Source organism: Cheilinus undulatus, linkage group 4 (assembly GCF_018320785.1).
Source record: "Cheilinus undulatus linkage group 4, ASM1832078v1, whole genome shotgun sequence".
Classification (NCBI taxonomy): Eukaryota; Metazoa; Chordata; class Actinopteri; order Labriformes; family Labridae; genus Cheilinus; species Cheilinus undulatus.
Window position 1 is genome coordinate 18,860,199 of NC_054868.1, and position 288,358 is coordinate 19,148,556.

A 288,358-nucleotide genomic window follows, 5' to 3' on the forward strand; every position below is an offset into this window, starting at 1 on the left:
TACAAATATAAATGCAAAGGTGAGCCTGTCTGATCATGCAGAGCTGCTTTTAATGATTGTTACCTGCAGTGTATAAAGCGCTTTGAGTTGTCAGTTGACTTTACAAGCTCAAGTCCATTTACCTTTGTGTGTCTGCATTGCTATACAACAATAAATTAACACTACCAAGCTTTTTGACAGTGAAAGAGTTAGTTTTATTGTCAGTTCCCTGTCTCTTCAGGTTTTCTCTGCTTGTTTGTGTAGAGGAAATCATGAAAAGTAAAACCAAACTTTTTATACTGCAGCTGACAGAGCAGCAGGTGATTTATTGCAAGCACTTAAATGAGAGGAGACATTAGACGAGAGGGAACGTTTTGCATCTGTAGCCATTTATCTCACACCAGAGTACACACAGTCTGCCTGTAGACTTTACTCAGAGATGGAGCAGTCACCTTGTGGTACCAATCTGACCAATCACAGGGCTTGCAGTCTTCTCTTCCCACATAGTGGTGTTTTTGAGGAGTTGAACATCAGGCTAGGCTTTTGAGCTACACGAACCTACAGTGTCTGCCACAGTGTACAATCATGGACTAAAGTATTGGCACCCCTGGAATTTTTCCAGAAAACACACCATTTCTCCTAGAAATTATTGCCATTACAGATGTTTTTGGTTTACATGTGTTTATTTCGTTTATGTGCATTAGAACAACTCAAAAAAACAGAAAAAGACAAAATTTACATAATTCTACACCAAACTCAAAAAAATGGGCTGGACAAAATGATTTTTAAAACTGTGGGTAAATCCTTTTATTTCAAGCATGTGATGCTCATTTAAACTCACCTGTGGCAGTAACAGGTGCTAGCAATACAGAAATCACACCTAAAGCCAGTTAGAATGTCTAACGGTTGACTGAACCTTTGTGTTGTGTGCCTGTGTGTGTCACACCAAGCATGGAGAAGAGAAAGAAGAGCCAAGAATTGCCTGAGGACTTAAGAAGCAAAATTGTGGAAAAATATGAACAATCTCAAGGTTACAAGACCATCTCCAGAGATCTAGAAATTCCGTTGTCCACTGTGCGTAATATAATCAATAAGTTTATAACCCATGGCACTGTGGCTAATCTCCCTGGATGTGGACGGAAGAGAAACATTGACAAAAGAATGCAACGCAGGATAGTTGGAATGGTGGATAAACATCCTCAGTCAAGTTGCACACAAATTCAGGCTGTCCTGCAGACTCAGGGTGCAAAAGTGTCAGCTCGGACCATACGTCGTAATCTGAATGAGATGAAGCGCTATGGCAGGAGACCAAGGAGAACCCCACTGCTGACAAAGAGACATAAAAAAGCCAGACCGGAGTTTGCAAAAATGTACCTGAGTAAGCCTCAGTCCTTCTGGGAGAACATTTTGTGGACAGATGAGACTAAGGTAGAGCTTTTTGGAAAAGCACGTCATTCTACTGTTTACAGGATATGGAATGATGCCAACAAAGAAAAGAACACAGTACCTACAGTCAAACATGGTGGAGGTTCAAAGATGTTTTGGGCTGTTTTGCTGCCTCTGGCACTGGGTTCCTTGACTGTGTGCAAGGAATCATGAAATCTGGAGACTATCAAAATATTTTGGGCTGCAATGTAGGGCCTAGTGTCAGAAAGCTGGGTCTGTGTCAGAGGTCATGGGTGTTCCAGCAGGACAATGACCCCAAACATACCTCAAATGGTTGGAGACAAAGCGCTGGAGAGTTCTGAAGTGGCCAGCAATGAGTCCGGATCTAAATCCCATTGAACACCTATGAAGAGATCTCAAAATTGCTGTTGCAAGAAGGAACCCTTCAAATCAGAGAGGCCTGGAGCAGTTTGCAAAAGAAGAATGGTCCAAAATTCCTGATGAGGGGTGTAAGAAGCTTGTTTATGGTTATGGGAAGTGACTGGTTTCAGTTATTTTTTCCCCCAAGGGTCAATTTTGGCTTTTTCTTCTTCTTTTTTGCGTTGTTCCAGTGCACATATATGAAATAAACATTATTACCAAAAAATTTGTAATTGCAACAATTTCTGGGAGAAATGGTGTGCCAATACTTTCGTCCATGACTGTAGATTTCAACAAAAAAGTATGAATCACACTTTTATAAAAGCTCTGAATACTTACCCTTCTGCTTCAAGGTTGTAATTTCTGTCCATTTTGTGCAATTGTCGCCACATTGTCATGCTTCAATCTTAAGAGCACTTTTTTTTTTTACAGGTAGTTTTGATGAGGCTCTCATCACTGAAGACAAACAAGCTGCTGAAGCTGTATGTAACAGGTACACATCAGCGTGTTTCTGCCAGCATCACTGATTGGAGAACTGATTGGATGTACAGCACACTTTATTCCAAAGAAATCCAACAAACAGAGAGTGCTAAGACATCAAAACAGCTCCAGAAATCTGTACACAACACATTCTCTGTGCAGCCTTTACTTTGTAGTACACTTGATTTGCTGTCCATTTTTCATCGTCTCCATTACTTATTCTGTCATGACCTTTTTCATTTACTTTTTACAAAGAAATGGCTGAAAATGGTAACCAGGCATCATTGGTACTTCCCAAACTAAGCCATACAACAGTATGAGGTATGGCTATTAAAAAAAAAAGACACTAATGCTTTAATACAGTTTTACTGAACATAAACATTTTTCAATATCTTTCTCCTTCATTATACTCCTCTTCTGCATTGACACAGTGCTACATTCAGGTCTTCCACTGATCAAAGCTTCTAACAGACTCAGAACATGTTCCTTTGAGCAGAGATTTGATCTTCGGAGAAAGGAAAGTCACACAGTGCTAGATCAGGTGAAAAGGGAGGATGATCAATGAAACTGCTTTACTGAGAGCAAAGTGTGGGCTGTTACGTTATCTTGATGAAGAATGAAACGGTTTTCCACAATTGCGGTCTCTTTTTATGTCTTTTTCTTTTAGTTTTTTGAGAACCTGATCATCAAAATCACACCCCTAATGTCAAAGAAAGCAATCAACCAGGCCTTGAATTTGGACTTGATTTGTGGTGTTTTTGTCATCCTTGGTGACGATGGTGTTTCCCAATGCATTGACTACCATTTTGTCTCAGGATTGTATTGGAAGAAGTTTCATCACATGTAATCTCTCCCTCCAAAAAAAGTACGGTTTTCTTCAATTTATTCAAAAATGTCTCTGCAAATTTGCTTGAGTTTTTCCTCTTGATCAGGAGTCTAAAGTTTCAGGATAACTTTTGCACACGTGTTCAAATTTTCAGACTAAATTTGTAGAACCGTCTCATTATAAGTGGAGACCATTTCTGCTTTCATTCTTATGCTGAGTCATTGGTCATTGAAGCGATTTGTTCAATGTGTTAAATGTTTTCAGAAGTTTTTGATTTATGAGGATGGGCAGAACTTTCACTGTATTGGACATCTTCCTGCCTTCACAAAAATGTGACATGCAGTGTTCCTCATACACCTCAGTTAATGTACCAAAAGATTCAGCTGCTTTTTTGCTAAAGTTCACCAAAACTTCAAATTAATGCATTGCTCAACTTTAAGCTTATCATTTTCCAATGCCTTAGCAAAACCATGTGCAAGTATTGGAAACTTAGAGCAGTAGTGTGTGGATACCCAACCTGTAATATATAACACTCTGTGTGACTATGAACACATGGTTTTATCCTCATAAGTACAGCTCAATATTTAATCCAGTGGTTCTCAACTGGTCTGGCCTCAGGACCCACCAGTCTGTCTTACAGCAAATCTGACCCAAGTTTAAAAAATTTTTCAACAACCCATCTTTAATTAATTGATTATGCTGCAGTTCGGAGCATGATTGGACCAAAACACCTGATATGAAGAAGAAAAAGGGCAAAACTGACAAATTTTATACCCTCTTTCCCCATTATTATGTGTAAATTGTGGCAAATTTTCCAGATAACTTGTGAAATTACTTCATTACCATGTGAAAAATAGCCATTTATTGCAAGGAGAGGAGATAAATTAGTTGAAATATTGATCAAACATTAAAATTTACCCAATTTCACAGCCAAACAGGGTAAAATAAAAGGTATCTATGCATGTCCAATACGGACTTCAGGACTTTTGCCACCGTGTTTTTTCAGACACTGACTAGTTGTGACCCACTAAAAGCTGCTCCGTCATCCACTTTTGAGTCCTGACCCACCAGTTGAGAACCACTGATTTAGTAGCCATACCTCGTTTGTGCTATAACAACACTACCGATTGGAGGATTACTGAAAAAAAACGAAAACATTTAAAAGAGAATCTTAGGCTAGATAGAGTAGAAGTTGTATTAAACTGTCATTGTAAAGTTTGTTTTTGTCAGATCAAGAGGTGAGGTCTTTTTCTGTTTTAATTCAAGAGTGGCATAGCATGATCAAAAATTCACCATTTTTGTGCTCCTAAAGAGATGATGGAGAAATGATTTACTTTGACTTGAAAAACAGGGATTCAGTTGTACAGAGGCTGTGCCAGGTTACACTCACATATAACCAGAGTATTTAGTGACAATATTCAGCACAGGTAGACAATAACCTAAACCTAGCACATGGCACTGCAACAGTGCAAAGTTTACAGAATGTGTCAAACGTTGATTTACATGATGTGTTTGCTTGACTTTAGACTAGTGGGCTAAATATAATTATAAATTTGCTGTGGCTGAATCAGAATCACTCACTCAGGAACATCCCTATTGGATACCGTGATACCTTGTAGAGAAACCCAGAGTCTGTACAAAAGAAGGACTCATGGAACAGAAATCTCTACACGTCAGACCTTTATGGTCATGTCCATGCTGAGATTGTCGATGGTTTTTGGACCAGCTTACCCCCTGGGCAGCAGCAGGGCTGCTCTACATGACATGGGCTAACAGAAATCAAACTGCACCTCTATGGCTGGAGCCAACTCTTTGTTAAAGCTTGTCAGAAAAAGCTTTTATTGTGTCTTTTTATCGATTCCCCTGTTTTTCTCCCTCAACTGCTGTGACACAACTACTCCAGACTGGTCTATACAGTTGCCATGACTACACTCACTGGTCAGTCAGGTTGATTATAAACATGTCTCAAGTGTCCTGTTATGTGATCTTTAAGAGCTTCTGACAGCCAATCAGAAACCTGTGTTGTCGTGATAAAATCCTCTTAACCCCCTTCCAAAAGCAACTTCAAAACCTTTTACAGTAAAAGACTCAGAGCAGACAGTACAACTACTTTAAAGGCAATTGAAGCTGAAGCTACCAGTCTTATCAGAAGAAGAATCTACTGAACAGTAAACAAGACGCCAAGCAAATGATTTCACATAATCACAAAAGTTACAATACTACAACAGCGTATTAGGGACACTCTAAAGACATATAAAGGACATGACAAGTTTCCCCCCAAAAAATCATAAAGTCCTAAATTTACAAGAAACCAAACTCAGAATCCAGAGTCATAAATTTATGAGAAACAAAAAAATGGAAATCTTGAGATTATAAGGTTTTAGTAAAGCCTACTGTGTGGAAGAAAATCTTACCAGATGAAGCCTTTCAAGCTTTTTAGTGGGACTAAACAAGAAGGAAATCCTTGTGATTTTAGCCTAGGGTCATCACATTATTCTTGGCATCCAGAGTTTGAAAATTGCTATAAACTGGGGCTTCAGAAAAAAACAACAAACTGACAGTGACACCTCTGAGCCAACCAGTGTTTCCAGTTTTGTTTCTCATATTTTCTGACTTTATCAAATCAAAAATCTACCTCTTTACAAATTTGAGTTATGAAGTCAGATGTAAAACTTTCATCCTTGAAAATTCCGCTTTTTTTTTTTTTTTTTTTTTTTTGCAGAATTTTACGACCTTTTACAACCAAATGTAAGGGTGATGATTCTGTCAAAGTACTCACTTAACAGTCAGAATTCTGACTTTATTTCTCAGAATTTGAAAATAAAAACAGTCTAAAAGAACAAATTTAGTCAGACATCTGACATTCTTAACCTTGAAAATGAATGGCTTGGCCAGATTTCTGTCTCCAGGCAGATCAACTTCTCGCAAAGCTCCAATCTGAAAAGATCAGATCTGAGAATGGACCTGACCAATCAGCGACATGTGAAGAGAACAAAGCAGGATGGGTTTTGTTGTACTGGGAGCCAAAAGCACTGTCACTACACTATAGCTGCTGCCATTGTAGCACTTAGCTTGGATGCAGCTATAGTGTAGTGACAGTTTTATCAGAACTGGAACACATTTCTTCAATAAAAGAGGAAAGGAACAGCACTGAAAGCTTTTCATAATGGAAAAGATATTTTTCGTTCATCTCCTGACAGGCCACAGCATAAGTTTGTGATAGTTATGGGTTGGTTTATGGCTGCTGCTGGAGTGATTAGCTTGGATGTAGCCACAGCAGCATGGGCCACATTTTTAAAAAAAAATGGTTCATAACCCTCAAAGTCCTAAGCTGTTTTTTAACCATTGTATCTTGCCTGGAGTTAATTTCCTAAAAAGCTTGTTAAACATCAAACCTATGGTGCAAGTCAAGCTCGAAACATCCCTTTTTTTCAGGACAACATGGGCATAATCAGGACAATATGACTGCTGCAGTTATGTCACTTGACTTTTTAAAAGTTACGGGACTATAAAGACAAAAGTAAAAACTAAATAGAAAATAAAACTCAAAGATTTTAATGTATGACACACAGTAATGACGTTTTTTTGTTGTTGTTGTTCTCCCATCTGTTTAGGACCAAAGAGTGAAAAAAGTTCATTCTGTCTCCAAAAGTCTTCTAAATGTTCACATATTTACAAAAAAGTCATTGCACTCATTTGAATTGGCTTAATTTATGCCATTATTCAAGGCAGTTAAAGACATGCAAAAATTAGCTAAGCATAATGCGATGACAGCACAGCCTGCCATTGGTTGTCACTGCCCATGTGACTAAACAATATGACAGACAGCATTAGCGGCTAGCAATAAAAATTATCATAAAATGGAATAAAAAATTGATTAAAAAGACATTCAACATCAGAGCTACTGGTGTGGCTTTAATCTTTAAGTCCCCTGGAAAGTCACCCAAGTTCCAGGCTTGCCAGAGAGGCCTTTCTTAAGATCTATGAAAGTATGGATAGCATCATTAGAAAATGGAGGGCTTTCAGATTAATTTAACTTTTTGTAACCTGTCTCTACTTGTTGTATACGTCAGTCTCAGAGATAAACTACGGCAGGTTACTACCAGAGCTGCGCGTGCCTGTTATTGATGTAAACGTTTTTTCCCTCAAAAATAAAGTGATGGAGTGCAGGTGGCCTAGTGGTTTATGGCGCACCCGATGTATGCAGATGGCCCGGGATCGAATCCAACCTGAGGCCCTTTACTGCATGCTTTACCTCACTCTCTTCCCTGTTCCCAACTCTATCCACTGTCCTCCCCTATCAAATAAAGGCACAGAAATGCCCACAATAAATCTTTAAAAAGTAATAAATAAATAAATAAACTGATCCTTTAATTTGTTGTTTTTGAGTGGCCCTAATACGCCTTTGTACAATACACTTATGCTGCAATAACCCTTGTGTTTTTCAAACTTCGGAAGGAAAACATGAACTGATTCACTGATTCAAAATATGCACATACCTGCATGTTCCCTCATGCATGTGTAAACATACCAACAAGCCAAATACACAATTACAGATGCATAAGCAGAGAGGTCAGAGATTTGATGTTCAATGTTGGCTTCATGTCTAAAGAAAGACACCGAGCAGGCCAAGAGTCACATTCCCTTTGACTGAAAAAGCTCACGAACAGCAAGCAAGCCATTTTGAAATACAAACAGTATACAAAATATATCACAACAGACTTTTTTTTTTCCAGAAAGATTGACTGATGTTGACATTCATTGTGTACCCATCAAAGTTTACCATTAGACATTTTAAACTTGATAGTGACCAAGCGCTTTGTGCTGTGTAGCTGTTTGATTAAGGCTGCAGTCGGCAAGATTGTTACCCAAAAACACCTCATCTCTTTAGCACGAATCACAGTGTTGTTGTGTAAAAAGCACCCTGTAATGCCAGTTTTAATTAAATGAGCTTATTTTTCAGCGTCTTTGTTTCTGAAAAGCAAGCCTGTACATGACTGGAGCTGAGAGAAGAAATGAGTCGAGGTTCCTGTGTGTTGATGTAGGAGCTGGGACAATGGCTGAGAGCAGCTGAAAAGGCACTTCTGTCAGACAGCTGAATGGAGAAAAAGATGGAGCCTGGTAGAAGAAGGTTCAACGAGTACAGATACACAAAAGGACCAAAAAAAATTCTGGATGTTTTTTAAAATATGTAGGAAAATGTTGCACTGCATTTTGAATGAATGCATGTATGAGAGTGTCTGAGAACTGTCTGATGGGGATTTTTATATCTGCTTTTAAATCAGGTTTTCTTTCCTCTGATGGTCATTGGTTACTCTTGCTGAGAAGTTGCAGATGCAGAGGAGGACGGAGTCCCCAGGGCAGTGATGGTGGGAAGTTCAGGCGGGGTTACCATGGGGGTTACCGTCATGCTTGGTCCGATTCCTGCACGGGCAGAGGCAGACAGACTTGGATGGCTGAAGCAGTGAAGGTCAGCAGCTGTGAGAGGGGTAGGCATATCTGCAGGCTGGGGAAAGATCTTCACAAAGAGAAAGAGAAGAGAGTCAGTCATGGAAGAAACAACAAGGAGAGAAGAAACAAGCAGTAGGATTTTTTTTTTTAAGTTGATGTTGAGGTCTTTCAAGTGCAAAAAAAATTAATACTCGTTAATTTACCAAATTAACTTTCAGTTCCTCCAGACAGTTGTGATGCTGCATTTGGAACTGTTTAAGCAAATTGAACTGTTTCCTCAAAATTCTAATCATTTTTTGCATTTTTGTCCAGACACAGCAACTCAAACAAATGGCCCCTCACCTCCACCTGCATCCACCTGATCACATGCATCCAGATGCATTGGGGCTTTTCCACTATAACTTTTGGGGGTGCCAATTCAAACTGTTTTACTTTCCATCACAAGTTTGGCCACACTGAGCTTAACCGGGCTACCGAGTTACACAGAGCTGCACCCAGAATAGTCCTGCTCTGAAGCAGGGCCCAAGTGCGTCTGCCCCACCTCCAAGTGTGCCACGGTGACGTCACAGTGGCTTGTCATCATTTGAGGATGCTTCACAGACGTGTTAAAGTAGGAGCCGCTACACAAAACTTTGAAATAACAATGCTCACTGAAGCGCAGCTATTTAACATCATCGACTCAAAACTCTGCATCATCAGCTCAAGACACACCCTCAAATGGTAGCTCAGCTGTGGTAGGACAAGCAAGTGCCCTGCTGCGCTGCCATGCCAAGTCAAACTAAGTAGAGCCAAGCTGCTCAATGTAGGGGAAAAGCCCCATATGTCATTAGACTGACATCATTGTTAGCTTGGCCCTCCAGGACACAGACCACTGGGACTCCTTTATCTGTCCTTGGCCCTCTTCCAGCTCAACACTACGTCGCCTGTCATGGACAGAGGTGGTGGCCCACAGCAAGAGTAGGAGCTTGGCTATCACAGCTTCACCACCTCGCCTGGATCTTTCAAACTGCTTTGCGGTTCTGGGCGATGAGGCTCCGGCACAGCTCTCTGCTGTCCAACCAAGTAAGCTTTCGGCTACCCAACAACCACAACTGTTGGCTGCCCGGCTGAAAACAAGCTAAACTGAACAGGGGCCTACATCGACAGTGGCTGCCGCTGACACTGCTGCTTCACTCCCAGCTTTACAAGGCTGGAACGAGTCAGGCGGTGGGGCATCCTACAACGGGGAGATCATTACCAGCCATGCAAACGACCTCCTCCCCCCGTAGTAGGATGGCAAAGGAAGCTGTGATCCAACGCTCTGGAAGTCCCTCACCCAGGCCCGCATGGAGACCCTCCAGCGGTCCCTCCCTGCAGCTTCTGCCAACGACCCTTGTTTTTAGAGATGCCCTCATCCGAGGGATGAAGTCCAAATTGTTGTTGACCCACTGCATACCCAGAGCTCAGGTAATAGGCCACGATTGTCGTGCATGTCCAAACTTGTCAAAATGGATTTTGATCGTCTTTTTAACATCCTTAAATCCAGTGGGAAAAGCTTTTTTTTTTTTATCTCCGGTCCCTTACTGATGATCAAAAGTGTGTGTGAGCATCCTAGCAGGCTGCTAAACTGTGGCTATGTTGACAACTTCAACACCTGTTGGGATAGGGATGCAGTTTTTAGATGTGATGGTCTCCATCGGAACAACCGGGGCAAGCAAATGCTGCCCAGTGATATATTTTATGCAGTGTCTTCTTAACCCATGCTCTCCACTGTATTTCCAAAGCTACTGAGGTCACTTCAGACAGTGAATGACATCCCCGGGGCCAAGTTCACGTGACTTTGGTTTTGTTTTAAACGTAAAGCGTCACACTGTCCTCCATTACAAAGGGCCTGGGAATCATCCATTTAGATGTTAGGAGCCTAGAGCACAAATTAGACCATGTTAATGTTTAAGTTGTACAGTGTGAACCAGACATTTAAGTTTTGACTGAATTCTGGTTATAGGAAAGTATCAAAGACTGTGATATAGCCTTGGCAGGTTACACTCTATTTAGAGTGGACCGTGTTGGGAGAGGAGGTGGAATAGCAGTTTACGTCAAATCTGATCTGTCCGTGTCTGCTTTAGATTCTGTCACAAAGTCTAAATGTTTTGAATGAATTGCCTTAAAGATCCAGTTGGGACTTTCTAGGCTGGTGGTGATTGGTGTGTATAGACCTCCATCTGCTGATGCAGATTCTGTACAGTCTTTAACATATCTATTTTCAAAGTATGTTTATTCCAAATGCTTGTTGTTGGTGATTTTTGCTTGAACTGGGTGATTAATACTTTAGACTACTTAAAGGAAGTAAGTTCTAACCTTCACCTGATGACATTGGAAATGAGGGAATCCTCAATCTACTTTCTAGAATGAATAAAGATTTTAATGAATGAATGAATGAATGAAACTCATCAACTTGCATTACATAATGAGAAGAGTAACGCGTTAGAGTACATTTGTGTTACAAAATAACCTCTGGTTCAGTTATTTATCACATGTAGTGGACGGCTCATCTGCCTTTGAAATAATCAGTTCTACCGTTATTCTACAGTCACAATCTGACACGGAGATAGGCAAAGGCATCTAGTATCACAGAGAGGTTGTACATAATAAACATGCATGATTGGAACGGCTGCACAGCTGATTCAATTAAAACAACATGAGCTGTTAACTGACAAGGCAATGCTCATCTTCTGCGGCTCACAGCTATGTGCCAACTTGCCAACAGGAAGGAGAGAAACAGAAACAGTGCAGATGCTTCATGAAACTTCTATAATTGGGGATTTTTCTTTCAGTAATGGATAACTTTTACGATAAGGTAACCAATAACAGATTACTTTAACTGTAGAGTAACACATTGTGTTATTTGTAACTATGATACAAGTAATCTGAGTGTTATTTTGGAAAAGTAACACCTCTTAATTCTGAGTAAATCATAAGAAAAAAAAAACGTTTTCCTCAGGTTCACAAGCAGAAGTCGAAGTAACTTGGCAAACCAAGAAAAACCAATAGTTTTTGTTTTTAGGACATCTGGAAGGGAAATTTTGTTCTTTAATCAGAACACCAGATTACTTCTGAAGTTGTTGACTAGGCTGAACAAAAATCAATGCAAAAAACAAACAAACAAAACAAAACAAAAAAAAACAAAAATAGACTTGGCCATTATTTGTTTATGCTAGCTGTTGTTGCCGAATTAAACCAGTTTTGATTTCAGTCACAATTCTAGCTTCCCATGCTCATGAAAACAAGATGATTGTGATTCAATGATTAATGTGTCACATGCTGGGCTACACTCATTGATCAATAGGTTTATTATGTAGTAAATATTTCAGTATTTACTGGGATATTTTGGCCATGAAGTGACAATTTTGTCATTATATATCATTAATATACATATTCATGTTTTTTACTCATTTATCTTCATTTATTGATTGTTTTTCATAGTAATAAGAGTTTTTAAGTCCCATAAATGCATGTAAGGCAAATGTTGTAAAAATCTGTGCATTATGGTGTTTAATAATCATGATCTCAATACCAATCTCACAACTACACGTGGAGGTGTGTCTGTGTTTCTGTCTGTGTGTGCGTCTGTCTCAATATGGACACCACAATGTTGCTCCAATTCTCCTTGATATCTCTCAGAAGACTTCTTGGGTGTACTGGTTCAAAACTGGTGCCATTTGAAAAAATTAAAAATAAAAAAAATCAGATTTTCCATAAAATCCTAAAGTGTTGCACCTCCTGCTTCAGTTTACCGCCAAAATGCCAATAAGCTGACGGCCTTCACGTCCAAACACACATGTCAAAAGATGGAAATTACACCAGGCTCATGCCTCTGTTTTTTTGCTGCTTAAGCATGTTTGAATATGTGTCCGTCTCTGTGATGCCAAACGGTGTGATGCTTTGTTAAAGCTCCACAATAAAGTGCATGCACTATAACTTTGTAAATAAGGCACAGCTTTTTGTACTCCTCTTATTGTGTTGTAGGCCAATCACCACAAATACGTTTCTCTTGGAGATGCTGAGCCACTATGCAGTTAATTGGTAACAAAAAAAAAAACACTCCTTTCCACACAAATTTTCCATTTTGCAATAAGCATCTAATGACGAGGACGATAACAGCATGGTGTTAACAGAGTACAGATTAGTCTACTATATGTGAGAGCTGATGGAAGTGTGCTGCAGTTTTTATGACGCACAAACTTTCCTGAGAAACAATTTCATCTCAGTACGACTTTAAAATAAATCATGCTAAATGATGAGTAAATAAGGTCAGTAAAGTTTACTTTGACATTGCTATTACTAAGCCATAACCAGGAGTTGAATCAGTCTGAGACTCTCAGCTGTTTTTTTATGTGAGGCACCATTATGCATGATGAAGATGTGAGTGTTGCAGTTGTTCTCTTGGAGTTTTCCTTCATTCAGGAAGAAAACTTTGTCATGGTGGTTCTTAAGTGAACACATTAATATTACCATTCCTTCATGTAAACATACTGTCTACTGTCTGTTATTCTGAATATTTAACATGGATTGTCAGAATCTGTGCAGGATGCGGGCAGGATTGGACGGCACGTGCTACAGAAGTGGGCGGTAATGGTCAGAAATCCAGTGGGAGTGGGACTGAGAAAAGCGTTCCATGCAGCGCTCTAGTCAAAATAATAATGATTAGGGCGCGCCGGTAGTCGAGTGGTTAAGGCGCACGCCATATACACAGGCGACCCGGGTTCGAATCCGGCCCGTGGCACTATTTCCTGCATGTCTCTCCCCGCTCTCCTCCCTGTTTCCAACTCTATCCACTGTCCTATCTAATAAAGGCCAAAAATAAATAAATAAATAATAATGATTAGGATTTTTTCTATAATTGAGCAGTTCTACTGCTAACCACATGCTGTGAATTACTGAATAGTCAGCCGTCATTTCTAATGAGTAAATTCTTCTCTTTATGATAAACACAAATGATCTCATTTCACTTCCTGCTTCAGAGTTTTTCCTGATAAAACCCCCTACAGCAGCATTAATTCACCATCCTTTAATTAGATCTACACATACATTTCTGTAAGACTGGTGTGCTACAGAAGTGACTCTCTGTGCCCGATCTGATCTGATGCCTCAGAACCGGTAAACCCTGATCATGTGTGTTGTGTGTGGGGCTGTGAATGTGACAAGTTTATTTTCATTGCTCTTCCAAAAGTATTAATGGTATTGTAAGCTCTCTGTTTACCTGTTATCCTTGTCATTAAAATCCCTATATTTGTAAGAAAAACACAGAAGCAAAGAGACATACAGTAGTACCTGGCTGCTCTGTGGGTCATGATAGGCCTGGTCACGAGGGGAGAGCACAACGCAGTCATGTGCCGTGGTTTTCTCAGTGCGAGGAGCGCTCGGGTCTCCGTCATCAACACCACTGGCCTTGCATTTCATACTTCTCATACACAGGACCTGCAAGGCATAAAATGAACAAAACAACAATCGGAGAATCAGAAGCAAACTCAGAAATACAGCAAGCATATACGGCTTGGCCCGACCACACAGATGGTTTGAATTCTGACCTTTACTGTGCATGACTGCTGATTATGACATCAACACCTAGATGTTAAAGTTGCAATGGACAAGCAGATACACACCAAATTAAATGAACAATGTCCAGTCGTACCTTATATTTTAAATATGTTCTGTCAACAGTGGATGTTTAATAAACAATGAAGATGCTGCTAAATAGTAGCATGAGTTCTGATTTACTGGTCATTCTTAACCTTTATAGTCGGGCTGTCAGACGTGCATAAACTGTGATTAATTAAAGCATTCAATTTTTTAAAATCAGGATTTATCATTTGCTTTATTGTCCCTTTCAGCACACTGGTTAAGCAACTGAAGCATCTTGCTGGACCACTGCTCCTTAATGTCTCATTTTACCTTAAAAACTCACAGACAGCTCAGTGGACAAGTCAAACGTCTTCTGCCCCTTTTGTTATCAAGCATTTGCTATGGGTTCTTACTGATGATGTCACACAGCAGTGGAGAACACCCCTTGGAGGTCTGGTGATTCCCACATAGAGAAACGCTAGTAAAAAGGCAAACTGCCACTCAGATGGCAGCTAGCATCTTTCCCCCAAGAAAAACTTTCATTGTGGTACTGCACTTTTCTTTTGATAAAGAAATACTGCCCAGATTTGAAACAACAAAAACAAAACAAAACAAAAAAAAATCAAAAAGAAAAACCTGCGGCTAAAGCTACGTCTGAGCTAATAGCTTCACCGGCAGCGTTCACCACTACTGGCTTGGAACGCAACTGAACCCCATCCATTATTCATGCTGAAGCAGATCGGGAGAAGAGTGAAAACATCTTTTCTATCATGAAAAGCTTTCAATTCAGTTTTGTGATCATTTTGATAAATAAATGTGGTCCAGTTCTGATAAAAGTAATGCCATACTATAGGTTGTTTGCAATCATGTGATCCCAAATGCCTGATGGGGGGCAGGAAGTGGGGGACAGCCACTGGAAATGAATAGGGAGAGAGGAAAGTTAGCACTCAACAGCTCAGAAGGGACCTGTACGCTACAATAATCATCAGAAAATGTCTAAATACATTGAGTATGATCCCTATACTTTACAAGAAATTATTTTTTTCCCACAGTTTACCAATATACCTGGCATGGAGCCGATCAATATCACAAGTCAGTCAGTCCTGCAGACCTCTCAGCATCGTCTAGCCAGAGGAAGGGAACTGGAGTCTAGAGGAGTCTTGTACTGAGCTAAGAGGCTAGCTGAGCCCTTTTGACATATATTAAATATCCTAATTTTGTCACAAACATGCTTTTAATTGAAACGCTGATGCACTATCAACCGAAAAAGCCTTGTGGGGTAAAAGTCTGAGTAATGATGTGCCATTCATGAACAAGCATGTTTACAAAATGGCTCTTTAATGTGACCCACTGTAGCTAGCTCCTGTTTGAGTGTAGTTTCCAATCCTCCTGGCATTATTTAATCCATATTGAAAAAGCCAAACTGGGACCAAATGAAGAGCTATTTGGGAACTGATAAACCAGCTCTACTGAGCTGAATGATCTAGATCTCCAAAAAAAGACAGAGTTCCAATCACAATGTGCAAGACTGGACGAGCATCAGTAAGATCAGAGTTTAATGTGAAAAAAAAACATGACAAAACTGGACTGAACCAAACCAAACCACACCGCAAAGCAAGAGTATGGTGTGACACCACTCGTCCAGACTTTATGAAAGCCTGGAATTCCTGCCTGCTGTTTTTTCAGCTTTTTAAATAATTTTTTTTTCTAAATATTTTGCCACATTTAGGACATAAAAGTAGCTAAAAAATTAAGAGTTGTTTTATTTGAACATACTTTGTATACTTGGCATAGCCAAAAATAGCTCAAAACATGGTCTTTTTGGTAGTATTTGTCCATATAGAAATCACTTCTTGTCCCCTAAGAGAAGTTCTCTGCTGCTGCTTGTCGTCATCTGCAAAGAGACTACAGCTCTATCCAAGCTGATTGCTGCACCAGCGGCAGCCATTATTAAAAAATAAACCCATAGCTACTGCCTCGTTCTCCTAAAATGACACTGATTAATCAGGCCTGTTCTCAGACTGGGCAACAGATTAAATGGGTGCTGTACTTCCTGTAAAGTCAAAGCATGCTGTTTAGGTAACCCAGGGAACATCTTTTGACCAGAGCCTTCAATGCTAAGCAAAAGTCTATATACATTTTGCAATAAACAGTTACATTTATGATGAAGGTGTACCTGGATGGTACCATCCATCCTTGTTTGCCTCAAACAAAGCGCTGTGTTTCAATATAATCTTTATACTAAATGCTTTTTGCATTGTCTAGCAGAGACCTTGGCTATGTCATGAAGAATTTCAAGGCTCCTCTTTAGTTCAAGGAGTTTAAGCCTTCAATAAATTCAGAGTTGTTTTATTATATCTGAGTAGAATGGCCTCTTTAACACAACCTTGACAACCTTATGTGCTTTAGTACACTGCTAAGAGAAAGGTTCTGGTTTCTGAGTTCATACTACTGCTTCACACAGCAGTAGGGCAATAATATCTACCGAATGGCAGCTTTTTTCTTAAACCCAGTGTTCGTTTCATTGACTATAAATATGACTAAAAGGTTTGCTGACTGCCTTTTACCATCTCTATAATTATGCTTTTTTATGGTCTTTGTGTTTTCTTTCTGCTTCTTTTCTGATTGAAAAAAATAATAGACGCTGTGTAGGACATTTTTACCAAAGTCTCGACACATACAGCTTATAAATAGTGCTTTTCTCTAGTTAATTCTAGCTTAAGGTAAAAAATGACTATTTTACTTAACTTTTTTTTTATCTCAGCTGTCCAAGTGTACATGCGCAAACTACTGCACTCTTAATACACAAAGAGCTTCTGTTCTGTCTCCTATGGCTTCTCTTTACAACTGTCTGATCTTAGGTCAGTATTATTTAGCTGTACATCTCATGCATAACAGTTTACGATTAGAAATGTGTCGCTGAACATTCAGTGATTAGACTACAATAGCTGATCTGCACAAGAGGGTTGTAGTGCATTCCTAACAATCCAAAATTAATAGATCAACGGCATAAAAACTGTTAAAAATGACAGAAGAGGTCCATATTTAACACAGGACATCTCGCTTTCTTATACATTAACGGGATGGATGCCTGACTTCCTCTTCTTCTCTGTCTAATCAGATAAATGTGACTGAATATTAAAAAAAAACCACTTTAATCTAAAGACAAGGTCTGATTTTAAGATAGCTGTGAACCCTTGCACTGATAACACCCAGACAACATTTAGCCTACATGTCTGAAGCTCTGCTTGAAGTTCTCCGACAGAAACCCGTAGAGCACCGGGTTGGCACAGGAGTTGGCGTAGGACAGGATGACAGTGAAGAAGTAGATGCCTGCACTGGCGCTTGACTCTGGTATGATGACCACCAGGTTGATCATGTTCATGATGAAGAACGGCAGCCAGCAGAGCACAAACACCACCACGATCACCACCACCATTCGTGTCACCTTGCGCTCCGAGCGCCGACGTTTTGTGAAGCCCGCCCGTGCCCCTGAGGTCTTCACCTGTGAGGAAAACACCCAAGGGGTCATATTAGGATGGTGGTGAATTTAAAAGAGATAATGATGAAGGAGAGGAGGAGGAGAAGGAGGAAGAGGAGGGGAAGGAAACAGAGGTTGATGGAAATGAGCATTGTAGATGATAATTTCAGGATGAATTTATACATGAGCTGTTTTTAAATAGGCCAAACACACACACACACACTCACTTTGATAACAATTAGTAGATAGCAGAGGCAGATGATGAGCAGTGGCCCAAAGAAGCCCAGCGTAGCCGTGTAGAGGATGAAGGCTGTTGACCACACATTTGTTGGCTCAGGCCAGATCATGTTGCAAGAGTTAAATGTGTCCTAAAAAGAAATAAATTTAGTCAAAAGTAATTCAGAAATATTAAAAACAAGATTTATAAATTATGCTCATTATCTGAGGAGGTTGATAATAAGTCTCTGACTATAAAACTTAAAGAGTAACCAGTAACTAAACCCTCAGACCACTTCCTTTTGTTTTAGATGAAAACCTACAGTTCCTATAGAAAGTATTCACCCACTTGGATGTTTTACTCTTTTATTGGTTATATAAATCATTCATGGTCAATATAATTTGCCCTTTAAAAAAAAAACCACAATACCTCTTTAATGTCAATGGGAAAAAAGATTTCTACAAAGTAATGTCATATAAATAAAAATATGTAATGTAAAATAAGCAACTGTACAAATATTCATCATAACAGTTAATGTAACAGACCTAAATCAACAGAGGTCCAGCAAATTGGTAATAGTCTCACAATTAGTGAAATGTGGATCAACAGAGAGCAGTGAATGTGCATCCAACCGGCTTCCCGGGTTCTTCACCGGTCAAAGCTCTATGGAGAATGGCAAAGAGGATGCCACTGTTGAAGAAAATTCATATAAATCTCAACCAGAGTTTGACAAAAACAAGAGGTAGACACCATCGTCAAGTGGAAGAAACTTCTTTGATCTGATGAGACCAAAATGGTGATTTTTGGTCATCAGACAAAACGCTGTTTCTGGCACCAAACACCACACTTCACCACAAGCTCACCATCCCCACTGTGAGGCATGGTGGTGGCAGCATTATGCTGTGGGGATGGTCCTTGGCAGCAGCCGGCCCTGGAAGGCCGGTAAAGGTAAAGGGTAAAATGAATATGACAAAATATGGGCAAACTCTAAAGGACAATTTTATTCAGTCTGCAAGAGTGGGAGAAGATTTATTTTCCAGCAAGAAAATGACCAGGAGCATCCAACAAAAGCTACACAGAAAAGAACGACATTAAGGTAAATGTTCTGAAGTCGCTGAGTCAAAGCCCAGACCTCCTTCCGATAAAGAATTTGTGGCTGGACTTGAAAAGCGCTGTTCATCCCCGATCCTGCAACCTGAAAGTTTGAGTGTTTTTGCAAAGAACTGAGTAAAAGCCTGCAAGCCTGACTGAGACCTATCCACACAGACTCCAATGGCACATTTACTAAATACTGACTCGAAGGGGGTGAAAATTTATGCAGTCACTTGTTTTACCTTACATATTTGGCATTACTTTGTAGAAATCTGTTTTCACTTTGACATTAAAGATATTCTGTTGTTTTCTTTTTATTTATAAAAGTCAAATTATATTGACCATAATTGACCAGTCTGCATCATTCACCCTCCAGAATCCCCTGCCTTGTGAACACCTTTTTCTGAACACCCTTCTGAAGATAAACTGGAAAACACTGACCCCAGCCAAAAAAACTGAATGGAAAATTTGTCATCCAAGTAAGTTTATGGCTGTTGCTTGATTCCTCTGATGGCTGATAAATAGACAAGCTACAGTTGGAACAAAATGTTTACCTTATGAAAACAGTGTGTCAGCTGTTGAAGTGAAAAGAAATGACTAGTTTTAGCTGATCAGATGTCAATACACTGAGGCAGAAGAACACGTAATTTAAAGTTGCATTGCAAAATAGTGCCAAATATGGAGTCTTTCTGGAGGAAAATCATAAAGCTTTTTTTTAGGTTTTTCTCTAGCCCATGTTTACCTAAAACTTGCTAAATTATACAGAGTAACTAACTGTACCCTGTCTGTAGCACTGTATAGCCCAGCCCTAAAATATGCAATGCACACTGAAATCTATAGAGGCTATACATTGCTTTTGGTAGCAATGTATAGCTACCAAAAGCAACTTCAAAAATACCTAAATATCTTTTTAAATACCATGCTCATTACTAAAAATACACATTGCAACTGACCTCTACAGGTTGAAACTGTGTACAACAACTGTTTTTTGGAAATTACTAAGTGCTCTGGGACATACACTATATTGCCAAAATTGCACTATAATGCCTTGTCTCACATATGAATTTAAGTGACGTCCCATTCTTAATCCATAGGGTTTAATATGACGTCGGTACACCAGTTGCAGCTAAAACAGCTTCAACTCTTCTGGGAAGGCTTTACACAAGGATTAGGAGTGTGTTTATGGGAATTTTCGACCATTCTTCCAGAAGCCAATTGTGAGGTCACACACTGATGTTGAACGAGAAGGCCTGGCTCTCAGTCTCCGCTCTAATTCATCCCAAAACACCAAACTCTCTCATCCATGTCTTTATGGACCTTGCTTTGTGCACTGGTGCAGTCATGTTGGAACAGGAAGAGGCCATCCCCAAACTGTTCCCACAAAGTTGGGAGCATGGAATTGTCCAAAATCTCTTGGTATGCTGAAGCATTCTGAGTTCCTTTCACTGGAACCAAGGGGCCAAGCTCTGCTCCTGAAGAACAACCCCACACCATAATCCCCCCTCCACCAAACTTTACACTTGGCACAATGCAGTCAGACAAGTATCATTTTTCTGGCAACCGCCGATTGCCAATGCGATTCGTCACTCCAGAGAACGGGTCTCCACTGCTCTAGAGTCCAATGGCGGCATGCTTTACACCACGGCATCCAATGCTTTGCATTGCACTTGGTGATGTATGGCTTGGATGCAGCTGCTCAGCCACTGAAACCCATTCCATGAAGCTCTCTATGCACTGTTCTTGAGCTAACCTGAAGGCCACATGAAGTTTGGAGGTCTGTAGCGACTGACTGCAGAAAGTTGGCAACCTCTACGCACTATGTGCCTCAACATCTGCTGACCCTGTTCCATCATTTTACGTGGCCTAACACTTCGTGACTGAGTTGCTGTCATTCCCAAACGCTTCCACTTTGTTATAATACCACAGATAGTTGACTGGAATATTTAGGAGCGAGGAAATTTCACCACTGGACTTGTTGCACAGGTGGCATCCTATCATTGTTCCACGCTGGAATTAACTGAGCTCCTGAGAGCGACCCATTCTTTCACAGATGTTTGTATAAACAGTCTGCATGCCTAGGTGCTGGATTTTATACACCTGTGGCCATGGAAGTGATTGGAACACCTGAGTTCAATTATTTGGATGGGTGAGTGAATACTTTTGGCAATATAGTGTATGTTGTGCCATCTGTCATCACTACAGAGCTTAAAGATAACAGCCCACTTTTTTCAGACCGTTACCCTCACTGGGAGCAGCCCACAGCCAAAATCTGCAGCTCAACCAATCACAGGCATTTCTGTGACAGTCCAGGATTGTTGGTAATGTAGTGCTGTCACCGCAGATTGTGCAAAACCATGTTTTTTTCAAAGTAAAATGGATATTTTACATCCTCTCCTCAAATCATGTATCTTTATGACCCCCATTTAAATCAAATTATTTTAAAAACTACAATAAAGTTCACTAGTAGCAACAGAACATCTAAATTTCTCAGGCAAATGAAGCATCAATCAATCAGGAATGTTACTGTGACACTCTAGGATTGTGGGTAATGTAGTGCTGTTGCTTGAGATTCTGAATAAACCATGTTTTTCTTAAAATAAAGTGGATCATGTATGAACTTGTCTCTTCTGACAATATATCATCATGCTACACTTGCAGTAGGTCGGATCAGTTATGACATCATGGCTTATAATCAGCCTTTATAAAGCAGCATCGACGGAATAATGTTGTGGCTGATAATGGACAACAGAAAGGGGGTAGTGGGTGTGTCTTATCATCCCTCCTCCCACCCAGCCATTTCCATGACTTTGTGAAGGCATATTTTGAAATTCCAGGACACATGCATCTCAGTTGAACCTTTGGGGCTCAGTTACCTCACCCTTACCTTAACCTAAAAATTACATGATCACAAGGTTTTAGATAGGCATTTTGAATGCCACTGCAAGAAAGTGTCATGTTTCTGTCTACCCATCAAGTCTGTTTGGTTGCTATCGAACCAGTGGCCTTCACTACTACTCACCAGCATGTTTCAGAAAACCCTGAAGTTACATCCTTTTCAAACTCTTTTCTAAAAGCTTTAGTGTTTTCTGTTACAGATCTTTCTGCATTGCTTTTTTCTTTCAGTGCATGTATAAATAGCTTTTGTTTAAGTTCTTGGAGGTGTTTAAGAAACTGCACATAAATTCATCAGTTCTGTCTCTTCATTGTATGTCCTTCCATTAATACCAAATAGTGCAGGATAATATTCAGTTCAACATCTTACTTTGTGTGAAAGTCTAAAGCCAGTGCTTGAAGTGGGCTGGTCTCAAGGTAAGAAATTAACATGGAGGGGGCAGCTGGACGATGGCCATCAGGAGGCCAGAGCAGTACAGGAAAGGTTGACACAGCAAAGTGCCAAACTGACATATGCTCCCATATCAGACCTGACCTGAAAAGCCCAGTGAGTGAGTTTTGCCCAGATTTCATTTATTGGGCACTTGAGGTTCTTGGCAAACTTCAGTGTAGCAGATTTTTTTTTTTAGAGATATGCCTTGCAACAATTCTGTCTCTGAGCTCTGCAGGCATTGGTTTTTGCTCTGAAATGCATTGTTAGCTGTGAGGCCTTCTGTAGAGCGGTGCCTTTCTAAATCATGTCCAATCAATTTAATTTACCCCAGGTGGACTTCAATCAAGGTGTAGAAACATCTCAGGAAAGATCAAAAAGAATGGGAGGAACATGAGCTAAATTTTATGTGTTGTTGCCAAGGCTCCCCTCCGTCAATGTGATACTTTCATATTTCTTAATTTTTCATCAATTTCCTACAATTTCTAAAATTCTGTTTTCACTTTGTGAAAAAATTATGGAGTACTGAGTGTAGATGAATGACAAAAAAACTTTTTTTTTCTGGCACATCAGGCTGAAACATAACAAAATTGAAAAAAATGAAGGGGGGTTTGAATACTTTCCAAATGCACTGTAATTAAGATGACAGGAGGCTGTTAAATATGTAGCTCTTCCTGGGGCTGCTTTGAGTGGTACCAAGATCACGATTATAAGACACAATTACTTGTTGATTTTACAACATCTGAAATGCCTGCATTGCAAAAGCAATAAATAAAATGAGTGAAAAAACAAATATAAACAGTGTAGTAACTATTACTCAACAAAAATAATTACTTTTATGGCCAAAGTATAACAATAATTTGGTCAAATGACAGATTTTCTTGCTTTACATACACTCAAAATATTAATCTGACTTCTTTTGTCAGTTTTATGCATTTTAATTACATGAAAAATTTCCATCCAGTTTGGTTAAATAATTCTAACTTAAATCAATAAATACAGCTTACATAACTCTACCTAGCTACAGGCAGTATGTGTCAAGGTTTAGCAAAAATGCAAAAACAAAATGAGAAGGAGGAGGATGACCAAAATGCAGACTCAAAAGAAAATCCAAGTTTAATAATGAAACGGCAAAAACTACAAATAAAAATCTTTAAACTAGGTGCACAAAAAAAGTCACAGAATACAAAAATCTCACCAGAGAAAAACACGAGAAACACTAGGCACAGACTGACATTCAAACTGGGAAGACATGCAACAATCTGACAAAGGACAGGGAGAAACAGAACCTAAATACACAGGGAGTGATTGCACACGGAGAGGTGTGGTGAACAAGACTCAGGTGAAACTAGTGAGGGGAATCACAGTGGAGGGAAACTGAGGCAGGAAGAAAAACTGGAATCACACACAAGGGAAGGCAACTACAAAATAAAACAGGAAACTTCACAATACACAAGAACACTGGACCAGGAAGAGACACTAGGAGGGGAGCAAGGAAATAAATACAAACACAGGGAGTTAAACTAAACATGAAACACAGGGGACAAAGAACAAATGCCAACACAGGAGTAAAAAACTAAGTCACAAAATACCAAAAATTAAAAACTCGGAAAACCTTCATACAAAGTAACAAGAAATATGGAAATAACAGAGAATGAATAAAGGAAACAGCAGAGAAACTCAGGATCAAAACAAATCAAAATCTGGATCATGACAGTCTGGCTCAGTGGTGGTGGTAGCACTGGTAGCACTCCCATCACTGCTGAGATTTCTGCCAAGAAATTGATTTTCACTCCACCGTCCTCTCCAGTTTAAATGCAAGTGTTGTTTTGTAGTGCACTCAGTAGGTATGAGTGATGCCACCTTTGATGTAGCAGAGTGATATGTGACAGACAACAGCTTAGTCTGAGTCCAGTCATCAGAAAATTTTGGTATAGCATTATGAGCAGCTGGGTAATTAATTGAATATCATCCACTCATGCTGCTGAAATGAAGTACAGTAAACAGGTAAAAAGTGTTCTTTCCTCTCCAAGTTGGATGTCTGTAATAACAGCAATATACAGTCAGTGTCCTTTGTTTGTCTTGAGCACAGCACTGCACAATCATCTTAAGATGTCTTTAACAGCTGTTTAAAGGTGTCTTTAACTCATGAGTTGCTCATTTTGAGTCCGTGATGTCTCAAAGAACAAAGTTGTGGCTTTGAATGAAATCAGAGAGAGGGGCAAAGCACAGAAGTGGCATATCCAAGCGCAATATTATATGTCATTTAGCCAGCGTTAATTTCATCACTAAAACTATGACTAAAAATGTTCGTCGACAGCCTTTTTTCTATGACAAAAACTAGACTAAGATGAACCAAAAATAGATCTTTTATGACTAAAACTGACTAAAAGTAAGTTTTGTTTTTGTCAAGTTGACTAAAACTAGACTAAAATGTAATTTAGTTTTTGTCGGACATTCAAACAATTCAATTTCCACTGTGTCAAAAACAATGCATCTGTCAAAAACAATGCATCTGTAGCTATTCTGCCTCTCAGCTGTAGAAAGCAGGGACCCCAGGTTTAGCAGGGTGCACAGAACACACTAGCATAACTTGCTACCAGTTTTAGGCAAGATAATAAATGCTTGGACTACAAGTAAGACTAAAATGTGAGGACTTTTTATGGACTAAAACCGGATTAAAATATTTTTGAGTTTTCATTAACTAAAACTAGACGTAAACTAAAAATGGTAGAATGACTAAAATGTGACAAACTTTTAGACATTTAATCAAACGACTAAGACTAAAACTAAAAATAGCTGCCAAAATTATCACTATTTATTTACTGCCATTATTAACACATTTAGCACAGTAGTTCTCAAACTGGGCTCCGGGGACCCCTGGGGTCCGGGAGCCACAGCTTCAGGATCCACTAAATAATTCAAAATAAATTATTAAAGTAACGCCATGTCATTAAAATGCAAATAAATACAAAAATAAATACAACTGAGATATGATTGTGACATATCATGTAAATCTATCACTCCTCAGGCATCAGTCATTTTGCTCAGGATCAGTGCTGGGTAGGGTTACTTTTGAAACTAACTCGTTAGATTACTGCGTTACATGCTGAGAAAAGTAACTTGTTATTTTACTGCATTACCTACTTCTAAAACCAACGCGTTAGAGTACTTTTGCGTTACTCTAAAACTAAAATATTAAAACCCTTTATGTTTTTATGTTTCTGTAATGGTAAATACATCAGTATGAAGAAGCTCTTTAACCAAAATAATATTTTCAATGCAATAATAAAATTATTACCTCTACCAAGGAGGTTATGTGATCAGCAGGGTTTGTTAGTTTGTTAGTTAGCAACGTAACTCAAAAAGTTGTACACGGATTTTGATGAAATTTTCAGGAAATGTCAGAAATGGCATAAGGAAGAACTGATTAGATTTTGGGAGTGATCCAGATCCCCGTCTGGATCCAGGAATTTTTTGAAGGATTCTGTACTATTGGGAGATAGGGCTAATGGCGGAGGTCTGCTTTTCTAGTTATAAATGCTATCCATGTATTTTCAAATTTACCTTTTTACAAAAAACAAACAAACAAAAAAACAGTAAAGCATATTATTTTTCCTTGATTAAGATGTCAAACTGTAGGTCTTTACATGCATTCCTGAACAGAAATTTTGTTTTAGTGGTTGTATGTGTTGCTTGATTAATTTCTGACTTCTCAGAGAAGCCCAGTGAGCAGGCTCAATTTTGGTATAAAAGGGTGAATTTAGTTTGAAACTCATCATTCCTGTTCGAAATTGTAAAATGTGGAGAGCTCACTGAAAATAAAGAGCACTTCATGATGCTGGATGGTCTCTGAGACAAATAGGGAAACACATTCTCACAGTCTGGTTAGGTATTCTTTGAGTCAGTCACAGAGATTGCTACTTACAAAATGAGCCAAGGAAGAGGCAGGAAACGAAAGTCAACTGACGCAAATGACAGACACCTCATGATTTTAAGTATTAGAGACGGAAGGAAGATCACTGCTCATCTTCAGGCAGAGATGATTGCTTCTAGATCAGAGTCTGAGAAAGTCTCCAGAACGGCCCAAAGCAGACAACTGACAGAACAAGGCTTAGTACGGGGTGTCAAACTCATTTTCAGTCAGGGGCCAGATTTGCTTTAATGAGACATCTTGCAGGCCGGACTGTTTTTTTTAAGCAACATCAATACAGCCAAATACTGATAAATTGGCTGCTGTAACTTATATGAATATATATGATCCACTATCAGATGCAGTACCATTCATTAAGTGCTGCATGTTAACATATAAGAACATGAATTAGATACCTTAGACAGAGGATTTACCTGCAAGATACCTAAGACCAGTCATGTCACAGCAGTGCAGGCTACACAGTCTAGGTCCTTCGAAAGCTTTCACTTTTGAAATGTGGCACATCTTATGACTTAAAAAACAGAAGTGGTAATCAGGAGTGGGTTGATACCTGAACATCAGAGAAGATGACCACTGGCAGGACCACGATGAAGGACACGACCCACACAGCTGCGCTCACTGCTTTTGCCACACGGGGATGCCTCCACTTGGTGCTGCGGATTGGATGAACCACAGCCAGGTAACGGTCGATGGACATGACTGTCAGGCAGAAAATAGACGTAAACTGGTTCAGAGAGTCAGCAGTCATGACCACACGGCACAGGAAGGAGCCAAATGGCCAATAGGAGAGCACATTCTGTGTGGTAAGGAAGGGCAGGCCAAGGATGTAAAGCTCATCTGCCACAGCCAGGTTCAGGATGTAGATGTTGGTGACCGTCTTCATCTTGGTGTAGCACAGGACCACGTAGATCGCCAGGGTGTTTCCGGTCAGACCGACAATAAAAACAGTGATGGAGATGATGGCTGTCATCAGAGTGCTGCTGCCCTCGAAGGGAGCACTGATGGTGGATGTGTTGGAGGAAATGTTGAAGAGATGGGAGTAGGAGAGAAGGAAAGGTAGGGGAGTGGCTCCATTACTGGAGTTGAGGTCTAATGGAAAGGGGACCCAGGGACTCTGGTCTGGGGTCTGCATTGTGGGTTTTCAAAAGGAAGCTGGTGCAACAGTGTTTTTCACAAATTTAGAGGAAAGAGTTTACTTCTGCTATGTGCGTTCATATTTTGGAAATTAATCAGTTGCAGGGAATGATTAGGACGAAAAAAATCGTAGGAAATCTGGATTAGAGGTGTCTGACCTGTACCTACTGCGTCCTGGGACTGTTAGTCTGCTCTTGTAACGGTTGAGAATCCAGTGACACATCAGACTAAATCTCTCCTGACAGAAATAACTCGTGTCCTCTCGCGCGATGTGCCCTAGAGATTTTTTCATGTATTAACACTCTAACAAGTGTCGAACACGTGGTGTCCGTAGTTTTTTATTAGACTCTATAACTGTTCATCAGGACTACACATAAACTATTATTATTACCCATCCAATGCTTTAAATGACTGATTACAGGCATCTAAATTGCAGCACATGTCATCCGCTGCGTCGTGCGTAAAGTGGGAATGGCGTTGGCATCACGGCTCTTACCCATGGCCAATCTGTTCAATACAACTTCTGTAATAATACAGTTCTTTAAAAGACAAATCTGGCGATCTTAGATGTACCCGAGGTTATGTATCTGCTGCTCATATCGTGGCTCAGTGCGTGAGGAGCGACTTTCAATGAAAAGCAAAAATCTTAGGCGACATCTCGAGAAACTAAAACGTGCGCGGTGTTTAAAGACAAAAACAACCTTACTTGGCGAACAGGGGGAAAAATATCCAAGTCCAGTTTAAAAACAGTAAAGACGCCTTGCCAAACTCCTCACGTTCTTCAGCAGCGCTCCGATGGACAGCAGCTGTCCGCGAGCTCCTTCTCTGTCCGTGGTGCTGAGCGCAGTGAGCCGTTTATGCCTGCCACCTCAACTTTCTGCCCACCAGGCTGATGTTTATACTGAGCGGTTTGTTAAGAGAGAGAGAGAGAGAGAGAGAGAGAGAGATGAACTCTGCATGGCTCATAAGTAGTTGAACCAGTCTCCTCTGCAACTATGTTGAAACGCTGTGATCACAGTGAGCGTTATTTTGAAGAAGGCCATCCTTCTAGTCTTTTTTCTAATCTTTCAAATAGCCTATTGAAAATAATAAATCACACCCATCCAGCTACAGTAAGTGTAAAAGCTCTGTGGCGATCCAGGAAGTAATCGCCTGGAGCAGGGACTGCTGGGATGGTTGGTACAGGGGAGTTCGCTATTCTGATGCACTATATTGTTCATGTTTGATTGTGTGGTTGTAGTTGTGCATGCTTTGTTTGTTGATTCATGTTTTTGGGGGAGGGTGTTCTTTCGAGTGTTGCACCATGAGTGAGGGGGATGAAGGTGCGGACTAAATTGCTGGTATATGTGTGCAAATGTGTGCTAAAAATAAGTGAAAGCTAGTCATATTCAGTGCATGAGGGTTTGTGAAACGCATTCAGTTTGTCTAGAGCTATTCCTCACCACAGCTTGCTACAGCTCTTTCCAGGGGCAGATCTTCAATAAAACGTGGTTCTTGGAAAAGTTATGCAGCACTAAGATTAAAATGCAAGTTACCTTCTTCCTCAGTAACCAAATAAATATCAAAATGCTGACTGTATGTTAATGAAATTTCAGAATTGTATTTTAATCCATTGTGTGAAGAAACTTGAGTGATTTGGTATATTTGGTGGTAAAAAAATAAATAAAAAATAAAGTCTGTTTATATTAATGTGATGTTAAACGTGCTAATTGGAAGAAAAAAAAACAATGCGAAGGGAAACAGATAAACAGGTAGGATACACAGTGCTCTTGTTGGCAGGGTGCTATAGACTCAAGCTGAGTGTGAGGACACCCACCGACTTTTAAGGATAGTGTAAGACAAAATATCAATGCACCATATCAATCTGACTTGAAATGGATTCACTGGTGCGAGCTATCAGTATTTAAGTTTTTTTTGTTTTGTTTTTTTTAATGATGCTGTAAACAGACCTTCCTGGCAGTACGATCCACCTTGTCACATCTTCATGCCTCCTCAAATTGGTGCATTTGACACAATTGAGGGTAATTCAAGTGAACAAGCACAACAACCCTTTAACTTGATATTGTGAGCCATTTTATATTCTTCAGATCTGGTGATTTATCATCATATGATAGTCTTTCAAAAGGTAAGTAACTGTAGAACCACTGCAGCATGATATTTTAGTTATCCTGGGCCATATACCACTTATAGTAGTGAAACATAATGCAACATAACATAACGAATGAATAGTATCATATCAGAATATACATAATGTACTTAATGTAATGTAACATGATGTGACGTAAGGTAAGGCAGCATAAGGTGAGGTTAGGTTATATAGGGTAATGGAAGGTATTTTAAGGGAACCTTAGCATATTGTATCCTTTAAAATGCATTTCACATTCTACAGCTAATAACAAGAAACTGTTTTGTATCATTTTGATTTTTATACTTCCTTAAGCTAAGGGTGGTTGACTTAATCATTATTGTCTCGTAATGTCTCTTCTATCACACAAACATTGCAGTATGATGTTTTAGTTATCCTGGGCCATCAACCACTTATCATAATGAAATGTAATGTAATGATCATAACTAAAGCTGTCAAAAGATGAACAATTTTAATCTTGATTAATCTCAGGATTTCTGTAGTGAATCCCAATTAATCACACCCTTTCTATCCGATTCTATAAGTCTTGTATTTTGCATTGAAATCTGTTTTTGCATCATTTAAGGTTTCTCTACTTTCTTAAACTAGGGGTAACTGACGTCCAGTTTTGGTACAGGGAGATGCTGAAAGAGCTAAACATAGTGTGTAAAAGTGAAATATAAAGCATGCAATTAAAAATTACTGCACTTATTGTTTCTTAATGTGATTAATCCTGACAGCCCTAATCATAACATAATGTTATGTATTATAACACAATGTAACGTATCATAACACTGTAACATGTCGTAACACAATGTAATGTATCAAAACACAGTATAATGTATCGTAACACAATGTCATGCATCATAACATGATGTTACACCATAACACAATGTAACACATCTTAACTCAATGTAATGCATCATTACACTGTTTAACGCATCATTACACTGTGTAATGCATCATAACACAATTTAACGTACCATTACACAATGTAGCACATCATAGCACAATGTTACACATTGTAACACAATGTAATGCATCATAACAAAATGTAACATGGCATAAAACAACTAGACAATGTGACATGACAGAACATAACGTGACAAAATGTTACATAGCAAATCATAACACAATGTGAGGTAAAGATACATAACGTGACACATAATGTATCATGACTTAAGGTAACATGACATAACATTACATGACACAATGTTACATGACATATGGTAACATAATGATACATACATAAGATAATCTTAAGGACATAATGTAACATGACATAATGTTAAATGATGTATATTGTAACATCACATTAACATTTGTTTATAATGAAATAAAAGTTTTCTTTTATGAAGAATGTATTCATTTAAGAATCAACATTTTGTCTGTTTTTATTTGTCTGTATTTTTAGTTCTACAGTGTTTATTAAGTCACAAAGTAAACATCAGTGAAGAAGAACCTGAGTCTCATGAGTGATAAATGCTACCCTGACCCCTGCGCTGTGAAGCCTGAAGAAGTAAGACTACACTGCACTGGTGAAGTATTAAAGAAGATGGCTACACTGTGCTACTGAAGGCTCCATGATGACAGTGGAAGGCCTGGTAGAGGATGATACCACATGCTGTATGGAGGTACCATTTGAACTGGTTGCGTCTAAAACTACAAGGTGCAAGTGGACGAGGCCAAAAAAAAGCAAGCACCTTGATGATTAGTTTATTGTGTTTCGACATGCATTAACGTAAAGTTTAAGTTAAAGTTACACTTAAACAGAAAAAACACTCCATGCTTACATTTAGGCACTACATTTAAATAATCTTCACTGAATAGGTCACAAACAAGTAAAAGGGCCCCACAGCCATCTGAAGAAGTTGACCATGCACGCCTTTCAGAAGATGATGATCCAGAGCATATTACTTCGCCACAACAAGCGGACAAAGACCAGCAAGATAAAACAACAGCAAAAGACACACAATCTCAGTTTGATCTAGATAATCAGCAACAACTGCAGAAAAGTCAAAGGACAGGGACACTCACTGAAAAGGGAAAGGGAAAGGCTCTGCTTGATGACAAATTGAATAATCTAAATGCAAACTTTGTGAAGCTATACACAAGATGGCAGTTTTACATCAATGGCTTAAAACAATCAAGTAAGAAGTGGGATGCTCCTGATCTAACTGATGAAGTGGTCAAAACAACCAACACTATCAAAGGTGAAGTTGACTACGTTTACCTCCATATAAGAGCCATTTCAACCCCTGAAACAGAAATAGAGAATGAATGACACATGTCATGCTCTCACTAAGGCTGCAAATGAAAATGCAAACCACTTCCTCAAGAACAATCATGAAGCCATACTTTGGCCTGATGCTGTGTCAGTGTTTGATAAAACAGTGTCTAGTATCATCTCAGCTAACACATGTAAGTCAAAAATGTCTTCTCAGGGGTCTCAACAACCTTAACAAAGCAACAAGCTGCAGCTGAGGTCACAGCTACGCAAGAGGTCATTAAGATAATGAACGCACAACACCGATATGATGAGGAAATTCTAAGACTTGAAATGGAAGATCGAAAGTTACAGACTGAAAGAGAAGCTTTAGAAAAGGAAACTGAGGCAGAGAAGGCTAGAAAAAGGGCTCAGTTCATATCAGAAAGTGCTGCCTTAAGAATGAAACAGGAAGAGAAAAGGAAAGACGTGGAACGGTTGGAGGAACTAAAAGAGTACAAATGCAGCTCAATCCAGATTACAAGTTTTTTCAGAAAGTATTCACAGTGATGAAGAACAACTGTTGGCTCCTCTCCCTCCAAAAGACCAAAACTTTTATTCCCTCCAGCCGAAGGCCCAAGTCTTTCTTCATCCACCTCGAGCACTCAACCCTGTAAGTCCAGTCTTTTATTACCCTCAACAAGTACTGCTTTCCCAAGCTCTTCTTACTCAACAAGCCTCAACCTCTCCAGTAAGTCCTGTTAAGTCTCCTGTTAAGCTAAAATCTGAAGTCTTTGTTTGCAGAACACAGAAATAACTCCAACAGACATAATCAAGGTCTTTGAGTCAGGTTTCACTGAGAGCAAGTGAGAAGTTCCAATGTCACAAGAAGACATCAAGTGATCAATGAGCAGCAAACACAGAAACAACAAATTGTTGTCCTATATGTGATGAGTTTAAGCTAAAAGCTTCATGAAAGCAGGAGTTGTTTTCCAAGAAAAAGAGGAAAAACTCAAAGCACTTGCCAGAAGATATCAATTTAATTGATCTTAAATTGTTCTTTGAGGAACAAAGGAAGGAAATCAAAGAAGCAGCCATCAGTATTGCTCCACAAAAAATCAACATGGAAACAGTCTTTGAGAAAAACAATCCACTCAGTGCTTTTGTTAGGTATAATAAGGATACACAACATATGGGAAAGAGAATATCTTTATTTATTTCATTCAAGCATCATCAAAGAGTCCCCTTCTCTTGAGGCTTATCCCTGATCTTAAGAGCTTTTTCTGAAGAGAGGAGATACCTCAAGAAGGATTAGGATGCATGTATGGGGGGGTGGGGGGTATAACATGAAAACATAGCTTCAGTTGCAGAAAACATTGTTGACCAGCTTCAGCTCTAGTTTGATATACTGACAGGCTGTTAACAGATAGTTAACAACCATAACAGCTGCCTGGCCAGCTTGTATGGGTGCTGCATGCCCACTATGGCATATGTTTTATCTCTGATTGGCCTGTACCAAATATGATAGACAAGACTGAATTCTTTTTAAAGGTTCAGCCCTTCCTAAACACAAATATTGAATTATATCTATTTTACATGGATGTGATATTAAATTATTGCAGAGTCCAGAGCAGTGTTAGCTGATGATGTTATCTGAGGCAGATGATGTCATCTGAGGCTGATGAGAAGAAAGCTGATCGAACCTCAATGACATGAGTTGGCCAGATGATGACTGAAGTTGTCATGTGAGGCTGCTGGAGTGAAGAGGCTGACCACACTATGGCTGATGATGATGACTAAACCATGTCATGGTTTAACTGGTAGAGGAAAATGCCATATTTAAAAAAAAAAAAAAAAGACATCAGTAATATGATGAGAGGTAACATGATTGGTTTAGAGGTGCAGTATCTGCCAAAAAGCCATACTTCCCCATCCCCACTGTGAAGCATGGTGGTGGCAGCATCATGCTGTGGGGATGCTTCTAAGCAGCTGGCTCTGGAATGCTTTTAAAGGTAGAGCGTAAATGAATGCAGCAAGATACAGGACAATCCTGGAGGATAGTCTTCTTCAGTCTGCAAGAGAACCATTGCATGGGAGAAGATTTATTTACCAGCAAGACAATGTTCCGCAGCATACAGTAAAATCAACACAAAATGGTTTTAAGACAACAAGGTGAATGTTGTGGAGTGGCTGAGTCAAAGCCAGACCTCAGGCCAGAATTTCTGGCTGGACTTGAAGAGGGCTATTCACGTCTGATCCCCATGCAACCTAACAGAGCTTGAGCAGTTTTGCAAACAAGAATGGAGTAAAATTGCAGATTCCAGATGTGTAAACCTGATTGAGACCTGTCCACACGGACTCACTGCTATAATTGCAGCCAAAGGTGCTTCTACTAAAAACTGACTTGAAGGGGCTGAATATTTATGTGGTCACTTATTTTACATCACATTTCTTACTCTAATTAACATTAACTTATAGAAATCTGTTTTAACTTTGACATTAAAGAGGTTGTTTGATATTTTTTGTCAAAAAAGCCAAGTATATTGACCATGATTGATTTATAAAACCAATTAAAAGGTAAAACATCCAAGGGGGTGAATACCTTTACAGGCACCTTATCTAAAAGATTTCGAAATTGTTTATAAACAAGGGTCCACTTAATGTTTGTACAGGGGCTATGAGGTGAATCAGCTGATCAGCTCATCTTCAGTCGGTGATGTCACTCAGATTGAAATGTTCAAGTATCAGAGTGACATCAGAGTTATGCCTCCTCCCTCCTCATGGCACTTCCTCGCATCTTTCTTTAGATTCCTTGCTGGGTAGAGCTAAGACATGAGGAAATGATATGAGTTAGAGATGCAAGGATGCCAAAAAGGGAATAGAGAGGGACCTATGTAGATTAAGCATGTGTCGAGGAGTGCATTAAACAGGAGTGAGAATGAACTTTTAAACCAGCATGCAGAATAGTCTGCCTGCCTGCCTATTTAACATTTAAGCAAGGATTATTATCTAAGTGGTATTTTTTAGTGGTATGGATCAGTGGGTTTTAATATTCTTGTATTTACACCATATCCACAGCACAGAACCTTGTCTGACTTTCTGACATTATGACAAAGGTTGTTGTTGGGAAATCCATTAAATTAAAACAGGGTAATGGTTCCAGTCAAACAGATGACATTCCCATCATTGGTCTGCTTTGTTCTCACACCACTAGATTAACCACACAACCTTGTGTTAATATTCATACCAAAGTCAACTTATTAAGTATTAGCTGGACAGGGTGGCTGTGGCTCAGTTATAGAGCTGGTCACCTCTGAACTGAAGGGTCAGAGGTTAAATATGGTATGAATTGGTTAATGTGACCTGTGGTGTAAAAGCACTTTTAGCAGTGAGACAAATATCACAGATGTAATCTGATGGTACCAACAGAAAATTGAGAGCTCCCTTTGCTGACTGGATGCAAAAAACTGTATCACAGACTCTCAGTGATGACCAGGGTCACCTACCGTCCTGTGTTAGCTGGGATGTGCCATATTTTAAACTTGATTGGTTTGTCCTGACGGGGACACCTCTTGTCCTTTACAGTGCCTATAACAAGTTATCACCATTCTGAAGTGACTGGTAGTCTCACAATTAGTGAAAAGGGGATCACAGAGTTCAGTGAATATGTCTCAGGTAATTGTAGTATGAAGAGACCAGCATTAGGAAGGTCTAGTCACTGGTTAATCAGTATTCTAGCTACCATTACATTATGCAGACAAAAGAACAATCCAAGCAACTCAGAGAAAAGGTTATTGAGAGGTACAAGTTGAGGGATGTATAAAAAATCCAAGGCACTGAATATCCCCCAGGAGTTCAGTTAAATCAATCATCAAGAAATAAAAGGAATATGACACATGTAAATCTGCCTTGATCAGGCTGTCCTCACAAACTGAGTGGCCATACAAGAAAGAGACAAGTGAGAGAGGCCACCAAGAGACCTATGACTACTCTGAAGGAGTTCCAAGCTTCAGCAGCTGAGATGGGAGAGAATCTGGGTACAACAACTGTTGCTAGGGGTTACCAGTCAAAGCTTTATGGGAGAGAGTCAAAGAAAAAGCCACTGTTGAAGAAAATTCATATTAAATTTTGACTAGAGTTTGCCAAAAAAGCAAGTGGGAGACTCCATGGTCAAGTGAAAGAAGTTCTTTTGTCTGATGAGACCAAAACAGTGCTTTCTGGCCATCAGACAAGATGCTATGTTTGGCAGACACCAAACACTGCACATCACCACAAACACACCATCCCCACTGTGAAGTATGTCGCTGGCAGCATCATGCTGTGGGTATGCTTCTTGACAGGCTGGAAGGCTTGTAAAGGTAGAGGGTAAATGAATGGGGCAAAATATAGGAAAATCCTGGAGGACAGTCTGCAAGAGAACTACAGCATGGGAGAAGATTCATTTACCATCAAGACAGTGACCTGAAGCATTCAGTGAAAGCTACACATAAATGGTTTATAGACAACAAGGCGAATGTTCTAGAGAGGCTGAGTCAAAGCCAGACCTCAATCCACTCGGGAATTCCTGGCTGGACTTGAAAAGGGCTATTCATACATTATCCCCATGCAACCTGTGAGAGTTTGAGTGGTGTTATAAAGAAGAATGGAGTAAAATTGCAGTGTCCAGATGTGCAAGCTTGATTGAGACCTATCCACACAGACTCAGTGCTGTGATTGCAGCAAAATGTGGGTTTACAAAATGCTGACTTTAAGGGGGTGGTTATTTATGCCGTCACTTATTTTAAATCATATATTTTTATTTAATTGACATTAACTTATAGAAATCTGTTTGCACTTTGACAATAAAGATTTTTTTTGTCAAAAAAGCCAAATAGTATTGACCATGAAACCAAAGGGTAAAACAATTAAGTGGGAGAATACTCTCTACAGATACTGTATACTGATGCTACATCTTTGTAATCACTTGTTGATTTCAGTTAATGTTACCCACTAAATGTTCTTTGAAGAGATCATCCTTCTCTCTGAGATACACCATCAGGCTGAACAGCTTGCTCTCTCATTTTCTTCCCACTTAACCAAACACAAAAACATCTTCAATACTTGAAAAGGAGGACTGAAAAATTAGCATTATGTAGTCTGATTATACATTTAGGCCAGTGAAAACTAATTGAAAATTGCCATTTAAATAAGGCAAAAACACCCATTTTATTTGGGCTTTACAAGCTTTTTTTTTTTTTTTTTTTAAATCAAAGCAAAAATAGTAAATTTCTTATAGTATCAAACAAATTGCTCCAAATATTTGACATATGAAAATCATTTTTATATACTGCCTTGAACATAGCATAAATTTAACATAAAAATATTTTTGACAACCCACATTTGTCTTAGATTGAACTACTCAAGAATAGCAAAGTGCTGATGCAGGTAGCTGAAGGTGACCAAACTTCACTTAACTCAATGCCAACTGAAATCCATGTCTAAATAAAACATTTGTCAACTTGCGTCTTTAGTGTTACAACCAAATTCAATTTGCTGATTCAGGTCATATGTCTGCAGCTGGAAAAACAACAAATAAAAAATGACTTCATTGTGAAGACTGTTAGTTTGCATAAAAAGCAGTTCTAAAACTGTGTCCATGCTAAACTAACATTAGCTGAGGACAAACGTAACAATGGATTCTTCTAAGTTGAGGACTATATTCATACAGTTTTTGGATGCTGAGGTGGGATAGGTTGATAGCATGAGCGCAGTACTGATTCAGGGCAGACCTGGGAATTGCAGTGCAGAGGTAAAGACCGGAATCTCACAGCTTAATCAGATCACCGTGTTAGGAGGATGTGTGTCATGTGATTTTGACTGTGTCACATTTCAGTTGTGTAATCATTATGCTTAAGTTGTCTGAATAAACAGTCCTGCAGACATTGCGCCGTATATATTTGTCTAAATAGATTTTTTAAAGGTTATTCTAAACAAACAAACTCTGAATGTAGCATTATGATTGATAAATGCAGTTCTGTTGCTAATTGCGTCTCCTTGCAGCACTCTGAAACAGATTAGCTGTGCTGAGTGAGAAAAGTGAGAGAAAACGTAGCAATACTGGCATCACAGTCACTGATCTGTTCATAGCAGACTCAAGATTCTGTGCTGTTGTGGACTGTATCAACCTGAGGGATCTTTGACGTTTTACCTGTTGGTTAAATGAAGGCCTCAGTTAGTGGAAAGGGCAGGTGTCAGTTCTGTGGGCCTACCAGCCATCTACATTCTGCCCACATCTTTGATCCAAATAATGTCAACAGTTTGATATGTCAATGCCCTTTCAGTGTATTTTGGCTTCAATTCATAAATGGAAGGAGATGCTGTTAACCATCTTAATAAACTGTCATTGGTTCTGATCCCTTGATCCAGCTTCACCATTTAACTAACAACCTGCTTTTAATACCAGAAACCAGGACTCTCGAGATGGACTAAGATTTCCAACATGAGAGTAATAAATGTCCTTTACTCTGTGGATATAACAAATCCAAAGATATTTCCATAATCCTTTTTCATCATTAGTCCCCAAGCAAATTACTCAGGAAGACTGTATGTCCCATCTTGACTGGGATGTCCTGTTTTTAAGCTCCATCCAACTCTACATAAAACACAAATTTTTCTCAATTACAAACAACCCCTTTTGGTTTTAATCAATAGAAATGCCAAAACAACGCTGACTGTAAATACTTCAATCAATCTCATCATCAAAGCTAGCATCACTAATACACCTAGAGTCAAAGTTCAATACTGATTTGTCTGCACGTGTCTGCTTGTTGCTTATCCAGCCTAGCTTATCTCAATAACAAGGCCTGCTGTGAGACATCAGGTAGGCTAGAGTCAGTTAGTCAGTTAGACACATAGCCATGTGTAGGGCTGACCTCAGTGGTCAGCCAAGCTTTACTGCGTTGACAGTGTACAAATTAAATCACAACTGTTCTCTTAATGTCCCTTGCATGGTTTTACCTAGGGCTGGGCAATTAATTGAAAATTAGATTAAATCGAATATGTCCTGCTGCAATTTTCAAATTGCAGAAGGTACAATATTTCTTAACTTGAAATTTGTGTCAAGATACTGGTTTAAATTTTGTTTTATGCAGAAGAGATGTTATGCATTAGATACATATTATGCATCATTCAAGGACCCATTTTTTTAGAATAGTCTACCAAAAAATCCTACATTCTTCATTTTTGTACATTTTTCGGATTAAATAAGATTCATATCCAAATTTACCAATCCGTTCAACACAACAATTCATATCCAATTTACAAAACAGGTCAAAATCATCACAACTAGATATTTTTTCAAAAGTTTTCAGCCCTAGTTTAATCTTATATTGTGTTGCTTATAATAAAGAATGATTTGTTGCATGTGTTTGTTGGAAAATACACAAGATGAGGAACTTAAGGAATAATTGAATATCAAAACGCAATCATGATATTGGGGAAATTAATCGCAATTAGATTATTTTCCCAAATTGTTCAGCCCTACTCCGACCTCACATTTTATCTGTATTCTGCGTTATATTTCTCTGAAGGTAGCGGACTCTACAGTTGATATCAGAGGCATGTCTTCAACAGCAGTTGAATGGCTCCTCCTTGATCTGCCGAGCTAATGGAACATGCACCTGGGATACCGGTGTTTGTAGCGCCAAGAGCTCTCTGGAAACTAGTGTGGCCAAACGTGTTATTTAGCAGTGTGCTTTGTGAGGTCAGAATTGCTGTACTGTGGGCAAAGTTTTCTTTCCTTTCCTTTTTTGTTTTTGTTTGTTTGTTTCTTTTTTTTTATCTTGAGGAAGGGAAAATAATGCTGGTATTTCCATGACAAAAAGCTCACGCTTGAGTGCTCAGCCATTCTTTCACAAACACATAAAGATATTTGAGGGCGTGTTCATTTCCTGGAGGTGCAAACAAAGAGAGCACCCACATTTACTATGCTTGATGGTTATGGATTAGACCAGTGGTTCTCAACTGATGGGTTGGGATCCAAAAGTGAGTCGCAGAGCAGTTTCCATTGGGTCACAGCTAGGTGTCTGAAAAAAGAAATGGTGGAAAAAGTCCTGAAGTCCTTATTGAACATGCATTGATATCTTTTATTATACCCTGTTTTACTGGTAAATTGGGTAAATTTCAATGTTTGATCAATATTTCAAATAATTTATCTCCTCTTCTTCAATAAATGGCTACTTTTCCCATGTTAATGAAGTCATTTCTCTGAAAAATTGGCAAAAACTGACACATGTATCAGGTGTTTTGGTCCAATCATGCTCCAAACTGTAACATATTCAATTAACTGAAGATGAGCTGTTGAACATTTTTTTGGAAACTTGGGTCGGGATCTGTCGTAAGACAGACTGGTGGGCCTGAGGCCGGACCAGTTGAATCTATTTTCTGGCATCATGAGATTCTGTGTGCTATTTTCTCTCTATTTTTATACAGAAGCTTAATGCATTCATACAAGAAATTAAAAATGTGCTGTTTTTTCTACCTCAAAGTATTCTTGAGACATCATGTTAGTAAACTAGTGATGAACATGAGGCCCTATGACCTTTACCTTTGACCTCCAAAATCTAAGTGAGATCAAGTCTTAAGGCTGATTTTATGCTCTACATTTGAACCACTTACAGATATGTTCAGACCTTTCTGTCAGTACTCCGCGTTCATTTTGTCCTTTTTTCATCCATTCTCAAGCTTACAGATACGAACCAAGTGTATCAATACCTCTGCCAATCATTGGGGGCAGTGCTGAGCAATGCAGCCAACAGTTTAACCAAGAGTAGCAAAACACAACAAAGAAGAAACATTTGGGGGGGTGGAACTTAATTGATGAGCCTTCTGCTCATGTGATCCTGCATCCCTCAGTCTCCTCCTCCAAGCCACCTCATTGGTTTCCCAGTCCAGCTTCTCAGAAGTCTACTTCTCATTGGATCCTGCATCCCTCATCAACACCAGCACCAGTTTCTGGACTCCCTAGGGGGATATCCTCTTCCTTTCGTTTGCCTCACTACCCTTTCAAGTGCATGAAGTCTCTCAATGGAGTCTGTATCAACATTGTATTGAGTCTCTCCTGATTGAAATGATATTCACGCATATAAGGGCAATCAGAAGTAAAACACTTACATGATGTCATTAATAAACTATCTACTGATGATGTTAAAAAGCACTTTTTTTCTTCTTTATATAATGAGCAAACATGGGAGAGTGTACCGTTAAGATCTGAGTGTCTCTACATAAATACATGTATGGCATTAGTTGTGACACTTTAAAGCTTTATACAAACATATATACACGCACATATATGCATGTCTCTTTTTGTGTGTCTGTTGATGTCAATCATCTGAAAATTTGCTGGTAGTTTGTGTTTCCACCTGTTACTCTCTCTCTCTCTCTCTCTCGCTCTCTCTCTCTCTCTCTCTGAGCACACAGAGAAAAAAAAAATCCTACTTCCACATCACAGGCGAGGACAGAAACAACAGACAAAGCAGATACATCACAGAGCTTACACGCTTCCATGACCATAACATTTATACCTGACTTCCACTGCTCTGCAGCCTCACATGTATCCTTGTCGTCTTGAAGATTTGTGCCGGAAGAAGCAGCTGAATCTCTCTTTTTAACTCCGACTTTGACTTCCATATCTACACACACTGACATAAACACAAAGAGATAACACCCAGTGAACATCTGATTGTCAGGGGGTTAACAAGGAAATCTTGATGTCCGTCTCATCAGCACTCCCCTGGAGTGAAGCTGTCAAAGAGCCTGAAGGTTGACCTTAGCGGCCTGTCAAACGCTGTTATTATCCTGCAGTCGGTGTTTATGTGTGAGAGATAAAGGAGCACAGGAAAAGACTGTTGCAGTGAGAAAAGCAATGTAAACCTTGTGATGTAGAGGAAGACAGGCATGTTATTTCTATTTACATCTATCACTGTTATGATTATCAGAAGTCCTTTTCTTTGTTTGTTTGTTTTTTTAATCAAATTCTGTTTTCTGTCTGTTGTCAGTGCTGATTTTGTGTTTAATTTGACTGCTCTGTGAGCTCTAATTTGTTTGTTACAAGGTAGATTTGATTTACCACATCACACTGAAATGTTTGGTAGGCAGGTTAAATAGTAATTTAAGTATAAACAATGCTAAGAACTAAGGGGGGTTAATCTCTCTGTTTCAAGATGCTTCGATTGAAATCTCATGAACCCCATGAATTATGGAGCTAAATAATACTGATCTGAGATCAGGTCCTTGTAGGAGGAAGAGCAGAAGAGCTGTGCATATGAAGAGAGCAGTAGTGCACAGACACACATTTGGAAACTAGAGTTAAAATAAATAAATTAAGTAAAATAAAGCCATTTTAAATGCATACTGAAATTAACTGCAAGCTGTGCACTATTTATAACCTATATGTGCCAAAACTTTGCTAACAATGTCCTACAAAGTCTTGAATTTCCCTTATGATTAATAAATTATCTATCAATCTAACTATCTATCTATCTATCTATCTATCTATCTATCTATCTATCTATCATTATCAAAAAGGAACAGGAAAAGTTGCATGGGCCATAAAAAAACATAATTACCACCCTATATCACAGCGATCCCGATTCGTATGGGATTAGAATTACCTGTAAACCTCTGTGTGAGGTGAAATATGGTAATTCTTCTTTTCATTCACTTCTTCTGATCTGTTCTTAAATAACCATCATTTATTACCTCCGCCAAGGAGGTTATGTGATCAGGTGGGTTTGTTCATTTGTTTGTTTGTTTGTTAGCAACATAACTCAAAAAGTTGTTGACAGATTTTGATGAAATTTTCAGGGAATGTCAGAAATGGCGTAAGGAAGCACTGATTAGATTTTGCAAGTGATCCGGATCACCGTCTGGATCAAGGAATTTTTTAAAGGATTCTGTACTATTGGGAGATAGGGCTTATGGCAGAGGTCTTCGCCGTTACCACTTTACACCAGGAGATGGTGGACATAAGTAACTTCAATCCCAGCAGCATTTTGGGTGTGTTCTCTATTCAAAGTTTCGGAGTTTACAGAGTTTGGAAGAGGCAAGCCCGGTTGAGGAGACGAGTCGGAGCATAACAGAGCGAAAGACAGCGAATTGTAGTGAGAATACTCACAATGCTGGGAGGAATAGAGGAATATTTACCCTCTGCCATGACTTCCAGTCATAAGCTGAGACCATGGGTGAGACTGTCAGTGCATCTGATGGCACCAGCAGGAAATGCTTCAGCTGTGACAATCCACCCATAGCAAAGCCAATGCTTTACCTCACTATGTTTCCACCCCACCAGGGAGGGAGTCATCGGCAAATGCCATGGTGGGGGGCACATGGGGACGGATTCAGGAAGTTTTTTTTAAAGAATTCTTCACTATTGGGAGATAGGGCTAATGCCGGAGGTCTGTGCTCTCTGAGTGATTTTCTAGTCTGACTATTGTTTTAGGGGACGAGGATGGAAATACAGATGAGGATGAAATCATTACTCCCACGAAAATTTCACTCTTTTTAAAAGAATTTTCCAAGGGCTGCTTACATTATTTTAAAGTGATAAGCACTGAAACCTATAACTTTTCTGAGCGGGACGGAAAATCAGGGGGCACAGACTTCACCTCTCACTGCTGCAAGTGTACTCAGGTCTAGCCACAGGAGCATGCATGTTGTGCACACATGGGGAAAATTCAGGGCAGTGTGCTCTTACTGCACCACAGCCATCACAGGAAATAGTTTGCAGAACTGTTTTGCTCTTTGAGCTATCCAGGACTAGTGCTACATATTACTTGATATAGAGCATGAGCATGAGCATTTTATGTCATCTTTGTTGGTCCAAAACCTTTTTATGTCACATAATCTCACTCTCATATTAACATTTCCATGGGAACACAAGACAATATTACCAATATCTTAATACACTTTAGTAGTGACAACATATTAAAGCAGTAATCTAGGAGAACAATCCAGGATAATAATAAAAACAGTATCTCATGACTAGTGTAACACTAGTGTTGCATGACTACTGATAACCTCCAACTGGGCTAAGGGGAAAAAGAACTGGACTTGTGGTCTAAGTCCTGTTTGCAGATGTAAATTCTGAATTACATTTGAAAATCAAGGTCCAAGAGTCTGGTGCCATGTCATCTGCTAGCAGTTTTCAGTATCCACACAGACTCAGTGCTGTAATTGCAGCCAAATGGGAATCTACTAAGTATTGACTTGAAGGGGGTGCATATTCATGCAGTCACTTATGTTACATATTTCTATTTTAATTGGCATTAAAAACCTGCCATCACTTTGACATTAAAGAGTTTTTTTGGTGTGTGTATTTTATTATTTACCAAAAAGCAAAATTATATTGATTGGTTTATAAAATCAACAAAAGGGTAAAACATCCAAGGGGTGAAAATGTTAAAAAGGACTGTGTGAAAAAAAAAAAATCCTCCCTTGAGCCATTGATTGTATACTTTATCTTCTCCAGTGTGAGAAAACATGACACCTCTGAGCCGCTGTAAAGACTAGGGACTTTTGGCAGACCTCCAGTGCAACAGTAGGAGTGTCTAGAGATTTAAATGCAATCATGTTTCTGATTTGCATTTAAGGCAAGTGTTTTAGCAGGGACACCAAAGATAGCTATCTGAGGACATGGTTGCAAATTGAAACCAAGTACTGTGCACATGGTTCTGAAACATCTATCCTCATAGGTATGCACTTCTGGATATAAGAGAAATGTATGACTGAGATTTCAGGGAGTGTTATGGTATCTACCACAGATATCTAAAACATCTTGATATGTAATTGAAAGCCTATATTTAGAAAGATGATGCCTCTGCAATACCTTAAGTTTAATGAGGTTAAGCCATGAGCAACAATGTGGTAGTTTGGACTCTAACTGTGACTCTCGTTTAATCCCATTTGCTGTTAGGCTTCTTGTGCACCAAGCACCCTTTCTATTTTACTTAATTTTCTGTGCTTTTTTGTGTAACTAAATCTGACAGTTGGTGACATATGCAATAAATATCTTAATCATGGTCTGCTCTGCACTCCCTTGCAGGGTTGATCCAGGCTTCTTTGGCCGTGGGGTAAGCGGGGGTGGCATGAAGTTTGTGAACAGCACACACAAATAAATATTAATGTTCCCTTATCTTCCCTAATAACATATATCTAACAGCTAACAAAGTATCTATGTTGATTGTACACAACAGATTGAGAATAAAAAATTTTATGCTTAGTTCTGCACCAGAATCACCTGTCAGTTAAACACATTACTAATATTTTAATATTTTTCTGTGATGGTCCTCAATGATAATTAAATAATATGTCAAAGCTGTAACAAAGCTGCCCCTCATTACACTGTATATATATATACAGTGCTTAACAAATTTATTAGACCACCTGTCAAATTTGTCTCAAAGACCATCCAGCATCATGAAGTGCTTTAATGCGGACTCTTTCATTTTCAGTCAGTTCTCCACATTTTATCATTTTGAACAGGAATGAGGGATTTCAAACAGAATTCCCCCAAATTTGAGCCGGCTCACTGGGCTTCTCTGAGAAGTCAGAAATGAATCAAGCATAACATTCAACCACTAAAACTAATATTTCTGTTCAGGAATGTAAGTAAATAACTATAATTTGACATATTAATCAAGAAATATTAATGTGCTTTACTATGTTTTCAGTTTTTTTGTAAGTCAGTAAATTTGAAAATTCATGGATAACAATAATAATTATATTTTAGCATTAAAAATATAATTTGGGTTAAAGAGCTTCTACATATTGGTGTATTAACCATTGCATAAACATAAAAATGATTTTGGTAATTACCAATGCTGTTGATTTAGGGCAGCTGTGGCATAAACCTTACTTTGGTTAGGGTTAGGGTGGTCTAATAAATTTGTTATGCACTGCATATATTGGTGCGGTAGTTTTGTGATGTAGTTCAACCTCTGGCCACTAGTTGGCGACATACATTCAACCGTTTGACTTTTCCCTCTTACCCTGTTATGACAAAGACATCATGCAAGCCTTCCAACCATTTGGCCGCCAGAGTGGTAAGCTGCTACTAGTCTTGCCAGCTTTGGCTGCATTCAAAGTGGAAGTGTGGGCTAACTTTGGCTCCCAAAACATTAAAGACAGTACAGACATAGACAAGAGTCAATGACATGTTAAAGAGCAGTGGGGTACTTATTTCATATTGTTTTTACTGTGACTGCTTAGAGACACTGCAGTTGTTTAACCAGTGTGCTGAAAAGGACAATAAAGCATGCAGTTAATTTTAATTTTAAAAAGCACTTATTATGGATCTTAATTAGCTTATATTAATACCTTGATGCTGACAACCCTAATTTTTCATTACCATTGAAATTTGATGAAAATCACAAATATGAATTCTATATGTAAGTCTGTCATCAGTAATAAGCAAACAGGTAGAGTAGCTGGTTTCTCTGTTCAGTGATCTCTGAGAATGGTTATAAAAACAATTCTGTAAAGCATCCTCTTTTTGTCATCTCTATTTTTAGCCTCCCCTCACAGTCATTATCACCTCCTCCTTTTATCCTCTGCTTGCTTCTATCCCTATCATCATCTCTTTGTTTCTGTTCTCTTCCTTAGTCATTACAACTCATCCATTCTTCTTAACTATGCTCCTCCATCTCCCTGACCTTCTGCAGACCCTCCTCACGTTCTGCATTCTCTCCTCATCTGTCTCCCCCTGCTCTCCCCCCTCTCTTCCTGTAGCCCTACAAAAACACAGACAGAGGCCTCAGTAAGTGCTGTTTTCCTGGCCGGGCTGGAGGACCCTCCCCATAACCAAACAGGAGCCGCGCTCATTTTACCTCCGCCAGGCCCAGACTGGCCCGGTCCAGGCCAGACGAATACAGAATACAACGTTTCACATGTTTGGAGAAAATCGTTCAGAGGGGCAGATCTACTGGTCTGTAGATGAATCTGACCTTTAAGAAGATCAGAATAAACTACAGACTGTAGAAATCAGTGGCTCTCAATGCCATCATTTTATTTCACGTTTGGCAACGAAAATAGATCAGAATTGGTCACAGGTCTCATCCCCTGTCCAATAATGAATCTCTTCACTAAATCAGCCGTCACGTGTTCTAAATACCAGTTTTAAATTGACACGTCACAACAGAAAAACATCTGCTGCCGACATCAAGCCCACATTATTTGTTCATGACTAATGTGTGTCAAAAGAGCCAATACTGGCTGGTACCAATGTTAAACCGATTCATCTGTGCATCCCTAGAATAAACTGAAAGCGTTAGTCCACATGTAGGCAGGAATTTTTTGAAAACAGAGGTATTTCTACTTTGTTTTCAAGAACAATCCCGTCCACACATGTAACATTCTTAAAAATATCTTTGTCCACATGTAACTGCAAAAAGCACTGCTACATGCATGCAGTTACTGCTACATGCAACCCCTACTTATGGGTTTTCCAGTGCTTTAAGTGGTACACACTGATATGCAGTACGGCCTCCTCTAAATTTGACCTCTTGGCGTACACAGACCTTTTGTGGCAAACCGAGACTTCTCACCAGTTGCCAGAATGCTTTTCAGTCCTTTCTACAGGTTACAGCTTGGATGAATCAAGGTAGCATCTAAATAGATACACTGAGCAGGGCGCAATTCTAGCTGTGATGTTCGACTCTGTATACAAATTCACGTGAACTCATCAGTTACTTAACCTGACACGCCAGATGAATTTGTTTCACACATCCATCTGGGAAAGCTTAAATAGGAAATGTTTGAGAAAAGTACGGTGGCCCTGAAGGCCAATAGGAAATAAATATTTCAAAAGCGCAAAATATATTTCAGAAAACACAAAAACATGTCACAATACACAAATACATTTCACAATACACAAAAACATTTCACAATACACAAATACATTTCACAAAACACAAAAACATTTCACAATACACAAAAACATTTCACAAAACACAAAAACATTTCACAAAACACAAAAACATTTCACAATACACAAAAACATTTCACAAAACACAAAAACATTTCACAAAACACAAAAACATTTCACAATACACAAAAACATTTCACAAAACACAAAAACATTTCACCGATCGCAAAATACATTTCACGAAACCGGAAAGGGTAGGACCATGGTACTTGTTTGTGATTGGCTAAACCCAAGTCTGTCCGGCATCAGTCATTTATCATTTCCTGTTTACACTTCTTACCGCAATAGCCGAGCAAACGCGAAATTTCAAGTGTCTACCGGCATGGAAGAGGAACTTGAGTTGATAGCGGAATACTTCAACAAGGGAAATACATATAGTGTGATTCTTGATATGCTCTCCTCGTATCATGACATACACATTTCAATTGGAACCCTAAAATCGCGCTGAAAGTGTCGTGCCAAAAGAAGTACCCCCGGTAGGATTTGTATCCCCCTGCCGCCTTTGCCGAAGGAGCTGACTATCGACTATCAGGCGTAGATTTCGCCTCAGTTAATAAAAATGACAATAAAAGAATGTATAAAGCAGAAGATTAGTTTTGATCATGTGTTTTATTCATCATTATCGTGTTTTTGTCAGTAATGTCTTTTAAAATAAGATCTTTTAAGTGAATGTTTTGATACTGCAGCTTGGTGCACACTCATTACGCTGAACTGAGAACGCATCTTTTTCCTCCTGCGTCCTGTCATTGTATTTTGGCGGCGTGTTGGTCATCAAATCTGGGTCCATGCTGCTGTACATGAGTAACAGACATATTTTCTTCATAACTTTTATCATCTTCTATTAGCGCTGTTTAGCGTCAAGCCGCTGACATGCACTCACCACTTCCCACTTCCGCCTCGAGGTATTTCAAAATAAAGGTCCTGCATAGCCATATCACTGAATATTAACTTGTCTATTGACCAGTCTGAACAAGATTTATGTTCAGAGAGATCAATTTCAGACCATTTATTTCAACACATCGTCCACTTTGACTGCATCCCACTCTAAACAAGTGTTTCACAGTGTAAATAACTGTAAAAAACAAAGGAACATTTAATTGCAATCAAATATGTCATCTCTTCAAGGTGTATAAATGGTGCAAAGTGTATCCCCACTCCAGAATGCTCAAATCATGAACTACCATCATAACATTCATTTTGTGTTCATTTCTGATCAAGCCTGATAATACTGGAGAGTTTGAACAGGTTAACTCACTTCTATTTCAAGTTACTGGGGATCCAAATTATTTCAGGGCCAAATCTAGGCCTGATGTATTTGTTATCCCCCCTCTAACTTCAAGAGTAATGCTTCAAACTTCTCCAAAGTCCCAAATGTTATCAGTTGTGATGAGAGCTAGCTAAGAAAAGACAATAGGGGCCCTCAACCCTGGCTTGTGGGTGGGGGGTACAAGTTATTTCAGGGCCGAATCGGGGTCTGATTTGTTATATCCCCTCTAACTTCAAGAGGAAAGCTCAAAACGGTTCCAATTTCACAAATGTCATCAGTTGTCATGAGAGCTGGCCAAGAAAAGTCTATTGAGGCAGGGGGCCCCACCTCTTCCTTGTGGATGGGGGGGTACAAATCCTGGCAAGGCTAAAATGAGACCTAAAATCATTTGTAATTTGCATTAAAGCAAAGACAAGGCAGTAGTACACCATGTATACACCCCGAAGAGATGACATATTTGATTGCAATTAAATGTTCCTTTGTTTTTACAGTTCTTTACACTGTGAAACACTTGTTTAGAGTGGGATGCAGTCAAAGTGGACGATGTGTTGAAATAAATGGTCTGAAATTGGTCTCTCTGTTCATAAATCTTGTTCAGACTGGTCAATAAACAAGTTAATATTCAGTGATATGGCTATGAAGGACCTTTATTTTGAAATACCTCGAGGCGGAAGTGGGAAGTGGTGAGTGCATGTCAGCGTCTTGACGCTAAACAGCGCTAATAGAAGATGATAAAAGTTATGAAGAAAATATGTCTGTTACTCATGTACAGCAGCGTGGACCCAGATTTGATGACCAACACGCCGCCAAAATACAATGACAGGACGCAGGAGGAAAAAGATGCGTTCTCAGTTCAGCATAATGAGTGTGCACCAAGCTGCAGTTTACTTCAACGTTTACTTAAAAGATCTTATTTTAAAAGATATTACTGACAAAAACACGATAATGATGAATAAAACAGATGATCAAAACTAATATTCTGCTTTATACATTCTTTTATTGTCATTTTTATTCACTGAGGCGAAATCTACGCCTGATAGTCGATAGTCAGCTCCTTCGGCAAAGGCGGCAGGGGGATACAAATCCTACCGGGGGTACTTCTTTTGGCACGACACTTTCAGCGCGATTTTAGGGTTCCAATTGAAATGTGTATGTCATGATACGAGGAGAGCATATCAAGAATCACACTATATGTATTTCCCTTGTTGAAGTATTCCGCTATCAACTCAAGTTCGTCTTCCATGCCGGTAGACACTTGAAATTTCGCGTTGTCTCAGCTATTGCGGTAAGAAGTGTAAACAGGAAATGATAATTGACTGATGCCGGACAGACTTGGGTTTAGCCAATCACAAACAAGTACCATGGTCCTACCCTTTCCGGTTTCGTGAAATGTATTTTGCGATCGGTGAAATGTTTTTGTGTTTTGTGAAATGTTTTTGTGTTTTGTGAAATGTTTTTGTGTATTGTGAAATGTTTTTGTGTATTGCGAAATGTTTTTGTGTATTGTGAAATGTTTTTGTATATTGTGAAATGTTTTTGTGTTTTGTGAAATGTTTTTGTGTATTGTGAAATGTTTTTGTGTATTGTGAAATGTTTTTGTGTATTGTGAAATGTTTTTGTGTATTGTGAAATGTTTTTGTGTATTGTGAAATGTTTTTGTGTTTTGTGAAATGTTTTTTTGTTTTGTGAAATGTTTTTGTGTTTTGTGAAATGTTTTTGTGTTTTGTGAAATGTATTTTGTGTTTTGTGAAATGTTTTTTTGTTTTGTGAAATGTATTTGTGTTTTGTGAAATGTTTTTGTGTTTTGTGAAATGTATTTGAGTATTGTGAAATTTTTTGTGTTTTCTGAAATATATTTTGCGCTTTTGAAATATTTATTTCCTATTGGCCTTCAGGGCCACCGTATATCCATCTGCCTTGCAAGGTTACCATTCACAGTGTTGGAGGAAAACTTGAGTAAACTTCTTTCACCTCTCCTGGACAGTTCAGTACTGGTCTAGACATAGTATGTGAGCTGTAGCACCTTCACTGAGGATCCCAATGCTCCACAAACATCTGTACTGTCAACACTGCCACTGAACAAGACGTCAACACTAATAATGCTCAATAAGAATAATGTTATACAAAATGTATGGCCAGACTGTGGGTCAAAAGATCAAAGGCAGTATTTTTGTCCTATAGGCTTGTAAAGTGACAAAGTCAGTGAGACACGAAGGTGTGCAGAGGGAGTATCTGGGGCTACATAAATCAGATCAATTTTGTTGTTAATCTTTGATGTACACAAGACTCTAATTACCAAAGAAGCCTCATCCCCCTTCTATTATTATATGGAAAATATTTTTTGTGCTTTATTTTTCCCTAAATAATTAAGAATTAAATCATTTAAACTGGTATTTAAAAGGTTAAAATCCTGAAAGTGATTTAAAGGGGACATATTTAACCCTTTTAAGACAAGTTTATATTGGTCTCAGAGGTCCCCAAAACATGCAAGTTTGTCGGTGAAAAAACACTCTAGTATAGGATTTTTGCATGTCTAAAAAACCCTCTGTTTCAGCCCTGCTCAGAATGAGCTGTTTCTGTGGCTTTAAATGGTAATTAGCTGTCTGACCCTGCCCCTGACCACAACCCTCTCAGGAAATGGATGTGGTACTCCTGATGCTACAGACAAATTAATCCAAAGTTTGGGACCTGACTGGGATTCGAATCATCAATCCCCCAGATCAAAGTCAGCAGGGAAACCCACTGAAATATCCAGCATCTCAGCTGGCAGCTCTGAGGAAGATTAGCAGAGGAGCGTGGAACTTTCTTCCAAGTGGGAAGGGCCAACCAAACCTGGGGGTGGGTGCTTACTCCCCAAGTGACATCATGAGGGTAAAATCTGAGAACGGCTTGTTTCTGCACACATTTTCTGAAAGGTTGAGAAAGAGAGGGTGAAGGGAATGGATTTTTCTGGTATTTGAGGGGATTGTGGACAGGCCTTTAATGTTTGGTAGTTTTGAGCAAGTTTGAAGTTTTTTAAGTGAAGCATGAACCAAACGGTTGCACACAACATGGTTTACTACTGTTACTAACCATACAAAAACAAATAAAGAGATCATTCTTGTTAGCATAGGACTAAGGTGGGTGAAAAGTGTATACGAACTGGTTCTTTTACTTTCGTCATCAATGCAGGAGGTGGTTTTACAGTGTCTGATGTGGTCAGGAGGCACAGAGACAGTGACCCAGGCGCAGTGTAGACAGTGTTCCCTTAGTGGGCGGTCTACTCTGTGGTGTGTGAAACGTCCACAAGGCTGACCCAGCAGTACAACCCAGCGGCTGGGTTACACAAAAACTACCCAATACCCTAAAGCAGTAGATAGAAAGAATAGACTGAATTAAAAAATAACCCAGTATTTCTTGGCGTGGTGCTATTTTTAACCAATTTCTGCCATTTTTTACCTACTTTCACCACATATTAAAACTTTCAATCCATTTCCATCACTTTTTAATCACTTTCAAACCATTCTGCAACATTTTTTAATCACTTTGAACATATTACTGCCATTCTTTGCCACTTTTAACTCAGTTTTGCCAATTTTAACCGTTTTTCAACAATTTTTGCATTGTTTGGCAATCACGTACAGTGCCATGAAAAAGTATTTGCCCCCTTTCTAATTCCTGAGTTTTTTGCATATTTATCACACTTAAATGTTTTGGATCATCAAACCAATTTTGATATTTACTATCAAATCTTCACTGATAGAAATGTCACCAGAGGCAAAATGATTTGTCTCAAAGAGATTCTTGCCCCAGTGCACAAGGTCATAAAGGTACGGTATTTTGCTGACTTCTTTTCAAAGCAGCTGAGTCCAAAGTCGATCAGTCTGATCCAAGGGGCGTAAGAGTTGGTTTCAATCAAAATGTGGGTTGACGTCTCTGTGAAAGACCCTCTTTGACTGAAGCTCCAATGCTACCATGATCAGCTGCTTCAGTATCTGCTGACTCTCCGTTTCCTTTGGGGCTTTTTCTTTGTCCTCCATGTATCTATTAAGACTGACCGCAGGGTCTGGATGCTCTAGGACCAGGATTTGCTCTTCTTCTTGGTCATAGTGGTCAAAAAGGGAAATGGCTGGGGATTTCCCAACCTCTTGTCCATGGGTCAATCTCTGCAAAACAACCACCTCCATGGGAATTTTATAATTGACATACGCTACAACCTCATGTGGAACATGTTTGATGACAACAGGGAGGTGATCTTTCCTCCTGTGGCCAGCATACACAGAACCAAACTAGAAAAGCACTCAGAGAGCAAAGACCTCCGCCATTAGCCCCATCTCCCAATAGTATAGAATCCTTTAAAAAATTCCTGTAACCAGACAATGATCTGGATCACTCCCAAAATCTAATCAGTTCTTCATTATGCCATTTCCTGAAAATTTCATCAAAATCAGTCCACAGCTTTTTGAGTTATGTTGCTAACAAACAAATTAACAAACTAACAAACAAACAAACAAACAAACCCTCCCAATCCCATAACCCCCTTGGCGGAGGTAACAATCCTTTTCCCAGCGGATTCAGCTGCTGGTACTTTTCCTCAGACTCCATCTCCTTTTTGGGCTCCAGAGAGGATTTGATGGTCACCTCTTGATCAGAAACTCTTGATCTCTTTCTGGGTTTTCGTTGTCTTCAAGGCATTTCCCGTGTCTGATTTTGATGATTCAAGGACGGCCTGACTCTGATGAGTAATCCCCAGCTACCAATGAGAGCGAGCAGACTGGGTTGTCACCAGTTTGATGTTCCGCAGTTTTATGGCTGACAAACATAAACACATCAATACCGTCATCTCAGCCAGGATTTCACCTCCATTCTTTTCCTAGATTTCTTTTATTTTTGCTGCAAGTGCATTACATGTCAGACAACCAGTTGAAAGAGGGGTCTGGCTGCAAACCACAGCTGTCAGACGCACAATCTGAATTCTGAATTCTGAGAATTACTGTTATAATTCTAGAAATAAAGTCAGAATTCTTGGATGACAGGATTTTTTGATTGAAGTCAGAATTCTGAATTTTAAATCCTAATTCTCAGCAAAAAGTGTAATAATTCAAGTAGAAAAGTTAGAATTCTGTGATTAAAGTAAACATACAGAGATTAAGTTCAGAATTATGAAGTTTAATCTAAGATAGGCTACCTGACTTCAAACTCAGCGGTCTGACGTTAATTCGAGATGTCTGAATGTTATTCTGATTCAGAATTCTGTGATTTAAGTCAGAATATTTTTGATTAAAGTCAGATCTCTGAGAAAAAAATGTTACAATTATAGAAATAAAGTCAGAATGATGTGATTAAAGTCAGAATTCTGTGATTAGGGTCAGAAATATGAGATTATAAAATCAGAATCCTGAGATTGAAGTAATAAGAAAGATATTTCTGAGAAAGCGTCTTATTTCAATACACTTTCTAAGACTTGTTTTTAACATGTAAACTTTGTTTTTAATTAGAGGCCCTTTAATTAGAGGCTAGTTTGAGTAAATATTGTCAGGTTTAATTTTTTTTAGTGTTTAAAAATAACTTAATAGTTGGATTTTTTTCCTAGATATGTCTTAAATTTATAAATGAAATATTTGCTATTGAAGTTAGAGGATATAGGTGTCTTAAATCACTTAATTGCATACATGACGCAGAAATGCAACAGTACCTTCTCTACTAATATAATGAGAGGAGGAGACCCAGCTGTGCACCTAGCGGCTGCTTCGGGAACTGCAGCGAGAGAAAGGAGGAGGAGAGAGGAAGTTCTCCAAAACTTTTTTTCTCCTTCAAACGATTCTTGAGAAGCTCCGTTAGATTTTCAGAGGAAGAGAATCACAAGAAGAAAGAAAACGTAGAGGGAGAAACGGCTTTGAAAAAGTTGGTCTCCGCTTTTGTTTGTTTGTCCTCACATGAAAACGGCTAAAAAGGACGCGCGTGCTCGTCTTTGTGTACTTTGTTCCTTCAGACTGAGAGGACTTACACCATCAGAGGCGATGAGATGTGAGTGAGCTATGCCTTGTGGAAATGGACAGACTTTATCCAAGCGAAAACATGGCGTCTGCGTCCCGAGGTTCAGCTTCTATTTCAGTCTGCTTTTGGCGCTTTGCTGCCTGGAGGTCTGGGGCTCCGGGCCGGAGGTGGAAAGCGGCACAAGCTGCAGTCCCTGTCCCGTTAATTGCAGCTGCGCGCTCGCGGGGCCCCTACAGTCCTGCGTCGTCAACTGCTCCAACGTCGGGCTGGAGAGGGCCCCAGCTGCGGCCGACATCCCGCAGGCCACCAACGTGCTGTAAGTACAGTGCACGAGCAGTATGCGGAGGATAGTTTTGTTCCCTTTATCTCCGTTATAGAGATTTTTCAAACGGACTCTCGTAGAATAGTGAAATAAACCCTACTGAGATACTCTGACTTTAGTTCGACATGTAAGCATTGGCTAGTTTTGAAGGTTTGTGGGATTTTTCAACAGATGTTATTGGCTGTTGGATGCTGTCGGAAACTGATGCAACAGGCCTGTTTACGGTGTTTTTATTTACACTGCATCTCTCATTCCCAAGAAAAAGTCCTTTTACTTCAAGTTAATCTTTTTTGTCCCTATGACTGTGTTGTTGTCATGTACGGAGCTCAAACTGTGAGCTGATAGGCTGAGTATCCTAAAAATAATTTGGCTTTTGATAATTTTGAAGATGACTATGTAATCTTCAGAAATACCTGTTTCGGGTAAAGCTCATGTCCAGCTTTTACTTGCTCCAGCTACATAAATTAACTTTTCTACTTTTTTTATTTTTTTTTTTTTTTCAAACTATCACTTCTGTTTTTTGGACAGGTGTCAGTCCAACTCGGCAAACGAAATGTTTCCACAGTGGGAAATTAAAATATTTCAGAACTTTCACGCATTTAAACAAATATTAAATGTAAGATAGTCAAACTGTTAGGATTAGTACTGTTGGTTTCAGGCTTGTGGAGCACTCTAGGAACTTCTGTGGCTGGATTCATGTGGCCATGAAAATGTTGTAGACTGCTTGAAACAGGGGCATATTTACAACCACCCAAGTGTATTTATTGACCACTTTTTCTTTTTTTTGACTAAATCCATATGTAGTCACCATGCATGAGAGTCAGGCATCTGCTGGTACATCCCTCTAATAAATACACAGTTTGAGGCGTGATGTCCTCTGTTAAAAATTAAGCTTCTAATGCCGTTGTTTAAACATTTCTCTGCTGCAGCTTGCCGTCTACACTATCCAGCACTGATGTTTGGGATATGCTACCTCCTCAATAATATGCATTTACATGAAGTGAAACAATACAAAATGCAAGTGCTGTTACTTGAGTGCCTTTTACAAAGCACTGCTGATAAATAAGGTCAAAAGAGCAGAAAAAAACAAAGAGTAAATCTGTGGAAAGAGGCACATGTGGGATGACCCGCTATGAGGAATACGTTAAACCTTGAACTTTCTACGTATGTGGGAAAGGCTTTATTCAAAAGCCAGTGGCATTGTGTGTCTGTGTGTATTGTAGCATGTGTGTCTCAGCTGCTGTTTTAAGGAGTTGTACACCGTAAGAGTGGAGCAGGTGTTTGTATGTGGATCGGTCTTCAGCCTATAGTGCTGCTGCAGTGAGAACATTCTGTTCTGTGCCGAGAGAAGACATATGTTATCAATCATTGATTTCCTCTCACACTGCTGGCCTTAATTTAACTTAGAGATTTATTCAAAATCAGAGCCTTATATTCAATATGAAATATGTCAGCTCACTGTGGAAATTTTCCAAAGTATACCAAAATAATTAAAAGAAATCATAAAGTGGATAAAACAGTGTTTTAGCTGTGAGTTTTTAATAAGGCATGAATACTGTGGATATAATGCATGCATCTTTTGATGCCAACAGGTTTAGTTAATGAACCTTGATATCAATGACTACATTTGCATAAGAGAGGAAGAGTTTCCTGTTGGGTGTCACGTTTATCACAGAAAGACCCTGCAGCAGGATATGTCTCTAATCTCATCAGGCACGATTGGTGTGATAATTTCATCAGTGTAGATATCCATTTTCCCACTCCAGTCCGACAGGAGCTGCGTATGGAGGTGTTCAGCTGTCAACATGACAGCCATCTCCACTTATCTGGTCTCCTCCTCTCCACTGCTTTCACTCTTTGAGCAGAAGTATGTGATTAAAACCAGATTTCTTTTTACATTTATAATTAACTATGATTTCATGGCTGACAGGGGCAGGCAAAACATGTCATATCAAGCAGTTATCAGGAAAACAACTCCACCTCCATTTGACTTACAAACAACTGATCTATAATTAAAGTCAGAAATATTAATTTGAAATAAAAACAACAAACTATTATTGATATGATAAGGGGGTTGGGCGATATGGCCTGAAATTTACATCATGGTATATTACTTTATTGTTGCCCTTTTTGGTAGCCATAGTGTACAGCAGTATTACAGAATTAAGAAAAAAAACAATTGAAATGCATACTGAGGTGCTAGATAGTAACTAGGAGGAAGAACTTGTCAGAAATAACATTTAATATTGTTCAGTACGCTCACCGGCAACTGTGTTTAGAACTGCCTCTCCAAGCTCATTTAACGTTAACTTGTTAACGCCACAGCCTGCTTCTTTGAATCATCCAAACAAGCGAGTCATCAGTTTAAACACCTTTAAACAGTAGTTTAAGCTGTTATTACATAAATCACAGCAGCACTGGTCTTGAGATAAAACATGTTTTTTTTACTGTAGCCCACAGCTTGTATTAAAGCCACAGACCGGCTGACAAAATTCTCTGCAAAACGAGCAAAGCTAAACTCACTGTATGTTGCTGTTATTACACATGTTAAAACATGAACACACTTCTTTAACTCATTGCTGTGCTTCATATTGATTACACTGACATAAATGGGTCATGTTTGGCTTGTTACCTGCTGCTCTTTGTTGTTGAAGCAAAACATGCTGATGATAACTCAGACTGAGCTGTTTTCTGTCACATATCACTCTGCTACACTAACAGTGGCATTAGTTATGCCTCATGTATGCACTACAACACAACACATGCGCTTAAACTGATGATTATTTCACACCACTCCAAATGAATCAGACTATCCAGGAAAGCAGACCGGAGTTTGGCCTAAATCAGTCTTGGGCTGTCAGTGGCTTCACACTTCATTCACATTTGTGGAGACAGTCTGGAGCTGTTAGCATGATGAGGATGAGACCATTGCTTTTTCTTCCATTTGTCCTTCATTCTGGAAGGAAGCTTTGATTTAATGGGTAAAAGAGGTTAACTGCCATGTTTAACTTCACCATAACTGGCAGGAGTGAATGACACACTGGCGTGTGGCAATGGTCAGAAATCTAGCTGAAACGGGATTAGGAAATCACCCTTTCAGGGCTCTGGTTGGATCTCACAGGAAGATTTTAATAAACGTTGAGGGTTTTTTTTTTTTCTACCACAGTGTGCATGTTGTTAAGGCAGCTATAAAGTGCTGTGGACAACACTGAGGTTTGCAGAGTGCGGCATATGTTACTCACTGCTTAGTTCAAGTAGTTAGACTTGGTATGACTAGGTATAACCTGACTCAACCTACATAGAACTTTATTTGCATTTCCAGTTGTTACATGTCATTCATATTCTCTTACATTAATGTTTATTTGCATATGACTTTAATCTGCCTAACTCCTCTTGGATCTCTCTTCTCTGCGAGTGCACACATACATTTATACAGATGCACTCTCTGCATCTCATACATACATCTGCTTTGCTTCTCCTTCACTTTACAGTTTCAGCTGCTCTGTTGGTCAGATTTATTGGTATAGACACTGAACGGCTGATGGCATGTAGGCTGTTGTGGGTTGAACATGTATTACCAAAGTGAAAAGGCCACATATCAAAGCACAATATTGATCTGCAAAGAGAAACAAAGGCTGGCGACGCTAGCGGCTAGTGTTAACAGGTGTGATGTGAGCCTGATATACAGCATGGCTAACACAGGGACCCTTTGATAAATTTGACTCTTTTAAAGGTATCTTCTTCTCTTTGGACTGGTCAGTTAAATGCAATTTAAATGAGTATCTTGCCTCGTGGTGAAATAGACACACAGGAACATCCCCAGTATGCATGGAGATTGGAGCCTGCTTCTTTCGCTTGTTTCAGGTAAAAAACAAACTGTGTGTAAACTAAGCCTGTAATCAAATTATTAATAGGGCAATATATCGTCACATGCACCATGCCATGTATCGATACAGATACTGCAGAATTGATGTGGCTGTGATGGCAGTTTTAAAATACACATCTTCTATAGCATGGTTTACAGAAAGGCCAGCAGAAGGCAGTAGTTGTAAAATTGCATGATGCAGCGCTGTCTACCTACCTCTACCTAAAAGCAAAGTTACAGGATTACTTCGGGTTTCCTCTAACACAAAAAAGTGAGGAGCTGGACATGAGTCATACCAGCTGCAAAAAGGTAAAACACTACAGTAACACCAATCTCTACTGACACACCAGGCTAATGAGTAGCAGCCTTAAAAAAACAAGTAGTTTCTGGTATCTTATTGTTTGCCAATTAAATGCAACTTGGGGTGCGCCGGTACGTGGGCGGCATGGATTCGAATCCGGCCTGTGGCACCATTTCCCGCATGTCTCTCCCTGCTCTCTTCCCTGTTTCCAAGTCTATCCACTGTCGTCCTCTATCTAACAAAGGCACGAAAGGCCCAAAAATAAATCTTAAAAAAAAAAAAAAAAAAAAAGAAGATGAAGCAACTTGTATGAGAGTGCAATGTCAGTCAGAGAAAATACATTGTCAGCTGTAAGTTTTATTCCAGGACTATTATAACAGTTTAGGAACCAGAGGTGGAAGTGAGAAAAAGCAATCATCTCTTTATGCAGCACATATGTTAGAACTGCATTCACCCTGTTAAACAAAATGAATTCAGTTTCTACAAGGATGATGATGATGATGATGATGAGTACTTAGTATTTGCCAGTTCTCAAACTGGGTTGGGTTTTTGTCTGATGAGCCGAGGTCAGACAGAATTAAAAAAAAAAACCCAAACAAAGTAAGAATATGTCATCCAATGAGAATGAACCTAAAAATAAAGTGGAAGTGGTGCTGTAACATCTCCTCCGTGTGCCTCAAATAAAAATGTTTCAGACACGCCCTTTAATAAACAGAAACAGCCAGTGGTAGTGAAGTATTTAAACATACTGCAGAGTGCAGCTGTTGAATAGCATTCCCGTTACACACCAGTCCAGCTGTTCCAACCCACACACATAATAAAGATCTTTCATACAGACAGTTTATGCAAGTCTGAAGTCATTGCTGTAAAATGCTTGTTAAGTGAACGGAGGTTTCTAAGGTCTGTCGTTTTTGTTTAGTATGCAGACTGCTGGGACACAGATCATCTGTGCTCTTTGTCTATCCTGGGAGAGAGAAAGTGAATAACAAACAGAGTCTCTGTCTGAGAGTAGACTACACAGTTTAGATAAGAGCTTCAGAGCAAGGCATTAGAGTTCTCTGATTAGTTATAAAACGTGTATGTTAAAATAGTCTGACAGATTTCAAGTATGGCTTTGTAAAGGACTTGAGAAGTTTTTGCTCTTTAAATCTCTGTGAATGACCAGAATGGCTTTGAAATAGCAAAGAGATGTTCATAGAGGAATTGCAAAGTGAGAAATGTGCTCATGAAGGAAAACATGAATTTGTTTTATTGGGTTATGTTTCATAAGCCCCTTTTTACATTGCCAGTTTAAAGCAGGACATTTAAACCTCATTTGGCCTCGCTATCAGTGTAAATGGTGCAGAGATGTTTTGATCAGCAGTCTTTCTTTTGTTTTTTGTTTTTTTAAGATTCGTTTTTGGGCTTTTTTTGCCTTTATTAGATAGAGGAGGACAGTGGATAGAGTCAGAAACAGGGTCAAGAGTGGGGGTGAGACATGCGGTAAAGGGCCGAACCCGGGCCGCCCACGTACATGGGGAGCGCCTTTAACCACTAGACAACCTGCTCCCCGTCAGCAGTCTTTCTACAGCTGATTCGCCATCAGAGGTAGTCACCACTTAAGCCTGGCCGCCACTGACACAAAAAGTGTATGGAGTCACATTGGTTTTTTTCCCCATGATACAAAATAATGCTATTGTCAGTGGTGAGACTTCTGTTCTTGATGTTGTCGATCAGACAACGGATGTGTGTGGAAATCGCATCAAACAGAGCAGGCTAGGATAGCAGGAATAGTGTAGCGGCGGATCATGAGACTGATTTTGTCTTTATAGATTTGCTTTAGGCTCAGGCTGTCTCGGGCAAACCTTGTGCTGTTTCAAATGTCTGCTGATTCGGCACTTCATCAGCATTAGCCTTCCTTTTGGTACACTACAGTGGGATGCACTACAGTGGATTTGAAAGAAAATTCAGTCCTTAAAACATTCTTCAAAGTGTAAGGAATGATGATGAGCAGAGAGAAAGACTTATGTCTGCTGGGCCAGTCTAAAACTCCACTGACGTATTTGTCTGTTTGGCCAATATTTACAGCTGATATAGGCACATTTTTACAGCTAAAATATTTGTTTTAATAACAGCAGAAACTTTTATATCTGCAGGTACCAATAATTCACTTTTAAGCTACTATCTGCCAACACCAATATCATGCAGATAATACCATGCATCCCTAAATATTAGATAGATTAAACAAGGCATTTGCAGCCATTGTAAACAGCCAGCTCGTTGGTCTGTCATCCCCTTTGACATATCTCTCAACAGCATGCACAGATTTGTCTGTTCTATGACACATCAACTACTGCAATTGGCATTACATTATTGACAGATGGGCCAATGAATGTTAACAGGATAACTTTTGGCCAGTGCAGATGTTAGACTGATGCATGGGTGCATCATTAAACATAAGATTTCACATTAGGAACTGGGCCTGGTCTGAGTACACTTAACCCCAAAGTCCACCACAAGCTCATCAGAACAGGGCATTGTGTCTCGGGCACAATTCACACGTGAAGGCAGTTGTGCTCGAGTATGGCATGCTCGTCAGCAAGTAGAGTTGTAGAGGCAATTTTTAGCACCATCTGTCTTTTCAAAAACCCTCATGTCCACACTTCACAGACCCATCTCATCCTCTGAACTGCAAGTAGATGTTAAAATATAAAGAGGGGTTTTGTTGATTTGTCTGAAATGACAGAAACATCCATTGTAACAGGATGGCCTCAACTGCCTGGAAAGTCCTCCACAGGGATGGGAAAAACTCATCGCTAGTTGTCGCAAACACTTGCATGAAGTTGTTGGTGCCAAGTTGACGTCAAGTTATTGGGTTTAGGAGGTTGTAACTTTTCATAGAGGGCCATGTAGGTTTGGATGACTTTTTCCCTTAATAAATTAAATCATCATTTAAAAACAGTGTTTTTATTTACTCAGGATATTTTTGTGTAATATTAAAATGCACTGATGAGCTGAAACATTTAAGAGTGAGAAATATGCAAATACTTTTCACAGCTTCTACTAACTGGGGTCCTGTCTGCCCCGCTACGGAGAAATTTGTAATGTTGCCATGGCAGACGGATGCAAACAAACAGACAGAGAGCAGGCGTGGCGGTGTGTCTTTTCACAGGGAGCAGCTTTGGCTCTGAGGCAGATCATGAGGCTTCACAGCTGTTTGACTCAAGACTCAGAATTCTCAATTTTTTGCTTCTATATTTTCTCATCTCCTCCTCTGCAGGTGGAGGCATACGAACACCTATACCTCCCAACACTCACTGACTTTAATGAAGTGGGGAAGGAAAGATTGAAGGGGACCACAGGGGAGAATTTGTTGTGTTACCATGGCGATTGAAACTAATGACATCACTGACAGAAGCAGACAGTCATAAATTAGAGAAAACAGGAGTAAGGATGAAGACAGCTAAGGCAGCTCCTATATCTCCTTCTTTGTGCAATAAGTGTGTGTCCATTTACTCAGAAATTCTTAACTGTGGTAACAGAAATGTTTATTATTAACTCACTTAAGTTGTGTTGTGTTGGTTACACAGCAGGCTTGCAAGAAGGCCTGCCTGCATGTTTATGCTTTTTTGTTTGTGTGGTTTTCCAGTAGGGGTGTGACGAGATCTTGTGCCATGAGATCTTGTGAGATCAAAACGCCACGAGATTTCTCGTCGCAGAAAAATCAATCTAGTGAGATCAATATTGTGCCGACACTTGGAGCAACAGTTCTCCTTAAAGAAAAAAAATACCAAACTGGAAGTTATAAAAGATCACAAACATGCCCTGGACATTTTAAAACTGTTGGTGAGAGAGCAAATAAAGAAACGGAGCTGATCCGCTTTCCGCTAAGATGACTGCTCCAACCACCCCCTCGCGTGCACTACTTTGGTCATACATGATCCGCCTATGCATCATCATAACGGTGTGAATTGATGAAATGCTTCGGGTTAAAGCCTGTACAGTCTCCATGAGGAGAATACAGTGTTTATTTAGTTCGTGTAAGCGTGCAGACTCGCTTGTAGTGCCGCTATCGGTGACTCTGTAACCTTGAGTCGCTGCTTCGTCATGTCTCCTTCTCGTCTCACCGTCTGTCAGTCACACATCCATCAGCTATTGGCTGTGCTATCAGCAGTCAGAAGCTTAACCTGAGTAGCACAACGGGTCTGCATACTGCAGCGGTAAACTTAGCAGAACAAACTCTGTTTGAACGCCATAGAGTCCACAGTTAGCTCCAAAAAATGAAGTTAAATCTTCAGTTAAACGTGCCCTGTTTGTTGTATGACAGCAGACAGACACTCATTCACCAACACACACACATTAACATACACGCTCATCTGTGTGTCATGTCCAACACTGTTAAAGCTCATATGAGAAAAAAAGACCACAAAACGATAAAATAATCTATTTCTTTAAATTACAACGTGTTATTGACTTAAAGATTTATTCTGAATGTTTTAGATATGGATGTCCTTAAAGAGGATGAAAAATAGCTTGATTTTACTGATGCAGCTCTTTATATTTCAGTCTGTTGTAAATGGTGCTTAAAATACTTAAATAATCCAAATGCTTTTACTATATATGATTAAGTATAATATTAAAGATAGTCATTGTAATTGTAGCGATGAGTGTATAGTGTAGTATATTAAAGATTTTGTGGACTGTTGAATGAAAGGTTTGATTTGAAGAGCACTAAAATGTACAGTTTGAGTCAAACATACTCTTTGGAAACATTAATAGCCTATTCAGTACTTGGTTCAAACATTTTTGAGTAGACCTGAATGTGTTGCAGCTATGACTATTGTATAAAGGACATATTATCCTCCCACGTATTTTTTTCCAAAACTAAAAAAAAGTGTAAAATCTCGTCTCATCTCGTGTCTCATGGGCCCAAATCTTGTCTCGTCTTATGACACCCCTATTTTCCAGACTCGGTACAGCTCTTTGAGCTCTTACATCTTCAACGACCAACACAGCCAAGAGACTTTCCTTTAGCATTTTGGCATAAGTCACATAGTTGTACTATATTTTTTGTCCTGTAACATTTCTGCCAGATGCCCTGTGTTAAATGGCACAAAGTCTGAAAATAACCCAAATGCAGACTGGGGGGAAAAGGGTTAAAAGTCCCTGTTGTCTTGTGTGAACTGAGCAGGAAATAGATGGCTTTTCATATCTACACTGTAAGTCATTCATTTTCCAAACACAAATTCTTCTTACTCTAAAGTTGGTTTACAGAATGTGGCTAGTAGTAGCAGTAGGAACACTTCTGTCCTTCAGTCCTTTTTGGAAGTTAATGGTGAATTTCATCACTCATTGCTTTGGTTATATACAATGCCATGAAAAAGTTTTTACACCCTTTCTGATTCCTGTTGTTTTTGCATATTCATTACTCTTAAATGTTTCAGATCATCAAACCAATTTTTATATTTCAGAAAGACAACCCAAGTAAATAGAAAATTCAGTTTTTGAATGATTATTTAATTTTTAAGGGGGGAAAAATCCCAACCTATCTGGCCCTGTGTGAAAATGTAATTGCAATTCCCTTGTTAAATCACGAGTTAACTATGATTAACCACAGTTTTTGGAGAGCTGAGTTCAATTTCACTGGCCACACCCAGGCCTGATTACTGCCAATCAAGAAATCACTTAAATAGAAGCTGTCAGACAAAGTGAAGCAGGCTACAAGATCTCAAAAAGAAATGCATCATGCCACAACCCAAAGAAATTCAAGAACAGATGAGAAACAAAGTGACTGAAATCTATCAGTCTTGAAAAGGTTACAAAGCCATTTCCAAGGCTTTGGGACTCCAGTGAACCACGGTCAGAGCCATTGTCCACAAATGGAGAAAACTGGGAACAGTGGTGAACCTTACCAGGAGTGGTTGACCAACCAAAAGTACTCCAAGACTGCAACTACGACTCATCCAGGAGGTCACAAAAGAACCCAGAACGACATCCAAAGACCTGCAGGCCTCACTGACCTCAGTTAAGGTCAGAGTTCATGACTCAACCATAAGAAAGATACTGGGCAAAAATAGCAACATGGGAGAGTTCCAAGGCCAAAACCACTGCTGACAAAAAAGAACACAAAGGCTCATCTCACATTTGCCAAGAAACATCTTGATGATCCCCAAGACTTTTGGAGAAATATTCTGTGGACTGACAAGACAAAAGCTGAACTTTTTGGAGGGTGTGTGGCCCGTTACATCTGGCATAAAAATAACACAGCATTTATAAAAAGAACATCATGACAACAGTCAAACATGATGGTGTCAGTGTGATGGTCTGGGGCTACTTTGCTGCTTCAAGACCTGGACCACCTGCTGTGATTGATGGAACAATGAATTCTGCTGTCTACCAGAAAATCCTGAAGACCAATGTCTGGCCATCAGTTCAAGACCTCAAGCTCAAGCGCTCTTGGGTTATGCAGCAGGACAATGACCCGAAATATACCAGCAAGTCCACCTCTGAATGGCTCAAGAAAAACAAAATTAAAGTTTTGGAGTGGCCCAGTCAGGGTCCAGACTTAATTCCAACTGAAATGCTGTGGTGTGACCTTAAACAGGGAGTTCATGCTGGAAAACCCTCTAATATGGCTGAGTTGAATTAATACTGCGAAGACGTGTGGGCCAGAATTCCTCCACAGCGATGCGAAAGACTCATCACCAGTTATCACAAACGCTTGATTTCAGTTAAGCCAAGGGTGGCACAACCAGTTATTAGGGCTGAACGATTTGGGAAAATAATAAAATTGCAATTTTTTCCCCCAATATTGCAAATGAGATTTGATATGTGATTATTTCTGAAGTTCCTCATCTTATGTATTTCCAACAAACACATGCAATAAATCATTCTGTATTGTACCCAACACAATATTAGACTAAATTAGGGCTCAAGTATTTTGAAAAAACATGTAATCGTGATGATTTTCTTATGTAATAAGAAAACGTACAAAAATAAAGTATGTAATGCATAGTATCTCTGCTGCAAAAAAATGGTATTTTGACACAGATTTCAGGTTAAAAAAATATTGCACCTTCTGCGATTTGAAAATTGCAGCAGGCCATACTGTGATTTAATCTAACTTTCGATTAATTGCCCAGCCCCACCAGTTATTAGGTTCAGGGGGCAATTACTTTTTCACAAAGGGCCAGAAAGGTTTGGATCCCCCCTCACCTTAAAAAATTTAATAATCATTCAGACACTGCATTTTGGATTTACTTGGGTTTTCTTTGTAAAATAAAAACATTGGATTGATGATCTGAAATAATTAAGTGTGATAAATATACAAAAACATCAGGAATCAGAAAGGGTGCAAATACTTTTTCATAGCACTGTATGAGTATAACCTGACACAGCCTGGATAAAACTATAATTCCATTTTCTATATCAAAATAGTGCTAAACCCTGCCATTCCTGTGAGGAGTCAGTGCTATCAGTTTACCATTGTTTACATCAAATAAAAGAGCAGTATGGAATTCAGCTTGTGGTTCTCCTCTCACTGTGCATGACACCATTTGGAAGCAGCTGGTCGGGCCGTGTCCCGCCGTCGTTTCTCCCTTACAGTGTGCAATAAACCAAGCCAGATCAGGCCGAAAGTCAGCCTGACTTCTATTTAGGTTGTTAGACCTCATTTCCACATATGTGTTGTTACGAAGGTAAGCCAACAGGAAGTCCATTCATCCCTATGGGAATCTCCAACATGTGTCCAACATGCCTGTAAACCATCCTGTAATATTTTTGTCAGGTGAATACAAATTGAACTTTTGATTTGATTTTGGAGAGATTTCAGGTTTTGTGCTAGCTCACCAAGCTGCTGACTTGGTAACAGGCATCACATCAGCTTGATATGAAATGCAGTTATATCCACCACTTTGATACAAAATACATCAGTCGATATGATGTGCTGTAAGATCGATGTGCTACTGTAGGATATATTTAATCATGTGAGTTAGCAGTTAGAAGGGATGATTACATTACAAACAGATTATATAAATTATAAATGGACATTTAAATGGCTAAACAAGATAGCTTATCTTTGCTTTTTCAGCAGTTCACATGTCCGTATATGAAGTATACAGTATGCTGCTTTCCTGGTTGGCCAACTTCTTCATTTTTTTCTCAATATGCACAATATTAGCCCTGTTTTATCTCATTTGCTCCAGCAGACACAGATTCCAAGCTGCTTTAAGGCAAAAACCCAACAGTATTGTTCTCTCCCCAGTGGTTACAGGTAGTTTGTCAGCTCTTGACCAATCAGTTCAAAAGTGCTTAAGAAGAGGTTCTGTTAAGAGTTATTATTATAAATAAGAAAAAAGCAATTATCTGAGGTTATTTTGTGGGCTATATAATTAAGAGTTATAGTGCCTGATCGCAGAAATTATATAACCATCTCTGAAAAATAAGAAACAATGCTTATAAAAGCATGTTGATTTATTTTAAAGCTAATTTAGACTGAAAAAGGCTGCCCTGAGGAACCCATCACAGATTAAAGTGATCCTCTGATCATTTTTTAACCTTAACATCCGATCTGATTGGTTGGTGCTTGAGTGTAATTTCAGTTGACCAGGTTTTTCTTTGGTTGACTACAGGCCTATGTTTGATGAGACGTGTAAATACTCTTGTTACTGTATCAATTTTTTGCTAAAACTTACTAAGAATGCCATAATGGTTTGAAACTGATGGCTTCAAATGCCATCTCCTGTGATAGTCTTTGAAGGCCAGGCTGATAGAGTTGATGGGATTTATTGCTATGACATTAGATATAAAAACAAACAAATAATCAAATGTCCCTTAGCAGCACCTGCCTCACTAATCAAATGTTTGAACGCCACTTCACTAGAAAGAGCCACTCAAGGTATGATAGAAGTGCTGCTTTGATTTGTGCAGTTGGACAGTGTGTGACCCACATGCAGAATAGTCATTACCTGTCACTCATAAAGGGCCATCAAATCAGTGAGTGGGTTCAGGCAGTAATAACCTTCAGCTGGTTGGCACTTGAAGTGCTTTCAGACTGTCATAGTAAACATCAGCAGGAAAGAAATGAGTCTACTTGAGGAAAATGAGACTAGCTCAAAAAACAGGCACTAACCATTAAAAACAAATTAGAATATCATAAAAAAGTTCATTTTTTCTTGTGATTTATTTTAAAAAGTTAAACTTTCATGAACTCTAGATTCATCCCACACAAAGAGAAATATTTCAAGACTTTTTGCTTTAGTCTTAATAATTATGGCTTAAAGCTCATGAAAATTAAAAATCCACAATCTCAAAGTATTACAATATCCAAACACCAAATAAAAAATTGATTTATAATACAGAAAGGTTGACCAACTGGTTGTGTGACAGGCCAGTTGGCTGGCCAGTAAAACACAGTAATACCATGGTTGGCAAAAAAAATGTTTCTGGTTGCTTAGCTTTGCTGTGGGCAGGTACCAAGTCCTGCTGGAATAGGAAACCAGTATCTCCATAAAGTTTTTCAGCAGATGGAGGCATGAAGGTCTCAAAAATCTCCTGATAGATGGCTGACAGCGTTGACTCTGGACTTGATAAAGCACAGTGGACCAACAGCAGCAAAGGACATGGCAGCCCAAACCATCACTGACTGTGGAAGTGGAAAACTCTGGACTTCAAGCACCTTGTGTACTTTAATCTGAAAACAGGACTTTGGACCACTGGGCAACAGTCCAGATCTTTTTCTTCTTAGCCCAGGTGAGACGCTTATAACATTGTTTGGGTTCAGGATTGGCTCAACACTAAAAACACGACACTTGTAGTCCATTTCCTGGACCCGCCTGTGTGTGGTGGCTCTTAATACACTGACTCCAGCCTCAGTCCATTCATTGAGAAGCTCCCCTAAGTTCTTGAATCTGCTTTGTTTGGCAATCCTCTAAAGGCTGAGCTCATCCTTGCTGCTTGTGCACTTTACCACTCTTTTCTCTTCCAGTCATGAATAAGCTGTGATACAGCCTCAGAGAACAGCCTGACCTTTCAGCTGTGACCTTCTGTGGCTTACCCTCCTTGTGAATAATTGTCCTTTAGTCAGCTGTCTTCCCCATGATTGTAGTTGTGTTCTTTGCCTGAGTGAGAGAATGGAGGCTCAGGAAACCTTTGCAGATTAGACTTTTCCACAATATTCTAATATTTTTAAATCCTGGATTTTTTATTTTCATGAGCTGTAAGCTGAAATCATCAAGATTAAACAAAAATGTGCTGAAATATTTAACTTTGTATTAGATGAATAGTAAATATATGGAAGGTTTGTGCTTTTAATTAAATAACAGCAAAAAAAAGAAAAACTTTAATGATATCTTAATTTTTTTGAAATGCACTGGTATGTTGCTGCTGAAACGAGGAAGGAACTTATTTTGAACCAACCAGTGCTCTTAAATACTCATAATTCTCTTCATAACATCTTAGGTAAAGTAAGAGTAATTAAATATGGCAGCTTTGGATTATGTATGCAGCTGTGCTCAGTGTAGCTAGTGCATGTGTCCTTAACTCAAGGCTTCATGGTAATGGCATGGTAATGTATCCAGGGCTTCCCTACAGCAGAGATTCATTTGTTGCCTGGGAAGGCTGACTGCAGGCCGTACGAGCCAAACATGCTTGAGCGGTTGTGGGCTCCTGATTTTTGTAGGCATATGTAAATGAAATCACTTGTATTATTCATTGTTTGTATCCTAATATTTGTCTGCTGTGAGTGTTATGTTGTTTCCTGTTGTCGTACACTATTTTTAACTTTTTACTGGTGGTAAACATTTTTAAGGATAGGCAGCAACAAGTTACAGACATAAAACACACAACAACTGCAGACACAGATCAGTCAAACCTGAATGCATCTCCCTTCGGTGCCACTATCTATGTCTTAGGTGTTTCAAACAACAGCACCCCCCAGACCCAAATCCTCCTGCAGTAGATTCCAAGCTGCAGGAGCACAATGCCTGAAACTCCTTCTCCCATTTCAAGATGCACTTTGGGGACAGAAATTAAAAAAAAGCCTTATGGATGGATGACAGACAGGCCAGCCCGCAGAATAGGCCGGGCCCCTGAAAAACCTAGAGGATGGTCCCTGCCCAGCTGTGATTTGTTGATGCTATCAATGCAAGTGTGTTGGATCAGTAGCATTAATGCTAACACCCTGGCTAACAGTTACCTCATTTTGGATCCGAAAAGTGTGTCAAGCTATTATTGGGTTCAAACACTGAAATTATCTATCCAAGCTACTTTTTAACCCATTTCACCACTTTTCCCAACCATTTTTGCCAGTTCTCCTTCAATCATTTAACCCTTTATCTTTTTTTTATCAGTTGTTGCCACTTCTTTTCACCCATTTTTTCTACTTGTTGCCAATTTTTGCCACTTTTTGCAGCTTTTGGCCCATGTTTACCACCGATTGCTATTTTTTTTGCACCTTGCTTGCCACTTATTTTTGCAACTTTGCAACCCATTTAGCTGCTGTTTGCCCTTTTTGGACAATTTTATCCAATTTTTTCAAATTTTGCCTGTTATTGAACTTTGTGGCCATCTGTGGCCCATTTTTACCCATGTGGTCTATTTTTGTCACTTCTTTTTGCCCATTTGAACCCTTATCATATTATATATTGACCATTTCAACCCTTTTTTTCACTGATTTGCCCCGTTTTGCCACCTTTTGCCCATTTTCACCTCATTTTTTGCCTTATCGCCTATTTTTGCCACTTAATTTTTCCTCTTTTACCAAATTAAGTCGTTTATTTATTTATTCAGCACATTTATAAACAGCACAAGCTGACCAAAGTGCTTTACTGATAGAGGCAAGATACAGATAGCAATATATACAAAACAGCAAAGAACAATAGACAATACATAGAGAGTGAAGAGACGTTAAAATTGGGAATGTTTGTTTAAAAGAAAAAGGGATATAAGAGAGCAGTCTAATTTGGATCAAAGGTCAAGGAAAAAAGATGAGTTTTAGCTTTGCTTTGAAGGAACATAGTGAGTTGACAGATCTAATATGAGGGGGCAGTTGATTCCACGAGGCCTGCAACTGAAAAAGAGCGGCCACCTCTGAGTTTTCTTAAAGTCTGAGGGATGACCAGGAGAGACTGATCAGAGGACCAGAGTGAACGTGTTGGAGCACAGGGGGTTAAAAGGTCAGATAAATAGGGAGAAGTTGAGCCATGGAGTGATTTAAAAACAAGTGATAACATTTTAAAATGGATTCTAAAATGGACAGGGAGCCAGTGGAGGGGAGAGAGCATGAGGGAGATGTGTTTACATGTTTTAGTACCTGTTAAAAACCTGGCAGCAGCATTCTGAACGTACTGTAAATGTTTTAGAGATGATTGGCTGACTCCCAGGTAAAGTGAGTTGCAATAATCTAGTCTTGATGAAATAAAAGTGTGAATCACTTTCTCAGTGTCATTAAAACTTAGAAACGGCTTTACTTAGGTCAGGGTTCCTAGCTGAAAGAAACAGCCTCTCACCACCGAGTTTATCTGCTTGTCAAATGTAAAAGAAGAATCAAAAATCACACCCAGGTTTTTTAGCTGAGGGTTTTACACAGGGGGACCAAAGAGAAGTATTTCAGTTTTTTGTTGATTAAGTTTTAAGAAATTTTGTGCCATCCAATCATTGATTTCCTGGAAACAGTTGTGTAGTGATTGTAGGGACTGAGGGCTGTGGGGTTTCAGGGAGAGATATATTTGAGTGTCATCGGCAAAGCAGTGGAATGAAATGTTGTGTTTCCTTATAATACTACCCAGAGGCAACATGTAAAGGGAGAATAAAAGAGGAGCCAATACTGAGCCTTGAGGGATGCCACAAGTAAGTGGGGGGCGTGGAGGAAGTGTTATTATTCCAGGTCACATTAAAACTTCTGTTTTTCAGGTAAGATTTCAAAAAAGAAGTTAAGAGCCATCCCTTTGTATCCCAACCCAGCCTTCAAGTCAATCAATTAGCAGCTCATGATTGACTGCGTCGAAGGTGGCGCTTATGTCAATTCAAGCTTCTTTCTGTCCTTTTTGTAAAAAGAAAATATGTCCTACTTTTTCTACTTATGCTAATTTTGTCACCTTTAACTTATTATTTCAACTCATCTCTGCTCCTTTAACCCATTTTTGCCACTATTTACTGCTTTTGGCCACTTGTGGTCCAATTTTGCCATTCTCTGCACACGTTTGCCACCTTTTGCCACTGGTGGCCTATTTTTGTCACTTCTTTTTGCTACTTTTAAGCTGTTTAGCTGCTCTTTGCCCTTTTCTTGACATTTTCAACCCCTTTTTCCACTTTTTTTGCCACCTTTTACCCATATCTGCCTCTCATTTCTACTACATAAACCCATTTTTGCCGCTTTCCACCCAATTTTTTGTTCTATCACAGTAATTCAATTCTTCCATTCAAGTTCTCTCAGTTTCTTCTGCTGCATGTTCTAGTATCTTGTTGTTTGTGCACAGTTTAGCTATGATGTTTTTTTCCCTCAGGGTTTAGGTCAGTGTGCCATCCACATTGTATAAAGTCAACTGTATTTTAAGAAAGGAGGTTACATTGAAGAAGGTTATACTTTACTACAACAAACATAAATAGTATTTATTTTGTTGCTTTGGGGATAGTGGTTGTTATTTAGGTTGAAGATAAAATAAAGTTATCACAGCTTAACTTTACAATCAACTATGATTTCGCTGACCTCAGTGGTTCCCCCAGTTTTGCTGGGCCCCAGAATACTCTCCCTTTTATGCCCCCTTATGGACGGCTTTAGTAACAAAGCAGCACTGTAGCTCTTTGCACTTTTAACATGAATGAAATGACACGAATATGAGGATAGCAGGTTAAAGATGATTTTAGAAATCATGATATGTGATGGACCTGATCTACAAGCATACTCATTATTATAGTAAATTCAGGCTGTGCTGTATAAATTCAGCTTGACTGGACTTGACTGGAGAAGCTTACCCCACATCCACTTTAGAGTTAGATATCTACAGTGTGCTTTAAAGTAAAGACTAAAGAGGGATAAGAAAATTGTTTTTAAAAAGGGTTTGATTTTATATAGCAATATAATATTTGACTTGATTATATGAAACAAGAAATTTTCCACATGATAAAAGTCTAAGGTATATTTTTGTGCACAGTCGTTCATTCATTCACACATAAAGATAGAGGATTATCTAAGAATGACTGTCTGGTTTTGGCTGGAGGGTGACAAATATGTAAAATTGTGAGTTTGTTAAATAAATCACTAAGAACAGACAAAAATTAAACGTAATACAACCTGGCAATGTGTTTCGATTTTAGTCATTACATAATTCACAACGCCTGTTTTGTATTTTATTTTCAAGGCAAGGCATGCATATTATCTGCCGTGACTAATCAGTGAACTTCCACGCTGTCCAAACCCTGGCTGTTTTTCCAACAACTTTGCCACAGTGAAAAGAAAAATGCAACTGACATAGCCATGAAAGACGGACAGAAAGGAAACTCCTCCTCCTTTTTAAAGTCCGCAACGGATCCATATCATCATGCATAGGTAGGGAGTCAGTAAAGAGCTATTTCAGTCTCACTTTTGCCCTTGTAGTGAGTTGCAGAGAACATCACAGAATCCATAAAAGACGCAGAAGATGAACAAAGTAATAATTTCCTCTTTGCTTCTTTCATTGCATTTTCTCTCAGCTCTTTAGTCTCTTTCTTTTTCCCATGTTGCATGTCACTACATGGTTAGCTGTCTTCTTTTACCAACAAGATAAATAAATCTCAGGTGCTGCAGACACAGCCTAATTGCCTAGAGACATATCCATAACATGTTGGTTGAAGGACAGAAATAGACTGTGTCCGCTTCACACAACAGTGCTCATATATGATTATGTCTAATCAATTTGAAGTTGATTAAACTCTTCATGTGTCAGCTCCATTTACGCTAAGTTTGCATTTTCAACTGCATCAAGGTTAACAAAGTTTTCTTTCTTTTTTTTTCATAAAGATTGTTCATTATAGTCTCATCGTTCATATGAATTAAATCAAGACCAGGAACTGAACTTTTCTCAACAATGTGTCCTGTTGATCATGATATATTGGGAAGTATAGAATAAAATGAATGCCATTTTTGGCTGACTGTAGGTGTCAGCTCTACACATGGGGGGGTTGTATGTGACTGAGTGACTACTTTCAGAGCCCTACAGAGTTGCGCTATGGTTGGGGTTTAGTTGTGCTCAAAGCTGTTTGCAATGGCTGCCTCCAGTGATTGCCTGGGCTGTAGCTTTAGAATATCACCAGTTTTTCAAGAGCTGGACCACATTTCTGTCTTTAATAAAGAATACAAATGACACTAAAAGCTTTTGACGATGTGAAAGATGTTTTTGCTCTTCTGCTGACCTGCTTCAGCATGATTATGTGATTGTCACCGGGGAAAGGGTTACTTGTTGTGTGAGTGGTTGTGTACAATGGCTGCTAGTGGAGTGATTAGCCCGGACTTAGCCACAGCAGCAGTTTTGTCAGAACTCCACAACATGCCTTTATTAAAACAAGGGCAGAGAGCAATACTGTAAGCTTTCATGACAGAAAAGATGTTTTCGCTCTTCTCTCACTATGCCTTGGCATGGGTTTGTGATAATTACAGATGGGGTTTGCCAGTTTATCCAATGACTACTGTTGCAATAGCTATAAGCTTGGATGTAGCTGTAGGAAAGCGGCAGTGTAAGCAGAACTTACCACATTTCTTTATAAAACAAGAGCATAGAGCCACACAAAAACATGTCTTATCAGAAAGATATTTTTGCACATCCCCTGAACAGCATTAATTGGCTTCAGTTTTATTCACCAATAAGCCCCACCATTAACAAGCTAAGGCAGTGGCAGCCTGTTAGCTCAAGAGCATGCGTACAATGTCATTTGTCACACTGACTGGCCTTACATCAATGTGACGGACAGAACGTTCCTCCAGTCACCTTTTGATCATGTTGATGAGGGAAAAAAAGTGAGAGCATGTGTTTCATCTTATAGCAGAGGTACATATGATATATAGTAAATACATTCCCAACAACAGAACTGTGGCTAGTGGAAACACTGAGTGGCCAATAGTCATAGTGGCTGGTGTGAAAAAAGTTCATCTCAAGCCCTGTTCATATGTAAGTGTACATATGCGCACACCACACTGAGCCGGCCACAGACAATACCCCACCCTACTGACGGTGAAAATACAGTACAGGATTTAAATTCCTTAGAACACTGTAGTGGTCTAAGCAAACTGGATGTCAGAGGCAGATCATAGAACACTCATTACAACCATCAGAGACTTGAGACTTCTGTCTGCCAATTTAAGGAAAAATGCAACCAAACTGAAGGGGAAATCCTTCATCATGCAACAAGATAATGACCCAAAACACACTTCCAAAACAACAAATGAGTTCATTAGGGGCAAGAAGTGGAAGGTTTTAGACTGGCCAAGTCAATTTCCAGACTTGAACCCTATAGAGCTTGCATTTTACCTGCTGAAGAGGAGACTGAAGGGGGTAACCCTCCAAAACAAACAAAAACTGAAAGAGGCTGCAGTGAAAGCCTGGAAAAGCATCACAAAAGAAAAATGCTAAAGTTTGGTGATGTCAGTGGGTCACATGCTTGATGCAATTACTGCAAGAAAATGATTTCCAACCAGATATTAAGCCTTATTCACTTTAATCTATTTTAAGTCTGTATATTCTTATACTTTGCTCACCTAAAAATGTGGTGTTCCGTTACAAATAAAGCTATCTCCTAAGGTGTGTATGAGATCAAAATGTAAACACCTGAAAATAAAATCTGAAATGTTGATCTCTTGTCTCATATTCATCTTTTGATGTCAAACCCAAATATTTTTAGTCTACAGCAAAAATAATGGAGTTTGGCCCATCGTTCCAATACTTTTGGAGAGGACTGTATATGTCCCCATGAGTGGGGTCTCAAATTGAAAATATCGGTTCAAATTTTTGAAAATCTTTCAGTGTGTAGCAGGCTGTAGCCAATGAAGTGTGGATTAGAAAAATATGTAAAAAGAAGTCCTAAACAGTGAGAAGTGAATATTAATCATTGCCATGCAGTGTATGTTGTAGAAAGAATGTAGTTTTGGACATGTTCAGATAGGGCCTCACATAAAGCTAGCATGGCTGTAAAGCATAATCCTTATCCTTCCCATCATATTGCGTTTCTCTACAGTTTGCCTCCACTTCACTGGAGAGGCCTGAAACATTCAACAAATTGGTACCACATAATGTGAGTTTGTGTTTCAAGTGCAATGCAGCACTCCTGTGTTTATTGAAACCATTTAAAAATAGCATAGTTAATAGAAACACTAAAATGCTGCCACAAAGCTTAATTTCCTCATTAAGTTTGTGATGAAATGCATAATATTGTATGGAAGCTGTCTGTTATACACAGGGTTTGAAATGTAGTCATGTGAAATGTGACATCATAGCGTTCATACTGCTTTCAAATTAATTAATTTTATTAGCATGCTTACATGATATTTGCAGTTGGACTGATGCTGTTTATCATTGTCATTGTTCAGATAGTCACGTCTGTCCTGCCAAAGATTAAATGCAAATTGCTGTTGTTCACATTTTCATTTTTAGCTTTCAAAGGACCAGGGAGCGGATGCATGGGCTTTGCAAACACACAATTATTTTACACATGAATGTGGAAAAATTAAAGCGGTTTATTCAATATATGTCAAGGTAGGAACAGAGGTGGCAATGACAAAAGGACACTCATTTCCCATCATTACTCTTTCATGTGAGCACCACATAAAATGAAAGGGAATAATTTTACTTGTGTAAGCTTCACTCTTATTCTAGTAAACCTTTGGTCCTCTGGTTTTTGCATCTAATAACTTAAATGTTCATATTCCTTTCATTTGCTTGCTTTATTATGAGACACCTTTGACACCTGTCTTCTCCTATCTCCAAAATCACTGCTTTTCATGGAATAAAAAAATCAGCTGTATTTTTCAGTTTGTTGAAAACAGTTGCCATCTTTTTGACACCTTTTATTGGTTTGAATTTTATGTACTTCTATATTTCTTTTTCATTCTGAATTTTAAAGGGATATTTCAGGGTTTTTTTTAAGTTGAGTTGTGTAGCAGTGGACGTGGCATTAGCCTCCAGTGATTTCAGTGAGCATTGCTCCTTTAAGAAGGTCTCGCTGGTTATATCAACCAGGAAGGTAGGCTATACAGATGGGTACAGTTTCTCCACAGAATTTAGTGAGTTTTTGCTAAAATATGGCCACAAAACAATGTTGGCTCAATTGTTCGACTATTGATAATTGAAAGGCATGAAATGCAAAGATTGCAAGTCTATTTTGAAAAGTTTTAGTAGTGATGCACTGATTGTAAAAAATCAGGGCTGATGCTGAAAGTGATGTTTTTTTTTTATTAACTGTTTCAATACTTGTGATAGTAACTTTTTCATCTATTCCAAGGAACCAAAATGTATGTTTTTTGTTAAACAACTGATACTTCTATAGTTCTTTCAAATATCCACAGTGCACCTTCTTATTGAAACTTTTTTTCACAATGAAAGATACTGCAGCATGGCATTAAAAAAAATGTATCACTTTTTTCTTTTTTCAAATCAACCTCAACATGAACTGTAATGTTATGAACAATCGTGTTTATAACATAAAATTCAATACAAGATAAGATAAGCAGTGTTTCCACTAGGTTTACAGCTTTTGGGGGGGGTGGGGAGTTGGACACCAACACAAACACTTAAAAGAATTGTGGTGTAAATAATATATATAAATTATATATAAATAGCTGGGTCCTGTTTCCTCCCACAACTGCCTGTCTATATTGCCAGTAGCGTCAGGCCCTATGAGAAACATGTACGGGAGGGATAAAAAGATAAAAGGGGCCCTCCACCAGTTTATTGATCCCTGATAAATGAATTTTAAAATGATAAAATGATCGTCAGGTGACCCGCGGATGGGCCGCTCAGTCAGTCTGTGTAGTAACTGACCCCCTCACGGCACACCTGCCCCCATACACCTGTGAGGGGCTGTGTGTATTTCTGCCTGCTGTGGTGAGAAGACCATGGGGGAGCTGGTGTGGACATGAACCCAACTGTCGCTAATTTTTACCAATAACAACTTTAATAATAATATAATAATAATAATTTAATATCAAATATTCATGCATGTTAAAAGTCTGTCACGTCGCCAGTGCTCTGTGGGATGCTGGCAGAAAAAACGATACAGCGTAGTATTGTGATATTTTGCGTGATGATATTGTATCAATTCACATCTGCCAAGTATCCATGTTTTCAAATAAATCTTGAGGTTTGAATGTAATTACACGTCAGCCTAGCTAATGCATACAGCTTCACTATACGGATGCTTAAGATCCTCAGAGGGGGAAAAAAGGGTACTTTACTGTCAGTCTGGTAATGATGGAGAGAAAATGCTCTCTTATTGGAAGGCATCAGGATATGTTAATGTCAGGTGAGGGTGTCAAATTAGATGATGATGCAAGAAAATTCTGACATACTAGCCCTGAATCGTGGTCGCGGGGTGTCTTAGTGTCTAAAATATGGCTGAATTCATAGACTGTAGTCTGAGCCAGCTGTTTAACCTACAGGGACTCAGACCATGGCAGCCACAGGAAGTGAAAAGACAATCAGAAGGCATTGCCACCTTGTTTTCATGGAGCATAAGGTGGCTAGAAAAACAGGGTATTTTTTCCTTTTGTCTTCACATCACACAAACACTTCCTGGGTCCAGATTTTTTCGAAACTAAATGAACTGGGACTGGGACTGTTTAGTTTACCAGAGAAGAGCGAGGACTGAGAGTCAGAGTGAAAAAAAGAAATGTTTTCCTGCGTATATTGACAACATGTAAAAGTGTGTACGTATGTGTGTTTTGTGTGCACGTTGATCTTTGAGCGAGTGTGTTAAACCGCTGCACACAGCTTCCCTTCACTTGCCAGCTGGACACCAGACAGCCCAGGCAGCAGCAGCTGGAAAAATGGACAGAATGTTCTAAAAAGGCGCGGAGAGCAGAGGAGGAGAGTGTTTGTGACTCCATAAGCCAAGCTGAGAAGCGAAACTTTTTACACCAAATCTCTTCAGTTAACACCGCTGTTCCTTTCCTTGTTAATATAATTTTGTCCTCTTTTAGTGCTACATCAATTTACCCAACTACTCCAACTCCTTACTTTTGTCATAGCATGAGCCACCAGCTCTCATAGAAGTAGTGTCGAGGAGTCCAGCTGAGGTAGGAGGACCGCTGTTGCCCACAGAGGGATGTTTGTTCCCCAGACATGGCTCATGTTACTGACCGCTTTTTATGTTCACAGCTGCCATCTCCTTTTCTTACTCCATCATCTGTAAAACTGTGAAGAACTTTCTGTTTGCGTTGATGTCTGCGCCCCCCGTGGATTTCCCCTGTATATGTTAAATAATGGCCCTAAACCAACTGACATTTCACTTTATTTCGATGTCACAGTCAATTCAAGTCGTGACCACATAAATTCATCATAATCTCATGATAAAATGGTGTTTAATGTGCATAGTTACTGCGACATAGGACGTGTGCTTGCTGTGCAAGACACAGCTTCACTAAGACAGTGATCAGCCTTCTCAAGGATTAACTTTTAAGTTTCAGTTTCATTTCCAGCCATGAATCACCACTGCAGAAGGAAAGAGTGAGGGAGAAAAGAATTAGAATTAAAAGAGATTGATCATGATGTACTTTCGTGCAACCCTACTCACCAGTAATCTGTTAATCTTAAATCAAAAATAAACAGATTACTCATTAGGGCTTGGTATTTCCCGCTGCCTCTGTCATACACATTGTTTTTGGGTAATAAAAATGTCATACACTGAATTCACTACAGTAGTTTGTCTTTATTTGAGAGGGCAGCAGAAGTGGATTGTCAGAATCATTTCCAGGTTTTTGAGGATGCAGTCAGATTTCAGGAGGCCTGTTTGGCCCTAGCTGCCACTGTCTCCACCCTTGGACATTTATTGATACTGCTATTTGCTGCTGTAACCTATCAGGGGGTTAGAAAACAAGATACTAGTATCTTGGTTGCTAATATGTTTACTATGTACAGTGTTGTCTCAATTTAGTCACAAAAAAACACATCAATAAATTCTTCTCGTCAAAATGTCTACAGAATTTTCGTGGTAACACTGCCTTGTGCTGAAACTATGAAGTATGATGCAGTAAAGCACAAGCTTCAGGTTCAAATGTGGGCAATATTTCATATTTATTTCTAGACTTTGATGCCGGCCAATAAAAATTGTACCACAGGCTGCATTTGGCCCTCAGGCCATAGTTTTGACACTCATGCCTTAGACTTTATTCTCAAATTTCAACTTTTTCTTAACATTTCAACCTTATTCTTAGTATGTGTGTTTTAACTTTATTCTTGATAGTCTCCTTTTTCTCATCATTTGGACTTAAATGTTAAATGTTTTTTCCTTCACTTCGAGCCTGAATCTTTTTCTGTATATATGACATAGCTTTAGTCATTTAAAAAAATATTTTTTTACAATTTAGTGCAAAAATTCAACATATTATCGTTTGAATTCATTCTGTCTCATTACCAGCTAAAAAGTCCTCACTGAGGCCTATACCCCCCCCTTACTTTTGTCCTGTGTAGACTCGTTAAGGTCTGCCCAGCCTTTGAATGTAAACAAAGCAGCTGAGTCAGAGGAGGAAAAAAAGGAGGAGTGATAGGGGGATGAAAGCGACCACAGAGTGGTCTGTGTTTAGTGGGTTAGTGGAGCATTGGCCTTCACTTATAGGGAATCAAACCATTTTGTCATTGCAGTTATACAGTAGACATCACAGTCTCATTTCAAATCAGATCGACTGTTTTGTTGGGTACATTAATCCAATAGCAGTCTTCTTTGCTGGCTCTCTTTGTTTTTTTTTCTTATCCCTAGTCTCTCTCTCTTTCTCCAGATGTATTTTTTCCTCTCCAGAGCCCGTGCCCACTCCCCCTCTGCCCCAGTACAAAGTAGTCAATGAGGACTGTGTATGTGTGTTCTCATCCTCCGGCTCCGAATAAGTGGCACCAGACGGGCCTTATAAGGAGCGGTTAGATCATTGGCCACACCGTTAGTAAAACAGAACCATATGTGTGCAGTGTGTGTTTGTGAACAGACCTATACCCAAAGCATGCTCTACTGTGTGTGTGTTTGTGTGTAAGTAAAACCATGTGTGTCCAGAGGTAGCTGGGAGAACAGGAGCCTGTGGATAATAGACACAGTGAAGGTCACATTATATGGTCATGTTAAACACACACACATTTACACACTTTCTCTCCTCTCATCCTCGTTGTCCGAGAGGTCAGGGTTAGGGAAGCTTTTGTTGCACACATACACACCTGGTATTGATGATGAGGAGAGGTGCGCCTGATGTGAGAATGTGGGCGGGGCTTCTTCATGCTGTCCGGTTTCATCTGCTGATAGTTTTAGCAGAGGCGAGCTCACCCTCTCTCTCTCTCTGTTTCTTCGTCTCCATCTTTCTTACACAGCTTGTCTGGAATGTACAGATGTTTCCTTTTGGGAATGGGCGTCCTGCTCCGTTCACACACACATAGAAAGCAAGAGAGTGAGAGAGGGGCGAAAGGGGAGCACATTCCCATGCGTTCACATAGGGCCCAACCATTTGGGGAAATAATCTAATGTAGATTTTTTTTTTCCCAATATTGAGATTGCAATTTTGTTTGTAATTAGTTATTTATTTCCTCATCTTATGTATTTTTCAACAAAACAAGTAATAAATTGTGTTTGTTTAAATTGAGCTACCAACTTCCAGAAATGCAAATAAAAAGGGATAGATCAATCACACTTTAAGCTTAAGAATAGCTTTAAAAACTATTTTCCTAAAACCAAAATTGAATCATAGTTTTTAAATTTATATTGGCATCATTCCATAGTACCCCAACAATGAAAACATCTCTGTTTCAGTTTTTTTAATTTATTTTTTTTTATTTTTGCACAGTAAATTTAGAACAAAAAACCTCTGAAATTATAATGGCTCTCCTGAATTGAAAATAACTTTTGTACTAAGTCCGGGAGTGTCTTTGATTTTGTTTTGAACATTATGTCCATTATGTTGTTGTTAAACAAGTATTAAAATTTCATAACATGGGAATTTACACCAACAGTCTTTCTAAACTTTAAAGAAGCCAATGACCAGGAGCCCCTATAACTGAAGCTTTGAGGGATGATATTCTGCATTCAGCTCAGAATTGTGGACGTGCAAAAGAGATGGATATGAGCACTGCAACGTCACTTCCCACCTTTCAGCTGCGCCCCCATTTGGGGGAAAACAAGCCCTCAGATTGACTGGCCAAAGTGGCTTGACTGGCTGAAACTAGAGAGGACTAAAGCGGGAAAATGTTGGACCGTCGCTGTGTTCTTAATGACTTTAAGTGAGCTGTAGTAGCTGTAGTCCATCTGTTAACAGCTTGCCACACAGACAAGCTTTCATGTTGGGAAAGATGCTTTCTCTCTTCTGCTGACCTGCTTCGGCATGATTAGGCTATGTGATGGGGGTAAGGGTAACTTGTTGCTCTTCTGCCAAGCTGCTTTGGAATGAGTATGTGATAGTTAATGGGGAAAGGGTTAGTTGTTGAGTGATTGTGTACAAGGCCTGCTAATGGAGCAATTAGCTCAAAATTAGTTATTGCGGCAGTTTTGTCAGAAATGGCCAGCATTCCTTATTAAAGCAAGCGCAGACAGCTGCACTGAAAGCTTTCCGTGACAGAAAACGATGTTTTCGCTCTTGAGGTTAAGTGATCGACAGGGTTTGGTAGATAGTTTGTTTGTTAGTTAGTTAGTTAGTTTGTTAGCAACATAACTCAAAAAGTTATGGACGGATTTTGATGAAATTTTCAGGAAATGTCAGGAAGGGCATAAGGAATAACTGATTAGATTTTGGGAGTGATCCGGATCACCATCTGGATCCAGGAATTTTTTTCTGTACTATTGGGAGATAGGGCTAATGGCGGAGGTCTGCGCTCTCCGAATGCTTTTCTAGTTTTACAAAGCAGTGTTATTTATTCTATTAGTTTTCCCAGATTAATGAAAATTTATACATGCAAAGGATATGAGTGGATCTGGTATGTCAGGTTAACTGTTTCCTGCTGACAGGACTTTATGTTTTCAACTTTTGGTATCCTTCAATTCTTATTCCATAGACATAAGAGACAGCCCAGTTACACACCCCAGCAAAAATCACCCTGCCAGAACACACATTTCAGTCTGGCATTTCAACAGGCATCCAAGATTATGCTGTCAGCCATATACTAGGTTTTAACCTAGTCTTGTTCTTTTTCTCTTAGTTTTGGACCTGAAGGAAGAAGGACCTGGTTTCAAAATGTAGGGTTTACAGCCACCAAAAACGCTATTTCCATGTGGTGAATGTGGTCACCAGAGAGGATTATATGTTTTTTAATGGATTTTTTGGATTCACGCTCCAATTTAAAAAAATCACACACTCAAACCTTGTCCTATACGTTTATTTCGCAAGATATGATAAAAATTCGCAAATCATGAAGGTGATTTTGTGTCTCTCTCCTATTGAAAAGAAAACACTGGGTCCATCCTGCCTGTGGCAACTTCAGATAAAAAAAGACTCATTGTGCAAAGACCTTTAAACAAAAACTCCAAGAACACTATGATCACACTGATTTAAGTGCTGTCACTATAGTAAGCCAATGGGAGAAACATATTTCTTCTGTTTGACCAGAAGTTCCACCCACAGTCATATATTCCGTATATCTCCAGGAATGAGGTGGATAGTAAGTTAATATTGATGAAACATGAAATTTTTACTCAACAAAGTCTTCATTATTGTGAGTCATCACTTAAAAAAATACACAAGAGAGGTAGTCCTAGAGAGTTCTAGTTTTGTTTTCTCTGCACATCTTCCTCACATAAAGTGTTTCTGGTTTGATTTATCCTCAGATGTGTTTTTAAAAGCTGTTTTTGTCTATTTCGTCTAATTTCACTTCCCAGCACTTCTGTAATCATATTATTTAGAGAGAATGAATAGTACCCTCTGATGATACAGTGTGTGTGTGTTTATGCATGCAATCATTTTTCCCTCACATGGATTTTAAATTAGGACATGTTGGTTTGTTCCCGCAGAGATCTTTCCAAGAACCACATCTCCTCCCTCGATACCAGCCTGCTCGACCATCTCCCTGGCCTCCAAGAGCTGTGAGCACTTATGTTCTTATGTGTCTTAGTTCATGTAATTTCATCTACAGCCGTCTACTTCATTAGTATTGATCTCCCTGACTAAAAAGCTTTATATTTTCCATTTTCTTTCAGCTATCTTCAAGGGAACAGGATCAATATTCTTCCTGGAGGTGTATTCTGCTGCAGACCCATCTCAATCCTGTGAGTACAAAGACAGAGGTGACAAGGACTTCAAAAACCCAAGGTTAAAAAAAAAAGTGGACGAGAATGAAAGGCAGGGTTTAGTCTAGGTTTAGCACTAGAAAGGGATGATTAATACCCAATACCAACAGAAATGCATTTATTTTGTTGTTATAACTTGTTTAGAAATAGAATGACACAAAAACGTACATTTTAACTAATTCAAGTAGACAATTTTCAGTCTTGTCATCACATATAGCAAACCTTAATCATTCACTTTAAAACACTTGCATTTACAATTGAAAAGTCATCTAAATTATTCAGAAAACAGCCGCTAGTTTTATCTGATTTGATGATAAAAGATTCAATTTTGATCCCATTTAATGTTTGAATAATACTATCCAAGTAACATAAATGGCTTATTAATAGAAAATTCCTTTTACAATTTTACATTTATTATTGTCAGGATTATTTTTGATGTTGTATAAAATTTTTTTTTACTACATTTGTGTTATTGCTGTTTTTACATTAAACCAAGTTGTTTTAGTCAAAGCTAATTTTGCATTTCAAGTCACACTGAATAATTTGAGTTCAATTTTTAATTATGAAGTAAATTTGGTCTGCAAAACCATGCTGAAATGTTTTGTTGACAGCCAAATCAGTGTTTTCTAATTTGTCTCTCTTCACAAAAATCTGATGTCTTAAGCCCAGTGCAGACCAAAGATTCGTGACATGATGAGTTGAAACTTGCAACATTTCCACTCTGGGATGCTCAAAACACCTCCCAGTTCACACAGCTGTGACTGAAGGAGACAATGCATCATCCATGGCAGTGACTCTCACAGTCACCCCATTTAAAGACATTTTATTCTGAAGTTAATGCACAATAAATTTCTTCTTACAGGAGGGATAGTACTGCATATTCACTGTTGTGTTTTTGTTGTCATGATCACGCCTTTGTGTCATATGCGGTGCATGAGAGTGATTATTCCTCCTTGTCATCAATATCGTAGTGCGGCTGTGCAATTTAACGACACGTATGAATACAAACATGCTTTGTTAGATCAGTTTTATTAAAATGAGAAAAAAAAAATCCACGGACAGATTTCACTCAGACAGCTTCTAATTTCTCCTGGATTATCTCAAAAGGCGCTGCGTATTCTGTCAGTGCACCGCTTGAAAAAAGAGAGCCTTCTTCAAAAGATTTAATCTATTTACCTTTTTTTTAAACATTATTTGCCTCTTGGAAATGATCACATTGATCCTTCAGCTGCACATTTAACCCTGATGTGCAGCTGCTGGAGGAAACAGAAGATTTAGTTTAAAGGCAGAAGATTTGCAGCGCAGTTTGATGGCACATATAAACACAAAAAATGCTTCTCTAGCTCGTTATTTTATAACAAAGATATCCGCTGATTAATTTTTCCGTGGACAAATCTAGCTTCTACAGCTTTGAATTTCTCATTAATTATCTCATAAAGCGCAAGCTGGAAAAATAAGAGCCAAAAGGTTGTTTCTATTTCCTTTTTTTTTCACATATCTGCTCCTTGAAAATGATTGTATGTATCTTTTTTTAAGACACAGATAAATGTGATAGATTGAAATGGAAACATTGTTTAGAAAAGGCTCTCCTTTACATTATTTGGCTGTGCTCATAAGCAGGAAGCGTTGTGCTTTATGGGATAATCCATGAGAAATTCAAGGCTGTAGGAGCTGAATTTGTCTGCGGAAAATTACTTGCTGTGCTGTGAAATTTTGCTGCCATGCTGCAGTGGTGGTGACAAGTGATTATTAGGAAGATTGATGAGAAAAGAGATATGAATTAAAATAATTGCATGACTATATGACAGAATCGGCGTGTAAAGCCTTTCAAAATGAGGTTTATGTTAATCTTTACATTAATCTGCTTGCAGTGTTCTAAAACCTGCTGTGTGTGACTCGACAGGCTAAATCGTTGGTGACTACATCAGATGGTTTGATTCGAGCTTCACTGGCTCAGTGCAGACTGCTGCGACTCTCACCAGCGACGTTCTAAAACCGTCTCATTGGGCTGTGATTCTTTGGTCTGAACTGAGCTCTAGTATGGTCTTCCTGAAATTGCCATTCACACCGGCCTTTGATCAGCACCACAGAGTGGCACACTTATCGTGACTAATAACAGTCTAAAACCTCCTCAGCCTGGTTTAATTAAACTACTGAACATCTAAAATTGCTCGAATTAGCAGCTAACTCTGTAAGAAACAATGAATGCTGCCAAGCAACTAAGATGCAGCTGCCACTGCAGAAAAATGTATCTATTTAAGTGCAGCAGTTCAGCAAAAGTTATGCATATGATAAATGTGAAAACAGTGAAAATGTCTGCCACGATCTCTCTAGTGTTAAGAAGGCAGAAATCCTTGGAGTAAGCTAGTTAGCTCACCAAAGTATAAAGACACACATAAACTGCGTAATGCACACACATATGCACACATACACCAATCAGAGCATGATTAAGTTCAATTACAGCTCACTGCTCCAGGCTCTCATTACTTCCCTCTATCCCTCTCTCCATCTGTCTCCCCCTCCCTCCCTCCACCCATTACCTTATTTCTTCCAACCATTGAGCGCACGTTCCAGTGCATGTTTATGTGTGTGTGCATGTGATGAGAGAGGACTCGGGTGGTTTCCATCAGTTCCTTCCAAAACCACCACACAACGGCTCCATTATGTAGCCGAGTAGATGGAGGAGAGAGGGAGGGAGAGGGAGATTAAGGAAAAAGGAGGAAAAAGAAGAGAGAAGCATGGAAACGAAGCAGAAGAGTGGAAACAGTGGGAAGAGAAAGAAAAAAAAAAGTTTAAATGCTTATTGTTACTCAGCAGTTCATGTCTGGGATGTATTTGTTTGGTTTAATTGTTCAGCTATGTGAGTCAGTTTCATCTATGAGGACGTGAAAATGTCTTCTCTGTGACAAACACAAACCCAGAAGTCATTTTGCGTGACTGAGTAAATTAATGATTGTGTAACATTGTAGCAGTCACACATCTTTATTCTTACAGTGATTGAGTGCTTGACTTTCTCATTACTCTCCTGCCAATTTGACAGAAAAACAGTAATTTCAACAAATCAATGCCGACACTGTGTGAAGTAGAAAGACTTGGTATTATTTAGTGTAAGCATGTAATCGATTTGCTTTGTGCCCATCAGTGATTTGAGCAACAACCTCATCACCACCATTGAAGAAAGAACATGTGACAACCTGTGCAATTTAACCCAAATGTAAGTGACGACAATGCATTGCTATTTTCTGCTTCTCTGCGTTTGTTTTTTTCTATTTTTTCTCCAGCAAAACAAAACATGAATAGTAAATCAAACCTCCACCTCCAGAAACATATGCACGAGCAAACACACACATCTGATCTCATGCTTAAATAGGCAGCAGGTTTCCAGTTACCTCGCCTACACTTAAGCTGAAGCTCAGAGCAGCTCTATTTCAGATCAGAGTGGGAGGTAGTGAGTGGTAATTATTCCTCGGCAGCTCCCAAAAGTTTTCTTCTTTGAGCAGAGTCTGTAGTTAAGTAGACTTGTAACTAATAGAGGCCATATCATTCCTTCTCATCTATAGGAAATCACAAGGGAAAATGGAAAAAAGTCTAAAAAAAGTGATTGATTTCTGAGTTTGAAGTCAGAATTTTTGAGTTGTGATAGTAAGAAGAGGTTCTACTCTGAATTCTGAACATCTGACTTCAGACTCAGCTTTCTGATTTAAAAACAAAATGTTTTAGTTTGAAGTACAGAGTTTTGAGTCAGAATTTTTGATCAATGAACAGACCAAACTCAGAATTAAGATTATTTGATAAATGTGACTCATTCTGTCTTTACCTCAGACTTTGCAAAACAAAGACATAGGGCCCTGTCATACAAACCTTTTTGTCTTCATTATTTCTACCTGATGCAGTTGTCATTTTTACACTGCATATTTCAATGTTCTCAATGTTTCAATGTGGGTCCTATAGGACAGGGGTTCCCAAACTTTTCAGTCCGTAACCCCCAAAATAACAGGATCAGAGAGCAGTGACCCCCACCTTCCCTTGAGGGAAGATAAAGTGCACGATGTTGCATAAAGCATTATATATAAAACTTGCATTTTAGGTCATTTTTTTACGTTTACTTACATTTAAGCACAAATATTACTTGATAACTACGTTTTTATTTTAAATGTAACTCTTTTTAACAGTATCTTTTCACAAAAATATATAAAATGTATGATTAGAAATCATATTAAATTTCTCTTTGTTTTTTGGAAAGCATCTCTCAACCCCCCTGGGGGTCCTGACCCCTACTTTGGAAACCACTGCTATAGTAGACCATTTGAGAACCAATGGTTTAGAGAGGAAATTTTTGAATTTTTTTAAGTTGGGTTGTATGAGGTACTTGGGTTGTATGGTAGTAGTGGTATTAGCCTCCAGTGATTTAAGTGTACGTTGCTCTTTTAAGAAGGGTCGTACTAGCAGGGTAGCTGGGCTATACAGCATATCAGACAGGTCTATTAAACAATTTGAAGTGTTTTCTGTTTTACCCAGAAAACCTCTGTGTTTGGTGCTGTTTTGTAATGCATCATTCAGTTATGTGTTTTTCCACCACTGCATATCATCATCTCCTGCTCAGCTGTTTCGGCACTGACAGAGACAGACTCATTTGTGAGATGTGCTGTCACTCTCCTTGCAATCTTTAGTCAGCAACAGCATTTTTTATGTTGTTAAAACTTGTTGGTTAAGAACCTTCCTAGAGCTGAGATTAGCCAGTTAAATGAGAGGACTCAGAATCTTGGGCCATTTTATTCTTACTTGTGTAAAAATGTTTATGAACCATCCATCTACAGAGTGAAAATAATAAAGGAGATTTGTTATCCTTCTCTTTGTCAAGTTTCACCACATTTAACTCTACCTCTTCTCCTGCTCCTCCCCTTCAGTGACCTGAGCAGCAATCCCTTTGCATGTAACTGTGAGCTGTTTAAGCTGGTCAGCTGGCTGCAAGAGAGGGGGGTGCGCGTTCGACGGCCGGATGCCATGCTGTGCAACCAACCTCCTGAGCTCCGGCACCAGCCTCTTCTCAATGTCAGCCTGCACACCTGTGGTATGAGACAAAAGCACACGGGTACAGAGTAGACAATCACGGTAGCATGTCATGAAAATAAAAATATGCAGCATGTGTATTTGAATATGATTGAGCTCAATGTCAATGCGCCTCATAGTAATCATGAACTTATCTCAGGATTCTTTATAAAAGAGCAGGTCATGACCCTTCTACTTGCTATGTTATATGAAAGATCCAACTTCAGTCCCTTTTTGTACATATATGCGCCATAATAGCAGATGTTGTGCGGCCTAATGGATAAAAACCAAGGATGAAACCATGATAAAATGTCTATACAATAATCATACCATTTATATTTTAATAATCATTAAAACTTGATGGTACCTGTGCTTTAATATCACATAATACCATGGTCTTGGTGAATACTCGATTCTTATTGGCTCTGGAAATTCCATTGGTGTCCATTAACTTCTGATATATGGACACGTATTAAACTTCTCAAGTAGTTCTGGTCAAAAAATCCTTAGTTTGGAAAAAAAATCTGATTGTGGGAGTAGCATACACCCTTGGCTTTAGCTAATCCTCATCTGCTCAAATCACTATGAAAATTGCTCCCAGACTTTGTAGCATGTCTTGTGAATTAAAAATATTAATGCAGTGTTGAAGTCAGCAGAATGGATGTTAATTACCTCAGACAGATGGCTATACTATGTGGTCTGTTCATCAATATAAAACTTTTAACCCAAGCTCTTCTCAGCTTAGACCACTAAGCCAAGTATCAACATTATTATTATTGAGGACTCGGATTGATGAGGAGCTTGGGTTTAAAATATGACTTGTACATCTGTTTTTTCTCTGTTAACTTTGGTACTTTTCTGTCCTATCAATTATAAAAACAACTAAAATTGTGTTATTTAAAGCACATGTTATAAAACCAGAAAATATTTTAATGTTTTACCAACAAAAGGTAAATATTGCTCCGTGCTGCTAATTTTACTTCTGTTGTTTTTTAGTATAAAACTTGGTCAAATGATTTTTGATTTTTGCTCTACTTTTTGAACATTTTTCAGCAAAACTACGATAACACTTAGAACCTAGATATCAGGTCACTGTAATCATGGACATGAAATTTTAGCATCTCTTATACTGTAAAGGTCTTTTTATTCAAGAAAAAATAAAGAAATTCAACAAGCAGTGGCTGGAATTATTGCCAGTCATACGTGACATACAAGTATACATGAAAATGTAGAAATGTAATATTTTTTATGTTGATGAGGGGTACTAATGGCCTAGTGGTTATGCCCCTTGTACAGATTCAGACATGTATGTGCTGAGTTACAACCTTGTCCTCTACAGGTCCAAACTTTGCAGCTTGCCTGGAGGACAGCAGCAGTGGTGGAGGTGGGCGGAGCGAGCTCGTCATCTTCTCCTCCTCCACACCTGGAAACTTCACACGTGAACAGTGTAACAGTGTGTGTTTCGCTGCGTCACACCACTACGGAGGCCTGGGGACAAAACACGAGTGCCTATGCAGCAGAAACCTAGAGCCCAACTTGATCAGCGGTTCTCAGTGCTCTACTGCCTGTACAGACCCCCATGTTATGAAGGTAGGCAGCAAGCGGAGGGTGGTAACTATTTCAATGTGTAAGCTTTTAATGACAAAGAAACTTCTAATCAAGATCCTCTTCAGTGTAGGTTAGTCTGGTCAGGATTTCCCCTGAACCTTCTTATAGCCACCAACAACTTTACTCAGGGGTGTGATTGACTTCCTTTTTTTTCTTATTCAGTTTTATCAGGAAGGTAAAGCTATTGGAGCAATAATCCATAACTCCAGCTGAAAACCAAGAAGTATTGTTTACAAACCAGAGCAATTCCCTGTAGTTTTTCAGATTTCAGTTGTTGTTTTTTACATAACCTTGATAAAATATCATAAAACCACAAAAATCTAAAAATTCTGGTAAAAAAAAAAGAACGGTTTAATCAAATTTTTAGTCTTTATGCATATTGACATAAAACCGGCTTTCTTTTAACAGAAATGTGGGCTGACTCTGGCTCACGACGTGTTTGCGGTGGACTTCTCTGTGTCACTGAAGCCTCTTTCTCTGCAAAGTGTTCACGACAGCATCAATATCTCTGCTGCCTCCTCTGTGAATCCAGTGACATTGTCTTGGGACTTTGGTGACCTTTCACCCCGGGTTAACACCTCAGACACAGGAGTTACCAGGGCAACCCACAAATATGGAGTTCCGGGACGTTTTGCTGTCAGTTTGATAGCTTGGGCTGGTCATAAGGAGGTGAGAAGGAAAATAAGAAATCTGTCGGGGGTTTTTTAAGATTTAAAGATGAAATATCATAGCTCTTTCCCAAATGTAGTCTAAACGAATCATCTGTGCTGCGCATTGTCAAAATATAATCTGGATGAAGCATCAGAGGAGGTTTAACCTGCTGTAAAGCAGCTATAAACAGTCCCTCTCAGAGCAGTCAGTTTTGGTGTCTTTTTAAATGCAAACAAGCTCCTTCTCACCCCTCCCCTCTCTTCTGTGGGCTGTGCTAGTACTTTTAAACAGATGTGTGTGTTAATGTCCATGGGTGGAGATACCGGATAAGGGGCAGAAATTATTATAATGGCTCAATGTGATGTCATAATGAGTGCATATTCTCTGCAGACCATCAGATTTTCAGACACAGATGTACCCTGAACTAAGGATTATGTTTGCTTGGATACTACAGATACCCAAATTTTGAAAGGGGTCTGGCTGCAGACTATACATTTCTGATGGCCACTCTCACAGTCTGTTCATGTGAGACGCTGTATATATTTAAGAAAGGAAGTGCTGTAACATTGTATATCCAGTTTTAGAGTTTAGAACAATTTAACTTTATTCACAAACAAAGTCTGACAATTACATTCATGAAATAACCACATTGCAAATATTTCAGACTAAGAAACATTTCATAAATAAAACAGAGAAAGGGGTCAGAGGTCAATTCTGACATTGAATTATGCATAGATCCGTTTTTTAGGTAGTTACATGATGGTGGCTTGCTTTAGTTTTGTTAGCTTTAGCTAAAGCTAACATAGCTATGCCAGCTACACCACTCAGTTATTTATTGCTAGGTAAGCTTTAGCAACGTGAGCTTTAGCAAACATAGCTAAAGCTACCGTCACACAGTCACTAACGTCACACAGGTAATATAGCTGCTTTGTGAGCTTAGCTGAGCTATGTAGCTCCGTTAGCAAGGTAGCTGCATTAGCTATGTTATGTATAGCTGATGCAAGTAATGGAGCTGTGTAAGCTATGCTGGCTGTGTTGGATAGAGAACAAGCTTTTTTCCTGTAAGCAGACTTTTTACTCAGCTTTATGAAATGCTTTGTAATCAGGTTTTGCAGGTGAGGCTTTTGACTTTTAACTTTTGGTATCCCTTGCCCAAACCCTAAACAAAAGTTAAATCATATATTATTTCTAAACTTCTAGTATGTATTTCCATTTTTTTGATGTATGGTATCTCAGATGATCAGTCATGAGAGTGGCTGTCAGAAATAAACAGTCTGCAGCCAGACTGCTTTGAAAAATAATAATACCAAATATTTAAAAGTTGGTTTTCTGAACAATATTTCCCTTTCAAGAAAAGCTCATTTTGATGTTTTTAATAATACTTGTTCAACATGCAGTGCCAATATTTTGCTTATTCACATGCTTCAGGTCTCTGCACGTGGAGAAGTGACTGTGACTCTTCCTCCTAAACTGGAGCTGCACTGTCCAGCCCTTGCTGTGGCCAACAAGAGTCTAGAATTTAAACTTTTCAGCTGGGGCACTGTTGGAGTAGCTGTTGATTGGAAGATCACAAGGGATGGTGTTCAAGTTGCCAAAGGTAAGAAATATGAACACACAAGATGGTGCTGCATATAACTATAAGATGATTGAATTTCTTTAACTAATAAAAGTTTGATCTCATGGGCTTATTCACATATAAGTAGGTTTCCTTAAAAAATAAAAATTCCTATCCACACACGCTACGTTCTCAAAAACATCCTTAAACACATAAACGTGCTGTTACGTGCTGTAAAGAGCATGCAATGTCAATAGAAAGCCATTCTTTACTGTGTGGGCGAAGCAGCTCACCCACAGACAGCAATAATGTCCTAGACATGAGAAAAATGTTCTTGCTGTTCCTCTACAATGACCATTTCATTTTCAAAGTTGTCCCACCAACCAAAACCAGGTCTCATCCAAAACCACCAAAACAGAGGAATATAGCAATGGGGCGACAGGGATACACCATGTAACATTGCACTCCATCATGCTGCATTACTCGCATGCTGTCAGGACATTGTAACAAGGAATTAATTAAAAGAATAACTTACAGAAACAATCAGTCACACTCTTATTCACACCTATGGTCGATTTAGAATCACCACTCAACCTAAAAATCATGTCTTTGGTCCCTGGGAAGAAGCTGGGGAGCTTGGAGGGGACCAAAGCATGCACGGGGAGAACATGCAAACTCCACACAGAAAGCTTTGCCCAGTGGGGGACTTGAACAAGGACCTTACTGCTGTGAAACAACATTCTAATTACTGCACCAATGAGCAGCTTGTGTGATGCTTTGATTCTATGAAAAAAGTTATAATTGCCACTTAAGTTAAACCTTTTGTAACTTCTTTTCTGCTCACTGTCTGATCTTCACACAGTCACATAATTACTTCCCAGTATATTGTCTAAGGTTACTCATGTGCCTCCTCTTTTGCTTTTATTATGAGACAATGACTCCTTCACATCATTGACAGTATGCTAAAATTTCATGGAATTGTTGATTGTCTGATGTAAAATATTTTAGGTTGATTGTTGTACCTGGAGAAATTGTAGGTCCACTGCCTGCTTGGTTTCTGTAAAGATGCAGACATAGCTTTTAGAAAAAGAAAGTGCTAGGAGACAGTACAAGGTGAGAGTATTGAAGTGATTTACTGGAGGACAAAGGTAGAACATGAAACTTATAAAACGTGACAGCCAGTTCTTTTAGGCCATCTCATCCTGACAGTGAGGACATTTGGTCCTTTCAATTCAAATCCTCTCTCACACAATTTCAAGTTTTTTTTCTCCTCTTTTCATTTATTCACTTTTTTTGTGTATGTCCTTTTGATTTCTGTTTGTCTCAGCCTTCAGAAAGTTCAACTCTGTGTGGGCTAGCTTTAAGAGCACCATTTTCATTAATGCAACCAAAATACAAAACGCTACTTGACAGAGGTCACTGAGATTGTCAAATGCATGTAGTCATTGTAGGCAAAATCTATTCTGTTTCAAAATACACAAAGCTCTTTTCTTGGCCATGCCAGCCTGGCACAAAAGTTGGAAAAGCAAAAAAAAAAAAAAAAAGAAAAGAAGAAGATATAAATGGAGCTTTAACCCAGTGACAACTTTTTGATAAACTTTTCTGTTACGACAGCAAATTAGATATTATTATGAAATCATACCTGGGGACTACAGATTCATGGTCATCTCAGAGGACAAGCAATTCCTGTGGTTGGGCCTGACCATTTTAATGTGTGGACTTGTTAAATGACTAATGACTGGAGCTTGTATAGTACATTTCTAATCACCTTACCACTCAAATGTACCTTTTCACGTTGCTTGTCACATTTCCTCATTCACCCCTCATTCACTGACTGATCATGGAGGCTTCTTAGTAGAGTGGCCATCACTATTAGCTAATCTCATTCACTCATTCACATGCAACTGACAGCAGTTGGGAGTTAATTTTCATCGACTGTGACTATAGGAGCCTTCTGGTCGAGAAACAACCAACTCTCACCTTTTAAGCTGCTGTCGCCCCACCTATCTTATCTAGTCTGAAGTTAGAGTATGCAAATGATAGCTCATTAAGGCTTTGCTCATTGAGGATATCTAAATAAGATACTGGGTTTGTACTTTATGTTGCAGTGTCTATAAAAAGCATTCACCCCCTTGGATGTTTTACCCTTTTATTGATTTTATGAATCAATCATGGTGAATTTAATTTGCCTTTTAGACAAAACAAAAACAAATTCTTTAATGTCAAAGTGAAAACAGATTTCTACAAGGTAATGTCAATTTAACAAAAAGATGTAAGGTAAAATAAGTGACTGCATAGATATTCACCCCATTTAAAGTGACTGACCTAATTCAACAGAGGTCAAGCCAACTGTGCTAGTAGTCTCACAGTTAGTGAAAAGGAGATCACCTGGGTTAGAGTAAATGTGTCTCAGGTGATTGAAATATAGAAACACCTGTGTCTGGGAGGTCCAGTCAATGATTAATCAGTACTTTTGGCTACCATTACACCATGAAGACAAAAGAATACTCCAAGCAACTCAGAGAAAAGATTATTGAAAAGAAGAAGTCTGGGCATGGATACAAAGCACTGCACATCACATGGATCACATGGATGAATCACATGGGTTCAGGTTGTAAAAGCCTAATTGTAGGATGCAGTTTGTAATTGTATATATCAACCTTGTATTTTGACAGTCTTGCCTATTTACGATATGACCTTTAGTGGTTTCTTGAAAGCTATAAAGACCGTGAGTTGCTTGTTTTAGATCTCTTTGTGAACTGGTCATGGTCCTGAACTGACCCTCAAATAGAACTTAATGAGTTTTGTTGGCACTGCAGTCACATTTTTTTGGTCACATTTGTTCATTTCTTTACAAATACTTTCAAACCCATCAGTTACAGTTCAACCCCTTAAAGCTTTGCTTGTTCAAAACTGTCATGGCAAATTCTTGCACCACTTCACCATCCCTCTGCTGACTACCTCCATCACAGCTGACGTTATGATTGTTCTCGATGAGTGCAAGTGGCTCCTGCTCCCCATCAAGCCTGCAAAAAACTGTGTAACTCATGATTGAAAGCAAAGTTGCATGTGTTCTGACAGAGCTGCTCGAACTGAGGTCACACTGTAAACGATCTGACCTGAATCTGACCATGTGTGAAAGTGGTTCAAGTACCTGCTTTAGGTGATTCACAAAATACAGAGTTAATTTCAATCACTAAGAAGAAGGATTTAAAGATATATCCCATTAGAATCTCAAATGATATTGTTGCATATATATCCATCAAATCTCAAGTTAATGAAAAAAGAATATAAGATCATAGCTTTTTCTATACTTAGGCAAAACAAATGATAGCTATCAACTGGAAGAAAACTGTTGCACCTACATTAGGTGCTTGGATTGAAAGTATGGTAAACTGTATGTCAGCAGAGATAAAAACATACACACTTGGACAAAATTGTTGGTACCCCTCTGTTAGTGAAAGAAAAACCCACACATAAATGGTCACAGAAATAACTTGAATCTGACAAAAGTGATAATAAATAAAAATTCAATGAAAATAAACCAATGAAAATCAGACATTACTTTTGAATTGTGGTTCACCAGAATTATTTTAAAAAACAAACTCATGAAACAGGCCTGGACAAAAATGCTGGTACCCCTAGAAAAGATTGAAAATAATGTGACCATAGGGACATGTTCAACCAAGGTGTGTCCTCTAATTAGCATCACAGGTATCTACAAACTTGTAATCAGTGGGTTTTTCCTTCCATTGACAGAGGGGTACCAACAATTTTGTCCATGTGTGTATATCCTGAAAAATAAATTGCAGATTTACAAGAAAATATTGAAACCCTTTGAGGAATTTATGAAAAATGTTGACCTAGGAGAGCTTCTACAGGAGAGAAACTGAGAATAAGATACAATATATAGCCAAAAGTATTCACTCACCCATCCAAATAATTGAAATCAGGTGTTCCAATTACTTCCATGGCCACAGGTGTATAAACTCAAGCATCTAGGCATGCAGACTGTTTCTACAAACATTTGTGAAAGAATGTGTTGCTCTCAGGAGCTCAGTGAATTCCAGTGTGGTACTGTGATAGGATGCCACCTTTGCAACAGGTCCAGTCGTGAAATTTCTTCACTCCTAAATATTCCACAGTCAACTGTCAGTGGTATTATAACAAAGTGGAAGCAATTGGGAACGACAGCAACTCAGCCATGAAGTGGTAGGCCACGTAAAATGATGGAGCGGGGTCAGCGGATGCTGAGGTGTGTAGTGTGCAGAGGTCGCCAACTTCCTGCAGAAAGTCAATCGCTACAGACCTCCCAACTCCATGTAGCCTTCAGATTAGCTCAAGAACAGTGTGTAGAGAGCTTAATGGAATGGGTTTCCACAGCTGAGCAGCTGAATCCAAGGCATACGTACATAACCAAGTGCAATGCAAAGCATCGGATACAGTGGTGTAAAGCATGCTTCCACTGGACTCTAGAGCAGTTGAGACGCATTCTCTGGAGTGACGAATTGTGCTTCTCCATCTGGCAATCTGATGGCCGAGTCTGGGTTTGGCAGTTGCCAGAAGAACGGTACTTGTTTGAAGTTTGGTGGAGGGGGGATTATGGTGTAGGGTTGTTCTTCAGGAGCAGAGCTTGACCCCTTAGTTCCAGTGAAAGGAACTCTGAATGCTTCAGCATGCCGAGAGATTTTGGACAATTCCATGCTCCCATACTTTGTGGGAACAGTTTGGGGATGGCCCCTTCCTGTTCCAACATGACTGAGCATCAGTGCACAAAGCAAGGTCCATAAAGACATGGATGAGAGAGTTTGGTGTGGATGAACTTGACTGGCCTGCACAGAGTCCTGACCTCAACCTGATAGAACACCTTTGGGATGAATTAGAGCGGAGACTGAGAGCCAGGCCTTCTCGTCCAACATCAGTGTGTGACCTCACAAATGCGCTTCTGGAAGAATGGTGAAAAATTTCCATAAACACACCCCTAAATCTTGTGTAAAGCCTTCCCAGAAAAGTTGAAGCTGTTCTAGCTGCAGAGGGTGGACCGATGTCATATTAAACCCTATGGATTAAGAATGGGATGTCACTTAAGTTCATATGCGAGTCAAGACAGGTGAGCGAATACTTTTGCTAATATAGTGTATCTAGAGAAATACAGTGATGAACCTCAAAAAAGATGGAGCAGGATCGAAATTTTTAGGTTATGGTTTATACTAGGGTTGTCCTGATCAGCATTTTTGGCCATCCCGATCTGATTTTTTAATACTAAATATCTGCTGATAATGAGTCCTGATCCGATACTCATAATTACCTAGATTAGAGTTTCAGTTGTTACCACTAGATATCTTAAACTAATTCCATTTAACTCAGTACAGCCAATATTGTTGTAAAAAACATAAAATCTCATTTCTGCTCAGAATGGTGTAATATCTCTGTTTCACTTTAATTATCTGTCAAAAATAGATTTACATGTTCACTGTTCAGTATTCAATCAGGCAATCAAAATCAGCAGTCAAAAAATTAACTCAAATGACCTCAGATTCACTTAGAGGTGGTGTAACAGAGTCAATAGTCACAATAACATATGAATTCAATGAATGAATTTTAAATGTTATAATTCCACTTAGAATTGAACTTGACTCTATTTGTCACACAAATTGGTGTAAATAGGATCTGATACATGTGATCGGGATTGGGACATCCGTGGTTTATACACGGTATAAATGTATCTGTGTATACATGCACGGATTTCTACTTCGGTCTTGCAAATTAGTTTTTGAAAGAGAGTCTAATATTATATCTGAAAGAGGATGGGTGGGTTGGTGTCAAATGTATTCATTTGTTCTTATGTTTGTTAATGTAAAAAAGAAAAATATCTATGATATAATGCCTGTAAATTATTGTCAATTATGCTACAAAAACTATAAAAACATTGTTCAAAAAAAAAGAAAAAGAAAAAGGATGTAGATGACGCAATCAGTGGATTGAAATCAAACAAAAGTGCAGGCAGTGATGGATTTCAGAGCACGGGGTAGGTAAAAGTTAACGCCAACCTCTCTTAAAGTCATTTAATCTAACTCTAAAAGATGGGAGGCTTCTGCCAATGTCAGCTACAAGATATTTACTTCAGTTACAGCTAAGAAGTTTGAGAACTTGAGATGTAGACCAATTAGGGTTTATCAGACCCATGACAACATTAAGTGTACTCTTGATATATCAAATTAAAAACAAGTAAAAGGTGCTATATTAGCTACCCTTGATACATAGAAGCTCTTTGACAGCATAAGCTGGAATTTTGTCAGGTTTTAGAAAGATTTGTTTAAAAACAAAAAATCTGACTGTGTTAGAGTGGCGACATGTTGGAAGAATTATTCTGTGCATGCATTAAATGTGTATATTGTAGCTATCAAAAGGTTAATCACAGGATTTCTGTAGTTAATCACGATTAATCCCACCCTTATTATCTCATTCTAAATTCCCCTACTTTACCTTTAAAACTGGTTTTGTTTAATTTTGGAATTTTCTACACTCTTAAACTAAGGGTAATTGATTTTGTTTGGATACAGACCTGCTCCATAGGTTAATTTGGGACTTTGACTTGAACTTGATCTCGGAAGAAGGAACTTGTTATGGATTGAAAAGGAAAACAGCAAACAGTACAAAGGTAGATGTTTAGCTTGTCCACTGAGCTGTCTTTGATATTTTATAAGTATGGCCTTACATAGCACCTCTCTCAGAGTGTGAATGGTTAAGTTTGACCTGTGTTACTGAAAGTAATTTGAGCAGTCAGATGGTTAGAATAGTACACAACCCCTCAAGTCCAGTAGCTATTTACCACTTCAACTGTTGAACAAGTAAAGTGTTTTGCGTATCATTGGTTTAGAAATAAAATTAATGTTGGTGGGACTTTGAATAAACTAGGGTATAACACACTTTTCTGTCCTCTTTCAGCCTCCCCTCACTGTCCACAAGACGGTATGTATCACGTTGAGTCTTCACGCTGTTTCCAGATCGTTACAGTGGAACTGAGCTGGACAGATGCGCGACAGCGATGTTTGCACTGTGGTGGGGATCTGGCAATAGTCAGGAGTGATGCACTGCGTAACCTGCTGGCACCCAAAGTCACACAGTGAGTGCTTTTTATTGATGAGGTGCAGATTTTGTACAATAGTAAAATATCTTAAAATCATCATGTTTTTTAACTTCCACAACTGAGATAGAAAAATAAAATGTAAATACAATTGTACTCAAGAACCTTTTTGAGTGCTTAATCTTTGGTTGTCTTTCATCTATTCTTTTGCGTGATGTAGATTTCTATTTCCTCTGAATGACTATTGTACTGATTCTCATTTATTCACACATTGTAGTTATATAAACTGGTATGTGAATAGATTAAATCGTAGTCATGGCCATGTCCATCATTACAAAAAATATTCATTTTTTCTTTGTATATGTCTTCTTTGTTGTGCTCTGTGAATTGAAATTATGTGCAGTGAACTGAAATGAAGAATCCTTTGACTTGTTGCCTCTCCGAAGGACACCATTGTTTGGATTTTAGGTTGGAAAGGGTTGCAAAAAACACATCTGTAAAAGCACAGCTGCATTATAACACCCAGGGAGGAGGAGTCCATAGTTCAGTGTGTGTTTTTGTGAGGGTAGAGGCCCTGCCTTTATAGACCAAAGCAGATGAGAGAAGGAAAAACCTGCTGCAGATGGAGCTTATCCCTTTTCTTCTCCTTAGCCTTAGCCTGTTTGTCCCTCCACCCCCACGCTTACATAAGGTGTCCATTTTTTAACATCTTGTTTTTTTTATCTTTACCCTCTCCTTGTCCCCCTCTGCTCATATTTTTTAAAGCTTTCCACCACTCAAGGTGCTGCTGTCAAAGTACTGAGAAACCATTTAGTGTTTAGGGTTTACACCAGCATCGTTCAGCATTTTACACCAAACAAAATATTTGTAATGTTTGATTGTTGTCTCCATGTTTTGTGCATTTGTCATGTGATTATCATGAGTCACTCTCTCAGGAAAGACTATTTGTCCTGTGACAGAAAGAAAAATGGGGGGGGGCTGTCCATTAGAGGCCTCATGGGGCGCAAATCCAATTCATCAGTCGTAATCACAGGAATCTACTAAATATCTGACTTCGCCTTGCTAACATCCCATTGGGGCTCAATCAAAGCACATTTTCATGCTCTCTGCTCTGCAATCATTGATCGTTCCAGGCAAGCCATCAGATGCCTCAGTGCCACTTTATGAGACATTGATTTGAGTGTGAATGTTTTGTTGGAGGTTTGTGTGCAGTATTATTCTGTTCCAGAGTATGAAAGGGAAAAGGACATTTTTCCCTGTCTTTATTCTCCCTTGGATTAGATGGATGTTCAGTAATAATTTTATGTGAAATTTGTCTTGTCTTATATATAGAAATGTTGTGTACGTGCCTTCTTCTGTAAGTGACACAGCCAATTTTCCAGCTGCCGGCAGCCGAGTAGCTAAATGTCAAGCAGGCGCTGTGTTAATCTGTATCTCACCCTTCTGTTTCTGCCCAAGGGAGCGAGGTGTGTGGCTGGGTTTGAGTGATGTTGACTCTCCAGGTAGGCTGCGCTGGGTGAACGGCTCCGAGGCAGAGGAGGGAGAAGAGGGCCTGCCGCCTCGATCCCCAGTCTCCCGCGGAAACCTGTGCGTCTCCCTCGATCTGCGGGGTCAGCCCAGTTCACACCCGTGTAACGCAAAGCGAGCCTACGTCTGCCAATACAGCCCCCAAGGTATGCTGCACACATTCACTGACATATCCACACAAACAAATGGAGTAGTCTAAAGGTCTAGAAAACCATATAAAGAGCAAGATACCAAGGCTCACATTTGATGCAAATGTAATTTCCCACACATCCCTCTGTGCCTTGGTTGTTTTGGAAAAGGGGAGAATTTCCACCTACTTCACAATCAATTTTAAGTGAATTTAGCTGTCGCACAAAGAAGTGTACAAAGAAAAATCTCCCTAGTCCCACTCAGAAGACCAGCACTCTAACACACCTTTTATTTTCAAGCATTATTTTTAACAGCTTCTACATAAAAAAAAAAAAACTCCCTGACACAGTTAATCATTTTGAGCATTATAGCTTAGTTTGATTATTTTAGAGAAGAGTCTTTTATGTATTAACATATTTAAAGAAGACTGCTTGTAAAGTTTTGTTATTTCACTTACAACTTAAAAAAAAAAGGAACCAAAAAGGGCGACCACATGCATTAATGTAAGTAATTATTATTAAGGTAGAATATGTAGAGTTTTCGTGCTGAATGTATATACCAGCATTAATTGCGGCGGCTTTTTAGATTTTAGTCTTAGTCTTAGTCACAATGAAAGGGTTACCAGTTTTATTGATAACTGTGTTAAAATTTCCCCCACATTGTGAGGCATCTGGAAAATCGGGTGTCCAGTTTAAAGGTAATACTTTACCGACAGAAGGCACCAGAAAAATTACCTACCAAAAGATCCTCACAGGAGCTTTAACAAGCGCATTGATCTAAACTGTGTCACTGTAATAATTGAAGATGACAGATTTGCCATTAAATGTTTGTGTGTAGTTACATTTCGTATTTTGGAAAGATATTTTTTGTATGATCATACATAAAAGATCTTACCTAAGGGCATGATAAAAAACAAAAGTTGACCATGATTAAATTATGTATTTACTGTATATTAAGACTTACAAACAAGAGATTAACCTTAGAACTTCTAGATTAAAATGCAATTTTTCTCTATTATTGTTTCATTTTATTTCTCTGTTTTTTCACTCAAGTCTGTTTTTGTTTAATTTTGGATTTTGCTTAGTTTTAAACTAAGGGTTACTAACTTCCTGTTGGTTACAGACATGCTTTTATTAAATGAAAAAAAAATTAAGTTAGATCATCGTTATACCATGGGGTTAATCACTTGTCCACTGAGCTGTCTGTGAGAGAAACGGCATTAGAACATGTAATTTGTGCAATTTTGAAAAGTATACACTACTTATGGACCCTGATCACATTGTGATTAATGCATTAATGCAGACAGCCCTGTTTTATAACCAGGGATTTCAGAAAGTATTCAGTACCCCTTCACTTTTTACATTGCACTCTAATGTTTCGATCCAAAAAAAGTATTATTTTTTTCATTAATGTACACAAAGAGAGAAAATTTTGTAAATTTCTCAAAAATCAAACTGACATAAGTAGTCAGACCCTTTGCAACAACACTTGAAATTTGGCTGAGGAACTGAATTCCCCTAATGGGTTGAATAGAATTTTTCATTAATATTAATATAAAGAAAACATAGTAACGTACAATTTAGTATTAACATATCAGCACTTAAATGTGATTGGGAGCCCTCTGAAATTTTCTTAGACTCTGTCCGCTTAGCTAGGAGTGAATCCAGGAGAAGAAAATTTTACTGATGTCAGCATCTTAAACTTTTGTGTGAGTATTAAGATCAGTCAGTCCAACAGTTTTTATTCTGCACCAAATTTTTTTAAAGAACAGTCGATACAGTAAGTAATGCCCAGTGAGTGTAAGGTCTTCTTACTCTGCTTTATGCTGCACATTTTCCTGCCAGTTATCTGCCAGTCTCATAGAGAAACAAGTAATGAACACTTAACTTGATGTGATACTGTCTAAATTACCTTAGCGAAATGAGTAGCAGTAAACAGCCTCAAGAGAAAAAATGACTGAATGTGTCCTCAAAAACAAACAGAAATGTATTGTTCCAGCATTAAAAAAACTCATATTTGTGTCTTTTGAATCTGCTTGCTGTATTCTGGCTGTGTTTGAGTCCCCTAGAGTTACATTTGTATGTGCCGATAAGTTCATTGTTTTTGTTTCTCTACTGTAGTGTTGTCTGGTCTGTGTCCTCGCAAACTTTGGTATACAGGTCATCATGACTTCTCTTTTCTTCTACCTCTGCAGTGCCTGTTCCAGATGCAGGAGTCTACATGTCAGGTTTGGCCATATTTCCCACCCATAATCCTTTGCAGCATGTCCCATCTACTGCGCTGTCTACTCCACAACCTTCCAGCGGTGGCGTAGAGGTGAGTTGAACCTCATCTTGTTCATTGTACCATCACTGTGGCCCCCTCCCACTTTCCATCAACTTTTCTCACTTTGTACCATCTGTTTTTTCCACACAGGTGCTGCTGTTCCCAGCCCTGAGCTTTGTTCATGCAGGTCGTCTCTCCTCCCTGGAGTTTGTCACTCAGGATCGTAGCTCACAGGTCCATGTTCGATTCCAGCTGTACAGACCTCACTGTCATTATCCAAGCCATTTACTGCTGCCAAGTGAGTTGAACACACAGACACTTTGTCTGACACATGGTAAACCATCAGCACAGTCTTGGTGAGAATAGACAGGTGTTAAAAGTAAACCTAAGCCACCTGCGCTACTCACCAGCAGACATAGGCATCTACAAAGAGGCACACACAAACACAATTTCCAGGTTTATGAAAGCTGTTAAATAGGTAACAAAAAAAAGCTTTGGATGGAGACATCATAACAGGAGAGTAAGGAGAAGAGACAAATCAAGGTCACCTCTGAAAAAACACAACATGTTTCAGCACCACTGAGCAACACAAAGCAAAGACGTAGGATGCTTTTAGGGTTTTTCTCATATGTCTCTAGTGAGACATAAAAGCAGTTCCATGAATTAGATGAGCAGTGTCTGTTCATTTATATACAAACTATCATACACACCTCCAATTCCAAAAATGTTTGGATATTGTGTTAAATGTGAATAAAAGGAGAATACAGTTAAATGGTCAGACAGATTATCTTGATTGCTTTTTGGAAACACACACACATGCATAATTTGAACCCTGCAATATTCCAAAAAAAACTTGGGCAGGGGAAAGAAAACATTCGGAAGGTTGTGAAATGGTCCAGAAAACACCTGTAACATTCCACTGGTAACTGGTTTGATTGTTAGCAGGTGCTTTTCCATGATTGGGTACAAAAGGAGCACCCCTGAAAGGCTCAGTTGTCCACAATAACACAAGATAAGATACTTTGATACCCAGAGGGAAAATTCTGCAGCAGCACAAAAGAAGAAGGTGTTGAAAATTAAAAAAAGGATTCAAATAAGAATAAATTACATAAATAAACTAAATAATAAAACAGGAGGTATATACCATTGGAATTCTGTGCAATAAAGACAATGAAGGTGACACGTGTTGATTTAAAGTGACATAGTACACTTACTAGTAGCCAAGGCCAGAGGGCCTTCTTCACCAGATTGTGGAGCTGGTTGATCTCACCAGTCTTGATGCCTGGGGCAGAGAGGCTCTTGTTTCTCCAGTAGTCAACCACAGCCTCCTTAGTTTTGCTTGATGTTTAGCTGCAGATGGTTGCTGTCGCGCCATGTGATGAAGCTCTCCATCAGTCTTTTGTTCTCCTCTTCGTCGTCATCGCTGTTGCATCCAACGATGAAAGGGTTGGCGGGAAACTTCTGGAGGCAACATAAGCTGGAGTCCGATGCATAGAGTGAGGTACTCCGGTATTGCTTCTCACCACCTCAGAGACACAGCCATTCACTCTGACGAACGGTCGCTGGTCAGTGAGGTAGTCCGGGATCCAGGATGGGATGTAGGGGTGTAGCTGCATATCCAGCTGCTTGTCCCTCAGGAAGCATGGCTGGATGTTGTTAAAAGCACTGGAGAAGTTAAAGAACATGACTCTCACAGTGATTTCCTGACTATCCATGTGTTACAGGGTGTGTGAGTGAGGAAGATGATGGCGTCCTTCATGTTGATGTGCTGCTGGTAAGAAAACAGCAGGGGATCCTAAAAAGTAGTGAGCAGTGTCCTCAGGTGCTGAAGAACCAGCCACTCAAATATCTTCATGATGAAACGTTTGGGCCACAAGGCTGTAGTCATTGAGGGCATTGGGACGTTTTCTATTTGGTACTGGGGCCATGCAGGAGATCTTCCACATGTTGGACAGCTTCTTTAGCCTCAAGGAGAGGTTGAAAAAGTGCCAAGAGATTCCAGCACATGATGACCCTGGGGCTGATGTTGTCTATTCCACTGGCTTTGCTGGTGTGAGACTAGATATCTCTATCTTGGCAGTCGTTGATGGCAGAAGGTTTCCCACGTTCTGTAAGAAAGCGTGGACAAGTAGTACAACAGTTTATAAATGACATTAGGGCTGCAGTAATAGATTCTTTTTGTAGTCGAGTACTCTATTGATTCTTCTGACGATTAATCGAGTACTCCAATAAGAAATATTGCATTTTTTAATCAGTCACTTTTGGTTTTTCAAGAGAAGTAGTACTAGACAAATGAGAAAAGAAGCTGGGTCCCTTAAATGAACTACTTCTATATTAAAAATTGGTATTATTCTTTAAAGAAAATATATTTTACAAAATGCCATGAAGTTCTTAATGACAGTTTAAATTTCTTAACGTTACAAGGAAAGGAAGTTGAATAATGACATTAGATTATCCCATGTTTGGGGTTTAAAGGATCCTCTCCCAGGAAATTTTCTGTTGTAGTTTATTTTTATTTTCCAATTTGTCATTAAAGTAAAGGGACACAATCATTTTAACATCCTCTACTTTATACATGCGTGTAATATTTCACATTATAGCAACAATAAAGCTCCATCATTCACACAGTGGTCTGATGATGTCTGAAAGGTGAACCTTTAGATTACAGGAAATGGTCTGTTTTTCAAAGAGTGTTCACTTTTAATTTTAGCACATTTTTTGTGAGTTCATACACCATAAAGATATGACCTTATCAGACCATCCACTGACATGGAGAACACATTTTAAGGGATAAAGCTGCTTCTGTGACCTGTTGAATTCTGACTACATGATGATGAACTTTGACCTATTTAGTCTCAGTCAATGCCTGTGGCAATAGCGTGTTTCTATTTAATTGGTGTCAATTTATTATAATTTTAAGTCTTATAATATTATTTGGGATGCTGGCACTTTTTGAAAAATACGCTGCAATCAAGAAGTCAGTGAATTTTAAATAATTTATAATTTAATGTTTGACGTGCGCTTGGGGAAGAAAGAGAGAGATAGAGGGAGAGAGGGAAAGCCCCAAAACAGGACTTGAATCGTAACGCCTGACGGTGTTCCGTGAAACCGTCGGACCAATAAACCAGAAGTTTATGAAATTCCCTTAAGTCTGCAGACACAAACTAAGCGCCGTCTCACTCCAGAGAGTCATGCAGGCAAGATCAACTCGGAGATCTGACCCGGCATAGTACCATATCTGCCAGCCGCAGGCAGTGGCTGCGTAAAAAACGCAGGACGCGTGCCGGTAAGCATCGCTGCATCAACTTCTCTTCCTTCGTGATTTTCAGGCCTCGTATCATGCATGTTGCGTTAAAGTAACAGCGAAAACAAGTACAAATAGCCGTCCGCGTGAAACACAGCTCACCGTGCAACAACCGGCGCGATGTCCAGGCTACAGTAGGGGGAATATGGATACATGACTGATTTAAGCGAAGCCTCGAGGCAGATAATTTGCCTCGAGGAATTTTTGATTCGAATCACCCGAATAATTCGAGGAATCGTTTCAGCCCTAAACGGCATTCTTCTGCAGCTGTAAAGAATTTAGAGATTTCACCATATGCAGTCCTTCATACAATCAAAAGAATGAGAGATTCTGAAAAGATTGCTACATGTACGGGCAGGGCTGAATAGCAACATTAAATGCCTTTGACCTTTGATCCCTTTGGCATCACTGCATCATAGACTGGCATCATTCTGTTATGATAATTCAATGTGGCCTTGGGAATATCTCAGAAAAACATTGTCAGTTAAAACAGTTTGTTGCTGCATCCACAAATGTAACTTCAGACTCCACCATGGAAAGTGAACGCCATTAATCAACAACATCCAAAGGCACTGCCAACTTCTCTGAGCCTGGGCTCATCTAAGATGGACTGTCTGGAAAAGTGTGCTGTGGTCTGATGAGGCTGCATTTGTTTTTAGCCACAACTGTTTTTTTTAAATAATGGCCTTCAAGTACTGTGTACTGAAGAAGAAAATAATTAGTATCTCGATTGTTATCAAAGTATAGCATCTGTGATGATGTGGGGGGGATTAGTTCTGATGGCATGGGCGACTTCACATCAGTGAAGGAACCATTAATACTGAGAGGTAGAGCTGGGTGAAATGGCCTGAAACGATTTTCCAAATATTTCTAAACTATAACTCGATGTATTATATATATTGAGATGTTTTGAAACCTCTCCTAAATTACTGTTTGTTTAACTTGGCTCTTTTTTGTATGAAAAAACACAATTATAAGGATTAAAGTAGACCCTTCTATATCTTCAGTACTGTCATTTTTTTGTGTATGGAACTTTACAAAATGTTTTCTCTGTTATGTTTACTATTGTTGATTATAAACAATGATATTAACTTTCCTCATTAAGGGTGAAACAAATCTACACAAAATCTCACCAATTGAAAGATGCAGCCAATTGCAAAAAACCACTGCTATCCTGTCCACACATTCAGACTTACAGCTTTGATTACATTAGTCCCACTGGCTGTACTTGTGGAGTTTCTGAAAAGTTCCATGACATGAGAGAATCTTTCGGATCTTGTGCATGAGCTCACCTGTGTGATCATCGAGAAAAAAAACTCATTTGAAGGCCCTCAAATTTTTTGACTGTCAGATGTGGCAGATTTTACAGATTAACATGTTTTATTCGACATCATCCTTTTCCAATTCAACCCATTGCCAGATAACAGATCTAGTGCTGTTTTTCTTCTGAATCAAATCATCTATCCATCTCAAGCTATCACCTCCTGCCAACTTGCTTTGGCCTTTTATTTTCTTTTCACCGCTCACTCCATACTTTCCCCCTTCTCTTTCTGATACACAAAAACGTGCAGAGGAGAGTTTTCTGGATGGGCTGGGAGTTGAGCTCTGATGAGAGAGAGCTTTTAGGAGACTGTGGGAGAAGCAAAACTCAAGAGAGAATTGCATGCTGAAGGCTTTAAACTTCTGCTCAATTTATACCTGTTGGTTTGGATATTGTCATTTCATACATCATACATGGCAAAAGCCACAATAAATCTAGTATACTTTACATACAGAGATACATACAGGTTTTGGAGCTGCATATGTGTCCATCCAGAAGTCTTCTCAGGGATGTCTCTGCTTATTTTTGCCACACAAAGATTGCCCTGGTGGCTTCTCCCCTTTTTTGATTATAATAATCAGTTTGAACAAATTAGAATCTCATCTTTGTTTTTTATTTAATTAATTACAAGTTCAAAAGAATTGCAACTCACTGCATTTAGTTTTTCTTTGCATTGCACACTGGTCTATAAAACACTATAGCCTGTGTGTACAATGCATTCTTATAATTAAAATGACCTGTTTTTTGGAGGGGGGGTTTTGTATCTCGCCTTGACTTAATGCTGTCAATGGAACTACTGTGCTGCCGGACAAATTAAAAAATGTTGAATAATGCCCAAGCAGTCAATCAATGATTTTTTTCAGGCTGTGGAGGTCCAGCATGTGCTCCGGTGGCTTCTTGTGTTCCTAATAATACCACCAGCAGTGATCCTCCCCCTTGCCCCAGACTACAACAGTGGTGTCCCTTCCATCACCGCTGCCTGCCTCTCTCAACCTCATGCCACCCATCTTCCTGTCCTAACTGCACACGGGGTCACCGCCTGCCCCCCGGGGCACTGAGGCCAAGATACACCCTGCAGGATGAGGTGGTGTTTACTCTGCCAGTAGGACCAGCTACACACGTTATGGTGAGTTTTCTGTTTTTAAGCACATTTTGTATAATTTAAGTTCATACTTGATGAGTTTAAAGTCCCTGCAAAAGTGAAATCCAAACTTTGTGTCTTAAAGGGATACTTCAACATTTTGGCAAATTCGCCCATTGCCGTAATCCCTGTAGTCTTACTAATAGGTTCGTTACCTTTAGTTGTCGGTGTAAGCTATTTTTGGATTGGTGGTTCTGACTTATGAGCTGCTCTGCCAACGCAATGGAGTCTTATGGTATCCCAGCTTTCCCTCATCAAACTCATCAAATACACAACAACTCCAACAACTCCAAAGCACTCTTATGGACAAGTTGTGACCTGCACATTCACCACGTTATGAAATAATCATGGAACGTTACGAGACGGAGATGTTTAAAAAGTAAATGCAAAGCTGGAGCTACACTCCAGACATTACATAATTATATGTTATTATTTCATAGTGTGGTGAATGTGAGGTATATTTCACCAATCTATCAGTCATGGTGGCCTACAGGTCATTAAAAGCATCGTAACAGAGAGATTTTGTCAGGAAAACAGTCAATTTAATCCCCAATTTGTGTCTCTCCACTCTGGCACAGAGCAAGGCAGCTTGGCTCTGATCAAAAGCATTTTTTTTAATTCGAGAGGGTCATATTTCTCCTGAGTGGGCGTGGCTCTGCTCATCAACAGACACACCATCCTAGAGCAGATTTTACTGCCTCATTTTTCAGGATTTTGAAGCTTAATTTCCTAAACTTAAACTTTTCTATGACTGAAACTTGACCTGGTGGTTCATAACACAGTGGCCAGTCATACAACAAACCTATAATAAAGATTTCTTTAGATCATTTTACAGGGACTTCAAGTTAGTCTATTTAGATACAGTGTTAATTTTCATTCATCCAAAATATGTGGAAAAATTGATGTCATTAAAAAAGCCTCAGATGAGGCACTTATAAGTTTAAAAAAAAAGATCTTTGATAATTAAACTGAAGAAAAGTACAGTAGAGAAAGATGAGATATAATGGCTTTTATTGACAAAGCTAGACTGGTGTGTTATGATTTTTCATGCAGTTAAAGTCCACCTAAACTATAAACACAATATTGGCAAATATGGGAATAAAACAAGTAAGCATTTTCATTAAAAGACTAAGACCTAATGTGAAACAGCTGCCACCATGAATACGATTATTCATTTTTAACTATAGAGGCAGAGAAAGCACAAATTCAACTTAAAAGACATTTCATTTTGCACAAGTTTGCTGAAGTATTATTTTGCTTTAACCTTTGTCTTCTTATGACTTACTGATATCCTGTCTGGCACAGGTACAAGAGGATTTGGAGGACCTCCTTGTCTCCCCTGGTGATGTCATAGCCCTACAGCACGATGCCGGCCCTGCCTCCCTTCTCCAGTGCCAACCTTCCCCTCTCTCACTTTGGAGACAACCTATTTTAGCTCTCAACCAATCAGATTGGTTCTGGATCAACACCACCAGACACCACACAGATGCCCCAGTGGACCACGGCGCTGACCCTGTGCCTGACCCAGAGCTTGACATCGAGGCCCTGGTGCAGGATGGTGAGGGTGGCTGGATTGAGGATATGGTTTGCCCTGTCAGACTCCTCTATGTGGGTCACAGTGAGACTCAGCTGAAGGGGGAACAGCTGTCTGCTGGCCTCCCCCAGCCTGGGCTCTACAGCCTGCTGGTAAGACATCAGATCTCGATGTTCTTTCCCAGAATCTGACAGATTTGATCATTTAATAAGTCCAAATGGAAGAAATGTCCAAATAATGATGCCAGTATCAATGTTTGCTTTGTAATGTAGAATCAAATAGCAAAAGTGATTAGCAACTGAATCAAACTGATACCATAATTTATCACCCCATAAAAAAATCCACTGGTATATGCAACCAGTTTCACGTTATATCAAATTGTGACAATTCAAACTAAAACAATCAGCTGCAGGTAGTGAGTTTAAAGTTAGACAAAGGTTGCAGAATGTCAAAAATCAGAGCTTTTGCTTGAATGATCTGTAAACTTGTCCATTTTTTTAATATAACTAAAAGGAAAAAAGAAAAAAATGTTAGCAACATGTATTACTGGAACACTTACGCCTATACGCTATGCTTTTATTTTAGGTGACTACAGCAGAACCATCCTACCCTGCCTCAGCATCATGCCCATTGCGGGTGGTTCCTCCGCTTGGCCTGACAGTACTCCATCCTCCCTCCAGGAACAACACCCTCTACCTCCAGCCCAACAACACATGCCTGCTGCTCCGTGTCCAGTCTCGCTACTTAACAACGCTCTCTCGGAATGGCATAAATCACAGTGTGGTCTTCCAGCCGCACTGTCCCCCGGAGTTTTCCTCAAATCCATCGCTCTGTCGGCCAGGCTCGAGCTCAGGGTCAGGGGCGGAAGCTGCAGAGCCAAGCCTGTATGCTGTGCTGGATCTGAACCTGGGGATGGAGGAGAAAAAAGGTCCAGTGCAGGTGGAGCTGGGGGCCCATAATAATGTGACAGAGGCCACTCTGACTGTGGTTGTTCAAGTGGAAGAGCCGCTCAGAGGACTCGTAGTGCATCCCCACCCTGCACACAGGGTGCTGATGGAGTCAGTCGTGGTCAGTGTCAGTTTAAACTCATCGTCTCTTAAGAGTTCATATCTGGTAATATTATGGACAATGCAATGTCTTCAATGTCTTCATATCTGTCTGTGTATATTTTAGAGCTATACAGCATCTGTACTAGAAGGCTCAAGTCCCACATTTCAATGGACGGTGGATGACAAGCCCTATTTCACCTACTACAACACTGTCCTCAATGTCATCTACCAGCATGCTGCCATCTACAAGCTCACAGTGAGTTCCTTTAACATGTTTCAGTTTGCATTTTTTTTTTTACGATTAATGTTGGATTAATCCTAGTTTAGATGTGTTATTGTAAAGTAAAAAAGTAAGTTGTCTGTTTTTTCCTTGCGTTGTTGTTTGTTCCACAAATACTGAAAATATGCAAATTTGGACAGTGGAATTCATTTCTACTTATATAGTTTAATAAACATCTTAACAACATTATGTGAATGATTAAAACAGCATGAAAAATCCAAGCATCTGGAAAAATGATGGTTATTCATTTTGTTTTTCTGCAAATGCAAGCCTAAACAGATGCAGGTACATTCATGTTCCACTTTTTTATGTTAAATGACGCCACCAAACTATGCAAGATTAGTAGATTTTTGATTTTATTGATGACCAGCCAGGGACCTGATTTTTTAGTGTTTATAGACTGCACTACTACTGATTTTTTTTAATCTTCAAGGCAAGCAAACCTCAGTTTTGTGCCATCAAGAGCCTTGTCTGTCACATAATGTGTTAAGACATGATATGATTCCGTCGCCTTATGTTGTGTCACACTTTATGCTAAAAAATACCAAAGAGCTCACTAGCCATCATCAGTTTCTTAGTGGTCTGTGGTATGTCTTCCAGGTGACAGCAATGAACCATGTCAGCTCCCTCGTAGAGCATTTCAATGTGACCGTGGACCGCCTGCTGCCGATGGCCAATGTTACAGTAAGGGGTGTGCCTGATGTTGTCCCTCAGGGCTCAATGCAGACCTTCACCACAACCGTGCTCCTGGACATGTCTGTGGCTGCCACCTTCAGGTATGAACAGGGGATGGATGGATAAAAGGATGAAATTAAGGGTGTTAGATAGAGGAGGTATGGATGGATGGAAGACAGAAGGTTTGGATGGATGGAGTTATCAGTGATTGATGGATCAATGGTCGATGGAGGGATGGATAACTGGATGGATGATTAATGGATGGATGTTAGGGTAGGTATGTATGTATGTATGGATGGATGATTAATGGATAGGTCAGTGATCACTGGATGGATAATAAATGGATCACTGATAAATGGATAATTGTTAGAGGATAAATGAATATGTGGATAGATCAATGCTGAATGGGTTTATGCTTAATTTGAAGCCTGAGAGAAAACTGTGTTTCTATTCACGTATTTTTGCTTCTCCTTTTTTCTTTCTCACTCTGTCTTTGCTCTCTTCTTTGTTTTTGTCTTCTTGTGCACGATAATAGCACTGCAGCAGTCATACCATGCAGAGCCTTGGATTTATATCAGTGTGGTTACAGCAGATTGCTGACAAGAATTTTCCCTTCTGCTCAGCTCTTCCCCCTGCACTTTTCCCCCACTTTTTTCTTCCTCTCTTTATGTTTTGTTATTTCTATCCCTCTCTCTTTCACATTCCCACCTTCCAAGCTGTGGCGCACTTAGTTTTGCTCCACTCTGACCATTGTTGGTCCAGAGAGGCTTCCTGAGTTTTGAGTTTCCATTTCTCCATGTCCAAACCCGGCACTGCTTTGTCAGAAAAGCTTCCCACTTTCCAGCAAGCGACTGTAAGTGTTTATGTCTTTGTGTGTGTGTGAATGTGTGCATTTGGAAACAGTTATCAGTGTGTTAGTTTGCCTCAGCTCCATGTAGTACTCTCTAGGTTGGGTTGACATTGGCTTTTTTATTTTCTAGATGGGCATTTGGTGATGGGGGTTATAAGGAGTTTGAATACAAGCCTCCTTATGACTCCTCCGTCCTCAGGTCAGAGTCACCCAATCAGGTCCTCTTGACCAACAATGTCACCTATGTCTACTCTCAGCCAGGTAAGTCCTTATCTACTCTATCTACCTGTCACATCATTCCATAAATAAGACTGTTATACAGCAGCCAGTTTAGATCAACTTCATTTACACTCATGGTTGGATCTTTAAAACTATGAATCTCTCTTCCTTTACCCTCCTCTTTCTCTCTTTTTTTGGTACAGGGATATACACTGCAAAGATGTCAGTGTCCAATCGCTATGAGAACATCAGTCAGAGTATCAATATGAGTGTCTACAGCATCCTCACACGGGTTGATATACAAACAGAGCCACCACTCCTCCTCAAAGACAAATCAGCAGATTTTGAGGCTCACCCTTTGCCTTCACCCTATGGCATTCACTACGACTGGTACTTTGGAGATGGTTCCGCGTCAAAGCAAGGTCGCCGAGTAGCGCACTCCTATTCACAGAGCGGTATCTATAATGTCTGTGTGTCAGTAAACAACACCATCAGCTCTACTGAAGAATGTGCAGAGATGTTTGTATATGAAGAGATTGAAAATCTAACAGCTGACAGCTCATCTCCTACAGAGCTCCACAGTTCAACTTCAGTGTGGGCACACCTTGCCTCTGGAAATAATATCACGTGGACATTCTCCATGGGTGATGGCGCTATTTACACAGAATCAACACCTCATGTGTCACACCACTACAAAAAAGATGGAAACTATACAGTGAATGTGACTGCCATGAATGCTGTGAGCTCTGGCTGGACGCTGGTACAAGTGCAGGTGTTTGTCTTCCAAGTTGTGCGGATGGAGCCATCTGGTTGTGTCCAAGAGCGGACCCCTGTTAACTTCCAAGCTTGGGTGTCTGGTAACGCATCAACTCATCTTTACGAATGGAGCTTTGGGGATGGAAGCCCCAACGAGACACACCATGGTAATCCTAGAGTCTCGCACACCTACCTGACAAGCGGAAACTATCACCTTTCCCTTCTTTTGTCCAGCGGGGTAAACAAGGACACCATGGCCAACTTTTTCAACTGGGTGTGCGTGCAGCCATTTTTAACCAACATCAGCCTTACTCTTCAAAAAGCACACTATGCTGTCGGAGAGGAGATCCAGTTCCATGCCAAAGCAGAACCGGGATTTAACTATGGCTATAAGTGGGACTTTGGTAGGGAGGAAGACTTAGTGCCAAGCAGTGGTTCTGAGAGTATGGTGACAACATATCAAAACCCTGGTCTTTACATGGTGACAGTGATTGTCTTCAATAACATCTCCACAATTAACACCAGTGTAGAGTTGAATGTATTGACTCCACTTGGACCAATTCTTATTCAGCATAATGGCACTAAGTACAATAACCTGACTCTTGGAGCAGCGTACTCTTTCACAACATCTTCCACAGCTTCTAATGTTACTTACATGTGGGACTTTGGTGACGGAAATGTGCTTACAGGCCAGAATGTTGAGCACACCTACAACATCTCAGGAATCTACAATGTCACACTGACAGCAGCCAATGCCATAAGCAGAAATCACACGACTTTACCTGTTGCTATTCTTGCGCCAATCCTCGGGTTGACTGTCAATGCTAGTTTGGTCAACGTCCCCCTCAACGCCTCAGTCACCTTTGAGGCACAGATGTTGGAGGGAGATGGAGTCAGATTCTCTTGGATTTTGTGTGATCGCTGCACAGCAATAACAGGTACCAACGCCATGTTTTACACATTCCGCTCCGTTGGGACTTTCAACATCATTGTGACAGCTGAGAACGACGTTGGAACTGCACAAGCAAGCATCCTCCTATTTGTCCAGCGTGAGCTGGAGGGCCTGCAGATCTTAGCAGAGGAGGACAGTGGAGGAGATGGAGGCAAGAAGTTGGAAGGTTGCTGCTTTGCTACTAATAGTGTTCTCCACCTTCATGCTGGTTTAAAAGAAGGAACCAATATGACATTTACTTGGAACCTCACCAGAGAGAACCCTGCCAGTTCCATTTTTAACATAAGTGGGAAAACAGTGGAGGTGAACTTCTCCACACCTGGCCCATGTGACATATCTCTCCAGGCAGCCAATCTCCTTGGGCAGCTCTGTGTCAACAGAACCATCTACTTTCTGGAACCTGTTGGACAGCCATACCTAGAGATCAGCAACAAAAAGCTTGCCATCAATGCTTCAACCAACCTTACTGTATCGATTTTTGAAGGCTCAGACCTGCAGTACCGCTGGACTGTGAATGGGGTTGTTCTTCAGTGGAACGAGCCGTGGCTGACCCACAGCTTCAATAGTCCTGGGCTAAAGCTAGTTTCTGTGGAAGTTTTCAATGAAGTTAGCTCAGAGGTTGTGTCAGAAACCCTGAATGTCCAGGAAGTCATCACAGGGCTAATTTTTACAGCCACCAATGTAACAGAGCAGGGTTACGTGGCGACAAACGCCGATGTCATGCTCCAAGGGGAGCTGCTCACTGGAACTGATGTGACATGGACATGGCTGCTGGAGGGAAGAACAGAAACAGGAAGGAAAATGTCTCTTGTATTCAAGGAGCCCAAGCCAGTAGTAATATCTCTGAATGCCACCAATGATGTCAGTGGACAGCTGGCTACTAGAGAGTTCTTTGTTCAGGACAAGATTCAGGGTTTGGACTTAAAGGCAAGTAAGACCATCGCAGCTGTCGGAGAGAAAGTTGAGTTCACCATTTCCATGGCAGAAGGTACAGATGTCAGTCTTATCCTCAGCATTAGCGGCGATGCCACTGTCATCCATCAACCCAACCAAACTCTGGACTACGTGTTCAGCAAGGTGGAAACTTACATGGTGAATCTGACTGCTCGCAACCAGGTAAAGTCAAAAAGATCACATAAAATTTCAGAGACAGTAATATAGAGGATTTGGATGGAATTTTTTTTACTATTATGATGCATTAGATTTGATTTCAACATTTAAAAACTTTGATTATGATAGGATTCCATCACTTAGAATAGTCTTATTTGTCTCACAAGGTTTTTGAAAAAGCAGATGTTGTTTAAGCTAATATCTACTGATACTGATATCATGCGGATTATATTGTGCATCCTAAATGTTTGTTTGTAATCTAATGCCACTCCACGAACTCTCCACGAATAGCTATGGAATAATTTTATTTGTTCAGAAAGACACACCTTGACATGTGTTGGCACCAGTACTCAAACCGGTCACAGTGGCTTGATCTTTAAACAGTCTGTGAATAATCTAATTCTAGTCCAAGACACCACACTACCCATATAGAAATAAGATATCTCTATCAAGAGTACTTTGTACATGCTCACATTATTTTAATGATTTATGTCTTTATTTTAGATATTTATCCGGACCTCTCAATTAAATGTTTCTCAAAAAAAGTCTAATTTTTCCTAAGTAGAAATAACACAAATATCCAAGCTGGCAGTGATTGTTTAAAGCCAACGCATACTTCAGAGTACCCTGAATTTTCCTTTTTCCACTAAACTCTATAATCATAAGAATAATTGCAAGGTTAGAGCCCATGCCCACAGTCATTATTATTTCAGTGACAGCTCCACCACCTCAATTTCAGTGCACTTCTCACCAATTTTAGTTGCTTGGAAAGCTGACATATGTCTCCCTCGGTTAGATAGCTCCATGTGTTTAATATTTTTATTTCCTTAAGAAAATACTACCAAGAAAACATGGAAACATGGTAAAGACTGTCCATGCATTATCCACAAGTTCAGAGCACTTCTCATGTTTATTTTGTTGCAAGCATAGTAAAAATGACCCTGCTTTCCTTTGTAGGATCCATTGCATCATTTTTAAAAAGCTGAGTGCTCAATTTTATCTGTATCTCAAAGAAATAACACCAAGGAAACATAGAAAACAATATAAAGGAATCCTACCATAGTATTTGCAGCAGCTGTAGACCTGGAAACTCAAAAAGTTGAGTCAGATCAGTTTCTTTTATGCCATTGCTGTCAATAAAGCTGGTATCCTAAGTCCCTCTTCTTTTGTTTAATATTTAAAGATTATTTTTGGGCTTTTTTGCATTAATTAGATAGTTGAAGAGAGACAGGAGATATGGGGAGAGAGAGTAGGGAAGACATGCACCAAACATGTTCTAAAAATCGGGAAGCGACCAGTGCGTTGAAGACTATAGCTTCGTTATATGGGCGCCTGCTCTACCAACTGAGCTTAACTGGTGCCCAGCCCCTCTTCTTATTGATTTTGACTGGCTTGTGATGTAGGAGTCAAAAAAGAAAAGTGACGCCTGCACACCTACTCCATGCCACTAAAGTTTCAATAGACTTAGTTTCAATCAAACTGACCATCATCAGGTCTGATTAGACCTGAGAAGTGACTGATGAGCATGAGGCTGTTCAAAAAGCTCAACTACTGTAACAAAAAAAGGCTACTGCTGATGCTAAGAATTCTTGAAGACACTGGTTTTGTGTTGAAAACGAGTGCTTCCAGTTCATCTGTGGACACAGGCCCTTAATCATGTAAACCATTAATCATTCTGAACAGATCTTCAGATTTTATTTCATATTTTTATGTTGTGGTGACTGAAAAGACTCTCTGTAGCGTTGACTCTGATACAAAAGCCAGCATGATAGCATCCCAAGGAATATATTTTAATGTGTCTCAATATTAAATCCAGGTGAGTTCTATGAGGCGGAACCTCCATGTGGAGGTGATGGAGCAGGTGCGTGGACTTTCCATCATAGGCAGCAGTGCAGCAATCCCTGTAGGTGAGAAGAGGGTTTTTAAGGCCAGTATCCGCACAGGCAACCCTGTTCATTTCCTGTGGACTTTTGATCTGCACCAACACCACCACAAGGCATCGCGTATGGGCAAAGAGGTCAGTCACTTAAGTACCCAGCTTTCATGGTTTTGACAAATATGAGAGAATATAGCAAATGGTTTTAAGCTTAATGGATGATATATTTTTTTTAAATCACAGGTGTCCTATACGCCTGAAACAGCAGGCTTATTGACCATCTACCTGAAGGCCATAAATGCTCTGCACGCTCAGAATGTCACCGAGCAAATAGTGGTGCAGAACTCGCTGACTGCTGCCACCCTGTATGCAACACCTCGGGATACTTTTATAAATAAGACAGTGACACTGACAGCTTATATTGCACCCAGCTCTAACTCTGTGGAGTGCTTGTGGGACTTTGGTGATAACTCTTCTCCAGTTCATACCAAGAACACAAGCGTGGGTTACAACTACACACACGAAGGACACTTCCTGGTTCAAGTAAGTTTCGTTTGATCCTTTATCTTTTGATTAGTCAAATTTGTCACAATGAAAAAATGCTTGAAATGAAAAATGACATGCCTTTTTTCCTGTAATTTGTTATTGTCTTTGTTTGCAGGTGAACTGCAGCAACCTGGTGAGTTGGGTGTTGGCCCACATAGAGGTGAACATCAGTGTGTTGGAGTGTGAGGAGCCTGAAGTGCATGTGGTTCAAGCCCCCCGCTTGCCCATCTGGCGCTACCAGCCTGCCTTGGTGGAGGCCAGTGTGGACCTGAAAGGCTGCCTACGCTACGGAGCTCAGTACCTCTGGCAGATACTCCCAACACCATCATGTGATGATGACAGAGATCAACTTATCCCTCCTGGGCCGGGCTTTCAGTCCTCCAGGTCTTCAAAGGAATTAGAAATTCGACTGCCAGCGGAAGTGGATGTGCAGCGGCTGCAGTTGTCATTGCCTAAGATGGCTCTGCCAACAGGGAACTACACCTTAGTGTTTTCTCTGTCATACAGAGGTGTTCCGCTCAGGAAGGCTGCTTGTCTGAAACTCAGCGTCATGGCTGCCAGGTCAGTGGAGAAACTTAATTTTGACTCAGTGAAGTGCATCCTTTCCACTGTATTTTTTGAATTTATGCATCAATTCTTCCCACTGATTTGGTGTTTTGCAAGCTGAGGAGGAAAATAAATGAACCAATACTTATTGTGGCAGTAACAAATCTCAAATAAACATGTCCCTTACCTGTTATTTGCTGTGATATGGATGTATCATTTTGGTCTTAGCATGTGGCCCTTCAAGCCTTTAAAAAATTGAAAAATGCAGTTTTTTGAGCCATGAGAGGAAGAGAGGAGAGAAATCTTGATTTCAACACTTGTAGTTGAGCTGTCCAAACATCTGTCAAAGCAGTTAAACACAAAAGCCATCAGATTCACCTTTGATTTTGTCTGATATACAGTTTGCTAAGGTGTGCTTAGATTTTTATCTTTAACTTTAGTGCGTATTCAATAACAGGCTAAATGGAGCTCTGTACGGGTGTTATTTGTTTACTAAAGTTGTCATTGAGCCAATAGATTGTGAAGATCAGCTGTAATCTTTTAACCAGAGTGCTGTTCCTCTTTTGTTCATGTTCATATCAACCATTTTCCCCTCCGTAGGCTGATGCCCATCATAGAAGGGGGCACCTACAGGGTGTGGTCCAGAACACAAGACCTGCAGCTGAGCGCCGAGCAGTCGTATGACCCTAACATGGACCCAGACAGTCAGTCACTGCTCTACTACCACTGGGAGTGTCAGGGCACATCAAAGGTAAGACAGGCATAGTTACATTTAAAGGCCTCACCAAGAAAATCTACAGTCAGTGTCAAAATATTACTTTTGTGAAAGTATTTTTTTCTACTTCTCCTTTATTAGCAGAGAGGACCCACTTAGGCCAAAGTCTCTTTTGGGGGGAAGGGGGCGCAGCAATACAAGTACAAAACAGAACAGAGATATACAAATTAGGCTTAATTCAGAATGTCCTTAAATTTTTTCTTAAGGTAATCCCAAGAAAGGTCTAAAGCAGATTTATGGAGCTGTTCTTAAATGGCTGAATTATTTTCTCTTTAAAACTGATGAATGCCATGCACTCAAGCTGGAAGCTCTATCCCATAGAAACTCGAGACACACAGGATCAAACTGAGAGGTAGAGAGCCATTAGGAATGCCCATATTGAAATATAAATCAATCATGCCTCCAAGTGAAAAAAATGCTTAGATTATTCAAAGGGGATGTAGTACTGCTTGAAATGAAACTGAAAAAGGCTGGTTTGTTGTATAATATTAAATGCCAGTGGTGGATATATGCTAAGAAATTATAAATAGATTGGTTGATCTCACGTATTCAGAAAGTGCACTCATTAAAGTGGACATATTATGCGAAAATCCCTTTATCAGGCTTTTCTAACCAAATATGGTCCTCAGGTGCAGTTGTACCCCCCGCTTGGAAGAAAGTTCTGCCCTCCTCTGATCCTCCTCTCAGCTGGCAGCTGAGAGGAAGATCAGGAGAGCCACATCTGTTAAGCTACATCCATTTCCTGAGAGGGGTGTGGTCAGGGGTGGAGTCAGATAGCTCATTAACATTTAAAGCCACAGACACAGAAACAGCTTGTTCTGAGCAGGGCTGAAACAGAGGGGTTTTTCAATGTACAAAAATCCAAAACTGGAGTGTTTTTTCAGCAACCAACTTTGCAGGCATGTTTTGGGGACCTCTGAGACCAATATAAGCTTGACTTAAAAGAGTAAAATGTGTCCCCTGTAAAAGTGACACACTTCACAACTTCATGAGTATCAGCATATTTAAAAAGTACTCAAAACTAAAATTTAACTTCCTGAGTTTTAATGTGAACACTCTCATCCTCACCAAGGTTATAATGGTTTTTGGATTTTTGTTAGATTTATTTTTAGCTTTTATTAGGAATTTTATTGTATTTTTTTATTAGTTTCTAGCACTTGCTCGTTAGCTTAGTTTTTATTTTGTCTTTAGTTTTTTTTGGGGTATTATGGGATATTATTCAGAGTGAAATTGCTCCTCTGACCAGTCTGGATCACATACAGGTGAGCACAAATTGGTGCGCTGTGGGGGGAGTTAACTCCTCTCACAGCAAACCTCAGCTGTACCCTTATTATTTTTATAGATAATATATAATATATAATAAAGAATGAATGAAAAGTTTGTCCCTCCGCTTAGCAAACTTGGCTTGCACAGTGAATGAAACAGGGAAACTACACTGCCCTGACCTCCTGGCTGTGCGTTAAAGTGCCATTACGCACGAACCGGAGGAGGGAGAAACCTCCTTTTATCCTTTGCCCCAATATATCTCACTGTTGATTAGAGGACAGGAGAAAACAACTGCAGACTTTCGCAGTGCCAGTGTCTTAGAATCTGCATACTTATTCGCAAAATCGTGTCACATCTGATGTGCATAGAAAGAAAATTAACTTCCGAAGTATTCACATTTTTGTGCTGAATATTTGCATCACCCTTAATGTGTAAAGGCCTTAAGACTAAAACTAAGGAGATTGTGTCGCTAATTTTATTTCATTTTAGCAAGTTTTGTAAGCACACAACTAAGTTATGGTCAGGTTTTTTTAAAGCTGAGTTTTTAATTAGTGTCAGGTAAGGGGAATGATTTTTCCATTTTACTTGAAGTTGTTAAAGTTTTATGTAAACTACGATAACCTTGATCTTCATATTCTGTACTTTCTGAGTGCTATCATGAATCAGAATGTATCCTGTATAAAAATCCAGCCTAGAACATTGTGAGGATTTCGGTCCTCAGTTTTATGTTAAATGTGTGCTGTTACAAGTTGTTTTGCAAAGTAAAGTCAACCAGTTTTCTGTTTAACTTCATCTCCAGCGGTTGTATATGATTCTGTCACCTTATTGTCAGTACTTGGCATTCATAGTAGAAAGAAAAGAGTATTTCTCTGCCGGGGCTAACCCAACTCATAGCCTTTTATGTGAATTGTGGATTCATAAGATGGCATTTGGCAGACAAATTTTATTCTACAAAGCAGACTGGAAAAGTTATGTAATGGTCATCTGGTCCAGAGTACCGTAACATCCTTCAGAGGCTTTAGCAGCAAGGCTGTTGGGAGAAAAATCAGTTCTGGACGGATTGTCAGTGGTTGTCCTATGTGATGTGTGCATGTGCGTGTTAAAATTCATTTAGCATGTTTTCACACTAACTGCTGCCTTGACTGGGTGGGAACACATTCTGTCTGTGAAGTTAACGACCACAATCTTAGACCCAATTGTATGGGTGTGTTCTTGATCATGTCATTGTGTGTCTCTGTGTCTGTGGGTGCATTTGTGTGTGTTTGTACTGTACTTCTAAGTAGATAGGCATTTAAAGGGTTATATAACTGTTTAGAGATAAACTCAGCATTCCACAGCTTGAGCTCTGCTCCCCGCCCTGAAAATGACACACTTGTACATACAGTAAATATCCACAGCTGTTTAAAGAAGAAATGCTGTCTCGACTGTTACATTTTTTAAATCCTCTTAAAACACATTGAAGTTGATTCCTCATTAACAAATGTGCCGTCGTTTGGATGACAGTGGAAAATTAAATCAGCTCAGTTGAGACGGGTTGAGGTCAACAAGAAGAGAGAAAACAATGCAAAAAAAAAGAGAAAAAGAGCAAGAAAAAAATAGAAAATGGTCAGTAAAACTAGTAACAGTAGGAGGAATTGAATTATTCAAAGTAAAATGTAATAACTCAATGGGCCTCATCACCCAACCATTCTTTGGAAGAATTGTGTTCTTAAAACCCACTTAACACAGTTTTTAAGGAATTCTAGTTTTCTCATCAGTGATTTGTTCTTAGATAAGAACAAAACCTAAGAACACTCTAAAGCACTCCTATAAATGGTTAAGTGCTGATTTGACAGGAAAAAATGATGTATTTTTCACTTATGTGCCCTTAAATATGAAAGATTGGACAAATATTTTATTATTTATACTATATTTTTCTGCATTTTATCAGTTTATCATTTTACATATTAGATAGCATTTACAAACACATGATTTAAGTATTGTCACCATTTCATTTCAGTCATCCAGTGTCTAAACTTAACTACAAAATATAAAACTTAATATAAACTCAGCACATGAGATTTTTTTTTCCTTAAACAACTAACTTAAAATAATAAAACCTTCCTTCACAGACAAGTATTCAAATGTGTCTAGATAATGTTCAATCATGTAACAGCTCCAGCTACAAAAAACGTAGGTTTTTTTTCAAAACCTATATTTTATAACCTATATTTTTATTCAGGAACACTCTCATCATACATTTAATGATTTTATTGCAAAATGGATACACAGTTTTACTTGGTGGAGAAGGCTCTGCTCTCAAGATTCCCCCTGGTTTAGTCAAGCAGCATACTTTGATTTTCCAGCAAGGACATGACTAGAAACCACCATATGGATAGGTACATTTATGACAATGCATATTAAATGATATAAAATTAACTCAAAAGCAAGTAATCCACAGCATGAATCTGAATGTAGGGGTACAACAGCTTTATGCTATAAATGAGGAGGCTGGGGTGGAGGAGGTGAAGCTTTGCCAGCAGCAGTGTGTTGCATCAACATTAATGCAAGCAGGGATTCGTAAGATGTACGTCAGATTTATATACACCGCTGTGTTCGAAGAGCTGTGATTGGCTGTTAGTAGATTTATATTAAGCAGGCTGTCAACTGCTCCCGGCTGGGCGTGTGACTACTGTGTCCTGCATGAACTAATACAGAGCTTTATTTTGGGGGGAAACAAGGTGAAATATGGCCAGAGTCTCTCTTTCCTCCTGAGTAGTGACTCTGATATATAAATACTGCTTCAGTTTTACTTTTATTAATGAGTAGGCTGAACAGTTTTGAAAAAATATCTAATTTTGATTATTTTGACTTATAATGCAAATGTGATTTCAGTTGTTATATTGCTGTATTGTACTGAAGGGAATGGTCATTTTTATGTCATTCTCATTTTTAGTAAGAAAAACACAAAATAAGGAAAGTTGGATTTTTGCAAACTATAAAAAACATTTACATGTGAATGTTTGCTTGATATGCTTAATATTTGTGTTACAAAAAATGTATTACACTGTTTTTTTTTTTTTTTTCAACATTTCAGAGTAAAGAATTGTTGCACTGTCTTTGATATGAAAATTGCACCAGGGCTATAGCAATTTAATCTGAATTTTGATAAATTAAATCAGTCCAAGGCCTTTAGCAGCTTGACTCCTCAGACAAGTATGTGGAGATTGTTTGGAACTGTTATATCTGAAGAGGATGGCAGTGTCCTTTTATCTTTGATTTTTTTTCTTGCTCTGTTAGTCTTTTAGTCTTACCTTTTATATGTTTTTTGGGGTATTTTTGTTTTTGGAGGGTGGCTTTATGCCTCTATAGAACAGTGGATAGTTCCTAAGTCTTTTTCTGAGTCTGGCCTTTCCATAAACTTGATAAAGTTTCCCCTTCTCCTCTAGCTCATGATCTGTATGTTGACAGGACTAAGTTCTGTCTGCATGGGATCTGCAGAGGAAAGGTGCAGATCACTTCTCTCCACATTCTGATGCAAAGCAAGGGCAGTCTGCACAGAGCAGCCAACTTTGTGAGCCAGTTTGCACCTGAAAATTATCAGCATTATTTGTTTTAAGAATTAAACCCAGACCATATAACGGATGCAACAGCAATGGAGGTATTTTTGTCCACCATGCTTAGTGAATCAGGACCTCTGTGTTAACTTTGGGACTGTGCAGGGTGGAGCCATGACTTTTGCTTCCCATTTTAAAAGATATAGTTTGGAAAATAAGTGAAATAAGTAAAATTGAGTTTAAAGTGCTTCATAATATAAATGATAAATGCTGATATCTCCTATTACTTTGCGCAGGAAGTCCAGTCTCTGTGTAAAGAAGGTATATCGTAGCTATCTGTACAAAGTGCTCAATGGTAATCTGCATCTTAAGATTCAAGAGTTTTTGTCCCCATAATCCAACGCAGTAAAGAAAATTTTGTGTTAGATTATTCTTCACAGAGAGTGGCATGATATTGAATAATGGTTCAAGGACGCAAAGCTGAAAAGATGGGGGAAATGAGTGAGCACAAAAGTGGTTTATTAGATGTGCTAGAGCATCTTACCTTGGATACAATGTCAATTTCAGCAGACAATTGGCTTAACAGTGCAGCTGGCATGAATGCTGCCACATTTGTTAAAGTTTGTAGAGAACAGATTTTACAGTTTCAAAAGATCTTTGTGCACAATGAGACCTTTACAAAGACATTGGTTGAAATGTGATAAGAAAAATCAATTGTAGAGGGTTTTTTTTTAACATCAAGTTACTTTGTTGTTCTAGATATAGCATTTTGTTTTGGAGCAAAACAGCAGTCAGGTAGACTAGAGACTTTAGATTAAGGGTTTTTATCCTGTTTGCTGGTAACAGTTTCGGTCTGTATTTCTTGCTTAACGGTGCTGGACACTAACCAAAAATGCAAAACCACATCAGAGTTTCCACAATGCTTGTTGCTTATTATAAACTATACATTGACCTTAAAAAGCCTGGTAGCACAGCTGTTAAAAATGTCCAAACAGAAGTCATAAGAACTGTTACACTTCAGTTTAGAAGTAGAAAACAAAGAGCCCTCATATGACGGTTCTGCTCTTGTAACTTAACAACACAGATTGTGTAAACGTGCATTTCAAATTTTACACAGAACAGATTGTGAAGGTTAGTACTTTCGACACTCATTACCCTGGGATCCTATTAGTGTTGAAAAAAAAAACCGTTATACTGGTAGACTAGAGGATTTATCAGCTTTGATAAAAACAATCCCAATTTCTATTCTCACTCTACTTCTTTTGTTTTTGCTACTTGAATATTTACCTGAACAAATGTATTCCTTTGGGGTTTATTTATGGGATGAGATTGGTGTATTGATCAGAATATCTGCCCAAAGCCATTACTGCATTTTTTGCGGAATCTGAGGCAGATGATTTTAGAGGTCTTTGTTTTGGAACAACCAGATGATAGACCAAAAATTCTGATAAGTTTATGGACTCTTTTCTCTACCAACTTCTGCTTGCAGGGTCCCGAGCACTGCTCCAGTCTGAATTTCGGTTTAGGCTCCAGTGGTCCAGTACTGGGAATCTCTGGCACTGAGCTTGAGGCTGGTGTTGAATACACTTTCAGGCTGACCATCAGCAAAGACGGCATGGCGCCAGAGTCAACCACGCAGACCGTAAGTGAACCTTTACCCTGCACTCATGAACACATCCATTCTTAAATGTGTGATATATATAATGTTTTTTAAAGATTATTGTTGGGAGATTTTAAGACAGGATAGCTAAAGAGAGTCAGGAAATATGGAGGTAGAGGGTAGAGAAAGACAAGCACCAAACAAGGCAGAATCAGGAATCGATCCTACGACCAGTGGATCAAGGACTGTAGCCTCTGGATATGGGTGCCTGCTCCACCAACTGTGCTAAACCAGATCCTGTGTTTACTCAAAGTTAATGTCCTGTAAATGCTGAACTTTAACTTCTCCCTTGTCTCTCAGCTTTCTGTGAAAGGGCAGCAAATTGTCAGACCGATCTCCATTCACATTTGCATGCTAAAGTTAATAATTCCTCATTTTTTAAGTATTTGAATTCATGCAAAACACTTTCTTTGGCTCCAAAAACCCATTGGTTTCATATACATTGCACATGATATATTTTACGTCCTCTGGAGGCAACACCACATAGTTTGTGCTTGCAAAAGGCTGAATCTTTAAAGACAATCTCTCGGTAATTGGTAAGTTGATAAATAGCACTGATTCATGAAAAAAAAAATTAAATCATGAAAAATTGAGGTACAAGGTTTTGGCCCAATGCCAGCAATATATGCTGCATTGTGCCACTTACTATACCTTTAAATTTTGGAGATCAATCAGCTGCTTACACCTTTTTAATGTAACCAAAATAGTAAGATGTTCATACAAATATGTTAAATACAAAATAGCGCATCATCTTCTTTAGAAAGAGCTATGAGACTTTTGTATCAGAGCTTTTTCTTCCTCCATCAGAAGAGAATGAAAGCTTGAGATGTGCCTTTGCTATAGGAATAGACTCTTTCTATGTAATTAGTGAAACACAGCTATCAGGGTGAAAACAGCACAGAACAAAATGTTCATGGTGAACATGCTGTAGATGTTAGTCAGATAGTGCTTGTTCTGGATTGGGCCTTTATGTAGATTTAATGGAGTCATGAGTCATTGCCTGACATGTATTTTGTGAGTTAGTACATGTATAATCCTGAAAACATGTGTGTGACACATGCAAAAAACAACTTGTATGTGTTTGTGTGTCTATATGTGACAGGTGCTTGTCCAGAGTGGTCATATTCCCATGGTATATCTAGAATGTGTGTCCTGTAAGGCTCAGTCCATCTACGAGGTCAGCACGAACTCCTACGTCTACCTCAGAGGAATCTGCACCAACTGCCAGGGCTTTCATCGTGGGGTAAACTCACATAAAAACACACACCACCAAAAGCCTGTTCTCCAAATCTAACTCTCTGGGTCACAGTCGAGTGAGGTCACTGAACCATAAACACAACTGTGAAATCATTGTTTCCAGATCCTATATTTCCCTCTCCTCCTTCTGCTCCGTCAGCTCCACCTCTCTGCCCCTCTCCAGACTTTCCTGTGGATTTGTGATGCAGACAGCAGTGTGTGGGTGTGAGAATGAGGTCATTGTACAACTAGAGCCAGAAAGTATATATCTGGTCCATACAAGCTCAGGAAAAAAAATGATGAAACAAAACCCTTGTTGAATCACTGTTTCTCAGAAAGAACACACCAGTCGGCTGTCTTCTCACAAACTATAAACTGGGTCACTTTTTCATTACTAAACAACATTTCAGTTTCAATACTGTTTATATACATTTTGTTATGATACAAGTTAAAAAAGTACATCAAAAACTAAGGAAAATTAATTTCCCTCCAACAGTTTCTGTTCAGTTTAGGTAAAAATTAAGGCAACAAAGTACTTTAAGGTACACTGTGAAACTGAAATCTTACAGCTGTGTTTGGAAGTCATAACACTTATTGAAATACACTCTCTGACCACTTTATTAGGTACACCTGTTCAATTACTTGTTAACACAAATAGCAAATCGACCAATCGCATGGCAGCAACTCAATACATTTAAGCATGTAGACGTGGTTAAGACGACTCACTAAAGTTCAAACCGAGCATCAGAATAGGGAAGAAAGTGGATTTAAGTGACTTTGATCATAACATGGTTGTTGGTGCCAGACAGGTTGATCTGAATATTTCAGAAACTGATGATCTACAGGGATTTTCACACATAGCTATCACTAGGGTTCACAGAGAATGGTTTGAAAAAGAGAAAACATCCAGTTTGCTACAGTTGTGTGGACAGAAATGTCGGTTGATAAACCAGAGGTCAGAGGAGAATGGGCAGACTGGTTTGAGATGATAGAAAGGCAACAGTAACTAAAATAACCACTCATTATAACCTAGGTAGAACACCGTCTCTGAATGCACAACACATGAACACCAACACCCTGAGAGTCCAGAAAAACATCTCTTTTTAAGACAAAAAGTAGAAAATAAGGCCTGAATTGCATGCAACAAGCAAAACATATACCAGATGAACATGTAAATTATCTGGTACCAAATGAGCCAATACAAAATTCAACTGCAGTAGCTGGGTTTCAACCTGTAAAGGGCAGTCACTTATTCTAAAACAGTGCATTACATTTTTTTGTCCTACACAGTTGAGAGTTGGACCTGAATTATTCAACAACACTGATAAAATGCTCGAAGCTTGGGAGTTATTTCTGTCGATGATCTAGAGCACAGTGATTCACACCTGACATGCATCTTAACCAAATCACATTGCTCACATCCTCCTAAATTAGTGGTCTATATAAGATGCAAGATTTCTGGTCTTTTCCTCTGCTCTGCAATTACCTGCTCTGCCCTGGATCAGCGCTGTGCTCTTGCTTTCATCCCACCTCCACCCCAGCATCCGCCTGTTGGCTTGAACTGGGGTTTTATCTTAACACTCCTCAATTTCTGAAGGTAAAACCGGTGAGGAGTGATTAAGTTGGAGCCTGATGCCAAACATGTCATGTTGCCATAGTAAATGCTGTAACAAACTACAATGTGAGATTATTGCCCAAAATGACAATATACATCACTTTTCAGCCAAAAAAGTTAGATGACTCTGGTAAATAATGTGTTTCTCAGAACCTTTAACCGTTACTGTAAAACGTGTTGGTTCCTTCATGTACCTCTCATTCTCATCCTAAAAATCTTTGTACAACCGGTTACCACTCTACTCTTAAAGCCTAAAGCCTGGACACCTGTAATGTAATTGTTGGATCTTATGAATCATAGCATGTTTTAAGTGATGCTTCTTGTCACTGCTGGGTGATTTGGACAATATTAGCCATACACAAAGGAAACTGTTAAGAACCTGCATCAAGACATTCTTTTCTATTTAAAAAGCATTAGTCTTTTTCTCACCTTTTTTCTAAACTCACTCTGTGTTGATAGGTTTTAGTACAATTTTTTTTTCCTGTCTCTCAGCGCTGGAGTGCCATGACACTGCAGAACGAGACCCTTGTCCTAGACTCCTCCTCTACCACCACAGGGAGTGACGGCATGAACCTGGTGCTGAGACAGGGCGTCCTGCGACACGAAGACTCCTACATCTTCACCCTGCATGTGACGGACAGCAGTCTGGATGGCGAGGGCGCTGCTTCCATCACTCTGCAACACAATATGCCTCCGACTGGCGGAGAGTGTCACCTGAGAGGGGGAGGGGAAGTGGGGACAGAGTACAGTGACGTAGACGGTGAAATTTTGAGAATACGCACGCTGCTGGATCGGGTTCACTTCAACTGCTCAGGTAGGAACTAAAGAGCCATTATCACTCTTTTCCTCCCTCCCTTTCATCACTAAGGACCACTTCTTTTCTATCATCCTCTTCCTCTTTTCTCATTTAATCCTCTTTACATTCCTCCCTCCAGGTTACAGTGATGTTGGGGTCTCTGAGACTCCTTTGCTCTACAGTCTGCTGGTGACGCGCTGCAGAGAAGACTACTGTGAGGACTTCTGTGTTTACAAAGGAAGCAGCCCTGAGCACTCTGCCTTCCTGCCCCCAGGCTTCAGTACAGCTAGAAACCGTGTAGCCGTGTCTATCACAGTGGAGGACCACCAAGGCGCTGCCGCCACTGCACTCAACAAGTAACATCATCCTCCTTCATCCTTATGTTCAGATATGAAGCAGGGAGGCTAATCAAAGATTCATTGCTTTTGTTTTCTTACTGGTTACAGGTCCATTGAGGTTGAGCTTCCTGATCCACCTCCTGAATACAGCAGCCTTCCTCATTGGCTGTCTGAGCTGACGGACACTAAACTCAAGAAGCTTTTAGAGCAGGGAGACTCCCAGAGGGTCCGAGAGCTATCATTGGCTTTTATTACTGTGCTTAACGAGGTAGGAAAGGCCAAGCAATCCATCAGAGATCAATGTGTTTATCGATTCAAACATTTATCAACAGACCTAAAGCATACTGAATCCTTTATCTGTCTTCTTCCAGTATGAGCAGACCAGGAAGTCTGTGCGTGTCTCCCGAGATGAGCGCAATTACCGAGTCAGAGTCCGAAGCAACATCACCAGAGCCCTGACTGCTCTGGACCTGACCACTGTGAATGACATTCAACAGACATCAGCTGCTTTAGCACAGTGCACGGTGAGCGGCCACAAAGGGTGGCCAGTGGGAAAGAGGGCGAGCAAAAAAGAATATGCCGAGGAAGAGGCAATTTAGTAGGGCAGCTTAACTTGAAATTCTATAAAAATTGTTCATTTTGTGATACAAGCATGAAATTTGGTACAGTTATTGCCAGAGGCATTCCCAAAAGATATGGAAATGGAGGCATCAAGAATTTTAAACATGGTGCCGATGGCAGCCATTTTTCAAAATGGCCACCAATGATAACCATTTTCTCATCAATTTTCTTATCAGGAATGGATATTTACTGATATTAAGGACCTAATTAGTTTAATTTGTCTACCATACCATTGGAGAGGGTGGAGGTTAGGTAAGAAATTGGCGGGGCTTAGATTGTAAATAGGTGTGGCTTAGACAGAGGTTGTTTTATTTTTGCGATTTCATATGACACATAAAAATTGAAAAGATAGAATGTAAATTTAGTTTGAAGTTGTTTTTTCAGCCTGAAATTGATGCAGTTTGAACAAAAGTCGCTACCTGCTATATTTTGTTTATTAGAAAATTAGAGACACCTCAGAATTGAACTTCAGATCAGTTCTTTTGATCTCAAGAGTAAGAGACTGCATGGGCTGTATGGGCAGTCTTTCCTGAGCTTACAAATGCTCTGTTGAAGCTATCTTCTGCCCCAGATGGCATACCACAGGAGGTAATGGACACAATCGAGAGGTTTATTATCCTGCTCTATGACCGAACAAGCACATGCACAGACATAAACAATGCAAGGAAGAAGATGTTTGCAAAGAGGCACAATGTACAGTCAATCCCTCCAAAAAAGGCTGCCTTAGAGTAGCATGTTAAGAGAGCAGTATACCAAGGAGGTCATGTGAGGGGTCAGATGCTGGTGTCCACACCAAAGCTACCTTCACCGCGTAAATGGGGCTGATCAAACACATCTGAGGGGTACCCTTCTGGACATGCCTACCAGATGATGGCCAGTCCAGCTATGAACTTGCCTCCTGCAAATGTAGGAAGAGTTGTGTAGGGCAGTGCAAGAGCAAAAAAGCTGAATTAAAATGCACATTTCTTTGTTTCTGTAAAGGAGAATGTTGAATAGACTGGTGTGACAGACAGAAGCGCTTTCCCTCTCTTTTCATTTTTTAAACCCATTTTATATATTGCTTAAAAAAACACCTCACCCCCCTCACTCTCCTTTTCCCTCCCTCTCCCAGAAAAATACCCCCCCCCCCAAAAAAAATGTTTTCATTTGTTCACTGAAGGTTATTTCAAGTTCAAGTTTACGTAAAACTTAGTGTTAATTGTAAATAGTTCCTTTACTCTTGTGATCAAAATATTGATCTGAAACTTAATATATATACAACTTAGCATAAATCATAGTTATTTTGCAATGCGATCTGTACACCATCCGAGTAACCACATGAAGTCATGTAAAGCCCTGATACCCTTGGCTCGGCTCTCCCGCGCTGGCACATGCTGTCAATTCAGGTGCGGCTATCTAACTACATCTAAATATGCACAATATCAACTAGATGTGGTACTAACATTAGATAGCATTTAGGAAACTAAACTACGCTACCACTAAACTATCACTAAAAGGAGTAGATTGATACTGACTACAGAAATAATGCGTTAATGGCTAATGTATTTAGCTGACACTAAACCCCATGCTGAGTTTCACAGCAGTGGTGTCACCAGTGTGCCCTGGTTGTGCTTCGACATCGACTCTATTACATTGTCTGTAACACATGACTACTGTCACAATAAATATTCTTCATTTATTTATTCTTCATCATCCTTTATTATCATCCCTGATAAGAAAATTGATGAGAAAACGTTTATCATTGGTGGCCATTTTGAAAAATGGCTGCCATGGGCACCATGTTGAAAATTCAGGATGCCTCCATATCCAGTTTTCTTTGGAATGCCTTTGGCTATAACTGTACCAAATTTCATGCTTGTATCAAAAAGTGAACAATTGTTGTGGTTATCTCCTTCACTAATTTGGAAAGGACAGAAAACTACATAAGATGGAAACTGTCAACAAAACAAGTAATTGATCAGCTTTCTGTGTGTGTCTTCAGGCGGTGAGTCGAGAGTTCATCTGTGAGGAGTGTCAGAACAGCACACTGAGCAAGCTAGAGTCCATGCTGGAGATACTGCAAACAGACACCAAGCAGGGCACCGTCACTCCAACAGAGATAGCTGACAACATCCTAAACATCATGGGTAAGAAACCATGGTCTCTGACGCGTCGTAGGGGATTGACTGTTTCCTTGACTGTTAGCAACAGTGGTGAGAATTACACAAAAACTCATTATTCAATGTAGTGCAGAACAATACAATAAGATTAAAAATGGTAATATACAAAATGATACCTCTGTATACCATAGGAGAGAATTTAATTGGATACGTTGAAATGGGATATGATATGATCAAAAACAACAAAATAATATAATTCTTTATAATTAGTGTTGTATGTCAATATAAAAAATCCAATTCATTATTGGCTTTGTAATTTGTAATCTCATATATCAGCAGTGTGAAAATATTGCACTACAGGTAGATTTACTGGTAATAGTAACAAGACAAGTCATAAAACATACTTCTGAATGGCATCAAAGTTTTTTACAAGCTTTTAAAGCAGGAGAGGAGGAGACTGAGGGCAGATTATCCACTTAATAATTAAACTAGGATGGTGTTAATCTGTGGAATATGGATTTTATTGATAAAAGAGTTGAAAAAATTAAAAGCCAAGGGAATTTTTAGAATGTGTTTTTATCAAATTTTCTACTTACTTTTTATGAAACAGTGAGCATGGGTGGAAAGTAACTAATTAGATTAACTCAAATTACTGTAATTGAGTAGTTTATTTTGGTATATATGTTTTTATTTAAGCACAATACTCTTGTACTGTTGAGAATGATTCCACATCACATCCCAAAACAGCTGTTGTCCACAGCAAAAACTGGAGTGTTGATACACTATATAGCCAAAAGTATTCACTCACCCATCCAAATAATTGAAATTAGGTGTTCCAATCACTTCCACAGCCTCTGGTGTATAAAATCAAGCATCTAGGCATGCAGAAGGTTCTACAAAGAGTGAAAGAATGGGTCGCTCTCAGGTACTGTGGTAGGATGCCACCTGTGCAGTAAGTCCAGTCGTGAAATGTCCTCACTCCTAAATATTTTACAGTCAACTGTCAGTGGTATTATAACAAAGAAGCAATTGGGAATGACAGCAACTCAGCCACAAAGTGGTAGGCCACGTAAAATGACAGAGCGGGGTCAGTGGATGCTGAGGCACATAGTGCGCAGAGGTCAGCATCTTTCTGCAGAGTCAATCGCTACAGACCTCCAAACTTCATGTGGCCTTCAGATTAGCTCAAGAACAGCGCATAGAGAGCTTCATGGAATGGGTTTCCATGGCCAAGCAGCTGCATCCAAGCCATACATCACCAAGTGCAATGCAAAGCATCAGATGCAGTGATGTAAAGCATGCTGCCACTGGACTCAAGAACAGTGGAGACGCGTTCTCTGGAGTGACGAATCATGCCTCTCCATCTGGCAATCTGGTGGACGAGTCTGGGTTTTTGTGCCAAGTGTAAAGTTTGGTGGAGGGGGGATTATGGTATGGGGTTGTTTTTCAGGAGCTGGGCTTGACCTCTTAGTTCCAGTGAAAGGAACTCTGAATGCTTCAGCATACCAAGCGATTTTGGACAATTCCATGCTCCCAACTTTGTGGGAACAGTTTGGGGATGGCCCCTTCCTGTTCCAACATGACTGTGCACCAGTGCACAAAGCAAGGTCCATAAAGACATGGATGAGAGAGTTTGGTGTGGATGAACTTGACTGGCCTGCACAGAGTCCTGACCTCAACCTGATAGAACACCTTTGGGATGAATTAGAGCGGAGACTGAGAGCCAGGCCTTCTTGTCCAACATCAGTGTGTGACCTCCCAAATATGCTTCTGGAAGAATGGTAAAAAATTTCCATAAACACACTCCTAAACCTTGTGTAAAGCCTTCCCAGAGGAGTTGAAGCTGTTCTAGCTAGAATGGGTGGACCGACGTCATATTAAACCCTATGGATTAAGAATGGAATGTCACTTAAGTCCATATGCAAGTCAAGGCAGGTGAGCGAATACTTTTGACAATATAGTGTATGTCAGGGTTACAGGCAACGAAAAATCAGGTCCGCACACCAGAAGCTGCTCTGAAGCTTGTTAAATGAAGATTATCACCCCAAATACGTCGTTTCAGGCTCTAGCCCTTCATCAGACATGAGTCAAAAGCATCCATTTAACCTTCTACCTTTACAAGCCTTCCATGGCTGGCTGCAGAGAAGCATCCCCACAGCATGATGCTGTCTCCACCATGCTTCGCAGTAGGAATGTTGTCTTTGTGTAAATCTGCAGTGTTTGGTGTCTGCATAGCGTCAAACATAGCATCTTTTCTGATGGCAAAAATTCGCTAATTCTGGTCTCATCAGATCAAAGAAGCTTCTCCCTCTTTATCATGGTGGCCCCCACATGTCTTTCGGTGAACTTTGGCTGAAGAACCCAGGCAGCAGTTGTTGTATGCAGAGTCTCTCTCAACTTAGCGGATGAAGCTTGTAAGTCCTTCAGAGTAGTCATATGTGTCTTGGTGGCCTCTCTCACTAGTCTCCTTCATGAAGGAGACTAGTAAGAGAGGCCAGTTCCTGAGGACAGCCTGATATAGGCAGATTTACAAATGTGCCATATTCCTTCCATTTCTTGATGATGGATTTGCCTGTACTTCTAGGGATGTTCAGTGCCTTGGATTTTTTTGTATCCATCCCCCGACTTATACTTTTCAATAACCTTTTCTCTGAGTTGCTTGAAGTCTTCTTTTGTCTTCACATGTAATAGTAGCCAGGAATACTGATAAAACAGTAAAAAAACAAGTTTCTTTATGCTCTAATCACTTGAGACACTTTTCACTGTGCACTCAGGTGATCCCCATTTTACTCATTGTGAGACTGCTATAACCAGTCAGCTGGGCCTCTGTTGAATTAGGTCAGTCACTTTAAATGGGGTCAGTGTTTCTGCTGTCACTTTTTTTTACATTACATGTTTTGTTTTTTTTTAATTGATATCACGTCGTAGAAATCTTTTTTTTAATTTTGACATTAAAGAGGGTCTTTGTAATATAATATATATATATATATATAATGTGTGTGTGTGTGTGTGTGTATTGAACATTATTAATTTATAAAATCAATTAAAGATAAAACATCCAAGGGTTTGGGTTCTTTTTATAGGCAATAGGTGACTACATTTATTCCAGAAGCTCCTAAGTAGTTTATTACTTTTCTTATCATCAAATAGCTTTACAGTAGCTATTCTGTTTTATGTTTCCCAGTAATAAAGTGGAAGCACTGTAAAGATCGTTTTACTTGGCCTGGAATAAAACTTCTAAAATAAGCAGCCATTACAGAACTTATATAGTATTTTTTACACTGTTGATTGTTTTTTAAAGAAATGGTGCTCAATCAGTAAACTTGCTTTACCTTACTGTTTTTTTATATTATGCTGCTTAGCTCATTAATCATACCTTGTAAACCTTTCTGTCTTTCCTTTCAGGTGATCTGATCCATCAGGTCAGCCAGTCAGCATCCCAGTATTACATCCAGCCCCCTTATGTGGACTCCCCTTCCCCCCACTTCACATCCTCTGTTTCTACGATCAGCGATGATCAGGGAGGCCCCGTGCTGGACCCCTCTCCCTCATCACTTGAACCACACCCACTAAGAGTGGCAGCCAAGGCCTATAGCCTGTCCTCTGTCCTCATGTTGATCCTCATGCATGCTCGTGTGCTCAATGAGGAACCACTTGTGCTGAGAGGAGCTGAGATTGCTGCCACAGGAAAACTGGCAGACCCTCAGAGCCTGCTTTGCTACCATGGCAACAACAGTCCAGGTGGGCTTTTGTATTTAGTGCCTAGTGAGCTCATGAACGCTCTGACTCTCTGGGTATCTTTCTTAGTCTTGTACACCGCTTTCCACATTATTAAGCAAATAATATTTTTCTCTTATTTTCCAAAATATTAATGCAAATGACAGTCAGAGTATTTTTCAAGTCATCAGCCATTAGAGCATAATTATGTTTTTGAACAAACTTCATAATGATAACTGTTATTTTTTAAAAAATAAAAACTAAAAATGCCCTTTTCCACATTATTAAGCAGGCCACAAGTTTCTGGCAATATGGGAAAGAAAAAGGATCTCTCTGCTGCCAAAAAGTGTCAAATAGTGTAATGCCTTGGACAAGGAATGAAAACATTAGATATTTCACGAAAAATTGATCGTGATCATCATACTGTGAAGAAATTTGTGGCTGATTCAGAGCACAGACGGGTTCATCCAGATAAAGGCATAATGAGGAAGGTTTCTGCCAGACAAATTCATCAGATTAAGAGAGCAGATGCTAAAATGAGACCTAATGGAGTCCCACCAACCTCAACATGTAGGATCCTCCAGAGGCTTGCAGTCATGTATAAACCTACTCTGCAGTCCCCCCTAACCAATGTTCACAGGCAGAAATGGTTGCAGTGGGCCCAGAAATACACAAAGACTCATTTTCTAACAGTCTTGTTGACTGCTGAGTGCTGGGCAACCCTGGATGGTCCAGATGGAGGAGTAGTGGATGGTTGGTGGATGGCCACCATGTCCCAATAAGGCTGTGACGTCAGCAAGGAGGTGGCAGAGTCATGTTTTGGGCCGGATTCATGAGGAGAGAGCTGGTAGGCCCCTTTAGGGTCCCTGAAGGTGTGAAAATGGCCTCTGCAAAGTATATAGAGTTTCTGACTGACCACTTTCTGCCATGGAAAAAAAAAGAGCAGTGCCTTCTGTAGCAAAATTTTCTTCATGCATGACAATGCACCATCTCATGCTGCACAGAATAGCTCTGTGTCATTGGCTGCTATGGGCATAAAAGGAGAGAAATTCATGGTATGGCCCCCATCCTCCCCTGACCTCAACCCTATTGAGAACCTTTGGAGCATCCTAAAGCTAAAGATCTATGAGGATGGGAGGCAGTTCACATCAAAACTGCTGTTCTGGGAGGCTATTCTGACATCCTGTAAAGAAATTCATGCAGAAACTCTCCAAAAACTCACAAGTTCAATAAATGCAAGAATTGTGAAGGTGATATCAAAGAACTGGTCTTTATGTTAACATGTAACTTTGCCTGTTAAGATGTTTTTGATTGAAATAGCTTTTGATTTCAGTAAATATGACCCCCTAATGCTGCAAATTCAACAAATGACCATTTTAAGTTCTTTACAACCAAAAAAAAAGTTTTAAAACTCTGTCGTGCTTAATAATGTGGAAAAGTGCATTTTGGGGTTTTTATTTTTAAAAAAATAATGGTTATCATTATGAAGTTTGTTCAAAAACATTTGGCTGATGACATGAAAAATACTCTGACTGTCATTTGCATAAATATTTTGGAAAATAAGAGAAAAATGTCATTTGCTTGATAATGTGGGAAACGTTGAAATATGTAAAAAGTAAAAAAATCCTAATAATATCACATTAATTATTTTTCCTGTTTTTCCAGAGTGTCAGCGCTTCTCGATTCCCAGAGCTTTCAACAGCAGTCTTGGGAAAGCTGCAGCAGGAAACAGCATCATGCAACTACTGTTTCAGGTAAAATATACAACATTGTGTCTACTTGTTAGGGGATTAAAAAATATCCTTTTTACATGTGGCTGTAGATTGTTGTTTAAGAATTTGTCAACATAAAGTCTACAGTGCTTGTCAAACGGGGACTTGATTTGTGCTCAGTCTTTTAGCCTTTTTCTGTTTAACTCCCACATCATCACGTCTTATTCTCATTCCTTCTTCTACTTTTCTCTTCAGGTGGAGTCCAACCCTTTTCCCTTCAACTATGTGGCAAACTACACTGTCTCTACAGAGGTGGCCTCCATGGAGTTCCGCACAGAAAACGGCACTCAGATTCCCATCTCTGGACTAGAGGATGATCTAGCCATCACTGTTGCCATTAACAATGGGAGTAGTGTATCAGAAGCAGGTTCTCAGGGTGCCAGTACTGGAGGGGTCCCCACAGCTGGAGCCGTCAACATCAGCCACTGTGACTCTGTGATCGTCAGAGTCAGCACTGGAAACACCAACAGGCAGGCGGGGCTGTTTGTGCAGCTCAACTTTACCTCTCTGGAGGGTAAGATGTCACTATCATACACATTATCCTATTATCCTACAAATTAATAAAACATTTCTACAGTCCAATTCTGTCACATGTCACAACGCATCTCAGTCAAAGAAGAGGCAAACTTTTGAATACCTAGAAAACAACAATTAGCACCGTTTTGTGCAGAATCAGAATTTGTGTTTTGTTTAAACTCTCATTAAATTTGCAGCAGCATAATTCCAAAAAGGGTAAACCATGCTTATAAAATTGGGAGTAAGTGGAGTGTACGAGATCTTTACATATTTTTCTCTTATTAACAACAGACCCCAAAACAATGCTTGCTGAAAAACCCAAATCATAAACTTATGATTTGAGAGGAAATCCCAGGTACTTGAAGTCTGATGTGTAATCCAATGCCACATTCCCAAAAGTCAAATTTTACTACTTCCTCAGGTGACTTTGATTTTAAATGAATTATCTGAGTTTGACTCTGATTTTTTTATTACCTCCATCATTAACACAAAGTCTTTGATACATGAGATATGGCTTTTTAAAAACAATACTAATTCTGTCATACAATTTTATTGAAAATACACATTTTTCAGTGTCTTTCCTTCAATATATTGTACTTCTGCATCAACACACCACTGCATTCAGGTCCTCCAGCAGTGCAGTAGGTCTTCTTTGGAAAGTTGTCTCTAAACCTCTGTGGTTCTTTTCTTAACTTCTGATACAGACTCAAAAAATGTTCCTCTGAGCACAGATTTGATCTTAGGAAAAAGGAAAACGTCACACAGATAATTGTTTGGTCATCTAGTGAAACCATGTATAAAAATTTTCTTATAACAATTGATTTCTCTGTTCTTACCCCCAGATGTCAACAGTAAGGATAAAAGACAAGACGAGCCTTACATCACAGCCTACCTTCATTCACATGACAGGCCCAATGAGTTCAACTGCACAGACAGGAAACTGATCACACTCAGTATGACCAGGGGTCAGGATCTTGACCACAGGAAGTACACCTTCTTCCTGTCACCTGAGTAAGAGCTCGGTTTCATTTACTTTTCCCGATATCTATGTGAAATCAAAAGAAGTTCAGTTTAATATGGTGAACTTTTGTGTATAGCTGTGACTGAGACTCTGTCTGGTCTCAAACAGGTTGTACGACACCACTCTGGACTACTTTATCAATGTGAGCACATCATGCAGCTCTGCCTCTCACCCTGTGGGTGTTCATCTAGAGGTTGGGGTGTTTGCCTCTCTGTGTCAGTACTTCAGTGAGAGTGAGAAGCAGTGGCGGACAGATGGCATGGTGCCCCTTGCAGAAACAAACGCCAGCAGAGCAGTTTGTCGCACAAGGCATCTCACAGCGTTCGCCGCAGGCCTGTTTGTCCCACCCAACATTGTTAGCTTCAAAATGCTGGTCAGTATTACAAAAACATAACACTCTCCATGCACACTCAAGAAAAATACACTGAAACAAATTTTCCTGTCTTTTAGGAACACTCTGCTGCACCCAGCCTGGTCGTGCTGTTGGTGTGCTTGTTGGGCTTACTGAGTTATGTGGTGGCAGCAGCAATCTTGCACAAGCTGGACCAGCTGGATCTGCGGAGGGCTGCTGTGGTTCCACTCTGCGGGGGAGATGGACTCTTTAAGTATGAGATCCAGGTCAAGACTGGCTGGAGCCAAGGAGCTGGTGAGTATCCATTTGAAAGCTAAAAGGACGACTAAAATCTGGGATAGCTTTCACTTAAAAACTTCAAAAATAAATGGATTGGTTTAGTAGATGGTTAAGTAATGTCCTGTGTATTCGCCTGGGAACTGATGCCAAAAGATTAACCTTATCAGAGCTGCAATAGCTTATTTAAAAGTTTAAAGAATTTATTAAGAAAATGACAGGAGGCACACTGTGGATTTTGTTACCTGTGGATCCCTGCAGGGTAGGAGTGAGTAGCAGTTCTGGGCACCTTGGGGTGCCTCACCCTGTCTACTTTTAATCTATAAAAAATAGGAATTTCTCTGGTTTTGAAAACTGTTGGAAATATTTGATTTGATGTAATTACACCAGAAAAATATAAACATAACATAGGACTTATCAGTTTTTGATTAATGTTGACATTTCAGTACAAACATGCTGGCATATTATATTGTAATCAGAGAATAACCAACCCTTTTGTAAGAAAGAAAGTTGTCTGGTCAGTGCCTTGATTATTTAGTCAGCAGAGACTATTTTTTTCTAAATACATAGTGATGAAATAATTATTCTAGAGCAAATTAAATGTTTTTGAATGAATAATTTGTGAGAGTGGCTGATAAAGATTCTCCCTCCATCCCTTCAGGCACCACAGCTCATGTGGGAATCAGTTTGTACGGACGTGAAAGCCGCAGCGGACACCGGCACCTTGACAGCAGAGGAGCTTTCACACGCAATGCTCTGGATATTTTTCACATTGCCACGGACACCAACCTGGGCAGTGTGTGGAAAATAAGAATTTGGCATGACAACAAAGGTACTTGGTTACATGCAAACATAACAAAGAGTTCAACCAGCTGATATCCGAGCAGATAACGTTTTTCTAACGGCATAACTCTATAACCTTTAGGTCTGTCCCCTGCGTGGATGCTACAGTACGTTTTGATCAAAGACTTACAGACAGGAAGCAGCTACTACTTCCTGGCTGAAGAGTGGCTTTCAGTGGACAATGAGAAAACTGACGGAAGGGTGGAGATTGAGGTGGAAGCCTCAGGTAGAGCATAATGACCTAAACATCATCATCAAGCTTTTTTTTGATGATTGAAGACTCACTTTTTCGTTTTTCTCCATGTCCTTTACAGAAGAGGCAGCACTGCTACAGATGCCCCGCCTACTGCGCTGTGAGCTACAGAGGGCGCTGTGTGAGAGCCACTTGTGGCTGTCTCTGTGGGAGAGACCCCAACGTAGTCCTTTCACCCGCCTGCAGAGAGCCACCTGCTGCGCTGTGTTGCTGCAGCTCTTCCTGTTTGCCAACACTCTGTGGTACAGCATCGTGGTGGACAGGCGATACAGGTATAGAAGTGTTTTTAGCCTTTACTGCCTACCCAGCTATCTTTCTGTCCACATTACAACTTCTTATTTCTTCCTACATCTGAATCATGCAGCCCTCACGCAGTGTCAAGGTTTTCTTCACTGAATGGCGAGACGGTGGCAGCAGGTGTGGTGACCTGTCTCATAGCATATCCTCTCTACCTGCTCGTCTTCACACTCTTCAGAATGAGCCGGAGCAAGGTAACACACAACTGCTGGTAACTGAACCAGAGTATTGAGTATCTGCAAAACATGCAGCTGAATATTTCACTTTTATGTTTGAATGTGTGTCTTTGTGAATTTTAGTGTGTGACTGTGGAGCAGGTGCAGCCACAGTCAGACCAGGAGTCTGTGGAGATTGATGACTTCCTGGACAACTCCATAAATGGAAGCTCCTTCCTGTTTTTTAATGGCGAGGTAGGGTCTGATATAAGATGATTCAGATGTCAAATGTGTGGTTGAAAAATACAAGCTTTACTACTTTGTTGTGTCGAAGAGAAGTTTGACTTAAAAATAGCTTACACTTCAAGCAAGGGAAAAAATACACTCACAATCATTTTTTCTGTTTTTTCCCCTCTCTCTCACTCTGATCTTCAGACCAACTCAGAAGAAACCAATCTGGATTTTCCAACCCCCTCAACCAAAAGGTGACTTACTCTGTTTCCATGAAAGCACTTTTGGATAATGCACTTCTCCATTTGATGGAATATAAAGGCCAAATGAACTTTAAGTGTGTGCAGAGTCAGACAGCTCATTAACATTTAGAGCCACAGACACAGAAACAGCTTGTTCTGAGCAGGGCTGAAACAGAGGAGTTTTGAGGCATACAAAAATCCAGTACTGGAGTGTTTTTTCAGCAAAAAACTTCCTAGGTATGTTTTGGGGACCTCTGAGACCAATATAAACTTGTCTTAAAAAGGTAAAATATGTGACCTTTAAATCAATGGGCCACTGCAGTAGAGACTTATTTAAGCTTCCTGACTGTAAATATAGCATTACTCGTCTATTTTAGATCACATTTTTAATTTACTGTCACATTCACAGAAATAACTTTAAATGTGGAGTCTCTTATAATGTATTCGATGTGATAGAAAAAGTCATATGCAGGTTCAACATTTAACCACATTGCTTAAATTTGTATATCACTTTAGCTTTATATAAAAAATATTGAATTAGATGACTTAGTTTATAGTTACCTTCCTGATTCAGATTATTGAATAAAAGTTGGTCCCAAAAAACCTATCAGTTGACCCCTAGTCATAATCACCAATCAAATTATTTAAACATATTTTTTACCTTTAAAATAGCTGGAGGCAGCACACTGAGGTCGTTGGAGCTCAGCCTCCTTAAAACGGAGTTCTTCCACTCCATTGTGCATTTTCAGGTCAGGAGTCTTTAAAATGCAACTGAACCTGCTAGAGCTTTCTTTTGTGCAGCACTGCATGTCTGCGGTCTAAAATTATGTTCCTCAGAGTGGAAAATGAACTTTCACACATTGCAGTGGCTCTGAATGTCAGAGCATGTTTGAAAGCAGTCAGTATGATCAGATGTGTGTGGTACTTTGACACAATGTGCTGTATTGTCCGACTTTCTCTCTTTGTTGTGATTGCATCTGTGTACTGACAAACTGTTTAGCAAATTCATACTTTGTCTCAATCACAGGCAGTCCTGTAAGACCTATTATGTGCTTCACAGCCTTTATGTCAAGAAAAGTGTTTTAGGGTTCAGTGCAAAAGAGATGGACATCAGACATCCATGAATGCCTGTGCACTTGGAAACACATAATGAAAACTGAACACTTCCAGGAAGCGAACAGACAGAGCTTTGTGCTCCACCCATGTCCTTTGCCTTCCATCTTTTTTAAATTTAAGTGTCTTTTTCATTAAAAATTGAACTCTGTAAGGTGTAGGCACTGTACAGTAACATTTTATTATCAATATAATTTCACATATTGAGAGAAAACTAGTTTAGAATTAAAGCGCTGCACTGGCTCCAAAAATGTGTATACCTCTCATCCATCAGAATGTGCCAGCACTTTTGAAATAGCAATTATCCTTCAATGTGAGAATTTCTTTCATAAATTGACAACGGTAGTTACTTGTTGGTTGAAACACATAATCAAGTATGTTTTCTATTGAAACCACACCCCACAATTTAAAAAAAGCAACAACGGAGGGCGAAGCACTACATCGCCACTTGGATGTGTTCAGTGGGTTGTAGACTATGGATGTCGGAGTGCACATGTATTTATGGATGTTTGCAGCCAGCATTTCTTGGTGCCAAAAACAAATGTGGATAAAGGAATGGATAAATGGGGGACTTGAGTTTCAAAAGAATAATTTCATTTTAAAATCATAAATGTAGCTTTTTTCTCTTGTTTGACTCAGAAAAAGTTGGAAACCTTACTCTAAAATCTCAGAGAGTTGGTGAAGAGAATCTGTTACTGTTCTGTGGTGGTCATCTAGTTGCACACCACACACTATAAAAACAAAACCTGTCAATACTTGTTGTCCTGTGTGGTCCCTCACGTTTTTAAAACCAGTTAGTTTATAATGTGTACCAGGCTTTAAGAAACTGTAAGGATCTAAGTTTCCTTTGTTTTTCTCCTTTGGAGACTGAGGGTGTTTGTGATTTCTTTTGTCACAACACGATAAATTCAAAAGCCATAATTTCCTCAGTCTTTTGTTGTTTACTAATTATTGTTTCACGAGAAGCTAAATCTTTGTATAGCTTTAGGAGGAGCAGAGGAGAAACTAATTTGCTGTGTCTGTGTTTTTCAGTGTTGAGAGCTGGGCCATGGCAGATGAGGAGATGGAGGACAGGGACTGGCCGGAGTGGTTGAGCGATGGGTCTGTGGTGGGTGGAGCAGGTCACGGGGCAGGGCTACCCAGGCTGAAGAGGGGTCAGGGCAGTAGGCATCTGGGTGTGGACATCGCATTTAATCCTGACGATGAGGAGGGAACTGGAGAATGCAACAAATACTTCACCTCCTCAGGTAATAAAAAGGAGGAACATTTGGAACAGTTTTATAAATTGGCACTGAGTTTGCGATACATGTGTTCACTAGAGCGAAGCCTGGTTTGAATATAATTCCTAATTAAGGATAGAGTTAATGCACCCAGGTTTAACCCTAAAGCCTGGTAACTGAAATAATAGCCAGAAAATTCTCTTTTTTGTGGGGGAATTGAAAAGTTGACTTAACATTCTTCAAAAATCCAAAAGAAGAAAAATTGCCATAAAGTTTCACATAAATATTATAAGTATCACATCTATTACATTAGGCATTTTGGTAACTGATAATTGACAGGAGGGCCTTTTTATCATTTATCAGATTGTATTCAAAAGGTTTTAAAGTAATTTATTGATCATATCGATAGGGTAGAGGTCCCATAAAAGTATGTATCAAATATGATAGGCTGTAAGGGGTTAAGGTGGTACCCCAGCTGACTTTGTTTACCATTAGCAGGAATTATTATTTTGTACACCAAATAGCTGAGTTTCTATTTAATTTCCTTATTTTGTAATTGACAATTTCATCAGAAAACATCACTTTTTTATTTTAACTATATGATTTATAGTCTGGGCTTAATCTTTTCCCATGATCATGTGCTTTGTCATGTTTTGCATCCATTTGTGTTTGTGGACTGACAGCAGTTTACAGAAGTTATTTCAGGCTGTTAGTCTTACAGAGACAGACAAATAAACATTACATTAAGAGAAATACCTTTCTGGTCATGTGAAGTTAAAATGTTATAGCTGTGACAATGTTTTGGTTTGTTTAGAGGACGTTACACTCCACTAGCTGGATGATCTTTACATTTCAGTGTTGCAACCAAACACAGACACACATTTAGTTTTTAACTAATTGTTTCAATGTAGTTTAGTGCAGACTTCAGTTTAAGTCAGAACCAGGGCTGAAAGGTAACTAATTACATTTACTCAAATAACTGTAACTTTACTTTTACATGAGTACAATAGTCGTGTAATTATTCCATCTCTGATCAGGACTTTCACATGCAGGAGGACACACAGGTTTTGCATAGCTTATTGAGTAAACAAACTTTTAGATGAATCTTACAGACTTTCTGTGTCAAAACAGTTCTAAAGTCAAAGCTGTTGATTTTCCCTCACAGATGAAGATCTGATCAAACACATCCTCACAGATGGACAGAACTTCTTTCCTCAGGCAGATGAAAGTGAAATGGCTGATCTGTGAGTCTGATTTTGAAGTATTGAACTTTAAATGAATCTTTGAAATGCAAAGGACTTGTTTATTAGAGAAAAAAATTTTTTGGATTTTCTAAGGTTTGATTTTATTTATTCTTGTGTGTCAGGTCTAGTATTTTGGATGACAAGACTGAAGTGATTCTCCTCCAGAAGCCGAATGAGCCTCTGCCTCCAGAGTCTTGGAGAAGAGACCCGCCAAAAACGGCTTTTACCTCAAACACAGGTGTGTGTGGAGGGGTGTTCACACAGGTCTTTCCAACAACTGTTGCCTCTATTTGTCAAAATTCAAGAATTACCTTAAGTCGTCTGGTAGGCCAAATGGAAAAATAGGAGATGCTTTTTTGGGTAAATCTCTCTTTAGTTGTTGTAAGGGAAAAAAATTTAAGAAAAACTAAAGGGTATGGACCCACTTGGTAAATTTACATAAATTTGAATTGTTATTATTATGATCACCCCTCTATAATAGACTGACATATACTTATTCTTTCCAAATCATCAATGTGTAATCTATTGATTATTAAAAAACTATCGAGGAAAAGTAAAGTATGTTTTTTTTGGTTTAAAATTTGTAAATGTAAATGAACCAAAATTGACAATTTTGGAGATTAAGAAGCAAAAAATACCAAATCATACCTCTGTTTTCGGTTTGTCTTTTTGTAAATGTTTGATCAACACTGTTGTAAAATTAGGTTTTTAATGTCAAAATTCAACAATTTTTAAACTTAGGATCTTTGATTTTTCTCATTAGAAATTTTGAACTTTTTAAACTGTAAAATTCTGAGTTTGTTTTCCTCTAAATATACCACTTTATAATATCAATTTAATATTTCCCCCTCAAAATTTAGATTTTTTCTCTGAAAAATGAAATGATTCACTACTTTTTAATCTTTTAGGGTGGGTTTAACATGGTGATGTACATTATTTAAGATTTTAAAAATCTGTATGCACATCTAATTTTCATGTCAGCCCCCCAACCCCCCAACCCTGAGATCTTTGAGGCTCCCCCTAGGAGGGGGTCCCTAAGAAGAACGACCAGTTTTAGCCATTTACAAACAAGCTACTTGAGTCAAAAAATGTCAACAGAGTCTTCAAGTACAACACTCAACATAAGAAATGCTATACAGTTAACTTAGCAGAAGAGTGTTCGTTGAAAGTTATTTTTCCAGCAAATGAGAACAAACAAATTAAAAAGGGATCTCAGATCTCTGCAAACTGATCGTAAAGGACCATTAAAAGTTGTGCTTAGTGCTTTGGGCTTTGCCAGAATATTCATTAGGAATCATAAATTAGCCACTAATTTTTGAAGCAGGAGGAAAACTAACATTTATTTGGAAGAGAAAGAGTCAGAGATTGTGTTTTAAAAAGAAAAATGATGAATGACTGTAACTTTGCTGCTTTTATAAAGGGATTAGCCCCAACAGTGGCGGCTGTATGTCTGGACTTTTATGGTTGATTCCACATGTGAAACCAGTGTTTCAGCGCTGTGCTGTCATTTCACAGTCTTAATGTTAAAAAAGGATTCTGAACGTTAGTCCAATATAATCAGGTCCAAACGCTGCGTTTGTCTCTGCATATCATTATTCTTTGAGATATTGATTGTTTCATATGTTCTGTTATTTATAAAGGAAATAAGAGATCTCTGTGGATAAATCATTTAGAGGCTCATAAAATCTTGATTCTCTTTGATGAGAGGGAAACAGCCTTGAAACATAAATCAGGATAATGAAAATAAAGAAAACCTCTCATTTCTAGTAGTAAATTAAACATGTATCTAATCTCAGAAGTCTTTCTTTGTTTCTTCTTCCTCTCTGCTCTCTTTTTAACAATCTTTGTGGATATTGCCTATTACTAAGATCTGTACTTAATCCCCTCCTCTCCGCTCTCCAGTTGTGACAGATGTGTGTCGACCCAGGCGTTTTCCTCCCTGGGTTGGTCGAGCTGCCCTGTGGGGAAGCTGGGCAGGGATCGCTCTGGGAAGTGGGGTTTCTATTTGGGCGGGCCGTGGTTTCAGTCAGAATGTAGCCATGATGTGGCTCATCTCCTGTTTTGCCAGCTTCCTGTGCTCCTGCCTGCTGCTGGAGCCAATCAAGGTATGCACGTTTATTCTCAGAGATACTCCATCCTTCATTTTCATCTTGGTGTAGGTTTTTTTTTTTTAGGGATGCACAGATGCCTCTATTAAACATCTGCATTAGCCAATATTGGCCCTGTTTATAAACATGAGCTAAATAATGTGGGATAAACAGATATCAGTTGTCAATGTTTATTTCTTGCGTAGAGTCATTTTTATGCTGGCATCTGGTGTGTCTAGCAGCTGAATCCAATATGAATTCTTTTACAGAGCAGAAAAATTGACCTGTTAGACAAACTTTGATCTGTGTTCATAGTCAAATGTAAGAGAAACTGTCAGAGAAAAGAGTGTTAGTCCAAAAGAAGTTTAAAAAAAAAATCTTGGTGCCAGTATCAGCTGAATAATTATTTTAAACACCATTATCATCTAAATAATAATTTTTTAACATTGTATCGGCTAAATTATTTAAAGTTAAACTAACAGGAGTTCAGAAGATTTAGGATTTTAAAATACAGCCCCAAAATCTTGTTCTTTTAATTAAATTTCCCATTGGCTGCTGCAGTGCAAACATTTGTATATCAATTAAAATTTCATTTTTTATTGCAGCTGATCAATAGTTAAAATGAGAATATCAACAACCTCTTGAGTTTTAATGTTTCCTATTAAAAATCCTCTCTCCTACAGGTGTTGTGCGAAGCTTTCTACTATACTGTGTGGGTGCGGCGTCTGCGTCCAGAGGACCAGGATGTACTGGTGGAGTTCCCCCGAGTGGAGAGAGTAGTCCAACGGGTCCCTAGGGTGAGACCCCCACAGGGCTTTGCTTTGTCTCAGGCTCGGCACCAGGCCCGCAAAGTCCACATGCTGCACACCATGCTAAAGGTGAGTCAGACAGAGATTTTTACCAACAGGGTTAAAGACTAGGGCCTTCATTTATCAAACATGCATACACCAGAAATTTGGGTGTACGGTCAATTCCACACACAGATCAGCATTTATCAGCCTGAACCTGAGCATAGGTACACTCAAAACCTACACCAGGTCATTAGGTGATCAGATAGGACTTTTAAAATGTATTTAGCATTAAACCAAAGCATTGGCAACCCCTGCTTTTAAATGATGATGATCAGTGCAACCTTTTAGTGATTACCTCATTGTTTGTTATATTTGATAAATGAGCATTTCTTTATTGACTTATTTCCAAAATAAAAGGCTTCATTAATATTCAAGTTCCATTGTACAGTATCACATGCAAAATATTGTGGGGGATATAAGCAGGAAAAGAATTGCAGGTGTTCAGGAAAAAGGGGAAACTCAAGAGGAAATACATAGAGGAATAGAGGAACAGCTGGAGGCTGTATGAGACAGGAGTTCATCCAGGTCTCTAAAATGTAGGAATTATGACTGAAATGTTTGGCAAGAAAGCTATTCAGATTAGAAATAGAAATTATAACAAGCATTTCATTTGTTTTACAGGCTGCCAGACATCTCAGGCTTTCTTTAATCTCTTTTTAAGTCATGTGAAAAGTCAGAAGAGAGCAGTTTATCGTAAACTGTTGTCATAAGCTAAACATAAAGAGCTATAATAATATTATAGACATGTAATTTATTATGGGTATATAAATTGAATATTCTAGTATCAGCTGGCGTTAAGTTGTCTGCAACACCAATGTTATCCACAGTGGTGATTTCCTTCCACATGCGGTGTTTCTAATTTACTTTAACAGAACTTTTTGGCTGAAAAACAACAAATATTTAATTTTCCATTGCTTCTCTGACCTGGAGACTGAAACCATAATAAAGGGAGCAGGTATTTTGCCGTATTACGTCTATGGATAGTGTAAACTCTGAAGCTGAGGCCGGGGCGTGTTATTTAAATGACAATTGTTTTTATCCGCCGTTTTTATCAACACCCACTCAGTCATACACACTGCTTGGCTAGATACAGATGTTGCATAAATCACCTGTAGACCTTGTCATCAGAAGATTTCTACACCCAAATCTGTGCTGGTTTCTATGCAGGTTTGATAAATGACAGCCAAGGTTGTTTTTTGAGTTTTTAGATGTATTTCTTGTTTCTTAACCGAGTTGTTGGTTCTCATTTTCAGAATTTCCTGGTTTACATGTTTTTCCTGCTGGTGGTTTTGCTCCTCAACTATTCTGACTCGGCTAAAGACACACACGGCCTGAGACTGCGCACTCAGCTGCAGCGAGCCCTACACACACCTGAGTACCACAACATTAGCAGGTACACACACACAAAATGGAACAGGTAGATTTATTCTTGAGATCTGAAATTACAGCAAGTTTGAACAGATACAAACACAAATTTAGATACAGAATATACTGGGACATACTGTATAATGATACATTTGCATCAAGGTTATTATAGTTAACTAAACCAACAAAATAACCAAAACTAAATAAATATATTTTGTCAGCTGAAGCTGATAATAAGAAAACAATTCATCTTGACCCATTTAATATTGATAGAAAAAACTGAGTCCGTTTTAAATGAACCAAAATTAAAAATCGGCTGCATTCAACTGGTAGTTGTAGTTATTTTCAGTTTTAAACTTGGTCTCTTCCTCTAGGGTGTGCTAAAATACAAGTAGTATTTAAAGGGAAATATAACAAGTGTGGGAAAGAACCTGGCTCCAGCAAAGATTGTCCATAACTCCTTTTATGGCTGACTGCCAAGGTCAGCCCTATAGATGGCTCTATGTCTGACTGATTGACTGAGTGATGCTACTTTCACTTTCAGAGCCATACCATACAGAGTTGGGCTTGCTTATGAAAGCCGTCAGTAATGGCTGCCTCCACTGTGGTAAATAAAGCTATACATACATAGTTGTTGCGAGTGATTGTATACAGCGTATACAACGCCTGCTACTGGAGCTGAGACTTAGCTGCAGCAGTGGTTTTGTCTGAACTGGATGACATGTCTTTATTAAAACAAGGACAGAGAACAACACTGAAGCTTTCGTGACAGAAAAGATGTTTTTGCTCTTCTCCCGGTCTGTTTCGGCATGGGTTTCCAAACATTACGGTGGGCTTGTCCGGTATATCCGCGCATCAACAGGCATCCCAGATAGTTGAGGTCAGCCATATACTAGGTTTTAACCTTGTTTTGTTTAGTTAAAACAGCATATCCAGGGTGCCTTTTTGTAAACTGTAATTTCTATATATAAAATATATCAAGGAGTTCAGTCTAGAGATAACCTCTTTGTAAAGCTTATTATGATAAGTTGGTTATGAACTGGCAACTTAATAAAAAAAATGTATTGTTCAATTTAATTTATCCTCTACATACTGTTCATGAAAACAACATTGCAGATTTTCTGATGTTACTTTGCTGCAAATGCGTCATGATAGCTGTGTATTTATTTTAAAATCCTCTCATTTATTTTTTTAGCCGAGGTGATGTTTTACTGTGGCTGAATGAGTCCCTGTTGCCACGGTTACTAGATGACTCCACCCTCTTGAGAGACACAGGAACTGTGTTACTTGGCACACTGAGGCTCCGTCAAATCCGTGATACACAGGGTGAGACTGATATGTGGTCGAAAAACAGAGGCTCTTCTGATTTGATAAACACTCCACTTACTGTTTTCTTTTTTTTTGTCTTCCCTTATTAATATTACAATGCTGTACTGAATTTTCATATTCGTCATTAAAGTTCTGTGGCAGACATTGTTTTCTCATTTCTTTATTCAACTGTACTGAACTTTTTTTCTTTCTTTTTTTTTGTTCTAGTAACACTTGATATTGACCCCTGGACAGGAGAGAGGGTTCAGAGAGAGGGATGGGAAAAATCTCTGAATCAAGACACTAACAACATTTCTGCTTATGATGCCAACAACACAAAATGGTAAGGGTTTGTGTAGCTGCGACCATCACACATTGCATGAGACCTAACGCAGTTGAAACTTCATCTCCCTTCATTTTGTATTGCAAGAAGCTGCTTCAGCTTAATTTCTCCGATTCTGTATGGCAAAAACAGATGTTTAGTAAAAGAGCAACACAGGTGCAATGAAACTGCATGTTGTGTACTTTGGGAATGGAAACTGTCACGCGGGAGGATGGTTTAAACCTTTCTCCCCTGTGGGAAATTCCAAAAACAGACTGTCCTTTAAACACCAGGGCAACTTATATTCTGGATTTTATGATACATAGGGCATATATTACTGTAGTTACTGTATATACAGTATTTGTGATTTTACTGTATATAGCAAATAACTTTGGGCTCCCATTATGTGTGCTTGTTTTAAAAATAAGTGAAGGCCTGGCATATAGCTGGTATGTTCCTATCTGGAGGATGCAGACAATGGCTGTGCCTTAGACCAGTGCTTCTCAACGTTGGGATGGCCGCGAGACACAGAGGGGGTCGCCAGATGGTTTCAAATTGTATGGTATACAGATTTAGTATAGTTAAGTACAGATTGCCATACATCAGCACTGAGCATACTTCTACTGCAAGTGCCCCACCCACACAGGATGCACAACAGCAAATCCAAAGTCCCTCTGTGTCACACACTTTCGTCAGCGAGCTTTGTACTGTTAAAATGGCCCTCTGGTTTGTAACATGTCTGTGTGTTTTTTTTTTCTCCCCTGCTCATGTCCCCTCCCTCTTGTCCTTCCAGGGCGCGGCATTTGGATCCCATCAGGGCATATGACAGCAGAGATATGGTCCAGCAGCTGAACAGAAGCCTGGAGGCGGCCATTTCCTCCTTACAGCAGCTGCAGCAGCTGCACTGGCTCGACTACAGGTAGTTTAACGCCAGATATTTTATACATCATCAAGGCAATAGGATCATAAATCCAAATGGTTATGTAAGTTAATTTGTTTTAGTTTTAAAGAAGAAGGTTGCTCGGTGGCCAGGTTGTTGGAAATCAGGGGGCCAGATGTGAGGGAGGAGAAATCTAGAGTGTGACTTGAATTTCTCACTGACAGGCAAAAAAAAGCTCTGTGCATACTTGGGGCTTAATACATCTGCAGTTAATCTTACAGCCTGCAGTCACTGAAAAGTTGCACATTAAAATATGCTGGAATAAAACATTGAAAACAAAGTAGAACAAAATATAAAAAGAATGTTTTTGTCCCACATTTTATTCTTGGAGCCACAGACAACTCACTCCTGCTTTTTTCTGAGAAAGAATTGGATCGCAAATATGCAGAGGAAAGCAACTAAAATCAATAAAATAAGTCATGGAGCTCTCTTACTGAGTAGTTTAAAAGATTTGCTTTTATGCCACAAATTAAACCTTCCTCTAATGGTAAAAACACATCTATAAGCTCCCTGGAACTCTCCTTTGTGTCACTCTTATCACCCCTAGTTACCTCTTCTTGCTGGTGATCTCTTACTGAACATGTGACTAAATGCCTTCCTGTTGTCCCTTAAAGGTCTCAGAGGTCTCCCCTAAACTCTCAGAGTAGATGTCCAGTAGATTATCGTACCAGTCTTGAACCAAAACAATCTGTATTGTTCCCATCCTCCTCCCTCCTCTCCCTCAGTGTTTGAGAGGGCTCTTGCCACAGATCACACCATCAACACCATGAGACACCGCCTCTGTCAGGATGGAAGTGACTTAATTTGTTGGTACAGCATATTTGCCATTTAAGGAGTAGTTATGTGAACAGTCGTTACAGCTATTGTAGCTATGCTAGCTATGTGTGTAACTTAGCCACGTAAGCTTACATAGCTTTAGCTTTAGCTGTGAGGGTGTCTTCTCAAACATGAGCGTTTTTGTAAGCACAATATTAAATCTCATATAAGCCTATGTTAAACTTTTTGAAGTTAGGTTTTGCAGGTCCGGTGAGTCACTTTTGGTGTCCTCACCCTAACCCTAATTAAAAGTGTAATCTGGTTTTTGTGTAGAAAGTTTTTGCTTGTGTTTTTCCATCCTTTCTTTGTGGGCAGTCTGCAAGGCTGTCTTGCACTGTTTTGACTGTGTGCAGCCAATGATAGGATTGAGGACTAGGCATGTAACCAAAAGATGATCTGGTTTTTCTTTCTTTGAGGTATTTTTGCCCAAAGATTTTTCTTCAGTTGAAGAGGTCCGTTAGTTCTTCTTGAATTTTAATTGAACTCTTGTGAGGAAACTCAACCTCCACATCCTTTAGAGCAGTGGTTTTCAACCTTATTTTTTGCAAGGCTAACCTAAGATAAAGGCACCTGATATCCATATCCATACAAAAGACCTCTTAAAACATGTTACAGTAACTTAAGCTGTTGTATGGTTGTTGTACTAATGTATGGTTCTAAAAAATCCTACAGCACACCAAGACTTGCCTCAAGGCACACCAATTTGACTTGCCACACCATATAAGAAAGACTGCCCTGGGGGCTGGAGCTGTCTTTCTATGCCCAGGAAGTGGCACAGCTTATGGAATGAAGAGTTCACATGTATTAAAAAAAAAGAAAAAAAAAGTCTCATCAGTGTGAACACAGAGCTGGGAACAATAAACCCAGAAGGAGTTTGACTTCAACATATTTATGTGTAACACACTCTTATTTTCAGAAACTACGCACTAACATCAGCATGCTAATACACTCTCACTGACAGTTAACTCTCTTTCAGCAAATCATTGCCTATCTATATTTCAATCAGGAGAGACTTAATGCGAGTTTAACAGTAATTTATTTTACAAATTTTAATGAAAGAGAAATGTGCAATGTCTTTGGTAATTAGACTCTATTCTGATGACTTAATGTACTTGAAAGGGTAGGGAGCCAAACATCAGGAATAGGATTACCCCCCATGGAGTCTGGACACTGGTGGTGGTGGTGATGAGGGATGCAGGATCAGATGAGGAAAAGACTTCTTAGGAGCTGGAATGAGAAACCAATGAGGTGGCTTGGAGGATGAGACTGAGGTATGCTGATGAAATGAGTGGAAGACCTGTGAAGATCTGGAATAGATGCTGATGAACTGAATGGAGGTGGCCGGGGTGGAGGAGGGTTGCAGCGTCCACACTGAAATGACAGGCTGACTGAAAAAGAGAATGACAGATTTAAAGTAAGACAGGTGTGTGATGATTGGTCAAACAAGGTTGTGGCAGAATCTGATTAGCTGAGTACTTAGGATAGTGAATGCCCATAATCAGCTGATCAACAGAGTGGGAAGAGAGAAGAAGGAGGAAGAGAGAGATATGGACGAGTGGTGACTGATGAATAATTAAAGTAAGTCCTCTTGCTTGAGCTTTCACTGAGCTCCATATTTAGTTAGGGCTTGTTTGAACCTGATTTATACATTACACGATTAACCGTCAGGTGTATCCGTCACTGTGCATTCTTGCTATGAAGCATGTAAATAGACAAACTTCTGCGTATTTTATTTTAATGACTGTTTGACACCTACACTAGTGTATACTGGCATAAAATAAAGACATAAAAAGAAATAGGCATAATCCTGTTTTCAGGACAAAAAGCCACTTCCTTAACAAAGGCAACTAAAACAGGAAGCAATTCTGAAGATCATGAATCCTGATCTTACTGTGCTCTATTAAGTATGCTCCTATGTGTGTGTTTCCACAGGACCCGTGCTCTCTTTGTGGAGTTCTCGCTTTTCAACATCAACACAAACCTCCTGGCTGTCTTCTCCTTCTTGTTTGAGTTTCCTGTTTCTGAGCGTGCTCAATCCAGCCTTGACCTCCTTGTCATCAGTCTGTGGCCAATCACAGGCCTGGACCTGCAGCTTCTTCTTATGGTAACCCCTGAAAAACCTCTCTAACCCACCACAAACGTACAGCTGAATCTGTTCTTCTGATTTGTTTTTTTCATGTTTTTCAGATTGTCCTCCTTACTCTGGTCTTGTACTTCCTGGTTCGGGGGATCTTGGGCTTCCTCAGAGAAGGCTATGGATACTTGTTCTCAGCCTGGAGACTCCTAGGGATCTGCAAACTGACTTTGGCAGCGTCTGTGTGTGGGCTTCACCTGAGCCGCTGTACAATGGCGTCACAAAAATGGGCATCATACCTGAGGCACCCACGGGACGCCTTCACAGACTTCTATCCCCTGGCCAGACAGAGTCAGACGTACACCGTCATGTCTGCATTGCTGTTGTTCATCCTTGTGCTTAAGGTGAGAGGGAAAGTACCCAAATACAGTTTTTTATTACAACTTTGGCTTTTTGATTTAAGGTTCTGTTTATCAATTATGACAGCAAAACAAGTGAAAAGGCTTCTATATTCATATTGAACCATCAAGGTGCTATCTCTGGTGATACTCAAAAAAAAGTCTCCAAAAATACTGTGTATGCATCTTTTATGTGTAATAGGCTCTTCCCCCTTAAAATTACCTTTGCAGAGCTTCTTCATTTTACTAATATGCACAGTGTCATATGTTATAAAATATTACCTTCATATGACCTCCTTCCTGTCTGACTGTTTGCTCTGCCATCAAATGAGGGCCTACCCTACCCACTTAGGGTCGCCGTTAGTTATTGCATAATGACTTATAAGAACATATATGATATATTATGTATGTATGCAAGAATACATTTCAAAGAGAAGCAAAACTATTGCAAACTTTAGTAAATGCTTTTTTGGTCAAATACTCAATAGAAATAAGAAAAAAAAATTCCACTATTTATTTTTTCTGTCTCTGCTCATCCAGGCATCTCACCAGCTGAGGTTCCTCAGAGAGTGGGCCGTGTTTGGCAGAGCTCTGCGGTGCTCCGTCTGGGAGCTGCTAGGAGTCGCCCTGGCATTACTGCTGTTGGTTCTGGCTTATTCACACACAGGACACCTGGTCAGACATTTTGCTTTTCTGTTTCTTCTTACTAAACCTCTACCACAAAACACACAGACCCACATGCACACACAGGCTATCGAAACTATTGACACTCTTTAGTTAGTTTTAAAAAGTCGTATTTTAACTAGAGTGTGGCCTTCGATTTCAAAGGCACATCGATTAAGACGCTCAAATAAAATGAAAGAAATGGCATAAAACAAAGAACACCGTAATGCTGAATCACTAGGTGTATGAAAATCACCTGTCATATTAAACTTGTATTATAAGTAGGACTTCTGCTTTAATAAGATGAAAATAAAATGATTTATTTATTCTTTCTGTGAGACCTGGAACCAAATGATCCATGGATCGGTGCCTGTCCATTGTACAGTGGTTGGGGACAGCTGCTCTAAACCATTTTAATCAACCTTTATTTATACTTGAGATCATTGAGAGGCCCTGTCATTGACAATGATCTCGAGTCAATTACAGAAGAAATTCAGAGAATACAAACTAAAAATTAAAAAAAACAATGGAGTAAGAAAGTTAAGAAAGGATCAAAATAGAATGATGAAAATGAATATAAAGGTCACACTTACATAGAAAATTACAGACATAAGGTTGGTGGTTTAAAATAACATTTCTAAAAAGCCCCAAAGGTAAAGCTCAGTGATCCGTTTGATATTTAAGAAACAATAAATTAAATCAGAAAATTCAGTCCTGGTCTGGTGTTTACTGAGAAATAATAAACAAAAGAAATAAGAAATCTCATGTTCCTTCAATTTTTACCCATTTGCCATGCCTTTTTTAAACCTTTGAGACTTCCTTTAATTAGTGCTCTTAAGGAGGCTTCCTGTTACTCCACAATATTTCACATTTTTCTCACATTTTCACTAGCAACTACAAAAAAAAAGACTCCGCCAAACCTGTGGGCATAACATAAATAAAGGCATAACAAAAAATACACACTATAATTTTTAGAGATGTCCTTGTTGTTTTGACTGTTTCTGACTTGTCTAATTTTCCTTGTGTGAAATTATGAGGTAATGCTTTTAACCTTTACATCCTGTTTTCTCTTCTTCAGCTCTTCCACTCTGTCTTGGATGGCTACGGCAGTGTGAGCTCTGCCTGTCAGTCTCTGTTGGGTGCCCATGGACGTGGTCTTTTGTCATGGCGTCCCACCTGGATGACTAGCGGTCCCTCCAACACTTTGTCCTCGTTGTTGTTCCATGCCAGCTTTGCCGTTCTTCGGCTAATGTTGCTTTGGCTGCTCACATCTGTGTTACTAAGAAACTACCGACGTGCACGGGCAGAGCTGTACCGTCCAGCTGGGGATCTCCAAGACTACGAGATGGTTGAGTTGTTCCTGCGGAGACTCAAAATGTGGATGGGGCTAAGCAGGGCTAAAGAGGTACATTTTCACATTAGGACGGTGAAAACAGAGTTGCAGGGTGCTCTTGAAGAGAAAAAAAAATACAATCTTAGGTGGAAGGGCTGTCTCCAGGCACTCTTGTGAGAGCAAGGGAATTAAGATATGTTTATTAACTAAAAGCATGAACCATAAAAGCAAAGATAAACAGGAAGAACACTCCTGCATTTCTTGACACCAGGAAACCAAAATGCTTCTACATGTCAGAGTTAAAGTCGCTGGAGCTCCCACGATCTCAAAACATTTGCTCGAGTCCCCCATAGACTGATTCTCCTTCAACAATCGTAGCACCCATCATTTTTACGCTGTTAGATCTAGCCAGTGAGTGGGGCTCAAAGGATGATGGGTCCGCAAGGGCAGAAGGGAATTGTAGTTCCCACTTCCCTTCCCTCTGCTCAAAACTACACTAACCGTGTCCACACGGAGACAAATCTGTAAAACCTTACTGTTTTGTCTCCGTGTGGATGACCAACCGCATCTCACTTGAAACAATTACGTTCTACATGGCTTAGTCCGCTTACGCCGCATGTGCTGTCAGACTGAAACAACAATGACGGGTTACAGGGTTGTGTTTGTGCTGCAGAGGCTACTGAGCGTATTATGGTTTTTACAGCGAAATCTGATGCTCCTTTACCACCACTGAGAACAGCATATACCAGATGTTTTTAAATCCATAAAGTTTGTGGCAGTTTTCTGTAATCTTCTTCTCTCTTTTGGTGCATTTCTGTGGCAGCATTACAGCACCACTTATAGGTTTGGCATATATACTACAGCGTTTTCAGTCACTTTCGGTGGTTCCGTACTTATGCAGACATTTCCTGAAATGATGCCGTATTTATGGAAAACTTTTTCAAAACGAAATGGAAATATATCGTTTTCGTCTCTGTGTGGATAGGGCCTAAAATCTGTCTCTTCATTCACACCTTGCTGCAACTATAAATATTCATAAATGTGATTTTTTTCAAATGTAGTCAATGAAGAAATTTTAATCTAATCCACGGTTTTAACAAGAATGCCTGAGAGACGGCCCTGTGGTTTCCTTCCACTTTGTACATTATCTACATTACATTACTTTCTACATATCTTTTCTGTACCTGAAGCTGATGTTGTTGCTACTCTGATATGTTCCAATCTGACCTCTTTTAGAAAAGTTTTACTGAGAAAATCTGATTTTAGCATCACTCCATTATCAAACAATCAATCTTTATTTGTATAGTGCCAATTCATTTGCAAAGTTATCTCAAGACACTTTGTAAAGAGGGCCGCTCTAGACCATACTCTTTGATGTAAAGGCCTAGCCTTTAGCTCAGCACTTAGCAACATTTAGGGCTTAAGGTCAAAGTGAAAACAAATTTCTACAAAGTAATGTCAATTAAATAAAAGATATGTAGGGTAAAATAAGAGACTGCATAAATATTCAACCACTTTAAAGTGACTGACCTCAGTCAACAGAAGTCCTGTCAGTTGTTGCTTGTCTCACAATCAGTGAAATGGGGATAACCTGAGTGCAGTGAATGCATCCCAAGTGATTGTAGTATAAAGACACCTGTGTTTGGAAGATCCAGTCACTGGTTAATCAATATTCCTGGCTACCTTTACACCATGAAAACAATAGAACACTCCAAGCAACTCAGAGAAAAGTTTATTGAAAAGTATAAGTCAGGGGATGGATACAAAAACATTTCCATGACACTGAACATCCCCGGAGTTCAGTTAAATCCAGTAACGAAAAATGGAAGGAATATGTCACGTGTAAATCTGTCAAGATCAGGCTGCCCTTGCAAACTGTGTGACCGTCCAACAAGGAGAATAGTGAGAGAGGCCACCAAGACACCTATGACTACTCTGAAGAAGTTCCAAGTTTCTGCAGCTGAGATGGAAGAGACTCTGCATACAACAGCTGTTGCCCAGGTTCTTCTCCAGTCGAACCTTCATGGTAGAGTGGCATGTTGAAGCATAATTATGTTAACTCTTGACTAGAGTTCGCCAAATGGGAATTGAGACACTGGTCAAGTAGAAGAAAGTTCTTTGGTCTTATCAGACAAGAGGCTATGTTTGGCAGACACCAGACACTGCACATCACCACAAAGACACCATCCCCACTATGAAAAATGGTAGTGGCAGTATCATGCTGTGGGGATTCTTCCCAGCAGCCAGCCCTGGAAGGCTTGTAAAGGCAGAGGGTAAAATGAACGTGGCAAAATATAGGAAAATCCTGGAGGACAATCTTATTCAGTCTGCAAGAGAACTACAGCTTGGAAGGAGATTTAGTGAAAGCTACACAGAAATGGTTTGAAAACAACAAGGTGAATGTTCTGGAGTGGCCGAGTCCAAGTCCAGACCTCAATCCAATACAGAATTTGCGGCTGGCCTTGAAAAGGGCTGCTCACGCCTGATTGAGACCTATTCACACAGACTCAGTGCTGTGATTGCAGCCAAAGGTATATCTACTAAATACTGACATGAAGGGGGTGGGTATTTATGCAGTCACTTATTTTACATTTCATATTTTTATTTAATTGACATTACTTTGTAGAAATCTTTTTTCACTTTGACATTGAAGATGGGTTTTGTAAAAACAAAAAGAAAGACAATTCAAAAAGATAAATTATTTTGGCCATGATTGATTTGTAAAATCAGTGAAAGGTTAAAACATCCAAGAGGGTGAATACTTTTATGGGCACTGTAGATAAATTTTCATTTGCTCCTTGTTAAAAGTTTACAGTATTGACCTAATTTCTTTATTTGTCATTCACTCTTTTAGTTTCGTCATAAGGTACGTTTTGAGGGCATGGAGCTCCCACCATCCCGTACATCTTCTACCAGCGACTGTAAATCCCTGTGCCTCCCACCTCTGGACCGCCCTGACTCACCTCCCACCCCAGACAGCGTTGATGGAGGCTCTGAGGCCTCATGGAGGCCTACTTCCTCAAGCCCCTGCAGCCTGACAGAAGCCCCAGGAATCGGCCTGGGCCTGGGGCTGGGCCTCGGTTTGGGGCTGGGACCAGGAGTGGTGATGGGCAGCATCAGCTGGAGGGAGCGAGCTGAGACTGAAGCTTCTCTGAGGAGGCTCCTCCCCACCTTGGATGCCCTCCTGCAACAGCTGGACCGTGTAACTATGGCGACAGAGGATTTGTGCCACATCGAGTCTAAACTTGAGCGATGCCAGAGAAAAAAGAGGAGCAGGGCAAGAGGGAGGGGAGGAAAGAGTGAGGCAGGGCAGAGAGTAAAAGGGGAGGAGAAGGATGTTTCTGGATGGAGAGAGCGTAAAAGCAGCAAAGAAAAACAAAAAGGGAGCAAAAAAGGGAAAAAGATAGATAAAAGTGAACTCCAAAAAGACTATGGAAACACTTCTGCCAATACCAAAAAGACCACAGAAGCCACACATGTTCCTTTTTTAAAGCCTAGACCATCCTCTGCCACTGCACAAACCTCCGCTCCTCAATCATCAGCCAAACCTTCAGTGAGTGCCCCTCCACCCACGCCATTCAAAGAGAAACCTGCGTCAGACGTTTCCTCTCCATTGATTTCATCTTCAAACTCTCCCCCTTCTCAAATCCCAGTACCAAAAACACCCACTGCATCTCCATGTACTCCTGCACCAACCCCTTCTTTTCTTTCTACCCCTGCCCCGACACCAATAAGTGCGGATTGGGAGCCGCCAACAGAAAAAGAGACCCTCCCTTCCTCCAGCCTTTTTAACCACCCAGCTCACACAACCACAATACCTACACGCAAGCGAAAGCGCAAACCCCCACCCCTCAAAAACAAGGTGCATCCAAATCTAGACAGGCAGGGCCCTGGACACTCCAAATCTTGAAGACTCAAAACAGAAGAGAAAAAGAGGGGAGAGGAATAAAACATAAATATGGGGTTAAGGACATTAGGAGGATGGGGACAGCAGGTTTTGTCCCACATTTCCCCTAAAATGGAAGGGTTAAAAAAAAACAAAAAAAAAACTCTGCACGTTTATAAGCAGTAATCTGACCAAATACCAGTTAAGTTGTCTCCAAAACCAGGTGCAGGCCACCGGATGGTAACTAAACTGGTTTTGATCAGCCAAGTTAGCGTCAGCATTGAAACCAAGATATAGCTCCTTCTTCCTGAGACTAATACTGAACTCTGACCCCAAGTGACCCTGGAGGTCATGTGGGGTCTCTGACAGAAGCACATATCGTGCTCACCAGTGGACTCAAGCAACTGAAATGCAGACAATGCAGTCAGTTTATTTTTTGTATCTTAGTAATTGTGTTGATTTCTCAATTATGTTGTCCGTCTACATAATTTTATGTTTTATATTTTGGTCACCATGGGTACTTGTGGCCTGTCATGTTTTTGAACCAGCAGATATACGCACATGCAGGTATACTCATGCATAGAAATAACACTGTAGGCACAGATGGGCTAATTGTATTGTGTCTGCTGGGGTGCAAGAGCAAAAAAATGAAGTATGCAAATACACACAGGGTTGTTGGGATCCCAGCAGCCAGTTATTCAGGGTGTAGATTACAGCCGTCCTCAATGAAAAAAGAAACAGATAAAGGAAAGACATGAGGAGAGAAAAACAGAGTTGTAGCATGTGGTAATGGTGCAAGAGTGTTAGAAAGAAGAGAAAGTGGGATGTGGTTGCAGATAAAAGTAAAGGAAGCAGGAAGTAAATGTCTTCACTTATATGAAATGAACATGTATGCAAGTTCTCCCATCATAAAGCTATAATGACTCTAGGTCTGATGATTTTTAAATATATATTTTTATTTGTTGTGTTTAGTATGGTTGTAATGTAAAAGCACTTTTGTTCTGATGTAAATTGTCTTTTTTTGGTGAGATGTGTTGCAAAGTAATAAGCTTGGTGTTTAAACCAATAGAGAAAGCTTCACTCATACTGTATCTTATCTATAAACGTTGCCAAAGCTTCTGCATCATTTATGCATTCTGAGTTTTACCATGCATTGAAATTAATTCATTCATTTTGTACTTAGCACTTTATTTCCTGAAGGAACTGATATCCGATGCCATATTTAATTTTCACGTGTCAAGTTTTCATATGTTACAGCTACATTATAGAACTGTCCTAAATGTTATCAAGGTGTCAAGGCTATAGATAGCAGATGTGTTTGTTCTTTGAATGCTCTTGCTTTACCATCTTTTTAAGTCTTTTTCCATCAAAATACAGTTGAGGATGAAATTAGTAGCCCCCCTATGAAAATTTCACTTTTTTAAAAGTGTTTCCCAAGTTCTGTTAAACAGAGTGAGGAATTTTTAACACAGCTTTTCCAAACATCCTGGTTTTATTATGGATGCTTACATTATTTTACAATGCACACAGAAAAACAAAAGTATTTAATGAAAGCTACCAGGGTCAAAATTGTTAGCCCCCCTGATACTAGTAGTCAGTTGTGTCTCCTTTTTGCTGGATAAGAGCTTGCAGTTGTTTTTTTGTAGTGTTCATCAAGTCTCAGACACGTCCCCTGAGGAACACCAGCCCATTCTTCTTTGGTAGATCTCTCAAGCTCGTCTTTGTTTGAAGGCCTTCTTGCATTTACCTTCGTCTTCAGTTCACCCGACAGATTTTAAATGAGATTCAAGTCAGGGCTTTGTACAGGCCAGTCAGCAATGTTCACTTTGGTCTTCTGAAAGTAGCCATGTATGTTTTGGGACAAAGTGACAACCCAGACCCAGTTTTGCTGCTGACTGTTTGGTCTTTTCTTTCAAAATCTTCACATATCCTTCTTTCTTCATAATTCCCTCCACCTTTATGAGATTCCCAGTTCCAGACACACTGAAGCATCCCCACAGTATAATACTCCCACCTCCATGTTTCACTGTGGGGATGGTGTTCTTTTGTTTGTATGCCTCACCTTTCTTTCTTCAAACATAAGCAACGTCTCTCTGGTCAAACCTCTCTAGTTTGGGCTCATCTGAACAAAGGACACGCTTCCAGTATGCAGTCTTTCTCCAGGTTGTCTTTAGCACACTTCAGTCTGGCTTGAAGGGGTCTCTTCTGCAGAAGTGCAGTTCTTCTTGGTCTGCAACCTCACAGTCCATTCCTGTCCAGTACTCTAGTGATGGTCTTCTTTCAGACCACAATTCCTGACTTGGACAAGTCATTCACTAGTGTCTTGGCAGTTGTTCTGGGGGTTTTAGACATATCTCTCATTTGTTTTCTTTCCAGAGTCCTTGCAATCTTTGGTCTTTTACCTTTGCCAGGCTTGTTCTGGACTCTGTGGCTCTCTTTGAATTTCTTGATCATACTTCTTACTCCAGTAATAACTTTGTAGATCCTTCTGCTATGTGAGCATCAACAATTCTCTGTCTAAGTCTAAACTAATTTCTTTTGTTTTTGCCATGATGCTTTCTCTAACGACAGCTCAAACCCTTACTGAAGTTTTTATACTGTGTCAATTGCAAGACACCCCTCAGTTTTGTTGAGCATTACTAAGTTAAAGAACATCATTTAACAACAGTGGTTTGTTCTATGGCTCAACAAAAAGTTTAGTTCTAAAGGGGGTTATAGTTTTGACTCTGTTAGTTTTTGGTTTGTGTGAAATAATTTTGTATCTGTGCTCAAGTAAAATAGTGTAAGCATCCAAAAATAAAACTAGGATGTTTGGAAAAGCTGTGTTAATGTCTTGCTCGGGGCGTAGATGGCCTACTGGTTAGGTTGCGCCCCGCGTACACAGGTGGCCTGGGTTGTGTTTGGCTCCTTTTCTGCATGTCTCTCCCCCACTCTCTCATCCCTGTTTCTGAGTTCTCTCTGAATAAAGACACAGCAAGCCCTAAACAAATCTTTGCTCTGTTTAAGAGCATTACAAAAGGGAAATTTTCATAGGGGGCTAATAATTTTGTCTTCATTTGTGTGTATTTTCTGTGTCCAGTGGGCAAATCTCAGGGAACCCACCCCCTTTCCCCCACTCAACCCCTAAATCATCCAGGATCACCAAAACTGGGGGCAAAGTAGGTGTATTCAACCATCAGAGTTGACTGTGTTAAAATAACCCCGGACTTTAACTTATCTTAGCAAAAAGCTGGGAAGTCATGTCTTAGGTATGTTTTTATAAGAAAAGCGCAGGTGCTACAGGTACTAGCCACCATGCCAAAGTGTGTTTCAGGCTTATTGTCCCTCTAAAGTTACACAGTACACAGGCCTACTCCTTAAATGTTTTTATTTTGAATTATTATTGCTACCTTTTTCATGCTCTCTAAGTTGCATAGGTTGTGATAAGTGTCAGGAATTCCTGAAAGGAAGGGAAACACAACCCATATTTCATCTATGTGCGTACATTTTTGTATATGTTGGTGCTTTGTGGTGTATATATTTTTGCTTTTCATGATCAGTATTCTTAATGTGCTGCAGAAGCGTATGCATAGGTCAAGCACTGGTGTTACCAACTCCAAAGATTTACATTTCTCCACTCAAACAAATCATAGGATGCTTAACCGTTAATGCCTCTATTAGACTTCAGATCCCTGCTTTATGTGTATAGTTTGTAACAACATAGTGCCTAAGCCAAGCGTCTTGTCTCTTACATGCCTGTTTGATGCATTTTGTTTAAATTTGTCTTCTAAAGTGTCTAAGCTCTTCTTTGTATCTCCTATCTGTATTTTACATCTGTAGCACTTCTCTTGCTTTTGCACTTGACAAAGTCAAATAAAGATTTTGACAGCTGAACTGTGCATAATAAAATGGTTTTAGTGTCCAATTCTTCACTTAAAGATCATAATTCTTATGTCCAAAACAGGTTTTTTCAAAGTTGAGGTGCTGACCCCACGTGTTTGGCAGGGGGTCACAGAGGGGAGAGGTGGGAAAATGGACAAGTAAAATTAACTAATACATTATGTTTTAGCAGATAAGGTCACCACGATGCCCTCTATGCTGGATTACAAAGTGAACTGACTCCAGTTCATCCAGAACTCTGAAAAAATCAGGAATGCATGCAATTAGTCAGCAAAATGGTTAAATACGCATCCCTTTGATGGAACTAGTTAACATTCTAATCAGTTCAGGCTAAGGTTTTAATAGTTTGGAGTTTTTCATTAGTTTTTATATTTATTTTGTTTTCACCTTTTGTTTTATACTTCAGTTTAGTTTTAATCAGTTTTTCTGCTGGGTTGTTAGTTTAGTTTTTATTTTGCAAAATTGCTTCATTTTAGTTTAGTTTTTATTAGTTTTAGTGTTGGTTTCCAGAAGGGCTCATCACTTTTCATTTCATTTATTCAATTTTGATGTTTGTGTAAAACTTAAGACCAAACATTACCATTGTGTAAAGTCTTCTCCAATCAAATGAGGATATTTTACCCTCTCAAGGCATGGGCATGCATTTCAGTCATTATGCTGCTGTCAAATACTAAAACTACAGAGACTTTGTCTGATTTTATTTTAGTTAGTTTTCTAAGCACAGGATTTAGTTTTTGTTAGTTTTCATTTCCTTTTGAAAGCTTATTTTTATTTAGTTTCAGTTAACTAACATGATTTTTACATTTTAGTTATTTAGTTAGTTTTAGTTTACTATATTAACCTGTGTTCAGGACCCCAGTCCTGATCAAACGATGCAACATTGCTCTTTAATATGATAAAGAGAACTTCTAACTGCTAGAGCACTGATAGCCTGGTAGGACCGGTGCAGTTTAGCACTGTTTTGGTCAAGAAAATGGGGATAAAGTTGTCCAGAGGATAACCTGCAAAAAGGATAAAAGTCTGACAGTGCTAGCAATGCTGCAAACCAGAGATGGAAAAGGTACATGACTATTGTACTCAAGTAAAAATACAGTTAGTCTGGTTAAAATGTACTTAAATACAAGTAGTGTTCAATTTACTCAACTAAAAGTAAAGAGTATCTAATTTAAAGTTTAAGTTCTGAGTAGCTACTGGGAGTACTGTAAAATTGGATCTTTCCTTATTGGAAAAAACAAGAGTTGTTCAGGTAAAGTCAGATCTCTATAACAACAGTAAAATACACAGTAAAATTGACAGTGATAGTTAAACTAATATAGGCTTAAATTTCACACTTTAAAAGTATCTACAGTGCCATGACAAAGTATTTGCCCCCTTTCTGAGTACTGAATTTTTGTTTTTCATATTTATCATACAAACCTATCTGGCCCTTTGTGAAAAAGTAATTGCCCCCTGAACATAATAACTGGTTGTGCCACCCTTGGCAGCAATAACTGAAATCAAGCGTTTGTGATAACTGGTGATGAGTCTTTTGCATCTCTGTGGAGGAATTTTGGCCCACTCTTCTTCACACAATTGTTTTAACTCAGCCATATTGGAGGGTTTTCCAGCATGAACTGCCTGTTTAAGGTCACACCATAGCATCTCAACAGGATATCAGTCTGGATCCTGACTGGGCCACTCCAAAACCTTTTTAAATTTTTTTTTATTTTAGCCATTCAGAGGTGGACTTGCGTGGGTTGTTTTCCTGCTGTAACCCAAAACCCTTAACCCAAAAGCACTTGAGCTTGAGGGCACCAACTGATGGCTGGAGGTTGGCCTTCAGGATTTTCTGGTAGACAGCTGAATTCATTGTTCCATCAATCACAGCAAGTGGTCCAGGTCCTGAAGAAGCAGAGCAACCCCAGACCATCACACTGCCACCACCATGTTTGACTGTTGGCATGATGTTCTTTTTATCAAATGCTGTGTTATTTTAACGCTAGATGTAACGGGCCACACACCTTCCAAAAAGTTCAGCTTTTGCCTTTGTGTTCTTTTTTGTCAGCAGTGGTTTTGGCCTTGGAACTCTCCCATGATGCCATTTTTGCCCAGTGTCTTTCTCATGGTTGAGTCATGAACTCTGATCTTAACTGAGGCCAGTAAAGCTTGCAGGTCTTTGGATGCCATTCTAGGTTCTTTCGTGACCTCCTGGATGAGTCTTAGTTGCTCTGGAGTCATTTTGGTTGGCCGACCACTCCTGGGAAGGTTCACCACTGTTCCCAGTTTTTTCCATTTGTGGACAATGGCTCTGACTGTGGTTCACTGGAGTCCCAAAGCCTTGGAAATGGCTTTGTAACCTTTTCCACATTGATAGATTTCAATCATTTTGTTTCTCATCTGTTCCTGAATTTCTTTGGCTCGTGGCATGATGCGTTTCTTTGTTAGATCTTGTAGCCTACTTCACTTTGTCTGACAGCTTCTATTTCAGTGATTTCTTGATTCAACAAATCTGGCACCCAGGCCTGGGTGTGGCCAGTGAAATTGAACCCAGCTTTCCAAAACCTGTGGCTAGTAACAGTTAACTTGTGATTTAAAAAGAGGAGCAATTAATTTTTCACATAGGGCCAGATAGGTTTGGATTATTTTCCTCCCTTAAAAAATTAAATAACCTTCAGACACTGCATTTTCTATTTACTTGGGTTGTCTTTGAATTTGTTTGATGATCCCAAACAGTTTTTGATGTGTACAACGGCTGTTTTGGGATGTGGTGTAGAATCATTCTCTCACTATGTGTTTAGTCAACAAGGATGGAAAAAGTACAAGAGTATGGTACTCATGTAAAAGTACAGATACTCTGGTTTAAACCTACTGAAGTAGAAGTACTGATTTCAAAATGTACTCAAAAAGGAAAAGTACCTCAAAACACTCAATGACAGTAATTTGTTACTTACCACCCCTGCTGTGAACCATCGTCAGAGTGTGATGTTTTACTGTTGCAGAAACTTGTTTGGGTGTAGACTTCTATATTATGATCTGCATTTACTTGAAAAGGAAATTATACAACTAGAAATGTCACCAAAATAAATGTATTTTATTTTTTACTTTTGCTTTCATTGTTTACATTGTGTTGTTATCTGTGTAAAGAAATTTACTGCAATATTAAAGTGTTCTACAAAAACAGTTTTACAGAAGAGCTCAATTAAAACACTAATGCTTTTTCAAATTACTTTTATTCTGCACACATATTTACACACAAACACATTCTGCTCTCAAATGTAGTGTCTGTACAACTTCACCCATCTCACGTTGCACATGAGAAACATTATGATTAGTTTTAAAAAGTGCAAAGCTGTAGCGTTTCAAAATTCTTGAAAAATATGCAGAAATTACTGTCTTCACATATCAATACTTCATCACAAAATTAGCCTTTGTAAGCCTTGAAGCTTTTTATTTTTCCAATATAAAGTCCCAATTGGTTGAAGTTGAAATCAGTGTCTTCTTGAATTCTTTCACATAAAGAGGTGAAAGTAGACTCACCGAAGCTCTAAGGCATGAGTGTGCGTGTCTGTGGTTGTGTGTTTGTGTCGGCCAGGACAAGAAATGTTTTCAGACAAAATCGGTGAAATCATCCACTGTTGACACGAGTCTTTTCCTCTGCCCTGATGCTTCTGGGTTAGCTGTTTGAGTGCTCTGCTGAAATGACTTATTTTGCTGTGTGTGTCCTTGGGTTAGCGAGATGCCTGGTGTTGAACGAGACTGTATATCTTCCTGAGCCTGAGCCAGAGCAGAGAGATAGATTTATGAGAAGAATTTACTATAAGCTAATGATTGAGGTGAGAAACTCATTTTATTCTTCGTGTGCCTGCTTACCCTGGTCCTGATCCTCTTGATGTGCCGTAATCTCGCTAACCACTTTGAGGCGTAGGCATCGGACGGATTGGCTCTATATTGGTGCACCAAAGAGGCCATCTGCAGCAGACAAACAAGAGTTAAAGGTACAGTCTGTAATATCTGGCCTGGCAAAACAAAATTGGGTAAAAAAAAACAAACAAACAAAAAAACCCCCCACAATATTCAGAAGGAAGCCTGTCTAAATAAGTCTTTAATCCTCTGAATATATACAGCTGTGAAGAGAGATATGAAAGAGGGGCTTACATTTGCATGCAGAGCCATTTGTCGGACCAAAAGAGGAAGGTTGCGATCTGAAACGATTTTTGCCACAGTTGTGTCCACCAACCCCTCCAAGTCTGGAAGGAAAAGCAAAGATGTTTTAATAAAGTGAATGTTAGAGCAACAGAAACAAGAGGTAGCACAGTTATCAGCTCACCTTTTCGGCACTGGAGGGTGACCAGATTACATTCATAATCCAGAGGTTTAATAATGACTTCTACAAAGTTAAACTGACCCTAACAGGAGGAAAAAAACAAGAGATTGAGGCAAAAGTATAAACAAACACTGCAGATTTCAGAAACATATGAAAACATGTGTACCTTAATTGTGCCTAGTTTGTACTCCTCTCCAGAGTCGTTGTAAACCACCATGACAAAATCATTACCAATGTGACGCTTTTTGTTGCAGCAGCCTTTGTCGCTCTCTCTGTTTGGCATCAATGTGGCTATGTGAAAGATAGCTGCACAGACAGGATGGTATTACACACATCAGACAGGACTTAGAAAACAGATAAATTACCATGAACGGCATATTTTCCCGTCTCACACACGTGCTCACCCTGCATGATGTCATCATGCCAGCAGTAGGTGAACTCTCCGTCATCACCGTATTGATCAAGCCCTCCAAGAAAGATCTGGTCTGGGTCACAGTCTTTCAAATGGATTAATTTTCCCAGGCCTGTTAGGAAGGCGGCGTAGCGGTTTGATCCATATTCATTTGAAAGAATGGCAACTTCATTGTTAACCTGAAGAGAGAGGACAGGATGTACTTTAAAATCAGGAATCACTTTTAATGATTATATTTTCATCTAAAACTTTGGCTTTGGCTTATATACCAGGGCAGCTTATATACCAGCATGAAGTGCTGAGACATGAACACCATTACTGTATGTGTGTGAAGCTGCCACTGTAACATGCTGCATGGGACCTAACGTGATGAAAATTAATAACCTTCATTGCATATTGCAAAACGGCTGCTTGACCTTTCAGAAATTGCTGCACCATGGACCAAACTGGCAGGGTGGGAGTTTTTAACGCCTTCTCTTCCTTGTTCAGTCATAATGGGACATTGAAAGAAAATGGGAAGTATACTACAAGGGTTATCGTTAGCACTGAGCATTGGTTTGACTCCTCAGTGAGGACAAGTGACAGCTGGAAGATGGCAGAGTAGCTTATGGGTTGGGAGTCTGCCTGGCAGCAATCACTGCAGGCGGAGAACTAAACTACCGTATTATAGCTAGTAGATGCACAAACTCCAAACAGCAAAAACAGATGTGAAACAGCTTTACAGAAACCCCATGTTGTGGACTTTTCTGAACAAGATGAACAATAACATGAAGGGTTCTATAAACCTTTTGACCCCTTGAGAGATAGAAAAAGAAAACCAGTATACACTGGGGTGATTTATATTCCAGATTAAACTTTAAGTGACAGCTGAGTATTCAGATTTTTCAGTCACATGACTGCTGTGGAGACCTGGAGGGCAAAAAGAGCTTAGGAAATGGCAGTGATCACTGAACATTCTCTGGACCGTCAGCATAGGTTTTAACGTTTTCTGTCTTTATAAAATGATATGATTATATCAGCAGTCATTCACAGAAAAATGGAGACATTAAGATGAACAAGAGGTTTGGGCACTTGTGGGCCTTATACAGCAGCACTTATGTCACTATCTCAATCACTGGAAAAACAAGGCCTCACTAAAACTCTGCTTCAGTGAAGTTAACGTATTCTGACAAAGTTGCCAGAATGAATTTCTACAAAAGTACAGACAGATTTATGTGTTTTCAATGCAGTCAATAACAATGACATTTACGCATTGTAGGGCAAGACTTATATCACCATCAAAGCACAGGCGAGTGCTAATTACCGTAAAATCAGGCATCTGTTTTAGAAATCTCCAGGGGAATAAAGGGTTAAACCATCCTCTTGTGTTACCATTTTCAATTCATTAAGCAAAGTCCACAACATGCAGAGTCTGTGTAGCTGTATTGCTCTTTTAAGTGATTTATGTTATTTGTCCCTCAGGCCCTCCTAAAACCCTTTTAGGGCCTTCCAGTTGTATTTTGTGCTCTCACTTTGGCAGTTATCATGCTGAGATGAGGATATCTGACAAAGATGTTCATGTTTTAATGAATTTTGGAATTTCCACACTGTGTTGACCAAATGTTCAACTGTGTAGACAAAAAACTTCCAATCTTGGGCCCGTGGCCACATCTCTTCCCACTCTCTCTCCCATTTCCAACTCTATTGAATAAAGGCATGAAAAGCCCAAAAATAAATCTTAAAAAAAAACAAACAAACAAACAAACCCCCCCCCTTCCATTCTTGCCCCTGGAGCCTTTTTTGGCTACACGTACTATCATTAAAACCACTTATTTTCCTTCTACTGCGATTACAATACAGAAAGATGAAATCCTGTTAATTCCCCTGTAACCCTGTCATTCAGAGGCAAAAAAATTGCAAACACAAAGAATCACTGCCAGATGTTGCAATTTTCCTATGTTTGCAGAGAGGCATAATGGGAGGTAATTACCTTGTTTGAACTTGTGTAAAACATGTTATTAAGAAGTGGCCTTTCTTTAAATAAAGTCTTGATTTTTATACATAAAGAGATTGGGAAATTGTTTGTTAATGGGCATGTTGTGATGGTGTTAGTGTTGCACACCTGCCTGCTGCAGACTGGAATCATTTTAAATAGCATACATGTAAATAAATGATTACAATGTCTTGAAATGTTTTGAGTAATGATCGAGGTCCTGACCTTGCTGACATCTCTGCCTCCCTCAATAAAAAAGATCACAGTTTTAAAAAAGTTTCACTCAAGATTCTATTATGTGGACAGGTTAAACCCTGTGTAGAGAGGTGGAGATGCTTCTTAATGCTCCTTTCTGTGATACAGTGTATGCACATGCAATGAAGGCTGCAGTGTCTCATCTAACCTGTTTGACTCTCTAGATGTGGTCTCTTGAAATCATCAAAAAAGTCTGCAAACTTTGAGCAGATTGTGCAAATAACTATTCCTTGCCCTTTAACCATTTAGAAAAACCTGAAACAGTTCCATATAAGCCAATTCTTTTTCAGGACTAAATCGTATGTTTTAGTTTCATTTTCAGACATTTATTCCTGCTCCGCCGAGGCAGAAGGGGAGACATAGATATGCATAGCTAGAATGTGACTGTCTAATTTCTCAACTTTTGAAGATACTTGATACATTTTATTCCTTCACATTACAAGACAGTCCTGTCACACCACTCTAAAGTTTGGTATATAAGTCGCCCCAGGTCCAGAGGTTGCAGCAAACTTATTACATGAAAAAAAAGCAGGTATTTAAAGTGTGGCTTATACACAGGATTTTACAGTAGCTAAGATTAGCAAATTAACTTCACATGAAGTTAGTATCAGGATGACTGTCAGCAGTAACTTTCAGCCAGTTTTCTGGAGCAGTAATCTTTAAAAAGGTTCAATATTTCGCTCAAGTTAACAAAATGGCAGGATCAGGACTCCATTCTTTGTTCTCCAGGGGCAGTAGAGCATCTAACAGCATTAAACCACAATGTTCTTGTCTCTAGACTTAATTTCTAAGATGATATTCAGTAGAAGACAGTCCATGCTTGTCTCTTTATCAGTTAATGCATCCAAATGAGAAACCACTGTCTTTGAGTTATTTGGTTTAATAGATAGAAAAATGATCCTTGTACCCACCTGACCAGCTCCCACAAAGACAACTCCAATCTTGTGGGTGTCATAGGGTGGCATCTGGTCCAGAACCTTCACAGCACGGTCAATTACCTTCAACAAAGAGAGAAGAGTGTGAATGAAATCCTTTAAATGTACTGGTGCAGACTCCAGGTAACTCGAAGAGATGAACCAACCTGAGTTTTGGGCAGCAGCAGTGGCTTGTTTGCTTCATTTCCAAAGAAAGGAGAGTGGTACAGCTGGAGGAAAACGAAGCTAGAGTGGAAAAAAAGAGGAAAATAACTAAAACCCCACACGTAGGCATGCCTTCTTCTTACAAACCATGTCAAACACATGAGATTCATAGTTGTGAATTTTTTCCATGGTATACATAAACATGTAGACTATAATGCATTCTCAGTTTTAGAGAGTAGTTCACTTCAAACTTGGACATTTCAAAGTGCAGTACCATGTCAAACTATCTCTTGATTTTTCATTTACATACGATTCAAATGTTTTTGGAGGCACCCTGCCACCTTGGACCAGGGCACTGTAGGGATTAGATTGCTGACTTTTGCTGCTACGTTGCATCATATTCTTCTCAGAAAAAGGGCTAGAGAAGCTGCAGTTAGTCTCCAGTGATAACCTCAAAGTACCTGGGGCTCAATCCAGAGATCTTCTCTGTGTTTCCTGGTCCAGGTCGACTGTGGTACGGGTCCCTCTCTGTCCTCCTCTCCCTCCTGGAAGACGGGGCAGACACTGAGATGGTGTGACCTCGTGGACGGTGGCCTCCACTGGGTGAAATGGGTCCAGGTTGTGCTGCTGCTGCTGGAAACTCCAACCTCATCCTAGCTCCACCTCCGCTGCCACTTTGAGATGCCACAACACCTGCTCCTTCCCCCGCTTGACCCTGACCACCCACACCATTAACATCCCCTCCTGGGCTCTCCTCCACCTTCTCCTTCTCTGAATGAGGCTGAAGGGTCGGGGGTTTGTTGTCTAATGGTCCTTTTGGCCATGATGCCTCTCCAGGCATGGTCTCAGACTCCATAGCCACCTTGGAGAAAGCTTCAGGTAAAGTTTGGAGCTCAGGAGAGGAGCTGGACTTGTTAAGTCCATGACCCTGGGACTGAGGGTGGGCTTGGAAGGGAAGCTCAGGCCCCTGGCTGCCTGGAGTGGAGGGTCCCACAGTGGGCTGATCAATGGGAATAGCTCCTTCACTAACTTCCTCCAGTGTTGACTTTTCCTCGTCTTGACTGGAGGTGGAAGAGGACTGAATAAAAAAAAAAAAACAACAACAATTTTTCAAAACAGCGGATAAAAAAGGGTGACATTTGGCTCAGCATGTTCATCAGTTTTTGGGAGATTACTTTTTTAACAAAATACCAGATTTGTTCTATAAATGCAAAAAAGGGATCAGTGTGAGAAAACTAGGGTTGGCTATCGTTTGAGTTTTTTATAGGGATATCAGCATGATATCTGTATTGGCAGATATTGCCTTACAATGTTAAATATTGGTATATGGCAGTGGTTCCCAAAGTGGGCCATGGGCCATGGGCCCCCCAGGAAGGCGTGGCATGTGTTTTTGTGGTTCCATTCAACAGGCAACTCTGTCCTGCAGCTGGCTGTAAATCAATCATACGTAGCTGAAAGGAGGACTGAATCTAGACTTTTGGTCAGGGGGCCCAGGCTCTTACTTGTGCAGGGAGGAAAATGAAGTTTGTGTGCACACATTTTATTTTATATCATTTTAATATTCAACTTTATGATTCAAATTTATTTTAAAAACAAACAAAAAATAAAATAGTGTTAAAAAAAAAAGTAGTTAAAATGTTATGTGAAAGTAGACTGACACATTTACACTTAAGCCCAAAATTATTCACACCACTGTCAAATACAATGAATTTCTTATTTTTTTTAGTTACACATCAGTATTTCACCTCAGATGTTACATAAATAGGACATTTCTAGAAGTCTGGAACCATGACCAGTTATGTTATGTGAACTGTTAAATTAAACTTTGACAAAAAGTCACCATGTTCAAAATTATTTATAACCCAGTGATACAAGACAGATAGCCATAGGATGTTCAAACAAACCATTATTTCTAAGGGTCTAAAGTGTTTAATATCGTTTCAATGTTTCTGAGTTTTTGTTTTTTAACCAGTTTTCTGACCATAAAAGTCAACTTGCTTGTGACATTTCAGTCATTTACAAGTCAGTGCAAGACTTGCCATGGCAAAGACTAAAGAGCTCAGTGAGGACTTGAGAGCACGCACTGTAAATGCCAAAGACGAAGGAAAAGGGCACAAAGAAATTGACAAACAATATCAGGTGCCAGTGGCAACGGTGCACAGTATCATCAAAAACTACCAAAAAATTCACACAGTCAAATACCTCAAAGGATGTAGTCTGAAGTCAGTAGTGTCACCTCGGCTGGCCAAAAAGATCAAAAGTTGAAAACAATCCAAGGACTACCATTAAGGCTGAAAGAACTGAGCGCAAGTGGTGTAACTCTATCAAGGCAGACACTCCAGTGGATACTGCACCAAAATGGTCTCTATGGACATCGACCAAGAAAGACCCCCCTGCTTTAACCAAAGCATGTAAAAGCTTGTTTGACCTTTGCAAAGACGCATTTAGAGAAAGATGAAAGCTTTTGGTCATCTTTTCTGTAGTCAGAAGAAACAAAAATTGAGCTTTTTGGGCACAGAGATGTGGCTTTCAACTGGTGAAAGAAGGGCAAAGCTTACAAGCCAAAGGACACGGTTCCTACTACTCTGGTTCCTACTGTGAAATATGGAGGTGGAAGCATCATGCTGTGGGGCTGCTTTTCTGCAAACGGGCCTGGCAACTTGGATTAAGTGGAAGGCATCATGAGGAAAGAGCAGTATATCAAGATTCTCGAAGAAAACCTCAAGCAGGCAGCAGAGGACCTGAACCTGGGGGAGTGTTGGACCTATCAGCAGGACAATGATCCGACGCATACAGCCTAGGTGGTGAGGAAATGGTTCCAGGACAATGACATTAATGTTATGAAGTGGCCAAGTCAGAGTCCTGATTTAAACCCCATCAAGAACCTATGGATGGAGCTCAAGAAACAGGTGGCAGCACGGAAACCCTCCAACCTTAAGGATCTTGAAACATCTTCAAAGGAGATATGGTCCAAAATTCCTGTAGATACTTGCAAGAATCTTGTGAGCATTTACAAAAATCGTCTGGAGGCTGTGAAAAAAATAAGGGGTTTAAAATTGATTATTTAGACAGGGTATGAATAGTTTTAGACAGTGTGATTTTTGTTTTCACCTTGTTAAAAATGTTTCTTTACACTTTCTATCTTAGATAAATTAATTATGCCTTCAGGATTTCTTGTTCATCCTATTTACATCAAATCTTAGGTAAAATACTAATGTGTAATGGAAAAAATTAAGAAACTTCTTGTACTTGACAGGGGTATGAATAATTCTGGACTTAAGTGTATAAGCCAGTAAAAGATAAGTCATTAGAAACTGTAGTTAAGGGTAGAGGGTAGAGTTGTCAGTCGGACATACAATTTGTAAAGACTTTAGTAAGGCTTTAAATAATTGGTTTAATTAGCTTATTGTTGTTTTTGAAGTTTATGATACGGCATATTGATAAATCTGTAGCTTAAGTTGCCTTTGCAATTATAAATTTTTTTTTGTCATTGACCATTACCATAAATTTTCTTCTTTGGGTATTGATCCGGGTACTGTTTTGGCACCGGTACCATTTTTAGTCTATCAATTTAGCACCAGTATCCTGAAAAACCCAAACAATAGCCAACCGTTGTTGTGTTAGGGTGATGGGGTACTGAGAGAAAGAACCAAAATATGGGTTGGAAGTTAGCCTGATATATGTCAGATGCGTGATTACTGGTTCAGAGAAAACAGGTTCTCAGGGAACAATGTCTGTTGACCAGATAAATCACTTTAAAGGACTGAAGATGAATCTTACCTTTTGCAGGCGTTTACACAGAAAGTATCAACACTGCAACAGTGTCACTTAATTAAATGGGAGTGTATTTTTAAAATGCTGCAGCACAAATAGTTTTGTTTTCCTTCTTTCAGTTGTCATGTGCTGCATGCCACCTACCCTGCTGAGCGTCCCAGGTGGGGGGATCTTTGTGAACTTATCAGCAGACATGAAGATGGGATCAGATGTCATCGGTTCAAACTCTTCACTCTCTAGCCAATCAGATGGGGTATGAGCTGTGGTGACCCCTGAGCCCTCCTCCAGCACCACAACAGAGTCTACAGCAGGACACAGCAACAATCCCATGGGTTAAAAGTGGATGTAGAACCTCAAAGATGGAACCCCAACTCCCCCCCACACACACACACAAACAACTCACAAACAAACACAACATCATGGTCCATTATTAGTATTCACAGGTGTGAGACTACCAAAACAAACATCAAAGATTAAACAAAGCAGTCAGTGGTCATTTTGACAAAAAAACTTCACACATATCTTCTCTAGAATCATCTAATCAATCACTGTAACATGAAAAAGAATCAGCTGTGTGTGTAACTGATCAAACCAGCTCAGAGGCAGCCAGGCAAACACACACTCATGAGCATGAAAAGACATTAAGATCAAGACCTATAGTCAATCCAGCCAACAAACACTGAGATCAAAGACAAAGAAGGATCAATGCAGCCAGCGTCTATCCACTACTGCTTCATCTAGGTTTGATTTTTCCATCCAGACTCATGCATCTGCTTTGTTGGTTAACTTGGCCCAAACACACAACAGCAGCCCAGACCAGGCACTCCAGTCCTCGATTCCCCCATTAGAGTCCCTCCCTCCTCGAAAACACTATCAAGTCTCTCTGATATTAGTGCCCCAGAAAACTGCAGCTTAAAAAGTTTCTTCATTGCCCTACTGGGCTTCCAGTAAGACAAGGAAGAGTACTTTGGCCAGATGAGGTCTGGGCTTTTCTGTTGACAACATCAGGACGTCAAAGGTTAAAAGGTCAACCTGGGAGTATATTTCTGTGAGTTAAGGAAGAAGATTAGGAGGGAAAATAAATCACTGGGATGACATAAAGAAATCATGGTCCATCTTTAGGTGTCATTGGAAGGATTGATTCAAATGCAGACCCGTTTTCAGCATTTCTGGCAAAGGACCCCCCCTCTGCCTCCCACTGTTAGAAGGGTGAACTAAAGGGTAAAACAGAAACTCTGAATTCCTTCACTTGCACATTTTCTAAATATAAAAAGAGAAGTTCATCAGCACCACTGACTTAACCATGCGCAGAAAAGAGTTCAAGTGAGAACTTAAGTTCCTGCATGGGTTACCAACCAAGAATTCAAGGAATGGATCAACATTTTTGGGAATTAAAGCTTCACTGCTTCTCAAGCTCTTTTTCAGAAAATGCTCTTCCTAAGATAAAAAATAAGGCTATCAGCATTTATCCTCACTTTTTGTCACAGACAGCGAGGATAAAAAATAGTTTTCATCGTAAATCGTTTTTGTTTAATTTTGGATCATTGCACTTTTTTAAACTAAGGGTAATTGACTCCCTTCTTGAAAACAGACCTGCTTTTACTTTTTAAAGAAACAAGAAACTCTGGGTAGGTGGAAGATTTTGGCATGATTGTAACCACAACTTAGAATGGTTTGAAAATGTAACAGTTAAAAGGTAAATGTTTGATAAGACAGTTTGAAGATGACTTTTGTATTGTTGACTGAGCTGTGAGTTTTTTTTTTTTTTTAATAAAGTGAAATGAGACTGTAAGATGCAGTTGTATACTCACACCAATGTTAATGCAGGGAGACACTGCATTGTTTTAACCAAAGTGTACTGAAAGGGACAATAAAGCATGGGATCTATAAAGTTAAAAAATTTTGCACTGTTTATTAACCTTGATTAATCACGATTAACAATTATTGCTTACAGCCCCAATCAGGGCTGCCCAAAGAGTTGGCTAGGCCATTAAAAAACCCAGTGAATGGGTCCTCCCCAGATGTAATTTATTTACATCGATGCATGTGTGTTTGTCCGTATAATTTTATGCTAGGCTAAAAAAAAGTGTCAGTTTCAGCTTTGTGCTTACCAGAGTGAGATAAGAGGAATCTTCAGATCATTTAAGAGAATAATCAATAATGCAAACGTAAACCTTTCATGATTGTTGCACTAAAATATCTATATTAATTTAAGGATGTGTCTTTTTATGGAGGCTGCCATCGGTTGTGAGTTCAATTGGTCAAACTCACCTCTGTAACATGGAAACCCCAAACACAAGGCATTTCTAGCTGGTTGCAACCAGCACTGCTTAGCGCCGCCCACCTCTACAGCCTCCTTCTAAATACTACTTCTTGTTTTGAACTGAGGACTCTGTTTAATAAAATGGCACTTCATAAAGTGTATTTACAAAAAGAAAACCAACATTTGGTTTTCATTCATAAATTTCTTATAACGAGGTAGAAATGCACTTAAACTTTTAAAGCCTGATACCTCAAATAATAGCCAGAAAATTCTGAATGTAGATACACCAGATTTTACGGCACATCAGCACTGAATATATGGGGGGCTTTAGTTGACACCTGCCTTTACCAAACATGTGGCGACACCAGGCTGATAAAAGGGATTGGGCCTTAAATAAGGGCGAAGTTTTTATTGCATCTCTTTGCAGTGAAAAACAAAATAATATTTGCTACTCAATCCCTATAAAAAGAAGAGTGGACATAACATAAGCCTTCATCTACCATTGATTTCACTTCTGGTTAATAATAATAATAATAATAATAATAATAATAATAATAATAAAAACAGCCATAAACTGATCTGATGTCAGTTTCAGATGGTGCTGGCAGACCACTTCACTGTGCAAGTAAGAAGAAATACACTACACCAGGAGTTTTTCTTGTTTCTAGAGGAGTAGGGAGGAAAGGGGGCACACATGTGGTTGATGGTACCTGCCCAGGAAATGCTCCTGTGCAGCCTGCCAGGGGCCGGAGGGCCTGGGAGGGCAGAGCCCAAACCCAGAGACCAGAGAGAACCGCTCACTGCAGGCAGGATGCCAGACGACAAGTCGGTGGCACATGATGTCACATAACACATCGCAGACCAATCACAAACCATCATGGGGGTAAAGATGAAAAACATAAGAATAAGGACAAAAATTATCAGAACGCAAATAGAAGAGAAAATTCAAAATGGAAGAGTGGAGAAAGGTGAGCTGATTGAAATAAAAATATGACAAAAATAGCTGGAGGAAATTGATAAATAAAGAAAAAAGAACAAAAGAGCAAAGAACTAGCATCACTGAAAAGAGGGTGCTGCTATCAAAAGGGGAAAAAGCATTTCGAATCAGTGTTGTATGATAATCACTGGGCAGCAAATCCCTGCTTGCCTGTTGATCACCTTCAGATATTTAAAGGCATAATGCCCAGTCCTTTAAAAAGGAAGCAATGACATGCAGCTAGGTGGATTGAAAAGAAGCGTATAAGACAGTTGAATGTTCCATCTAAATAACATATTCTAAAGTTTCTGGCTGTGCTTTGTAATTTTCTTGATGTAAAAATGTTGGCATTTTTTGATCAAATAATTTTTGGGACCGCCTCTCCTCCAAAAGGATAACAAAACAGTAATGCATGCTGTTTGATCTCTTGAACTTCATGACTGTATCTCACCTGTGTTAGAGCGCTGGATTAGGTTTGTCTTCCCCCCGATGTTGCTGTGTGCTTGGGTCAGTGATTCAGAAACAGGGGCCGGTGCAGGAGCAGCCGTGCTGGCAGGAGCACTGGCTGTTTGTGTCGGGGGTTCCTTCACACCCTCCATGGCCATGAGGACACTGGAGAGCTCCTGCAGCGGCATGTTACCAAGCTCTGAGGAAAAGGGACTTGGAGGGTTCTCCAGACACATCAGCCAGCTTGTGTTACCTGTGATCAGTGACAGAGAAACAAACAGAAGTGTTAGGTGACAACTAGATTATCATTACTGATATGCTATAAAAACCAGCATGGGATTCTGATTACTGTAACCATTTAACTACAAATGAATGTTTTCAGACAATTTTCCTTGAGGTTCTGACTCAATATCAGAAAAGCATGAAAGAAAACTTTTTCAAACTTCTGATTGGCCTTGACACTGCTCTTACACAAGCTCCAACATTCAGAATTTATAAGAACCTAGCATGACAATGTGGAAACTATGAGGAAAAAGGTTTTACAAAGTTATTTCTTGCCCAACAACAATGGGAAAGGGCAAAAAGTAAAGAAGAATTCTGTTTACTGCTACAAAATAACACTCTTGAGAAAGGTAAAGTATTTGCAGGCTCATAACAGCACAGCATCAAAAAAATATTTTACCTTAGAGTAGGAAAGATATATAGTCTTATTATCTACTTCAAAAGATTTCATGCTTTGATTACATACATAAGTGCTGTGAGGGGCTGGTTTACAGGACTTAAGCACTGAATGTTTTCTCAAAAGCCCCTCATCTTTTGGGTTGATCACAAGTATGTAAGTGATGAGTGTTTAATGAGACAGATGCGAAAAGAATTAAATAATAAAATAAAATTAACCCTGCTGATCACAACATGGAAGTTTCATTTCAATAGCAGTGTCAATTTTGGCAGCGTTTTTAGACTTTGTCTTTGGGTCCGTTCAAATAGTCTTTTTTTGCCTAGGAGGTTTCCTGAGTGAAACAACCCAGAAGTATTTTAGTGTTGGCTGTGATAAGGGCTCTAATTCTCTAAATGAAAAGAAAAAGAGCTTCATTGCTTCCTTTATCATCTCCTTTAGCATAGAAAACACTAGACCAGACCAGACTAAAAACATGATTGTGTTCATTTTCTGCTTTTCTGCTGTTCTTTAACTTAATTGTAGGAAAATTCTCCCTTTTTGATGATAAGCGTGAGTCATTGTTTGTTTATTAATCACGGAAAGAAAAAGAGAGAGAGAGAGAGAGAAAATGGGAAAATGATGGCACGTGGTGCTGTCAGTGTACAGTTTGTTTTCTACTTTAAAGCAATGTAAAGTCAATCAAATCAGACCGTGAAGAGATCAGACTGTGGATGAGATCGATAAGGACTCAAAACGCTGCGTCATCAGCTCTAGTTGCCCCCTCAAACAGGTCGCTCAGTGGTGGTGGAGGGGCAAATCCCCTGCCGTGCTGGACTGCTGTGCCGTGTCAGACGAAGTTGAGCCGAGCCGCTCCATGTAATGGAGAAGCCTCATAAGTGTTTTAAGTGCTCCAAAGTTTCTCAGATCCAAGGTATGGGCTAAGACCTGGATACTTAACAATTCTAGCCTGGCCCCCATTTGATAATAATTTTATTAATGAGGTTATAAATGTGTTTTTTTGTAAGTTGTCATTGTAATTCTGAAATACTATATAGTTATGTATAGTTATGTATGAACTATATAGTTGAAGAATGTGTTTTCTAACGTTGCTTATAGTGAAATTAAAGCTGCTGTGATTAATTTTTTGGTTCATTTTAAGAAAAGCAGATATTCATATTCATACATATATCCGTTTAATGAATAACAAATGCACATTAGACAACAGGAGTGAAAGTGATTATTTCTGATTGTTATGATTATTCTTAATGCCTGGTAGTGCTGCCCCCTTTCAGAGCCAGACTACGTGAAACAGCTGTGTCCTGTCACTGAAACTCTTAATTTGATAAACAAATGTGTCATTTTCTTTTATGAGGACACAGGACTAACAAAAACTATAAATAGATCTTTCTATTAATTACTGATGGAAAGTACATTTTTTAATTAAATGATGGTGAATTAAAATGACTGATTGTTTTATATTAATCAAACAGTGTGTGTTATAAAGTAAATTTACAGAGAGAAAACTATTTCACCAAAAGTACACGCTAAAATGTAAAGAGTTCTTAGAGATTTAGAAGACTTTAAATTCAAGCTACGAAGGTTAAAAATGACTAAATGAGAAAAACTGAGTCAGTGAGGGCTTAGGGATGTCCCACTGTCAAATCCTAGCGTGTGTGAGGGTATTACCCATATCATTTTCTAGGTGTAGTCAATTAAGCCCATAAGGGCTCAGGGTTTAGGGAAGAGATTGAGAGATTCAGCGTAAAAGTCAACCCAACTTTCAAGTGAGCTACGCGACTAAAAATGGTGCCTGAATTGGCTGAAAATCACTCAGTGTACACCCAGATAAGCACTACTTGCACATGTACACAACAAGAACACCCTTTGTTGGTGATGGAACTAAAAATATCCCCACATCTAAATCCTCTCCAATGAAAAAGCAAAAAACTTCAGTGACCTGTATGGGTAGTTTGTTGTTGTTAGGTGCAGTTCACATACCAGATGGTCTGCGTATGAAGATCTCTGCCCAGCCCTGTGTGAGCATGGGGACAAACTCAGCCAGACTGGGGTTGTCTTTGAGAGGCTGAGGAGCAGCTGGAGTGGCAGAGGCAGAGGATGGAGGACCAAGACCATCCAGGTTGGAACTAGAAGGAGGTGAGAGCGGAGCAGCTAACTCACCCTCAGAGGGAGACACCAGAGGACTGAGGCTCTGAGCAGGACCGGCACGTAGAGCGTGGCCACCTGACAAAAACACGGACAGAATGCATTACTATCTATTATATTTAGTTTGACGCATGAAGCTCATTGTGCGGGAAAAAAAAAAACACAGCTTGTTTGAATTCATTAATATTTCTTTATGTTACCTGACATAGAGCGGACTCGTATGCGTGTGGCTCTGTTGTGCTGCTGGCTGGACTGGGACTCCAGTTTTGCTGGAGCCTCTTTAGTAATTCTGGTGTGCAGTGATGGGTCAGACCTGAAGGAGCACAGACAAGCAATCATTTTTACAGGGTTTATTTAAAAAACTGTTATTGCTTTAGCTAAATGTGAAAACAACATGCTAGTATTTGAACATTTATGATCCTAAAATGATGAAAAAGGCAAAAAGCCCCCTGGAGTGACGCAGAGCTAATTCTGTTGACCTAAACTACAACTAAAAATGTTCGTGGACTACCTTTTGCTTATGAGGAAGGAAAGAATAAGACTAGCTAAAATAGATCTTTAATGATAAAAACTCAGATGAAAAGTATGTTTAGTATTCATCATGGGAACTGAACATAAAACTAAAATGTTAGTGCTGCACTGTTGGGACATTTAGATTACTATCTTGAAATATCTAAACCTTGTGATATTGTGGCAATTCTCTGGTAATTAGGTGGCATTTTACCATGCAATTTCTTAGAAATAAGATGATAATTCATAATATAAGTTGCTTAATAATTCCCAGGTATTTTTTTCTATATTATGACCCACTGAATAAAGGGGGTCCTCCCTGGATAATTTTCATTTTTTATGCTGAGGGGGAGGGGTAGGGGTTAGGATTAGGGGCTTAGGGTAAAATACCACCTAATTACCAGGGATTTGCCAGAACATTAAAAGAAATTACCAGATAATTAATACATTATTACAAGGTAAGTTCTTCCTTAATATACCATATTTCTGAGTTATTACTTGCTAAAATGCCAACTTACTACAAGATACTTACCATCTTATTCTTGAGAAATTTGTAGATAATTACCACCAGAAATTACAAGCTTAAATTAGGTGTTACCAAGTTAGATTATCACAATATTTTGACCCACTGATCTCAATCTAGTGATGGTTAATCAAATAAAATAGACCATCCGATGAGGACTCCTGGGTCCTAGAGTGCTGTGGCTGATCTTTTGTAGCACAAAGTCAACATGTGAGCCTTTCTTCTTTTATGGCCCCTGTTTTTGGTTGTACCCACCCATGTGGCGTACATATGTAAACTGATGCTGGACAAAATAAAATGTTGACCTGATGATGGAAGTAAAACAAGTCAAATTCACCCCCATAGGACTCTTAACTATTTCTTAAAGTTTACGGCAAATAATTAAACTGAGTGCTGGACCAATCAACAGACAGATGGATGTCGCCTTGAACTTTGTGGCAAAATCAAAGAGGGCATCTTATTGCCATTTACGGTTTGTGAGCTTCATCACCTTGTCATCTCCCCTCCACCTCCCAGCCGTTCAGCCATGTCCAGGCCAAGCAGTGCCTGAGTTCTGACCCCACCACTGGTTGTTATTGTCACCAGCTTGTTGCCAACCAGCCAAGTCATACTGCGACCCCCTGCCAGGAGGAACTCTGCAATTGGAGACCTAAGAGAAACAAATGAAATCATAATGGCCTCACCAAAATCTTTTCACATTGGCATTGTGAAGTGCCAGCCCCTACACAAATAGGCTGAAAACATGTGCCTGCCAACCTTTTGGGCAGAGCAGAGAAGTTGGAAAAGACATATCGGGCCATCATGTCTAAACAGGTCTCTGTGAGCTCCAAGTGGACTGTCTTTAACCCCTCGTCTGCCTGAGTCACAGCGTTTTCATCAGCAGAGCCCAGACTGCAGGTGGTGGTTGAGGTGTGCATCCTAAAGGAGGAGATGGGGATGAAGTTAACAATCAGAGAGAAGGACAGAGCAGGAAGAAGGAGGCATTTAGACTCCAGGTGTTTTCAAGGTTTAATCAGTGCACACAAAGACATGCAAGCTCTGATGGGCGGACACACAGGAAAACACAGAACCTAAATTAAAAGAAAAATCACACAAACATCAACTTCATCTATTTTACATGCAATGTAAGCATTTATACACAAACATGTGTATTCATGTGTGTAAATGTACAAGCAAATGCAAGAACAGGTAGTAGATATTTCATCATGCACACAAACACACACTATAAGTTGTCTCATCAGCTGTGACATCTCAGAGCTTATTTCCCTAAAAGTAAATAAGCTCTGTTTAGGAGGCAAAGGGGATCTGTGATGTAAAATGTTTTGATGCAAAGTAAATCGAAGGTTTGGGGAGTAGACAGAAACTTTGTGTGAGTGAATATGATTAACTGTGGGTTAATCTTTCAGCTGCAGCCAAATCTCTTTATTAGTATTCAATGTTGAGTGAGCAGCACCTCTTAGTATCCACAACAACCATCAGTGCTTGCTCTACACACAAATCAGTTTCAAAGCCCCCGTATGAAAACTAACGTCATGCCTGATGAGATGTAGGTTGTGAATTTGGTAAAAATTAATTAGATTTTGGCAGGCTGCTGAGATGTAAACACACTCAAACGAGCTGTTTACAGTGCTCTGCATCCAGATGTCTGTTAAGCACAGTTTACATGACAGAAAGACTGTTTACATGCATCATCCTGAGAAAACCACCACACGAAGTCAAATAATCAACACTAATGAGGCAGTGAACAACACTTAGAGGGGGGGACTTTCAGACAGGAATTAGTTTCAGCAAAAAAATAAATGTTTCCAAGGTTCCATGCAATATTGCATTCCTAACATGAATAATATTTTGATAAGTTTGCAAATATTAGTTGTTTATTTTGAGCAGTATATGGATACAGTTAGAAAGAGGATTAAGCTATGCCAATCTCTACCCCGAAAGAGGTCCCAGCATTCAAATATGCCATAGTACTTACCTTTCTTTAACTGAAAATGACTCATTTTTCTATTTAATTCTACCTCTTATAAACTCCAAGCAACATGACCATGAAACTTCATTGATTCAAGCACAGTGTGCTATGTTCATGTCTCTCTGTTCTCTGTCACACAGTTTTCTATTCAGCTTTTCATACAGCAAATGCTTTTGTCCAAAACATGCAAGATTTTAAAATATATCTCTCAAAGTTAACACATGGTGCAGATTTTAGAAAGACTGGGATTAAAGGTTGTGAAAATTTAGAATCTTAAAACCTGGTCATGTTGTCTGAAGTAAAACAACAGTGATACCACTGTTTGTGTAAGTAACAGATTTGCAGCCATTCAGCAGTTGAAGCAAGTTAAAGTGATCTACACTGCAGTTGTGTGGTCTTAAGAAGATATGTTTGAATCTTAAATTTGACCATTTCTACACATTTAAGTACTAGGTTTTACTGCCATCTGTTGGGCAAGTGAGGTAAAATATTACATTACATTATAGTGGCACAGCTGCCACAGCTGACAACTGCAATGATAGATCAAACATGTCATTCATTTAAGCAAATTAGCCAAGCATAGATAAGCACAGATGTGTGAAGAGGATAAGTCAAGTGTGTGACTATTCAGTATGTGTGTTATTTAACATTTAGATCATATCAGCCCAGCTAGTCCTAAAATCCTACACTGAGAGATTGCCATGGTCATAGCATCACAGTGTGTGTTTGTAAGTGGAGCCAAAACAAAACAGAGCAAGCAGAGTGAGCAGTTGTGTTGCTGTTGTCCCTGTCACTGGGTGAGGAAGCAGAAGTGCCCTCCCCTCAGGAAGGGAGGCAGAGTTATAGGTTGTAGTTGTTGTCAACTGGGGTAAAATCCCATTATTTTGGAAACACATGCTTTGCACCAGTCCCTCCTGCTATTCATTTGTTGATAAGCAAATCAAAACCAGAGCAAATAAAAAAGTCAAACCAAAGACAAAGCAAAACAAAAGAGAAAAATTATCAAAAATGTTTTCAGATGTCTTCTGCAAACATTGCATGCATAAGCAAATAATTAAAAAAATGTCCAACAGCACACGTATGATCGCAGCCCAAAACAAAACAAAACAATGAAACAAAACAAAAACCACAAACCTTCTTCCAGCATGCACCACCTGCTCCAGGTGTCTCAAAAAAACCACCCAACGCCCACCAAACGGACCCGCATGACAATGACCCTAAACCCCATTAACCATCCCATGGAGGAAGCAACAAGTGTTTGGGCTGTTTTTGTTTGGTTACCCATAAGGCTCTTCTCTAACCTGCGGACCGCATGTTCCGAGACACTGATGCTGCGGGAGCGGAAAGCGTCCATGGCTGACAGGTCCCTCAGCTCTTTAACTGGAGAGCTGCTGCTATTGGCTACAGCTGCTGCCGCCTTCGCCACTTTAGCTGCCCGCAGACTGGGCGGTGATGAAAACCCATGGCGAAGAGCAAGGGGAACGGACCCAGGTTGGTGATACGGTGGCAGTGGGCAGTAAGGGGGTGGGTCATCATGAGGGTGGTGTGGTTTGGGAGTGTAGGGGGAGCGTGTGGTTTGTACAAGGATACCAGGAGACAGCAGCAACAAGAGCAGGTGACCAAAGGACACACGCCACGTGGGGTACAGAGGGTGGGGGAAGGGTCACAGGAGAAGGGAGGGGGCCAGGAACAATGTGGGTAGTATCCAGGATGACATGACCACCCCCCAAAACCACAACCACAACGCAGCACCCAATTGCAGGAGGCAGGGGAGGAATCAAATGAAGAATTGAAAGAAAAACAAAACAAGGTGAAAATTAACAGCAGTGAACACTATGAATCAGATTACAGGAGAGCGGAGAAAGAAAGAGGATAAAAAAAGGATAAACATCAACTTAAGAAAACACAAGCAGAGGGTAATATTGCTTTGCTACTCATAAAAGAAAATACACACAGAGAGTATTCAGGAGAGCAACAAAATAAACATTATTTCACACAGCAGGTACATCGTGAAGCCAAAGACTAGTACAGGAGTAGTAAAATAGTAGGAACTGACTCAGCACAGGCCTGAAATCATGGAAGTTAAAGCACAAAGAAAAACACAAAAAAATAAAACTGAAAAATGAAAAGTTAAACCTGAGGGTTGGAGTATTGCAAGCCTATACCCTGAGAAAGCCATCACAGGACCTGATTGCACTTGATGGCATTCGTGTTGCTTTATACGAGGAGGTTAATTTTGGAAAAAATGATCCATTTGAAATTATCTTAATTAAAATTGACTTGCATTACTTCAAGCAGACAGTGTGTGATGAGTAGCACAAGGACTGATTGCTGGCTGGCGAGATGGATAACACAAGACTCAACACTTAAAGCGGGTGATCAGAGGAAACTGATGTAAAAAAAAAAAAAGCGCCTTTACATTGTTAGAAAAGTGAGGTTGTTAGTAGTTCTTCTGATGTAATACAGTGTTTCCCAAAGGGTTGTAGGAGGCTACGATGGGGGACCATAAATTATTTGAAAATTAAAATGAAGAGCCTCAGATTAAAGGGATACTTCAACATTTTGGCAAATTCGCCCATTGCCATAATTCCTATAGTCTTAGTAATAAGTTCATTTTCCTTTAGTTGTCGGCGCAAGCTGTTTCTAGATCTGGGGGGACCAATATACCAGCTGCACAGCTAACGCTATGGAAGCAGACGGAATGTTTTGCTTTCCCTTATCAAACTCATCAAATACAGATTCCAACAACTCCAAAACGCTCTTGTGGACAAGTTGTGACCTGTACATTCACCACGCTATGAAATAATAACGTATAATTATGTAACATTACAACACATGAAGCAAATACTCGGAACTATTTCTTGAGTGAACCACCGGGCGGAGTGAGACAGTGCAGCAGCCATGTCTGGAGTGTAGTTCCGGCTTTGTATTTAACTTTGAAACATCTCCGTCTCGTAATGTTCCATTAATATTTCATAGTGTGGTGAATGTACAGGTCACAACTTGCCCACAAGAGCATTTTGGAGTTGTTGCATTCTGTATTTGATGAGTTTGATGAGGGAAAGCAAAAAATTCCGTCTGCTTCCATAGCGTTAGCTGTGCAGCTGGTATATCGGTCCCCCCAGATCTAGAAACAGCTTGCGCCGACAACTAAGGGAAACAAACTTATTACTAAGACTATAGGAATTATGGCAATGGGCAAATTTGCCAAAATGTTGAAGTATCCCTTTAAAGATTATGGCATAAACCTAACCACAAAAAAAGGAACTGGTAATGGATTGAGAAGGTGATAAGGGAACTGTAAAAAGATCCGTGTTTGATAACACAAGGTGCAGAATACTTTGGAATTTTGACAGGGAGATGCTGCAGTGGCTTAACCAGCGTGCTGAAGGGAAAAAATTGAATGCACTAATTATGAAGCTTAATTAATCAGGATTAATTATAATTATCATAATTTATTATTTCTATGTTGTAACAATGATAATGTTCTATTGTTCATGTGCTACTAAGAATTTCGTTCAGTCTTTAAAGATCCAGTAGGTAGAAGTTCTGCACTGAAATATCTATATAAATTTTAAAGGTGGTCATGTGATATATCTTTTTAGTGTGGGTCTTACAGTATCTCACATATTTCTTAAAATTTCCAGAGATAGAGAAATTCTTAATTTCTATAATTGTAACAGGACATGTCTTCTTATGGAGACAACTATAGGGTTTGAGTTCACCTCTATGACATAGAAACCCCATACACAAGGCATTTCCAGCCAGTTTAGACCAGCACTGCTCAGTGCCACTCATCTGCACAGCCTCCTTCTCTACACTACTTCCAGTTTTGAATTGAGGCCTCTGTTCAAGAAAAGCAGCACCTCATAAGGCATATGTATTACACAGAAAATGGATGTTTTGTTATCATTCATAAATTTCTTACAAAGAGGGAGAAATGCACTGAAAATGGCAGTTCCACAGTGAACGTGCATTAGCGTTGCTTCCAGCACACATGCCCATTCGTGTATTTCTCTCCCTCGTTATTAGAAATGTATAAATGAAAACAAAACGTTGGTTTTCTGTTGAGTAAATATGTAAATACTTTCATTTACATACTTTTATTTACATTTTCCTTATTCTACTAAGCTGACCTCGACCATATCGTAATAAAACCATCTGTCAGCTTGGTAGGTGAGCTAACTAACTATCATTCTGTTGATTTCAACATGGACTTCATCATCTGGTAACTACTTTGACTAAAGAAACTTACTACCAATCCAAGGCTTGATCTCAGTATTAGAAACACAATAACTGAACAAGTGGATGAAGTCAAATTACTAGGAGTTATAACAGACAAAGCATTATCATGGAATAAGTTTATACAGAGAGTGGTAACTAAAATTGGAAATACTTTGTCCGTGGTTAAGAGATATACAAAATATATGACATAAAAAATGGTAAAACAAGCAATGCAAGCTTTGGTTCTTTCACATATTGATTATTTTTTAATAATATGGTCCAATGCTTCACTAAGATATATGAGAAAACTGCAACTGGTCCAGAACAAAGCTGCACGTGTGGCTCTTTCTTGTGGGCTGAGAAAAAATGTCCTAAAAATGCATGAAAGTCTTTCATGATTGGAAGTGAGGAACAGAGAAATGCGATCACAACAAGGAAACCTTCTATCTGTTATGAAAAATTATCTTTTAGTGCAGAGATGCACAATCATGTGGCACGTCATGCAGTAGGAGGCTATTTCATCTTAACTAAATTTAAAACAGTTGGACAAAGGACAGTGATGTATAGAACGATGAAAGAATGGAATTTGCTCCCAAACTATATAACGCAACTGACTAATATCACAAGAATTTCATTAACTAACTTTTCTAAGGTCACCAGTGTCATTGTTAGAAAAAAATCAGGAGATAAATGCAGATTCAGTAACGGAGCTTTGATTTTCTCTATTTATTTATTTATTTTTAAATGTTTACTTGTCATGATGTTGTTTATACCTGTGTGCACAGATTAACTCAAAATAGAGTAGATACATGCATATATGCATCTGTAGACATGTACTGTATGTTTTTTGCATGTAGTTAGGATGTGTGTGATGTGTTTGTACTTAATCATTGCACTGTGTTACAGACATCTCTTTGTTTATATATGTTTGTATGTTTCTGTTTATTTGCTTATATGTATTGTCACATTGAAATTGAGTGGACCCCAGGAACAATAGCTGCTGCTATGCAAAAGCTAATGGGGATCTAAATAAATTAAACTAAACTAAAGAAACCTACTACTAAGTTTAAGAGTGTTTATTACCGGTTGGTCTGTGCAGAGGTTGAGGATAAATTTTGCAGCAGCTGCAGCAAGTGAAGTTTTGCTGAGGTAGTAGCAACATGACACAAAAGATCTTCATATTATACTGATGTAAAAATACACTATATTGCCAAAAGTATTCACTCACCTGCCTTGACTGGCATGAGCTTGAGTGACATCCCAGTTTTAATTCATAAGGTTTAATATGTCGTCAGTCCACCCACTGCAGCTATAACAGCTTCAACTCTTCTGGGAAGAACAAGGTTTAGGGGTGTGTTTATGGGAATTTTTCACCATTCTTCCAGAGGCGCATTTGTGAGGTCACACACTGATGCTGGACGAGAAGGCCTGGCTCTCAGTCTCCGCTCTACTTCATCCCAAAGGTGTCCTATCAGGTTGAGGTCAGGACTCTGTGCAGGCCAGTCAAGCCCATCCACACCAAACTCTCTCATCCATGTCTTTATGGACCTTGCTTTGTGCACTGGTGCACAGTCATGTTGGAACAGGAAGGGGCCATCCCCAAACTGTTCCCACAAAGTTGGGAGCATGGAATTGTCCAAAATCTCTTGGTATGCTGAAGCATTCACAGTTCCTTTCACTGGAACGAAGGGGCCAAGCCCAGCTCCTGAAAAACAACCCTACACCATAATCCCCCCTCCACCAAACTTCAGACAAGTACCGTTCTCCTGGCAACCGCCAAACCCAGACTCGTCCACCAGATTGCCAGATGGAGAAGTGTGATTCGTCACTCCAGAGAACGCGTCTCCACTGCTCTAGAGTCCGGTGGAGGCAAGCTTTACACCACTGCATCCGACGCTTTGCATTGTACTTGGTGATGTATGGCTTGGATGCAGCTGCTTGGCAGAAGAAACCCATTCCATGAAGCTCTCTACGCACTGTTCTTGAGCTAATCTGAAGGCCACATGAAGTTTGCGGGTCTGTAGCGATGGCTCTGCAGAAAGTTGGTGACCTCTGTGCACAATGCACCTCAGCATCTGCTGACCCCTCTCCGTCATTTTACGGGGCCTACCACTTAGTGGCTGAGTTGCTGTTGTTCCCAATCGCTTCCTCTTTGTTATAATACCACTGACAGTTGCACAAGTGGCATCCTATCACAGTACCACGCTGGAATTCACTGAGCTCCAGAGAGCGACCCATTCTTTCACAAATGTTTGTAGAAAAAGTCTGCATGACTAGGTGCTTGATTTTATACACCTGTGGCCATGGAAGTGATTGGAACACCTGATTTCATTTATTTGGATGGGTGAGTGAATACTTTTGGCAATATAATGTATGTTCAGTTCCTTTAAGAGATGTAGCGTTGGCAGGGCAAACTGGGCAAATTAGACTATGGTGGGCCACCATAGTTTAGGTCAGCAGTCATCAACTACATTTGTAGAAGGGCCAGCTTATGTCTATGCAGAACCTGTGGGGGTTGGACTATTAAATGATCTAAATAAAAGAAACATTTCTGTCTAAATAATTAAATTTTCCTTGAAATGTACTTAAATTTTGGGCCTGTGACCTATACTGAAGCCAGCCTCAAGGGGGCAATTGAGATATTTAAGCCACATATTTCTGGTACTGCCATGTAGTTTTAGGTGAATATACTGCATCTTGATTGGTGAAAAACACATGAAGGAAACAGGGTTTTTGTTTTGATTCTCAGGCAGTAAAAAATAAACTCTCAGTCCCCCTGAACTGTTTAATTTACACAGATATCTGCTGCTTCAATCAAGAATGGACTTAAGAGTATGTGTTTGTCATGCATTTTATTGCAAACAATGGTTGATAATAGTTTGCTTTTTGTAAAAAGTGATCAAACTTTAAGCCAATATTTTAACATATTGTTTCAATCTCACTTGTTTTTGGAGTTACTTAAATATCTGTAGGGATTAAAAAGTAAAAAAAAAGAAAAGATACCCAAAATATTATATATCTATTTCCTTAGCTCATTTTCTGCATTAAATCAAGCTTCCGGGGGGCAGATAGAAAGCTGTGGGGGGCCTAATGTGGCTCCCTGGGCCTCCAGTTGATAATCAGTGCTTTACGTGATTAATGTGAAATACTGCAATAATGATAGGACCCAAGCAAGGTTTAGGTGACTTGAATAAAAAAATGAAGACAAAATATCTGTATGTACTGTTTTCTGAAACATCTCATTGCACAGCAGAAAAGTAGTAGGAATTTAAATTTTGAAAAGAAAAAAGGCCTGCAATAAATAATTTGGCAAAAAGCTCATATAAAAAGTTCGAAGGGGGAGGCTAAGAATGACAACTGAACATGAGGGTGCGGCCCACCTACAGAGCACCAGGTGGCCTCAAAAACTGTCCAATTTCTCGTAGTTATTTTCAAGATACAACACCAGTGCCAACAGCAATTTTTGTAGGGTTTTCTGTCCATGTAGAGGACTCAACCACAGGGAAACAATAAAATCTCTTGGTTGACAAAGAAAAATGTGTGGCACAGTAGACATCTGTTAGGGAAAGGTACAGACTCAGCTCTGTACATCTGCTAAGTCACAGCCTCCATTCGTTTCCTTTTTCTCTCTGTGTTCACCCACAATACACGGTGCTGTGATCAGCTACTTTGGATGTTTTCACATCAGGTTTTTAGAGCAATTAAGACACACACAACTGAAAAACATTCACACCATGTATGGATGAGAATGGTTCCTTGCTGAGAAAAGCTTCTTGTCACCTCTGTGTGAAAGGCGGTGTGTATTTCTCTTTTTATCAAGTCTGCACTCATTTTGGCAATTAACAGTCAAGATGGTGAGGTGTGAAGGGAAAAACCAACAGCTTTAGTACATGCTGGTTCCCATTCTATACCTATGACCGTATGCTACAGGTTGTGGACAAACCAAAAAAAACACCAGGACAATATAATGCAATCTACTCATAGCAACCCACACACCTAACGTCAATTACTTCAAAGAGCAGAAATGAAACCCCTCTAACTGATTATTTACCATCACTATTTATCATCAACTGCAGGGCTGTTACCTCGCATTATATTCCAAAGGTGTCACGTTTACTTTGTCCATCACCTGTAGGTAATTTAAATTATATTTTTCACTAAAACAATGTGGCAAAAATGAACACAATATTGAATGAAAAAAGGCATAAACCATAGATTGAATGAAGAAATGATCACCATGGCAACCCAAGAATAGTCAATGCGACTATCACGTCATGTACCAGTCATACTGATACCCCAGTTACATTTACAACCCCAGCCCTCTTACACAACAATGGCTACATGGTTAGTGTGTGGTACTGGTTTGTACGTCAGCACTCTGCAGCTGTGTGTGCGGATGCTTTACCTCTTTGGCCTTTCATTAAGGCTGGTGCTTCTGGCACGAAATGAACTTTGCTCATGGCTGTCATCGAATGGCAGCAGGGCGTTTGAGCGCAAACCCTGAAAAATGAGGAGGGCTTGGATTTAAAGAGAAGTAAAACTAAAATACAGTAAGAATAAAGATGGGTAGCTTCTATAAAATTAAATGTCTAAAATGTTAAAAGACTAAATGGATAAGATGCCCTGTAAACACAATAAAACCTGGCACAAAAAGGTAGGGACATTTGTGTTTGGTAGATTATCTCCTTGTTGTAACAATGCTTCTTGGCAATAAATGTTATACTGTTGGAAAGCCTACCTATTTAACAAAAGTTACAAACAAATTTGTAAGGAAAATGCATTTGTGGAATGAGCAGCAGTTTTGAGTGTGTGGTTTGCACCCATGAAAAAAAATTGCCAAATCTTCTCTGCCAATGCCAAACACACGATTTTTCTGTTATCATTGGCTTTTATTTTGACTACCATTGCTAATATGTCTTGTTTCTTCAGACTTTATTCATCCAATCCACCAAAAAACAGTTAAAGGCAGAATAAGCTGTTTGGTATTGGCAATGACAGATTGGCAGAATTTTCACAAACAGACAAAGTTGTGAATGTGAAGAAACATTTAGTGTTTGTGATTATAAGCACTTTAAAAAATTCAATAAACATAGGATGACAAACTAGCACAAACCTTTGTGATGTACTGAACAAAATCTTTGCGAAAGGGGAGTCTGCAGCGTATGAACCACATGGCTATCACATGGTGTGCCAGGGACACGATATACTGGTTGAACCTGATTAAAATGGAAGAAAAAAGGTCAGTGTGTCTTTGCATCTGATAAAACATAGATTTGTGTGTTTACAAGCACTTACTTGGAAGGGTTAGTGTAGGGAAGAGAAATGGCAAACACACTGACATACTGCTCGGCGACAAAGTTGGCATAGAGATGAGGCAGGCGCACCAGAGCTATAAAACAAAAGAGAAAAAAAAACAACAGAAAACTTCAGTTTTTGTTCTCCCTCTGGGACAGAATATGTTAATGTGGCTTAACCATTCAACTAACAAAACATATTTGTGAGAAAAGAATGAAAAGTCTTTGCTGCTTACTGGAGAGGAACTCGAGCATTGGAGATGCCATGGCAACAGTTGCAGAAATATGAGTTAGCTTGACGATGAGAGCGGGCAGAAGCTTGATCATAATGTCAGGCATCTCCACGGTGCACATTGTAAGAGCCACCACACACTGCTTGGCACAGCGGTAAATAAGTCCGGTCTCAAGGCACTGAACCAACTCTCTCTACAGGAAGGAGAGGACAGGTACATGATGTAGGTCTATCTGCATTGTAATATCTGCAAAACTGGGACTGTATGATGGCACGCTGTCCAGATACTCAGTAATCCCTACATGTAAACTTCAGAATATCTAGAAACCAGACTGTGTTGTCAACAATGGTCACTGCTTCATCTTGTTTGTACCTGTCTAGACTGCTCCAGGTAGTTATGATAGGACGTGATCGCTGTAAGAACAGGAACCACAGCCAGCTGAACATCAGTTCGAGAAAATCCCTCTGGGGTCTTTTTTAAGCGCTCTGAGATCAGACGATCTGTCACCTATAAGCACACATACAGAGAACTTGTATAATTTGCATTTATTTATTCAGAATCTGTGTAAGTGTATTTCTTTGTACTACCATGCAGCAGAGTGTTGAGCATAGCTGATCCAAGCTACATGGTGATGTGAGCAGCAGAACTTTGTACTGCAGTGTCCATGGCAGCTTGTCGAGAACCAGCTTCAGCACCTTCCAATCAGTTTCCTACACGATAAAAACAAATATCTTATGTCATTGATGTTCATACTTTTTACACTGAAGGCCACTTAAAAAATCTTATAAGGATGGTACAGAGCACTATGATATATCTCACTTTTGAATTTAGGTAAGTAAAACCAATCCAATGTAGGTATGATTATTAAGAGTTATCTTTGTAATAATGTTATTTTTGTTGTCAGTGTGTTTCCTGTCATTAAGTTTGTCGACAGAATGAACTCATCAGTACCACCCAACATTTTTTATGCATACAAAGTAACTAAGTGTTTAAGTGTGTTTGTACCATCTTGAGGCACTGCAGGAGTACACTAAAGGCAGGAGCATAGGGCAGGTAGGCTGAGCGTATCGTGGCTGTAGAAGCAGCAGTGGCGGGAGCTGGGCTGCCGGCAGGAGGAGATGTTGAACCTGCAGGCTTCTTTTCACTGACACGTTTCTCTGGCTCTCTGAAATTATGAAAGACACAATAAGTTATTCTGTTCAATTTAGCTGAATGGATGAAAACAAGCATAATAGATGCAGCTAGGAGCTGCGGGGAGGTGTTTGTGCATGTCCTTCCTCACCCTGTGTCACAATAACAATAAGGACTGAATCTAATTGCCCTGTCTTTGTTGGGGACCCCGAGACGATGAAGAGAGTCGGCTCGCATCATCAGGAAGAAGTCAAAAACCTAAGGGAGGGAATAAATCAAAAAGAAAAAGAGATCAACAGGTATTTACAAAATAAAGCAAGAGACAAAATATGAAAATAAAATACATTTGTCTTACCTGGAGTCTAATACTGGAAGCAATGGCTGAGCAGTACTTGTTTTTGTAGTGAAGCTGCAGGTGGCTAATCAGTAGCTCGTATACGCGGCTGGCGTGGCTGGCTGGTAGGCTGTAAAGCTTGCTCTGATAGCAGAGGGAAAGATGGAAGCTTATCAACAGGTTCATTTCATTTATCCCTCCAAAAAGGTCAGATAATACTGTTTCAACTGTAGAACAGAAAAAAATTATACTTGTTTTCCATAATATGATGAAAAGCAATGTGTTTAAAGTAAAACTACAAATAAGTCAAAACTAATCATTAGTTAGGCTCTTCTTGTCCTATCTATAAACATTACTGAACCCACAAGAAGATTTGAAAAATGAATTTCTAGCTCAGGGGTCACCAACCTGTGGATCATACTGATATCAATACCCATATTTGAATATAGTTCAGATGTACATCTTCAGTCCTTAAAACACACAATCTAAAGCTTGAGGGTAAACAAGTCATCAAATTTCAGTCCTTAAAACACACTCCTTAGTGTAAGAACTGATGATGAATTAAAGACTCTAGCTGATGTAGATCTGCTGGTCCATCCTGAGATGCCACTAATATGTTTGTCTGTGTGGCTATTTGCAACTGATAAAAGCTGATTTTTATTGCCAAAATATCTGCAGAAATGTCCATATCTGCTGATACCAAGAGTTCACTTTTTAAGCAAGTATCTGCCAGCACTGATATACAGATAACATCGTTTGTCCCAAATCTTTAAGACTAAATGCGCATGGAAATAACATTTTATGGTTGTTTCATTCATTCTCGTTTATTTCTTTTTAAACGCAAAACTTTATTATTTTCTCATTTCTAAAATATACAGAGCTCCTGGGAAAGATGTGGAGGTGTTTTAGTGCCCATGGCATGGGAAACTTGCACATCTGTGAAGGCCCCATTCATACTGAGAAATGCTCAGAGGTACAAACAGGTTTTAGGGTGACATGTGCTAACATCCAGATTAATTCTTTCTTAAGAAACACCCCAGCTTATTCCAGCAAGACAATGCCAGGCCACATTCTACATGAACTACAACAGCATGGCTTTGCTGTACAGTACTACACTGGTCTGCTTGCAGTCCAGAGCTGTCTCCCACTGAAAATGTATAAACAAGAATGGGGAAGAATCCTACTTAAATAATTCAACTATTAGTGTCTTCAGTCCCTAAATGCTTACAGGGTGTTGTTAGAAGAAAAGATGATGGAACACAGTAGGAAACAAGCTCTTGTCCATACTTTTTTGGAACAAAATGCAAGCATCAAATACTTCCCAAAAACAACAAAGTAAATAAGTCTAGACTAAAATATCTCGTCTTTGTGCCGTATTTGATTGAATATAGGTTGAAAAGGATTTGCAAACCACTGTATTCTGTTTTGGTTAACATTTTAAAGAATGTCCCGACTTTTTGGGAATTGTGGTTTCAAATTAACTTGAGCAATCAACAAACCATCAGATGAGTCATTTCAACCAAGCAGTCCTGTTCAGTTCAGTGCGGCACGGCACGCATTTTTTTGCGTTTCCATAGAGCAAAAGTTGGAAAGCGTCCCAAAAAACCGACTCATACTATCCCACTTTTTTGTAGGGGTACCAATCTTACCCATCTGTCTCAAAAAGGTGGAGCTACAAGCACAACAAAAGGGGATTGCACTGACGTCATGTCACCCTGTGACACAGCTGCTTGGCTCCGGGCTGCAAAACATGGAAGTCTTCTCTGTGAGGAATGGGCTAAAACAACAGAAAACGGACTATCTGCTTAAATTGGGGATATTTGGACTCGACAGAGATCCTGAACTGTTTCCTAGTCTGTGGCTACTGATATTTGGCTACAAATCAGGTTTCCTGACATCTATCTGGACCTGATTTTAAGAACACAAAGCAGAGCCTGAAGGCACACATCAGCCTGGTCTATCCACAATGGATGTGAAACTAAATTAATGCTTAAGTTTGTGAATACGAGTCTTTAGGTCAGTTGATTCTCATATTGGAACTAGTTATTCATCTACTTCTTACTTTAGGTAACCTGTGAAAACACTGCTTTGTGGTTGTTGAATGTGTTTGTAAAACTTCAGGCTGCAGCCTATTTTAAAACGAGATTAGCACACAGTGCAGGATTTCTGACTAATCTAGTTTGATTTTAACACCAGTTAAACCTTTAGGTTATTTTCTATGTGACAAATTCTCATCGTACAACTCTATAACTTTTATATTATGTTGTATAAACTGTTAAAACTGTCAAATTAGATTAGATATATTCACATATTAAAGTACCGTTGCAACTCACAATTTTTCTGCACACGTATTCCATCAGCTGAGGATCTGTACTGACAACGGTTAACATGATTAAGATGTAGTTATTATTTTAAAAAGCACTTTCAGCTGAAATAAAACGGTTTACTGCTTATTCTCTACTGGTTTCTGTCAGTCATCCTTTTTACAACTCAGCGGCTGGACCAGCAGACTGTGATGTGATTTCACATGCATGCCTTACAGCCCGCCCCCCAAGTGAAGGCATGGGTGTCTGCGGAAATGCAAACTGTTTTGGTGTTAAGTGTACTGAACCATACCAATCCATACTCAATCAAACCAGACCACCTTGTGGAAATGAGGCTAGAATAGTTCATATGCCTAACTTTAGTTAGGTGCATGAACCTCTTAAAAACACTTGTAAACAGATTTTAGATAACTACTGATGGATTTATCATTTAATGCTGCATTAGTATTAATGATGTGTTTTTTTATATGGCAGCTGCCGATTTAAGAAGAATTATTTCAAAGCAATGTCAAATGTTCTGTAATGAACCTCACTCCAGACATCCCAGGTCCTTCACAACAACAACCACATACCTGCAAGATTTCCAGCAGACCTAGTATAGCAGTCCTAACGTCCTCCATGGGAGACTCTACTGTGGAGTCTCTTTCAGAAACCTCCAGGGGCCCTGAACACACCAGCGAGCGACTGGCAACCTACACAAAGAAAAACAAAAACTTTGCCATCATGGCTGAAACGGACAAAACTCTAGCTAAGGAGGGGGGGGGCAAAGCCCTGTGCTCTCAGGGTGCGCTTTTGTACCCGCTCAATGATGTCCAGCAGGCTGGTGAAGTGGTGTGTGTTGCAGCCCTCAGCGAGGTCCACAAGCAGCTGGGTCGCCTGTTTTCTGACAGCCAGGTCTCGGTCTTCTGCTATTCCACTGAGCTGGGGGATCACCACCATCTCTATTAACTCATCCTAGAACAAGGAAAAAGCAGACAGTTTCATTTTCTGGAGCTACAGAAAATCATCATTTGTTGCTGTTTGCATCAAAACAGCAACAAATGATTCAATATGAGCACATGTGTGTGTAAGAGCTTACAGACCTCATACAGCTGACGGTTGGTGCTAAGAACGAAGGACAGGATGTGAAGCACCTTAATCCTTATCACACTGCGAGTCTCGTTTCTTTCAGGGCACAGAGACAGATAACATAAATCCAAAGAGTCAACTAAAGATGGTCACTAAAGCATTTCAAGTTATCATATTTGTTTTTGTATGTGCTCTACCTAAAGAATTTCTCCATGAGACGATGAAGGCTCTGAATCCAGCCGTCCTTAGCTGGCTGAATAGACTGAGCTCTGTAGGAGATAAGGGTGAGGACTGACGCATCCTGTCATCCAAAGACATTAGATAATGATCAGAAAAGCAACAATGATGTGTAAGAGGACTAAAATAAAATATTTTGAAAACACTACACGCTGTAAACTGAAAAGAGCTTACTGGTCTCTTGTCTGCACATTTCTCCACCAGGCTGAAGAACTTCTCCGTTGAGCCATGGTAACCATTCTGCTCATACAGCTCCTCTACGGTGGTCAGCAGCTCATAAACAATGGCCTTCAACTCTGCACTTCCTATCATCTGCAATGAGACATGCCACTTGGTGAGAAAATATGTTTATTATACTATATGTGTGACTGTGAGCATGTGCAGTTTGTGTATACCTGAATCTGTTGCAGCAGTCGCTCTATGATTCCCAGCAGGATGTCCCAGGTGACCACCTGCAGCTCTTTACCGTACTTCTTTATTAGTCTGGTGATGGAGAGGACGATTTCATAAGACACCACCTCATTGGCACAAGACATGGCCTGTGTGTAGGGGGAGAAAAGCAAAAGTCATTTCAACTCACTTAAGTACAGCAAACTTTTTAGAGATAATTCTAATTCTAAACATAAATCAAAGACACACATCAAATATTTAATTACATAAACATACATTACATTAATAACAGCAAAAAACAAAACACACGTAAGTGCAACGAAATACAAAAGGGAAAGGGGGAGCATCAATAAATACTTAAAGAATGTTTGAAAATCGTGTTAACATGGCTGAAAATAAAAAGATCATGACAATTCAAGTAATAACATCACATTTAATTTGGAAAGGAGTTAAAAAAAAAACCTTATTGTATTCCTGTATTCATTAATGTGAATACCCACATACTCAGCTCTGCTGCTCATCCCACAAATGCATGTTCCTTAAAAATGTGGCACTATTTAAACATTTCTATACTTTTTGAGCTACATTTGCTGTTATAAAGTACAATATGTAAAAGGTGAATGTCAAAGATGAAAAATATATTTGTTTAATGGAAAGTCCACCAACAGAAAATCAGTCTGAATAATTTTTGGGGTTATATTCCTATTCATCTATGCCTTTGTTGAGGGAGACATTAGGTACGATTTTTATCATTGTGATAAGGCTTGTAAGTCTTTCCCTTTGTAAACAACTATCCATTAATTTTGTTTCCTACCATGATAAAATGATGAGACATTTAATTAACCTAAGAGCACATGCTTAAAGGAAATGATACATACTGTTGAAATGTATTTGTGTTACCTTGTAAAATGATGGCAGCACAAGTGTCGGTGTGTTTTTGAGTGCAGGCAGTCTGTGAGCACCCCACAGGGCCATTCCAACAAAAAATACAGCTCCTCTCAACAATGGTGCATCCTCCATGTACACCCTGGTGGAGGTTTCAGGTAGTTCAACAGGCATGTATCAGGAGAATCACATCCAAATAATATTGTATATAGCCTATCAATTAGGATGAAACTAAAGACAATACCTCTCCTCCATTATTCGGCACATGGTATAAATGGCACTGTGGCCGAGGTGAGTTCCCAATACCTTCCTCATCAACTGGAGAGACAAAGCCAGGCAAAACATGAAAGACGAACATATTAAAGGTATTAATTATAGCCTTTTACTAAGGAGCAAGGGCTGCATGATAAATCCCTTTGTGAAAAACAACACAAAAGTCTGAATTTAATACAGTTTAAGAAGAAAAAAAGGCTTGGGTACATTTTACAAATCTGTGTTATTAGATGGCATCAGCTAACTACCAGCTATCTTCGGATTAATTGGAGCCAATTTAGTGGTTACATTTTCTAATACATAAAAAGTGACAAAGAGATTATTTGCAGTCTTTAATAAATGTTAATTACATGCACTTCATTTTGTTCAAAATACTAAAGAAAATAGTCCTATGACGTACAACTTCCCAATACCATGCATGCTTTATATGTACATAAAGACATTTTTTTTTGCCTCGTTTGATTTCTGTACATTTTATGTGCAATATATTTGTATTGTAGAAGGACAAGCTATCACTATGTCATTCTTTACTAGAATCAGAAAGCCCTTAGAGGAGCCTTCAGAAAAATGTGAGAAAGTGCTGATGCATTTTTTCTCTCACCTTCCAGCACGATTCACAAAACTCCTTTACATTGACGGTCCGACAGAGCGTGATGATGAAGACTGTGAGAGAGTCTGAGGGCAGACAGTTGTAACATACCACTGCATCCAGAACCTGCAGTGCCACCTACACATCCCACAATACACACCAGCAAGACATACAAACATAGATTAGAACCTCTGCAACATATTTTTAGACTTTTGAGAATAAATTATTACGTTAGATAACTAATGCTTAAATAATTTTGTTTACAATAAAACCAGAAACATTTCTCACAGTCATAACAAAGGGAAAAGTACAGTTGATGACAAACCTTTTTAAATTCAAAACTCACAACCCAATATGTTTAAAACCTTACTTTTTTGTGATAGTTATATACATACACACAAGTTTATGTTTACAGTGTCCAAGGAACATAAACAGAGCTGCAATGAGAGCTACAAAAGTTTGTCATGCAGCCACCAATTTAAAAACTCCAAAATCCAGAGGAGATTTTTTTTTTTTTTTATGTTTTGAGTGCCATTAAAGCCTGTTTCAGACTGGCTGTGTTTTGCTGCGCATGCGTGGATTGCGCTTGTCCACTCCAGCTCCTGCCAGTGTGGTTTTCACATTAGGCATGAGTTTTCTGCATGTTGGCCACATCTCCCTGCTGTCAAACCCTGTCATTCTTCATAAGTTTTAGCTCAATAAACCCCCTTCACTAAGCTTCACTAATAGCGGAAGTTTAGAGAACAATTTAATAAAAAGGCACTTTTAAGTTCGAGGCTTTTGTCAGGGAGCTCAAGAAACACATTATATACATATTCTACTGACGTGGACATGCATATGTACTACAACAAGGTAAATAAGGCTCTCCATTTATGATTTTCCTGTCCATCTTGGTCCATAACCAAGAAGGGCACACGTAAAAACTGGTTGTGACTCTCTTAATTCTTAGCGCCTGAGCTACACATATCAGGCGAGATGCAGCAGTCTGAAGCCCTTAACTGCTATTATGCAAACAAAATGAAATCAAGCCATGTCTCCGTGTCCAGCCTGTATATTCTAATGACAGAGTTTTAACTTTGTTACAACTTATCAGTGACTTCATTAACAAACAACCAAAGCAATAGCATGCGAAATAATAAAGAAATAAATTAAACACTATTTCCCATGTGTTGGTTTTTCCTGGTGGGGAAAGACTGACATTTAACTGGGGTTGCGTGATTTTTGCTAATATCCAATATGCTAACTAATTTCATCCACTATCAATAAACTGATTATACACATTATGATTGTACGGAAGACCTAGTTCCTCCTGTAGTGGAACTGATCTGTTCCTCTAATTATGACAGTCTATTTTTTTTTAAACATATGTTAAACGGTAAAAATTAAAAAAATCTGATTCTACAATAGGTGATAGATGTTTTCTTTTTCAAATGTAAACATTCAGTAATGAAAATCTTAAAGAAATTTATTTAGATTACATATGCAAAATATATTTTAACATTAGCAGTGATATATGTACACTTTTGACAGCAACAAACCACACTATAACAACCTGATGGCAGGCTAATAGCCGCGTTGTGCATCAAATAAAAACGTTTCTCAAAGGAAACACTTAAACAACTCTAGCTGTAGTTCAGAACTAAAACTTCAGTCCATAAAAACACTTTAAAGTTTAAGGAATGAAAGGATGAAAAAGAAAAACATTTGCTGAGGTAGGTCTGTTGGCTCTGATTAAAAGCACACAAACGTATCCATACATTTTGCCCTCATGTACAGCGAATATACTGTATTGACATCACAGAAATGTAAGAACTACAGAAATCTTTGTATCTGCTGATACCAATATCATGTCAATAATATCATACATGCCTATTGTAACCCTTTTTCATAGCTACTGGATATTGGAAGTTTGGTGTGTGTGTGAATAGTGGCTTTCGACCAATTCAAGGCACCTATGATAAAAATCTAGGAAAGGCTCATTGGCTTAGTCTGACTGCTAAGACAGCTACTGCCTACAACTGAACAGTGATGTACTGTCAGAGAAAAGAATATTTTGATTACCCCACTTAGTCTTTGACTGACATTACCCTGCTATTACTTTGATGTGTTTCAATAGATTCTGTAAGCAAGAAATACAAACCTCAATATCTGTTGATGACACTGTCCTATTACAGAGCAGACATATTTTCCTGCACAGCAGAATAAGCAAAAGGAAAATGCATGTTGATATATAGTATGATTTTCTGCATAAATAATTACGAGTGTTAAAATGTGTCTGTGTTTGGACTTACTGGACCATGATGGACACATTCTGGTCCAAGTAGCATGAGTTGAATTTAACCAGATTTACAAGAACGTGAAGAAAGTCAGAGGTGAGCCCAATGTCCATCCACAGGAGGACAAAACGTGCTGGGGGAGAAATTAAATACATTACTAGTGAAAATAATGAAAGGCATTTATGATTGTGAAGCAGACAATGATAAAGTGTAAAGTCACCTATGTCCTCCTCCAGGTACGTGATGTCTTTTCCATTCTCAGTTAGAGCTTTGAAGACTTCCAGCCTATCAGAGAGATCCTCGTTGCAAGGCTGGTAGTCTCTTATCACCTTAAAAAAGTAGGCCCTCAGAGGACCGAGCCGCTCCCCCTTCACATAAACAGCAAACAGACTGTATGAAATAATTCTATCTTCATTCACTGACTGTGTTTGTCTGTGTACATGTTGTGTTTATTTACCTGTCCCTGTATGATGGCTCTAAGAAGCTGAAGCACAGCATGTCTGGCTTCAGGAGGCTGCTCAGGAGTCAGCATATCCTCCACAGCCTTCCACACCGCCTCCACTGCATGCTTGAGAAGACCAGAACATAAAAATGTGCACACTTACATTTGGCAAAACTAATTTCTAATAGTATTTCAAAAAACAACACAGCACAGGCAGACTTACCTCCTCAAATTTTTTTGTTTTTGCAAGGTCACAGACATTATTCATCATCTTTATGCGGTTACTCAAGCCGCAGTCTGGGTGGAGCTCCTACAAAACATCAAGACCAGAACATGATGCAAAGCACTATGGGAAAACAAAAAAAGACTACAATAAGTTTGAATGTGTATGCATTTAAGAACGGTCACCTCTGCATACCTTGATGATGTCAGTCGTAATGATAAACTCAGATAGTTTAGGTTCACTTTGTTTGCTTGGTGGTCGAGGAGGGCCCAGCCCAAAGATGCCTTTGACTTTATCTTTGAGGCTTTCCTTACTAGGCTGCTTATTCATGGCCGAAACAGGAGGAGCAAAACAAAATACGAACTGGGCCTGATTGTCGCCTAAAAGAGAGAAACACACACAACAAAGGACATTTTTGACACACACCTGGGTAGCTTAACTAATTATAAAGTGAAGTCCAATAGTGAAAAGACAAAAGGAAAGGCAGAGTCTCAACATCCTCAGACTTGATTACAGCAGGGCTGCTAAACATTTTTAAGAATCAAAAATAAGACTTTTTGAAGACCTGAACAAAGACTAATGAAGTGCTGTATCACATAGGGTCTTTATGTTTCTGGTTTATATGGGACTCATCAGCTTTGATTCAACTTTACCCAAGTCTAATAGCATTTAAACAAATCTTATTTCTAGAAGTATTTCTTTGTTAGTAGGATTAGTGAAAAACTGTTGAGCTGATTTTCATGGAACTTATCGGAATGATGAAGCATGTGCCTAAGAGGAACCAAGTTAAATATTTTAGGTAGCTATTTCATGGCAAATATTGGGTGCATCCCCTAAAATTCACAAATAACCAAGGTCACTTTATCATATTTTCTCCAGATCAAAAACATTGCAACAATTAAAAAAAAACTTCTATACCATCCAGATCTTCAAAAAAAAATCATCCATGCATTTATATCTTCACTTCTGGACAATTGCAATCCATGGTATTCTGGTTTCAGTCAATCTATTTCCTGCCTTCAACTCAGGGTTACTCAACCCTGCTCAACCAAAGAGCCAAAATGTTGAAAAATGCCTTTGCAATAGCCACATTCCATCATCACCACTGCCAACTTTGTTAAACACTTATCAACTCCATCAGATGTTTGTCAACTCTGTCCGATGATGGTTTCATTCATTGTACAAAAAATGCATTATCTTCTGTTTGTTTTAAATGTGTATTTGTTAAAATACCAGCTAATGTGTATGCAATCATAACTAATTTATTTTAATATGGTTGATGTTAAATTATTAGATAGAAAATCATGAAATTCAGAGATAAGATACTTCAGATGAGTAAAAAAATAAGTGAAAATATGCATTATATTACTTAATATCATAACTGAGTACTTGCGTTAGACAACTGAAAATTTGATGTTCATCTTGAAATGATAAAATTTAAGTTAAATGCTTTGGAGGGTGTGTGAAGGAGCTGACAAAAATGAAGATATGATGGGTAAAAAAAAGTCATTTTTTGTGAAAAAAAAAGGGTCTGCTCCTTTACAAAACTACCAGTTGAGACCAAAACCTACACAAATATCCACATCAAATGACTACAAAATAAAAGGGCAAAGTCAAGTTTGTAAAATATTTTGTCCCTTTTTTTAAAAGAATCCGTGATCTTTCATGTTCTATCTTGCACACTTTCAAAGGTAATATACAGAAAAAAACACTGGCCATTGATTTTGACAATTAAAGTGACTTACAATGGATCATTTCTGAGGTCAACATTTCCTATTTCTAAGTTTTTCTGGGGGAATTAGTTTTTCCAAGCATGACTTAAAAGATCCACAAGTTACCATAAAAGAGCCACATGTGGCTCAAGAGCCACACAGTGAGAATCACGGCTCCAATTCATCCAAAATTCAACAGCCAGACTTCTAACAAACACCATTCTAGCGTCTCTTCACTGGCTTCCTGTATTCACCGCATGCAGAATAATTAGGCAAGTGAGTGTTTTGACATTATCTTCATTTTTATGCATATTTTCCAACTCAAACCTCTATAAACTGGAATTTGTATTGGAATGAAGCATTATCAGGTGATGTTTATCTGTCCAATGAGGGAGGGAGTGGCCTAAAGTGATCACCACCCTATATCAGGGTGTGCAGAATTATTAGGCATATATAGGCAATTATATTAAAAAATAATTGTTTCCCCATCTCACATGTTAATTTTCATTTATTATAGCAAGAATAACAATTAAACAACTGAAAATTAACAAATAAACACTTTAGACTTTAAAAACAAATATTCAGTGACCAATATAGCCACACTTCTTTTCAATAACCTTCATGAGCCTTCCATCCATGGAATCTGTTAGTTTTTTGATCTGCTGACGATCAACTTTATGTGCAGCAGCAACCACAGCCTCCCAAATGCTGTTCAAAGTGCTTTATTGTCTTCCTCCACTCTAAATTTCACATTTCAAGATGGCCCACAAGATCTCAGTTGGGTTAAATCAGGTGAGGAAGGGGGCCATGTCATTAATCTGCCATCTTTAAAGCCTTTGCTGGCCAGCCACACAGTAGAGTACTTTGATGTATATGATGGAGCATTGTCCTGCATAAAAATCATGGCCTCCTTGAATGATGAAAGTATCTTCCAAGAACTGGCAGTAGTTTTGAGAGTTGATTTTAAGTCCATCCTCAACACAAAAAGGTCCAACTAATTCATCTTTAATAATAGCTGCCCACACCAGTACCCCACCTGTCGTCTAACTCAAAGTGGAGCCCTGTGCCCATTAGTGATCCAGCCACGAGCCCAACTTGTGGGTATTGTTCAGTGGTGGTCTAATTTCAGGTTTCCTTACCTTGGCCACATCTCTGAGCACTGAACACCTCGTACTTCTGGACATTCCAGGCAGGTTGCAGTTATGGAATATGGCAGCACTGGATGATAAAGGGTTTCTGATAGCCTCACGTTTAATTCTTCTTAGGTCTTTAGCAGTTAATTTCCGTCTTTTATTCTCCACATGTTTCTTGCGACCTTGATGGATATTTCCAACAAAACTTCTGATTGTTCGGTGATCACATTTCAATAGCTTTGCTATTTCAAGTGTGCTGCATCCCTCTGAAAGGGATTTTACAATTTTTGATGTTTCAGTGTCCGTTAAATCTCTTTTTTGGCCCATTTTGTCTGAGGTGGAGAGGCTGCCTAATAATTCTGCACACCTTGATATAGGGTGGTAAACACTTTAGGCCACATCCTCCCTCTTTAGACAGATAAACACCACCTGATAATGCTTCATTCCAATAAGCATTCCAGTGTATAGAGCTTTGAGTTGGAAAATGTGCATAAAAATAAGGATAATATCAAAACACTCACTTGCCTAATAATTCTGCACGTAGTGTATGATCGTTTTTTTAACTATTTTTTTAGGGTGACTTTATTACACCCTACAAGCCCAGCCGCTGCATACATTCCTCAGGTAGTAGCTTTCTTTTAGTTCCCACAGATCGACAGATGATGAGGCATTTTGTGTAAGAGTGCAGCAGCTACTCCCTACCTGAAGAAATGGGTCTGAAACAGCACTCTCTTTTAAACAGCCCCATTAAAATCTACTTGTACAGAAAGTCCTGTCTTTTATTTTATTATACACATTGTTTTATGCTTTCATTACACTATTTTAGACCATGTTACTAATTAAACTTTTGTGTCTGTTCAATGTTATTTTTTGTCTACATAACCTGACTGTGTGCATCTCACTCTGTTAACAGCTCACATCTTGTGTTAATGTTTTCACTTTTTAAATGCTGTTTTTACCTTTGTGCATTATTTCATTTTATAATTTAAAGCACTTTGTAACTTTTGAGAGGTGCTATAAAAATAAAATAATTGTAATTATTATTATACAGTGAGGAGGCTCTGTATCTCTGGTCTGTCTTAGGTCAAGCACTTAAAGTACTAGTAGTCATAAATCCTCAATCTGTCTCTGCATGTTACTGAGACTGTTGGTGGCAGCATTACACTTTATTAACCAACACTGAACATTTATGACAGTATACGTGGCTGTGTTTATGAGAGGAAGATCATTCAACACGTTTCTGTATGTAATTTGGACTGATAGGCCATTCAAAGTCTTCTGTTAGCAATGCCCTTGTGTTAAATTTGCAGCCAAAGCCTGTAAATGTGTAAACACGGAGGGGGGGCAGGTTTGGAGAATTTGCTGTCATGTGGACTTGTCAGAGACAGAGGGGAGGGGAGGTGAGCGCACAGACAACGACTGTTCTGTTTTAGTTCAACGACAACAACCACCGTCAACAACACATCACTGCAAGGTGGCCTCTGTATCAAAGCCAATCACATCCGTGGCCTCTATAATGATAAACAGTTTCATCCAGAGTAATGCACGAGGCGTTACTGAACCGTTAGCTACGCTTTTCGTTGCCTGCTATGGGTTAGCATTCCTCTGTGGCATTCAAGGTCTAGTAGCTAAAAAACAACACCAATCCCTCCTCAACCTACTCCCTCTTTCGCCTCACCTTATCGGAGTTGGGTCGTTTTCAGTTTCATTCAGTCACAGCTTCGACATTGTGCAGCCAACACAGCTGCTGGGTCCATGCATTGATATAACACTGTATTTGCTGCTGTTGTCGCCCAAGCTCAGTCCTCGACTCTTCAACCGGATGACACAGTAAAGCTGTGGCACAGGCACTTCCTACAAAAACACGTTTGTTTTGCTCGCTGATGGGAAATGTAGTTCTGAGCAACCTATCTAACAACCTAAGAGCTAATCGGGGTTTTATGTATCTAGATAAACGTTGAGAGAAGCATTTTAATCGCTACGTAAGTAAGCCAGTTTTCTCAGTAGACCTAAACAGAGTTTTTAAAACTAACATCGCTGGAATATCCAAACTTTAACTCCTTGTTTGGCCATCTACGTAATCAGCTAGCTAAAATGCTACATGCTACAACATGAAGTTAGTTCATCGTTGGAGTTTGAAGTTGCACTGCCACCAGGCTGTCTGAGAGAGGAGCCTCTTTTTTAACACACTTTTGTTATTGCACTGGATTTAAACACATTTTAACTCCATTTACTTAATGAACAGATGACGTTTCGAGGACAGAATTTAATATGAATAATAGTGTGTACTGTCTGCACTGTGATCTTTAGGTATTTACAATTTTGTACAGCATACTTAATTTTAATATCACACTAACATGTTATAAAGAAGTCATTAACTGCAACCTTTTTTGCTCTTTATAGAGCTGTCAAAAAACAATTTTTCCCATTACTGTTTTTGTTTTATTTTGTTTTTTTGTACTGTCTCAATCTAATTGCTTTTATTTTGAAAAGAAATAAGGACTGAAGATAATGACATGCATTCAACCACAGAAAAGGTGGCTACATGTCATCACTGAAGAAGAAATACGAACAGTAAAAAGTGAAATGTTTGATAAGGCAAAGTTAAGATGACCTTTGACTTTCAAAACAGCCAAGGTTTAGGACTGAATAGTGTAAGAATGTTTTTAGTGTTTCGGCACTCATGATCTGAAATGAAAAGGAGACTTATAATACAATGTTTTCAAAGGCCTAGTGTCTGAACTATGTAAGAATAAAGTGATTGTAACTGCTTTAAAATGTGGCTTAGTAACCAGGGCATGGGTTTGCAAGAATAAGCATTTGTTTATGATGTAAACCTAGCATAAAAACTAAGAAAAATTGTGTTTGGTAGAATATTTCTTTGTTGTAACAATGCCCCTTGGCAATAAATACACCATTGGGAAGACAGTTTACTTCCCTTTTAAATGGGGCCAAATTTGTAAGGCACATGCATTTGAGGAATGAGCAGCATAGCCAAGTGTGATGGTCACACCCGTGAAAAAGTTGCCAAATCTCCTCTGCCAATGCCAAGTAACTATTTATTCATTTAACAAACAGAAGCTTGAGTAGCGAGTGGAAGAACCGGACGCAGCCACAAAAGCCTGGCACTTCCTCCTCATGCTGGTCACCAGCCTGGTCACACACTGCTGTGGGATGGCATCCCATTCTTTAACCAGCATTTGTCACAAGTCAGCCAACGTGGTTGTGTTAGTCACTCTGGCACAAATAGCTCGCTTTAGCTAATCCCACAAGTGTTCAGTGGGGTTGAGGTCAGGACTGCTGGCAGGCCATTCCATCCTCTCCACTCCCAAATTCTAGATCTAGTCTCTAATAAACCCAGCTCTGATGGGACAAGTTTGGTCCCAGACTGTGGAGATATGGTATTGCCACTGGTTGCAGAATCTCATCTCAATATCTCTCTGCATTGTGATTGACTCCAGTGATGACAAGCCTTGTTTTTCCAGTAAGGGAGATGACACCCCACACACCATCACACTGCCTCCACCAAAAGATGTCACCCTATCGGTGCAGCAATCAGTATATTATTATATATTATTATTATATATTGTTCTCCACATCTTCTCCACACTTTTATTCATCTTTATTTATTTTCATCTTTGACCCTGTACATTCCAACTGGCATAGACAGAATCTAGACTCATCACTGAACATAATGTTCTTTACATGTTCAGGTTCCAGTGCACGTGTTCCAGAAAATCGGTCCTTACAGGGATGCTGCTCATCCCACAATGCTCAGTTTATTTGTGATCATTTTTGTGTTTTTATTTCTGTTTTGTCTTTTTATTGTATTGCTGCATGGCATCCCCTGAAAGGAGGCCTTGGTTGCTGTGGATTCTCTCTGTTAAAAATGAATAAACAAATAAATAAATAAAAATAAATAAATTGACTAAAAAATATCAACCCATGGAGAAGTTGGCTTCTCATATGTGTTCCTAATTTGTGAGATTCAGTTTTATTAATGTACAAAATCGTTATTTGGGACTGTACATGTTTACAATCTGTTGTTTTCTAATTTTAATTAAAAAATGAAATCATCTAATTGAAATGCCTACTCTTTTTATTATTTCTTCTATGCGTTTATTTTTTGAGTACGCCCTCCCGTGGCCATTGTAGATAATTGTTATGAATGGGAAACCAACTTCACTTTCATTCAAATGCCTGGATTGCGCTGCAGCACGCGGGTCTGTCATGTTATCCGCTGCTTTATAATGTCGTCTCCTTATTTCATGCAGAGCAGCTCTGTTGTCACTAGGAATGGGATCCGACAGGCTGGCTTCACTTCTGCAGCCACCCTCACAGCAAAACTTACCAACAGAAGAAGATATGTTGATCCAGTTTCCTCCGTGGCGGTGAAAGTGGAGGAGGAGGAGGCGAAGATTTCTGTGCAAGGACCCTCCTCGGCTCCCTTATCAATGGGTGACGTTGGGCTACTAGCTGAACACAACACATTTATTTTACTCAACAATACATTTTAGAAGAAGATACATCTTTGGTCAGTGTCTCTGACAGACTACGATGAATAAAGGATGGAGTAGCTGTGGTTGTTTTGGCATATTTACAGTTATAGAGTTAGAGACCACACATTGAGGCAACCTAACCTTGCAAAGCAGATGGATACGCCCGTTTCCTTGTTTTTCACTGGCAAATCCAAGAAATCCATTTGGCGTGTCAGGTTAGAGGCACCCTCAACCCCAGCCTCTTTGGAATTGTCCTCATCCTAATGGACACTGGAGTAGCTTATTGCTCGTTGTCCTCTTTACTGAATCTGCACTTTAAGGTTTTAAGGGGGTCAAAGAACAAAAAAAGACCAGTCTAGAGTTGTTTTGAGTTCTGTGTTGACTTACTATAATAAATATTAGCATGCCATATCAGACAGATCTCATCCTGTCTTCCCTTTGCTCCTACAGGTGCCTGTCCTGAACCCCTCTCCAATGACATACCCCTTTTAAAATCAGAGACAGTTACTGTACCACTGTCTTCACACAGTCGCAGGAGAAGACAGCTGAAGGTGGAATATGATGAGGATAAAGGTGTTAAATCAGTGAAGACAGAGCACTGGGAACCTTCTGACTGGAAGAAACAACTGGGATACATTCGTGAGATGAGGAGTAGCCGGGATGCACCAGTAGATAAAATGGGAGCAGAGAAATGCTACGACACAGAGGCTCCTGCACATGTGAGAGTGGTTTGGACTTTTTGAAGTCTTCACAAATCAGTAGGTCATATTAACTCCACTTGTTTTTCTTGTTCTTCTCTCTTTGGGCTCAGGTGCGACGTTTCCAGGTGTTGGTATCTCTCATGCTTTCCAGTCAAACCAAAGATCAGGTGACAGCAGCAGCGATGCAAAGGCTCCGAGCTCATGGCTGCACTGTAGAAAATCTTCTCTCTACTGATGATGACACCTTGGGAAAACTTATTTACCCAGTTGGCTTCTGGAGGGTAAACAGAAGTCTCTTTTGCACCACAGTAGTGAGCAAATAGTAGTGAGCAGTCTCATTCATCAGCTGTTCTTAGGAAGAAATTTGCTTTAAAATCCACCTTTGCTGTTTTTAAAAAGATTCAGATTTTCATTTAAGTTTTCCTATTTGTGATATGTTAGATGAAAAATGTAGGAATACTCAGGAGTACTCTTGAATTAAAATGATTAATTTTTTACTCACCAGCGGTCAGATATGCTAAATTAATAATGACACATAATTTTCAATGATATTTAACTGCATTTTACTAATTTAGCACAGTCAATGCTATAGGATTGCGTAAACTAAAAATGGCCAACTTTTATTTTAAACGTGCTATCTTTGATCTTAATTGTGAAATATTAAACTAGAAATACAAACTTAACTCATTAGCAATATTTTTTTAACCATTAAACACTTAAAATAATAACAACCTTCCTGCATACATGGATATTTAAATGTGTTTGATTATTTATGTTTGATTTTATATTGTCGACTTTTATAGTTCCCATTTAAGTTTAATTTGAGTTGCACTACTTTAGTTTTTCTAACCTGTTGCCCAGTGTGTAATTGTACTTTAATTGTAAATTGTTTTTTTTTTTATTTCACATCCGTTCCAAAGTTTCTTTACTTCTCTTTCTTCCTCTTCTCTCAGTTTATGCGGTCCTTTTTCAAACCTCCCTCCTTGCTAACACTGTCATGACTGAAGTTCCCTCTGTTTAGGTGGAAGGGTTTCTATCATCACCTTCTTCAACATTCAGGTCTTCCATTGATCAAAGCAATGCAGTAGCTCTTCAGACAGTTGTCTCAGAACCTTTGTTGTTCTTTTCTTAACTGCTGCCTCTACAGGAGCATGCACACTGAGTGGAAGTGTTAAAGTAGAAGGTGTAGAGAGCGGATTGTAAAAGGCCCTTTGTCTGTTCATGTATGTGCAAACATGGCCCTGCAGTCTCATGTCCTTATATGGGCATAAAAAGAGTGTTTTTCTATGCCAATTTTGAAAAACAAATGCATCACCTTCATGCTTACAAGCATGTGGCAGTTATAAATTTACCAACACAGATGTGAACACTTTCATAGTCAAAGAACATCTTGTGAAAGTTTCTCTTGGGCACTTTCTTTATAATAAATGAAAGAAAAACTTAAGAAGATGTTTGTAAATGAGGACAGATTTTCCCTTCTCTCAGCCTGCTTTGATCATCAGCCCAGCACCTAAGGAAATATTTTCCCCATTTGTCTTTCTACAGAATAAGGTGAAGTACTTGAAGCTGACGTCAGCCATGCTGCAGAAAGAGTTTGGAGGGGACATCCCAGACAGTGTGGAGGGGCTAGTCCGCCTTCCAGGAGTTGGACCTAAGATGGCTCACTTGGCTATGGACATAGCCTGGGACCAGGTGTCCGGCATTGGTGGGCTCACTGTACTTAAGCCTGTACTGCATCTTCAAAAAGCCTCCAATTGAACATGGACACCAAATTACAAATTAGTTTTGCCAAACAGAGCAGCTTGAAATATAGATATAGAGATTTATAGATATATAGATGTGTACGTGTGATACATCGTCTGTAAATATCGGCAGACATTTTCATGTCTGCAAATACTGATATCATGCCTAACAATAATACCCTAATATCAGTAAAATCAATTCAAATACTCATTATTAGTACAGGCTCATTTATTTTTTATACATATTTGTATGCTAGACTAAAAATCTTTAGACTGGCTTGACAATAGTACACGTGTTCATGTACTCATGTACTGATTGTTGTTATTTAGGTGTGGACACACATGTGCATCGTATCTCCAACAGGCTGGGCTGGCTGAAAAAAACAACCAAAAATCCAGAGGAAACACGCAGGGCTCTGGAGGAATGGTTACCCAGGTAAAAGCATGATTAGGAAAGATGAATAAATCTATAAAGATCAGAGTGACCAGGATTGGCCTAGATGTGTACAGTACATCACTGACTCTTGTACTTTTGTTATGAAGGTAGTGAATGATGGTATTTAACATATATTGACTGGTTTAAGTTCATTAAATTCCTGCTGATGCTGGTAAGAATATGAAAGAGGGCATCTGACAATTAAACAGTGAGAGTAAATATGTATTTATATGCAGGATATGTTTAGTTAAGTTGCATCTTTGCTTTTGTGTAATAGTTAAGTGAGATATTAACTATTGAGGAAGGTGCAGATGGGTCAGAGAAGCTGAGAAAAAATTAGAAAAACAATGGGAGTTACTTAACATGCTACGTCAACAGCACTGTTACTAAATGTTAAAGAAATCAGTCAGTCCAGATTGAAAGTATGCCTGAGATCCTCGTCTCATACTTCGCTGCAGGGAGCTGTGGAGTGAAATCAACTGGCTGCTTGTGGGTTTTGGACAGCAGGTTTGTCTTCCCGTCAACCCTCTGTGCTCGGTGTGTCTGAACCATCACAGCTGCCCGTCTGCATTCAAGAACTCTCCGACAAAGAAGCCTAAAGCTGGATCCCCCAAGTCTCCAAGTCCAACCAAATCCTTTAAAACAAAAACTGAATGTAAAGAAGAATCTCCCATCATAGATGAGAGGACAGAAACTGAGCCTTTGTCCACGCCTGTTTCCCCCACCACACAGAGGAAGAAGGTAAAAAGAGCAGCAAGGCATTAACTAAGTTCTCCTGAGTTCAGGACGAGAACTGTAACCCATATGCACCAACATTTATAACATATAAATAAGCTAAAAAACTCCCTAGGTGGTTCACAGTTGAGGGGGGTTTATTTTTTATCAAATGTATATTTGGACACTATTAGAATACGGTTTACTTTTTATGAGATGTGATATTTTTGTACAGTTACTGCTTTGATCTTTGTTATTAAAAATATATCTACTGAAACTGGATGTGAAGATCATTTTTGCAAAATAGACAGATTTTGTCTGATATATTATTTAAAACAATAAAATACACTAAAACATAAATATTTGGTACCATTTAGACCTTCAATCACCCATAAATACTGTATAGGAACATAACGTTGACTTAAGATCAAACAAAATGAGCTCAGGGTGTCTGCGGGGTCTTAAAAAGTATCAAGCCTTAAATGGAAGACTATAAGGTCTTAAATTTTGTATTTTTTTAATTAAATTTTATAGCTTATTCATCTTAAGAAGTTGTAGGTGAGTTTTTCTGCTTTTGTTTTTATATTTAGATTTAATTATGCATGGGACTTTTGTGTAACTACTAGATATGACCTGAATTCTTCCCAACTCTTAGAGATAATATATTAAAATTACAACTCATATATTGTGAGATATGGGTGATTATCTTCAACAGTGAAGTGAACATTGACACATCAATCCTTTAAAATCAGCACTAACGATTCTAAGTATCCTGAAATTGTCAGTTTTACCTTTCTTTTGTTCTTAATACCTAATTATTTTTGTAGTTTTAGGCAGTGCTTGTAAATTAGATACTTCCAGTTTTTAGGATAGCCACCTTTAGGCCTCTTAATTAAAAACAAGACTAACAACACTAAATACACATTTATATGTAATAACAGCGACAGCCGCTGATTTCCTTTAAAACAAGCTTGTTATTATGTATATGCCAAAAAAACTTCAAATAAAAACATGATATTTGACCTAGTCCTTTTTAAAAGCCTGATTTTGCCACACATTTTGACAAATAAAGGCTGGTAGCATTTACAGGACACTGTTGAAATAGTTAAATTTAAAAAAAATGGTTCCAATATCTATCCAAAAAAGAAGGAGTACAGAAGAAACCAATATTTATGCTAGCTGTGCAGCAGGTTTGACTACTGATTTATGGTGCAAAATCCAATTAATTTTAATTTTATCTGTGTATTAGTACTCTGTTTTTTCCACATTTAAATGTTTTGTCAGATGTAAATTTATAGTGTTATTGTCATTCCTGTCTTTGCTGTGGACGCGTGTTGTTTGACAGTAATCAAAGGCATGCCCATTGACCCCTGTCCAGAATAAAGGCAGGGTTTATATCGGAAGCTGAAGAAAATAAAAGCCCAGGTTTTTAATCAAAGTGTTACAGCAGTGACTTTGTGGGTCATCTCTCCCCCTGTTCCATGGTTAGTTAACCAAGTTGAGCCACTGTTGGCATATTTGATATTACTGCATGCAGAGATGCAAAGAATTGGATAAAAAGATTTGTGATAAAATTCATAACATCATTGTAAAGTTATGGTGAACAGATAACAGGAAAACATCCTGAGGTTTAGTCAAGTTTATGCAGGATTTGATTTAAGACAACATTAAAGTGTCTCACAGCTTAAAATGTAGCACAACTTGAACACAAAGCACATGCAAAGTGATTGCTGAGCATATTAAATTTGCATTTTAAGATACTGTAAAACTTTAAATAAAATATCTCAGGCTTTGAATTTCGACAGTCCATGTGAAATTACCCTGCTTCTATTCGGAACAGACCTGACTCTAGACAGGCTTTTAATAATTTAGCAATTAATTACCAAACATGCGAAGAGCCACAGTAAAGATGGTAAAGGCTAAAAAAGAAAATATTATCCTGCTGAATAGGGGTGCTGTGTTGATGCAAACCTATCAGAATATCTATAATTAATAAATTAGGCAGTATCACACAAGAGGGAGTGACATTGTTCCTAATATCAGCACTGCTTGGATTTGGTCACAGGCACTTAGAAAATCACAGCAGTGATGGAATCTAAAATAACATCTCAACTTTGAGAGTGATAATGCTTTCATACAACTGTCTACAAGCAGCAAATAGTAAAAAGTGAAAATGAGCATTTATAAACTCCACCAACTTAACTAGCTCCACAGTTGGACTGAGACAAGGCTGCTGACGAGCAACTGAAATATTCCACTGCACTCATCCAAGGTTACTTCAGAACAGCTACTTTGTGGTATGAAAAGTTTCATGTATATTAGAATAATGAATTTGTCTTGAAAGCAGTGCAATTAGAGTTTGTTCTGTGATTCTGAGGTATGAAACTGATTAAAGAAAAACATTGTCAGCTGTAAATTAAAAGCTCCAGGCAAAGTGAGAGTGATACATGCTGTGGGAAGTTCCAGTGGTGCTGATATCGTCGTTGTAATGCCTCTGAACCAGACAAATTGCTTGGTCAGAACTATCTTGGACATTTCTTTTGAGAGCTTGAATAAAGATTTGTTATTATAACTTCAACACTTTATTCTTCATCACAAAACCAGCTCAACAGTAAATGCATAACAGCTTCCAACTGAGACCTGCCTTTGTCTTCAACTGCACAGCAACATCAGGGTTATACATAGGACAGAGCTTTTATAGGCTTTTATTTGAGGTTTTATGGTAACATCAGTCATTATGCACATTATCAGTTTAGTGCCACTGCTTCTTTACTCCAAAATATTTAATCAGGAAAATATATAGCATGTAAAATTAAAACAATAACAGCAGCATTTCACAAGGTGTGCCTCAGGACACCCTTCTATTGGCAGCTAGCCAACATGAACCGAGCCAGCGTTAATATTATTACAGTGACTCTCGTGCTGCTGCAGCTCACACCCTGTTTATCTTGTTGGCTTTGATACAGTTTAAGTATACACTGGTTTGTATGAAGATAGGAATAAAATACAGGTCTGATCAGAGCTGCCTATTCAGTGACTCATAAACTGAATAACCAAATTTCTGAGATCACTGTCACAGTCAAAACAGCTGAGTCGTCACAATAAGGCCAGCTTTAGTTTTACTTCTAGAGTTTTTGTGGGTTGAATCCTAAAAAGAGAAAATTGTTAGACCTACTTAAAACTTCAGCTGGTTACAATTAGGGTTTAGAGGGTTAAATGTTTTAATGGGGATTAATCTTAGAATCACAGGAGTTAATTGTAATTAATCTCCATTTTGTTCCATTTTTAAACTCCTCAAATGAAACGTTATCTTGATGAAAGATACCAATATGTACAATTAAAAAATGTAAAATAAAATTTATTGAAGGTCACTTGTGGGGTTCCTCAAGGCTCTGTGTTAGGCCCCAGATTATTCATACTGTATATCAGTGATATTTGTAATGTTTCAAAATTGTTGAAATGTGTTTTATGACACGACCCTACACTGCTCTGCTAAAGACCGTGAACAGCTTCTGACCACAGCAGGAAATTAATTAAAAATTTTGAAAAATTGGTTTGACATTAATTAGCTATCGCTAAATTTAATAACAACAGTAAATTGTTTGTTACTAACTATAGCATGTTTTTAAAGCTGTCCACTGTCCAAGTTTTCTTTTTTTCAGTGTACACTGGGGCAGGCCTGCCCGCTGAAATGTCTGGGCCCCTGAAAAACCCAGAGAATGGGCCCTCCCTGTTGTTGTTTATTTATAGTGTCAATGCATGTCTGTTAGATCAGTAGCATTGGTGCTAGCGTCCTGGATAACAGTTACCTAATTTTGGAGCTAAAAGTGTGTCAATCAATTAATGGGTCTAATTTTGAGATTCTGTATTGATGCCACTTTTTTTTACACCTTTTCACCACTTTTTCCAATCATTTTTGGAAAATGTTAGCACATTTTTGCCCAATTTTTCCACCTTTAATCTATTTCACCACCCTTTCACCAATTTTTCCACTTTTAACCAATTTTCATCACTTTTTCTACTTTTAACACCGTTTAGCCTGTTTTTCTATTCATAACCTTCCTGCTACATGTTGGCCACACTGACCTCTTGTGGCACTTTTTTGCCTTTTTTAACCCAGTTTTGCCACTTATTTGCCTCTCTTAACCAATTTTTGCCACTTTGAATCTTTTCTTGCCACATTTCTTAGTCCATTTTGCAACTTTTAATCATTTTCTGCCACACTTCTGCCACTTTTGACCTCTTTTTTTGCTACTTTCTGGGGCAATTTCTTATCCATTTGGCCACTTCTTGCAACCTACAACCACTATTATGTAGTCATATTAAGTCTCTTCTACAGTATTTTCCTTTGTATTCATTTTGTTCCTCTGATAAGAGTGATTATTATTCAGGTTTATGTTCAACTTTATAATGGACCGTGATTTTGCTGACCTCCATGGGCTCCTCATTTGCTGGGCCCTATAGAAAGCTCTCCTCTTTATCCTCTCTTATGAGCAGCCTTATACTGGAGTGAGACAATGCATTCCTGTTATTCTTTTTCTTATTTCTAAAATGCATTTCAATTCCGCTTGTCTTTCCTGATCTGATTATAAAAGCATATCCTCTGAGCTGATAACCCTGAATGCTCCGCATCTTACAGGTTACTGGTCAGGTTCATCAGCAAACACAGACGGCACGCTCCGCTCTCTAGTGGAGCCGTAACAGAAAAAAAAAATGTATGTGTCATTCAGCCAAACACAGAACAGCCTCACTGTTGTGTGCAGGTTTGCAGCCAGCGCAGCGCTGCTGTCGTCAGGTGTGCGCTGGGGGACGTGGTGGCATCTGTTGTTGACGCCTCCTCAGTCTCGCGCGGGGTCGGATAGGAGGACACGCTCCCAGCTGGAAACAAGTATTAAGTGTTACGTTCGTGGAACAGCCCTCTAATCTCTGATCTCTTGGATTACTTGTCTGATGGACGTGACTTGGCGTCATCTGTAGTTTTTGGTCACTATTTTACGCAGTCATTTTTACGCGCTCTTAATTACGCCTCGGCACCCATATGATGGATTAAAAACCCATTAGTTGCAGCTTTTTTTAAACTTGTGCACTCTGAACAATTGTGGATTATTAATGGATTCTAATCATGCTAAATAATGGTGATCTTTTGGTCAGTCGGGCGCACAGTGGTACGTTGGATTAAGAGCCAGGGACTTTTTACAGCTCTTGGACGAAGCACCTGTTTATTCTCCTGAGACACGTTGACCTGTTTAACCACAACAGGCTGGAATGGAGAGCGAGCTGAGACCCAGGCTCTGTTTTCTGACCAAAGGGGAACGCGGCTATGGCTTTCACCTGCACGGTGAGCGGAACAGGGGCGGGCAGTACATCCGTAAAGTGGAGCCTGGCTCCTCGGCTGAAATGGCTGGGCTGCGACCAGGAGACCGAGTGGTGGAGGTGAACGGGGAGAATGTGGAAAACGAAACCCATCACCAAGTGAGTAATGTCTTCATAAATTCACGTAATGAAAATCACAGACAAGTGCTTGCATGTTAGCTCACACACAGGGGAGGCTCATAAACTCAGAGGTACAAACAATGACTTCTATACCTGTTCGACCACTTTTGCTTTGCCTGAGGAGAAGGAGGAGGGGGGCTAAATGGGTTAATGTGATCCATGTGAAATGGGAATCACTGGGTGTCTTTGTTGCTTAAATTGTGTTAGGTGCAGTCCAGGATGACCAACAAGCCCAAAAGGACACAACACTAATCATGTTAGTTGGCCTTAAGATCCCCTCTGTGCTCCTCTCTCCTCCCTGCAGGTGGTGAGCAGAATCCGTGAGGTGGCCCATCGCACCAGGCTGCTGGTGGTGGACAAAGACACAGATGATTACCTCTACAGCCATGGCCTGGCCTGCACTGAGGACCTGGCTATTGAAATGGGAACCCTGTCTCCGCGGCCCTCGCCTGGGCCCACTCCCTCTACCTCTCCTCTACCCAGAGAGAATACATGCTTGTCTCCCAAAACCCGACACACACAGTCATTTCACCCTCTTGCTGCAAACTTGACCACAAACACAATCCAACAAGGCAGAGTCACAAGATTGTCAGTGACATCAGCGACAGACACAGAGGTAAGAAAGGACATCAACACAACAGACACTAGTTTTCATGAGCCCATGGCTGCCAAAGCAGCAAAGTTAATAGATTTTACTCACAATCATTGGGAAGAGGGTCCCAGTTTTAGGTCAGCAGGACTGACATTGAGCCAGAGTGCAACTATGTGATATTGAGGACATGGTCTGTCTAATCTGGACTTGAGAATTTGGGTTATCTTTGTGCAGGATACAGTCCAGAAGCAGTGCTTAAGGAAGAGTCTGGTGACCTCAGTGAACTAGGAATGAAAAACTTCAAACAGGTTTTAGGAATCACAGCATAAACTGCAAGTTCATGGAGGTGGAGAAACAAACATAAAGAAAAACATGCCTGAAGCCAGCAAAAAAAAAAGGGTGAAAAAACAAAACAGTTTTCAGCCGGTTATGAATTAGACTGAAGGAAATATGGATGCCTCTTTATGAGAGACAAGAGTAATAAAGACCACCAGAGAAAAAGACTGGTTGTATCAAGGCAGTGATTTTTAATGTCTTTAAATGCTGCTGAGGGGTATTGTCTGATAAAATGATTGGACTGGCCAGATTCCTTGTCTGGTATTGGGCAGATCCTTCTTGCAAAGCTTCAAGCTGAAATGATTCTTGTCTAAGAACGTATAGACCAGTCAGCATCAAATGAGGAGAACAAGGAGGTAGTTACGCCCGGTTTAGTTTTCCTGTAAACAATGGGTGCCAGGGAGTGATTTGCTTGGATGCAGCTACAGTAGCAGATTTTTTTTTTAATTGGACATTTCTTTATTACAAGATGGGCAAAGAATTGCACTAAAAACTTTTCTTGGTGGAAAAGATGTTTCTGCTTTTCTCCCGATTGGTCTTGGCACAAGTTTGCAGTAGCTAAGGGTGTAGCTAAGTTGCACTGCAAGCCTGTAAACAATGGGTGCCATGAGAGTGATTAGCTAGGATTTAGCTACAGCTGTAGTCTTCACAAAAGTGGACCATTTTTACATTTTTCATTTCTTTATGTTAAAAAAAGTGCAAAGAACCACACTTAAAGCTTTTCTTGGTGGAAGGGATGTTTTTACTCTTCTCCTGATCAATTTCAGTGTGAATCTGTTTCACCAACTGGCTCCACTTGTGGTTAGCAATGATAGCGCCTGCTGTGTCAGGCTGACTCTACAGAGCTGTGCATGCCCACTGTGTTTTATGTTTTGTCACTCTGATTGGCTTGTAATAAATGAGACAGAACATTTGTCTAATCACCCTTTGAGATTTTTTTCAAAGATTCTGCCCTTCTCAAATGACCCACATCTGGGTACTTTGCCACTTTCTGGGCAATAACGTCCCATCAAAATGAATGGAGATAAATGGGAAATTTTAGGTCATTTGCAATTCAAAAGCTTAAAATATAAACAATGTCCACATTTAAGGCCATTGAGAGTCCAAACCCAATAGCTGGTGGGTTATGCATTGAAAATATGACTTTTGAGAGTAATGACTGGCATCTTAAAGTCCCTGGGAAGTGATTAAAAAAATCTTTATTTTAGGTTTGTTGTATGACAGGCCACTGTGTTATGAACCACCAGTACAAATTTCAGTCATGAAAAAAATCTCCAAGTTCCTTAAGTGAAGCTTCAAAATCATGCAAAATAAGGCAGTAATATCTGCTCTAAGGTGGTGTGGGTGTGTCCGCTGAATGAGCTGTCGTCACAGCCACTCACGAGAAATACAATCCTCCCAAAGTTTTTTTAATACATCTGATCAGAGTGCAGCTGCCTGAGCAGAGACACAGACATTGGGGATTAAATTTACTGTTTTCTGGCACAAATCTCTCTGTCATGATGCTTTCAATGACCTGTAGGCCATTGTGGCTGATAGATTTGCAGACTTTACCTCACAATGAACAAAAACACAGCATGAAGCAGGATGTTAACTTTCAATGAAGGCAACGGCCAACAATAGACTGTTTTGAGATGCTCAGTGATTTTATATCGTTGTAGTGTTAGGGGGGCGGGGTGATTCCCCATCAAGACTGGTGATGTCATGTGCTCATATATTTGCTCTGCTCAAATTAAACCAAGCCAGGAAAGAGGTGAACAACTCTCTAATGGTCTAAATCAGTGATCCTCAACCCACGGTTCTTGAGCCGCATATGGCACTTTCGAAACCAGTTGCAGCTCTTCTAAGGCTTTCTTAGGAAAAAATAATCTCCTAAAAACCCTTTGTGAAGGTAAACACTGTCATCAGTAAAGATTCATTGTAAGTCACACCAATAAATCTGTTACCTACACAATGAAGACGGGCTTTAACTAGCAAATTTAAATGAAAACTTTAACTTTTTCAAATCTGTATATTATTACCGTCGGGTGCACTTGATCGAGGAGAGTGCGTAACAGAAGAGATCAGAGGAAGTCTGCCGGTGTTGGGTCTCTTCAGTAAGTTCATTCATTGAGGTGTGCTGTCTTGTGTTCAAACTAAAGCTTCTTATGCCCTCGTTACCTCCGCCAAGGAGGTTATGTGATCGGCAGGGTTTGTTAGTTAGTTAGTTTGTTAGTTAGTTTATTTGTTAGCAACATAACTCAAAAAGTTATAGATGGATTTTGATGAAATTTTCAGGAAATGTCAGAAATGGCATTAGGATGAACTGATCAGATTTTGGGAGTGATCCGGATCACCGTCTGGATCCAGGAATTTTTTTCAAAGGAGTCTTCACTATTGGGAGATAGGGCTAATGGCAGATGTCTGCACTCTCTGAGTGCTTTTCTAGTTTTAACTTTTTCTTTCAGTCACTTCCTGCTGATGCTCTCTCACACCCGTATTTTATGATTGTGCCTATATCCATCATCATCAGTGAGCCCAACACACACGAATCACATGTTGAGATCATGCAATATCTAGTGAAACTTGTCCAAACGTGGGTGTTTTATGTGATCTTTAACTTACTAATGATAATAAATATTGTCAAAAGAACAGAAATATTGAACTAAAGCTACAAAATGAGGCAGGGTGGAATGATGTGTCTGGAGAGCTGCAGTGAGGCAGGGCTGGTTTTGTTATTTGGTGTGCCAGGGCAAAGACCAATATGAGCCAACCACCAAAAGTTCCTCATGGTAGCTTTAAGATCAACCATATTTTCATCATTATAATGCTGCTTAAAGGTACAGTGTGTAAAATGTGGAATATTACCGACACCCAACAGTCAGATCCCAAATTGCTTTGTCAAGTTTGTTTGGCCAAAGATGAAATATTACACACTGTACCTTTAAATTGTATTGCCGTAAACACAGAACAGTTCCTTCTTTTCTGTCGCAGTTTGGCCTTAAAGTCCATTATTGACAAATCAAGATTAAAGTCTCTCTCCTGGTGCTGCAAAGTGATAAGTGAATAACTGAATAATCTGGGAATTAGAAGAATGTAATTACAGCAGGTTTAGATTATCTCTCACCTCCTGACCTCCACAATATAAAGAAGCTTTTACTGTCGTCCTGTTAACATCTCCCTGTCATTTAACCACCAGCTTTGATTAAATCTAGACCCATTGTTCCCTCTGTTCACAGGACACTGTAGTCTGTCAGTGGTGTGAATATTTAAAGTGAACACTGTATTTAAAAAGTGCAGCCTCTTTGTGCATAATGAGAGTTAACACCCTGTTCATACCGGTTATCACACTTAGCTACAGATATAAATGACCAAACCCCTCTCTGGTTAAAATTCATCCTTCATCACTTCACTTTGCTGAAGCGTCATACTAACTCATGGCTAACAGACAGATTTATCAGTCATTATACAGCAGTTGGCAAACTGTAATTTGCTGTTGAGAAAGCAGGCTTTAGTTTCTGATGTAAGGAAGCCGAGGCAGGATCAGATTGTAAGATAGCAATGATGCACAAACGCTTTGCATAGGTATTGTTATCTCTTTGTGTGGTTTATTTTGGGCACACAATCCCACATTATCCTACTGTGGGATCTCACCAGCCTTTGACCGTGCAGCTTTAAAAGAGGATCAAGTATAGTGAGAAAAACACTTCTGTTATTGAAGCTTTGTTAAAGTACACAAAAGACACAGACTTGTTTGGATTTTTAAGCCAGTCAATATGACATGACAAGAAGGAGATACAAAATTTCCATGAGTGCCAGTGAGACATCTCCGTGACCTGTTAATGTCAGCCGTGCTGCAGAAACAAGCAGGAAGTTTCTGTCACAGACTGAGCTCAGTGTTTGGGCTCCAAACATGTTGAAGTACCATATGTTTATCTGCAGGCAGGGTAAATACAGGCTGCCCCTTGGCTGGCTGTCACAGCTCCCTCTCACAGTTTTGGTTACAGGTTCAGATCAAACAGTATTATAATGCAATGACAGCAGCTGTACCTGTATGTATGATCTCTAACGTCACAGCACGGGATGAACAGATGCATTGGTTTAACACTTGTGTCAGCCAGTATTGGCCCTGTTTGCAGAAATCAGACATCATTAATAATGAAGCCAAAAGTTTAGCATAGATTTATCTATATTCAATCAATTTAATGCTGACATCTCCCACATCTAACTGCTGAATCAATGGAGAGATTTTTTACTGCATAAAATGAGTTACATGTTGGAACAACAACTGGTTTCACAAATCAATTCAATAATCATTCCAACAATACAGCTCATCAACATGGCTCGCATCCTGAATTATAAATTGAGGTTGATGTTAAAACAAAATTATACTGAGTAATATGAAAAAAATATAACAACAAATATTAGTAAAATATTTTTATTTTTAAAAATACATAACAAACAGCTTTTTGAAAAAAAAACAAGTGAGCTTAATTTTTGAAAAATTAAATAAAACATTTAGTTTAGTCTCTTTCCTTTAGTGAATTCATTTTCAATGAATGTCATTCATTTCATTCTTTCTCCTGCTCAAATAAACCTCTTGTTTAATTAGAGAAATGAACTTCAGATCACACTCTTAGGATTTTAAATCTCAGCTGGAAATGTGGCAAGCTAACCTTGCTAAGCAGATGGATTTCCCAGACTCTGTAGCTGTTTCTTAAAGTCCAGGATCCTTCCTCTGTAGGTCAGGTCCCTTTGGAGGTGAGGCCAGAGTCCTTTCTTGTAATTCTTTAACACACATTTGGAAATAGCGAGTGTGCGTGATTATGTCACAGGGAGGGTTGACAACGAGGATCCTTCCTTGGCTTTGAGAAACAGCATAATTCACCATAACACTTTAAACCTGCCTCAGTTTGTCCTCTTTGTCTTGTTTTAGGTTGATCGAAAGTTAGTTTATTTTTCAATATGTCAGGGATGGGCTTCAGTAACAATACAGGTGTGTCATTTAGACTTTATCTAGTGTTTTACAAAGTCTTTGGTAAAGAGATGTAAAATGATGTGATATTTTTTGATATCAGACTTAATCTGTCACAATTATTTTCTCAGAATGTAACACAGTAAGTATTTCTGTAATATAGGTTACTTCTGAAAATAATGTTACCTACCAACACTAATTATTCTCAGTTTAAGCCTGCTTGTTCAGTTGAATGGCATCAAAGACAATTTTTAGGGGCTTGTAAACATACAAAAACAAAAACACAAATGTTTTTGTGAATACATAAAGTGACTATTTTTTCCCCTTCTCATGTGTGATGTGACATTCACTTTGCAGTAAATGTAAACAGTGACACATTTTCATCGTGACATAATGTTATTTTGTCAGCAGGCATCCATAAACAGTCATCTTATGTAACGCCAGTTTTTGGCCATTATCACAGACATGCAACAGTCAGGTTCAGTCACACTAACTCTACGTGGAAAGATTATTTTAAAATTACTCAGCTGATGACCTGAACAGTGGGAACCCCCCCCCCCCCACACACACACACACACACACCTCCATGGTGAACACATTTATTTCTGAGTAGCTTTGAAAATCATTTTTTAAAATTCTGAGAAAAGTGGATGTTTTCCAGGTCAGTGTAGAGTAAAGCCTGTGAGCATCAATTAATTTGGGCTGACATGATAAATTTAGCAAACAGGCCAGTAAGATTAGAGGAAAGGAAAACTAACAGGAAACATGGTCACCTGTCACCATGAAGATCTGCCAGGGTGTTCTGTTCCATTACGATGGCTCACCTAGTGTACACTGGCATAAAGTGTGCGCATTTGTCACACGTACATGTTTCAGATCATCAAACAAATGTTAATAGTGAGTAAATACAAAATACAGTTTTTAAATAAGGATTTTATTTATTAAGGAGGAAAAAAACATACCTGGCCTTATGTGAAAAAAATATTTGCCACCTAAACCTAGTAACTGGTTGTGCCACCCTGGGTGGCAACAACTGCAAGTGTTTGCAATGAGTCTTTCACATTGCTGTAGAGGAATTTGGGCCCACTCTTATTTGCAGAATTGTTTTAATTTAGCCAAAACAGAGGGTTTTTAAGCACCAACGGTCTTTTTAATGTAATGCCACAGCCAGAGGCAGATTTTACTTGGGGCCTTAGGCAAACAAAGGCACGGGCACTCCACATCCATTGTTCTCCTCCTTTTTAAATTCTTATTTATCAAAGAAAGTTCTACCTGTAACTTCATGCAAAACCAACCAAAAATGACAGCTTTAATATAACATGACCCAGTTAACATTATATTTTGCGCTTTCAATGAGTGTGTTAACCCCTTAAAACTTTTAATGGTGTTTCAGATCATTGTCCTGCTGCATAACCCAAGTATGCCTGAGCTTGAGGTCACAAACTGATGTCCAGACGTTCTCCTTCAGGATTTACTGGTAGAGAGCTGAATTTATGGTTCCATCATTTCCACACTGTTAGATTTATGAATTTATTTTAAGGGCTTTCTTGATTCGACATGTCTGGCAGTAATCAGGCCTGGGTGTGGCAGGTGAAACTGAACTCAGTTTTCCCAAAAAATATGCTAGGTAGGTTTGGATGTTTTTTTTCCCTAATAAAATGAAATCCTCATTTAAAAACTGTATTTTGTATTTATTTGGGTTATCTTTGTTGAATATTGAAATTAATTTGATTATCTGAAATATTAAGTGTGACAATGAGCAAAAATAAGAAATAAGGAAGGGTGTAAATGCTTTTCACAGCACTGTATATTATTGTTCTCATATGCTTTTAGCGTACTTTATAGTAAATGTGTGTGAAATGACTCTATGGCTCCTGGAGCAGAAAGAGAAATACATGAGAGAGCCTGAGGTCAGCATGCAAAGGGGCAGTCAGAGCAGGACCATGAGACCTTTACTACCCTAGGCTTCCGTCAGGGCTGGTATTAGTGAGTGGTCCAGGCAGAGCACACATGCAACCACACAGACTGAGTGTACTTAGTAGTAAATGCACAGGTCTGGACGGAGGGCTGCTCATGCAAGGTGTCAACTCTTGTCAGTGGTCATTAGGCTTTTAATCTTAATGTCTCTCTGCCAGATCCACTTAGCCCCTTCGGCTCAGCTCTGAGACTTCTGGCTCATCCTGGCAGACACTTTCTCTGACATAGATTATCATAAAGACACCAATATATAGAACTAACCAGATTATAAGCAGCATATTTGCAACATTTCCATGTGAAATTTAAAAAAAAAACTAGAAAAGCACTCAGAGATTGAGACTTACACCATTAGCCTTATCTCCCAATAGTGAAGAAACCTTTGAAATTCATGGATCTAGACGGTGATCCGGATCACTCCCAAAATCTAATCAGTTCTACCTTATGCCATTTCTGACATTTCCTGAAAATTCCATCAAAATCTGTCCATGACTTTATGAGTTATGTTGCTAACAAACTAACAAACAAACCCTGCCAAACACATAACCTCCTTGGCGGGGGGTAAAAACTACATGTGAAATAAGTCCAATGAAAACACTCACAGACAGCTTAGTTGAAAAGTCAAAAGTCATCTGTACCGTGTGTTATCAACTATTTACCTGTACATTACTCCCTTATTTCCTTTTTAATTCATACCAAGTTCCTTTCCCTGGTTCCCTTAGTAAATTATGAAGTACATTTGGTTTACAAAACCATAATGAAATGTTCCATTGACAGCCAAAACAGTTTTCTAATGTGTCTCTCTGCATAAAAGCTGGATAGAGGTGATGTCTTTGTATGGTCACCCTGAAATTATCATTCAAACCCAACCTTGATCAGCGCCAAGGAGCGGCACATTGATATGTTATGATCTGAGGCCGAAACTCAATCAGGGATGGGCAACTTTGGTTACCGGGGACAACATTTTTTCGCTAATGCCATAGGGCCAAAATTGTTACAGATTCCTGGATATTCTCAATTTAAACCCTTTGATAGCTAGTAATTTAATGAAAGGACGAATATGTTGCTTTCAGGTCATTTATTATACCAACATTCATGTTTTTGAAATCAGGTACAGATAGATTTAAGCATTTTAATGAGAAACACATAATTAAATTGATTTCAAGCTGCTTTTTGAATGCAGTGAATGAGATACATGTTTTTTTTTACTTGCATATTATTTTTTTTTTTACAAGAGCATTTATTAATTCATTTTAAAAAGTTTTCAAGAGACACTTGCAGCCAATAAAATCTACTTAAAAGATAAGGAATAACTAAATAAAACACCTATAAAGAAATGCCTAACATAAAGACAAATAAAATAATTAAAATAAAATAAAATAAATAAGGATAAAAATGAAATAGAAATAGAAAATAAATTAGGAAGTACCATAATTTCTATTTTTAAACAACTAAATAAAGTCAAAATAAATAATATAAACATGATTTAAAATAAATTAAAATGAAATTAAAATACAAAAATACAATTAAATAATTCAAAAATGATAAAATAATTAAAAACAAGTTTCAAATATTTCTAATCAATTTAAATGTAAATAAAAAACTGAACATATACCAGTAATGAAAGACTACAAGAAAAAGGTTTTGTATTGGCAGATTTGCCCATTTTATTTCTTAAAGTTTATGATTAATTAGCATTTGAAATTGACTTGGAGGGCCATATTTAATAAAGTGGAGGGGTGCATGTGGTGCCTGGGCCACCAGTTGTCCATCCCTGATCTAGATCACAAGTGTGGCCATTTAGTCAACACTTACCTCAATATTATCCTCACAAAGATATTATTTATTACATGTCCTTTGTTATTAAGTGAGAAAGCTCTCACAGCTGTTTCTTATAAATTGGTATTTAAATGTATGCACTCGTGTTACGGATTACTTCATTCTCTTGTTTCTATTAGTTCTCACCCTAGATGTTGCTGTTGTCTTATGTCCCGTCATAGCTGCAGGTACATCCCTCACCAAAGCGGACTGTTGAGCTCCTGCCCCGTCTGTGTCATTTGGTGAAGGCGGAGCACGGCTACGGCTTCAACCTCCACAGCGATAAGACGAGGCGAGGACAGTTTGTGCGTTCAGTGGACCCTGGCTCAGCTGCTGAGAGTGCAGACATCAGGCCTGGAGACAGACTAGTAGAGGTATATCCAAAGCACACACACCAAACCATACATAAAAAATGTTGGGTGACCCCTGACTATCCTTTAAGGAATACATACGTATATGTAGGGTTGATTTAAAGTCCTTTAACGATGTCATTTATGAAAAGATTGATTTGAAAAACAATGCAACCACTCCATACATTTATCAGGTCTGTGCTCTGATTTCACTGTGATTGGATTAGAGGAGATTAGCTGGAATCAGGCTTTGAGTGGGTGGAAGAGGAAGGTGTTTGAATGGAAAAAGGAAGAAAAGACACCGTGGTTAGCTTGAATGAAGGTTCTTGTCATGCACATGTATAAAGGCATCATTCATGTGTCTTAGGCTTACAGTTTGCTTCCATTTTTGTTTGCTTATACAGAGCAAGAAAATGGGTGAGGAGGAAAGTTATGTACAGCCACAGAGATTAGAATTTTCCATTGTTATGATGGATTACTGACAATTCTGTAATCTGAAATGATATTTTTGGACAGTTACAATCTGACATGGGAATAGGGGACATGGGATAGATCCTTTGCAAAACACTTGAAATTCAGCCCAGGTTTCTCCCATTTCACCTGGATCTTTGCTGAGATGTTTCTACACATTGATTGGAGTCCACCTGTGGTAAATTAAATTGACTTGACATGATTTGGAAAGGCACACACCCGTCTAGAGAAGGCTAATGCATATCAGAGCAAAAACAAAGCCATGAGGTCAAAGAAACTGCCAGCAGAACTCAGAGACAGGATTGCTGCGAGGCTACAAAATGGCTACAAAAATTCTGTTGCACTGAAGGTTCTCAAGAGCACATTGGCCTCCATCATTCCCAAAGGGAAGAAGTTTGGCACAACCATGACTCTTCCAAGAGCTGGTCGCCCAGTAAAACAGAACAATCGGGGGAGAAGGGTCTTAAAAGGTCCGATGGTCACACTGACTGAGTCCCAGAGTCCCTGTGTGGAGATGGGACTAAGTTCCAGAAAGACAAACATCACTGCCGAGGGCTGGAGTTTGCAGAATTCCACTTGAAAGTCCTCTTGGCTTTCAATAACAACACAAATTCTGAGTTAATTGCCATCAATAGTTTGACAGCCCTAACAAACACAAATGAAATAGCTCTCACTTGTTAATGTTTATTTCAGAATAACACAAACTCTAGAGAAAAAGTGAAAAATGTAAAAAGACAAAAGGAAAATACTCTTAGATCTTACATCCTACTGATATTTTTCTCTTTATTTGAGACACTGTTTATGTCCTGTTTATGTTGTGGCTACTTCTAACCTTTGCATAGTCTTCTGTCTTGACGCTTTTAAATATTGTCTCAACATTTTTACCACATTCTCACGTCTGTTTCTCTTCCGTCTCTTTCCCACTGTATCAGGTGAACGGAGTGAACATAGAGGGCCTGAGGCACTCGGAGGTGGTGGCACTCATAAGAGCAGGAGAGGGACAAGTGTGCCTCCTAGTGGTTGATCCAGAGACGGATGTGCTCTTCCACAGACTGGGAATCACACCCACCTCCAGACATGAAAGAGGTCACATTTTAAACTTCACACATGCAAAGAACAAACCTCTCTGCTTTGGAGAAAGTCAACTGTGTTTCTCTTCTTTCTCTTACAGAGGTTTATGTGGATGAATCAGCCCCAGAAAGCATGGGACCCACGCCGTCTCCGACCACCGAGCTCCCCTCCACAGACCCACCAACCATTAACGTGACACTGACAGAACCTCAAATCACAAACTTGTCTCCAAAACCCCGAACCAATGGGAGCTCTGCATCTCAGTCCTCGAGAAGTTCCACCACCCAGTCGGAGATCAGCAGCTCGGACATGAGCATCCAGGTGAAAGAGGAGACATGACAGAAATGAAGTTAGAGAAGCTGTAGTCATGCTCAGCTTCTCAAAACTTGATAATTGTTACTCCCTTCCCTCTGACATGAACAGAATCACTCCTGCGCCTCTGACTCACTCTAACTTAACAGATGGCATCACATACGTTTATACCTCTGTTAGCTCTTCTCCCTGCTAAATTTCATTTCCAATTCTTCCTCATCATTGGCATCCTTCAGAACATTTTGAAAAACCTATTTATTGAGACTTTTTCCTTGTTATGTCATCACATTTCAACTATAACACTAGAACTGTTTTTAGACTTTATTCTCAACATTTGAACTTTGTTCTTGGTATTTTAACTTTTTCCTTGACGTTTCAACTATAATCTTCATTCTGACTTAATTTTTCAAATGTAGACACTAATCTTGACATTTTGACTTTATATTTGACATTGAACCTTTTTTTAATCTTTTCAACTTTATTTTCAAAGTGCACAGCATTATTTTTTTCCTAACCAGTGGCCCTAATCCTCTTCTGTATTAAATAAATACTACCAAATATGCCTGTGCATATATAATAGGATTCTATATTTACCGTATACAGTATTTGTGCACACCCTGGTCTAATGCATCAGTTAGGACATTACACGTTGCAACGACATGGGAAAATAAAGAAAAATAGCTGAACTAGAGATAACCCAGAGAAATATAAAAAACAGGTCAGTTACACCACCTGATTGCTGCAAGAAAATCATGGTTGCTTCCTGATCGGGTTAAAGCTTGAGTTAAGGCTGCCCACTTGTGATCTGATTCCAGAAGGAGGACAAAATATCAAAAGTGAAATATTTTTTATTGTCTTTTGATGTTTTATTTTAGTTTTTTTGTTACTCCATTTGCTTGTATTCCCCTTATTTCTTTTATTTCCTTTCACTGCTTTTTAGTGCAATACTCTTCACTCTGTCACCTCTCTGTTTTGTTTTAGAGCCTTCGGCTCTTGATGTCTTTAATTAATATATTTTACCCATATTATTATTATTAAATACTATTTTTACTATTATTATTATGATTGTAAAAGATCATAATTTTTATCTATAAACATATTTATGCTTTAATGTGTTTAGGTCCCTGATGAGGATGACAGGCGTGTTTCAGATCCTTTCATGGACAGCGGCCTGCGTTTGAGTCCCACAGCAGCTGAGGCAAAACAAAAGGTCCTTGCTAGCCGCAACAAAAAAAGAGCACCTGCCATGGACTGGAACAAAAGACAAGAGATCTTCAGTAACTTCTGAACCTGGATTTTAGTATTAGAATTTGACAAAGCACAGAGCTTTTCCTCAAGTACTGTGTTAGAGTTCTTATTTAAAGTATAATTTATGCAACTTCACACTTCTACTCCACTACATTTACACTTTTAAATACTTTTTGAGGGATAAAAACTTCAAATGGAAATTTAATTGTAGGAAAGCTGACAGAGGAACCAACAACAATACAACATATTAGATGCAACACAACAGGCTAAAATGCACTAACTGTAATGTTCTTTCAAAAACTTTATGATAATTATTCAACATAGTAGCCTCTTTTGTGTAAAGCTTTATTGTAAGATGTCTATACTTCACTCTATTTAGAAGCTTTCTCTAGAGTAGCTATAAATATACATTCAGTTGATACCTTACAACAGGTTGCATTGAACAAAGACATTTATCACAAATAGACCGTGCACTTGTATCTGATGGTGCCTGGTCAGTACACAGTGTTTTCTACATTAAATCAAAGTCATTTCAGAGGGATGAATTGTGACTATGAGTGCTCATATGAATCTATTCTGATTTTGGTGGGTATTTACTGGAAATCTTCTGTTGTGTTCTAACTTTAGTTCATGTTGAAGAAATAGTTCCATTCTTTCTAACAGGTCATTTGGAGTTGTGAAATAATTGTTGTCTTTATTTTAACTATGAAGTTAAAATGTAAATACAGTCAAAATGGAAAATGATGAGCTGTGAAATGTATGATGTTGTACTTCTTTTCACTAAAAGTGATTTCTTTGAAGAAAAATATGCCAAGGACAGATGGGTAGAATCTCTTGGAGCTTTTTGTGTAATTATCTGTCAACTTTATAAAATGTGAAATAAAATCTAAAATGCATAATATGCCACAGTGTCAATTATAAGTAAACTTTGGAAATTATTATATTATATATACTATATTATTATTATTATTATTCTTATATTATAATTTTGATATATTTATAATATTTTCATTTAGCTACCAGCTGTTTAGTTTTTTCACATAGCTTCTCCAAACTTCCTAGTTTTATTTTAGATGCTTGTTTGTTTTATTTGCACACAAAAACAAAATTATTTAGCAAAAAACAAACAAAAAAAAAGATCTAAATTATTTGCCTCCCTGATGTGAACCATTAGTGTCAGGTGAGATCATTACCTCAGATGTAGCTTTAGCATAGCCTCAGTTTTACTACAACTGGATCACATTTCTATAAGAAATAAAGAATGAAAACAACACCAAAAGCTTTCCATGATGGGAAAGATGTTTTCACTCTTCTGCCAGCCTGCTTTGGCATGAGTTTGTGATTGGTACAGGGGAGAAAGTTGTAAGTGGTTTTATACAATAGCTGATAGTGGTTGATTAGCTCAAACTCAGCCACAGCAGCAGTTTTGTCATAACTTGATAACATTTCTTTATAAAACAAGGGCAGAGAGGAAAACTGAAAGCTTTTCATGACAGAGAAGATGTTGTCGCTCTTCTCCCGGTCAGCATGGGTTTGCAATCTTTACAGGTGGGGTTTAGCAGTGCGTTCAATGGCTGCTGCTGCAGTAGCTCTAAGCTCAGACGTAGCTGTAGGAAAGCAGCAGTTTAATCAGAACTCTACACACTGTTGTTGACGATTGGAACGTTCCTCCAATCATCTTCCAGGAATTTTTTGAAAAGTCCTGCCCTTCCCAAATGCTTTCGATGGGAGCTTGCCCACATAAATGTGAAATATATCCATGCAATGGATTTATGAAACAGTCTATCTGTGGTGTTGGGTTAATGCTCTGTCCATAGCACTGTGGATACTTTGTTCGGAGGAGTAGGGGTAGTACCCTTTGTCTCTCCCCTGTCCTGTCATGGTTTTGGGTTTTCTTGGGTTAAATTTTGAGATACTAGGTTTCCTGAACTATTTGTGTTTGATTCAATGTCCTAGTCTTTTGAGTGTTTCCCAGTTTAGTTTCGAGTTATGTGCTATCTTGTTCTATCCCTCTTGTTTTTGTTTTCCTTTACTCCAGTTTTCTCTTCAGTGTTTCCTGTCTTATTTTGTAGATTACCTTCCCTGTGTGTGATCTCTAGTTCTCTTCCTGCCATTGTGAGTGTCTCCACTGCTCTAGAGTCTAGTGGCGGCGTGCTTTACACCACTGCATCCGATGCTTTGCATTGCACTTGGTGATGTATAACTTGGTTGCAGCTGCTCGGCCATGGAAACCTATTCCATGAAGCTCTCTACGCGCTGTTCTTGAGCTAATCTGAAGGCCACATGGAGTTTGGAGGTCTGTAGCAATTGACTCTGCAGAAAGATGCTGACCTCTGTGCACTCCGGCCTCAGCATCCGCTGACCCCACTCCGTCATTTTACGTGGCCTACCACTTCGTGGCTGAGTTACTGTCGTTCCCAATCACTTCCACTTTGTTATAATACCACTGACAGTTGACTGTGGAATATTTAGGAGTGAGGAAATTTTACGACAGGACTTGTTGCACAGGTGGCATCCTACCACAGTACCACACTGGAATTCACTGAGCTCCTGAGAGCGACCCATTCTTTCACAAATATTTGTAGAAACACTCTGCATGCCTAGGTGCTTGATTTTATACACCTGTGGCCATGGAAGTGATTGGAACACCTGACTTTAATTATTTGGATGGGTGAGTGAATACTTTTGGCAAAATAGTGTAGTTGCAGTCATCACAGATTCTACCTAGGAAAGCGGGAGTCAATTTTTGTCACATGGCAACAAGGAACACAGGTGAGAAGCACTCTAAAAAAAGGGTTGTGAACACTATGCCACTAAAAAAGCCAGATGTGGACACAGGCCCTGAATCATGATGTACTTCATATGGACTTAAGCTTGTATTGCACTTTTCTAGTAAAAGCGCTTTTACACCACAGGTCACACCAACCTGAAAAGTCACATCAGTCACTCATTCACTACTGGCAGAGGTTGGGTTCACTATTAGTTAATCCCATGTGGTGACCATATAACCTCCCAGTTTTAGGACAACTGACACTACCTATGGAGCCACAGTTGCCATCCATCAAACTGATAAATAATGCTGTATACCATGTAAAGCTGATAAATATGTGTTGCTGAGAGTGACATAGAATATGAAAAATCTGTGAGGCATGAGATATAGAAAAGACTTCGTTTTGGCTCAGGCACAACTGTTTACAGGCTACAGATAGTAGGACCCTGCAAAGAAGACTGCAACTCATCCAAATGGAACCAGGGACATTAGGGGAGGTTTTTGCAATGAAATTGAAGGTAGATGGGCTGACAGAGATAGAGAGAGAATGTGTGCTTAATCTAAATGAGATGGCCATCACATCCAGTGTTAAGCTGTCCTTACTCACTCGTCTATGCTGTAGTGTTAGGGTTGGTGGTTTCCTGTCACTCACAGGCTGTGAGAACTCAGACCACAATAACTCTAATCAACCCCTCTTAAATGTGTGTAAATATGCCTGCTGTACTTTAGAAAAGAACAGAGAGAGACACTGTCCACTCGTGAGACTCATCTACTGGGCCCTTGTGTGGTCCAAAGATAAAAACCCCTCCTGAAAATGTGTCCTCAATCACACAACAAAAAGAAATAATTTAAATACTTGAAAGTGTGTAAGGTTACTCCAACAAATTTAGAGACAAAGTCCCACCAAACTCTAAGATATGATTTTAAAAACACTTATTTTATTTGCAGCTTAGTTAAAAATGTATCAAATCACTCAGAAAGCCAGATTGATGATCAAGTTGTCAGATTGAACATTTAACATGTTGAAGTAAATTCATCACCAACAAAAATGGATTACAAAAACATTTTTGAATGATTCCATGGATGAAAAATGATGTAAGAATCAATTTAGAAGCAAAAAAAAAAAAATACATATTGGTTCAACATGAGAAAATAGGTACCAAAAATTCCCAATAGACAGAAAAACTCAAGAGTTCAAACCACAAAAGATAGCTTTTGGTTTAATTTAGTTCTCCATCTCTGACCATAGAAACTGTTTACTCTGATCAGCTGACGCTACCTTCAGTGAGCAAAATACCAGCATGGGTCTTCCTGACTTTTAATAGCCTTTGGGTAGTACTTGTTAGCTTCTATCCATACCCTCTTTTGTAGAGAGGTTTCCTTTCCACAAGTAGTAACGACCCTTAACTGGTTTTGTTCACCGATAGGAGTTATCACCGATCGCCCACGGAGGGTCTCGGGACTCAAGAACATGTGCCAATCAAGCCAACAAGCTGGAATCTGCAGGAGACCCGATGAGCAAATTGGGGCCCCTTTTTATACCTGGTTTTGCTGACGTATCGCCATGGAACGTCCCGTCTCTTTAAGTTGGACAAAGTTCTCAAGTTCGCAGAAACGGAGGGTTCACCAAGCTTACGGAAGATAAGAGTTCAATAGTTCACTAGGTCAGCATCAATGGAGGGTTCAAAAGTTCACCCAAAAAGTCCCTTGTTTTGTCCTTCACTGTCCTTCTGAGATGGCGATGCAACACCAGCAGAAGAGGCCTCACTGTGCCTTTTGGCCTTCCCACTTCTTCTGTCAGCAAGGTTTTTGTTCTGCAGGTGCAGCAGCAACCATGGTCTAATTATAGATGTGTGCACATACAAAACTAGAGAGGCTTAATTACTGCATAAGAAATAAAATAAAACATTTGGCTTGTTAAACTCGACTTTGGTTAAATATTTCAAAGTTTAAAATTCAACTGATAACTAAACTGGGATTAAGACTAATCGAGTTTTTAATGAAAAAAATCCAGTAACACCAGGAAATCGATTCTCTCAACAGCCGCAACCAAGAACAAGGAAGCTTCATGGTGATGACGTTACCTGGCCACATGGGGGCAGAGCGACAAGATGGAAGCAGGCAGTGGCTTGCCACTACAGGGACGCTTCGACAAGATGGCTTAGCGTACAAGACAATGATGCTTGAGATTGTTCACAAAGAAGCTTTTACAGGGCTTCATGTAATAAATGTCATAATGGATCTAAGAAATCCTAACCAGACCAAGACTAAACATTAGCCCCACATCCAGCAAGACTGGACAGGAAACTACACTTCATGCTACATGTCCCACATCTGATGAAGAACTTGAAGAGTGCCCTGTGCTGGTCCACTGAAAGATTAGGTGGAATTTCAAGAGGTCAAGATGGCATTGAAAACCGCCCCCAAATATTTCCAAGAAAATCCTTCAGTCAAGTCATTTTGAAAAGATGAAGGTGGGCCTTGCAATGAATATCTTCAACAAGACAAGGAGTGCAGGTCTGAAATATACATGGTGGGTCAGGACCCACATTCTCACCTGACATCGGCATGGTTTCTGGAGCACGTGGATCACTGGTTTGACATCATGTCCTCTCGCCACCTAGTTATGCCACTGAGCAGACAGAAGATAGAGTATCACAAGGCAATCATCTCCCTCCAGGCTGTGATGCAGCTCTTTTGTGGGATGTAAACTGGACAAGTGGGCGGCTAGAGAGAGAAGCCAGTCTTTCAGACAGCAGGCTTCCCTTATGACCTGATGTACGAAAAATAATAATCAAAAGCTACATCAGGCTGAGGTTGAGTGAAGCACAGCAAATCTATGCTGAAATAAAACTAGAGCTGTCTAACAATAGGCATCTTGTGCATTTAATGCTATTTTAACCTTCCAAGACCCTTCATGCACATATGAGGGAACATAAATAAAAATTTCTACTGTTAGGATTTTAAAAAATGTCATGACTGTTCAGTCAAGTTGAAGAAATTAGCTTGAAAAACAGATAATTTACTATGAACTTTTCAGGAATTTTGATAGATAACATATGTCTAGGAAATTTTCAAGAATTTAGATGGAAAATTTGGGATATTTTTGTATATTTTTTAAAGGGATATGTTGGAATAACTTTGCTGTGAAATTTTTGAATATTTGCATGAAAGATATCAATTTTTAAAAAATCTTTGGAATCTTTTTTATTGAAATGTATACTTTGTGATTAAGTTTCATTGAAACATTTGAGGAATATTCAAAGACAATTAGGATGTCTTGTTTTTGAGACTTTCAGTCATTTTTGTGTTAATTTGGAAATGTATTTGTAATTTTGGGGGAATTTTGTTTTGAATTTTTGGGGGAAAATTTTGCTTCAAAAATTTTCAGTATGCTTTTAGAAAGATTTTTATTTGAATTGAGGCTTTATTATAAAATCTCAACGAAACATTTTAAGGAATATTTTTAATGAAATTTTGGGGTAACTCTCTGGACTCTCCGAATTTGCTGTCTCCTTTTCAAGCTGGAAGACCTGGTGAAAAAAACATTAGTGTTTTGTTCTTGTGCTGTAAATACATGGGCCAGATGTGGCCATTGAACAAGCACCGTATAGTTCCCAGAGCACCTGATGTTGTTTCAGCATGTTGATTAAAGGTTTGAAGGTGTAAAGCAGAAAGCCTTCCACAATGAAGATATGGAAATAAAAATTTCAGGAAAAAAAAAATATCAAAGAAACGTCAATCCCATCGATTAATTTAAACTAGAAATAATACCAACAAGAGCTTGTGCATATCTAATTCTTAATATTGATACTTCGCAAGTTTATATATTTTTGTATGCAATGTTTAACCCTTGTATGGTGTTCAGGTCTGTGGGACCCGTTTTCATTTTTTTTATTAAAAGAAAAATGATATGAGTAATCACTTTTTCAAACTCAGACTCACTGGCCACACACTTTATACCCCCCTACACATTTGTATTACATACAGGATGCACGGGTCTAGTCAACCCAGGGCTAAAAACAAGTGTGGAAATTGTAGGTCCTGAGTACCTTCACTCTATCTACCTCCTTTCTGGGCCTACTGTGTGTGTGTGGGGTGTGTGGGGGTGGGTTTGTGTGTGTGTGAGAGAGAAAGAGAGAGTGTGTGTGTGAGTGTGTGTGAATTTTGTCTTTCTGCACCAAGTTGCTAACTTTGCAAAGCAGATGGATACGCCCTTTTCCTTGTTTCTCACTGGTGAATCCATCTTGCAAAGCTCCCGTCTGAACCGTTTAGGACAGGTTAGAAAGTGACAGGACCAATCAGGGATGAGGGACAGTACTTTCAGTTGTAGCGGAGTCGCATCAACAAGGGGCCAGTGCAATTATGGCAGAAGAGATTGACATGGTTGCTGCTAAAGCGCCAGTTTTATCAGAACTTGACAAGATTTCTTTGTTAAAAGAAGAACAGCAGTGAGTTGTTTTCTTTTCAAAGAATGACAAAAGTCATGTACTTACATGTCTACAGTCGCCATGGTTCACGTTATTCCTCGGTAGCTGCACACGCACACCTCGGTCATGGCTACATCACGCTTTGTTGCTCTGATTGGCACGTAAAGATGTGACAGACAGATCGTTCATCCAGTCACAGTCCGAGTTTATTTTCAATGGTTCTGCCCTTTAAAAAACTCTGCCCCTCATGTGTTGTATAGGCTGGTATGATAAAGCAGTCTGTCCAGTGGGGCTGTGTTGTCTAGACTGACATGGTCTTTGTATGTGTTCAGTTTCTGTTGTGTAAACTGACCTGAATGGGTAAAATTTCTGTTGAAGTTCAAATAAATAATAATGAAAAAAAAATCCAATTTTTTCCTCTCATATCTTGATTATATTACATTTTATTAAAAAATAAACTAAAAACGAGAATTAACAACCCACAAATGTAGCGGGTTCACCAGACCCACGAACACTGGCTGAATAACAAAAATATGAACACCACACAAGGGTTAAGTCCTGTACATTGAGAGGAAAGCTAACCAGAGTCAAATTCCTTGTTGCAAAAGCGTGCATGGCCACTAAAGCTGATTGTGATTTCAAGCTCGCTCTGACCTCAAGACTACACCTCAGTACGCCCACTGCCAATCAGGCACCTTCATCAATGAAATAAAAATGTCAGTCTATTGAGCCATTGCAGTCAATTGAGGATACTAGCTCTGTGGCAATGGATCCACTAGGTTCCAAACGGGGCCTGACAGAGATCCTCAACCAAGGCCTACATGTACAGGTGATGGCCACAGACTGCTCCACTTCTAATAAAAAAATGATGAAAGATGAATTACCAGAGATTAAAGCAGTTTGATACCTGGCTTACTGCCAAAGGCAATCTTAAAAATAGAGGAATACACCAGTCAAAATGTAAAAACATTCTCATAATCAAGAGGAAATAAGAGTATGGCCAAACTTTGAATGATAATGTACATTTTTTGTGGTGTTTTACTTTGTATAGTTCGTTTTATTTTGATTAACTTCCGGTTTCCGGAGGCTGTGACTGGCTGCTAACTTTCTCTGCTCTTCCTGAGGCATCCACCCCGCCCCCCTGGTGCTGTGGAGAGATCACACCTGCAGCGAATCACTCACTGAAGATCACTATTTAAGACCTGCTGCAGCTCTCTACAGCGCCTGAGTCTTGCCAACCTTACCTCACGGTAAACGTCAGCTCCAGGCTCCTTCTCTCACGAGATCGTCCAGAGAAGTTTACCAGTGTTCTTCTGATGACTATTCTGAGTAATCTCCAGTGCTTGTGTTCTCCTGTGCTCACCCCTAACGTGCCTCTCCCTTCTCTTCCAGTGCCTCCTGCCCAGATCACCGCAGCCAGCTCCAGCACTCTCTCACCCTCTCGGACTCTTGGAATCCCCCCTCCCTTCCCTACTTAACTGCCCAATAAAACTGTTAAAACTGCTTCTCCGTCTCCGCATCCTGGGTCCTACCACTACACTCACATAACATTTCTGGGGAAACAAAAATAAGAATGTTTGATTTTTTTTGCTTTTGCCTTCTTTTGTTTGTTTCATCAAATCATTTTTTAGTTATATGCAATTGGGTCCTCTTTTTTGCAAACTGTGACAACAATTGACACGGTTTTCCTGTACATCATACGAGGGTAACATAGATAAAGGTTTTCTTGTTTGGATTAATGTATATTCTTTGTCGTTTGAGTAGATGTCTTTAAAGTGTGATACTCAGGACTAATATTTAACACAGGAGCTGAAACAGTGATGGACAGCCAATTCTCCGTCATATAGGTATGGTCCACGAATGGACTGAGAACGGGCATCCACAACAGTGTGCTCATACATCTTTGTCTTTGGAAGATGTGGCTGAAATGGGACATATCAGGAGCTGTCTAAGGCCGGCCACAAAGTACAGGATTTTAAGCCCGATTTGGCAAGATTTGCCTCCCCCGATGATTGTGGGGATGTATCCCAAGAGGAGCCTGGTCGCAAATGACTGTTTGTCTGAGTAGTCTGCATGTGTGTGGTGTCAACATGATTTTTTTACTGCTCCAAATCATGTCATAGCCTCCAAAATCGCGAATCGTAAATATCAAACATGTTTGATGTTTATTATTCAAGGTCACAGTGCCGCTGGTGTGTGATCTTCAGTGATCTGACAGTCTGGCTGAGTCGTCTAGTGTGTGCGTTCAGAGGATTAAAGATATAAATCTTTGGAAATTGTCCTTAACTCTTTGGTCTCCCACAGTTTAAAAATCGTTTCAGATTTTTTAAAAAATCGTCTAGTGTGTGGCCGGACTAAGCTGGTCAAAAATGACGACTAGATCTCACAGTTTTAACAAGAGGATTATTTATTTACAAAAAAAAGATTACATGAACATGAAAATAATTACAAACTACTTTATGGCGATACCCAAAATAATCAAAGTGCTCAAAGAATAACTAACTTCTCTCTCCAATCAACAGAAACAGGAGAAAATGAAGTTAGATAAACTGCAAAGTTTACCCAATGAAACCAAGGACCAAAACTCTCAGACAAAGACAAGTGTGACATTTCCAAATGGGAGAGGAAAGAGTTTAGGATCCCCTGTGCACTGCAGTGACATCATCCTGCTCCTTAAATGGGAGAAGACGTCTGTTGCAGTCAGAGCAGAAGCTTGACCAACAATCGGCAGCAGATGGTGACACACCTACTTCAGCAGATACTAAGAAAATAAAGAAAACAAACACAACCACCACTGCCAGTTTGGAATGGACAATATGAATACAAAACACATCATGACCACAGTCATAACAGATGGTATATGACTGTAGGGTGTAGACAGAGAAGGCTAAGTTTGAGCTAAACTGATCTTTATCAGCCTGCTGGTGCAGACATCTCAAACCGGATAATTTGCTTGTAAATGTACAAGGTTTGTACACAGCTTTGCATACTCATCATCTCTTGGATTTTATGTACATTTGGTTACAGTAGATTTCCTCTGTGGAGAAGTTTTGGTACAAAGAATCATCATTGTCCAGGTTAAGTGTCATTTGTTTGGAGGCTGCAGCAGCACCTAGATTTTCATACATCTGAAACAGAATTAACAGAAAAATAAGTTAACTGATTGTTACAAAGATACAGTCAGCAGAGCCTAAAAAAGTCAGCTTTTGTCTATCAGAACAAGACAACCCTTCAGTAAACTGCTATGTAATGTGTGCCAAGTTATTGTTAGCAGAGGGCAAGATTTTGTATGTTTCAGTTCCTTACATCTGCTTCACAGATCACTTCCTGAGCTCCTGCTGCTTTGCGTTGGTTCCTCTTCACACTGACTTCTGCTCCTTAAACATAAATTCAAAGTAATAAACAAACAAACACTGTAAATGTCCACTTATGCATATATATATATATATATATATATATATGACAGTTCTGTGTGTGCATTTGCAAACATACCTGGTGCTCTGCAACACTTATATTTATGAATCATGATCACAGAAAATGTCAGTATGACCAGAGCTAGGACAACCACAATGGACACGATGACACCCAAGGACAGGACCTTTGCTACATCTTCAAGAAAACATGACAGGATTATTAATAAATACTTCCTGATTTCAGACATCAGCATCACACTCACATGAAATCATAGTCTCAGAAAAACTTAATACAGGGACATCTTGGGTTTTGAGGTTAAGCTGTATTTTCCTCACATAAACTCTCACACCTTTGACAAGTCTGTCAGGGACAGATGTCGTTTCAGATCCAGCAGGATTCACCTCAGTGGTGGTGGAAAAGTCTGCCAGAGAAATCATACTACTGTTTCTGAATCTGCTAATCAAATACATCTTTTTTTAAAATGTATTCAACCTGTAACTCTTGTTTTTATAATCTTACCCACTGATAGTTGAACCTTGGTGTAGTTTCCCACTCTCCACTGTGGGTCTGAACCACACCAATACATCCCAGCGTCCTCTGCTTTCAGCTCTGCAATCATCACTGAGAAACTGCTTGAAGAAACATCATCCTGCAGCGAGAACCTGCTTTGACTCATCATGTCTCTACAAGTTTTTCGGTCGTCTCCCTTGCAGAGGAACTTCCTGTTATCCCTGTGTTGAAGTGGGTAAGGACACTGTATAGTTACTGGACGTCCCACAATGCCGCTCAGTTCACTTGACTTTACACAGCACCACTCTGTCAAACAGAAGGAGGTTTCAGTGAGACAACTAATGTTTACAAAGTTTGCAACATCAGAACATATCTGACATCTAGGCTCCAAGCTATCTACCACTACAGTGACTAAACCCTCAGACCACTTTTGTCAGATGAAAAAAAAATGTACATTGGGATTTAGTAGTACTCTTAATCAGTTAGTGTCCAAATCTCGACATTTTAGCACCAAGTATTGAAATTCTACATTTTGTGTTAAAAACGTACATAGTACCTGCCCTCTACATGGTGAAAATAGTCAGCTGCAACTGAATTATTTTGAAAAAGTCTTTGGACAGATCTGGCAGTCTGTGATGTATGTAGTGCATATCATCACCAAAATGTCTGGCTGAAAAAAAGCCAGTCACCGGATAAGTAAATAGTGAATAATTACACATAACCCTTTCATATAAACTCACAAATAGTTTTACTACGGCCTACCTGCTGTTTGATGCTGGCTTGTTTATCTATGTAACAGCACATTGCTGATTTAGGCAGTGAATATTCATGTGATTGAAGTGGATGATATCAAACAAAGCTGGGAAAGTCTAGAGCTACTAAAACCTATGCCTATGCAGGGAAATAAGAGGTATAAAATAATTTGAATTAATTATTGCTGTAGGTAAAAATGAAGTTGGCGGGACAGGCCTGGGCCGAGCAGAGTTGTAGTAGAGTGGACTTTGATGAGTGGGTAAATCTACCTATGACTAATTTTCTTACAAATGTTGTCATGATGTCATGCAGAAAGGCATGGATCATTATGACCAATGGCGAGAGCACCATCTCACTTCCCTGTAGGTGGGTGTTTATGTTCTGTGCTTTCTGGCTAATTAGCAGCAGCAGTGTTGGAAGAGCCATCGATGAGAGGAAGACTGTACAGAACTATAAACAGTGGATGCTTTTGTCTTTCTTAACGACTATTTCAAATCAACCACGATGGTTGGATTTTACTGTTTTAATGGTGGTTACGGTTGAGATCATCAGTTTATGAGGACTAATACTGGCAATTGATGGTAAGACTTAACTTTCATTGTTAATGCTGAGTTTTAAGGTGGTGTCTAGTCAATGGAGCATTGGTTAGTTATTTGGATAACTTGTTGATGTTTTCAATGGAGGATGGTATTTGGCTGTTGTTAGCTGCTAAGTTATGGTAGCAGCTAATGTGATGATGGGCTAACTTAGAGCTAATGGTGCAAATGTGAAGCTAAGCACTGCTGTTATTTATGTGTTGTCTTTCTGCAGTCATTTCCAAAATCTTGTCATGTGTATGTTATGTTAAGAAAAGAATAAACAATAGTTGTAAGGTCTGAAATATTCTTTGTTTTTATGTGAATACGGATTATTTCAGTAATTGATAGGTTGTAAATATCTCTGCTCACTCTATATTAGCCTCTCTTACCTCCAACTGTGTATTAATACATAAAATAAACTTTAAATCAACAGTTGAAAAAATATATAGGTTCTTATCGATTATCCTCCATCATAAGTAGGAAAAAAATACGTCTTTAAAAGAAATGATAATGAGGAAACATGATATGTTCAAAAAGGGTAGTGATGAGGAGAATAGAGAGCCACAAAGACAAGCCAGAACAGAGATTAAAAATGCTGAACTCAAATATAAAGCCAATGTGAACAGAAATTCAACGATAGGGATTTTAAAAAGTGTCTGGAATTGCATGTCAACCATGACAGTCACTCAAAAGATAAAGAACAATAATGTTAAATGAGCTGGGTCTAAATCAGACAAGGAGCCAGCTGATGATTTTAATAGTTTTTATCTTAGGTTTGACACTGATGATTTTAAAGAAAAAGTGGATCAGATAAGGAATGAAAGCCTCTACCACACAGCTTGATTTTAATGTTCTGGATGTAAAGAGTTTGCTCAGCAAAACCAACAAGAGCCCAGGTCCTGATAGCATCCCTAGTCATCTCCTTAAACACTGTGCAGTTCAAGTGGTTTATATTTATCAGATATTCAAGTGCTCCTTCAAGCAGCAGAAGGTTCCTGCACTATGACAGGCAACAGTTGTGCCAGTGGCCAAAGTCAAATCCCCAAAATCTTTTGATGATTACTGACCTGTGGCCCTGACCTCCCTGGTTATGAAGATTTTTGAAAAACTAATAAAGAGAGAGCTGGTGGGGGCTGTGGAGGAAATTTTAGACCCTTTACAATGTTTTTATAGGAGCAAAAGAGGGGTGGATGAAATGGTTTAAACTCTTCTTAACTGTGTTTTTAAGCATTGCTTGTCTTTCATTTGAATAATTTATCTTTTGTTTTGAAACTGTCCTACAGCCATTTACTCCTACATCTGTGTGATTACAAAACCCTGAAGATAACCAGAGTAACATAAACAAGAATTGTGACATCTGACCTTTAACTTCTAGATCAGCAGCAGTGAAAACATCCAGGGTGGAGTTCCTTTGGACGCCACAGAGGTACGACCCAGAGTCCTCCACAGTCAAAGAGGTGATGGTCACTGTAAATTTCCTCGTCACCTTGTCGTCAGTAAGACTGAACCGTCCTTTCTGATTGGTGTCAGATGTGATCAGTGCCTGCTGCAGACATGTGGACGCCTGCCTCCCTCTGCACATGTACTTCAGGTTGTCCTGGTCGCTCTGCTCGTAAGGACAGCTGAAGGACACAGAGCTGTCCTCGTAACTTTGTAGTCTGGTGGAGTTCTTGCAGCAGATGTCTGCTGGACAGATAAGTAAGAAAGGAGAATGTTACATAAACTGACACAAGTATTCGAACGAGAAACCATTTCCCCACTCAAATAAAAGGTAGCAGTATTGTGACACTACTAAATTTGCTTGCAAGCAGTGGCATGAAAACCCTAAACAGACATAGCCTAGATCCATTTGATTTAAATCTGCTGTCCTGTAGTAACGAGCAAAATCCTTTTGTTCTCCTGAGACTTTGATTTCTTTATGGAACCAATTCTCAAGCCTTACAGTGCTGACCAATTTCCTCTGCACCTCTTCGTCACTGACAATAGCCAGGAGGGTCTGACATTGTAGATTAAAAAATATAATCTTGATGAAATACTTCTTATGAAATCCACAGGATGTTTAAACATGGCAGGCTCTGTGTTTGTGTTTATTACTGCTGTCACGTAACCTGGCATGTCAGAAAACCTCCCATAGACAGCGTCTGGGAAAGGCCAGGCCTTTGAAAAAAAAAACTCGGAGGGTGATTGGATAAAAGTTCTGTCTGTCACATCTTACAGGCCAATCAGAGCAACAAAACACGTGATGTATCCGCGACCGAGGTGCGCCGCTACCAAGGAGTAAATTCCAAAGAGAACTGCATAATGTGAACCATGGCGATTGTAGACATGTCAGTACACGACTTTTGTTGTTTTTGAAAAGAAAACAACTCACTGCTGTTCTTTGTTCTTCTTTTAACAAAGAAATGTCATCAAGCTGTGATAAAACTGGGCTTTAGCAGCATCCACACTAATCTCTTCTGCCATAATTGCACCGGCCTCTTGTTGCTGCTTGGATATGTCACGATTCTGCTGCCCCCACCCTCGGAGGATTTTTATTCAAAGGCTCTGCCCTTTCCCAAACAGTGTGTATGAGAGGTTTTCCAGATGGATGTATGAAACAAATCCGTCATAAAATGTGACAAACACGTGAAGCTAATGTTCTGAACTGCAAGAGTAGGATGCACTTGCTTTGATTTGTCTGTTTTGTCCTTTCATGTAGATTTCTGTGCTTCTACCATGGATCAGTAATGTTTTATAAATAACTGCTTCTTTTTGCTCCTGTGACCTTCTGACTACATGCTCTGCTATGCCCCATCATGACGTTTTGTCAATGTAGTGAAATTAAATACAGTCTGGCATTTTATCGTAAAATTTAACCGGATATTTTAATTTGGTCTGGCAACACTTCCTGCCCTGTTCCATCCGCTCAGAGCTGGTGGAGGCACTCTCATTGACCAAAACTATCTAAACTAAACTCTGTCTATCGTAACTATCTGCTCTGTTGCCGTGCCGGAGCGGATATGGACCAAACACGTATCTGGTGTATTTCAGGGGTTAGCCAGAAGGAGAGGCAGCATTTTGGTTTCATCCTCCCCACCTGTGGACCTGGTTAAAAACATCTCTGTTTATTGTGCCTTTAGAAAATGTTTGTCAGTAAATTAGTTTAATTTAGTTATTGTGCCTCTTTTCTTGTTTTGATGTTATCATTTTACTTGCAAACTTATGAACTTATGTTCATCTATTTATAAACTTAGATCATTTACTCTCAGTACTTGAATGAACTCTCCTCTACTGCATAAGAGGACAGAAGGCGGTATTTACTGTTTTTTTTTAACAGTATGATCTAATGAGGTGGCACTGCACTCTATCACACAGTAACGCCTTACCCTTCCTGTGAATTCAAAACGCCAGAAAACAAAATAACAGAGAAAACTTGCTACTGCTTTGTGGTGTGGGTACATGATCTCAAGCCCTATTAAAACCTAGCTTCACACATGGGCATTTTAATGTGTTTCAGTTATGTTCCATCATTTTAAAGCTTTAGGCTTTAGAATAAATGTGTTTTAATCAAATTATACTTTGAAAAACATAACCCTCACAATCACTCAGTTTAACTGGTTTTAAATCTATTTGCTTTAAAACAGCATGATGCATGCCATTTTTGACGGAAGCACGATCTGAACCAGTGGTATCATCCAATTAATGTGATGGTTGCATTTATTTAATATCCACTACTAATCTAACTCTTTTGGTTTCATTTGGATTAACACTACATCCACTTTAGAACTAGCTTCAAAGTATCGTGATTGTTTCAATAGTTTCTTTTTAATTGGACATTACAGACATCTTGCTCCTCTTACTCCTGTGTGCCTTCTGTCTTTGCATACGGCCATGCAGTCTCATCACCTTAAATGGGCATAAAAGGGGCTTTTTCTGTGCTAATTAGGAGAAACTTGCAACTGCTTCCAGCTGCAAATAATTCTGCAGTTTAAGAACGAGTCATGAATCCCACTTAGGTTTCTCTAATGCCCTATTCCTATGGGATAAGTATTACCTAAGGACCTCTGATAATTTGTGAATTACCCCTGACATCACTGATTGGTGTGGTGCATTCGTATGGCATAAGTGAAGTCTGTAATGTACTCAAATGTACAGATATTTGTGCTGCATGGCTGCAGTATGTAAATGAACAGTTAAATTTATTTCCAAAATTCATAAATTAAAAAAAAAAATCTCATGCACTTTATGTTTGGCAGGTAACATTTCCTCATGGTAAATATGAACCTCTTCTGTTACTTTAAAAAGTTTTTATGCAGTTGATGCTGTGGATATTATTCTGCACACTATTTATTTTGGATTGTTATGCATCCACAACAATCCTCCTCATAGAAATCAGCTGTTGCAGCCTAATCATTGAAAGTTGAGCGATATATTTTAAACTGTAAATACTGTTATGCATGTAGTGTACAGCTAAATAATATATACAATTTGATATACGATCAGGCACATGAAATGGGAAGAGCAGAAGAGCTGTGCGTATGAAGAGAGCAGCACTGTGCACACACATTTGGACACTAGAGTTTCCATGAATAAAGTAAAATAAAGCCATTTTTACACATATGCTGAAATTAACTAAAAGTGAAGCCCTGTTTATAATCCATATGTGTCAAAACTTTACTAACAATGTCCTTCAAAGCATCTTATTATTTTTTGATCAATAGAAACTTATTTATGTCCTATTTGCACAGGACTAGAATTACCAAGGGACCTCTGGTTTCTTGTAATAATCTCACGGGACGTCTGTTTTTAATCCTGTGTGAATCGACCATGTCTGTCATTTGTGGTGTAAAATTTCCAGAGCTAATTACCTCCCATATTTCAACTCACACAGAGGTCCACAGGTAATTTGAATCTTGTATGAATAGTCATCTCTGTAATTGCAAAGAAATGTTGCATTTTTTAAATCAGTCACTTTTGTTAAAAACAATAGAACTTGACAAATGACAAAAGAAGATGGATCCATTCAATTAACTACTTGTATTTAAAAAATTGCTATTAACAAGTTCTTGAAAGAAATTTTTTTTTACAAAGTGCAATACAGTTCTGATGGGAATTTACATTAATTCAAGTTAAAAAGAAAGGAAGTTAAATTATTGCATTAGATTAAGCCATATTTGCCGTAAAGGGACACTTAGTCATTTTAACATCCTCTACTTGATTCATGAGTGTAATATTTCACATTCTAGCAGGAAATAAAGCTCCATCAATCACATGGTGGTCTGATGTTGCCTTATAGTTTTACTTTAACATTACAGAAATAGGATCTATTTTTCAAAGCGTGTTCCTTTTTAATTTTTGTGACCACATTTTTGTTTGCGAGTTGATCTACTGTAAAAAAATATGACATTTAACATCATATCTGGAGCTAGAAACACATTTGTATTTGTCTTATTATCAAGATGTAATCTTATTAAATGCTTCAGGTACCAAAGGCTTTTGAAAAGGTGCTGTAACAAAGATGTGAGGGTGCTGAATTTTAAATAAATCATAATTCAATGTTCGCACACAGAAGAGATAGAGCACCAAAACAAGGCTTGAATCTTTGCTCTGTAAGATTAATGGGCCAATCAGTGAAGTTTATTAAATCCTGTGCAAAGAGCAGAATCTCCGAAGCCTTGATACCCCTAAACTAAGCCCTATAGAGTCTTTTCTAATGGACTGTAAGAATCCCTCATTTTATCTGCTTCTACTCTCTTTTGCATTTGATTTGTCAAACTAGTTTAATATATAATGCAAATGGGAAAAGGGAACTTGACAATGACGTACAACTGGCGAGAAACTGTTGACTGTATCAAAACAGTTTCCTCTGATAAAAGACAGAGAAATTCAATACACAGTCCTCCATAGGTTACATATAACTCCTTACATTTGGAACAAGATGAATCCAAGTTTATCTCCTCAGTGTTTGAAATGTGAAAGAGAAACAGGGTTTATAGCCACCTGTTCTGTTGAAATGGATTAAAGACAGAGCTCCTACTGTTACAATGTAGAATAGAGCTTTCCTGTTCTTCCTCATGAGAGGATAAGTGCTTTGCTAAAGGGTAATGAACAGCTATTTTTTAATATGTAGAAACCACTGTCTCTCTGATGAGACTCTGGATCTGCTGTAAAAAGGATTTAACTGGAAACACTCAGGTTACCTACAGTCAGACTCAGTACATTTAAAAAAATATTACGACTGGCAGATTAATGAACTGATATTAACAAACTAAGGAAATGGGGTGTGGTCTTTTTCTTTATATAACTTTTTTGTCGTTGTCTTTTTTTCATATTGGCTGCTTGTTAACTGTCAATGGGTATGTGTATTTCTTTAAACCATATTCTGAGAAACCTAAAAACATATGTAAACCAAAAATCTGTTGTATTAGTAACCCTTTAAATCTGTCAGTAGGTTGTTAAAAATTTTAAACCACTAAAAAAATGTAAAAAAGATGACTATGACAATTCAGCATTTGAATCAATTGAAAAGTACAGTGATTTTTTTTAATTCCCTGAAAAGAAATAACTTTGGAAACAGGAATTTCTGGCCCGATGGCAGCAAGATGTCAGTGCATTATCAGAACCTAAGTGAAACAATATGCAATAAAAGGCAGCTCTAAAAAGTTAGGTTTTGAGGCAGGATTGAAAAGTATAGGAGCCTATATAACAAATAATTTGTTGGACAGAGTTCCAGGGATGGGGTCTACACAGTTTAAAGCTTAAGACCCCACAGAGGTGAAGTGGACAGGAGAAATATTGATTCCCCAAAATATAAATCTTCCAAGTAACTACAAAGACTTCAGATTTATGTCTTACATCAAAATATGTAGGGGTATAAAGTAGCAGTATAAAGAAATACTGGTAAGTAACACAAGAATTAATCAAGTCACTGAGTGAATTAATGTATTTAAATTTCTCCTGTGTGAAGACTAATCAGCCTGTTTTAATGAATATTGTGTGTGGATCTGCAACTAAACAATGTCTAGCTTAGTGTGGCAGAATTATCATTTTTGTTTGTTTGTTTACAGTGTGAAGTTGCACCAATTGTGTCTTTATTCCTTGTCATACCTGGTCCAACTTCCAGCCGTATTTCAGTATAAATGTCCTTCCCTATCCTGGTCACCCCACACCAGTACGTCCCAGCATCTGTAAGTCCCAGATCAGAAATGGTCGCTGTGAAGACTCGTCTCCCAGTGTCATCTGAGATGATATATCGGTTTCTCTGTGTTCCAGTCGTTGTTACAAGAACATCATTGTTGCTGCATTCCTTTCTGCACAGGTACTTCTCATAAGATTCATAACCCTGACTGTAGGAGCAAGAAATATTAACTGCTTGTCCCTCATATCCTGATACCTGGATCGGCCCTGCTGCACTGAAGACCCAGCTCAGAGCAACTGTGAAGAAACAAACCCCACCAAAACAGGTTTTAATATCATTTTCATCTTTTAAATTCACCTACTGGAAACATGAACTCATTTAAACAGGAAAAAAAAACTTACTGCACAGGATGAACATCATGCTTTGAAAGCACACCATCTTCATGCTACTTCAGAGAATAGAAACCAACTAAGTGTGATTCTCTGGAAATATAGCACCAGGAAGAGGCGCCACCCCTGAATGTTTCCTTTCACTTCCTCTATTCAGTTTGCCTTGACCTTTATTAGATTTAATCTGCCAGTGGGCTGAACCCTCACGAAAGACTATTTCTGACTTAAGGAAAGGTTGCAGTTATTTAGATTGAGTTTGAATTATGAAAAACTTCTACCACTCAGATTTATTTAAAAAAATGTTGCAGTTTGGACCTTATAAGTAGAACAAAACATATGACCAAACAAAAGAGGACAAAACAAATATTTTTAAAAAGTGCATTTTAGCAGAAGTTTTGCATGATTTGCATAGATTTTATTTTACTCCATTTTCAGGTCAGAATGGGTAATTTTTGAAATTTCTTGAGGAAACCTCATTGTCTTAAGAAAATTAGGTTTGTTATTCAAATAAAAGAAGATCTATGTGATTTTTCAGGGAAAACAACATAAACTTCCCTATCATGAGGAAAATGGAGAAAGTAAAAATATGTGCAATGCATATAGAAAGTATTCAACCCCTTGGATGTTTTACTTTTATATAGATTATAAATTTTATAATAATTTTAAGAAAAATACCTGAAATGGAGGTATAACAGCCACTTTCTTCTGACCACTTTTTTAAAACCTGAATTAAAACAACAGGCATTAAACTATCACCAGAGCCCAAACAATTATGAGAGTATTATGTAGGCTACAGGTTAAACAAACAGTTGTATAAATTAAATATTTAATACATCAGCTGGAGTTCAGTGGTTTGCATTGATGCTGTGGTTATACAGAAGTGTTTTCCTTCAAGATGTGCTGTTTGTGATTCCCTTTAATGCCACTTTTCAGGCTGACAATGCAATTTAATTTCTTTGACTTCTCTGATCTGAAGATGGACACCATAAGAAGAGGAGCATTCTTTGTTGCCGTATCACCTTCCTGTTGTAAAGTCTGAGGGTGAGACTTGCTGAACATTAAATGTATAGTGGCGTGTTATTACCCGTTGTTTTCAGTCACCACATTAGTACACTGCTTTCAGCCGTATAGGAGAGAACGCGAGTGGTTGTCACACTTTTTACTCTACTTTGAATTGCTCATCATCAAAACATCTGTAAATAGTCGGTCCTACATTGAATTAAAGCTCAAGGTGTTGGCTTACAATGTGTATCCCTCTCATTTTTCAGCTTATTGAAACTAAGAGGAAATAACGATCAAAGACACTCTGACACATTGTGACAACCAAGCCCGTTACAGGGATGGTTGTCATACATTATGGGGTTGTTTGTCACAATCTTGTTAAAAAGAAGGCAGAACTAAATTTGAAACTTTAATTGCATTGAAAAGTTGAAAACTAACTTAATGCATCTGAACAGAAAATGGGAAAAGAACATGAACATTTTTAGAACAGCTTATAGAAACATATAGAAAAAACAAATTGGCCAAACAATAATTGCGTACTCAAGTAGACTACACACATTCAGTTAGTTACACTGATGGCAAATGGAGGGTCCATACACTCCAGCTAAGCATAGCTTACCCACTGGTTGCACATCCCACACTTCTCCCATACCTACCCTGAACGGCTGTGACAACCATCACAAAGACAATAGGATGACCAATCCCAAGTCGAATTTCTAGCTAGGACAAGGCTAACAACCATCTGAACTATAGCTTTCCCTTCACCCTTTTTAAGGGTAATAATTGTCTTGTCATTAACCCATTGTGTAAAAGCCTTGAAGAAAAACACTGAGGAGCTGAATATTTTCAATCAGATATGAAAAACACAAAAAGTCCTCAAGTTTAGCTGTCCCACTCAAGAGGAGATTATGTAGGTGAACTTTGATCCCAGTTCTGGACATTTCCATACCAACTGTTGTGAGACAGCGCCCTCCGGTAGTGAGATACAATGAGTAAGAGAACCAACCGACCCCGTTCTCACCCTACACATATTTCATAAATCACACCTGAACCTTTTCCACACCCAAATCTGCTCTAGTTTTTACACCAGATAGAAACATGAGGGCCAGTAGTGTTTCACATTCATTTTTTATATTTTATCTATCCACATATTTTTCCAGAAATAAAAGTCAAAGTACACGGTACATGAAGAGCAATTACAGCAAATCTACTCTGTCAAAGCAGTTTTCAAAGTGTGAGGCAAGTTTCCCCTGGGGGGCAGCACATGACTTCAAGCTAACTTCTGCTGTGTGTGGGGCAAAACAGACAGATTTATAGTTACTATTGAGACTACACTATAGAGTTGACTCCTAAAGTTAGAATTAGCCTGCAGTGGTCCGGATGATGCTCAACAGCTGTTTGATTTGTGAAGATGTGCAATAATGACAGCATAAGACAGTTTAATCCCTTGGGGTGTTAAATTGTTTAAATTGTTTATTGCTTTTACTTTTTGTTTTATCTTCTGTCAGTCACATTGAGTTAACATTTGCTGGAAATGTGCGACACAAATAAAATTGAATTGAACTGAATCACTGAAAATAAAATAAAAAAACAAATTTCCCGGGTAAGATGGATGTTCAAAGGCATGCAGACCAAAATATATGAAAAATAAAATGTTTAATGATGAGACATACATTTTGAAATTTAATTTTTAATGGGGAAAAAAATATTTTCTGCAGGGGGAGGCTAACTATCCCACACTTTTAAAGCCCCTGCTCTATGAACATCTCATATTACATGATATACAATTCAATGGTTAAAGTACAGATAGTAATCATTGAGCTGAATTTCTTTCGAAGTTCTCAAAGCCTGCCTCCATGTGGTGATGTGATCAGTAGAGGGAGCTGCTGCCTGTATTTTCCTTTTTGGTTCTACTGAGTTCAGTGTGCACTCACAGGTGGAGAGTCTAGAGATAAAGCTTGAATTTACATTAGGTTTTAATCTTGAAATAAATCATTTTTTAACATTTTAACTTGTTTGGACAGTTGTTTGGAGCATGCTGTCTTCTGCTCTAGAATTATAACCAACTTTGGGGACTGTACTCTTCAGTGTACGCTTCATGAACTGGTTGGTTGCCCCTCCACTGGTTTAGGCAGGTAACTTTATTTGCATATTTTGTGTATAAGATCATGCTGGGTAAACTCCCTTTATGTTTATCAAATCTCTTGATGGAAACCTTGACTTTGTTTCTGTAATTGTAACACGTGTGCTGTCTTGGCAGGTTAAAAATGTGCAAGAGACTACCTGATATCATAAAGGTTTAATACACTTAGTAATAAATATATGGTACAGACACAACACTGTTCAATAAGCTCAAGAATTGACCTCCCAGTTTCTGCATTAACATGTGCAGCTGTGGGAGGCAAAATCTATTAAAACTGAAGGACTTCCCGTTTTAACTCACTGTGTAGATGCACCCATATACACAGGCTGCAGCCTGTTCTACCCCTCAGTGGCCTTGGCGAAATTTGAAGGCAATCAGATGTTTGGTATGAGAGTTGCACATACTTCCTGTCAAATTGGGGAGGTTTCAAAATGCTTGCCAATACCAGTGAGACATCCTCTAATGAAACATATCTGTGTTGTGACCAATTAGTAAAGTTATTTATTGATGGGATAGCCCCTTGAGATGGACCATCTCGTTTTCAAGGGGGGGCTTTTCTCTCAAAACCGGAGCTCAATGCGTTAAGCACAAGAAGAGGAATGAAGATATGACCCATTTGTGTATCTTCCAGTAGGGGGTGCTATGATGAGATGTTTGCATGTGGGTGTGTGACAAAGTAATAACACTGATGTTTGGATGTATTCAGAATCAGTGTGTGATCATTCCTGTGAAGTTTGGTGATGACTGACATAAGCATTAAAAAGGTTGACTCGTCCTCGCCGACTCTAGGTCAGTGCTTGGACCCTAAATATGACAGTATATAAATATTAATGTGAAGTATTTAAAGTGAAGTAAAGTGATTGTTGGATGGCAGCAGAAAACATGATCTGGTTGCATGATTATTAGGTGTTCAGATGGCTGTGGGAAAGAAACTTTCTCTGAGTGTGGTGGTACATGTTTTGGCAGTTCAGAGTGTGCCAACAGGTTAAACCAATAAGGATGTCATAATTCAGCACTGGCACGTTTTATCTGCTGATAATGTTGAGAAAAAGTTGTTTTCTGATCTTTTCTGGCTGTAACATCTGTGACATTCTGGCGTATGCTGACACTTTTTATACTAAATAAGAAAACAGTAAATGGCCCCATGGGCTTTTTTCCTTGACATCATCACACTTCTTGCAAAAACCACAATAAACAGAGTGCTCTTATCTTCTTAAATGCCCTTGGGCCTAAAATACTAAGGAAAACATAATTGCCAACAGGAATCAGAATCAGTGAACACAGACGCTCTATCCATAGAGGTGATCCTAGATCCTAGACACTTCCAGGAGGTGAAACATCCAGTGGCTGCTATCAGATTCTGTATCATCAGCTGTAGACATGCAGATCGCATCAACAATTCTTTAATGAGAGAGCAGATTGATTCATCTCGGAAAATCTTAACTTTTTTGTGCATGGACTATAAGGGCTTTTTCATGTTGAGTCTTGGATGATTATCCCTCTAATTGGTTTTATAAATCAGTCATGGTCAATAAAATTTTCTTTTTAGCAAAATTACAAAATAGACATCTTTAATGTCAAAGTCAAACCAGATATCTACAAAGTAATGTCAATTTAAAAATAAAAAGGTGAAATAAGTGGCTGCATAAATACCCTTTTCAAGTCAGTATTACACTGCAATTTCAGTCTATTCTTCTTTGCAAAACTGCTCAAGCTCTGTCAGGTTACACGGGGATTGGGTGTGAGCAGCCCTTTTCGAGTCCAGCCATAAATTCACTATTGGATCGAGGTCTGGGCTTTGACGCGGCCACTGCAGAACATTCACCTCATTGTCTTTAGACCATTTCTGTGTAGCTTTCGCTGTACATTTTGGGTCATTGTCTTTCTGGAAAATAAATCTTCTCCAAAGCCGTAGTTCTCTTGCAGACTGTGTAAGATTGCACAAGATTGTCCCAGCTGCTTGTAGCTGCTCTGACTTTCAAACCACTTGCCAGTTCACACTGCTGCAACTAAAGGAGATGCATAATAGTGACAACTCTCACAGTAATTGAATTTAAAGAGATTTATTTCTGAAGTAACTGTGCAATAAATTTTACACAATGACTTTTTTGTTGCTTGTATATTTATCATCAAGATAATGTATGACATCGGCTGTATAATTCCTGTTCGTTACTAACTCATCAACATCGTAGTGTGGCAGTGAAATCTCACAGCATCTACCAACACAATTTTTTTGCCTGCTCAGTCATGTAATTAATTATATCTGAAGACATCTGAATCTTCCAGTCACATCTTAAGCTCCTACAGCCTGTTATTTCTCATGTATCAGCTCATATAACACTGTCCTGCTGTCTTGCACAGTTTATAAGGGGACAGGAGGGTTTATCAGAATAAAGTTTCTGTGATAAAACTTTAAACAACGATGCATGTTATCATTTCCGAAAATGACAGCCTATTTATCTGCTTGCAACATCCTGCAACCAGCTGTCTGCAACTTTATAAACTGCATCACAGACAGCATGGACAGACTGCTAAATTCAAGCTGCAATGGCTTGGTTCAGAGAGCTGCCACAGAAACGCTCTTGTTGCGAGTCTTTGATCTGACTTGGCTTTTATTCACAAACTACACAAGAAAACAACAGAGACACTCTATCTCTGATGGTGAGATTATCAGTCAGCACTGAGTTCTGCGACCCAAGAATATATAAGCTTGTCACACCTGGACCCAATCAGGGGCAATCAGCAACACATACCTGTCACTACACTGAGATGATTCTCTGCCCACACTCAGGAGTGACTGGTGTGATCTCTGTTACAATTGCATTCTGTTTTTATCCACATTTTACCAATGTCCTGTTTGTTTTTAACTGGGGTTTATTGTAAATAAAATGTACTCTTAATGGGTGCCTGTTGCAGCAAGAACAGCTTTATCAAATGCATTTTCTATTTACCTAAGACCCCCCAGTAAAAACCAGACATACTAACAACCTAAAATACTGTACCACCATTTAAAATGACTGACCCCACCCTGGGCAGTGCATTATAAAATACCAGTTGTGGTATATGTGGGTGCAAGCATGCGTCTGTTTTTCCCTGAGCTCAGCCATTCCCTCGACTCCAGCTGACCGCTCAGCTGTGCCGCCCGCATACTGCAGCACAGACTGTTTCCATATCTCACACACTCTCACAGAAGGTTAACTTTAAGACCCCTGAGCAGAAGGATAAGTGTGTCCTGAATTAGCGAGGATGCCAAGGCAGAGCTGGGCTGTTGCCAGGTTGAGTTGCCGAGGGGTTTCTGGTGTTGCTGCAGCAGGTTGGGTTTCTGCACTGTGGCCTGTTTGCATGTCAGCAGTGTGCAAGACGCGTGTCTTCTGGACTGCTCGAGCTACAACCCAAGAAAAACACACGCACGCACATATGCACACAATCCTTGGTGTGTATTATAGCGGATCTGTTATATATAGCTGACCCTCTCAAATCTGTAGGGTCTATCTTAACCCTTCAAGCTATGTGATAATGTCTCCTTCAGTTTCTGACTCTGTCTGCTTATGTTTTTCACATTATAGAAAACAATTTTCATCACCAAACCAACCATTAAATTTCAAACTTTTTTCTATTATGCTTGAGTTTAAAGTGAAGGCACACGATTGGAAAATAGTTGGTTAATAACCAGAAACCTGTTGCACTAGTTAAGTCTATGTTTGTCTTCAGTTATGGCCTAAAGTCCATACGAAACCCTACATACACACTAACTTCAGTTGTGTTCTTATTTGGTTGCACATCGGAGACATAAGGTTTATCTTAACTAGGGTTTAATTTCCTGACTGAAATATTGTTGCAGATATGACATTTTCACTTACCTTAACCAATCAGTGAAACGCATCGGTGAAACAAAAGCATGTTGCCAAGGTGATTAACAAAGCCTACAACCTAAGCATAGAGCCAGTACGAAATAACAACTGATTGCTGGGTTACAAGAGTTGCCTGCTTTCCTCTGTGGTATCCATAATGTTGGTTTTAAATAGCTCAGGGTGCTTAATAGTTTCTCGTTCACACAGACAACATGAAAAAAAAATGGAATCGGGTCCTCGCATTCGCTGTGGCACCTAAAAAAGTTAAATCAGAGTTATTTCTCCTCCGTCATTGCTGTGACAAAGCTGGTATCGTAAGCCCCCTCCTGGATTTTGATTGGCTAGTGGAGAAGTGACAGTGATGGCTATGGCGCTGTTCCAGCTGTGAGCGTGCTTTGTATGAGTGCTATGAATACTGCTAGTGTTGTGACAACAAAACAGCTGACACTGAAGGCAATTTTATGTTCAGAACCCTGACTGCATTAAAATTGCAAAACCAACGCATTGGTTGATTGGTTCCATTCTGTCCCCAGGCAGATCCCTATTAAACTCCAATCTAAAACAATTGTCTCCTCTGATGAACCGGATCCAGTCAGTGTCTTTTGGGAGGAACTAAGTGGTAGTTATGGGTGGGGTTTAGTTGTACAGCTAGCCGGTCTAACAGCTGTTGCTAGTGTAGTTTTTAGCTGGGATGCTGCTATAGTATAGCGCTTTTATATCAGAACTTGACATATTCTTTATAACATGGAGAGCAAAGAATTGCACTGGAGCTTTTCTTAATGGAAAAGATGATTAGCTCTTCTCCCAGTTAGCAACTATAGTGGCTACCAAGGTGAGTTCATTCCGGAGCTGCGCATGCCAACTATGTCATATGTTTTGTTGCTCTGATTGGCCCTTAATAAACAAGATGAACAAAAAGTTTGTCCAATCACCCTCCGAGGTATTTTCAAAGGTTGTGCTCTTCCCAAATACTTTGTATGGGCGGCTGCCCAGATGGCTGTGAGACTTATCCCATACAATGGATATGTGAAACAGTTTCTGGCCTGTTTAACATAGCAAAGCAGATGGATTGACCACTATGAGCTGTTAGCAATGGCTGCCACCGGTGTAAGGATTAGCTCAGATGTAACGAGTGCAGGGGTCATCAAGTACATTTGCACAAGGGCCAAATTTAGTCTTGACAGAGACTCTGTCAAGACTAAATTTGATGCAAATAAATGAAACCCTTTAAAATAAACAAACCGGACTCCAGTAGATGATCAATGATCTAGAGTAAAGTGGCAGTTTTATCAGAACTAAACCACATGTATTTATATAATAAACAGAAAAAACAGCAGTGAAACTTTTCCTTAATGGAAAAGATTTTTTTCTGCTTCTGTCAACCTGCTGAGTTTGCAATTGTTATGAGGGTCTAATGTGAGTCTGACAATGGCAGCTTGGACAGCGTTTAGCTCAGATGTAGCTTTTATCAGAACTGGGCATCATTTCTTTATTAAGCCAAGAACGAAGAACCACACTGAAAACTTGTCATGGTGGAAAAGTCTGAGTTTATGATTGTAAAGGGGGTCAGTGGCATGCGAATGGGTATGGATGGAAATAAATTGAATAGGATTAGCTACACTGATGGCAAACTCTGCAGGCAGTGTGAGAATGTGGAGTGAAAGGGTATGAATGTGACCTGTGGTATAAAAGCGCTCTGAGTAGTCAGACGACTGGAAAAGTGTTATACAAGCCCAAGTGCATTTACCATTTCACTGTATGCTCCTCTTGGCAAAGAAGACTGAATTTTCACTCTTCTCCTGATTGGCCATGGTAGAAGTTTTATCCATAAGCATGCTCCACTGTTCACTGAAAAAGCAGCGTTTGCCTACCCAGCTCATTATGTTCCTTGGAGATGCGCATGTGTACCACCTTGTTTTGTCACTCCTAGTGACCCGTCATGAATGTGACTGACATAACATTCCTCCAGCCACCTTCCAAACGCTATCTATGGGAGGTTTCTCAGATGAATGTGAAATATATCCATGCAATGGATATCTTAAACAGTCAACCCCAAATGTTAAAGTGTTAAAGCTAATGAAAGACCAAAAAAAAAAAAAAAAACATGGCATATGCAGCTGATGAGAATATTGTACTCAGGTCCACAGTGGGTGTGTTGAAATGTACGTGGTACTGTGCTACTGTGCTACTGTACTGTTTGTAACCTAATTTGTTTCTCTCTGTGTTCAGAAAGTGGTGTTTCTGCAGACCTAAGAACAATCAAACATTCAAACAACTGCATGCTAAAGTAACATCTACCAGGGATGGGTAATGGTGGTTTTTTCTGTATAAATGGGTTTAGCAGCAGGAGTGTATCTGCATGTGTGCATCTGAATGTGTGTGTGCACTCATGGACATTCCGACCATTCCTGGTCTTCCTGAGGAAAGAGGGAAAGCTGCACACACACCCACACACATGACTGCTGACAGCAGGCAGAGGGAGAGGTGCAATACACCCCTCCCTGGTCATTCACATATCTGCATCTGCGTCCAGCTCTCCACCCATGAAGGTCTAATTGTCTCATCCATCCATCCTGATGGTCAGGGGTGGAGCCACGAGGGTTTGATATCCTCAAACTTGAGGGGGTCCAGGGCATGCTTTTCCAGTAATTGTTTGTTCATCTGGCTCATATGCAAGCAATTTTAAAGGTACAATATGCATAATTTTTTTATTGTTAGATATGTTTTTCAAATTGAGGTCTTAGAATTTATGAAATATTATGTCATATGTCTTGTCATGGTGGCTGCCATAGAGCTCTGGACGTCACATGACTAGTTTTGTTCATATCGTCATTCTGGCAGGAGAAGCAGCAGCTAAAATGAATGGCGCCAGTGTCAGCTTCAAGCCTCCAGAATTTACTGCACATTTTAATCACACGGATATAGAACGATACAACCCAAAACTTAAAAGGTAAAACATAACCAACCTGTATAATGCACCCGGTGTGCTTTTTATGTCTATTGAGTCAGCCATAATGAAGTCATGACAAAGTTCCAGATGTACAGTATCTGGACATATACAACTACTTCATTAATTTTCCGTCGTCCTACTCAGGAGAATCTTTGAAAGCCTACAAAATTCTGGAGGGGTACAAATGGATGACATCTGGATCTGTTACGAACCTTTGGCTTTGGTGTCTACCTGCTAAAGATAGTGTCATCATCACTGGCAGAGTAAATGTCCCTTCTTGTAATCTAGATAACGTTAGCATTTAGCAACAGGCAGTGTAATGTGGGTCACTAACCTAATGCTAGTTTACTAACCCTTCTTTGATATGCATTCGATTTTTACAGGTGAATCATTCCCAAAGTTTGAATGACCCTCAGTTGAAGCCATGGGCGTGAGACAGGAATGATGGAGTTGTGTTAGGAGTGCTAGAAGCGGTCCCATGACGTGCATGCACTCTAGCATCGCTTGCAGCGCTTATGCGCATTCTGGGAAGTGTACTTTTCCTTTCCATCCAATTTTCCTTTACTTCTTCGACCTGGAACTGACACTATATAAGGGGAGCAGTTTTTTTTCTGCCATAGTACATTTACCTCCATGTAGCAAACTCTGGGGGCGGGGCCGGCTGAACCGTGAATTACAAGGGGCTTGTTAATTTAACCCTTCAAGCCCTAAGCAACTTTTAAAAAAGTTTGTCTCTCCTGAACTTAATTTCTTAAAAAGCTTGTAAATCATCAACCCTGTGGTGCACAGTCAAGCTCTAAACATCATTTTTCCAAGGACAACCTTGGCTTTAAGAATATGTGTGCTGCAGTAATGTCACATACATTTTAGAAGGTTATGAGATTATAAAGACAAAAGAAAAACTAAACTGAAATTAAAACTCAAAGACTTTAATGTGTGACTAAGTAAACAATAAGGGCTGAGACTTTGTTTGGCACAAACTTGTTTTCTCATATCTTGGGAACCAAAATGTAAAAAAAAACAACAACAACAAAAAAAAACATTCTGTGACAAATAATCTTGAAAATATTGACATAAAAAGTGTTTGTCCTTTTTCGTATTGGCTCTATTTGGGCCATTTTTGAAAGCAACTCCTGTCTGCAGAGACACAGAGGGCCACATCACAGGTTCTCTGTCTCTCTGTTATGAGCTCTAAGGCCGTCTCTGTCATATAAGTGTAAAGACATGAGCTGTCTGACTCAGCATGATGTGACAGTGAAACAGCCTGCAATTGGTTGTCACAGTCCGCTAAAAAGCATTCTAGGACACCATGGGAGTTAGCATTTCCTGCTAGTGGAAGGTACATTTGAAAATGGATTAGAAAATGGACAGTAAGACTGATTTGATTTACTGGTGTGGTCTTTAAATACCCCAGAAAGTCACCCAAGTTTCTAGCTTACTAGAAAAGCTTCTTTAAGGAATTGAAGGCATGGATAGCGTTGTCACAACAGCTAGCTTTACGAGACAAAAAAGTAAGAGGCTTGATTCATTATTTAAAAAGTTATTTTGCATTATATACAATTACAACTGTTTCAGCTGCTGCATTTATCAGTGACTAATCATTTTTAGGAAGTGATTGGCCAGATACACGTTTCATAAATCACACGTGGACTTTGTCGTAAGATGACTTCCACACCCACTGTTTGTAGAGGTAATATGGCATCAAGTTTCATTGCAAGTACAATTCAAGAAAAACCAACAGCCTTTTGAAAAAATTAAATAGTTGGTCTAAAATACCTCACCATCAAATCATCCTTTGGTTGATATCCCAGAGTGCTTTGCAAATAGCATGTACCAGGAAGGCCACTATCAACAGCTTTTCTCCCTTCTTATGTGAACCTAAACAATGAAACCAAAATGTTGGTTTACGGTGTAGTAAATACACTGTATGTGGCACAGCTAAACAGCAGAGGTGGGTGGAGCTGAGGAGTGAGTCTTTACTCAATATATTTCATTGTTTTGTTTGAAAGCCCTCTGATGGTTTTGTTATAACAGTCCTCATAATTCATAGTGTAATGACAGAACAGTAAGCCTTCATTACAAAAATAGATGTATTGAGTTGTAACTGTGGTCAGTGGCGTGCACAGACTTTTTCAAGGGCAGGAGCGAAAAGAAAAAAAAGGGCACATACAGCGCCTTCTCGCCACTGAAGAGGGCACTAAGTTTGACGTGTTTTCGAGGGCACTTCAGACATGTTTATATGTTATACAGATGGCACATTATATAGCCTTAAAACAGACTAACTCGACAGACTACTCAAGTTAGTTTGTAGTTAGGATCAGCATCCACAAGAACTGTATAGATTCAACGTTGGACTGTGGACTGGCTCAATATAGATAAAAAAAAGGGCCCAACATGAAAGTCATTGCAACAGTAATGTTTCATAGTGTTTCTTGGTCCTAATGGTCTTCTGGAGTTTAATGTGTTTTATTCACCCAAGAGAGCAGTAGTGATTTGCCAACCAGGAGGGCACTTAAGCATGCGCTTTTACCACCCAAGAGGACAGTTTATCATGTTTTAACCAGCCAAGAGGGCAGTCTAGTAGGTGCTGCCAACCAGGTGCGCACTTTAGCATATGTTTTGGCTCCCAAGAGGGCACTTTAGCGTGCGTTTTTCCAACAATTGGGCTACTGGGGGGGGGACCCCCCTGCCCCTCCCCTGTGCACGCCACTGACTGTGGTAGTGGTTAAATCTAGTCAAATAATTCAGGTTTTTACAGCCTGCTTTGATAAACTCAAGAGGACAGCATGAGTGCATTAGCTACTGAACAGTACCTCGTTGGCTGATTGGAAAACATAATTGCTTCTTTTCCACTGTTTCTCTCTGCTGTGACTGCATGAACACACAAAGGATGCCAACCAGAGCAGTGGCTCCTCAAAGCTCCACAGGGGCAGCTACGCCAGCACTGACGCACTGCTGCTCTGCAGCCAGATAATGGTCACTGAGCACTCATAATGCTTTCTTCTTTTGGGTTCTTCAGTGAACAATATCTCTTTTGTTTGCTTCAATGTGGGCACATGGAGAGGCTGGTAACTTTTGGTTCTTTAGCTTTTGCTTTTACTGTTATGTTCAATCGACATTTGTTGTGAATTTTCTGCTTGCCAACCACACTCAGCTTCTTTGTGCCAAACAGGATCTGACACATATGACTTGGATCATTGATAAAAGTAAAACTGCAGTGAAATGGCTGGATTCATCTCTTACCAACTGTGAAGTGACCAAACAGACAAGCTAAAGAAAGTGTTTTTATTTTCTGTAAATATATAGAACTCATTAGCAAAACACACACACAGTAGATAAAGACTCACAGAGCTGCATACTGTACACTTCTGTCAGAAGACTCCTAAATTTTACAGAAAGCTTTTTACAAAGCAAACTTTCATTTCAAGAATGATCACACAAGCAGAATAAAAACATCACCAATTAATTTAAGCTCAGTAATGATTCAATTGTAGTCTCATTCATCACTTTAACACACACATACTCAGTAAAACAGTGTGTTTTAGACAGGACGGCACACCTCCTGTTAAAACTGTCAAACTTTCCTTTTCACTCAAAGACAACATTAAGTTGAACAGCATTAAAGCAGAGTGCAGATGAAGCTGTAAAGATGGCATGGGTCCATTCCTCTGCTTATATTTCTGCTCCTCTTCTCGACTTTGTCACAGATTTCTTTCCAAAGCTCTCCACCTGGTTCCACTCAGAACAATAATAACATCTTTCAGTTTGTGTCTATTTCACAAGGGTTTGTTCCAGCTTTCTGCGCCCTCATGTACAGCCTCAAGAAGTCCTTGTAGCGAGGTGCACAGCCCAGCCAGGCTTCGCCAAAATGAATGGAGCCAGTGAAAAGGTACTCATCCCCCTCAGGGTCCACGCCGCACTGTGCAGGCACATTGATACGTCCGCTCCAACGCCGTCCTCTGGCTCCGCTCCAGGCAAACACCCTGCTCTTCTGACGGAACAGCCGGCTCAGAGTCACCACAACAGGGGGGTGGTCGTTTGTACCTGATGTCACACCTTGAAAAATGCCACTTCCAGCTGCAAAGACATGAACGGAGGAGAGAGGAAAAATCAATGAATAAAAAAAGAACAAAGATAGCTGTATATTTTTCATTTTTGGGAAGAGTTTGAGTGATTCTTTTTTTTTTTTAATGAGATGAGAAGATGTGCCTTTTTTTCTGAACTGACCAGCAATAGCCATTACTCATAGTCCAATGACATCATGTGACAGGGCTTAACGTTAACGTTTTAGCTCACCAGCCACTGTGGCTTGTAGTTTTCTTAAGTAACGAGCCACCCTGGATTTTCACTGGCAAAATTGCATTTTTCATGCTTAAGGTTGACTATGACGTGCTAAGATGTACGTGAATTAGATTTATAATCCTTTGAAATGCAAATAAACACTGTACTTTTAAATTTCAAACATTTTTCTCTCATCCAACTTGTGGAAAAAAATCCAAGTGACAAACAAGTTTGTGTACCCGTGTAAAACAGCAGGTCTGCCCACAGAATAAATAGTCTGGGCCCCTTTAAAACCCAGCAAATGGGCCCTCCCCAGTAGTGATTTATTGATGATGTCAGTTCATGTTTATTGGATAAGCAGCATTGGTGCTAAGCATCTGGGCTAACAGTTACCTAATTCTGCAGGTGAAAAGTGTGTGAAAGAAAGTATTGGATTTTTATACTGGAATTGTTTTCTTATGCTACTTTATAACCCATTTCATCATGTTTTCCAGCTCTTTGTGCTACTGCTTTTTACCACTTTTAGCCCAATTTTGCAGCTGTTTTGCCACCGATGAGCTTAACTTTTATCTCATTTTTTGCTGTGTTTTGCCCATTTTTGCTGTCGTTCCTTCTTTTCTCCAACCAATTTGCCATTTTAACCCATATCTGACCATTTTTACCACTGTTTTGCCACTTACAACCGATTTCTGCTACTACTATTTGGCACTTTTATCTAAGTTTTGCTCAACTTTGCCCAGTTTTGTCACTTTTAATGCATTTTTTTTGTTTTTACCCTTTTCTCAGACTTACTGACCATTTTAACCCATTTTGCCACTGTTTTGCCACTTAACTGCATTTATTTCCACTTCTTGCCCATTTTTTTCATATTTGCCATTTCTTCTTGCCTATTTTATTCCATTTTGGCTACTTATTGCCTATTTTTGTCTCTTGTGACAATTATTTATTTATTTTCCATTAAATTTGACTCGGTTTCTTCTACTTGCTTTTCTGGCATCCTAACATTTGTGCACTTCATGGCTTAGCATTGAAGTCTGAGATAACTTTTCTATTCATTTAGTTCAATGTGCCCATCCACACTGTCAACTTCATGAGATAGTAATCTGCCAGTTTGGAAAGGAATGAAGAAAAATAGTCTTCTGTGGCCAAAACAACGAAAACATGACATTTGCACTCCTAAAATGGGAATCATGCACATTTTATGCACTGAAATAACACGTGTGTGCAAAATGTGAATTAGTCTGTCAGAGATAAAAGAGTGATAGCTTCTCTTTGTGTTTGTTGGAGAGTTCTCCTGGTATACAAAGCCTGTAACTAGATGCAGATGTGAAAAGGCTTGCTCACTGTTGATCTGGGTGTGATTTATATAAAATCCTGAGATCCAATTTCAGTTTTATTCTTTAACTTGGTCATTCTGTTGATATAACTTTTGATAAATTCATCTGACATCTTTGTAACCTTGACTCTACTTAAAAGGGTTAAGAATCTGCATGCATTTTAGCATAAGAAGTACAGGCAGACTAAAAATAGCAAGAACTGGCTTGGAGATCCAAGCGTTGACAATTACAGTAGGCAATATTGCAATTCAATCTAAATTAAGATTAAATTCTCAGCCTTAATAGATCCACTAGGAGCACCCATTCATATGTGTTTGATAGGTTTCTGCTGAAATGGAAACACTAAGTTACCATGACGCCTGTCGCTTACTTTAAGGTGTAAAAGCACCAGAAACTAACTTTCCTGTGATTTACATGCAGTTTAAATGAGCTGAAATGGCAACATGATTATGTGTTATGTATTTCAATTGTATGATATTTCACTTTTTTATTTTTAACAAATTTGCAAAAATTCTGTTTTCACCTTGTCGTGATAGGGTACAGGGTATAGATTAATGAGATTATATATATTTATTTTCAATTGTAGCATCAGGCTACAACATAAGAAAAATGAAAAAAAGTGAAGGGGGTCTGAATACTTTCTGAATGCACCTTAATGCCAAAGCATTCTGCCTGCATTTGCTCTCCATGCAGACTGCTTTTCCTGTATATGCCAAAGCCTGCTGATCTCATCTAGTTAACACTGTCATTAATCTTACTTCAAGACATACAGCGAGTAAAAGCCAACCTTAACAGGTTAGATTGGTCAGATTAGCCTAACATCAAGACAGGAAAAGGTAATTTCCTAAAAAGTCTGTGCTGATCAGCTGATCAACTGATAATGGCCAGGAAACAGTCGGATTCAAACCTATTTCTTTTAAAATTGGAAACCTTGAAAAAATCATGATAGAATCATATTGTGGAGCCAATACTTTGATTTCACAAACTGGGTGTATTGTTACATCTCTAGTTTTGTAAATGTACTTACCAAAGTCACTGGTGCAGACAGCTAGGAGGACCTCTTCATCTGAGCAGGGTTTACAGGTTACTGAAGGGGGAAACATAAAAAGAGAAAACATCAGACACTTACTTCTTAACCTAAGAAACTACATAAGTTTTGACATCTCTCAATTCTGCACTAGTTATACATCATCATGGGAGTTGTCTCTCTCTTACTCTAACCTCTTTTTTCATGTTCCCTGTATTGGCGGGTGTTTATGACACCAAAGAAACTTGAAGAGAGCATGTGAATGAGAACAACAGGTGAGGGAGGAGACGTAATCACAGCATTGCCCCTTGACCCTGTCAGCTATAAAAACAGCTATAAAGCGCCCAGGCACATGGAGGCACACAGACAGGCTGGGACAGGCTTTCTTCTGTCTCATTAGGAGAGCTGTCCAGCCGTCCTCTCCACTCTACCAGACAGCTTTTATTTTACGGGTGGGCTCTCTAAGTTTCCCTCCATTTCGGCAGAGATCTGTTCCTGATTGACAGTTAAGAGACGACTGGCTGACACTCGTGCTCGACCCTGGTGCGACCTTTTGATTGGCCTGCTTGTTTTCATAAGTCTGGCAGTGACAGGGGAGTGTTGGAGTCAGGAAGTGGGGGAGGAGAGAGTGTGAGATGAAGAAACAGAGGTGAAACAGTTACGTGGCCTTTTGTCACCTTCGCTTCATGTCTGTGCCTGTTGTCTGGTATAAGACAGTCATATGTTGTATGTTAAACTTTACTCTACACAATAATCAATAACCACAGCTGTCAGACAAATGCAGCTACAAAAGAATCAAATGTTTTCACCTTTAATGTATGTATTAATAATACTTGTTCATTACCTCCGCCATGGAGGTTATGTGATCAAGAGGGTTTGTTAGTTTGTCAGCAACATAACTCAAAAAGTTATGGACAGATTTTGATGAAATTTTCAGGAAATGTCAGAAATGGCATAAGGAAGAACTGATTAGATTTTGGGAGTGATCTGGATCACCATCTGGATTCAGGAATTTTTGAAAGGATTCTTTACTATTGGGAGATAGGGCTAATGGCGGAGGTCTGCGCTCTTGGAGTGCTTTTCTAGCTTGTATGTAAAGTTGGACGCATAAATGTCTGCCTGAGACTGAAGCCAATAGATAGAGCGACCCCAGGTACTGACACCAGTTCATCACACACTGCTGATGGCTGTTTTTCAACAGGGCTGAAACTGTACTTAAATGTACTTTGTGGAGTCACAAAGTATGTATAAAGAGAAGTATACTAGAAAAGAAACTATAGGTGACTGTGAGGATGCCTAATCAGAACCAAGTTAATGGTAGTGGTTCACTTTACCCTTTGTACAGAGCAGAACTTTTTTTCTGTTGTTCCTGATGTAGCCACATTTTTTTACAAAACTTCTCAGCCTGGTTAATTTGACCACTCATTGAAAATCTTCACTGTGGTGCATGTTAAAAAAAAAAAGACTTGTTTCTGCAGCATGTTGTCAGTCATTTTTCTTGGACTCCTCCCCTGTCGCATCAGTGTGTACAGACATTATAAAGCTAAATAAAAAAATCAATTCTCTTTCTGATGCTCTGATTTGCAGCTATTGATCAATAAAGAGACACATTTTCATGAGAGCTTTATAGGGTTTACCTGGTCCATCACTTGGACTTAGGTTTTGTTCAAACACTGCAAACAACATTGCAGAGTTAGCTAATTGCTTGTATTTACCTAATAGCTAATCATTTCTTTAAGACACTCTAGACACAGTCTAGATTAAAATCTTACTTCAAGATGTAAAACCTGCCAATAGAGAAAATAAAACTAGTAAGAACATCTTATTTCAAGATGCTTAACAAGCAAATTCTGCATATACCATTGAAAGATATTTGTATTACTCTATTTGAACTTTATTTAATCAGGTAGTCCCTTGAGATTAAGACCTCTTTTTCGAGGGAGACCTGTCAGAGACTATCAAGCCTTTTCTTTTGTTTAACTGTTCATCTTTGAAGCTCATTACGCACCTAACCCCTACGCTTGACCCTGTGGGTGGTGGGTGACCAGGGTGACTGTGTATCTTTACTCTGCTTTTTGCAGATGATGTGGTTCTGTTGGCTTCTTCAGCTGGGGACCCCCAGAATGCACTGGGGCAGTTTGTAGCCGAGTGCGAAGCGGTCTGGATGAGGGTCAGTACCTCCAAGTCTGAGGGCATGATTCTCTGCAGGAAAGCGGGTCGGGTGTGAGTCTCTGCCCCAAGTGAAGGAGTTGAAGTGTCACAGGGTCGTGTTCATGAATGAGGGTAGAATGGACCCTGAGACTGACAGGCAGATTGATGCAGCATCACTAGTACTACAGTCGTTATACTTGACCGTTGTGGTGACGAGGGAGCTTAGCCAGAAGGCAAAGCTTTTGATTTATGGGTCCATCTTTGTTCCAACTCTCACGTATGGTCAGGAGCTCTGGGCAGTGACCGAAAGAAGGAGTGTACGGGTTCAAACGGTTGAAATGAGATTCCTCAGGAGGTTGGCTGGGCTCACCTTAAAGAAAGGTTGAGGAGCCCGGACATCCGGAGGGAGCTTGAAGTAGAGCCGTTGCTCCTTTGTCTGAAAGGTGGAACATCTGATTAGGATGCCTCCTCTTGATTCCCTGTGGAAGGCTTCCGAGCGGATCCAACTGGGAGATGATCCCAGGGTAGACCCAGGACTTACTAGAAGGATTATCTCACCTGGCCTGGGGATACCTCAGAATCCCCCAGGAGGAGCTGGATAATGCCTCTGCAGAAAGGAATGTCGGGGCTGACTTGATTAGCCTGCTGCCACTGCGACCTTGCCCCGGATGAGTGGAAGAAAATGGATAGATGGATGGATGTGTGTCTTTTATTGAGGTTTTTATACAGACTTTGTGGCTTCAAACGGGTCAGAAACCAGACAAACACCCTTGCTTAGTTTTAAATTTTTGAAGTGTCATGATGCAGACTGCGATTTTAATGCATAAAATTAGACTGAATACTTGCAGCACAGCTTGGAAAATAGCTGCAGGTGTTTAACAAAGACACTATTTATGATGGCATGGGATTTTGTGCCAGGAGAAATCTAAAGAATCAACTGAGGTAAGCAGAAAACAACATTTCTTGTCTCTGTTCAGAAAGAACATCTGAAGGCAGTCTAAATAGAACATTAATTTTCTGGCGGCACAAGTCTCAGCTTCAAACATAAAAAAAAACAAAACAAAAAAACAACAGGGTCAAAAATGAATATGATAGCTTCTTTTACCCAACATGCACAGCCAGAAAGAGTGCATGCTTTTTCTTACCTATCCCAGGGTGCAGGTATGGGTACATGTGTGCCCCCGGCCCCTGACTGGGCACCAGCTCGTATTGAAAAGCTGTTATCCTCCGGCTGATGTCAGTCTGCGGGATGGCCTCCACAAAGAGAGCCCCCTCTGTGAGGCTAAAACAACGCACCGTGCCCTGAGCCAGGTCTCTCTCTGGCAGCAGCAGCGTCAGATCCCCGGCCCGCTCCAGGTACACGTTAGAACCCTGAGCATGGAGGGAAGGGATGACACCTTTAAATCAGATGGATCTAACACTGAACAAAGCTTATTCCATATTTCTGGCATTAGACTCTACCTGGGAGTAAGTATGGGGTTTGATGCACACATGAAGGCCTGCCATGTGACCTGAAGATGGTTCTGTGTTGGGCCGCAGGTTGACGATGATGGCTCCCGTCGGGTAGAGCCACTCCAGGTAGCCCTGGGAACAGCGTAGGTAGATCTGCTCCACGTCTCTGCGATGAGTCTCATGGCTCAAACCACTGCAGACAAGAAGACATGTTTTACTTTCAAAGAGTACAGATCAATATAAAGATTTGTTCACTCCCTTATCCTAGAAATACATAAATATGGACACATGGATCCCAATTTAAGCTCTTTGAAAATTTTACTGTGAAACAAAATCTAACAGGACATGAACAAAGAGTTAAAGACACATGTGGAAGGGTTTTAGAGTTAATCCAGCCTGGGTTCAGAGTTAACGTTGGAGCAGCTGTCTGCCAGCAAATCTTCCACTTTGGATGGATGTGGTCACTTGCCTCTGATGTGCTTAAGCTACCTCAACACCAGGAACTGATTGGGCTATTAAGTCGTTAGAAGTCTGAGGCCGGTAAACTTTACAGCACAGGGTGCGGAGCACTGGCTTTCATTTTTATGACTTGGGGACTTGGAGAAGTGATCAAAGGGGGCCATATAGCTGTATTTACTTTAGATAAGGGCTGAAGCAGAAACATTCCTGTGATCATACTCTTTCAGGGAGCATATTTTGGATAAAATACTACATGGAGAACCCTGTAAATCATTGCCTTTATGGTCAAATGAAGCAGCTCATGACTTTCTTTAATTGGTTTCAGCTGCTCTTTAAATAAATAATCAATTCTAAGAAGACTCTTTAAAGAAAAAGAAGATTTTAATAAAGATTTCTTCTGATTTACTGAGGTCTGATGTCACAAGTGTTTGGGTAGTGACCCAAAATATCCTCCATTTGTTGAAAACTACCCCAGAAAATCTAGATCAGTGGTCTTTCTTGGCTTTCTAGTGTCCTTCCTGAAGAGAAGATTAACTTTCGTCCAAACATCCACGTTTCTGATAACACCTTAAAGCTTAAATGCCCTGAAATGCGCCAAAAACAGTTAAAGGACCCCCTTTCATACACGACTTTAGTTCTTTGCCTTCCTTCAAATTTCAGAACCACTGTTAAAGTTGAACACGGACCAGAACATTTATAATCACTTGCTGGATGTCGGTATCAGCTCCTCTCTTACCTTCCTCTCCAGCTGCACTGGTCGCTGGAGTACTGTGCCACCGCCCCGTACAGGAGCACCGCTGTGATCCACTGCGCAGCCCACGGCCGGAGCATGGTGGCAAGGTCGCCCCGGCGGTCCTCGGACCCTGCACAGCAGAGCTACGAGGCGCGCGCTCTGCTGCTCCCCAAACCCCAGAAAGCAATTCCTCCAGAGCTCCTCTCAGCTCAGCACGCGCAGGCTACATGGCGGGTTCAGCCGAGGTAAATGTCGTCTGTGAGGCCGGAAACATTTACAAAAACAAAAAACAAAAAAACAAACAAACAAAAAAAACAAAAACAAAACAGAAGTTTGTAAAGAGGAGCGGTGTGCGCGCGCTGGACAACGAATCGTTTCACAGACGTTTTGCTTTGTGCGCTCCGCTTCACGTCAGCGGGGGCGCGTGCCAGGAGCTGGGTCCGCCTGTGTGACACGCGAGCGCCAGCTCCAGATCACGCCCACAGCTCCCACTGTGCAGAGAAGACCTTGTGCGTTCATTTCATCTTAAAAATACCACAAAACTTACACATGGATTAAATGTGGTGCCGTTAGGAGGACTGATAGCCTACACTCGTGACTCTGGGAGTGACTTCTCTCGTGTTTCTTCGGGGTGCAAAAAAAAAAAAAAAAAAAAAAAAGTAGAAAAATGAATAAAGCAAAATAGTACCACAGGTTGCGAAATGCACAACTTCAAGACTGCTAACAGCCCACCAGTAAAAAGACTCACAGCAACTGTCATGCGTTTAATTTAGTCAGCTAATATCATTCCTCTGTCGTAGATTCTTACTCCCAGCACAGTGTGCATCCTCACTGTTTCTGTTAGCTTCATAAACAGATGGATCTTATTTTAAAAAATTAAAGCATCATGCAGGTCTGCAACTGCAGCAAAAGCCTCTGCAGCGTGAGCCACACTCTGCACAGACATAAAGATAACAGAGGTATAGATGCTCATGAGAGATTCACTCTCATAGAACTGAGCCTTATCCGTAAACCATATATGGCGTAATTTCCGTGTAATTTCTATGTTGGACTTCGCTGGAAAGAGAGAAGCTCTGACTAAACAAACAGTCACACATGTGCGCTAAACGCCTGTTTGGTTCTCGGCCAGTTTTCCCGTGAGAAAACAGTCAGGACAGCAAGCATGCTACTGACTCGTCACATTCCCCCACACAGCCTGAGCTATGTAACGCATTTCGAGAAATACCTAAACACCACCCCCAACACACTTCTACACAGTACTATCAGTATACTTTTTACCTTCTGTTTGGAACTTCTGCCCTCTTCTCCTTTTGCCCTTTTTTGCAGTGTTTTAATGCAATTTTTTGCCCATGCATACAACATTCATGCACATTTTTTGTCCATTTTAGCCATTCTCTGCTGTTTTTGCCACCTTTCCCCTTTTCCCCATAATTGCTGATTGTTGTGACCTCTATTTGCCACTTTTCACCCCTTTTTTTTACCACTTTCAACATCCCCCCCACCTTTCTGCCATCTTTGTAATTGTATTGCCATTTGATGCAAATGTTTTCCAATTTTTTGCCACTTTTAACCCATTTTTCTGCAATTTTCTCATTTTGGCAACATTTTCACACTATTTTGCTCATTTATACAACTGCACTTTGCCACTTTTGGCGCATATTTGCTGCTTTTTGCCTTTTTTGGCCACTTTTGGCATTTTTTCCCACTTTTATCCCTTTTTTGGTCTGTTTTTACAATTTTTGTTCCTTTCCAAAAAAAAAAACAAAAAAAAAAACGAAATAATTGTCTCAGTTTCTTCTCAATTTTCTGTGCATCCTGACATCAGTGCATATGAAGGCCTTGCTATGAAGTCTGACATTTCTTTCATATAGTTCAGTGTGCCCATCCACACTGTTAACATCACCAATTAAAAGGTAATTCTGTGTTGAGGAAAGGGGATTACATTTGGAAAAAGCTTATTGTAATTTGGGATAAATGAATAGTTATTTTGTTGCTTTGATTAGTGGTTATTATTCAAGTTAAAATATGATATCCTCATCTCTGCTTAACTTTAGAATGGACCATGATTCTGCTGACTTAGCCTATTGCCCCCTACTGTAGTGGAGTGAGATGTATTTGTTTCAATAAAACAATCCTTTTTGGTGCTTGCACTGGGACAAAGACAGTATATTCTAGGTAATAGCTGGAACCATGGTTCAGCTCACTGTAATGTCCAATCAGATAGGATGACTGTCTGCACAGTCTCCTTGAACACTTGTGCTCCCTGAAACCCATCCTTGAGGCCCCAGATTTGAAAAGTATAAATTTCCCCATTAACACATCCAAAACCCAAATATCAGGAGGTTGCAGAGGACGCTGACCTGAGTCTAATCCTGTCATCACAGCAGAGGAAGTCTGAGTTGCTGATGTGCAGTCTGACCTCATGTGCTCCTTCACCATTCAGAGTATTTACAGAGACACAGAGCCTCTGACCTGCCCTCCTGCCCCCCAGCAGTCACCTGGCTCTTCTCAAGCAACCCGGCAGGAGGAACGCTCCGTCTGTCCACACACTTTGGCCACACACGCACATTCCTCAATCTCTGATTTCAGTTTTCATGACCTTTATTTACCTCACCGCTCGCGCACAGCACGCTCCTTTCTTTTCTCAAACCTTGAATTACAGAAGGGGGGGCGGCTGAGCAGCGCCACTGGACTCATTTTTACCAAACACCAGGCTGATGCTTACTTCAGAGTGAAACTGTTGTTTGTCTTTGAGTTGATGATAAAACTGAAACCACAGAGAAATCTGTGTAAGATGCAAAAAGTAGGTCTCAGGTTTTGGGCAGACTTTAGCTGGAAGGAGGGCAGCCTATATGTACACACATCAAGTAGGAGCAGAGGCAGACTTGTCAAAAACAGCAGCAAGCAAAAGGAAACACATTTCACACTGATTCAATGCCACAAAAAGTTTAATAATCACAAAGTTCTTCGAGTGATACTCAAGCTGATGAAGACCATTACAAGGAAATATCAACCTGACATGCCAGACCAAATGTTTGACTCATCCAGCACAGGATATATTTCGTATCCATCTGGGAACAGCCCATACACAGTAAAAACTAGAGTGTTGGTATCTCATTGCTAAACATTGCAGAGTTGATTTCAACTCCCAAAGTGTGGTTCTGACTCCATTCTGAGTTAAATAGCCTTTAAGGTTGGAGTTATTTGACAGTGTTGATCCATCCAACTCTGTAGAGAGTCAATTGATCTTGACAGTTTTCCCACCATGCCCTTGGGCAGAGTATTTAGATGTGATTTAGATGTGTTTTCAGTAATTTCTGCTGGGATTCATTTGCTCATGTTTCTGATGGACTGTTGTTGGTTTTGATGGTAAACACCTTTGCACCATGAGTGAAGTTGTTCACTGGGTTAGCCACTACCAGAATGTGAACTTGAAAGGGAGAATCGGTAAAGGCAGTCAACTGATCTTAGAAGGATACTAAAGCCTTCACTGGCAATCCAATTTGTACAGTTAATTTTTTGATCAATTATTTCCTTTAACGTCTTTTGTTTACAATGTGATAAATTATTTAAAAATGCCCTCCACTGGATATCAGTAACCAAAAATGCCTCATGTACCAAATGTGATCCAAAAAGGTGAAATGTTTTAGCAATTTTTCAGTTTCAACAAATGAGAATTTTCTGGCTCATTTGAGGTATCAGACTTTACAGGGTTAAGAAAGTTTAAATGATCATAGTAATCAGTCAGAATGTAAATGCGTCAAATCACCATCTGAAGTGAGAAGGATATGACAATGTGGAAGAAAATGTAAACTCTAAAATGTCAGAAAAATAAAATTGATTTTTAAAAATGAACAGTATAGTGAACTTTGAACCCTTGATAATTATAACATCTTGGTAAAGGTGTGTAAATTGAACACTATGGGAGCTGAATTAAAACTGATGAGTTGATTTGTTTCAACAGAGGAGTTAATTATCAACACAACTGAGATTCATTTTCACACTTTCAAGAGTTTATTTTCCTGGATTGTTAAGTTTTAGTAACACTATAGAGTGTAGAGTTAAATTTAAACTCCTTTTAGTAAAACTTATTGTTTACAAAGTTTTTAGGAAGGACAGAACCTTTCAAAAACATCTCATCGGGTGATTGGGTGAACGTTCTGTCTGTCACGTTCATCAGGGGCCAATCAGAGAGGTTCAAAGGCCAGTGCCGCCCTGGTGAATAAACTGGATAACACGAGCTTCACAGGCAACTGTTATCATGGTTACCTTTCAGAGGAGGAGCTGGTTGATAAAAGGCTTTCCAGAGCTGTCCAGGAGAAGAGCATAAACATCTTTTCCATCATTTCAGTGGTGGTTCAGTCCTGATAGCTGCAGCTAAAGCCATGTCCTTCCTTATCTGTTCCCTTTTCTTTTCAGGCTTACTGTTAAACCATAGCTGCCACCTCTCCTCTCCTGAAATTACTGTGATTGATCCGGTCATTATTTGACCAGGAACACATGTTTAAGCTTGAAGCTTTGTGAGATGGATCCACCTGATGACAGATCTGGAGTCTGGCCAATACACTGGTTATAGGTCACTGAAGGGTTGTTCATGTGGCACTGACTAGTGTGGATTTGTCTTCTTTTTTGGTTTCAGCTGTCTTCAAGGACAGACAGTAAATAAATATATTTTATAAAGCTTTGTTGTTCATAAGAACTTTTATTTGTGTGTATCTTCCTGTCTACTTGTTGTGACTTTTTGAGTGTTGAACCTTTTGTAGTTAGTAGGAATGTTACAATACCTCACAATGCAATTTATAAAGCTGTACAAATATGGACAATTTGCATCCATTTGACACAAATATATATGCAATGCTCCGTTTTAACTAAAGAGGATGCTGTCTGCATTTGTTTGATGTCAGTAGAAGAAAAAGAGGGGCAAATAGACATGATGGTGGCAAGTGAACTGTATGGAACTGTGTTTGTTACAGTTTTCTCAATGTGAACTTCAGCTACCACATGCTCTTACACCTTAGTGTATAAGAACAGCTGTTTGGGTCTGTGGGCTTTGTCAAAGGAAATAATTACCATGTGGAAACTAGTCATTTTAGCTCACAGCACTACTATCACCAAGTACCTTATACAACCCAACTTCAAAAATACTGAAATATCCCCTTAATGACTGCAATCAAGGAAAATGGATATTTTGTTTTTGTTTTCATTGTAAACGTGTCAGTTTTTCCTAATCAGACTCTAATTTCATCTATCTGTCGAAATTTGTTAAAATTGTACCATGAACCCAGTACTATGATACGTATCCAGTGTGAGTTGAGGACATTGTTACAGCCCTACTGAACAGGTCAGTTTCACTAAAGCTGGGACAGGTGTCTGCATAGAAAAGCTAGCTACCTCTGGCATTAGCATGGCAGTTTAAATTATGCTCCTTTTTTTTTTTTTTTTGAAAAGTAATACAAATGTGTGTTGCTGAGATATTAGAGACAGAGAGAAAGAGAGAGAGAGGGAGAGAGAGAGATGGCACAGCCCCACAGTATGTCAGGACCAGGTCAGAGAGTGTCCAGGTAATGATTTAAGCCTTATCCAACATATTCAGCCAACAAAAATGCATGATTACTCATGATTACTTGTTTTGAACATCTCAATTTGTTTGATTATCGGTGTCCAAATCATCTTCAGACCTTGTGGTCCTATTTTTTGCTATATCTTGTCTACTAGGTAATGTCCTCTTGCTTTAGTAGATACCACAATACACATGCTTTCTAACATGCCACTTGTAGAGAAGAGAGATTTTGAAACAAAGGAATGTGGTAAACGATCCAGGTGAATAAAAAGCCTTCGGTGTCTGACCTTTGTGAGCTCTCTTCACCCAAACACACCGGCTGTTATCTCTCTCTTATCATCTGCACTGGCAGAGGTCAGGCAGTCATGGGTGTGTATTTACATGTGTGCGCGTGTCTTCACTCTACACACGTACAGGTTTATTTGACCAGAGATGGCAGCAGGCTCCGGGGTCAGGGTCATTCACTCAGTGTGTGTGTTTGTGTGTGTGTTATCAGCTCTGATGTCTGCACAGAGACAGATTGCAAACACAGAGTAAAGCTCTGTTTACTCACTCTTAGAGTTTCTTTCATAGTTTCTCCATTAGAGCTAGTTTGGATCATCAGCTAAGTGCTTCATCATGAAGGCAGAGTGAGTAAAGAAGACTGTGTGTATTTAGACAGAGTGTGGTCTCACTGAAACAAATCACTTTAGTTGGTTACGTCCTAAAATACATGGTGTCTATGTGGTGGACACCAACGCAAAGCCCCTTCTAGCTCATTGAATGCAATATTTTTAAAATAAGAGATGCCAAAAACAACCTGCTGTTAAAAAATTTAGCAAGGAACAATATGTAAAAAGAAATGTAGAATTTGAACACTGAAATGTCTGTTAATTTAAAATGCCTCTTCATACAATTGTTGGTTAAGTTCTTCCCTCTTCTCCCCAATAACTATCAGAAACTAATGTCAAAGCAGGTCAACAGAAGAGTGAAGAACCTATTTTCCTTCATGAAAAGCTTTAAGAGTTGTTTGTATTCTTCATTTCATACAGAAATGTGGTTCAGTTCAGCGGTTCTGTTGCTACACTATAGCTACATCTGAGCTTATCACCGCACTGGAGGCAGCCATTGCAAACAGCTTTCTGTAGAACAAAACCCCATCAGTATCTACCGCCTCATCCTCCTTAAATGACGCTGATTGGTCCAAACAGTGTTCAGTTCGGCACAAACGTGGTTTGGAGCTTTTCAAGATGGATTTGCCTGATGACAGGGATTGATTCTGGCATAGTCATCTGCTTTGCAAGGTTATAGGTCAACGCTGCAAGGGATCACCAGGTAGGCCATTTTTAAACTGCTTTTCTCCTTCATTATGTGAAATGTACGTGACATGACAATGGTGCGTCTTTGTTAATTAAATTGTGGCTGTGGTTTTCCAACAGTTATCCCTTATGTCACACCTAAGATCAAACCAAACTGTCAAGGCAAGCTTTTTTCATATCCATGCAAAACAGCCTGTTTACCATGTTACAGTTTTACAAGTTTCAGTATCTTTAGTTGATGTGTAGTTGTTACACATCGTTGTGATAGTTTTATTATACATATTTCATTTGCTTCCCTAGACTTGCCTCATGACACACCATTTGGGAACCACTGCCTTATGGAGTGCCTTTATTATTTATTAAAATAGAACAATGCAAATAAGACATAGGCCATGGAGGTAAGCAGTATCTCTACTTGTCAACTTTTGTTACTGCTTTGATTGAGAACCCCTGGTGGCAGAACCTACATACTGTGTGTTCAACACTGTCATCATGCTAGCATGTTTAAAGTGTCCATGTTAACATGCTGGTGTTAAACTGGTGTAATGTTTGTTGTGTTCACTATCTTTGTTTTGTGTGAAAACATGCAAACATTTGCTAATTATCATCAAACCAAGCAGTTTTGGAGCTGATATGACTTTAATTAGCTTGGGGGAAAGTGGGTTAAAAAGGTGTTGGACTAAAAGCTCCTTTATACTTCCTTACTTATAGAATAAATATATATAAACAACATAACTGCATACTTGTGCCAGTGCCCCTGTTTACAAATGACCTGAAGAACTGCCAAAAAGAAGCACACTTGAGGAGGACGACTTTCGTTTAAGTGTTTGTGTGTAGAAACAGAGAGGGGTGAGGGGTCCCTCTCTAGATGGAGGCTGAGTGTTAAGTGGATGTGATATTTTTCCCAGCCCTTCCACAGCGCTGTACTGTGGGTGGCAGAGGCTCTGAGCTTTCAAACCTCAGACTGAATCAGATCCAAACAGTCCCTCTATTTATCAAACATGATGAATTCAAGCCTGACTGTTAATATGCTGCAGTGTTTTTGTGCCACCACTGTGAAACTGTATGTTAGGTCTACTGTAACAAACAAAGGTAGTAAAAATAAAAAGCCCCTCTCCTGCACTTATGTTGCCACCGTTGCTTCCCTACAAATTGCTGCGGGCAGATTTACAGTAAGGCTGACCGCGCCGCCAACCCAGGAAACTACAGGAGAAAGATTGTGGAGCAAGGTCTGTTTACCTTTTGGTAGAAAAACCCCTCACTCTCTGTGAGGTAAAATAAACTTTTTTGGGTGTGTTTATGTATCAGAACTGAGCTGTCTTTAAGAGGTTATTGTTCTTAAGATTTCATAAGAGACCCAGGGAATGAGAAAACAAATATGTGCAGTGTCCATGATTGTAGCAGATGTGAGCGTGTATCTGATTTGGCAGAATTGCATCAGAGAGGACCGTTCACAAATCAGTGCAATGATTCT

At 39.3% G+C, this 288,358-nt stretch overlaps 7 protein-coding genes across 13 annotated transcripts; 3 read left to right on the plus strand and 4 right to left on the minus strand.

The window, feature by feature from the left end:
• Positions 1-8,402: 8,402 nt before the first annotated feature.
• LOC121508853 (somatostatin-like receptor F_48D10.1) lies at positions 8,403-27,321 on the minus strand. The gene is made up of 5 exons (XM_041785965.1): positions 26,740-27,321; positions 17,852-17,992; positions 17,376-17,648; positions 13,853-13,999; positions 8,403-8,609 (listed from the first exon to the last, which is right to left on the minus strand). The coding sequence occupies exons 1-5, from the start codon at positions 27,319-27,321 to the stop codon at positions 8,403-8,405; spliced, it is 1,350 nt and encodes a 449-aa protein (XP_041641899.1).
• Positions 27,322-54,683: 27,362 nt separating this feature from the next.
• Positions 54,684-165,792, plus strand: pkd1a (polycystic kidney disease 1a). Of its 2 annotated transcripts, none has more exons than XM_041784932.1 (56): positions 54,684-55,171; positions 84,475-84,546; positions 84,661-84,729; positions 87,893-87,964; positions 89,658-89,842; positions 91,139-91,389; positions 91,816-92,076; positions 93,487-93,655; positions 100,562-100,739; positions 102,159-102,373; positions 104,551-104,672; positions 104,772-104,919; positions 110,110-110,372; positions 111,693-112,073; positions 112,507-112,989; positions 113,095-113,226; positions 113,851-114,026; positions 114,906-115,036; positions 115,198-117,818; positions 119,629-119,829; positions 119,932-120,231; positions 120,350-120,795; positions 121,381-121,531; positions 127,847-127,999; positions 129,120-129,260; positions 131,361-131,682; positions 131,804-132,020; positions 132,111-132,270; positions 132,374-132,526; positions 134,605-134,749; positions 138,128-138,463; positions 140,105-140,193; positions 140,407-140,725; positions 141,570-141,738; positions 141,857-142,121; positions 142,199-142,394; positions 143,038-143,208; positions 143,302-143,445; positions 143,534-143,744; positions 143,837-143,963; positions 144,069-144,179; positions 144,360-144,409; positions 146,543-146,757; positions 147,896-147,974; positions 148,097-148,212; positions 149,877-150,079; positions 150,745-150,939; positions 152,166-152,305; positions 153,473-153,603; positions 153,814-153,928; positions 154,701-154,826; positions 157,596-157,767; positions 157,851-158,141; positions 158,676-158,810; positions 159,877-160,203; positions 162,986-165,792. In XM_041784932.1, exons 1-56 carry the CDS (start codon positions 54,897-54,899, stop codon positions 164,039-164,041), a joined length of 14,082 nt encoding a protein of 4,693 aa, XP_041640866.1. In that variant the 5' UTR covers positions 54,684-54,896; the 3' UTR covers positions 164,042-165,792. The 2 variants fall into 2 exon arrangements, with proteins under 2 accessions (XP_041640866.1, XP_041640867.1); XM_041784933.1 differs by having other exon boundaries at positions 89,658-89,821.
• Positions 165,793-171,088: 5,296 nt separating this feature from the next.
• Positions 171,089-216,457, minus strand: tsc2 (TSC complex subunit 2). 4 transcript variants are annotated; one of them, XM_041785142.1, is made up of 42 exons: positions 216,320-216,457; positions 209,319-209,503; positions 209,124-209,210; positions 208,916-209,026; positions 208,679-208,826; positions 208,474-208,591; positions 208,323-208,371; positions 206,195-206,320; positions 205,565-205,638; positions 205,336-205,462; positions 204,441-204,584; positions 204,220-204,357; positions 204,006-204,109; positions 203,823-203,904; positions 203,539-203,694; positions 203,313-203,432; positions 200,438-200,560; positions 200,234-200,340; positions 199,957-200,116; positions 199,539-199,661; positions 199,324-199,458; positions 198,955-199,144; positions 198,720-198,813; positions 198,538-198,640; positions 197,830-197,924; positions 190,502-190,642; positions 187,988-188,149; positions 187,722-187,880; positions 186,399-186,511; positions 186,034-186,276; positions 183,382-183,630; positions 182,665-182,754; positions 179,836-179,993; positions 176,379-176,995; positions 175,920-175,998; positions 175,750-175,836; positions 172,604-172,790; positions 172,366-172,505; positions 172,203-172,281; positions 172,031-172,122; positions 171,746-171,844; positions 171,089-171,649 (listed from the first exon to the last, which is right to left on the minus strand). In XM_041785142.1, exons 2-42 carry the CDS (start codon positions 209,451-209,453, stop codon positions 171,482-171,484), a joined length of 5,712 nt encoding a protein of 1,903 aa, XP_041641076.1. In that variant the 5' UTR covers positions 209,454-209,503; positions 216,320-216,457; the 3' UTR covers positions 171,089-171,481. The 4 variants fall into 4 exon arrangements, with proteins under 4 accessions (XP_041641076.1, XP_041641075.1, XP_041641078.1 ...); XM_041785141.1 differs by lacking the exon at positions 216,320-216,457 and adding an exon at positions 213,647-213,781; XM_041785144.1 differs by lacking the exons at positions 190,502-190,642; positions 216,320-216,457 and adding an exon at positions 213,647-213,781.
• On the plus strand, positions 216,165-220,331 carry nthl1 (nth-like DNA glycosylase 1). Its single transcript, XM_041785145.1, has 6 exons — positions 216,165-216,426; positions 216,918-217,186; positions 217,279-217,449; positions 218,714-218,873; positions 219,241-219,346; positions 219,805-220,331. The coding sequence occupies exons 1-6, from the start codon at positions 216,165-216,167 to the stop codon at positions 220,109-220,111; spliced, it is 1,275 nt and encodes a 424-aa protein (XP_041641079.1). The 3' UTR covers positions 220,112-220,331.
• A 4,994-nt stretch (positions 220,332-225,325) lies between these two features.
• Positions 225,326-238,719, plus strand: LOC121508876 (Na(+)/H(+) exchange regulatory cofactor NHE-RF2-like). Its single transcript, XM_041786001.1, has 6 exons — positions 225,326-225,532; positions 225,858-226,169; positions 235,410-235,601; positions 236,981-237,134; positions 237,220-237,440; positions 238,552-238,719. The coding sequence occupies exons 1-6, from the start codon at positions 225,326-225,328 to the stop codon at positions 238,717-238,719; spliced, it is 1,254 nt and encodes a 417-aa protein (XP_041641935.1).
• A 9,549-nt stretch (positions 238,720-248,268) lies between these two features.
• Positions 248,269-258,734, minus strand: LOC121507909 (polymeric immunoglobulin receptor-like). Of its 3 annotated transcripts, none has more exons than XM_041784297.1 (8): positions 258,653-258,734; positions 258,221-258,547; positions 252,497-252,817; positions 249,813-250,109; positions 249,643-249,714; positions 249,372-249,488; positions 249,186-249,256; positions 248,269-249,007 (listed from the first exon to the last, which is right to left on the minus strand). In XM_041784297.1, the coding sequence occupies exons 1-8, from the start codon at positions 258,693-258,695 to the stop codon at positions 248,873-248,875; spliced, it is 1,383 nt and encodes a 460-aa protein (XP_041640231.1). In that variant the 5' UTR covers positions 258,696-258,734; the 3' UTR covers positions 248,269-248,872. The 3 variants fall into 3 exon arrangements, with proteins under 3 accessions (XP_041640231.1, XP_041640230.1, XP_041640232.1); XM_041784296.1 differs by having other exon boundaries at positions 252,497-252,820; XM_041784298.1 differs by lacking the exon at positions 249,643-249,714 and having other exon boundaries at positions 252,497-252,820.
• A 13,123-nt stretch (positions 258,735-271,857) lies between these two features.
• LOC121509109 (meteorin-like protein) lies at positions 271,858-280,597 on the minus strand. The gene is made up of 5 exons (XM_041786342.1): positions 280,030-280,597; positions 278,844-279,027; positions 278,528-278,753; positions 275,232-275,291; positions 271,858-272,663 (listed from the first exon to the last, which is right to left on the minus strand). Exons 1-5 carry the CDS (start codon positions 280,122-280,124, stop codon positions 272,347-272,349), a joined length of 882 nt encoding a protein of 293 aa, XP_041642276.1. The 5' UTR covers positions 280,125-280,597; the 3' UTR covers positions 271,858-272,346.
• Between the last annotated feature and the right edge of the window lie 7,761 nt (positions 280,598-288,358).

Coding starts and splice junctions, on each gene's coding strand:
- pkd1a (XM_041784932.1), top strand. CDS start 54,897: ATGCCTTGTGGAAATGGACAGACTTTATCCAAGCGAAAACATGGCGTC. Junction 143,745..143,836: donor GTGGTGGACAGGCGATACAG/GTATAGAAGTGT, acceptor TGAATCATGCAG/CCCTCACGCAGTGTCAAGGT. Junction 150,080..150,744: donor TGCTGCTGGAGCCAATCAAG/GTATGCACGTTT, acceptor TCTCTCCTACAG/GTGTTGTGCGAAGCTTTCTA.
- LOC121508853 (XM_041785965.1), bottom strand. CDS start 27,321: ATGCAGACCCCAGACCAGAGTCCCTGGGTCCCCTTTCCATTAGACCTC. Junction 17,649..17,851: donor ATCTACTAATTGTTATCAAA/GTGAGTGTGTGT, acceptor TTTTCCTCACAG/GTGAAGACCTCAGGGGCACG. Junction 8,610..13,852: donor ATGACCCACAGAGCAGCCAG/GTACTACTGTAT, acceptor CTCTTTGTGAAG/ATCTTTCCCCAGCCTGCAGA.
- LOC121509109 (XM_041786342.1), bottom strand. CDS start 280,124: ATGCTCCGGCCGTGGGCTGCGCAGTGGATCACAGCGGTGCTCCTGTAC. Junction 275,292..278,527: donor ATACCTGCACCCTGGGATAG/GTAAGAAAAAGC, acceptor TTCCCCCTTCAG/TAACCTGTAAACCCTGCTCA. Junction 272,664..275,231: donor TGTCTGCACCAGTGACTTTG/GTAAGTACATTT, acceptor ATGTCTTTGCAG/CTGGAAGTGGCATTTTTCAA.
- LOC121508876 (XM_041786001.1), top strand. CDS start 225,326: ATGGAGAGCGAGCTGAGACCCAGGCTCTGTTTTCTGACCAAAGGGGAA. Junction 235,602..236,980: donor CTGGAGACAGACTAGTAGAG/GTATATCCAAAG, acceptor CCACTGTATCAG/GTGAACGGAGTGAACATAGA. Junction 237,441..238,551: donor GCTCGGACATGAGCATCCAG/GTGAAAGAGGAG, acceptor TAATGTGTTTAG/GTCCCTGATGAGGATGACAG.
- LOC121507909 (XM_041784296.1), bottom strand. CDS start 258,695: ATGAAGATGGTGTGCTTTCAAAGCATGATGTTCATCCTGTGCA. Junction 250,110..252,496: donor TGCTGATCTAGAAGTTAAAG/GTCAGATGTCAC, acceptor TCTGTTTGACAG/AGTGGTGCTGTGTAAAGTCA. Junction 249,489..249,642: donor CCCTGACAGACTTGTCAAAG/GTGTGAGAGTTT, acceptor GTTTTCTTGAAG/ATGTAGCAAAGGTCCTGTCC.
- tsc2 (XM_041785142.1), bottom strand. CDS start 209,453: ATGAATAAGCAGCCTAGTAAGGAAAGCCTCAAAGATAAAGTCAAAGGC. Junction 205,639..206,194: donor TTTGTGAATCGTGCTGGAAG/GTGAGAGAAAAA, acceptor TTGTCTCTCCAG/TTGATGAGGAAGGTATTGGG. Junction 203,905..204,005: donor CTCATGGAGAAATTCTTTAG/GTAGAGCACATA, acceptor GTGCCCTGAAAG/AAACGAGACTCGCAGTGTGA.
- nthl1 (XM_041785145.1), top strand. CDS start 216,165: ATGCCTGGATTGCGCTGCAGCACGCGGGTCTGTCATGTTATCCGCTGC. Junction 216,427..216,917: donor CTCGGCTCCCTTATCAATGG/GTGACGTTGGGC, acceptor TTGCTCCTACAG/GTGCCTGTCCTGAACCCCTC. Junction 219,347..219,804: donor CTGGAGGAATGGTTACCCAG/GTAAAAGCATGA, acceptor ACTTCGCTGCAG/GGAGCTGTGGAGTGAAATCA.